Consider the following 280518-nt stretch of genomic DNA (forward strand, 5'->3'; position numbering starts at 1 on the left):
GATGTTCCTTACACGCCATTTGTATATAGGGCTTGTGATGCCTCAAAAGCACAAAATTCTAGTGGACCCACCATGTGTGGGAGTTCAACAAGACTCAAAGTGAGTACATAGGTAAGCCTGTTATGCCTGTCACTGAGTCGGGGGAGCTGAAAGCCCCAAGAGGCCAGGCTTTAAAAACTTGCTTTCCAGAATTTGCATCGAATGCAAAAAGAAGTGGAGTTCTAGGAAACACAAATGACCAAGGGACGCTATCCTTTCTTACCTTTGTTACTTTCTTGTCAGAGTTACCATTTATCCTGAAAGTGATGATATAAAAGGGAAGGGAAATATAGGGCAAACCATAATTCCTTTTCCTTTCTGTCCGACCCTCCTCAGTCAGCCAGAGCCAAAAGTAAAGTGTTGATAAAACATGTACTTATGCAAAAGGGAAAGAAAGCCAGTTGAATTCATTTTGTGCAACATTTTCACTGTTTTTGATAAGAACAAAATACATATGCTTGGATGAAGTACAAAACATGAATTGTGTAATTTTGGTGATTCCACATATATGTTCAATGCTCTTATATTTTCATTTAAAACTGGCATTGCATATTATAAAGATAAACAGTAAAATTCATGCTAATAATTTAGATTTTTAATTTTTCTTTATTTAGTACTGCATGTGGCAAATAAGAACATACCATGACACATTGAAAGACCGAGAAAGACAGGAAAAAACTTTGCAATTTAGCACCTGTAGTTCCTCCTGATTTTTGAACAAGGAATGCCACACTTTCATTTGCGTAACTGGCCTAAAGGAAGGTGTGCAGGTGCAGTGCTGGGGCTGGTGGGGCTACACAGTTTTTCAAAATGACTCTGAGTTCTTTGACGATTCCTTCTTTTTTCTTAATAATTTCTCTTAATACCAAATACCATGTTTCTCCTCCAGATCACTTTGCCCTGCTCTATTTCTATGAGATGGGCCCATTTTTCAAGTGAGAGTATAAGCCCTGAGGAGTAGTTTGTACTTGGTGTCTCCTAGGGCTGCTGAAAGGGCTAAGAGCTCAAGTCCCTCTGTTCTTTCCCCAGAGCTGGGCTGGTTCCAGTGAACCTCATGTTCAAGTTTATATTATGGGTCATTAAAAAACTTTCTATACAAATTTTTAAAAGAACAATAGCAATGTAAAACATTTTTAAGTAATATAAAAAGGGTAAAAAAAAATCATTTGGGTGACTTTTTTCAAAGGCCTAAAACCACCATCAGATATTAGTATAATTTGGGGCATCATGAATCATCTCTTGAATGTATTTTCATATTTGTAACTGTGGGACTTACTCATCTCAGAGCTGTAATACTTTTTATAACTGTAAGTGGAAGCTGCTCCCTAGGTTTGATTTGCTAGTCTTCTCTTCTGCTGTTAATTTATTGGTTGGATCTACATATTTTACAAAATTTAGCCCTTGAAAAACAAGCCTTGGCAATTTAGCACCCTATACACTTTAACACTTAAGAAATGGCTAGATGTATTTCATTTATATTCTTTATTATTCATTTGACTTACAAAGTATGTAGGCATGGAAATTGCCTGTCAGTTTTACTACTGAAAGCTCCAGCTACTCTTACTTAAGATTAAAGTCATTCTTTTTATAATCACTCACTTTCCTCCAGGAAAATTCTCTGTGTGGGGGGGGAAATCTTCAGTGGAGAAGGATCCTCTGTGGACTTCCACCCCTTTAACCTAGATTAGAGTAGGACGGTAAGTCAGGAGATGACATATCGGGGCAGGAATCAGTTGTGCTCCCTCCCAAGTCTATTTTAAAGCACTTTCCATTTTAAATATAGCAATAAAATATCAGCCTCGAAATGTCTGATAAGGATAAAAGCAATAGATCCAAACCCAATCTAAATCTGACACTGCCAGGAATAAGAATTCACATTGGTTAAGTCAGGACTCATTTATGGAGCCATAAATGGGTGGACCAGCTATAATTTGGGTATTAAACTTGTAAAATATATTGATGGTATGTAAGAGCTAAATAAATAATTTACTACAAGAAAATTGGAAATCTTTACATGGTACTTAATTGACCAGTTGGTCTCCCAGATTCTTGATGGTGCCTTGCTTTGCATTTGTGTATTTTTCACAGGCTAGATTTTTCTTTTCCTCACTTCAGTTTAATTTCCCTCTGCAGTGAATGATCACAAGTTAGTGCATTTCTGAAAACACACACAATTTTCATTTAAAATTCTGCCAATCCATTACATGCCTTTGACAATTTCATTTACCTTTTAGAGGATAAATGTACCACACACTCTGTCTGTTCTGGGATTAGACAAATTTCTTTCTGGCCCAGAAAATCTTCTTCAGTACTGCATCTCGGATTTCTGTTCCATGCACAGAACAGGAGGGGTTTCAATGAGATTCTTTAAAGAATTTACTGTATTCTTTTGTTTGGTATTTTGGGGAAATACTGAATGGGGAGAAAAAATGACTTTGGAAAGCTCTGTCTGTCACTGCCTCCTAAACATCTATGAGATGCTAAGTACAACTGGGGAAGGGAAAGGAGAAAGAAATAGGGAAACTCAAACTAAGGCATTGTTATTTACCCATGTGTATCCAAAAAAACAAGTGGATTTCTTGGACACATTATAAACTTACCTACTAAGAGTAACAGCATCTCATATGTATACAACAATGACAAGTTTCAAAGGGGTTTTTTGTATCTTTTCTCTCTTCAACCCTAGTAATATTTCCCCAAAGTAAACAGGACAGGTATTATGATGTCCAATTTTACTGGATGAGAAATCTGAGGTTTGGGGAAGTTGGGACTTGCACAAAATAATTTGTACAGTAAATAATTAGGTTGGAGCCTAGCACCCAATTCTTCCAAATCCCAGATTGGCTCTAGTTTGAAAGGTCATTTTGTGCTTTCAGCTACAAGGAATAGAAAGGCCAACTCAAGCTTAAACAATACAGAGTTACATTGGCTTGTATAATGGGAAGGTCAGAGGGGGTGGGCTTCAGGCTTGGTTCCATCCAAGTTTTGACTCTATTTCTCTGCAGTCCTTTCTCCTCCGTGCTCTTCTGGGTGCTGACTTTGGCTTCTGGCTGGCTTTTCTCACGGCTGCACAATGGTGGTCAGTAGCAATGGGGGCAGCATGCTCCCTAGTTCACTCCTAGCAGGCAGGAGAGTCCGATTCCCCCATTGCTATTTCTTAAAAGCAAGGTAGAACTTTCCTAGCAACTTCCAAAAACCCCTTTCTTTCTCCAGAATGATGGAGCTAGGGCCATGGGATTAGTATGATTGATTTAGTCTAATCAAAGCAATCCCGAGCCACATGGAATATTCAGGAGACGGGAGCATACCCAGACAAATCAGAGTTCTTATAAGAAGGAAGAAGTGGGAAAGGTTGCTGAGTAGATAATCAACAGAATTCTCTGCAGTTAAAGTGATTCTGGTAGCCAGTGGATTTGAGAAAATCTGTGTGTTTGTCATGGACTGAGGCAGCAAAAAGAGATTATTTTATTTGGTCAGAGGGACTGACCAAAAATTAAATTCTGTTGTTTCACTGTCTCTTATGTCTTTCCTTATTTTATTTCCCTAGCAACATCTCTGTTATCCCCCGTGGCTTCTGCTTGCCCATGTCAAGACCTTGGACTGCTCACAGGCACAATGATTGTGCACCACTCTTAGGAACCCACTGCTTTGGCAGAGCATCCACTTCCCCAGAGGCCCAAACTTAATTCTATGCTGGACCCCATTTTAAAAGGCAAAACGTGCAGGGAAGTTAGTCATATGGAATCCTATGTAATTTTGAGGGAAGGCAGATGAGAGTTCATTGCTTTTCTGTAGTGATGTCTGGCAGTCCAGAATATTCCCAAATGTGCTAAAAGTTAGTTTATCAGCAATGTATTTTTCTTTTTTAAATTTTAAATCAGCTTTATTGATGTGTAATTTATATATAATAAAATCCACCCATTTTATTTATTTTTTAAAATTTAATTTAATTTATTTTTTGTATAGCACGTTCTTATTAGTTATCTATTTTATACATATTAGTGTATATATGTCAATCCCGATCTCCCAATTCATCCCACCATTGGTGTCCATACGTTTGTTCTGTACATGTGTCTCTATTTCTGCCTTGCAAACTGGTTCACCTGTACCATTTTTCTAGATTCCACATATATATGCTAATATATGATATTTGTTTTTCTCTTTCTGACTTACTTCACTCTGTATGACAGTCTCTAGGTCCATCCACATCTCTACAAATGACCCAATTTCATTCCTTTTTATGGCTGAGTAATATTCCATTGCATATATGTACCACATCTTCTTTATGCATTCGTCTGTTGATGGGCATTTAGGTGGCTTCCATGACGTGGCTATTGTAAATAGTGGTGCAATGAACAATGGGGTGCATGTGTCTTTTTGAATTATGGTTTTCTCTGGGTATATGCCCAGTAGTGGGATTGCTGGGTCATATGGTAATTCTATTTTTAGTGTTTTAAGGAACCTCCACACTGTTCTCCATAGTGGCTGCATCAATTTACATTCCCACCAACAGTGCAAGAGGGTTCCCTTTTCTCCACACCCTCTCCAGCATTTGTTGTTTGTAGATTTTCTGATGATGCCCATTCTAACTGGTGTAAGATGATACCTCATTGTAGTTTTGATTTGCATTTCTCTAATAATTAGTGATGTTGAGCAGCTTTTCATGTGCCTCTTGGCTACCTGTATGTCTTCTTTGGAGAAATGTCTATTTAGGTCTTCTGCCCATTTTTGGATTGGGTTGTCTTTTTAATATTGAGCTGCATGAGCTGTTTATATATTTTGGAGATTAATCCTTTGTCCGTTGATTCATTTGCAAATATTTTCTCCCATTCTGAGGGTTGTCTTTTCGTCTTGTTTATAGTTTCCTTTGCTGTGCAAAAGCTTTTAAGTTTAATTAGGTCCCATTTGTTTATTTTTGTTTTTATTTCCATTACTCTAGGAGGTGGGTCAAAAAAGACCTTGCTGTGATTTATGTCAAAGAATGTTCTTCCTATGTTTTCCTCTAAGAGTTTTATAGTGTCCGGTCTTACATTTAGGTCTTTAATCCATTTTGAGTTTATTATTGGGTATGGTGTTAGGGAGTGTTCTAATTTCATTCTTTTACATGTAGCTGTCCAGTTTTCCCAGCACCACTTATTGAAGAGACTGTCTTTTCTCCATTGTATATCCTTGCCTCCTTTGTCATAGATTAGTTGATCATAGGTGTGTGGGTTAGCTCTGGGCTTTCTATCCTGTTCCATTGATCTATATTTCTATTTTTGTGCCAGTACCATATTGTTTTGATTACTGTGGCTTTGTAGTATAGTCTGAAGTCAGGGAGTCTGATTCCTCCAGCTCTGTTTTTTTCCCTGAAGATTGCTTTGGCTGGGCTTCCCTGGTGGCGCAGTGGTTAAGAATCTGCCTGCCAATGCAGGGGACACGTGTTTGAGCCCTGGTCCAGGAAGATCCCACATGCCGCAGAGCTACAAAGCCCGTGCACCACAACTACTGAGCCTGTGCTCTAGAACCTGCGAGCCACAACTACTGAAGCCCGCGCACCTAGAGCCCATGCTCTGCAACAAAAGAAGCCACTGCAGTGAGAAGCCCACGCACTGCAACAAAGAGTAGCCCCTGCTCACTGCAACTAGAGAAAGCCCGCACACAGCAATGAAGACCCAACACAGCCAGAAATAAATAAATTAAATAAAGAAATTTATATATATATAAAAAAGATTGCTTTGGCTATTCGGGGTCTTTTGTGTCTCCATACAAATTTTAAGATTTTTTGTTCTAGTTCTGTAAAAAATGCCATTGGTAATTTGATAGAGATTGCACTGAACCTGTAGATTGCTTTGGGTAGTATAGTCATTTTCACAATATTGATTCTTCCAATCCAAGGACATGGTATATCTCTGCATCTGTTTGTGTCATCTTTGATTTCTTTCATCAGTGTCTTATAGTTTTCTGAGTACAGGTCTTTTACCTCCTTAGGTAGGATTATTCCTAGGTATTTTATTCTTTTTATTGCAATGGTGAATGGGATTGTTTCCTTAATTTCTCTTTCTGATCTTTCATTGTTAGTGTGTAGGCATGCAAGAGATTTCTGTGCATTAATTTTGTATCCTGCAACTTTACCAAATTCATTGATTAGCCCTAGTAGTTTTCTGGTGGCATCTTGAGGATTATCTATGTTTAGTATCATGTCATCTGCAAACAGTGAGGAGTTTTACTTCTGCTTTTCCAATTTGGATTCCTTTTATTTCTTTTTCTTCTCTGATTGCCATGGCTAGGACTTCCAAAACTATGTTGCATAATAGTGGCAAGAGAGGAAATCCTTATCTTGTTCCTGACCTTAGAGGAAATGCTTTCAGTTTTTCACTGTTGAGAATGATGTTTGCTGTGGGTTTGTCGTATATGGTCTTTATTATGTTGAGGTAGGTTCCCTCTATGCCCACTTTCTGGAGAGTTTTTTTTAATCATAAATGGGTGTTGAATTTTGTCAAAAGCTTTATCTGCATCTATTGAGATGATCATATGGTTTTTATTCTTCAGTTTGTTAATATGGTGTATCACATTGATTGATTTGCATATATTGAAGAATCCTTGCATCCCTGGGATAAATCCCACTTGATCATGGTGTATGACCCTTTTAATGTGTTGTTGGATTCTGTTTGCTAGTATTTTGTAGAGGATTTTTGCATCTATATTCATCAGTGATATTGGTCTGTAATTTTCTTTTTTTGTAGTATCTTTGTCTGGTTTTGGTATCAGGGTGATGGTGGCCTCGTAGAATGAGTTTGGCAGTGTTCCTTCCTGTGCAATTTTTTGGAAGAGTTTGAGAAGGATGGGTGTTAGCTCTTCTCTAAATGTTTGATAGAATTCACCTGTGAAGCCATCTGGTCCTGGACTTCTGTTTGTTGGAAGACTTTTAATCACAGTTTCAATTTCATTGCTTGTGATTAGTCTGTTCATATTTTCTGTTTCTTCCTGGTTCAGTCTTGGAAGGTTATACCTTTTAAGAATTTGTCCATTTCTTCCAGGTTGCCCATTTTATTGACATAGAGTTGCTTGTAGTAATCTCTTAGGATGTTTTGTATTTCTGCGGTGTCTGTTGTAACTTCTCCTTTTTCATTTCTAATTTTATTGATTTGACTCCTCACCCTCTTTTTCTTGATAGTCTGGCTAAAGGTTTATCAATTTTGTTTATCTTCTCAAAGACCAGCTTTTAGTTTTATTGATCTTTGCTATTGTTTTCTTTGTTTCTATTTCATTTATTTCTGCTCTGATCTTTATGATTTCTTTCCTTCTACTAACTTTTGGGTTTGTTTGTTCTTCTTTCTCTAGTTCCTTTAGGTGTAAGGTTAGATTTTTTATTTGAGATTTTTCTTGTTTCTTGAGGTAGGATTGTATAGCTATAAACTTCCCTCTTAGAACTGTTTTTGCTGCATCCCATAGGTTTTGGATCATTGTGTTTTTGTTGTCATTTGTCTCTAGGTATTTTCTGATTTCTTCAGTGATCTCTTGGTTATTTAGTAATTTATTTCTAATCTCATAGCACTGTGGTTGGAGAAGATGCTTGATATGATTTCAATTTTCTTAAATTTACCAAGGCTTGATTTGTGACCCAAGATGTAATCTATCCTGGAGAATGTTCCATGTGCACTTGAGAAGAAAGTGTAATCTGCTGTTTTCAGAGGGAATGTCCTATAAATATCAATTAAATCTATCTGGTCTATTCTGTCATTTAAAGCTTGTGCTTCCTTATTAATTTTCTGTCTGGATGATCTGTCCATGGGTGTAAGTGAGGTGCTAAAGTCCCCCACTATTACTGTGTTACCATCAATTTCCTCTTTTATAGCTGTTAGCATTTGCCTTATGTATTGAGGTGCTCCTATGTTGGGTGCATATATATTTATAATTGTTATATCTTCTTCTTGGATTTATCCCTTGATCATTATGTAGTGTCCTTCCTTGTTTCTTGTAACATTCTTTATTTTAAAGTCTATTTTATCTGATATGAGTATTGCTACTCCAACTTTCTTTTGATTTCCATTTGCATGGAATATCTTTTTCCATCCCCTCACTTTCAGTCTGTATGTTTCTCTAGGTCTGAAGTGGGTCTCTTGTAGACAACATATATATGGGTCTTGTTTTTGTATCCATTCAGCAAGCCTGTGTCTTTTGGTTGGAGCATTTAATCCATTCACATTTAAGGTAATTATCGATATGTATATTCCTATGACCATTTTCTTAATTGTTTTGGGTTTGCTTTTGTAGGTCCTTTTCTTCTCTTGTGTTTCCCACTTAGAGAAGTTCCTTTAGCATTTGTTGTAGGGTTGGTTTGGTGGTGCTGAAATCTCTTAGCTTTTGCTTGTCTGTAAAGCTTTTGATTTCTCCGTCAAATCTGAATGAGATCCTTGCTGGGTAATCTTGGTTGTATGTTCTTCCCTTTCATCACTTTAAATATGTCCTGCCACTCCCTTCTGGCTTGTAGAGTTTCTGCTGAGAAATCAGCTGTTAACCTTATGGGAATTCCCTTGTATGTTATTTGTCATTTTTCCCTTGCTGCTTTCAATAATTTTTCTTTGTCTTTAATTTTTGCCACTTTGATTACTATGTGTCTCGGCGTGCTTCTCCTTGGGTTTATCCTGTATGGGACTCTCTGCGCTTCCTGGACTTGGGTGGCTATTTCCTTTCCCATGTTAGGGAAGTTTTCGACTATAATCTCTTCAAATATTTTCTCGGGTCCTTTCTCTCTCTCTTCTCCTTCTGGGACCACTATAATGCAAATGTTGGTGTGTTTAATGTTGTCCCAGTGGTCTCTTAGGCTGTCTTCATTTCTTTTCATTCTTTTTTCTTTATTCTGTTCCACGGCAGTGAATTCCACCATTCTGTCTTCCAGGTCACTTATGTGTTCTTCTGCCTCAGTTATTCTACTATCGATTCCTTCTATTGTATTTTTCATTTCAGTTATTGTATTGTTCATCTCTGTTTGTTGGTTCTTTAATTCTTCTAGGTCTTTGTTAAACATTTCTTGCATCTTCTTGATCTTTGCCTCCATTCTTTTTCGGAGGTCCTGGATCATCTTCACTACCATTATTCTGAATTCTTTTTCTGGAAGGTTGCCTATCTCCACTTCATTTAGTTGTTTTTCTGGGGTTTTATCTTGTGCCTTGATCTGGTACATAGTCCTCTGCCTTTTCATTTTGTCTATCTTTCTGTGAGTGTGGTTTTCATTCCACAGGCTGCAGGATTGTAGTTCTTTTTGCTTCTGCTGTCTGTCCTCTGGTGGATGAGGCTATCTAAGAGGCTTGTGCAACCTTCCTGATGGGAGGGACTGGTGGTGGGTAGAGCTGGGTGTTGCTCTGGTGGGCAGAGCTCAGTAAAACTTTACTCTGCTTGCCTGCTGATGGGTGGGGCTGAGTTCCCTCCCTGTTGGTTGTTTGGCCTGAGGCGACCCAGCACTGGAGCATACAGGCTCTTTGGTGGGGCTAATGGTGGACTCCGGGAGGGCTCATGTCAAGGAGTACCTCCCAGAACCTCCACTGCCAGTGCCCCTGTCCCCATGGTGAACCACAGCCACCCCCTGCCTCTGCAGAAGACCCTTCAACACTAGCAAGTAGGTCTGGTTCAGTCTCCTATGGGGTCACTGCTCCTTCCCTCTGGGTCCTGATGCACACACAACTTTGTGTGTGCCCTCCAAGAGTGGAGTCTCTTTTTCCCCCAGTCCTGTCAAAGTCCTGCAGTCAAATCCCGCTATGCTTCAAAGTCTGATTCTCTGGGAATTCCTCCTCCCTTTGCTGGACCCCCAGGTTGGGAAGCCTGATGTGGGGCTCAGAACCTTCACTCCAGTGGGTGGACTTCTGTGGTATAATTGTTCTCCAGATTATGAGTCACCCACCCAGTGGTTATGGGATTTGATTTTATTGTGATTGCGCCCCTCCTACCATCTCATTGCAGCTTCTCATTTGTCTTTGGATGTGGGGTATCTTTTTTGGTGGGTTCCAGTGTCTTCCTGTCGATGATTGTCCAGCAGTTAGTTGTGATCCTGGCGCTCTCGCAAGAGGGAGTGAGCACACATCCTTCTACTCCGTCATCTTGAACCAATCTTCAATCCACCCCAGCAATGTATTTTTCTAATGCCAAACTACTGTCCCAGCCACTACCCTGTTCAAGACAGTAGGGCCATATAGTGAACATAATCCTATCTGTCCTCCCTGAGAATGACCTTATTTAACAGTACATACTAGGAGCTTTTATTTTTTGGTCTGGAAGATTCCCTGGTGTTCTAAATATGCTAAGCCTTCCTTACAGTGGGCACCTGCCTCTCACCCTGAAAGTTGGCAATACTGGTTAGCTGTAAAATGAGGCAGGTCACACACACTGGGTTCCCATGAAGCAGACCCTGCAGTACAGGGAACACACACTCAGAGAGCAGTGTTTCAAACAGCACTCATTGGAGATGCTGAGGACAAGAAGGTCAGGTAGACATTGATAACATCGCATGTTTTCCACTGGAGGAGTCACTGAAGCAAAGGAAAGTACTTTTTCAGTAGGCATTGGGCCCAAGTAGGTAATAAAAGCAAAGAACAGAACTTTAAACCCCAAGTGCTTTTTTTTTTTTTTTGAATTTTAGAATTTTATTTATTTTTTTATACAGCAGGTTCTTATTAGTCATCCATTTTATACACATCAGTGTATATATGTCAGTCCCAATCTCCCAGTTCATCACACCACCACCACCACCCCCCCACCGCTTTCCCCCCTTGGTGTCCATACGTTTGTTCTCTGCATCTGTATCTCTATTTCTGCCCTGCAAACTGGTTCATCTGTACCATTTTTCTAGGTTCCACATATATGCGTTAAACCCCAAGTGCTGTCTTTTTAAATGAGGCTTGAGGCTTAGTTACTCACATGTGACTAGCAGGACTGGTGACATAATTTGCAGGGCCCCGTGCAAAATGAAAATGTGGGTTCCTCATTGGAAATTACTAAGAACTGTAAGACAGTGACAGCAGAGCATCAGATCAAGCATGGAGCCCTTTTAAGTGTGGCCCCTGTGCACCCGCACAGGTCTTAGGCCATATAGCCAGCCCTGTTGACTATATTCTTCAAAGTGACAGAACAGATTTTCTATCACTATTTACTGTATATACTTCTTAGATCTAAATAGTCATTTCTTCCAAAGAGCTCAGAACATGGAAAACTAAACTGCTTGGATATTAAGAATTGTTGTAATTGGAGGGGCAGAGCTTAGAGAGAGATTTAAGAGAAGCGGAGATTGCATCAATAAAATTGTTTTTCTTCTGGAGTCGGTCTTGGTTTGCTAGGGTCACTCCTGGTCAGATTCTGCGTTAATCCCTGAATGGCTCTATGTGAATTGCATAAGACTCAATGTCTTAGTCCCATTTTCTGTAAACTGGGAAGAATTCTAGTAGCTACCTTATTGGTCTCCTGTCAGGATTTAATGCAATATTGAAAGTAAAGTGCTTAGCATAATGCCTGGCTCATAGTAATTGCTCAATAAATATTAGCAGTTGCTATAATAATTATTCCCAGTTTCCAGAGAGAAGGGGATGGTTGAGGACTGGGAATCCTCCAAAGATGTCTTAAGGTTAGCAGGCTCAAGCTGTGTTGTCTTTTCTGAGCCTAGTTACCACCAGAAAAATTTTAAGTGTTTTTTTCTCTAATAATATTGCTCTTTAATTGTAGAAAGTTTTAGAAAAAAAAATTTAATGATATGTACTCATGGATTGATCATTCAGAGATAACAACTGTGAGTATTTAATATATTTTTACATATATATTGTATAAAAATTGAATTCTAGTGTATATAGTTCTTTTTAATTAATTTGTTTTATTTTATTTATTTTTGGCTGTGCTGGGTCTTCGTTGCTGCGTGCAGGCTTTCTCTAGTTGCGGTGAGGAGGGGCTACTCTTCGTTGCGGTGCGCGGGCTTCTCATTGCAGTGGCTTCTCTTGTTGTGGAGCACGGGCTCTAGGCGCGTGGGCTTCAGTAGTTGTGGCACACGGGCTCAGTAGTTGTGGCTCGCAGGCTCTAGAGCGCAGGCTCAGTAGTTGTGGTGCACGGGCTTAGTTGCTCCGCGGCATGTGAGATCTTCCTGGACCAGGGCTCGAACCCGTGTCCCCTGCATTGGCAGGTGGATTCTTAACCACTGCGCCACCAGGGAAGTCCCTATATACAGTTTTATATCCTGCTTTTCACCTCCTGACTCACAGTGAGTATCACCTCATGACGTGACTATCGCCTCATGTTATTAAGTGGTGTTCAAAACACTTTTATGACAGCTTCATCCAGTATTGGGCAGGCGTTCCACAATTTATTTGTTTCCCTATCTTTTGAACTTAAGTTGTTTCCAACTTTTCACTATTATACATTATGCTGCTATGAATGACCATGTGCATGTATACCTGGTCACCTCTCTGGTATACATCTGATATAGAGAAGTGTTCTCTTTTATAGAAGGGTAAGGAGCAGGGACAAATTTGAGCCTCTTGATATGTACTTGCAAAAAGATTATGCTAGTTTCTCTCCCACTGGGTGAGGATGGGAGGTTCTACCTCCTGAAACCTTTACCAGCATCAAGTATATTCATAGCTGCAAACCTTTTACCATTTTATAGGCAAAAAACTGATTGTCAGGTTTATAATAATTTGTTTGCTTTGATCAGTAGTAAGGTTGGACATGTTTTTATCTTTATTGAGTATTTGTCTTACTTTTTGTGAATTTTAAGTTCATGACTTCGTCAATTTTTCTACTGGGAAGTTTGATTTGTGCCCTATATTATTTTCAACAATGTACCCCAAATTCTTGCATCTTCCTCTAATAATCTCATACATCAGATAGTTTTCTGTAGGAATGTATTTTTACTTCTGAAAACATAGAGTATTGTGGATGGCACCTCTCTCTTTCTCCAGTTCTCTCCCCACCTCACCCTTTGTCTGTCTCTGTCTCTCTCACACACCACACACTCACACTCTCTTTAACCTCAACAAATTGTTGTGCATGATGGAGGGTATACATTAGTTTATTACTTTCAACTGATTTTCGTTTTACAACATCTGGTTTAACCACAAGTATGGTTAAAACAACTAATTGGAAGAAGATTGGAGCCAATCAATGACAAGTTTAAATTAAAGAATGTGTTCCCTTTAAATGCAAATATATTACTTTTAAGCATACTTTATGACTGGAATTAAGCATTAGAAAACAGAGGTCCTGCTGGGCCCTTTGGAATCAACAGACAGACTCACTGTGATTAAGACAGAGGCCCAGGGATGCAGTCAGGAGAAGTCCTTAAAACAGCTCTTTCTCCCAGGTACATGGGTAAGCCCTATCAATCTGAAACTAAATGCTGCCTATCAAATTGGCAAAGAATTACAGCGACTCTAATGCTAGTAAGGGGAAATAGGCATTCTCATATTCTACTAGTGAAGTGTAAATTGAGACTGCCATCTGGAGGGTATTGAACCCCCTGTGTATCATTGATGAAGATAACTGTTAGATGCAACTAATAGAAAACGTAGACAAAAATGACTTAAATAAGAAGGAAACTTATTATTTCACATAACAACATGTCCAGAGGAAAGAGAGTTCCAAGGCTGCTTAACTGACTGACTCAGTGGTCACCAGGATCCAATGTCCTTTCCGTCTTTCTGCTCTGCCATCTCCAACATGTTTGGGTTGTCTTCGTGATTAAGTCCTCATGGTTGCAGGATGGCTGCAGCAGCTCCAGGCATCACAGACTCATTCAACAAAGTACAAAAGCTGGGAGAAAGAATGTCCCTTTCTTATGTTGCTACTTAAGAGGAAGAAAATTTCCAGAAGCCCCTCTGTCTACCCCACTCTGAAATTTTCCTTCACATGGTTCATTGGCTAGAATCATATCACTTGCCTATTCTGAACTCTATCATTCGCAAGGAGAATGAAATTACACAGTTGACTTGGGGTTGGCTCTTAAGCACAGACCCTCTCAATATCTGAATCAGATGTAAGGTCAGTTAACAAGGAAGAAATTGGTGAATTCTTACTGTCTAGGCATCAATAGGTTCTGCCATCTTGGCTAAGGTAGTACTTTTCAGTGATTTCCACACATAGCACACATAGAAAATTATAATACTTGCATGCCACACTGGAGTAAATTGGAGGGGGCTGGGGAGCCTCTATGGGGCTTGGTGAATATAATCACTACTTATGTTATATAATTATGATAAGAAAAATAATTAAAAATACTAAGAAAGATATTAAACATTGAATTTGTATAACACTTCCAAATAAAACCTTTTCAAGTTTTAAAATGAGAAACTTGAGCTTGCTTCTCTAGACATATTTTTTTCTATATCAGGTTTCATGTTTGAAATGGCTACATTCAACTCCTCATCAAGACTTTTAAAGACGATCTCTTCAAACTCCCTATAGCCACCAGAGAAAAGCTTTATTCTCAAAATAGATGATAAAAAAATTTAAAACCACTTTTACAACCATTCAGAAATTTCTACAGTTGCAAATCTATTAAAAATTTAATAGGTCTTCCTTTTCTTTCACTGACAAATATAAAGTTGAAAATTCTGTTATTAATGCAATTGAGTTTCAATCTCATTTGAACTTGTTCATAGCAAGTCTTTCAAAGTGACAACAAAGTTCTCATGTGTGCATGCAGTGTTAGAGCATACATCAGTACCTAGCCTAGAAGCTAGGGCATCTCAGCTGCAAACAGAGGTATATGGTATATGTGAAGAAAACGGTTCCCTGTTGTATACACTGCTGGTGAGAATGTAAATTGGTACAGCCATTGTAAAAAACAGTATGGATTTGATTTGTGGTGGTTAAAAACAAAATTCAACTGAGTAATTTTAAAGATCTTACTGGCTTTATTCAGCAATTCATAAACTGGGCAGCATCCAGTCTAGCAGATAGAAAGGAGCTTCGAAGAGCTATACAAGGCAAGGAGGGATTTTATAGGCAGAAGGGAGCAGGAACAAGGAAGTTGTACTGGGCAAAAAAATGGATAGGTTAATGCAATAACTTTCCTTATGGGGGATGGCAGGGGTCTATCAAGCAGATTACCTAACAAATGCTGCTCAGGTGATTCCTGATTGACTGGTTTAAGATTCCATTTCTGGGAGAGCTGAAACTATAATGAGGTCTTGGTTTGGTGATGCGAGGCTTAGCATAAGTTACTCCATTTAAGGCCTATTTCCTTGTTTTTAACATGGTGAAGCTGAGACTTGTATCCAAGTATTTTGACTCTAAACACTGTCCTCTTCTGGCCCCAATACAAGACCTGCTTGTCATTTCACATTACTCATCCTCAGCAGATCAGAGTCAATCTCATTCTTATAGACTCTAATGATGTTCTTTCCTGGTAAATAAAAAGTGGGGGAGTTTGGGATTAGCAGATGCAAACTAGTATATATAGGACGGATAAGCAACAAGGTCTTACTGTATAGCACAGGGAACTATATTCAATATTCCGTGGTAAACCATAATAGAAAAGAATATGAAAAATATATATCTATAACTGAATCACTTTGCTGTACAGCAGAAATTAACACAACATTGTAAATCAACTAGACTTCAATAAAATCTTTTTAAAAAGTGGGTGATAATAATAGCTAAATTTATTGATTTACATTATACTATTATACATTCCAGGCATGCTTACATGTCTGCTGTTATTTAATCCTCACCTCAACTTCATGAAGTAACTACTCATTTAGCCCCATTTTTTGGGTAAGGAAAATTGAGGCACAAGGTATTAAGTAACTGTCCCAAGATAAAATAATAAAAAGAATAGGGGACTTCCCTGGTGGCACAGTGGATAAGACTCTGAGCTCCCAATGCAGGGGGCCCGGGTTCGATCCCTGATCAGGGAACTAGATCCCACACTCATGCCTACAGCTAGGAATTCACATGCCCCACAACTAAGGAGCTGGTGAGCTGCAACTAAAAAGCCCGCCTGCTGCAACCAAGACCCAGCGCAACCAAAAAAAAAAAAAAAAAAAAAAAAGACCAATAAGTGGTTAAACAGGGATTTAAAGTCCTTAAACAGGGATTTTAAGCCCAGGTGGTATGACTGCAGAATTGACGGGCCTAACTCCAATACCATGTTGACTTTAAATAAAGAGATCCCTGATAACCTACTTTCTTTTTGTACAATTCCTTTATTCTGTCTCTCCAAATAAATCCAGCTGCTTTTGTAGTTTTCCCCAGGTCTTACCATCCAGTTCATCGCTTTTTTTCCCATTAGCTAGACTTCAGCAATAAACACAGTCAGGAGCCTTTTTCTACATTGTTTGATTCCTGGGTTATTACTTGCACTGTGGCAAAACTGTTATACCTAATTTGGGAGTAGAACTCCCTCAGGAAGTTTTTCCAGGTCCTACCTCTTCAAGACTAGCAGGCATTTCCCTCCTATACTCTGCTCCTATTCCCTCCGGGCAACATTAGGTAAAGACGCTGCCGGGACTTCCCTGGTGGCGCAGTGGTTAAGGATCTGCCTGCCAATGCAGGGAACACGGGTTCAGGCCCTGGTCCGGGAAGATCCCACATGCCACGGAGCAACTAAGCCCGTGCACCACAACTACTGAGCCTGTGCTCTAGAGCCTGTGAGCCACAACTACTGAAGCCCGCGTGCCTAGAGCCCGTGCTCCGCAATAAGAGAAGCCACCCAACGGGAAGTCCATGCACTGCAACGAAGAGTAGCCGCCGCTTACCACAACTAGAGAAAGCCCGTGTGCAGCAACCAAGACCCAAAGCAGCCTAAATTAATTAATTAATTTAAAAAAGACTCTGCCAAACGTTTTTCTTGAAGCTGCTCTAAAATTTCCCAATATAATGAGTACAAAAGATTTTCCATTATTTTGAATAATTTTCAGGTTAATTTACATGGACTAATCAAAAGAAAATAACATCAAACTAAAGTCAAATTTTCAAGTGAACCTCTTTCAAAAACATGGAATTCAAGGACGCTGAAAGGAATGGGATTAAGCCCATCAGACTGCAAGGCTAAGAAAACGTGCTTTCATCATTATTTCTACAAATCCAGAGCAGTTCTGGGCATGAGATTGGGGAACAGACACAGGGACTGACCCATCCAACAGGACACCTGTTTTTTCCCTGGAATGAAACTTTTTAGTTGGAGACATTTTTTTGTTTACTTTTTCATTTCTATAAAAAGGCAACCTGACTTTCCTATGTTGGTGAACATAATTAGAGTGGTTTTTTTTTTTTTTCCTGACTTCTTTCCTTTAATTACGTGGATCATGAAACATCACAAAGTCCTATTAAAAATGAACTGGTTCAGAACACCCCTCCCCGTTATTAGCAGCTCCCAAGGATTCCACAGAGTGCTTTCGAGGTGCTCCCCTTTCTTCATTGATATTTCCAGAGCCTGGGCCCAGAAGAACGTCATTGAAGAGAGGAAAAAATGGCGTGCTGCTGGACTGCTCTTTCAGGCGGCTCCCAGCCAAGCCTTTTTCTCCTACAGTTTCCCAGTGATCCAGCTGGTGACGGCTTCCTGCCCGCCTGCTAGGCTGGCCTGGGGTCAGGGTTGGGGGGCTGATTGTTTTACTGTTCTTCAGTAATCATGCAGATTAACAGCTGCGTGTTCAGTAGCTCGAGGCCTCCCTTAAATTGAGAAGGCTGGGGCCACACATTCCACAAGCGGTTGGAAACGTCTCCCCCTTGGCGTCCTTATTATGAGAATGTGACTGTGGCTCTGGGCTAGACGAGGAATAAAGCAATGGTTTTGATGTCTTTTGTTTCATGCAGCCCATAAAAAGGTAGCCTTGCATCCCCAAACGCGCTTGGTTTGGGCAAGTAGACCCTCTGCCGTGAAGCCCTGAACTTTCGCTCTCACCGCCCTCCCTGTTACCTGCAGCGGGATGTCTTGCCTATCACTTTTCACTTTACATGGCAGGTAGCATCCTCACAACGCCCACCCCGACCCAGTTGCTCTGAGACCCTGACTCAGGCCGCTAAAGAGTATTGTCTCCATTTGATCTTTCTTAGAACTGTACACAGTTCATCGGCCTGCTACCACCTTCCCTCCATTAAGTAGCTGCGGCCGAATTTTGTGATATCGTTTTCTTTTCTGCCTCTGAGGTGATTTTAGGGAATACGTGGAAATCTAAATCTCCTGCTGGTCAACAGGCAAGAGCTGGGTACTAGAGGCCTTGCGGTTGATGGGGTATTTGATTCTTTTTCATTCTGATTAAGCCCCTGGAGACTCATAGTCCAAACATGAAGGACAAACGGATTTTAAATTAGTTCTTCAGATCCAAAAACTCTGGGCTGCCAGTACAAAGAGGTTAATGGTCTTGTAGGCATTTTTACCTGCGTCTCAGTTTTACAGCTTTGAATCCTTACATGAGCCTATGCGGGCTTCCCTTTGGCCAGAGATGTGAGAGAACTAAATCCAGGAATAATAGATATAGTTTAAGGAAAGACAGGTAACCTGAAGAAAGACTATGAGTCTGTTTTGACTTCTCTCCATCCCAGCAAGCCTGCCCTCAGCAGGGCAGAGGAAGACATGTGAAAGCCCCCTGTATCGGTCTGTAAGTGTCTAGACAGCACAGAATCAAGGGCAGGGATTCAGCCTTCCTCCCTGTTCTGAGATATCCACCCAGGGGTGATGGCCCTGTTGCTTTTTTTTTTTTTTTTTTAAATTTTCTGAAGAGTGGACATTTGTTAAATAAGGAAAAAGTCCACTTGCAGATCTTTGTGCAATATGCGATTATTCATTCAACACTGGAAATGGTGGCAGTCACATGTAAACAGCATATATGAACAGCTAAGCATGAGATGTATGATTTCCTCAACTAGTACCAAAGAAAGTGATAAAATAACAGATACTTGATTAAGAGAAACTCAAATGAAGAAGATAAATAACCATGGCTGAAGTTGTAATGGTCTTCCCTGTATATCACAATCATTCTTTCAGCTCAGATGAAGGTTTGCACATACAGCTACCAGAAGTATTTTCTAATTCCAAAATTGAAAGCAAATTTTCAAGTGCCAGGATGAAATCTCCTGCAACAATATATAATGTAATAGCTCCATTTACTATTGCAGAGATTATTAAATCTGTTGCTATTTTTAATGGAAGTGTGTCTTAATGTCAGTGTGCTTTTTCTTTTATCTCTCTGGTGGAAAAATGGCCCTAAATCAGCATAAAATAGCCCTGCTGAGCATATTTCACACCTCTGCACAAGGCACTTGGGATTCTATGGGAAGAGTCCGCTTGCTTGGGTTGAAAGAGACTTGATTTGGAAAGGGGGAGGGAGATTGTTGAAGGCAGGAGGTACTTCCATTCAATTAAGGCCACAGATAACTGTTGTCCTTCTGCCACCTTCCTTTAGGTCATGGGGGCAGCAGTGGGTTAAAGGCATTGTTGAGTGGTAGAAGTAAAGAAAATAAAGTCCGTGAAGTCGAAGACTGAGTGCTAAGTGGAAAAGTTTTACCACCAAGCAGGGAATCTGTGTCTAGGCTGTGGGGTATGAGGTGTGAGGAGTGGGGAGAAGTGGGGTAGGTCCTTCAAAGCCAAAACACCATAAACTTCTCTGAGTTATATTAGAAAGCAAAGTCTCTGAGTGTGGTTGGAGGGCTGCTAATGTATGAGCTGGTCAGTGGGCTGGCCGGACGTGGTCAGCTGCATATGTAGGGCCTCTGTCTTGGGATATGGAGATGGGGATATGAGATACAGTGTCCAGCTGCCCCTGTTTTGCACGTGACACCCGGGTCAGGATTGCATGGTCCCATCAGCTCTGCACCGATACCAGCAAGCTCATGGCCAGGTCAAGGTTTGTCAGTGGCCAAAGTAGTGGGAGATGAAGAGAGGGTCCTTCTCATATGTCCCTTTGGTTTATGATACTCCCTTGGCCATTTCTACACTGAGTCGCAAAGGAATCAGGAACAAGCTGTCTGATCTGGGCAATTTGCTTAGCTCCTCTGAGCCGCAGCTTGCTCCCTGCTGATGACCCTCACCTCCCTTTACGCCCACCCCCAACCTCCAACCTCAAAGTGTGATTCCTTATTCTTGCATTTCTTCCCATATACTACTAACTCCTCCAAACACTGAATAACTCATTAAACTGGCTAATTTAAAAGGTGATCAATTGAAAAGTCAAGATGAGGATTAGGGAGCCACCTAGCAGCCCCAAAGTTGTTAATGTCTTCATATTGGAAAAAAACCATTTATGCTTTACAGCAGAAGAAAAAATGCATTAAACTCTGTGATCTAGAACATTTATAACACATCTGACCCCAAATTGCAAAATCCACTGAAAACAACACTTAAATCTCATAGCACCCTGAGATTTAGCCAACACCAGTGAAGAATATAGCTAAGAGATTGTGTTTCTTCTTTGACCTGAAGTTTTTTTCCTTTCAAATATGGTCTTGATAAATGATTTCCCATATACCTTCTTCCTTTCTCTGTTACCTATAACCTTGAAACTTGATTTGCTATCCCCTGAGCAATATTGATTTGCAACTTGACTAGATGAGATGGGGGAGGAGGGATTTGCAGACACAAAACAACCCTGCTTTTCCCATTTCAGGGGCCAGAGAGAGGGCATCTCCGAGTGGGGCTTTGCTGGGTGTTACTCAAGGTAAGGATCTTGTGGGTGGTATTCCCAGTCCCCAACTGGGTGAATTACCCCAGGGAACCTTAGGCAGCCCACGGCTAATGCAAAAAGGTGGGCCTGCTCTGCAGAGTGGTGGTGTTAATGCCCGCAGGACTCTGGCTGCAGTGTTGAGTCATTGGATGAGAAAGCTGTACAGAGTGGCCTTCAGGTCTCCCAGGTAGAGCACAGGCCAGTTCTCTCTGTATGCATCAATGGTAAACTAATAGAAATGCGTTTAAAAAAGCACGAAAGAGACATTAACTTTTTCATAGAGGGTGGATTTTCGTCCTAGTGCTAAAAACACATTATTCTTTAATTGTCATATTTATGTTTCTATAATACCTATCATCTACCTTCTCCATCATTTCTTCTTTCTTGTATTCCTACCTCCAGTCCTGCATCTGGGCATCCTGAGACAAAATTGCGGTGTAGGCAGAGCTTGCCCGTGGCAGCTCCAGGACCCTGTTGGTGCTGCCCTTCATCCCCCTGCACCCCACCCACAGGGCCCAGGAAACACCCTTAGTGACTTGCTCTCCAGCAGGTGGCAGAACACAGGCCGGGGGTTAACCACCAGCTTCCACTCCAACTTCTGTCCTTTACTACAGAGTCTCCAAAACCACTCTGTGCCTTGGTCTCTCCATATATATATAAAGTGATAATAATCCTCACTCTATCAGTAGGATGTTTTTTCAGCAACGAATAACAGAAAATCCAAGTCAAATTATCTTCAACATTCAATGCTTACTGACTCCCAGACAGGATGCTAGGGACGGGTTAACCCAGTGGTTCTGGCTTCCTTTCCCAGCATCTCCTGCCCTCCTTCCCATGTCAACCACATCCTTCAGATAATCCAGAAGTGGTGGCAGCAATCCCCAGCCTGATAAGGGGGCATGAAAGCACCCAGTAGAGAGAGACAGGGTTGCCTCTGGAAGCTGTCCTGAAAGAGTAAGGTGAGCAAGAAATTGCCCAGCAGCCTGGAAAACCTGTTCTTGAATCCTAGTAACCTGAATTGAGTCACAGGGGAGTGGGATCACCCTTAGACCAACAGGGCTCACCTCTGGAGCCAGGGCAGGTAAACTTCCCTGAGGGCACCGGTGCTGCGAGGTGAGGGAAGTGTGCTGCCCCACAGTCTGAACTCCCATTAGAAAGGGGAGGGGGTAAAGGAGGCCAGGGCAGCATCTGACATTGCCTGCTACATGTGCTTCTCTGGATTGTCTGAGGCCCAAAATAAAAAGGAAAAAAGGCATGAAAACACACTGGAGCCTGAAAATATTAAGTTAATATAAAGTACAGTTAAAAAGTTAATGCTGGGCTTCCCTGGTGGCGCAGTGGTTAAGAATCCGCCTGCCAATGCAGGGGACACGGGTTCGAGCCCTGGTCCGGGAAGATCCCACATCCCACGGAGCAACTAAGCCCGTGCGCGACAAATACTGAGCCTGCGCTCTAGAGCCCACGAGCCACAACTACTGAAGCCCGCGCACCTAGAGCCCGTGCTCTGCAACAAGAGAAGCCACCACAATGAGAAGCCCGTGCACCACAAGAAGAGTAGCCCCCGCTCGCCGCAACTAGAGAAAGACCGTGCGCAGCAACGAAGACCCAATGCAGCCAATAAATACATAAATAAATAAATAAAATTAAAAAAAAAAAAAAGTTAATGCTGCCAGGCTGTAGATGACATTGTTTAGGGGAGCATCCACCCTAATAGGAGATTTTGACCTATAAAGGTCCCAGTCTTTAATGATGAGAGTTAGTACCCTACAGTCACTGGCATATATTTGGGGTGTGAGGTGGACTTCCAATATCTGGCTGTCACAGCTTGCAAAAGAACCTAGGGCCAGCCTGGCTTCCCTTGGCATTCTGGAGTATGTCCACACTGCAGCATAGGAGCTGAATGGCTGTGCCTTCTGTGGGATAACCATTGTAACCAAATGATGCTCATTTTAGAGGAGGCAGGTGCTGATGTACTCATTAACACCCAGAGCTGAAGATGCACCTTGAGGCTAAAATTCTAAAACTTGTCCAGAGACGTCAGGTTGTGTCACTGTGGGTTCTCTCAGAGGAAAGAATGCAGAGTAAGCCAGTGCTCATTCCTGTTGATGGGTGGTCTTCTTCCAGAAGCCACAGATGGCCGGGCCACACCCCAGGAGTTTCTGATCCAGGAAGTCTGGGAAGTTTGCACCTTGCCCAAGTTTCCAGGTGATGCTAATGCTCCTGGTCCAGGGACCACAGTTAGCAAACCACTGACCTAGGGGATGAACAGTGGGCTGTGATTTGTAGCAAAGGGAAAACAGCAGCTATGCAAACTCAGTTGGCTTCCTCCCTACTCTGGCTTTGTTCATTTATTCTCAATATGCTCCCCCATTCATTAAAGTGTCCTAGGTCATTCATTCATGGAAGGAACCCCATTTTTGCTCGATAGTCTGGAGCTCCTTGTGGGAGAGTGGTAGGTTTGTAGTTTGTCAGCTATGAGGAGCTCAAGGTTTTGCCCCCATGGCTGTTTATAATGTACAAGAGAAGAATCAAGTTCCTAGAGGTGCTGCCCTCTCTGCACTGATATTCAACACTGGAAAGCACAAGGAAGTTCCGAGCAGAAACCCTACACAGTGGCTCTGGAGAACTTTTAACTAATGGGCACTTGTAAATCTAACAGGATTTCCTACCGGTGTGAATGTCTTGGGTAACATGCTCATTAAACTGTCAGCTAGCAGAGAGGTGTTGCTCCTGGGAAGAGGGTCACAGCATCCTGGGGAGGAAAGAAGCCTCCCCAGACCATCAGTGTCCTTCCCTCCCCCGATCACTCACCACCCACTCCAGACTCAAACCCTCTTTCAAAAGCCCTTCAGAGAGTTTTACAACTCTGCACCAATTCCATCAGGAAATTCTTCTTTTTCTCCAATCCAAAATATGTATTCACTTTAAATTTGATCTCTCTTCTTGTTGGAGAAGATCTCTTCTATGGAAATTGAGAATGGCTAGCCACTGTCCATGGTAGAATAGTACTTCTATACTTAAAATCACTAATAAAACCATTTTGTTTCAATACTGAAAAAATCAACATTTATTTTTACTCAAATAACACTTGCACAACAGTAAAAAACAGTTATATAGCACAAAATGGTATACAATGAAAAGTGAGTTTCCTTCCCATCTCTGGTCCCTGGGCTGATTGCCTAGAATTAACCTCCAACACCACTTTAATGTGTACCTACCAGAAGTTTCCAAACATGTATTTGTGTACACACACACACTCACTTTTTTTTTTTAACTTAATGACACATCTTGGAGTCACTTCACATTAGCACATACACTTCTTTGTAAGAATATACTATAAATTATTTAATTAGTTCTCTATTTATGATCTTTTGGCTGTTTGCAGTTTTGAACTTCCAGACAATGTTGTAGATGCATCTTTGATTATACTGGCAAATGTAAGATTTCCTAAAGCAGAGTTGCTGGGTTAAAAGTTTTGTGTATTTTTAATTTTGGCAGATTTGGTAGAGGTTACACCAATTTTTACTCACTTCAACAATGTTCAAAAGTTTCATTGTTTTGCTATATAGTAAACAATGTGTTAAAAAACTTAAAATTTTTTTACCTCATAGGCAAAAATAATGCTATTTCAGACCTATAATTCACATCTCTCTCATTATGAGCATCACTGAACACCTTTTCATATGTGTAAGAACCATTTGTATTTCTTTTTCTTTGAAGTTTTGTTTATATTCTTTTACCTTTTTTTTTAATTGGTTGTTGACATTTTTCTTATAGTTTTGTAGGCTATCTTTATATATCAGGAATTAGCCTTTGTCTGTCATACAAATTTTAAGTATTTTTTCCCAATTTATCATTTCTCTTTTGCTTAAGTTTTGATTTAGTTTAAGGTGTTTATGCCATGGAGCAATTTCTTATTTTCATGTAGTTAAATGTAATCATGTTTTTTATTAGTGACTTCTGGGTTTTATGTGATGCTTAAAAAAGAAAGGGCTTCCCCACTCCAAGGTTTTTTTTTTTTAAAGTTCTTCCTTGTTTTCTTCTAGTAATTTTGTGTTTTAATATTTATTTTAGTATAAGGAGAGAGGTATGGATCCAGCTTTGTTTTGCTTCCCGATGGCTCCCCACTTTTTCCAACATGACTTACTGAATAATCTATTTTTAATTTACTGGTATGCAATGTCACTGTGATAATAACCTAAATTCCCATTTGAACTTGAGAATCTTATCTGTGCAATCTATATTCATTCCATTGATTTGTATTCCCATTTGCCAGAATCTCATTATAAGATATAGTGCAACTTTATAATGCATTTTAATATCTACTAGGACTAGTATCCTCCATTACTCTTCTTTTTCAGAATGTTCTAGCTATACTTACTTATTCACTTTTTCATAGAAACTTGAAAATTAAGTCTGTATGAAATTGAATATTATCTTGTTGGTATTTCTATTGAGACTGCATTAAATTTATAGGTTAATTTCGGGAGATATTAAGTCTTCCCACTCAATAAAAGCGTCTACATTTCCATTTATTCTGAAAGTTTTCTTTCAGATCCCTTAGTTAAGGTTTTATTCATCTATAACTTGAACATTTTTGTTAAGTTCATTTCTACATATTTTTTGGTTCTTTATTGTAAATGGATATTATTTTCCATTTTGTTTTCTAATTCATGTATATTTTTGTATCTTATTTTCATATCCATCAATTTTCTGATTTCTTTTAGTCTATTATCATTTTCAATTGAGTATCTTTTTATACTCTGCAAATAATAATTTTACTTACTCTTTCCCTATGTTTTCACTTTTTTATTTCTTTCTCCTGTTCTACTGGAATGATTTGTACGTCTAGAACATTGCCAAATTTCAGTGAGGTTAGTGGATACCCTGGTCTTCTGATTTGAATAGGAAGGCTTCTAGGGTTTCCCCAGGCAGAAGTGTTATTGGAAGGTTCACATTTAATGCCGAACCAATGTGGAAAATGCTTTTTCATTATTTCAATTACTATCACTCAATGCCTTCTAAATGACATACTTGAAAATAGCTCCATTATAATGTACAATTTAAAAGGATCGTCATTTCATACATCCACAATAACTTCATAACTATTTACAGATATATTCTGAATCTCCAGACATGTCTTGACTGAGGAAGCCCAACAGGGAGATTACCCCCACTGTAAGTTGGGAATCAAGATTCTAGTAAGTGACACACTCAAAGACACTTAGAATGGCAAGAATTGATTCCAGAAAAGAATCTCTGTTTCCTGGTAACCAGTTCAGTACTCTCTGAAGGGCACTTTGAAGGAAAGTTCAATCAATGGAACGGTCAAATGTTTTCTTTTTCAAATATCCATTTTGCATGTAATGGCTGCTCCGTGCAGACTTTACGGGGTGTTCTTCTCTTGTTCAGGAGATCTAGGGTCCTCCTGTGTAAATACTTGTGCTATGGGTGAGAAATTACTTCAACTGAGTTTATTGGCATTTCTTAGAGCATATGAGTTCAAAGAAAATTATTACAGGTATGAGCTCTGTCCATTGAAACACCACTGTATAGATTACATAGTGATATCCAAGAAAAGCTCAGTACAGAGCTTGCCAGTTCTGAAGATCAGCCTTTACAGTGGGTTGATAAATCTTTCTCCTGACCCCAGAGCCACCTGCTTGGCCTTGATTATTTTTTCAATCTGACTGAAATCTCCCTAGTGGAAATGAATGGAATATAGAAAGGGTACTGTAGTCAGACAGTCCTTGGTTTGAACCCGGGCTTTTGCATGGCCCTGAGAAAGCCACTTAAATTTACCAAGCCTTGCTTTCTCTTGACGTGGATGGAGTGGAATGACACTATTTTAGAAGGTTGATGTGATACTTCAGTAGGATTACATGAAGGAATCTGCCACTTGGTATGAACTTCACTTGACAGCTTTATTGGTTATCAAAGATGGGCATGGAGGTGTGGACCAAATGGAAAATGGAGGACTAAGTAATGCTGTATTATCATTTGTGCTCAATTAGAAGCTTATGTCAGTGTCTCTGTCAGCTCTCAAAATTATATTAAGCATATATATGATAACTCCTTAGGACTTGGGCAAAGGGATTTCCACTAAACAGAAGGAAAAGTGAAGTCATCAAGAAGTAAGGTCATAAACCTCAATCTACATGAGTCACTGCTCAGTTCTATGGATGAGCAGCTCTTACCTGGGGCACCGTGGTGTTCTAGGGGCTACCTCTGTGATTGTGAAAGGGATGTCGTGGATCCCTGGAGCCTCGGTACTCTGGAGAGCTCTCTGTTTCTGACCGATATGATACATTTCCTTAAATTGCCCATTGCAACACTGTAGACATGCATTCCCCTATCCATAGCCATTGTTACTTTGTGTGCTAGTTAGAGAGAATAGGGCAGCCTTTCAGAAGACAGACCCATGAGGCATAACACCAAATAGAAATAGTTGCCATTTCTCACTCACTCAGCTCAGGTTATGGAGCACTTATGTAGTGTGCTAGACCCTGTGAATGCTGGATGGAGGGACACATAGGTGAATCACACTCAACCTGTCTAGTGTAGAGCTGCAAATAACAGAAGACTGTGTGGTGTTAACCTTGGCCAAGTTAACCTGGACCTCAATTTCTTAATGTATAAAAAAAGGAGGCCCGGGCCAGGATCCATTTTACTTCTCTGGTTCATATTTATATGAAACTTTACCCTAATTTACTTAAAACAAAACAAACAAAAAATAAACCCTAAAGGACAGAGGGATGTAATAAGAAACAGAAACATTTAAAATGATTTTATAACATCTTAAATTTCCTCTCTAAAAAGATTTAGACTGAACTAATAATGATGGTTTCATCCAAGAAGCCAATTTTAGCTCAGTGTGGAAGAGTCCCAAGAGTCTCAGTTGTCTTTTCCTTTTTTTCTTTTTGCTCCTTCAAAGTTTTCCATGTAGACTTTTTTTCCTTCTCTTGCTGCTGGCTGTTTCCTCCATATTGTTTGCTGCCTGTGTTAATTCACTTTTATTTGACCCCTCGCATCATCCATCAAATTCTTACATGGCCATTAGCATGTCATTGTTTTAGTCGGGGGCTCAGTGGCTTCCATCAAGCTCTGGCCAAAATTCCTATAACTCTTGCTGCTCTTTTTTCTTCCTTCCTCATCTGGCTCTAGCTCTTTATGAGTGATATGAACATTTAGAGGTCTTCCCCCACCCCATCCACCCCCATCTTTCTCCCCCCAAATCTCAGCTTTCAAAAATGAACAGAGCAATAAAGCAGTAGACATTATTATGCTAAGAAAACTGGGATTTTGCTTATTAGAGAAGCGAGGTTTCAAGTCATAATGGAGTTGAGTCTTTCTTTTGAAAATATTGCATTCAATTAAATTGTGTGTGAGCTAGGCTCACAGCAGTATAAACAGGGTTTATACTGTTATAAACCACAGATGAAATAAGGATTATAAAACACACTGAAGAGGAAAATGCAACTTGAGAATATGATAGAAGTGTTAATTCAAGACATTTACAGTTTTTTTTTTCATTAGCCTCTTTGTAATTAAAAGCACAAGCTAAATGAAACTAAAGAATAGGATAAGAGGAGAAAGATATTCTAAAAGACCCAATTTAAGGTAATTATTGGACATTCCCAGTTTTGTCCAAAGTCATCTCCATCCATCTGTCCATCTGTCCATCTGTCCATTCAATAGCTGGGCACTGGAGGGGTAGGGTTGTGCAGCATACAGCAAACAAACTAAATGTTGTCCCTTCTATGGAGCTTTTATTCTAATAGTGGAGACCAAATAAAAAAACAAGCTAACAAGTAAATGAACATAATAATTTCAAAATGTGGTAAATTCTATGAAAAATGGTGGAGGGGGACATGGTAGAGAATACTTGGGGAGCCTTTAGGGTACTAATGTCTGAGTAGGTGGCATTGAGAGGAAGCTGAATGGTGAGAGGGAGCTAATCATGCACATATTTGAACAGAGTGTTCTTTTTAAAAAAAATTTATTTTATTGAAGTCTAGTTGATTTACAATGTGGTGTTAATTTCTGCTGTACAGCAAAGTGATTCAGTCATACATATTTATACATTCTTTTTCATACTCTTTTCCATTATGGTTTATCACAGGATATTGAATATAGTTCCCTGTGCTATGCAGTAGGACCTTGTTGTTTATCCATCCTATGTATAATAGTTTGCATCTGCTAATCCCAAACTCCCAATCCATTCCTCTCCCATCCCCCCTCCCCCTTGGCAACCACAAGTCTTGATCAGAGTGCTCTGAGCTGGAAATATTGATGTTCTTTAAAGGGAAAATGAACTCCCACCCTAGAAACATGTTTTCTGAAAGGGCTTTAAGAAGATGAGGAGAGAAATGACCAGTCAGGAGTTAGTTCTATAAATAAAGCTGTAGCTGCAGGAATATAAATCCTTATGTTATAGGAGCTGGGCAGGCATGCGGCTGTTAGTCAGCAACCGTTAGCGGTCCTGCTCAGCCATTGGTTGGCATGGCAGTGGGTCCCTCCCCCACCCCTTCCTCTGTATAAAAGGAGCACAAATTCGGACTGAGGGAAGATGGTTCTTTGAAAGACTAGTTTGCCATCTTCTCGGTCTGCTAGCTTTGAGATTAAAGTTGTTATTTCTTGCCCCAGCAACTCGTCTCCCGATTTACTGGCCTGTCGTTCGGAGAGCAGAGCCAGCTTGGGCTTGGTTATCACTTACAGTGACAGTTTCTAAAGCCAGAGATGATATGAGCCTGACCCCCACCAACCTTTCTGTTCTCCGCTCCTCCTCCTTTTCTCTACTCAGTCACACTGACATCCTTGCTCTTCCCTGAACATTCCAGGCCACCTCAAGGCCATCAGACATGCTCTTCCTCTGGAATGCTTTTTCCCCAGAGTCACATATCTTGCTCTCTCATTCCTTTGGTCAAATATCACCTTTTCATTGAGGCCTTCTGTGGCCATCCTATTTAAACGTGAACGCCCTTCTGCCACCCAGCTTTATTTTTTTTTTCCGTAAAACATCATCATATTATGATATATATTTTATTAATTATTTTGCTTATTGGCCAGCCATCCCTCCACATTCTATGTAGGTTCCATGACGGTAGGGAATTCTGTCAGCTTTGTTTAGTGCTGTATCCCCAAGGCCTAGAATAAGGCCTGGCATAGAGTAAGTGCCCTCTCTCTATTTAAGTAAATGAAAGAATAAATGAATAGTCATATCTGCAGAACTAAATCCCTAGTATTATAAAAGGAAATTATTATACTTCAGGCTAAATATGGTAAATGAAACATATATGTTTATCTCTGTTCCCTCCAGAAACTGCTGTAAAAGAATATAAAAGGCATAGACTCACAAGGACTAAGAGAATGAGAGGAGACAGTAGCAGAAAAGAAATTTCAACAAAATTTTCATGGCTGATAGTCTTAACTAGTTTGCCAGGCTGGGAAAAGCTGAAACATAAAAAAGCCTGCAGGGGAGAAACAAATAAGAAAGAAGTCTTTTGTACCATGGATCCTTAGACAGGTTCAGGATTTGGAGGCATCTTATATCCCCCAAGTACCTTTCTCAAGAAGCTACTAGAGGGTATACTCCACCAAAACACGGGAGAAATTGAGAAAGAAAAACCAAGGACTGAGGAAATTGGAATCTAACGCAGGAGAGAGGTAAAGGAATTTCCAGAATGAGAGTGAAGGGAAGTCCCAGCCTGACAGATGGTCATCAGGCCTAGGCAGCAACCAGTCCAGGCTGTAGCAGAAAGACAAAAGACTTCAAGGTTGATGTCTTAAAAAAAACAACAACAACAGAAGAAGAAACTGATAGACAACCTGGTATATTTGAACATATGGAGAGATTTTACAGTTCTATCAGAGGATTTAAGTAAGGTTCAATTAGTTATAGGGACATAGAAAACTAAACAAATGAGAAAAGCAATGATTAACTCTGGGGAAAACAAAAAGCTATACAAAAAAAAGAAATGGAATTATAGTCTACTATTATGGCTCAACTGTGAATAATATTTACTTATTCATCACAGTACTACAACTGAGAGGTTGGAGGGGAGGGTAAGTCTCTGATGTGTGTGGGGAAGTGATAGTATAAAAAGAAAAAACCCAGTATCTTCCATAGTTGGGAGTCAGTAGATATTATCTAAAACTGAAATATATATTTTAAAAAGCCAATAGAAACATATTATTTAGAAATATGGAGATAAAAACAAGAAGTGGCTAGAAATTGAAAATGACCTCTGGAAAGCAGGATTAAGGGTAGGGAGAAGTAGGACAGGAACTGTAATTTTTCTTTACAAGCCCTATAAACCTTGACTTTCTAAGTGACATGGGAACATTATATTTTGATGTAAATAAAAATTAAATTAACAAGAGGAATGTATGATTTCGTATTAATCTCAAGGGAAAGATCTTGAAGTAAGACATGTTCATCTTGGAATACCCCTACATAGAAAATATAGAAGATATTTGTTAAGTGATGAGTGGATGAATGAATGAATGATGAGAGTTGTCATGAGTTTATTTAGAGTTAAGAACATATCACTGGCAGCAGGTGAAATGAAGAGAGGCTCTGCATTGGAAAATGATTTAAGGAAGCCCAGAAAAGCTATGCACTTGTGTACCCCACCACAATGGAGCCCTGGGGTTTCCGCTGAGTTTAACCTATTACACAGTGTAAGGCTGGCAAAAATTGCTCATTTCCATAGAGCTGACGTCGCAGATTTAAAAAGTCCTGAATGGGAAATAAATATGCTGCTCTTAATAAATGTCTAGTTAAGGTAGAGTTAATATAGTTAAATGTGAAAGTATATAAATGATATATTTTAATAGCATTCAGAGCACATTTCAGCATTGAGATAAATGCAAACTTGAAAAAAACCTCTAACATCCTCTAAACACATTGCCTTATCATAGCAAATGATAAATTACTAAAGAAAAATGTTATTCTGCAATGTTTTGAAGATTAAGTAGAGTATGAGTGAAATTAACATTGTGTGTAAGTGGATCTGTGACTATATCATGTCAGGGTGGTAATAAAATTTCAAAGGAGAGAGAATTAGAGTTTTATGCCACAGAAATGGAAGTAGTTTTCATTTTAACTGTTTTTCTTTAAATGGATTGTTTCTGTAATATACTATATTCTTTCCAGTTCACAGATGTTCAGGAGGGATAAAAGAGTTATAAAATATTCTAATGTGAGCTTTTAAAGTAGCTTTTTTGGAACAGAAAAAGAACAGCCTAAAGAATTCAGAATTTTTAAAGTACAATAAAGCATTCATATTGCAAATTTAGTGATTCGCGTTTTGTGATATGGGAAAACAAATGGACTTTTAACATTTATGCCACGGCTGGCCTTTTAGTCAAATAAATCAGTTTCATCTACGATATTCCATTTTAAAAGTCAGGTATCTCTACAATTCAGTTTCTTTCTTCCTTGTCTCATCTCCTGCTAGGAGCTCTTTATTCCTGGCATTAGAAAAGTCCTCCTTTTCTCTATCGCATAAATGTGGTTCTGGGCTTCACCGGAGCTAACTCAGCTGGATGGATTTGTTGTGCCAATGTCAGAGGCTCCCAGCTGTCCCTCTGTCACCCTCAGAGTCCCCTTCTCCCTTCCCTCATCCTGCAACCCCTACCACGGGCTACCCGGAAGCTCAGCTGCATCAGCACCACAGGGATCCCATGTTCCTCACCAATTCTCCACGTGGCATTTCTCTTCTCCTTCTTCTCTTCTTCTTATTTCTTTTTAGAAAGCCATTGTTTTTCCATGATTCTAAAGCTATTTGTATCCCTTGTGCTGTGTACAAAGGCTCCTGTTAATCCTGATGGCCCTGATTTTCTCTTACCATCATAGTTGCCTTTTCCTTCTGGACACATGGTCAGAGCCTCATATATATGTCCTGAGAGGTGGGATCAACTGCCCTGGGTGGATTAGAGGGCTGTGGGAGACTAGCATCAGGGTTAAAATGGCACTTTATTTGCTTATTTATTAAACATCAACAACAAATATTTACTGAGCGCCTACTATGTAGCAAGTACTGTGCTAGGTTTATAATGTTGAACAAGATAGAATGAGCTCTGCCCTTACGAAGCTTACAATCTAGTGAACAAAATATGCATTAAACATACAATCGAAATGAATTAATCAGTGAACTCATGAATTCCAAGTAACATAAGTGCTAGGAGAAAGAAGTACACGGTGCTCTATGTGCATAGAACTGGGGCACCTGACCTAATGAGGGGGTTAGGAAAAGTTTCCTCGAGAAAATGACATTTAAAGAGCTGAAGAATAAGTCGGAGTCAGCCAGGGGACGTGTAGAACGTTGTCCACACAAGGAACCTGAGAAGCAAAGGCCCCCAGGCAGGGGAGACAGCGGGGTGCTTGAGAAACTGAGAGAAGGACTGTGAGGCAGGAGCACAAGCAAGGAGAGGGCCCAAGGATGAGGCGGGAACCAGAGGAAGGAGTGGAGCATGTAGGCTGGTACCCAAAGGGCAAGAGGGGGCTTAAATGGAAGCATGAGGGGTCAGATTTGCACTTTGACAAGACTGATGTTGTACCAAATGGATTGGAAGGGCATGAGTGTGGATGGAGGACATTTACTCCAATCCTCTTTCATATCTTAGGTGAATTAGCACTCCAAGATTCACTGGGTTTATCCCAGGGCTTCCTGTGGTCCTGCTACTCTGTCACACATGGGGGGTGGGGGAGTTATGGTGGGGTGTGGCACACTGACCCCCATTGAGAAGCACAGATGCCTTGACTAGGTTCCTCACCTAACAGGAATACGGCTATTAGGAGACTCTCTCAATTGTGGGGGGGGGGGGGCATTTCATTTCTCAATGCCCAATCAGTGACTGTTTTAAGCTTGCCTCTGCATTCCTAGTCTGACGCTCTGATCCACCTTGTGGGTGGAACATAAAGGCACTAAAGTAGCAAAGAACTGGGACCTTGCCCTTGTTTAGCGTGTGGGTCATATTGTCCACAAAACAAAGCTACCCTTGAGGTAGGGAAACATGTGCAATTTTGAACGGAAAAATCTAGTCATTAACTACATTGTCAAAATTATTGACAAGAAAAAGACCAGTGATAGAACGAGGCATTAAAGAAAAACACAAATACAAAAGTTTCCTTTTGCCTAACTGGAGAGTTGTATTTTCTTCGGTTTTAAAATTCCATCAGTCCAGCCAGAAGGTTAGGGTGACCCACCCCTCCTAACCTCCTCTGCACAACCCAATAAAAAACATATTTACTGTGGGAAGCAACACTATTTGGTGATATTTTATTTTCTATCAACTATTTAGAAAAATAAGTTATTTTACTCATCATTCTATGTATAGTTTTCAGCATCAGAGTATTTTCTAATGTTTTCCTTGTAATTCAGCTCTTAGTTTCACCAGGCAAAATGCTTTCTGAGCATAAGAGCAAATTCCTCCCTCCCTCCTCCTTTCCTCCCTCCCTCCTCCTTTCCTCCTTCCTCCCTCCGTCCCTCCCTCCCTCCCTCTTTCCCTCATTCCCCCTCTCTCTTCCTTCTCTCTTTTTCTCCTTCCATCAGTAAGTACTGTTTATGACATTCAAAGCATTAACTTCACTTCAAGGTCAAATTTGGATGAAATTAGTAATTTTGACAATGATTGTCCTAAAATGGCCCAATACTACCTGGTCAAGTCAGATGACGTCCTGGCCACATCGATTTTGCAGATACAAATCCTGTCTAGCTTGTTTATTTTGGTTCACCTGGGCCTTCCCTACATGTGTGCCTTCTTTGGAGGTGTATGAGAAAAGATTGAATGTTTGAGTAGAGGGGGAGAGTCTATTCTTTTGCTGAGTGAGAGCCAGCAAGCACTGCAGAGGGTGGAGCTGGTACCCACAGACAAGTGACAGAGATTTGTCAGGGAGAGAAAGTGGGAAGCAGCAGGAAGCCTGGGGAGGTGGGCTTATCCAATCCGTCATCATGCTTGACTAGGGCAATGCTGCCTCCCTGACCAGCCAGTGGAGATGCTGAGGACATCACACAGCCCCCTCGGGATTCTGTTCATTTGCACTCTGTTCACCCATCATGGGCTCAGCAGACATTGATTGAGCACCTCATATGGATGCACCATTGAGATGATCACAGATCTTTTCATTCTTCAAGGAGCATAAAGTCTGGTAGGAGGGAAATAAATAGAGTGGATAAAGAAGGTACTCTAACCGAGTGACATTGGCAGGGATGCAGAGAGAAAGGAAGGTTTCATTCTGGTCGAGTTTGAGGTTCAAATATGGGAACTACATTCTTAGCCATGAGAGAAGGTCATGAAATATGAGACTGTACACATGAGACTGTACACATAACATACACATGAGGTGTCTGTTAACCCTTCATATCAAAGAAGTCTAATGTATGAAAATTTAATCTTAGAAAAAATAGGTAGGGCTGTTACATTATAAATAGGTGACCTGCTTTACAAAAAAGATTCTTTAAATAACAAGTGTGTCTTATGTTACTATAATATTGACTAACAGAGGGTGTAGACTTAGATAAAGGACTTGTAATGTTAATATACCTCTGTGAAATATGGTTCAAGCTACAAACATGTCATTGCATGTGACTTTTCATAATATTTCTGTTGTGAAAGTCAAAATATACCCGTAATTGTGATCGCAAATCACAACTAACATTTTATAAATGCAAACATGTTAATTTGAATGTACCCAACCAACTGAAAATAGGTAGGATGGCCAAGAGGCTCCCACGGTAGGTTACTTGGCAAATGGCCGCTGGCATGGATTCTGAAAAAATTCTTCCTTTAGTTCTTTTTCCTGGCTGCATATTAAAATCATATAGGGAGCTTTGTAAAAATCTCAGATCCCAGGACACACTATTAGAATCTCTTGGGAATAAGACCCAAGCATCAATAGTATTTTAAGCTCCCTAGGTAATTCTGGTGTGTGGCCACTGCTTTGGGGAAGTGCTTCTCAAATTGTAATGTGCATAGGACCTTGTTAAATGCAGATTCTGATTCAGTAGGTCTAGAGTGAGGCCTGAGATTCTGCACTTCCAACAAGCTCCCAGGTGGTGGTGATGCTGCCAGCCCAAGGACCACACTGTGACAATGACATTATATCTAAATCTTGTGCACCAGTGCATCTGGGGAAGCATCTGATTTGACAATGGGGACTTGGTTTCTCCAGGTCTCCTCATCCTGGAGTACAAATGGATTCCATAACAACAGTAACCCGAATTCCACTAGCTCTTGTTTAAACCAGTTCTTCCAGGTGTACAGCACCCCTGCTGCCTCCGGAAAGAGACCCCAATAAATGTGTCCAACAGTCCCTTGATAGTTCTTGGTGGGGGGTGGTCTTAGGAAGGTCTCATATGGGCTCACAAATATTTCTCTCCTTCTCTTGATTAGCTCTGTTTGTTTTTACTGAGACCCCACCCCCAGCCCCCAATCAAAGGACCCACAATGATTCCAATGGGGGCTCCAGACAGCAGACAATTCTGAGTAAAAGACACCACCTTGTCTTCAGAATCACTTGTCCCAAACTACTCTGGACAACTCCAGGGGTCAGGGTTCTTCTTCCCTTAAAATGACTTCTCTCTCAGGAGGGTCCCCATGGCCTACTGCCACTGTCCTGTCTGAATCCTTGCTCATTTTTGAGTAGGAACCATGGACAAACCAAGTTTTGTTTTGCTTTTAGAAAGAACAGAACAGGTCCAATAAGAAAAAGGAGTGTGGAGACAGGAAGAAAGGAGTTCTTGGGAGGAGTTCATGCCAAGGAGCACTATAGCCACAATCTCCATAGCAACAGGAACACTTCCTGTGATCACTGACCAATAGGCTATGCTGGGTCAGAAGGGCTGGACTCCCTGGCAGTGTGTCAGTGCCAGGACTTACAACTTTCCACAGACTGGCTGTATCATCCTAGTGTGGCCTTACGTGACTGGGCAGCGGATGGGCAGGGTTCCTCATCGGTGAAGAGTTCTGTGGTTAGGGAAGCACCCCTCCCTCCCTCTGTGATCAACCAACCTTTCTGTGATTGCTTCTCACCATTTTTCCAAGTTCTATTTTTTCTCTCCATGTGCTCCATTCGACATATGTGTTTACACCCTATGCTACTCTTAAACACACAATTATTTCTTCTTTTACCAAAATGAACATTTCTTTTGGTTATCTTAGGGGTAACTAACCAGTCGAAGTGATCCTCATAATGATTTTAAGTGCCCCCTAGCAACAATTTACAACCTTCAGGAAATACTGGCACAGAGTCTATTAACATTGTAGTATAAAATAGTAAATCCTGGGAAAATTCGACGAGGCCCAGATTTCCAAGCCGTTCTGCTGACATTTCTGCCAAGTGTGTCTATGACATTATACGCCTCACTCTTTTGTGCATATTTCTATTGTTTGATAAATAAAACTCTCTCGAATAAGCATCATTTGCTTTCTAAGTGGAATGGAGGTGCCAAGATCCCCTCAAGCTTTGTCTTACGTTCAACTATTTTAGCATAGTTTATATGTAGGAAAGCAGAACTGTGCCTTACTGCAAATCACCACCTCTACCACCGCTGATGTGTGAAAACCCAGGCTTTCCAAACACACAAACTAAATTAATATTGGACCGTTCATTTTACAAAATTTCCCGTTAAATAGTGGGTTTCTAGAATGCATTCACATCAAGGCAGCTTTTCAGAAGTTAAAATATACATAAAATATCCTGCACGATATGAAGCATGCATGCTTCTCATTCTGTATGAAACGTTCCAACCGATGTTCAGTTATGTAGTCTGGATATAAATGCTTTTCAAGGAGGAAAAAACCCCCCCCGTTTTCACATTTGTAATCAGTGGTTAAAACAAGATCAAACATCATATTTGAAGACAAAAATTCAGTCCTGGAGAGCAAATAATAGTGTACAATGGTTACCAATGTCACAGCACCCCTGGCAGAGCTGCAAAACCAAGTGCCTCTCCGTTCAGGCTACAGCGAGCAGTTGCTTGAGCGTGCGGGTCCCACTCTTGCTGGCACCTTGTGTAGGATGGCAAGGCGGTTGCTGGCTCTGGCTGTGACGCACAATCGTGTTCACCGTGTGGGCAGACATCACCAGCTATTGGCTCACCGCTCGCTATGACTTTCCCCAGACCTGGTAGACTCATCCAGCCAGCCCTAACTGGGTGATTGACGAAGAATTTCTGGACTGGAGGGGTCTTGGGAAACCATGTATTTCAGTCCCCTTGTTTATTATGGATGAAAAGGTAAAGAACTTGCCCAGAATCATAACACAACTGGAGGCTGGCGTTGAGACTACAGGCTCGAGCTCTTGGCTTCTAGTCTGAGACTTTCTCTCTCTACCTTTTACCATAACTCTGCATCTCTTTACCTCCAAAATGGAGTACTTCCTATAGTTAACTTGCCAGTTAACCTGTTCATTAATACTGACCAAGGAAAACTCTGGGCCCTAAGCTTCTACAGCCATAGCTTGGGTTCATCAACTGGGTGACATAACCAACCCCAGGCTTCTACAGACTCATCTGCTCCTGAACCCAGCTCTCTGGGCTCTTAGGCAGGGTCTCAGCCCTCTCTAATTCGCTCCCGGTAGAAACCTTAACCTGATACTTTCAGCTGTGACATTAACGCTGCCTTGATTTCCTCCAGGAACAAGCAATAGCTCATGGAGTGTTTTCTATCGGCTCCACATGGCTCCAAATCACAGCCCGTGGCCAGGAGAGCTGCCAGCTCCCTCAACAAAATTGGGAACTTTGTGGACCCCACGAGAGGCCTTATTTATTACATCTCCCAGAGAAAGCAGACTGGGGCAATAATTGTCAAAGTAATATTTACCCCTTAATAACTGCCTATTTTTATACTGGTGTTAGAGGTTAATAGCAGTGTTATTTACTCCGCTGCCAAAAAGAACTGAAGGATGTGAAATGTGGCAGTCAATAAAGCTGAACAGTCAGATAAATAACATTCATATTATTTCCTGACAAATCCTTCTGCAACCCAGGGATATAAATAACCCTAAGAAAGCAGTTCCTGCATTACAAGTTTACTGATGTGTAAAATGTAATTTTAAAAAGAGCTTCAAACCCTAGAAGCATTGGATTCTATAACTATATACACCGACACACAGCCCTCAGGATGTGTGCGCACGTGTGTGTGAGTCCTCTGGGAACACACATGCATTCTCTGACGTACTTACCATCACGTGTCCATGTGAATGAGGTGTCAGTGTGTGTAGTCATTGCCTCTCACTTCCTTTCCACTCCTGTGACATGCACTCCTCTGCTTCTTTTCCTACCTCACTGATGGCTCTTTCTCAATATCCTCCTCTTATGCTATTAATTTGGAGCACGTAGGGGCTCTGTCCTAGTCCCAGGTTTTCTGCTCTGGCATCTTCCTAGGTGATCCTATCCATTCCCATGGCTGACACACAAATGTGTATCTCTAGCTCTCAATCTCCTGGAGCTCTAACTCCAGTATTAACAGATTCCTTGACATTTCCACTTGGATGTATAATAGGCATCTTGGTCATGCTCTGGCCACGGTGTAGCTCTAAATTCCACCCCCAAACTGCTCCCCCACTCCCCTACTCTCTGCTGTCTTCCCCAGATCAGCGAATGGTACCACTTCCCATGTAGTTGTTCAATTTAAAAACCAAGCACCTTTTTAATCTCTCTGATATTCACCTGCCCTCCACCTTGTATCTAATCCACAAACAATTTCTATAAACTTTTCCTTCAAAATACATCTGGAATCCATCCATCCATCTTCTTCTTTCTGTCTTCACCACTCTCCCAGAGTCCAAGTGTGCCATCTTTCTGACTGCTTTCCCAGCTTCCACTCCAGCCCATTCTCCTCCCAGCAGAGTAAGCTCTTAAAATATGAATCCAAACGTCTTTCCTTGGCCTGCAGGCGCTGTGTGACCTGGCCCTGTTCCTCTCTGACCTCTCCTGCCCATCTCCCCTCCTTCATTGTCCTCTAGCCGCAGTGTCCACCTCTTTGATCTTCCAACAGATCAAACACGTTCCTTCTGCCTGGGATGCTCTGGAGCTGGCGTTCCTACACTGGCTTCCTCTTGTCAGTCTATGAGCAGGTCCTCCCTGATGTCCAACCATCTAGCCTGAATAGATGCACCACCACCCATGTCACAACCTTCATGTCATCGTTACTGTTTTCTTCATAGCATCTATCATTTCTCAAAATTATGTTGTTCCTAGATTTGCTTACATGTTCATTAGTTATCTCCAGTAGAATGTAACCTCCATAAAAGCAGAGCCCTTGTCTGTCATCTTCACCACTGTATGTCCAGTGCCTGGGAAACAACCAGGCACATAGTAGGTATCTGTACTAGTGTCCTAGGGCTGCCATTAAAAAGTGCAACAAATCCAGTGACTTAAACAATAGAAAATTATTTTCTCAAGATTCTGGAGGCTGTAGATCAGGGTGTTGACAGGGTTGGTTTCTTCTGAAGTCTCTCTCCTTGGCTTGTAGATGACCACCTTCTCCCTGTGTCTTCACATGGTCTTCCCTCTGTATATGTCTGTGTCCAAATTTCCTCCTCTTATTTATAAGGACACCAATCATATTGGATTAGAGGCCACCCTAATGACCTCATTTTAACTTAATTACCTCTTCAAAGGCCCTTTCTCCAAATACAGTCACATTCTGAGGTACTGGGGGTTAGGACTTCAACGTATGAATTTTGGGGAGGGACACAGTTCAGTCCATAAATAATAAAAAAAATAGTGATCATCATGAAAGCTAATATTATTGAGACATTATGTATTGACATTGTTTTAAGTACTTTTCCTGTATTATCTTTATCTTCATTATTAAGGTTAAGAATTAAGAATGTCACTATTATCAGTTCCATTTTCCAGATGAGGAAACCAAAACAAAAAGAAATTAGATGACCTGCTGGAGGTCACAGGTTATAAGTGGTGGAAACTGTTTGATTCTATGTCCTTTTCCACTGCCCTACACTGCTCCCCTGTGTTTGTAAATCTCTGTTGAATGAACGGGTGAAGGGGAAGCACGCATGTTATTCAACATGCTGTAAGTGCACAGACACCAAAGGCAGCACATTAGCCAAGACTATCTTATTTATATCTTGGGCTCCCTTCTAAAAATGATTTGAAGCAAAATATCTTAAAGGCATCTATATAATATCATTAGTAAAATAGAAATTAAAATCAGAAAATCAGGAGGAAGAAAAGGAAGAAGAAAGAAACTTATAAATCATGAACAGGAATAGATGTTGAGATTAAACATCAGTTTTGTCTCTGAGCTTCCTTAGTTCTTTCATTACAAAAGAAAGCCTACCAATCCCCTAAAAAGATAAAAATTATCCAGGAACTAAATTCTAAATGCATGTCTCATGCAAGCTCTTACATAATAGCAATCTTTAAGTGACATAATAGAAAATGGTCTTTCATCAAACTCAGGAAAAAGAACAGCTGGATTTTACTTTATAAAGTGTTCCATTTGCATTATCCTGAAAGGATCCACATACTTTTTTCTGCCCATCAGTGACATTCTGTGACTTCGCTCATTCTCAGTTTACTAATCCATTCTGAGTTAGGCTCAGGAATTCCGCAGAGCCCTCACTGACTTTCTACCAATTAGGTGGAAGAGCTTGGCTGCATCTCCAGCAGAAAGCCTCAGAGGGCGTTTATCTTGGTACTGAAATGCTAACCACAGGGAAAGAAGTCCCCATTTCAAAGAGGAGGGCTGGGTGTATGCGAAGGAATGAACTCATCGTTTTCTTTTCTTTTTAAAATTAAGGTGGGAGTGGAGAGTTGGGAAGGCCAGAGAGATTAGCTTCTCTTTTGAAAATCAGTTCCCCCAAGAAATAACTCAGATACAACTTCCAGCAGCAAATCAGAATTTGACAATGGACATTGCTTGTAAAACACCCAGCATAGGGCCTGACATGTAGTAAGTAGCGCTCAGTAAGTATTTGTTATTGTATTAGTGGCTTAAGAGAAGTGTTTGGAACTCCTCAGGCATTTTGATGAGGGGTTCTCCCTAGTATTTTTAACAATATGGACACAGAATAGGTGTTTATTAAATTGTGGGATTTCTGGTAAAGAAAAAATTGGAAGAACATTTCCAGAGGCATTTTAAAAAATATCAATCTATAGCCTTAATAATGGTCGTAAGGCCCAGTTCTAAACATCTATGATGTTACTCTGAAATAATAGCATGTAAAATGTGTAAAAAGACTATGAACAAAGATGTTCATTATGGAATTATGTGTAATAAAAGAAATTAGGGGATTAAATTTAGGTAAATCCACAAATGATGGTTCAAAAATTGAAAAACTCTGAATAATACTACATACATTGTTCTGCAACTTATTTTTTTTCACTTAATCTATCTTGGTTTTCATAATATCATCTATAAGTCTGCAGTATTTTCTCCCTACTGCCCAACTTTCTATCACAAAAATTTTCTAATAAACAGAAGAGTTTAAAGAATCATACAGTGAACATCTGTGTGTTCACTTTCTCAATTCTATAATTACTACATTCGTTTTAAAAGGCTGCAGTGGGACATCCCTGGCGGTCCAGTGGTTAAGACTCTGTGCTTCCATTGCAAGGGGTGTGGGTTCCATCCCTGGTCGTGGAAATAAGATCCCACATGCCACGCAGCCAAAAACTAAAAATTTTTAAAAAAGACTGTACAGTAGCCCATCTAAGGGCAAGCTAACTTGTTCCTTACTGAGGCACATGTATGCTTCTTTCAGTTTTTGGTGTCACACAGCACATCAATAATCATACTTGTACATACATTGTTGTGTATGTGTACAAATAGATCTGTAGTATAAATTCTTAGAGGTGGGAACTGATAAGTCAAAAGATAAATGGATTCCAGAAGTTGATATATACAGTTGACCCTTTAACAACATGGGTTTGAACTGCACAAGTCCACTTATACACAGATTTTTTTCAGTATATATGTACTACAGTACTACTCGATGCATAGATGCAGAACTGTGGCTATGGAGGGCCAACTATAAAGTCATACTCAGATTTTTGACTGTGCAGGGATCAGCACCCCTACCCACACACCATGTGTAGTTCAAGGGTCAACCGTATTGCCATGTGGCTTACCAAAATGGTTGGAATAAGAGAGTAGGGAAATGCTTATTTCACTTCACATTTGTCAACATTGGGTATCAGCAAACATTTAAAATAGCTTACAATCTCGCAGATGAAAATGGTATCTCTCTTAGTCTCCTGGGCTGCCATAACAAAGTATCACAGAGTGAGTGGCTTAAACAACAGAAATTTATTTCTCACAGTCCTGGAGACTGGAAGCCCTATATCAGGGTGCCAGCATGCTTGGATTCTGGTTAGGGTTCTCTGCCTGACTTGCAGACAGCTGCCTTCTCCTTTGTCCTCACATGGCAGAGAGAGAAAGAGAGAGAGAGAGAGAGAACAAGATTTTTGTTTCCTCTTCTTATAAGGGCAATCATCTCATCATGAATACCCCACTCTTATGACCTCATCTTAAGCTAATTATCTCCCAAAGGCCCTATATCCAAATACCATGACACAAGGAGTTAGGGTTTCAATATATGAATTTGGAAGGGACACAAACATCCAGTTCATAACAGTAGTTCACTGTTGTTTTTATTTGTGAATCTTTTATGTGTTTATTTGCAAATCTTTTATGTGTTTATTTGCCGTTTGTATTTATTTTATCCATTAACTGCTTGATTATCTTCTTATCCATTTTCCTACCCTACTGATTAATAAGAATTTTTGAATTTTAGACATATTAGCCCTTTGTCATCTATACTGCAGGTATTTTTCTGAATTAGTCATTTGTCCCCTGATTTGGTTTACATGGTTTTTTGTGCAGAAATTCTCAATATTTATAGAATCAGATCTATCAATCTTTTTCTTTTTTTTTTTTTAATATATTTATTTATTTATTTTTTGCTGTGTTGGGTCTTCATTGCTGTGCATGGGCTTTCTCTAGTTGTGGCGAGCGGGGGCTACTCTTCGTTGCGGTGCACGGGCTTCTCATTGCGGTGGCTTCTCCCATTGCAGAGCACCGGCTGGGCACGTGGGTTTCAGTAGTTGTGGCACTCGGGCTCAGTAGTTGTGGCCCACGGGCTTAGTTGCTCCGCGGCAGGCATGTGGGATCTTCCCGGACCAGGGCTCGAACTCGTGTCCTCTGCCTTGGCAGGTGGATTCTCAACCACTGTGCCACTAGGGAAGTCCCACAGTCTTTTTTTTTATGGTTTCTTGTCTTGCTTAGAAATGTCTTTCCTTCTTTAAGATTTATAAATTGGGGGATAGGTTTTTCTCCCTAATTTTTGAGCCATAAACTGTTACTTAAATAGGTCATGAGAGTAATTCTTTCCAGGAAGACTTAAGCAATGTTTTTCTTAATCTACAACACGAGGGATATTTTACCTGGAACATAAGGGTGTTAGAGACAGGAAAATTTGTTGTTTCCAAACTGAAGTCCTCAGAGAAGACAGGGAGGCAAGTGCACCTGTGTGTGTGTGTGTGTGGGGGTGTGCACACACACACAAGGGGGGGGGAGAGAGAGAGAGAGGAGAGAGGAGTGGGGGTGCGGTGGTTATGGAGATCTGATGACTAGTCCCCTCTCTACTTGGAGTCCCTAAAAATCAGGGCAGATAGAATGATTAAGCAGGTGAGGGAAAGAGGGGGAGGAAAATACAAAGCCCGGTATGAGCAGGCTGACTTGGAGATTGACCCAGAAAGGCTTAGAACTCTATTAGTTGTAAATATCATAGCCTTTAAAAAACAAATACCACTGAAGTATGGCATTCATGGTATTGTGTGTCCCATTCTGGAAATTTCAGGCAGTTACGTGGGCTTCATGTAGCACATCATCACTATCTCTTCTGCAAATTTCTGAGAAAAAAAGAATTGGCTGAGAAAACTCCTCACATCTCCATCAGTTTGTAATCAGTGAATACAGTAAGTGCAGGAGGTTGATGACTGTTTGCAGAGTATGTAATTTTATATATCTTGTGGGAGAGGTTGAGAGGATTCTGTTTATAAAGACTGCCCTAATAAATGATTTACCAGGGCAGCCAGAGATCAAAGAAATTGTTCAGAAATTGCACCTCAGGGCACCTAAAATTGTAAGCTTATGGAAGTCCTCAGAACCCCAAACATTTTATGACTTTTATATTAGCTAACCACTAAATTTTCAAAGCAGTGTGACTGCCATGGGTTTTAATAAGAGCTGCATGCTCAACCCTTCCTCCCTTTAATAAATGTAAGGGTGATGTTGCTGAGAGACATTTTGAACATATGGCAAATGTCATGGAAGACCTACCATGGACCAAGGCTCAGGCCGGATAGCAGAAATGTTAAATTCTGATGAGAAAAAAATTGACTCCAAACAAATTCCATAGATCTTGTAAGAAAATAATAGGAATTCTCCCTTGGATGCTATCTCTTAGCTGGAGTCTGCATGCAAGAGCACCGTGAAGGAGGCTAAGTCACTCCGGAGATTGGAAACTGAATTTAGTGATGTCAGTCAGGCTAGGCACTGATGGCTCTTGCTCACGGACAATTAGAAAAGTTCCCTAGCACCCTCAGGACTTCAGAGATTTTCCCCGGAGCTAACTGGTATCCCTCATCCCAGACAAGCCATGGTCCAGTCTGAAAATGAAGAACAAAAATTAGGTCCGCTAGTGGTTCTCAAAGTAGGTTCCAGGGACCCTTTGGGAGGTGATCCCTGAGACCGTTCTAGATGTAAGGTCAAAACTAGTTTCAGAATAATAATGAGATATTGTTTGTCTTTTTCATTCTCATTCTCACATGAGTGACCACCAACAGGACTGAAGGAAGAACCACCCAGCTGAACACTGTTCAGATTGCAGAATCACGAGCAAATAAAATGGTTTTGGTGTGGCTTGTTTTGCAACCATAGATAATTGGAATAGGCATGTCAGAGATGCATACTGATGCTGGTAGTATTGGTGACCTTGACTGGGGATGACTTTAATTTTTTTCAGCCATGTAGGGACTGAATCTGGGTGCCACTAGGGAAGATGGATAGAGGGATTATTCACAGGGACAGAGATCAGAATGGCTGATGTCCTGACATGTTCAGAAGTCCAAAAGTGAGGCTCTAAGCTCAGTCATGGTTTCCCCCTCGTGGACAGAGCTAAAGGTGTCTACTGACACGTGAAGGAGATTTCTTCTGATGAATAACTTTGAGGAAATTCATAGCAAGGATGATGAAAATGATGGTATGAGGAGGATGGTGAAGATGATAAGGATGATGAGGGTGATGGTGGCGATGGCGATGATGATTGTGTAGATAAGATGGAACTTGGTCCTGGGACTCCAGTCCTGAAACGAGAATTGACTCCTGGGGATAACATGTTGTGATGGGGAGGGTGTAGGCTTCGGTGTCAGAAGACCTGGTCCAAGTCCTGGCTTTACAATCTTGGATAAGTCATGCCTCCAACCTGAAGTTCAGTTTCCTAACTGCTAAAATGGGAAGAGCTATATTCCCTGCTCTTCCCCCGGACGCAGTTTTCATGAGGGTCAAGTGAGAGTACGTGAAAGTGCTCTATAAACTGTAAAGTACTATGCAAAAGGGAAGAATATTAAGATAAGGGATATGAGTTTGTTGCTAAAAGGAATCTTCCCTATACTTAAGCAGTTCTGAGAAAACACAGAGCAGATGATTAAAGACCTTTCTGCAGGAAGTTTTTAAGTTTGCTTGTGGGAGTTACTGAGCTTGCTGCCCCATATGACAGCCAGCCAGGAAAGGTGATGTGGCTCCGAAAATAAATACAGCCTCCACGTTTCCCAAGTTCTGGAGAGTGTGGCATTTTCTGTTCTTTTTTCCAGCATTATATATAAGCCAGTCAGCATTTCCTAGATGTTCAACACTGTGCTAGAAATTGGGGATAAGAGCTGAGGAAGAAAAGTAGCTCCTTCCTTTCTAGCCTGCTTGTGGTAGGTAGAATGATGGCCCCCAAAGATGTCCTAATCCCCAGAACCTGGGAATATGTTACGCTGTGTGGCAAAGGGAACTAAGGTTGCAGATGGAGTTATGGTTGCTAATCAGCTGACCTTAGGATGGGGAGATTATCCTGGGTTATCCAGGCAGGCCCGGTGGAATTACCAGCATCCTTAAAAGTGGAAGAGGGAGGCAGGAAAAGGAGAAGCAGAGAGTTGGCAGTGTGAGAAGGACTCAGCCCAATGTTGCTGGCTTTGAAGATGGAGGAAAGGGCCATGAATCAGGGAATGTGAGAAGCCTCCTGAATCTGGAAAAGGCAAGGGAATAGATTCTACCCTAGAGCCTCCAGAAGGAAAATGATCCTACAGACACCTTGGTTTTAGCCCAGGGAGACCCATTTCTTACTCCTGATCTCCAGAACTGTAAGATAATAAATTTGTATTGTCGAAGTCCCTACTTTTGTGATAATTTATTATGGCAGCAATGGAAAACTAAGATATTGCCCCACAGTCTCCTAAGGAAGCCACTTTTGTGGGAGGAATGAGAGGTTTGACTCAATGCCACACATGATGTCAATGGAATTTTAGTTCCATTTGTCATGATAAGTTCAAAGACCTAAACCAGTAGGCAACAAGCAAGGTCTGCGAATTTCGCCATTTCTGAAGCTACAGTTGTATACACAGGAAGTAGTATCAGCACCATTGGCCAAGCTGTATACAACTTACCATCTGACATTGATGTATTGACTTATTTGCTTTATGTCTCTTCCCCTCACATAGAATATAAGCTTTGTCAGGTTCACTGCTGTAGCTTCAAAGCTCAAAATAATTCCTGGGTCACAGTAAGTGTTCAATAATTTTTTATTAACAAATTCACTTACTCAACAAATTTTTGTTAAGACTATATGCATCAATACTAGAAAATAAGTAGGCAGAGATTTGTATCTGTTTTGTTAGCTGCTTTATTTGTGTGCACAGAATAGTACCTATCACTCAATAAACATTTACAGGATGGAATGAATGAATGATTTAAAGACTGAAACATAAAAGCCCCTGCACTTCAGGAGTTCATAGTCTAGTGGACTTCGGTTTCAGATTCGTCAATATAGTTACCTACACCAAAACTGGATTCGCCTTCCTCCTCAAATTTTCCAATAATTTTCAATGATTTGTCAAGTCACTGTGTTGTAGGGGAGGAGAATGAAGGCATGGAGAAGGGTTAGGGAGATAAAATGGGATTCTAAGTTGATGCTATTTTTTGCCAGATAATATGAGGACTCGTCTAGACATTTATTTTCTGACACAATTCATTTCTATTTTTATTATTTTTATAAATGTATGTAATTTGACTAAAGTATGTGCTCACTGTAATAAAGTCAAGAAGCAATACAGCCCTCTACCTCCTAAGGTCTGCTCCAACCCCCCTCAGAGATAACCGCTGTTAAGAGTTTGGTTTATATTCCCCTGTCTTCAAATATCTTATTGGATGCCTCATTTTCAGAACTGCTTAAAATAAGTATAAGCCTAGACCTTGATCTGATCCAAAATTGCTGAGAAAAAGAGTTTAAAAACATATACTAAAAATAATGTGAAAGAGGACCATGTAACAGAAATCCCTACATGGGAAAAATCATTTTTAAAATTGCTGTGATTTGTACAATAGCTGGTTTTCCCATGCTCTATGTTTTGTCCCTTTAAATTTTTTCATACTTGAAATTACCAGGATCCCCAAGTCTATTTGCCTGAGAATGAACAAATAAGCCTCTATTACTGTAAAAAAAAAATTTCCTGATGCTTACAGGAATGATATTTTTGTGAAAAGTTGAATAAAATACTTTGAAAAACTTTTAGAAAAATAAGGAGGTGAGGTTATCAGTCACTGTCTATCATCCTAATGATTCTCACCCAGGATTGACATCGGACCCCTTGAGAAGAAAGACATGTCAGCAAACTAGGACTGAAGCCCAGTCGATGACTTTATGGTTGTCCTTGAACTTCTCTTTCACTTACATTCCTTTCTGACTTTGTGTTGGTCTGACATTTAAAGGCCAGGTTTATACTGTAATAATAATTAATATTTGTGTATCACTTAACAGTTTACAAAGCAATTCCCCACCTATTTTCTTATCTGCTCTTTGAACTTCCCAAGAGATGTGTGCTATTGCTCTTTTGGTGACTATTAGCTTCCATTACTCAGATGAGAAAACTGAGGCTCAGGGAGCTTAAATGACTTGCCGAAATCACATGGTCCATTAGCAGCAGGACGTCTACCTTTAAATCTCTTGCCTTTTCCTTGAAGCAATGTTGGCCCCCAGATAAGCAACGTCGGGTCCTACCCTCCCATTGTCATCAAAATTCTCAACAACTTGAGGAAAAAAATTAGACAAGGTGTTTTATATCATTGTATTTTTTTTCAGGAAGCCAATACAAAGTGTCCAGTGTATCTCTGAGGTGTCTGCTGAGATGAGGAATGGACTTGCTTGTGGGGAAATAGTCGGGATGTACATGTGGCCACCTCTGACTCCAAACCCTGACAGGGGCCCTGGCTAGCATGTTCCACGTGAATCCAGGGCCATGAACTCCCCTTTTACTCAAGATGGCACCGGGGTTCCTCACAGCATGTTCGCCAACACCACTCACCCCAGCATCTTTCTTTCTCTAGCCTGCTGTCTCACTGTCCATAGCAGCCTGCAGTGGGCCAGAGAGGCAGACGAGTGAGACTGACGCTCCAGGAGCCTTCCGAGACTTTACTGAGTTTAACGGCAGGTCTAGAAAGATGGAAGTCCTATGGGTAGGACCTCTAGGCCCTCCTGGGAGGTATGTCAGGCTTCAGGCCTCAGGTGGTTTGGCTCATGAGCTCCATTTGTGCCCATGGTTGGAGCAAAGCACCTTGGGAAAGCCCTGCAGTGAATAAATGCAAGATGGGGTCATGGGGAGCTGAATTTGAATCCTGCCTTTGCCCCCGAATAGCTAGAAGCTTCCTAACCTCAGAGATTCCCTTTGATCATGGAGGTGAGATGGAAGAGCATTATCTGCCACTTCTGTTATATAAGGTTGCTGTAACGACCCAATGAAAAAAAATTTGTGAAAGCACTTGACAGCTCTAAAGCACTAAAGCAACATCTGTTTGGGTTTTGTTGTTGTTGTTGGTTTGTCTTCCATGTAGAAATCTCTGCCCACAAAATCTTCCACAATAAAGGGACACTGATACAAACCCATGGCTCCTCTCCACTATTTCATCAACTATGTGCTCTTTTAGACAGCTCACCAATGAAGTCCCTTCTTCTTCTTTTTCCCGGTACCTACTGGAGTCCTTTCCCTGATGATTTATCTTAGTACCAAGCTTTAGTCCTCCTTCCCAAGTCATCTGAAGAGACCTAGAGAGAGACCCATTTAATGGGTGGGAAAGTAACTATAGGGTGAAAATGAAGTTTCCTTTCTGTTCCTCCTAATTTTAGCAACACAGCTCAGACTGCTACTCTGAGTGTTAATAAAGTTGGGGTTCTACGTCTAGGACTCTATTTTTGTGCCCCCCCATATGTATTTTCTTCTGTAATTACAGACCTTTAATCTAGGCACATGGCTGTTGAATTAAAGATCACATTTCCCAGTCTCCCTTGGGGGGGTTCATGTGACTAAGTTCTGGCCAATGGGAGTGAGTAGAAGTGATGTGTGCAAATTCTGGGACTTATCCTTAAAGGGAAGGAACATAACCTCTTTCCTTTTCCCCTTCCTGCTGGTTGGAATGCTGATGTGATGGTAGCTTGGGACAGCCATCTCAGACCACATGATGGAAGCCATGTGTTAAGGATGGCAAACAGGACATTAGAAGCAGCCTGGGATCCTGACCCTGTTGAGACATCCTACCTTTGACACGAGACAGAAAAATGAATTTCTTTCTGGTTTAAGCTATTATTTTTGTAGGTCTTTTGTGATGGCAGCCTGACATACATCATAACAGAGGTTATAGAGAGGAATCCTTTGAGGTCTACAGCTTCATACTTTTTGAGCTTGGGAATTCCATGTTTGCCCCAGATCCTGGTCTAAAATAGGAAAAACTCATAGATGCTCTCCTATGACTTCCTCCTTCTGTGTTAGTGTTCAGTGTTATTATTAAAGTTGTTGTTATTGTTGCCATTAACATTGATTTAAATAAACCAGGTAAAATGCGCATGAATGACAACAACAAATAGATAAATTGGCATTCATCAAAATTAAAAACTGTTGTGCATCAGAGGACATTATCAAGAAAGTGAAAAGACAACCTACAGAAAGGGAGAAAATATTTATAAATCATTTATCCGATAAGAGTCTAGTATCCAAATATATAAAGAATTCTTACAACCCAACAAGAAAAATAAACAACCCAATTATAAAGTGGGCAAAGAACTTTAAATAGGCATTTGTACATTTGTTTCAAGCACATGAAAAGATGTTCAACATCATTAGTCATATGGAAGTGCAAATCAAAACCACAGTGAGATGCCATTTCATGCCCACTAGAATAGCTATAATTTTTTTTTTTTTAAAAAAGGAAAATATCAAGTTTTGGTTAGGATGTGGAGAAATTGGAATCCTTGTACACTGATGATGGGAATGAAAATGATTCAGCTGCTGTGGAAAACAGTTTGTTTTTTTTCCTCAAGAAGTTAAACATAGAATTACCATATGATCCCCCCAAAGAACTGAAAACAGGTACTCAAACCAACACATGTATACACATGTTTATAGCAGTGCTATTCATGATAACCGAGATGGGGATTCAAATGTCCATCAACGAATGAATGGATAAACATATGATGGTATAGACATACAGTAGAGTATTAGCCAAAAAAAGGAATGAAATACTGATACACGCTATAACATGTATGCACCTCAAAAACATTACACTAAATGAAAGACATCAGACACAAAAAGGCCACATATTGTATGATTCCATTTATAGGAAATATCTAGAATGGGTAAATTCATAGAGACAGAAAGTAGACTGGTGGTTGCCAGAGCCTCGGGCAAGAGAAAAATGAGGAGGAACTGCTAAATGGGGTTTCCTTTAGGGGCGATGAAAATGTTTGGGAACTAGATGGAGATGGTGTTTGCACAATATTTGCACATACTAAATGCCACTGAATGGTTCACTTAAAAATTGAAATGGTTCATTTTATGTTATATGACTCTCACCTAGGTGTTTTTTTTTTTTTAAAGCCATGGGGCCCCAAAGCAATAGTAGCATTGTTTGTTTGCAGAAAGGTAGCCGGTGGTGCAGGGGTCTGCTTGAAACAAGAGCCTGAACCATCTGAGCAACTGGATCGCTAACGAGCACCTCTCCTCTCCCAGGAGCAAACGCTCCTGCTCCTCGTTCCCCCAGCCATTCATTAGGCTCCAACCTGCTACTTGTCAGGTAGCATTAGTCATACAGGTATCCAGGGGACTGGAGAGCTCTTGCTCTTCCCGATTCCTTATTTATTATGTTAATGAGAACATGACCACGGCTCTGAGGCCCAAGATGGATATTTGGGCTGTATTCAGTGGCAGTGGCACGGGGTGGACCGGGGGACTCACCCACAGGTCTGGTTTCAAGCCCAACTTTGTCACACCCTTGCTCTATATTCTTGAGAAAGTCAGGTACCCTGAGACTGTCTTCTCACTTTAAAATTGGACTAAATAACATTTTCCTTAATTCATTTCAATATCCAGAAGCTGATTATTTCTCAGCACCTCCCTTGCTACCACCCTGGTTTGAGTCACTGTCATCTTTTCTTGATAAATGCAATGGTCTCCTAACCCATCTCCTTTCTTCTGCCTTTGCCCTCTTCCCAACCTATTGTTACATTGCCATAAGACTAGTCCTTCAAACATAAGTCAGACTGGGTCATTCTTCTGCTCAAAGCCCTCCAGCGTGCTCATCTTAGTCAGGGTAAAAGCCAAGTCTTTCCACTGGCCTTCAAGGTCCTATAGGATGGGACTCTTGCTTCCACTCTGATCTTATTTCTTACCATCAGTCCCTTGCTCACTTCAGTCTACACCCAATGGTTTCCTTTCTGTTCCTGCCTCAGGGCCTTTGTACTTGCTGTTCTCTCTACCTGGAAGGTTGCTCTTGCCCTTGCCTCCTGCAGGTCTCTGCTCAGATGTCATCTTACCAGTGAGGTCTTCCCACCCTGGCACTCCCTGTTCCCCTTCCCTGCTTAGTTTTTGTTTTCTATTACAATACAGTTAGCACCATTCAACATTTAACACCAAACAAACATACTTTGTTTACTTCTATTTTATTTTAAAACTTGTCTCCCCCTAAAATGTAAGTTCCATGAGGTGTTTTACTCACTACTATATCCGGAGTGCCTAGAACAGTGCCTGGAACATAGAAAGTGGTCTATAAGTATTTACTGAATGAAAGAATGGGTTCCTTTGAAGAGCAAAGAGGACAATGAATGTGAAAGTACTGTACAAAGCACAGTATTTTGTTATTTGTATCAAAGTGAAATTTGCCTTAACAAGGCCTACACCAGAATGATTTGCGATATCTGGGGAAAATAAATAACGCAAATTAAAATTTTCACTATTCAAAAGACTTCCACGAACCCCCAAGGATACTTTAGGACCTGATAGAGCCTCCGTTTTTAAGCCCTCATCATTAGTAATCTTCCCAGAACCCATTTCATCAACCTTAATGGAATGGACTTGAGATGCGCAGCTTTCTGATAAGTGTGAGTTGAAGGAGTCTGGGTATTTCATAGCTTGTGTGGGATTTTATGAACATATCAAATGGCTTTCTATTTGCTACTGCAAAAGATTAAATTAGGAATGAAAGTAATTTGGTTCAATGAAAATTAAAAAAACTAAACTCACAGTAGTGGGGGAAAAAGGCCAAATCACACAGAGGTCAGGACTGCCAGGAAGGTTCCTTCTTAAAGTCTTATAAATAGAAGGTAATTTCTAAAATGTCAAGGGTTTCTTGGCTCAATTAAAATTATTTGTAGCACGAATGGTTGAGACCAGGGAATACTTTAAACCATGGAAATGCAGTAACAAAAATAATAAGCAACTAGGTTATTGTTGTTTTGGAGAAACCTTATTTAAATGTTGAAGAATTTCAATCATGTGGGATGCCAGAAAGAGCCAGTTATAAAGGGAAGTGGAGCTGTTTTCCCTCAGATTCCTTTCCCCCTGCTTCCACTTAGAAATAGGAAACTGCCAAGAGCCATTTTGCAATCGAAACAACTTCATTTCCCATGTCCATTTGGAAGAAAGAGCTATAACTCAACGAATACACATTTAGGACAGGTTGGGGAATGGCTGTGATGCTGCAGCCCTGAGCTCAGAGCATATAACTTCTTTCTAAATGTGTTTTGGACTCCGTGGCTGTCATCTACTAAAGGATGAACTTTGCAAATATTATGAACTTATCCATTTGGGAAGCAAAAACAAATATCGGATAGACCCAGCTTTTGTCATAGATAAATAGTTCTTTACATAGCAAGCCCAGGAGTGTTCAGAGCTACCTCGCAAAGTCCAATGAAGTGTCAATTCAAGCCAGAGGCGTTATCATTTACTGTCAACACAGACTGTCACCACGTATGGCCATAAGCGGAAAAATTACTGATGATTGATACTGACGGCGGTGATGATTACTCTTGCAATAACCTTAATTAAAATAATGACGTGCTACTGCATGCGACTTGTGGCACGGGTGGGATAATGTATACACGCCACAAGGAAGTCACCAGCCAGCATGGCATTCATACTTCAATCCCGACACAACTGGGGAGCCCCAGAGACAGTGTGTGATTTCCATGGTCCCCACAGTTCCTCATCCGTCTTGTACACATAATTGCTGGAATAAGTACAATAACAAGAGTTCTGCTGGTCACTCCTTTCAGCTGCACATAGAGCCCAGCAGATGATTGGGACAGTCTCTTCCTTATTGGCCTTCCCATGGAGCTACTTACCAAACTCTGTGGGGATGACAAGTTAAGCTCCGTGCTTTCCCCACCACTAGCAACTCACACAATCAAAGGTGAGGGCAGCCCTACGGAGAGAAACACTTCTGACCTCCTGGAACGCCAGCTCTGAAAGCTGACTCTCGCCTAGCCCATACCATCAGTTCCTTTTTCTTCCCAGAGCTTTTTGCTGCTTTCTTTTCCTCTGTTCCTCCAGTACCTGAGATGAGGGGGAGACAGGAGGAGGAAGAACAAAAACCTTGGAGGGACTTCTGAACCACCCAGAAGGCCAACCTCAAACCCAGTCCTGCGTCCATTTCACATAATTGGTGAGGGCCTTAAAAACTCAAACAGCTCTCATCCACAGCGGGAAGATCAAAGGGACATTTACCCGCTCACTTAACTTGGAAAAAATACAACACCCAGTGCAAATTGTGGGCTTTTAACTATCTTGTGGGACCAAAAACCTAATCAGAGTGCTGAGGACTATAAACATGTAGGAAGGGAAGCAGACAGTCATTAAAATCTGATTATGAGGCCAGCAGCGCTGATAGGGCCTGACGGCACGCCTCCCTGCACAGGAATCAGCCGAGAGAGCAGGGAGAGCGGGCGAAATCAGCCTTGAGCATCTTTCCTGCACATTTAGAAGGATGTAGAGCCGTAGGGGCCGCTACACCTTACCTCCTTGCAAGAGAAAATTTGGCCTCAGCAGTTCATGGAATTTTTTTCCTTTTGCTCACTCACAAAACATTCATTGTATACTGATCATAGAAAAATAGAAAAATGCAAACTCTCATGTAGCATATAATAGCAACTTTCTCTGACTACTGGGAACTGGGATTTGTTTCATTTGTTCATTCAACAAATATTTATTGAGCATCAGCTATATGCCAGGCTGTGTCTTGGGTGCTGAGGACACAGCAATAACATGACAAAGATCTTTGCCCTTATACAGCTTATATTCTAGTACAGAGAGATGCATGATAAACACATAAGCAAAATATGAGTATGTCAGATGCGGAAACGATGTAGAGGAGGAAAGGAAGTGTGAGGGGAGGGTTTCCACCTTAGATACACAGCCAGAAAAGACCACACCGAGAAGGGGACACTTGAGTAGACACCCGAGGGAGTGCTTCTTGGAAAAACTAGGATTGGAATCAGGAAGAGCTATCAGCACAAGTTCTTAAAGAAGGGACAGGACTGGCATTTATGGAATGCCACCCTGTGACAAGCACAACGTTGGCCAGTTTATCTATATTATCTCTTTAATTTAACAGTGCCCTCTGTTGGCACTCATCTAATTGCAACAAGTTAGGTGATCAAGGCCAAATGCACTTAGGCCAGTGCCTCAGGGTGTCTGTCATCCCAACTCTGAAGTCCTCTTGGCGCCTAACCGACTCAAAGGAGTCACTCTTGGATTAAGGTCTTGCTTGCAGCAGAGCAAAAACACACATTTCCTGGACCTGCTACCTCTAGTCTATTAATTTTTCTATTGATTGTATTACCCTTGGCACTACCAACATTTTAGACTGGGTAAGCCTTTGTTGTGGGGACTGTCCCATGCATTGTAGGATGTTTAGCAGCATCCCTGGGCTCTGCTCAGTAGATGCCACTAGTACCCCGACCAGTTGCAACAATCAAAGATATCTCCAGACTTTGCCCTGTTGCCCTGACCACACTCTCCCCTCTACCTCAGTTCCCATTCCTCACTTTTAAATAGCAAAGACTCCCTTATCCTTTTTTTTTTTTTTTTTTTTCCCTTATCCTTTAAGGCCCAGCTCCAATTGCATCTCTTCAGCCAAGTCTTTCCCAATATTCGACTCAACCCTTTCAAAACAAATGGCTCTGGAACTACATTCCCATAGCACTTTGATTACACTTCTACTACTGCATTAGATCTCAGCTCATCCATCTGTCCGTCCATTTATCCATCCACTTATCTATTTATCCATTCACTTATCTATCCATCCAACAAATGTTTATTGAGCACCTACTATATGCCAGGTACTCTTCTAGATCCTGGGGATCGAGTTGTAACCAAATCTAGCAAAAAACTCTGCCTTTGCTGATCTTATACTCTAAATAGGGAGCTAGAAAATAAAATAACTAAATACATATCGTATGGTCATGGTGCCAGGTGCTACATTAGGTTCTGGAAAAAGAAATAAGCTAGGCCCAATGCTGCTTTCAAAGAGCTCATGGTCATGGCACGGGGTGGGTAGAGCAGGGGGGCTGTAAGAAGTGGGAGAAATAGCAATAGGGGCTGGGGGAGAAAGGAGGAAAGAGCACTTAAATCCTATGCCCAAGTGTGAGGAGTCCCCAAGGTCACAGAGAGGTCAGTGAGATATGCCTGAAGCCTTGGGGAAGGCTGCAATTTTGAATCTTCTGGTCTAAGCTTCAGGAGAACCTTCTGAGAGGCTTAGGACATTTACAGGGTGGAATGCATCTTAGGGACACCTAGCCTCAGAGGTAAGACAAAGAGACAGTTTTTAGAAACAGTAAAATGGAATCCCTAACCAAATTTACCTCAGGCCAGAATTTTTCCCTTTGCTTCAAGGTCACTTGACAAATGATAGTGAAGACCGGACTGGAAGTCCTGAGACCACACCCCTGATTCACATCTTGTTCCTGAAACCCCTAAACTTCCTGAATTCCTGTGCTCCTCAGGTGGGACTTCCTGTCAGTGATGGAGCTAAAGGAACTGAAAAACACCTCCATCCTTCCTAGGATAGGCCTCATTTACACATAAAGGTAGACACATTTCCATAATGCTACCCTGGAGGAAACATCCAGGAAACATAAAGGCCGTCTCCCATGCATACTCCCCCAAACCAGAATATGTAAAATAAAAGGTCAAAGATCATACCAAGAAGTGACATTAAATCGACAAAAGACCCTGTGGGCTTTCCTGGCGCTGTTTACCTGGTTTGTCCTAATTCTCTCCCACCTCCCCATCTGCCACGACTTCAGGGGTGTGTTGACTTTCATTTCCTTGAAATAGTTAATTTTTGCAACCAGGTTCCAAATGGGAGGTTTAAACTGGGGATCAGCTCACTCTATGTGCAGGTCATTTAAGAGCTCAATCTCATCTTTGAAATATAGATTAGCCAGGAGAGTATGAGTTCAGCATTTCTACGTAATGTTGTTTCATTGATCCTGCAGGCCAGCTGGACATAGCTTCAGACGGATACCTAAAAATTAGTTTTAAAACTTTCCCATCTTTTAATATTTTATAACCTGTCAGAAAATCAATTATGGACTCTGCCCCCTTCCAACGCTTGGTTTCACAGGAGCCGATGTTTAACCAAAGTGAGGTTCTTTCCTCTCCTTTACAAAAAGCAGTGGACAAGTTCAGAGTGAATGATAACTTCAGGGAAATTCTTGGATTTGTAAAGATTTAGAGATGAATTGAATAGCTTTGACCTGCCAAGGCCAGAGCTTGGATTTCTCTCTCTCCCATGCAATAACCAGAGACTGGTTTCCCTAAACCCTGGGAAAGATCAGGGATCCAGAGTTTAGTGCTGTGGCGACCCAGCCATAATTTGAATTTGTCAAATATCTTGATATATTTCTTCAAGCCCAGTGAATCACAAAGGGCTTTCTCCAAAACCCATCCCTCCTTTTATGTACACGCATACACACGGAGCACAGTCTTTCAGATTTAAAAATATTTTCCCACTTTTTTGTAGTAGAGGAGTATTTAAAGGAAAGAAAAATGTTAGAAGATATGCCAAAGTGATTTTTATTTTCTTCCTTGCCTTTTCTATATTCTGTAAAATTTCTAATATGAAAGATACATTCATGTTTTTTAAAAAATAAGAACCTAGGTAAAGTCCCACCAACGTAACACCAAGAAAGTAGAGTCAATTTCGGTATTAGTTTAACAAATAAAAATTCCAACTTCCATCCCATGGGAGTTATTAAAGAAAACATGCATGCACCAGTCCCTACTGAATGGCCATGTACATCAGGATAAACCATAGTTTGTCCCATGAAAATATCAAGCATTCGTATTCAAGAAATGGGGTGAGGAAGGAGGGAGAGAGAGAGAGGAGAAAAGATCAATTCCTGGGCTAGGGAATAAAAGGAAGAGGAGATGAAGAGTCAGAAAAAGAAGGTGAATTGAGTCAGGTGGCTGAGGAACCAATAGCGCGTTGGGTTCAGTAGGGAAACTTCAGCTCGCCTCGTACCCACATTTATTACAGTAACAGCAGGAGCCGCAGTACAATAATCCTCGTCCCTGGTAGAAGCTATGGCACCACTGAATGTTATTCTTTAAGTGGAAGTAAAACACTTGCTGTCTTTGTTATTCGGACGTTTAACAACCAGAAGAGTCCTGCGAGAAAGACACCCACAAGTAGCTGCCTTTGGAATGCTGGCCACTGCTCCCAGAATAGTGATGCCAGTTACCTGCCTCTCTTTCCACTTCCTAACAAATTGTAGCCTGAAAACCAACAGTCAGCCGTCTAGCCACCAGCTGAGTCTCTCAGACCTCCCGGTGGCTAAAAGCTTGGGAAGTCTTGGTGCCTAGCCTGGGGCACAGAGAGAATGAAGCGGTTTGCTGGTAGAAAGAAGGCAGACGGGAAAGGGGGATGGGGTGGCCATGTTGAATCACAGTGAACAGTTACCTAACAGATTAACAAAGAATATGTTCTATTTCTGCTTTGTGCCTAGCTGTTTTTGAGAATTCAAGTTCTTTCTTGCTTATCGCATTTGCCAAATTTGCCAAGTCCCTGAAATATGTCACCAGGCAAATTAACCAGTTTGTTTTTTGGAAGGAACAAACAGTAAATGGAAGGAAACATGTTGTTTTCTTAGTCCCACTTGGCAACGACATTTCACCTTGGTTGAGGGAAATGTCTAAACATCCTCCTACTTATTAGTTACAGAGGTGCCCCAATGTAGGCCTCACTCTCAAATCCACCTCTCACTAGCAGTGGGAACTTGAGCAAGTTAACATACCTCCCCATCTGAGTCTCCTCACCTCTGAAATGCAGAAGATGATAATAGTACCTACCTCCCCCAGTGGTTGCAAGGATCACCTTTATTAATGAATGTGAAACATTTAGAAAAATGCTTGGCGTGAGTTTAGAGCTGTTATAATTTTGATCATCGACACATATTTTTAGTACCTGTTATGTGCCAGGCACCAGGCTGAACACCAGGAAGAGAAAAGTGAGGATGCCTTTGGCGCTTACATTTCGGTGAAGTAATAAAATCATGACAAAAATAGCAGTAACAGTGGCAACTAAAATTTATTGGGAGTGTAATATGTGAAATCTAATTTGATCTTCATAATAACCTTAAGAGGTAGGTAAGAACATTATTTATAGGAGAAGAATCCACGGGCTTAAAAAGGTTAAATACCTCGGTCGCATAGCACAGCTGGGGAGCGGCCGAGCTAGGGCTGGAACCAGCCGACATGGCTCCGGAGTTCTAGGTCTTAACTGTGTCTTTCTATCATTTTAGGGGAACATGGGCTACTTGCAAATAGCAATCGTGGTACTGGGGAACAGCACGCCCACCTTGTGCCTCCACATTAAAGCGTCATTACCGTCTCCGCTTCTTTTACGCCAGGCATTGAGGTTTTGGTACCACCCGTTTAATGTGATAACATTCAACTACCGGGTGTAAAACACTTTCCCCTCTGGTCAGAGGAACAACTCAGCATCTGAAAGAACATTTAACACTGTTCAGCTCGGCCTTCGTGCTGGGAGACAAGCGCACATCTCGAGGCCTACCCGGAGCCAATCACTGGAGAACGGTTTAATTGGTTAATCATATAAATTACAATCACTTAATCATTTTAATCACCATCAGCCAATTAGCTCAGAGTTATGGGCTCTGACGTAACAGTTATGCAAATGTTTGCTCCATTGTAGGCTATTAACAGCCATATTTTCTCCATCAAGCAGACAGAGATTGATGGGTGGGGGAAGAAAAGGAAAGTGAGCATTTGTTTAGTTTAACTTCTTTTCTGATGGGTTATAATGAAGCGTTCAGTGGGGAGAAGCACCAAGCACAGTGATTTCTTTATTTTACACAATATGAGCCTGCCGCGTGGATTAGGGGGAGGCCCCTGAGGACAGCGCAGGAGATGGAGGGGTGGAAGGACCAGCTAAGAAACTTGCGTGAGGCTGAGCTTAGCACGCTGCCGCCGAGACTGCCGGCTTTGCTGGTTGCCCAGGGTACTGCCCGTGTTGCAGATAAGGAAACTGAGGACCAAAATGGGGACATGACTTTTGCTGCTGCCTTTCCTCCACTAGGCAATAGGGAATGTCCACCAATAATGTAGTGCGATTAGATCGAGTGTGGACAGAGCATCTGTCTATACTTCTTCATTACCAACTATAGTAATAATAGTTACTCTATAATAACAGTGACGAATATATAATAGCCCTGGAAAGATAAGCCATGATCAGTGGACCAGAAACTTTGAAGGATCCCTGAAACATTGGTGATGTGGGAGTAGATGTACTCTATACATCCAGTGCCTGGTTTAGCACCTGGCACATGATAGCTGTTCAATAAACACTTGTGAATGGACAAATTATTAGTGGCTAAATGGGAACCTTTTAGGAAATAAAGGAGTTCTAATCGGTTTAATGTGAGTGAGCTCTGCAAATATGTATGTATGTGCTAACGTGCCCAAGATGGTTGGCTTCTGCAGTGCAGCCTTCTGCTTGCTTTTATCCCCCTTAGCACCCGATGTAATAGAGCTTTCTGTTGTGTGGTCAACAGAGTGGACCGGCTTATTCGTGAGCCTCCCATTGTCATATTTTCAAGAGCTATGACAGGGAGAAACAACCAGAATTTCAAAGAGAACTAATTTTGTAAGGACTGTGCAGGAAGTGACATGGCTTTGCGGTACCCAGAAAGACACTTTGTGACTATGGCAGTCTAGTCTTTCTTCAAGGAAAGCCTCAAGTGCCCCTGAGACTTTTGCCTGCCTTTGCTGGTAGTTAAGCGTAGGCTTGGGGTTGGACCCTCCCCCTCCCTTTTACTAAGCGTGTGCGCGTGCGCGCACACACACACCATGTTTGTTACAAAATCTTTATTCATTTATTTAATAGTTCATATTGAACTACTGTTATGTGCCAGAGATCATGCAAGGGACTAGGCAGACAGCACTGAACAGAAAAACACTTGTGATACGATGACAAAGTATTGTCAAATGCAGAGAGGAGAGGTCAGTTCTTGAAGGCTGACAGAGTCTTGCAGAATTTTGAGTAATATCCACGTCATTAATGTAGTGATAGTTTTTTTAAAGGCTTTCTATTTTCCAATTTAGTAGTTTTTAATTGCCTGAAGGGAGTAACTGGCCTTGTTTGAACTTGTTTACATAGATGGTGCCCAGAGGTGCTTTACCCCCAGACTGGTGGGTCAGTAGAAGTTTCTTGGTAGCTTCTTGTTTGACCTGAACTGATGACATTTCCCCTCTTGCTTGCCTTGCTTTTCTCTTCCTCAAACAGGAAAAATGATATTGACCTAGCCTACCACTGTTGTGAGGAAAAACATTAAAAATATGGCAACACACTTTAGAGAACGAGGAACTCCTATAAAAAATGCCTAACAATGAGTATGCTTAGCTTAGTGAGAAACAGAAAACAATGGGTAGAAATGGAAAATTGGACAAAAATCATATACAGAGGTTTTAAAGATTTTCTTCCTTTTGCATTTACAACACTCTATTATTGCCTATAGATTTTTTTCTTGCACTTAATTAGTCAAAAGCTAGGTGAACACTCTCGGAAATCCTTTTACAGGTCAGACACTAGCTAGGGTCCATATTCCTAAGGACAGAGCTGTGGACCCACTTCCATCTTTGATTACTTCTCTGTTTTTCAGTTTTCATACATACAACTTGCACTATATTTATTTGCCCGTGTAAGTAGGAAGTCATTTTGTTTGTCTTTGGGTATCCCCCCACCTTCACCCCAAAATATAATATAGATTCCTGACTTCCTGGGGAGCGTGCTTAATGAAGACACTTTGGCAAGACAACTCTCTTAAGAGAGCTTATAAAATTAGACAAGCAGACTCAAAACTGATTCTGACGCCAGCATCTATGGTGGTCAGGCCATATGCCCAGTTTGGTTCAAATTCTTCTTGTTTTTCATGGTTTAGGATGGAGTTGAAACTTACTCTAGGCATTCCCTAGACTCTAAGTCCAGATTGATTTATATAATATAGGATGTTTTGTGTCCTAGTTTGAGTCTCCCCAGAAGCAGACCCAGAGACAAGGATCCAAACACAAGTAATTTATTTGGGAGGGGTAGGAAACACAGGCAGGGGAGAAGGAAATGTTACAGTGAGTGACTGGAGCTAAACCTGGGGATGGTATAGGACACACATCTCAGAACTAGCCCACTAGACGGCTGGTGAACCAGGTTATTTAGACACCAACACCAGTCAGTCATTGGTTGAAGGCTGCTGAGGGGTTGTTAACTCCTGGCAGAGAGCTTTGTGCAGTTCCAGAAAGAGCCCTTGGGCTTGGAGATGCAGGGACTGGCGGCAGGAAGTCGGCCTTCTTGGGAGCATACTGAGATGGCGGGGTTAGAGGGATGTGGATGGGACAGGGAGGGCAGCTGCTACAGTTTGGGTCATAATGTTTGTCCTTTCTTGCCTAAGGGTGCAAGTTGGAAGATGCTTCGGGGACAGAGTAGTGGGCTCTCACCAGGTGACGGCCTCCTTCCTCCAGCAGCTATAAAAATGGCAAGGTCATTTGGAATCACTGCTGGCAATGTGCCTTGAGTAACACTACAGTGAAAGGGTCTGATGTGCAGACTTACTATAAACTTATTATAGCATAATCACAAATATTCACCAGGATACAGAGGATGGTACAAAACAGCCCTTTATTTTTCCCTTGGATCATCTGTCAGAGGAAGCTGGACCTGCCCTGGCGCCCTGAGGGGAGTCATGTTTGGTGGCTTCAGTCCTCTTGCCAATGATTGGTGTACACATGGTCACGTGCCTGCATGGTCCCAGCTGTGTCATGGTCCCAGCTGTGGCCCATGAGACCTGAGGAGAAGTTAGAGTGTGGGTGCAGGGAATGTGGAAAATGTTTTTCCTGCTCATAAAAGAGATGATGACTGGATAAAAACATCCTTTTTTTTTTTTTTTTGCTAGACATTGTAGGGTCTGCTTCTGATGCCTGGGACTTCTATACCCACTTTGTCACCATATGGGGGTGACATGACAGGGGAGACACAATTCAGTCTATAACATTAACCATTTAGATGTAGGGGTGGAGAGGAGGAACGTTCTCCTTAGGTGTTCTTGATTTTCTTGTGTTCATCCTCCATTTATAAGCTAATAATAATTATTATTTATTAAGCCCTTCTGACCTCACAACTTTATGCTAAGCATTTTGCATAAATCAGCAGTCTCCAAAGTATGGTCTGCAACTCCTGGGGGGTCCCCAAGACTCTTTCGGGGATCTGCAAGGTCAAAATTATATTCATAATAACTTTAAGCCCTTATTTGCCTTTTGCACTGTGTTGACATTTGCACTCATAGTATAAAAGCAGTAATAGGTATCCAGGTAGCAGCACAAAATGATATAAATAGTCATATTTTTAAAAACCACCACACACTTTCAGGGGAAAAAAACCAGTTTTGCTTAAGAATGTCCTTGGTAATGCAGTAAAAAGTATTAGTTTTATTAAATCTCAACACTTGAGTATACATCCTTTTAATATTCTGTGAGATGAAATGGAAAGTTCACATAAAGCACTTCTGTGTAACAAAGTATGACAGTTGTCTTGAGGAAAGGCATGTGTGCAATTAAGTTGGAAGTTGAACTAGCTGCTTTTTTCATGAAGTATCATTTTTGACTTGAAAGGACAACCAACAAATAAGCTATAGCCAGACTTGGGAATTTTTCAGACTTCCTCTTGAAATTGAACAAAGTGAGATTGTCACTTCAAGAAAAACAAGTGACAGTTTTTGTTACCAATGATAAAATTTGGTCTTTCAAGTGAAAATTAAAATTTTAGAAAACTTGTATTTGCTCCTGGGAGCTTGATAGCTTCCCAATACTTCAAGAGTTTTCTGATGAGATTAGAGATAATAATAATTGATATGATTTCTTTAATATTATATAATGAAATGCTGAAAGTATATTTTCCAAATGACCGATGTGTGGTGTTTCAAAATCATGCATGGGTAAAAGATCTAATCAAACTGAAAGAGATATCAATGAATTTTAATATAATAGCATATAAAAAGTTCATTGATTGCAAGTAACATTTAAGAAAGTACAACTTGTCGAGTTTTGGTGTAGTATAAGAAGAATGTCTGGAATTATTTGAAAGCCTCTTAATATCTGAGTAAAACATTTTTATATACCTCAACCAAAACAACATATTGCAACAGATTAGAAGAAGATACAAAAACTGAGCTGACTTGAATTTACCCAGACATCAAAGAGACTTGCTTAAATAAAAGGAATATGTTATTCTTCTCACTAATTTTTTGTTTTGGCAAGTGTAGTAATTTTTCATAAAAATATGTTATTTATGGTGACGTGAAATGGGTTTGCTGTTATTTTTAAATGAATTTATAGATATATTTAAATTTTTTTAAAGATATAATATGGCAAATATTGATACATATGACCTACATAAACAAAAATTCTTTGGAATCCTCAATAATTTTTAAGCAAGTGAAGGGATCCTGAAACTAAAAAGTTTGAGAATTACATAGAATAATCAAAACCATCTGAATAGATAGCTGTGTCAGTGTTCTCAGTGGCAGACAACAGAGACCCCTCTAACTAGCCAGTTTAAGCAGAAAAGGAATTCATTTAAATATATTACGTAACTCCCCCAAAGCTAGATGTTATCTCTACCACCTTCGTGAAAAGATGGATTCCAGGCTTTCTCACCAAGAAAAAAGTGACATACTCTCTACATAAAAATGTGTTGGTTCAATTCAGGTGTCATGTTTCAGGGTCCCAAGATTTGCAAGATAATGTGAAAACAGGAAAGGGACATTTTAAAATTCTCCTTTCTTGTGATTGTCAGATATCCAGCTGTTACAGAAGCAATATCCTGATATGGTACAATTGATAGTGGTCACAGGCTTATATTCTGCAGGATACAGAACAGGGTAAGCCATGAAGCTTAAATAGAAAGCTGAGAAACATGAAAAGTATCAAAAAGCCATTATAAACTCCTGATTTAGATGTTTAATACAACTGAAAAGTGGCATTGCTGCCAGTAAGGATAACGACTAAAAATCATGCCTTTTTCCAATGGTGGAGAGAGAGAGAAAACAGTGAGGAAGACTAGATGAAAAATAATGTGGCTAGCTTTATTTTCATCAAAGAGCTGTTAAGCTTCCAGTATCCAGTAACCAAAAGATCCTATTCACTTTGGTCCGAGGAGAAATTCTTACTGCTCATTTATTGTGTACCTGGGAAGGTAAGCTCTATGAGGGCAGGCACTGGTGGGTCTTGCTCATCACTTCACCCCAAGTGCCTACAACAATATTTGGCATGTGGTAGGTACTCAATAAATATCAGTTGAGGAAGTGAACAAAGGAGAATTCCTTGCTTTTCTTTTATACTACAGCCTCTCTACATTCTCCAATTCAATACAACAAATAACTGAGCTCCCACTAACCGTACTGGGCATGAGACATAACATGAACAAATGGCACCGAATCTGCCCTTAAAGAACTCTTGACTGACCAGTGTATTATGCCCGTGCTTCTCAGACTGCAATGTGCGTATGAATCCCCGTGGATCTTGTTAAAATGAAGATTTTGCTTCAGTAAGTCTGGAGAAGGACCTGAGATTCTGCATTTCTAACACACTCCTAGGTGACACTGTTGGTCCACAGCACTTTGAGGAACAAAGTGTTCTGGTACATCTGACTGTGTCATGGCAACTGTTTAGATGGCTGTGTCAACAAACTGAGTCATAGCCTGATTCCCTTACCAAGTGTAGCCTTAACCCTGGTCTTATTGTCCCCAGCGGTGTTTGAGTCCCAGAGTGCCTGCTCCCCAGCACAAGTGGCCTGAGGGCAGTCAAGACTACCTCACGTTCTGCTGGGGTGTGGAAGACACATGATGGTGGATGCAGTCTGGGTGCTGATGGGAGGTAAAGCATTTCTATACGTTGTGCCGGTAATAGAGTCAGGGTCTCCGAATATATCCTTTCTTTTCCACTGCTGGAGACAGTTCAGCACATTTTCATTGTCACGCCTAGTTGAGATATTTCATAAATCTGCAGGGTAATCGTTTAGAATTAAAGTTCTTTCCCACTAAAAAGTATTCATAGAGGATATGAAACTTAGCAAAATGTAAAGGCTTTTTTTCCCTCACATCACGAATGTGCTTCCTCAGCAGCTAACAACTTTCAAATGATCTGTCACACTTTGCATAATTAAATCACAGTCTCAGTGGCAGCGAAATCATTGCAGGAACAGCTAGACAGTACTACTAGAACAAGGAGTATGGAGGGGGAGAATTTCTTGGTTAGTAAATTTCTCTTATATCAGGCTAAGTACTCCACTCCAGCGAATGGAGGTGGAGGGAAATAAACTCTCAATTTAGATCCACTGAAAGAACATTTCTAGAGCACCAACTGGGTGGTCCCTGCCCTTGAGGAACCCACAGTCTTATGAAGAACAAAAGGTCAACAACAAAATAGAGTTCACCCTTGGTGTGTCAGGAGCACCATCCAGATAATGATATGATAATTACAGATTGGTTATAATAAGGGTCATTTGATGGAGTCACTTTAAGTACAACTTTTCATGTCCACTTTCCTAACACTCATGTCAGCCACCCAACAACATGGGTTCTTCATCCCTTGGAACTTTTCTCCCTCCAAGACTTTAAATTCAGATTCAGTTCCCCATCACATCATTATTACCCTCTACTTTTCCTGTACCCCACCCTCATTAAGCATCACCAGGACTTCCTATCTTTTTAGACGAGTGTGGTGTTTTGGAACATACAGGAACATAGACTCTGGAGCCTGACTTTCTGAGTTTGTGTGACCTTGGGCGAGTCACCTAATTACAGTGTGCCTCAGTCTGCTCATCTGAAAAATGAGAGTAACAATGGTACTATTTCATAAGGTTATTGCAAAGATTAAGTGAATTTAGTAACACATGTAAAGCACATAGAACAGTAGCTGGCTCATAAGCACTAAGTATGTGTTTGCCCTCATTACAATCACTGATCCTTATTCTCACAATTCATCTCCAGCTGCATGGCTTCCCTTGCCTCCTGACTGATGGCAGTTGGTCTACCATGCCCGCCTTCATGATGTACAGCCCTGGAGACCCCTGGAGTCGGTCTTCTCCACTCCCACTGCTAAGATGTCAAGTGTCATTAGAGAAGATGGGGTCATGGACCCCTCTGGCCGTGTCTGTCAGACTCACTGTGATCTCCATTCTTGGGAACTGTCCCCAATACACAGGGGGTGGGCTGCCAGCTGTTGTGAGCCCTTGTCCCCTGGCTGCAGCTGATTGGTCTATGAACAGGCCACTGGCCCGTGCTGGGCCCACCATTCTCTCTCCCAGGAAGTTGAAATTGGAACAGAGGTCTTGATTTGAGCCTTTGATGGCAGAACTTTAGAGAGAGGATCCCTGACCTCTTGATGCTAAGGCCCCTAGCATTGCCCTGGCTCCCTCACTTCTCTTGGCTTCTGTTCAGATAGTCCCTTATCTTTCCAAGAAATTCCTTTTTTCTTGTATGCTGACCATTTCTACATTCCACACACCAAGGGAACCTCAACTGAGGCTGCCAAGAAACAATTACAATGAGTTCTTCTTCAAAGCCATGCTATTTAATCTCAGATGGTCCATCACTACAACTCAGCACTTTTTTTTTTTTAATATCTTTATTGGAGTATAATTGCTTTACAATGGTGTGTTAGTTTCTCCTGTATAACGAAGTGAATCAGCTATACATATACATATATCCCTATATCTCCTCCCTCTTGCATCTCCCTCCCACCCTCCCTATCCCACCCCTCTAGGTGGACACAAAGCACCGAGCTCATCTCCCTGTGCTATGCAGGTTCAGCACTTATTTATTCATCTTTTTTTTTTGACTCTTTGGAGAATTCCCCACAGGAGCAGTTGGAAATTCTCTCCACTCAGGATGCACTCAACCCTCCACCTCTTCCTCGCCCCTATTCTTCAGTGCGGAGGTTCTCAACCCTGGCTGCATGTTGGAATCAACCAAGCGTGAGAAATACCAAGCCTGGATCCCATCCCCAGAGATTTTGATGTAATGGGTTGAAGAGCAGCCTGGGTTACTCTGATGTGTAACCAGGGTTGAGAACCACGCCCAGCCAGACAAAGACTACCCTACATGAGCTCCTTCAACAGACTTCCACTTACGCCCACAGTATTCCCTTTCTCTGGTCCTTTTCTCCTTCCTTCCGGGCTTAGAGGATGACATGTACCTGCCCCTGCTAAGGCCTCTGCTGGTGAAAGTGGCCAGTCCCTACACTCTTAGTTACCCCACTCCTCCGCTTCCTCCCTGTTCCTCCAGCCGAGCTCCGCTGCAGCCTAGGTTCCATCATGTGCTAAACCAAATTAGGAAGACTGAAAAATATATTTACGCTTCCGGGTATCACATGACCTTTTTTCCCCTTAATTATTGCAATTAAGAGTTTTTAATGAGTGGAAAATGTGCAATAATAATAATAGCAAACAAATAATAGAGCACTTACTATGTAATACGAGGCACTGTACTGTGCACATCCCGTACGTGTGTATCTGATCTCATTCTCACACCTACCCTATGAGGTAGAAGCTATTGTTGCCACTTTACAGATGGAGAAACTGAGATACGGAGAGGCCAAGGAGCTTGCCCAGAAACACAGCTGGGACCTGTGTAGCTGGGACTCAAGGGGATTCATAACAAACATTTAGTAACAGCCATTGTTTTTTTATTTAAGAAACATATACATGTCTGTTTTGTTCTAACTTAAACAGTTCCCTATATATGGTTAACTTGGAGTTTGATTTTTTAAATGACAGTCTGACAGAATTCTAAAATTAAGACAAAAATTAAACAGCTGCTGTCCCTTAGACTACAATCACTTATTTCTGTAGTAACAGCCCCCCCTTTGTTTTTAATGAGAAAGAGAATGTGGCAGGGTAATTGACAGCATTTTAGAGTCTGTGTGAAGGCCAACAATTGTCTAATAGAGCCACGTCATATGCTAATATTGATTAAATTCAATGCTGAGATTTTTCAGCAAAGAAAAAGAATTCAATCTATTTGTGTCAGCCTAAGAGGGACCATTTATGGAATTCTTGCTGTTTGTGATTGACTGCTGCTAGGGCAGGAACTGTGTAATGCAGTTACTCTCAGGGATTATTTTCTGCTTTCCTTTGGAAATTACAAGTTACAGCAGTGCTCGCTGGGAGCACTCTTTGCTGAGCCGGTGTGTGCGGGCCAACAGCGGAGTTACCAGCCGAGCACCAGCAGGCGAGCGAGGCCGCTGCTACTCCCACCATCACAACCAGCTCACGCACGTGACAAACAGGACAACGCTACCACCTCGGCCTCGAAAAGTAATTGACTGCTGCTCAATTAAGCAGAAATGAGACTGTCACTCACTGAGGTGGAGACGTGAGAACTGCCTTATCTGGTTCTCAATAGCAATTTGGGTTTTTGAAAGTTATTTTACAGTTGTAATGACAAAGGGAAATGAAGTCTGCTTTGGCGATGTTACCAGGTGCTCTTCCTTCCATTATGACCTGGATGAATAGCCCCCCAGAGCAAACGCACTGCTGGTCTGCTAACTGGTTCTATTACGCAAATGCAGGATTGAAAAAACACCATTCAGTTGAGGGAGGGGCTTAAGACCCAGGGAGGCGGCTGTCTGTCCTCATTCAGACCTTTAGGTGAATCATACAAACTATCTTTAAAGTCAACAACATCCTTTTAGACCAAGGAAACCAGATTCTAATCTAGAATTTTTATTTAAAAATTAGATCTCATGAACAAGGATAAACTTATTGCCATCAGCTGAACTCTTCTGTGGACTTGTTCCTAGTCCCAGTGAATCACCCGAGACAAATATAATCACATGACAAGATCTTAAGTTGGTTTCAGGGAAAGCAGAACTTTTCTAGAATCTTCTGCTTATTTCTCATGGTCAGATCACAGGGTAAGTCCCTTCACTTTTCTGTGCTCTGCTTTTCACTTAAGGGAGTTTTCTAAAATGGAATCACTTCTAAGGAGGACTACTGAGAAAAATGCTATAGAAACAGACCAGAGCAGGGACCTCCCTGGTGGTCCAGTGGTTAAGAATCCGCCTTCCAATGCAGGGGACGCGGGTTCGATCCCTGGTCAGGGAACTAAGATCTCACATGCCATGGGGCAACTAAGCCCGTGCGCCACAACTAGAGAGCCCACACACTCTGGAGCCCACGTGCCACAACTAAGACCCAATGCAGCCAAAAAAAAAAAAGACCCAGAGCAGAGTCAGGGTTCCTAGAATGTTGGAAGGGACTTGAGTAGCCATGCCATCTTGTCCTCTCTTTGACAGTGGAAGAGATTGCGGGCCTAGGAGGTAGAGTGACTGCCTGCCCCAGGCCACATGGCCAGTTTATTGCAGGGCCAGAGAGAGAAGCAAGTCTCTGAGTTCCAGGCCAAGGGCCTCTTTAGAAAATCCTTAAGTGCTGTGTGGAATCCAATGCAAAAAATCACAACTTACTCCTTCAACTTGACACCCAGTGGGTTGTACCGTATTTATTGCCTGTATCTCAGAAAGAGCACTAGCTGATGGGCAAATGGTCTAGGCCATTCCCTCTTGAAATGGGCATCACTGCCATGGCTATATTAAAGAAGGCACCAGTGATATGACATTTATTAAGCATGGACCATCTGTCAGGTGCTGCCCTGATCAGTAAGCTTTCTGATGGGATTCCCATCCACCACCCACCACTGCCCCCCTGCAAATAAATGAGTAGAGTCGGATCCTTTTATACCCTTCTGCCTAAAAAGTTTTTTCCTCTGAAGCTCAGACACAACAATGGAACTAACCAATGAATCTTCGTCTCCCAAGTATTTCAGAAACTCTACACCTCTGGTGGCCAGAGCAAGAAATCACTTGCAAAGAGTTGGGTTGGTGTGCTAAGAGCTAACCTTCTGACCCTTGCAATAAACAAATAGTAAAGTTGTCTTTTGCTAGTCAGTACAAAACTCCCTCTCGCTGCTCTAAAAACCATTTGGAATTGGTCCAGCTAACATATCTGTTGGATGTTTTAGAAATAGATTAAGAGGTCAGCAGGGAAAATGAGACATCTCCAGATGGTTGTCTAAATGGACAATGGTAAGAAGAAAGGAGTGTGGGGCGGGGGATTGGGGGAGTCCGTTGTGGTGAAACAGAGAGGCTACTCGAGACCACAGAACCAGAGAAGCCTAGAGTCACCAGGTGAGGGAGCCTTCAGTTAACAGTAGCAGAAAACCCAAGTCAGTGGGATTATACTACATTGGGCAGTACTTCTTAAACTTTAAAGTACACATTAATTACCTGGGGATCTTATTAAAATGCAGATTCTGACTCAATAAGTCTAGGATGGGGCCTGAGATTCTGTATTTCCAGCAAGTTCCCAGGTAATGCTGATTCGGCTGGTCCTTAGACCATACTTGTTAGGGTATTTGATAGGCCATGTCCCTGACAAGACAACTGTAGGGGCAAGCTTCAGGATTCCTTATCCAGAGGCTCTACCTTGTCCTCAAGAATCCAGTTTCTTTCCACTTCTCTGCACTGCCAGCTACAGCTTTGGCCAAAGTCAAAGGATGCTTCACCTACTGCTCAAATAATGGCTTCCAGTCATAATCTGGGCTGCTTGCCTCTTCATTCTCATACAGTAAGTGAGAGATTGCTAAGCAAAGCTCTGGAAATTCACCCCATTGGATCAGCTCAGGCCACGTGCCCACCCATGAGTTGGTGGCTGGTCAGAGGAATGGGATAGGTGAAATTTGTTTCAACTCATCAGGCCCCATCTCTCAAGTTGGACAAAGGAGGAGGTTCTCCTGAAGCACAAGGGCTTCATGGGCAAGAAATGGCCAACAGATTTTAAAAATTGGGTACCTCGGCGGGGGGGGGGGGGGGGAGGCACAGAGGCATGGATGCTAGGTAGCCAATCAACAGAGCCTTTGGTTATGAGACTTGGTGAAGAGTGTGGGCCCTGCATTCTTTGCCAGTCTTGGGTCCTTTGATGACCTGAAGTTTCTACTGTTTGCAAAGTCACACCCATAAAGCATCCTGACAGTGTCATCCCCGCCCCCCATAATCCACTCAGTGAAGAAAGTAAAACATTTGTGTTTCATGAGTGAAGTGTGTTTTCCAGTCTCCCTCTTCTATATTATGGACCTCCATCCTTGACCCTACCATGTGTATGGCACTGCTACAAGATCCAAATGTTTTCTTGGGGGAACCTAGTAAAATGTACCTACCCTCTGTTTCACTTTCCAAGGTGATAACTAGCTGACCTGATAAACTAAGTGATATCATGTGTGCCCAACAGTGAAATGTGTTGTTTCTCCTAGAGGGACCATAATTACATTTTTAACTTGTGTTCTCTGGAGTTTCAGCATCTTGAGTTAAAGGACTAAGCCCAATAATGGCATTTCAGGTGTCATAACAGGCCCCTGGGAGAAGACATTTCTGGGTAGTGGAGCTTTTGGAGCCCCTTAGGCCATAGCGTGTTGGTAGCCATGTATTCTCACCCAGAGAGAATGCTAGCCCAAGACTGGTGGGAAAATGACTAACAGTTTAAATGCACTTTCCCATAGGGAAGCTTTCTCTAATTGCAGCACACACACACACATACACACACACACGCACGACACACCCACCACCTCCACCACTACCACCATTAGGTAAAAACCATGCTGCTTACAATTCTGTTTAGAACTTATTTCACTCCAACTTGCTGCCATTTTTGTTTCTCTCCCCCATATGGTTAAGTTCCTTGCAGGCGGAACCTTCATGGTGCCAAGCACGGTACTTGGTACAGTGCAGACATTAAATAAATGTGTGTGGCAAGTGGAGCTGAAGTGGTGAGGACAGTCACAAAGCCACACCAAGATGCTTGCCGTGACCGTTCTCCTTACTAAAGATAATCTACAACAAGCATAACAAGCATACCACCACAGATTCACAGTTGTTTTTGAAATTGAAAGATACCATCAGGAGTGTTCATTTCCAGCCATCAAGAAATATATTCCATTGAGGATATGGGGAGGGGGAGGGGTGAGATGTGACAGGGTGAGAGAGTGTCATGGACATATATACACTACCAAATGTAAAATAGATAACTAGTGGGAAGCAGCCGCATAGCACAGGGAGATCAGCTCGGTGCTTTGTGACCACCTAGAGGGGTGGGATAGGGAGGGTGGGAGGGAGGGAGATGCAAGAGGGAAGAGATATGGCAACATATGTATATGTGTAACTGATTCACTTTGTTGTAAAGCAGAAGCTAGCACACCATTGTAAAGCAATTATACTTCAATAAAGATGTTTAAAAAAAAAGAAAAAAAAAAAAGAAAAAAAAAAAAAAGAAATATATTCCAAAATGGGGAAGCAATAATAGAATCAAAGATTGAGAACTAATAAAATCTAAATATAGTTTGTCCCCACATTTATAACACCTTTTCTCAAAAAAGGAAGGGAGGGAGAGAGGGAGGGAGAGAGGAAGAAATTGCTGGCAGGGTGAATACTTTGGCTACTGGGCAGTGGGGCTGAGTACTGAGTTATTTTCTCTTTCTACATAGGTTCTCATAAGATAAAGCAAAATTAAAGTTTAAAACAAGAGTCTTTTGAGGATTACACGGTATTGTCTATGTGTTCTATTAAATCTCCATTTGAGAGATAGCCGAGGCAGCCAGCCACGTTAGGAGTGGGACACCGCGTGGTCTCCTAATGAAGGCCAGAAGTGTCATCACTGAGAGGTTCCTGTGTAATCACTGTCATCAACTCTGACACAGGGTCACTTTGTTTTGCACCCAGAGGAACCCTGTACCAAGGGGGAATTAGAACAATCTTGGCTCCCCTGGAAATCTTGCACTTTTCATTTTTCCCCCAAACAGGCAGGAAAACTATTTAGATTTCCATTTTAAAATGTGCTAAGTTTTGCTTAACACTGGTTTAAATGATTGGATATTGGACCAATAAAAGAATAGTTTCAGGTATAAGTTGAGACTGTAAAACTTTTCTAGAATCTGCTTCCACAGTAAGTTGTAAAAGCTGCTGCTTTGCTCAGAGAGCCACTAGAGGTAATTTTCAGTTCCTTAGATCTGGCTGAGGAAGTAAAAAGAGTGGGGAAAGGAGATATTTTTAGTTTTCTTTCCTCAAAATGGGCAATATTCTATTGGAAAAAAGACATAGGAGATCACATGATTTTGTATAGCTCCATTGTGAATGTAAGTCCTTGGGCTTTCAGCTTCTGCCCTGGAAAACACAGGTGGGCGTTTGGAGAAGAGAAACAAAGGGAAATTTCCTTTTTCACCCCCAAGAAGCTCATCCTCAGCCTCCTCTGCAAATGAAGATATGAGGATGAGGCCTTTATCTTCAGGGAATGCTTAGAACTTTCTAGCTATGGGTACAACTGTACACAAGAGAGAAGCGTCAAATATAACTCCCTATGAAAAATGAAAAGGTTTAGGTTTAAAACCTAAAAGCGAAAGAAAAAAAATTTAAACATAATAACTAAGAAATGGACACCAAATTGTTCTAGATGCCTATTTTCAACTCTAGCTTTCATAAAACCACATTCTAAGATGACATTTAATAAGGGAAAAGAGCTACATTACCGGGCCAGAGGCTTGGCCCATGGTACCATTTCTGCTATTCACTGCTGTGTGCCTTTAGGAAAACCACTTAACCCAGCAGGGCACCCGAATAATCCTGATTTTAGCCCTGAAAGTCCTGAGTCCCTGGAAACTTCTCAGTGTCAGGAAAATTAGGATGGTTTTTCACTCTCCTTAGCCATGCTGAGTCTTCTTTTACTCATTTGTAAAATAAGGGAATTGGATTAGATCATCTCTTAAGTCCCATGTAGCTCCAGATAATACTGATTACCTTAAGTTGTTCCATTATTTTATTTGTTTATTTACACATACTTGGACGATTTTACCAAAGATCTGAGGAAGCTTATGAGGATAAGCAGTATAAAATCAAAAAACTTAAGTAGATTTTTAAAACCAGCGTCACAAAAACATCTAGAATAGAAGAACAAGACCAAAGGTAAAGTGTAACATAGATATGCTGCCTTTTGATCCAGTAATTATTAAAATTGAGTGGCAAATCTGGCTCTGAGCTTCCTGTCAGTCAAAGCAAGAGGGAAAACATAATATATATGTGATACACATTATCCATGAGGGAAAGTATCAATTTCTCTGGGCAATAAAAGATCTTTCTGGGATTTTGTCTGAAAGAAACTTTACACACTCATCCTTATGTAGAGGACATTGAATCCTGTCAGAAACACTGCACTTAAGAGTATCCTAAGGGTAAAAGGAATAATGACTCTCATATGGCTGTTTATTGAATGTCTGTCAATGTAAGCAGAGGGTATTATACCAAAACAAACTCAGTGGAAATAATCCTAGAGTCTGCCAAAACAATATGGTACAAGAAGATATTTTTGAAGTTGGCTTGAAGAAGAGAAAACCTACATAATCTAGAACACCTGGTGTACTACATGGCCATCAAACAATCCTCTCTAAATTAATATCTTTCAGTCAGACTTTTTCTTGGTGTTCAAGAAATCTAAGATTGTAAATCATGGAAGAGAAGATTAAAACTGGATCTCACATAGAACCACTCTAAGGGTCCATCGTCCCTGGTCTTGTGGGAGGCCGCCCACTGGATTCCTTTCCTCATGCCTTCTCCTACCCCCACCCAACGCCCACATTGCAGGCCCTCTTACTTCTCCCAAATGGAGTTCTCAGGACTAGTTTCCTCTCTCTTTTTAACAGATTGAATAAAACATCAGCCCATAATATATAAATTCCTCTTATATTACTGTCCAGAACTATTTATCATGAAACTTCTAATTCAGAATTTGATTTGGATTTTATCTTTTTAAAAAATATTTATTTATTTATTTGGCTGCACCAGGTCTTAGTTGCAGCACACAGGATCTTCATTGCCACATGCGGGATCTTCATTGCAGCATGCGGGATCTAGTTCCTTGACCAGGGATCGAACCTGGGCCCCCTGTGTTGGGCGTGTGAGTCTTAGCCACTGGACCACCAGGGAAGTCACTGGATTTTATCTTTAAATAACTAAATGTCTATTTAAGTGTTTTGTCCTCAGTAAGCTCAAACTCCCAAGAGTGAATTCAAGTCTCCCCCTTGAACTATATGAGAAATTTTAAGGCCTTAGATAAAAGTATGGTAGTCTTTGCAAGCTAATAGGGTTTCTCCAAGTAGTTATGGCACCCACAATTGCCTGGGGAATGTGGGTGGGGAGTCTGGAAGAGAACTTTCTGCCTCTTCCATGGAAAATGCCAAGGATTGTGAACTTTTCTTTGTTATACCTACATACAGATGTAAAGACAGGGAAATTAAGAAATTAGATCCAGGTGAAGGTGAATGAGCATCTTGCAGAAGCAGGGTCCTTTTTAAAAATTAACTTTTTTGTCTTTGTTTAATAATTAAAAATTTAAACAATAAAAAGGGTAAAAAGTTAAAAGTAATGTTTCTTTTCTCACAAAAGAAGATATGCTTCTTACATATCTGATGCAAAAATGATCAAAGATGGTCTGTCAAGGATCTGAACGCTGATTTAACAAATAACATTACTTTTTTTCAAAAAGTAGATACAAGCTACTGACTGAGTATAAAAGTCATGGTTCTCAATTGGATCTCAAATCAAAGAATGCACCTTATCATTTCATAACCAAGACCCTTACTCACTTAACATAGGCTACCTAACATGGTTAGCCTAACACGACAGCAGGCAAAATATTCCAGAAGGAAGAAATGTGTCTTGAGTAGTTAACTAGCAAATGCAAAGATTCATTAGGAAATCCTGTGAAATTCAAAAACCTATATTACCATGATCTATAGAAATTTAGATTTTCTAAGATACAACTTGAGATGTCTTGATATGAGATGGTAGATCTATTAGATTCAGGTTTTTTAAGTTGGTGGGATTCTTCAGGTGGTTAAAAGTTCCAAAACTATATTAAGGTTATTGGGTATTGAGAAGTAGAGTATAAATGACACTAAATTCAGCAAGGAGAAAGAAAATAACTCCCTCAATACTTGCCTCACTTTTTTTATCTTTATGGGTCCTTTTGAGGGAATCAAGACAACCATAGCAGGGATGTCTTTTTCTGTTCCTCAGTGTTGGTGGCAGCTGGAATTCTGAAAGTCTGAGAGCTGGAAACATCTACAGGCTATTCTCTCATGTGTCTGGAGGTTGATGCTGACTGTCGGCTGAAGGTCTAGCTGGGACTGAGGGTCAGAATACCCACACATGGCTTCTTCCTGTGGCTTTGGCTTCTTGAAAACATGGAAGGTGGGGTCCAAGGGCAAGTGTCCTGAGAGAATGAGCCAGGTGTAAGTTATATCCTTTTTATGACCTAGCCTTGCAAGTCATATATCATCACTTCGACCATGCTCCATTGGTGGGCAGTCATACCAATATTCTAGGGGAGGGAATATAGACCTAGGGGAGGTCTATAGACCTCCATCTCTGGGTGGAGAAGTGTCAGGCACATTGTAAAAAGATCATATGGGATGGGATAAATGTGTCAATGTGGCCACCTCTGGGACATACAATCTGCCATACCATCCAAGAGAGGAGAGGTTATAGTTAGTAATGACATTAATGCTAGGAAGGTCCACTAGACATGGTTAATGGCGTGCCTCTTTTGTCAGATCCTGGACTAGCCCCATGCAAAATCAGAGATATAGGTAAGGCATATCTTCAAAGATGTGTACCTGCCCCAGCCTTCTACTTCTGTCTTCTATTTCTGCTTCCTTCTCTCCCAAAGCCTCATTGTTCCCTAATGCCTCCTAGATGCCCAGGCTCCTCTACCTTCCATACAAACTTATCCTTGGCTGTCCCATTCCACCAAGACTCCCCAGGAGATCTCACTTTCACTTGCTAAAGTGAAAATAGCTTAACTTTTTAGCCATCTCAGAGGATAAATACATTTCTACAGTATGAGGGCTTTGTGAAAACAATGTCCTATGCCAAGGCATGGTCTGGGGAACTGGTAAAGCCAATAAAGCTCTTGATAACTTGTGCTTTTAGGGAATTTACTCCTTTCTTCAAAAAAGCAAAAGAGTGTCCTTGATATTCATCCAACTGTTAACTCTTGTTATCTGTGGAATTGTGTTTGACTTTTATTTTATCCTTTTGTATTTTCAATCTTTTATAAGTTTTCCACAAAGAATGTGTATTGATTTTGTAATTTGGAAGCAAAGCTATTTTTAAACAGGTTTATTGAGATATAATTCACATACCCTACAACTCACCTGTTTAAAATGTACAATTCAGTTGCTTTAGTATATTCACAAAGTTGTGCATCCATACCATAGTCAACTTTAGAACATTTTTATTACCTCAGAAAGAAACTCCATATCTCTTACCTGTCATTTTCTCAACCCACTCCCCATCCTACACCCCTTATTTTCTGTCTCTATAGACTTGCCTAGACTGGACCTTTCATATAAATGGAATCATATAACATGTGGTCTACGTGACGGGCTTCTTCCATGTTTTTAAGGTTCATACATACTATAGAATGTATCAATACTTCTTTTCCTTTTATCGCTGAACAATATTCCATTGTATGGATATATCACATTTTATTTATCCATTCATCAGTTGAGGGACATTTGAGTTGCTTCTACTTTTTGGCTATTATGAATAATGCTACTATGAACATTCATATACAATCTGTGAATGGACAAGTTTTCATTTCTGTCTAGGAGTAGAATTGCTTAGATCATATGGTAACTCTCTTTAACCACTTGATGAAACACCAAACTGTTTTCCAAAATGGGTGCATCATTTTACATTCACACCAGCAGTGTATAAAGGTTCTAACGTCTCCATTTCCTTGCTAACATGAATTATTATCTGTCTTTTTTATTCTAGTCGTTCTACTGGATGTAAGGTGACATCTCATTGTGGTTTTGTTTTGCATTTCACGAATGGTTAATGATGTTGAGCATTTTTTTCATGTGCTTGTTGACCATTTGTACATCTTAGGAGAAATGTCTATTCGAATCCTTTGCCTATTTTTCAACTGGGTTGTCTTTTTTAATGGAGTTGTAGTAGATCTTTATGTATTTTATTTTATTTTTAAAATGTATTTATTTTTTGGCTGTGTCGGGTCTTAGTTGCAGCACTCGGGCTCTTTGTTGTGGCACGTGGGCTTCTCTCTAGTTGTGGTGAGCAGGCTCCTGAGTGCATGAGTTCTGTAGTTGCTGCATGTGGGCTCTTTAGCTGTGGCGCGTGGGCTTAGTTGCCCCATGGCATGTGGGATCTTAGTTCCCCAACCAGGGATCGAACCCGTGTCCCCTGTGTTGGAAGGTGGATTCTCAACCACTGGACCACCAGGGAAGTCCCTTTATGTATTTTAGATACAAGTCCCTTATCAGATATATGAGGTGCCAAATTTCTTCTCCTATTCAGTGAGTTGTCTTTTCACTTAATGATGTCTTTTGAAGCACAAAAGTTTTAAATTTTGATGATGCCCAATTTACCTGTTTTCTTTTGCTGCTTGTACTTTAGTGTAATATATAAAAACCCATTGCCTAATACAGGGTCACAAAGATTTACCCCCATATTTTCTTCTAACAGTCTTATAGTTTTAGCTATTACATTTAGGTTTGATCCACTTTGAGTTACTTTGCGCATGATGTGAGGTAAGAGGTCTAACTTCATTTTTTTGCATGCGGATATCTAATTGTCCAAGTATCATTTGCTGAAGACACTATTCTTTTCCCCATTGAATTGTTTTGGCACCCTTGTCAAAAATCAATTGACATACATGTTTATTTATGTTATTTTGTTTCCACAAAGATTTGTTTCTGGTTTATCAATTTTACTCACTGATCTATATGTCTACCATTAATGCCAATACCACAATGTCTTGGATACAACAGCTTTGTAGTACATTTTGAAATTGGGACATGTGAGTTCTCCAACTTCGTTCTTCATTTTCCAGATTGCTTTGGCTGTTCTGGATCCCTTGTATTCTCATATGAATTTTAGGATCAGTTTGTCAACTTCCACAAAGAATGGGATTTTGAAAAGGATTGTGCTAAATCTATAGATCAATTTGTGGAATATTGACACCTTAACAATATTACATCTTCTGATCCACTAACAAGTGATGCTTTTCCATTTATTTAGGTCTTCTTTAATTTCTTTCAGCAACATTTTATAGGTTTCAGAAAGAGTTTTGCATAAATAATTTTGTTAAATCTACTAAACATTAACTTTTTGTTAAATTTATTCCTAAGTATTTTATTCTTTCTTGGTGCTATTGCAAATGTAGTTATTTTCTTAATATAATTTTGGTTGGTTCATTGCTACCATACAGCAATACAATTGAGTTTTGTGTGTTGATCTTGTATTCTGCAACCTTGCTGAACTCATTTATTAGTTCTAATAGTTTTTTAGTGGATTTTTAAGGATTCTCTATACACAAGATCATGCAAATAGAGATAATTTTATCTCTTCATCTTCAATCCGTATAACTTTTATTTCATTTTCTTGCCTAATTGCCCTGGCTGGACCTTCCAGTACAATGTTGAATATAAAAGGTAAGGGTGGACGTCCTTGTTTTGTTCTTGATCTTAGGGGGAAAACATTCAGCTTTACACCATTAAGTATGACATTGGCTTTGGCTTTTCCATAGATGTCTTTTAACAGATTGAAGAAGTTCCCTTCTATTCCTTGTTTGTTGAATGTTTTTATCAAAAAGCAGTGTTGAATTTTGTCAAATGCTTCTTCTGTATCTATTGAGATGATTATGTAGTTTTTGTCCGTATTCTATTGGTGTGGTGTATTACACTAATTGATTTTCAGATGTTAAACCAACCTTGAATTCCTGGGATAAATCCCACTTGAGCATAGTGTATCATCTTTTTATATATTGCTAGTATTTTGAGAACTTTGGGGTCAATATTCAGAAGAGATATTGCTCTATAGTTTTCTTTCCTTGTGATATCTTTTGTCTGATTTTGATATCAAAGTTAAAGTGCCTCATAGAGTGAGTTGAAAAGTCTTCCCTTCTATTTTTTGGAAAAGTTTGTGAAGAATTGTTATTGATTACTCTTTAAATGTTCGATAGAATTCATCAGTGAAGAAATCTGGGCCTGGGCTTTTCTTTGTGAGAGGTTTTTGATTCTCAACTCAATCTCTTTACTTATTTTAGGTTTAGTCAGGTTTTCTGTTTTCTTCTTGAGTAAATTTGGGAGTTCATTTCTTTCCAGTGATTTTTCCGTTTCATCTAAATTATCTAAATTGTTGGCATACAGTTGTTCATAGTATTCCTTCATAATGCTTTTTATTTCTGTAAGGTCAGTAATAATATCCCTCTTTCATTTTTGATTTTAGCAATTTAAGTTTTCTCTCTTTTCTTGTTTAGTTTAGCTAAAAGTTTGTCAATTTTTGTTGATCTTTTTGAAGGATCAACTCCTGGCTTCATTGCTTTTATCTACTGTTTTATGTTCTCTATTTCATTAATTTCTTCTCCGATCCTTTTATTGCTTTCCTTCTGCTTGCTAAAAAAGCTATCTCTGAGTTATTGAAAAGAAGAAAAAATTATTTATCCAATATACTATTGATGATCATTTGGATTATTTCCAGATTGAAGCTACTATGGATAAAGTTGTATGAACATTTTTAACATGTATTTATATGAATATATATTTTCATTTATCTTCGGTAAATAGGTAAATATCTAGAGAAGGATTAGGAGTGAGGTAGGTGTATGTTTAACTTTTCAAGAAACTGTCAAACAGTTTTCCAAAGTAGTTGTACCATTTTACATGCCAACCAGAATCATCACACCTTCCCAACATTCAGTATTGCTAGCCTTTTTCCATTTAGCCCTTCTGCTAGAAGTATAGTGGTATCTTCTGGTTTTAATTTGCATTCCCCTGATAATCAATGAGATTGATCACCTTTTCACTTCTGTCAAAGTGAAGTGAATTTCTGCTCAAATTTTTATCCTCATTTCTATTGGGATGCCTGCCTTTTTCTTAATGATTTGAGTTCTTTATATATTCTGCGTATGTATCCTTTGTCAAGTAAATTATAGTACTGATGGGGTTCAGGACACACTACCTCAAAATACGGTACCTTGGCATATTGAATATTTCAAGCTGAAGGAATTTGAGAAATTCCATGTGCAGGAAGGACTTTCTGATCTCCTCTTGAAGTAGGTCATAAAAACCCTCTCATCTCTCACATGTCGTCATGTGAGAGATGGCCTCCCAATATCCAGAGGAAAAGAGCATCCTTATCTCTAAAGATGAAGGGACACAGAGAGGAATCTGAATGAATGGGCCTTGCTAAGTTTCCCCCAGTTTACTGCACTTACCTCATACTCTTTGTCCTATCATATCTTTTCATGACTTTCCACCCTTCATCAAACCTAGCATAAAAACACCCAGATTTAACCATTTCCTCAAGTCTCCATTTCCTTATGAAGGCTCCTGTGTCACATAAAACTTACATTAAATAAATCTGTATGCTTTTCTCTTGTTAACCTTTTTTTTTTTTTTTTTTTTTTTTGTGGGTGTAGATATGGTCAATCCAGGTTGCAACAGAGCCCCTGAACGGATTTTGTAAGAATTTCTCTCTCTTTCACTGTCTTTGTTTTATGGGTGTTTTTTAAGTAATTTATTTATTTATTTATTTATTTTTTTTCTTATTAGTCATCAATTTTATACACATCAGTGTATACATGTCAATCCCAATTGCCCAATTCAGCACACCACCATCCCCACCCCACCGCAGTTTTCCCCCCTTGGTGTCCATATGTCTGTTCTCTACATCTGTGTCTCAACTTCTGCCCTGCAAACCGGCTCATCTGTACCATTTTTCTAGGTTCCACATACATGCGTTAATATACGATATTTGTTTTTCTCTTTCTGACCCACTTCACTCTGTATGACAGTCTCTAGATCCATCCACGTCTCAACAAATGACTCAATTTCGTTCCTTTTTATGGCTGAGTAATATTCCATTGTATATATGTACCACAACTTCTTGATCCATTCGTCTGTTGATGGGCATTTAGGTTGCTTCCATGACCTGGCTATTGTAAATAGTGCTGCAATGAACATTCGGGTGCATGTGTCTTTTTGAATTACGGTTTTCTCTGGGTATATGCCCAGTAGTGGGATTGCTGGGTCATATGGTAATTCTATTTTTAGTTTTTTAAGGAACCTCCATATTGTTCTCCATAGTGGCTGTATCAATTTACATTCCCACCAACAGTGCAAGAGGGTTCCCTTTTCTCCACACCCTCTCCAGCATTTGTTGTTTGTAGATTTTCTGATGATGCCCATTCTAACTGGTGTGAGGTGATACCTCATTGTAGTTTTGATTTGCATTTCTCTAATAATTAGTGATGTTGAGCATCTTTTCATGTGCTTCATGGCCGTCTGTATGTCTTCTTTGGAGAAATGTCTATTTAGGTCTTCTGCCCATTTTTGGATTGGGGTGTTTGTTTCTTTAATATTGAGCTGAATGAGCTGTTTATATATTTTGGAGATTAATCCTTTGTCCGTTGATTTGTTTGCAAATATTTTCTCCCATTCTGAGGGTTGTCTTTTCGTCTTGTTTATGGTTTCCTTGGCTGTGCAAAAGCTTTGAAGTTTCATTAGGTCCCATTTGTTTATTTTTGTTTTTATTTCCATTACTTTAGGAGGTGGATCAAAAAAGATCTTGCTGTGATGTATGTCAAAGAGTGTTCTTCCTATGTTTTCCTCTAAGAGTTTTATAGTGTCCAGTCTTACATTTAGGTCTCTAATCCATTTTGAGTTTATTTTTGTGTATGGTGTTAGGGAGTATTCTAATTTCATTCTTTTACATGTAGCTGTCCAGTTTTCCCAGCACCACTTATTGAAGAGACTGTCTTTTCTCCATTGTATATCTTTGCCTCCTTTGTCATAGATTAGTTGACCATAGGTGCGTGGGTTTATCTCTGGGCTTTCTATCTTGTTCCATTGATCTATGTTTCAGTTTTTGTGCCAGTACCATATTGTCTTGATTACTGTAGCTTTGTAGTATAGTCTGAAGTCAGGGAGTCTGATTCCTCCAGCTCCGTTTTTTTCCCTCAAGATTGCTTTGGCTATTCGGGGTCTTTTGTGTCTCCATACAAATTTTAAGATGATTTGTTCTAGCTCCGTAAAAAATGCCATTGGTAATTTGATAGGGATTGCATTGAATCTGTAGATTGCTTTGGGTAGTATAGTCATTTTCACAATGTTGATTCTTCCAATCCAAGAACATGGTATATCTCTCCATCTGTTGGTATCATCTTTAATTTCTTTCATCAGTGTCTTATAGTTTTCTGCATACAGGTCTTTTGTCTCCCTAGGTAGGTTTATTCCTAGGTATTTTATTCTTTTTGTTTCAATGGTAAATGGGAGTGTTTCCATAATTTCTCTTTCAGATTTTTCATCATTAGTGTATAGGAATGCAAGAGATTTCTGTGCATTAATTTTGTATCCTGCAACTTTACCATATTCATTAATTAGCTCTAGCAGTTTTCTGGTGGCAGTTTTAGGATTCTCTATGTATAGTATCATGTCATCTGCAAACAGTGACAGTTTTACTTCTTCTTTTCCAATTTGTATTCCTTTTATTTCTTTTTCTTCTCTGATTGCCGTGGCTAGGACTTCCAAAACTATGTTGAATAATAGTGGTGACAGTGGACATCCTTGTCTCGTTCCTGATCTTAGAGGAAATGCTTTCAGTTTTTCACCGTTGAGAATGATGTTTGCTGTGGGTTTGTCATATATGGCCTTTATTATGTTGAGGTAGGTTCCCTCTATGCCCACTTTCTGGAGAGTTTTTATCATAAATGGGTGTTGAATTTTGTCAAAAGCTTTTTCTGCATCTATTGAGATGATCATATGGTTTTTATTCTTCAATTTGTTAATATGGTGTATCACATTGATTGATTTGCGTATATTGAAGAATCCTTGCATCCCTGGGATAAATCCCACTTGATCGTGGTGTATGATCCTTTTAATGTGTTGTTGGATTCTGTTTGCTAGTATTTTGTTGAGGATTTTTGCATCTATATTCATCAGTGATATTGGTCTGTAATTTTCTTTTTTTGTAGTGTCTTTGTCTGGTTTTGGTATCAGAGTGATGGTGGCCTTGTAGAATGAGTTTGGGAGTGTTCCTTCCTCTGCAATTTTTTGGAAGAGTTTGAGAAGGATAGGTGTTAGCTCTTCTCTAAATGTTTGATAGAATTCACCTGTGAAGCCATCTGGTCCTGGACTTTTGTTTGTTGGAAGATTTTTAATCACAGTTTCAATTTCATTACTTGTGATTGGTCTGTTCATATTTTCTGCTTCTTCCTGATTCAGTCTTGGAAGGTTATACCTTTCTAAGAATTTGTCCATTTCTTCCAGGTTGTCCATTTTATTGGCATAAAGTTGCTTGTAGTAGTCTCTTAGGATGCTTTGTATTTCTGTGGTGTCTGTTGTAACTTCTCCTTTTTCATTTCTGATTTTATTGATTTGAGTCCTCTCCCTCTTTTTCTTGATGAGTCTGGCTAATGGCTTATCAATTTTGTTTATCTTCTCAAAGAACCAGCTTTTAGTTTTATTGATCTTTGCTATTGTTTTCTTTGTTTCTATTTCATTTATTTCCACTCTGATCTTTATGATTTCTTTTCTTCTGCTAACTTTGGGTTTTGTTTGTTCTTCTTTCTCTAGTTTCTTTAGGTGTAAGGTTAGATTGTTTACTTGAGATTTTTCTTGTTTCTTTAGGTAGGCTTGTATAGCTATAAACTTCCCTCTTAGAACTGCTTTTGCTGCATCCCATAGGTTTTGGGTTGTCGTGTTTTCATTGTCATTTGTCTCTAGGTATTTTTTGATTTCCTCTTTGATTTCTTCAGTGATCTCTTGGTTATTTAGTAACGTATTGTTTAGCCTCCATGTGTTTGTGTTTTTTACGTTTTTTCCCCTGTAATTCATTTCTAATCTCATAGCGTTGTGGTCAGAAAAGATGCTTGATATGATTTCAATTTTCTTAAATTTACTGAGGCTTGATTTGTGACCCAAGATGTGATCTATCCTGGAGAATGTTCCGTGCGCACTTGAGAAGAACGTGTAATCTGCTGTTTTTGGATGGAATGTCCTATAAATATCAATTAAATCTATCTGGTCTATTGTGTCATTTAAAGCTTCTGTTTCCTTATTTATTTTCATTTTGGATGATCTGTCCATTGGTGTAAGTGAGGTGTTAAAGTCCCCCACTATTATTGTGTTACTGTCAATTTCCTCTTTTATAGCTGTTAGCAGTTGCCTTATGTAATGAGGTGCTCCTATGTTGGGTGCATATATATTTATAATTGTTATATCTTCTTCTTGGATTGATCCCTTGATCATTATGTAGTGTCCTTCCTTGTCTCTTGTAACATTCTTTATTTTAAAGTCTATTTTATCTGATATGAGTATAGCTACTCCAGCTTTCTTTTGATTTCCATTTGCATGGAATATCTTTTTCCATCCCCTCACTTTCAGTCTGTATGTGTCCCTAGGTCTAAAGTGGGTCTCTTGTAGACAACATATATATGGGTCTTGTTTTTGTATCCATTCAGCAAGCCTGTGTCTTTTGGCTGGAGCATTTAATCCATTCACATTTAAGGTAATTATCGATATGTATGTTCCTATGACCATTTTCTTAATTGTTTTGGGTTTGTTTTTGTAGGTCCTTTTCTTCTCTTGTGTTTCCCACTTAGAGAAGTTCCTTTAACATTTGTTGTAGAGCTGGTTTGGTGGTGCTGAATTCTCTTAGCTTTTGCTTGTCTGTAAAGCTTTTGATTTCTCCATCAAATCTAAATGAGATCCTTGCCGGGTAGAGTAATCTTGGTTGTAGGTTCTTCCCTTTCATCACTTTAAGTATATCATGCCACTCCCTTCTGGCTTGTAGAGTTTCTGCTGAGAAATCAGCTGTTAACCTTATGGGAGTTCCCTTGTATGTTATTTTTCGTTTTTCCCTTGCTGCTTTCAATAATTTTTCTTTGTCTTTAATTTTTGCCACTTTGATTACTATGTGTCTCGGTGTGCTTCTCTTTGGGTTTATCCTGTATGGGACTCTCTGCGCTTCCTGGACTTGGGTGGCTATTTCCTTTCTCATGTTAGGGAATTTTTCGACTATAATCTCTTCAAATATTTTCTCTGGTCCTTTATCTCTCTCTTCTCCTTCTGGGACCCCTATAATGCGAATGTTGTTGCGTTTAATGTTGTCCCAGAGGTCTCTTAGGCTGTCTTCGTTTCTTTTCATTCTTTTTTCTTTAGTCTGTTCCGCAGCAGTGAATTCCACCATTCTGTCTTCCAGGTCACTTATCCGTTTTTCTGCCTCAGTTATTCTACTATTGATTCCTTCTAGTGTAGTTTTCATTTCAGTTATTGTATTGGTCATCTCTGTTTGTTTGTTCTTTAATTCTTCTAGGTCTTTGTTAATCATTTCTTGCATCTTCTCAATCTTTGCCTCCATTCTTATTCCAAGGTCCTGGATCATCTTCACTATCATTATTCTGAATTCTTTTTCTGGAAGGTTGCCTATCTCCACTTCATTTAGTTGTTTTTCTGGGGTTTTTTCTTGTTCCTTCATCTGGTATATAGCCCTCTGCCTTTTCATCTTGTCTATCTTTCTGTAAATGTGGTTTCTCTAACCTGTCTTTTGTTACAGGGTCCCAGTTAAGAACTTACAAGGGAGGAGATATGGGGATATATGTATATGTATAGCTGATTCACTTTGTTATAAAGCAGAAAGTAACACACCATTGTAAAGCAATTATACTCCAATAAAGATGTTTAAAAAAAAAGAAAAGAACTTACAAGGGTAGAGGAAAAAGATATTTTTCCTCCTTTACAGTAAAAATATTTTTCCTCCCTTACAGTACATTTACACAATGGACTACTAGACAGCAATCAAAGAGAATGAACTATTGCTATATACAGTTAATGTGATAAACTCACAGACATAAAAATGAGCAAAAGAAGGCATTATAAAAGAGTATATACTGTGTAATTCTATCTGCATAAAGTTCAAAAACTGGCAAAACTAACCTACTGTGTTATAAGTCAGGAAAGTAGTTCCCTTTAGAATATTGGGTAATAACTGAGATGTTGCATGTGGAGATCTCTGGGGTCCTAGTAACATTCTGTTTCTTCAACAGGTCACTGGTTACATGGGTGAGCTCACTTTGTGAAAAATCCATTGAGTTGTCACTGTGGTTTGTGCACTTCTCTGAATGTTATGCTTGAACAAACAATTAAAAAGAAGGAAAATTGTGTTCTTGAGAAAATGTGGTAGTTACCAAATACTTGGTATTTACTAGCACGTTCTCTACATATGATGCATTTCTCACTTACTGTATTAAGGTGTTTTTTTTCCTTTGCACTAAATATTTTCCTTTTGTGCATACTTTCTTTATATTATAAGACTAAAATTTCATCTAATAATAGGTCAATAGCAGAGTTTAATTTTTCCTTTGCTCTGGACTGTAGACACCTTGGCAAATAACACGGTCTGAGTTCCCAAGGGCTATCAGATTGTAAAATCTGCCCCTTCCCCATCAATCTCATAATGCTGAATACAGTGCTCATGCAATGAAATGCCGCAGCTAACACCACTGTAGCTGCCCCCTTAGGAATTCATTGTAAAAGGGTTTCACTGTACTTTGTAAAGCAATTTGGAATCCTTCATGATGAAAGGTTCTATTTAAGAAGGTAATATAATGGACTTGGCTTTCAACTTCTTTCACTTAAGCCTTAACAGAAACATGAATCTACTATATTAAAATGATAAACCAATAGGTGCTATATAAATGCTGAATAGAAATATTCTGGGTGAATAAAATTGCAAATATAGCCATGTATTAGCTAAGTGCTTTACCAAGTATTATGCAAATGAGGATTAATAAGGCAATTATACTTAATTAAAATAATAATAATAATAATGCTACATTCTTCTAATTCTCTTGGCACGCATTGACTTAGTTATTTGGTGTGTGTCTGCCTCCTAAATCCCAAGTCTAAATGCAAATGCAAAGAACCTACTGTATAGCATAGGAAACTATACTCAATATTTTGTAGTAACCTATACGGGAAAAGAATCTGAAAAAGAATACACACACACACGTGCACACACACACACACACACACACACATATATATACATATGTAGGGGAGTTCCTTAGTGGTCCAGTGGTTAGGATTTGGTGCTTTCACTGCCTTGGCCCAGAGTTCAATCCCTGGCCAGGGAACTAAGATTTCATAAGCCACGCGGAGCGGCCAAAAAAAAAAAAAAAAGAATATATATATAAAAATGAATTGCTGCGCTGTACACCTGAAACTAACACAATATTGTAGATCAACTATACTTCAATTAAATAATTAAAAATAAAGAAAATGCAAACTCACATGAAATGCCTCTTTGGAAGGAAACAGTCTTCCTCTGAGCTGAAACCAAACAAAAGCTCCAGCAAGTTAGGAGGGATAGGGGCAAAGGAAGCCTCTCTCATATATGAGATTGACTTGATGTATTTAAAGAGTCCATGGTACTTGAAACAATTCTCCCAGGCCCTAGAAAATATGTAATACTGCCCAGAGTTACTTTTATGCTTCTCAGCATTTCTTTTGGTGACTAGATTCTCCAATGCTTCCCAACACTATGATCACCAGGCCTTGCATCATTAAACAGTTGCTGTACTTCACCCCAAAGATGATGGTGAGCAGAAATACCCAATGTCATCCCTACATGGAGTCTAAAAAGTTATTAGAATGCTTTTGATAAAAGGTGTGTTAATATGAATCATTATTATCATACTGTTCTTTCTTTATAACATCTTTGGGGACCAAGTGGTGATCCCCACTTCTATAGGATCTGTAGTCCGAACAAAATTATTTTGTGGGTCTTCAAGTTCAGATTTACAGAGAAATGTACTAAATCTACAACTATTAGTTTTGCATGTATGTCAGATGAACTACTCAACTTTATGGGTAAAAAAGAGGCATTTCTATGTCAAGCTCTTATTTTTATTTTTTTTTAAATAGGAGTTCCTTCTTTTTTTTTTTTTTAAATTTATTTATTTATCTATTTATGGCTGTGTTGGGGCTTCGTTTCTGTGTGAGGGCTTTCTCTAATTGTGGCAAGCGGGGGCCACTCTTCATCGCGGTGCGCGGGCCTCTCACTACCGTGGCCTCTCTTGTTGCGGAGCACAGGCTCCAGACGCGCAGGCTCAGTAATTGTGGCTCACGGGCCCAGTTGCTCCGCGGCATATGGGATCATTCCCAGACCAGGGCTCGAACCCGTGTTCCCTGCATTGGCAGGCGGATTCTCAACCACTGCGCCACCAGGGAAGCCCCCAAGCTCTTATTTTTGATCCTTACCGTGATGGGACAGAGCACAGTAAGGGTCTTGCTAGAAGCCGATTTTCTTGCAGCCCCAATGCACAAAATGATATAAATCATCAATCCTTTTGCAGAAATCTTCAAATTTCACTTTAGATAGGCACAAAAATTTGAAAATGGTGGGGAGGAGAGATTGCACAGACTCGAGAGGATGCTAAAGAGAGGATGGTGAGCAGCTGTTTCCGGTCTCACTGAAGATGGGGCAGGGCTTAACTGAAGTGGGAAGGGTGGGGTTTTATGTCTAGAAGGAGCCGCATTGAAATGTGCAAGTCCCATATCTCAAGGAAAGCCTAGAATGAACCCCATTCTTGGCTCTATTCCTTTTGGTTGCAACATCACAGATATTTTACAAGAAATAGCATATTCTATGCAAGAAGATTCTGGTCTTAAGGTTGTCCAGTGGGTTCTAGAGCTCTTTTTGATAAGGAACACTTTGTTCAAGGAAATCTTATAATGAAACCCCAAATAGAAAACAAATTGAAGCCCTGCAAGGGAACCCTCAGCAGTCTGTTTCCTCAGCTCTAGTCTAGTATTAGGTAGATCTACACACTCTTCAGTGACGTCTTCATGGAGAAGATGGGATGTGAACCAGGCTTTACATGGCCAACAGACTCTGCCTGGATGATGTGTCTCTCAGGTTTCTCAGGAAAAATAAACAACTCCAGGCATGTCAAGCAGAAAGAGATGAAATAGGGAATTAGGTGCCTACAGTATCATTGGAAGGACTGGAGGAATAAGTCAGGGGTTCTTTCGGCTGGACTCTGGCTTCAAGGTCACACTACAGTAGTTGTGATGCAGAGATCAGGAAACTGCCAAGACTGTACTGCCACCAATCTGGCCACTCCAGAGCCACCCACCACACGTGAGCTGGTAGAGCTGGGCTGCTGCAGCCAGTGTCAGTGTCTGTGTTAAGCAGCAACACTGCAGGAAGATAGCATCTGCCTCCTCCTGCCTTCTAATCTTCATGCAAGAGCATCTCACTGCAGAACCTAAATTGAACCACAGCCTCAGAGAAGTCTGGGAATAGAGCTTTTAGCCTATTTTTATCTCTATGACACAAGATGGAACCTAGAAGAAGCTGACTGGATCCAGTCCAGAAGAAATGGGAAGAGGCAGTGTTTGGGGAGAGACTTAGCAAAGGTGGAGCTGATGCAAACTGGAGCACCAGTTCTGGGTCAAGTGGAAATCTGCAGCTTCGCTGTGAAGTCAATAAGAAGCCTTGAGTGGATAAATGGAGGGCAAGGAATCACTTTCCATAGAAAGTTTAAGAATAGCCCAAGCAATCTTTTTAGGGTGATTTGAGATGCAGTTTTTTATTTCTTTCCTGTTTTATAGCATAAGTAATCTATGTTCATTGTAAAAATATTAGAAAATGCATTAATCCAAAAAGAAAAATAAAAGTCACTCATAATCCCACCATTGGGAGATAATCATATATTGGTGAATCTCTTTCCAGATAGTCCAGGGTTTCCTTTACTATGATATCATGGTTTTTAACTTTTTTAAACTTATGAACAACTTTCCACATTAATAAATGGCCATCTAGCAACAATATCAATATGTTACCAGCCATACTGTCAATAGTATTCTGTTATAGGGATGTCTCATATTTTATTTAATAAATACTTTATTTTAAAGCCCCTCTTTGTTGGACATTCCAATATTTTAGCTTAATAGTGATGGAATGAACAGAAAATGCAGTATTTCAGAGGGGTCGAATTGTGAGGTGCTAAAAGCAAAAATATCAATGAGATGGGAGAGGTAGCAAAGCTCATAATGTGTTAAAGCTGGAAAGTACTTAGAGGTCATCCTCGTCCATCTTCCTCATTTAACAGATGGGTGCAATTGAGACCATATTTCACTCTCCTTATCCCGAACTCATCAGTCCTTGTTCTCCATCTTTCTTTCATCTTTCCTAAGCCTTGTGTACAATTCATACTGAGATCCAAATCTAAACAGCAACTGATAGAAAATATGACTTAAAGAACAAGGTCAACAAAAACCCAAGTTATTACAATTCAATTCAATTCAACTCAATTCATCTAGCGTTTATTGAGAGGCTTCTCAGTGGTTAATACAGTGTTTGGGGAGAAGGGGATGTAAAAATAATTCGGATACTGACCCTACCCTCAAAGCACCTACTGTCTTATCTCCTTTGATGAGAAGGAAGGCTTCAGGCATGTTGAAGCGCCTGCCTGTCTTTTATGTGGGAATGGCCTTGGGTCCCAGACAAATTTCCTCCACAACTTCCTCACCTCTTGGGTTTTGGTTGTAAAAAAGCAGGAAAGTGAGAAGGAACTGTATAAGGTTTTCTATTTTCCAGTACAAGAACATTTAAGACATGATCTCTAATATTTTTCTTGTCTAGACATTCTCGTCTTTTTACTTTTTAATAAAGCAATAGGCAGTTATCCCTTGTGGTTTGTAGCTACAGTTCATTATCAGAGGAACGCCTGGCTTTTAAACGGTGTTAACACTGAAATCCTCTTCTCTTGTCTCTTTCTAGTAAAGATTTCCTTGTCTTGATCCTCTCTCTCCACATATTGATCACACATTGCCTGCTTCAAAGTGTTCACTTAATCATTCCACTTTTTCCAAGGGAGTATCTAACTCTTAATATGCTGCAGGTTTCCTATTACACTTCCTTTGCCTTAAAAATATCTTGAAAGAGTAAATCTGCCAATAAAGAAACTACCCAGACCAAAAAAAAAAGCCCTTCCACAAATTCTCCCAAATATAGCTGGACTTTAAGTGGAGAAAATGTAGCAGTGACATTCGAACACTGTCTCCGAGGTCCTGGACCCATACACGGACTGGTCCAACTCCAGTGGAAGCCTCAGCCCGTCACTCTCTCGCCACTTGACCGGTACCTTCTGAGATCTCAGCTGGATGCCCTGGAAGCTGTTTGGGGATAATGAATTCCAAGCATGGTTTGAGATCTAGTCATTTTGCCCTGTTGTTCTTGTATTCCTTCTGTTTAACAATTTGTAGCTTTTAATGTTTTTGGTCAGAGTTATAGCTCTTAAGCAGATGGTTGTAATCAGTCCCCAGGGGTGAGCCTTGGAGGGAAATTGGATGGGAGACTCAGCAAGGAATGAGAATTCTGTGACTCACTCTGCTCGACCGCAGGGCCAGCAGTGAGGGTGCTGATTGCTCTCAACCTGTTCTGGGAGGAGTAGTAAATGTTGATTGATCTTTCCTCATACGGTAGGGACGATATCCATATAAGAGAACATGAAAAATAGTATGTGCCAAAAATGTATTCACGGGAGCCAAACTCATGTGTGCTTAGAATCAAGTTGCTGAATCCAGTCCATTTGTCATTCTTTTTATGTCCAAGTTTTAGTAACAGGATGTTTACAAATAGTTTACATTCCTCTTGGGACATCTTCCCTAACCAAATGTCATACTAGTGTTAGCCGGGAGTTATTTGGACTTGCTCAGTTCTTGTTTCCAGCCCCATGATTTAGGCTATTTATGTAAGCAGAATCCTGCATTGAAGATAATGGGCTTCTCTTGTCTGTCCATAAGGAGAAAAATTATTAGATCAGTGGGAATTTTACAGAGTATGTTATTAAATCCTCAGACGTTAAATATTTCAGTTACTTGGAATGCACACATGATAGAAGCAAACTTCAGCTGACATTCAAAAGCATATTTGATGAAAATGTCAGTGCTGACATTTATTTTTATTAATATTATTTTATGTAATGCTATTCTCTAAGGAAATTGTATTTATCAGGCCTTTCTTTTTTTCTCTAAACCCTTTCATTGTACTCCAAAATATCTTTCTTTTCTGGTTATAGAGTGCTAAATCTTTATTGTAGAATATTTGGAAAACATAGAGAAGTATAAAGAAAACTAAAAAGTACCTATGATTCTTCGATCCTGGGGTCTTCAATATTTTAAAAGATAGTCAACAGTGAACACTACCTGAAATCTTGTAAAACTTTAAAATTTTTTTCTGAATTGAATATTTCCCAGTTTAAACCCTGATTCATTCTTCTGATAGAAATCTTACCCTAAAGTGTCAAGGCTCCCTGATGCCACACATCAAATGGAGCTTAGTTCTAGAATGACTCCTTTTCAGATAAGTAGACAAGAAGATGGGCAAGAGGTAGTTCAGCCTGGTTCCTTTCACTGGAGTCATGGTTAAACCACTATTTCCTTATTTTTTTTTAAAATAAATTTATTTATTTTATTTATTTATTTTTGTCTGCGTTGGGTCTTCATTGCTGCACACGGGCTTTCTCTAGTTGCAGCGAGCGGGGGCTACTCTTCGTTGCAGTGTTGAGGGCTTCTCATTGTGGTGGCTTCTTGTTGTGGAGCACGGGCTCTAGGCGAGCGGGCTTCAGTAGTTGTGGCGCAGGGGCTTTGTTGCTCTGTGGCATGTGGGATCTTCCCAGACCAGAGATTGAACCCGTGTCCCCTGCACTGCTAGGTGGATTCTTAACCACTGCGCCACCAGGGAAGTCCCACACTATTTCCTTTTTAATGTAATATTCTGAGAATAAAATCTAGAACCACGCATGCAATTGAGGATATCACTCAGTTGTAATTAGAGAATATATTCAACAGGTTAGAAAATGAAGCCTCAGCCTTGGCTGCAAGGAGTCCTGGGCGGTGAGTATTCTGAGTTGGACATATTGCTGCTGTGGGCAAAAAAATGTTTCTGAAGTGAGGGGCAGGAAGAGAGTGAATACCCGGTAGGCAGCCAACGAGTCTGCTGAGGCAATGTTACTCACAGAGCCAGTCGGGGCAAATCTGGGACACTAACTGGAGGCCTCTAACCCCACATGCCACAAGCTTTGAGCTAAGTGGACTTCTTATGCCCACTTTTCCATATAAACCTGAAACCAGATGAGCAAGACAGTTATGTTTTAGAATTGTTCAACACAAGTAGTGAAAGATAAAGTAATATTCTTTTAACAGGGTACATGGAGTTTTTACTGAACCAAACCATGTAGATGTATTTATGACTGAATTCACCTCCTATCTCCAGCCAGGTCTCTGGAAGCAAATTCTTTCCAGATACAACCATGCTAAGATCCATGCCAAGACATGCTTATTCTAGAGCCAGTAGTTTTTCACACAAGCAATTTCTAAACTCAAAAATACACTCTGGCTGATAAACATCAGATAGGAAAAAAAAAAAACCCGATGTATTTAATTCAACAAATTTTTATACTGGTATAACTTAATTCTACGGGTTTGTGTATAGATGTAATTCTAATCTTGTAGTATATCCTTCATTTAATGTGCTTCATATATATCTTGATTCTAAAATTCTCTCTAAAGTGACATTTCTATAGCTTTTTCTTAGGCGTATGCCTTCCGATCCCTGTTTGAAAGTGAAGGCATTCTCCAGCTAATACCCACCACCTGGAATGCTAAGCTGAGAACTTGCTAATTATTCATCACCTTTCCATTCTTTGCCTTCTTTTTCCTCCTAGTTACCACCTCAATTCACTTACTCTAGCCTATAGATCGAGAGGACAATCTAGAAGCATAATTGCAGATATTATTTGGAACAACAGCTGTCATACAAGTTTTTGTTTTACTGCTGTCTTGCCCTTCCTCGCTCTTTTCTGCAAGTGAGTGGCTAATTGCCCAGACTTTCTAAGATCTGGGGTTTAAAACCCCACCGTCTCAAGGCTGTACCTGTTATCAGATGAGATAACTACATTTGGCAGAAGTGTGTAGAGCTGTTTTGATGGCAGAGAACATTAATTTGCAACTACTGCCACACAGAATGAAGGAAATGCAACTGCTGTCCTCCTGGGAGAAGACACTTAAGCAAGAAAATAAATAAGAGGATTTTGATTATATTAGGAACTCTTATGCTTGTGTCCAGGGAGGCTCCATCTTTAAACTTGTGTTGTTATGTTTACACAAGAATTATAATGGAAGAAAAATGGCTCAGAGCTCTCTGGACCAGCATTTCACATTTAAAAAATGTAACCATGTTCTATGAGTGTGATACAAGCCACCATTTGCATTCATTCATTATTTCATCTTGTTAAATGAGATAACAAATGTAAAGGGCCCAGCGCAGTCCCTGGCATGTAGTAGGCCACCTAGAAACGTCCTTTCTCTTCCCTTCTACCTCTCTCGCTTACATCTTTTTGCCCCTGCTTCTTGTCAGAAGTCGTATCTAAAGAGAATCCAGAACTCCAGCATGTCGGTGCAGTAGTCGGTCAGAGCCAATAAACACATGCTCTGCTGTTGCGCGTCAAGCTCTCCAGGTCCCACTATTTTCTGTGTGTATCGTGGCTCATCCTGGTTGGGTACAGAGAATCATGTTCATGTGGGTTGCTCTTACCCGACCTACTACTTATGGAACAAATGGAGTGTTGGTCTAGTGGAGAGAGAGATATGCACATGAATAACTCATAATAATACTCTGTGCCAGGCACTGGGTGATCATACTATAATAATAATAACCATTGTTAGTATAGCTAGTAATTATTGAGCACTTACTATATGCCAAACACTGTTCTAGATGTTTTTACATACTGGATATACTTATTTACTGAAGGGGCCCAATGAACTAGGCTTCAATCTAGAAACAACTTTATCTCCTTCAAACACAGTCTGTCAGAAATTCGACAATATCAGATTCCTATCTTTCCTTCTCACTTGCAGTTATTAAACCAGTCCCAATTTCAGGTATGACAAAGTCCAGACCAGACTAAAACAAAACTTCAGACTCAGGTCAGGTTTAAATCTGCCTGGATCCCTCCTGGCTTCCCAGTTCCCATCTGCAATCCCCATGAAGACCAGCTGTGCCTGACTGCATGAGCTGCCCCTGTAATTGTTCAATATCCTTCTCTCTTTATTTGAGCAAGCTGGCAACCTTACAACGAACCTTCCTTGACTAGAAGAAGATGGGCAATAAATTCTCAGCAGAGCTTTTGAGAAACAAGACACTTTGGCTGCTGCAACCACATTGGCCATCACCCAGTTGCTCTGGTAGTAATTGGTTGCCTCTTGCTACATTTTCCCCTTGGACAGCTCATGTGTTGTGGTGTCATGAGTTTTTAACTAACATCTTTGTTTCCGTAAAGGGATGTTGAGGCTGAAGTCTCAACTAGGCACCGAAAGAGGGGAAAGGGGAATTTTTTTGAGGAGGGTTTTTTGGCGGAAAGCTTCACCCTCCATCTTGAGAGAGATTCTGCCCTCTCACCTCCAGTGAGATGAGGTTACTGGGCAAATTTAATATGTAAACCCCATGAAGTTCACTTCCTCTCTAGCCTTCTCTCACAGTCTTTTGGGGCCGTGATTGTTGGATCTCGTAGGCCCCTCTTTGTAAATCCCAAGGAATGTGTCTTGTTCTACCCTTTCATGTGGGGTTCCTTATCACCTCGTGGCCACCCCGGAGATTCACTGGGAAGCTAAGGCAACAGGATAAGCCCCCTCCCACATTCTTTTGCACAAACATTATCTGACTTGATCCTCACAACAGCCCTGGAGGGAGAGAGTAAGGTTCTTGAATTACAAATGAGGAACGGTAGGGAGATTAAATATCTTATCCTAGATCACATACTCAGTAATGCTATTACTAGAATAAAACCCAGGTTGGGCTGATTCCAAAGTCCATACTTCCCACCACACCCTGGCAGAGAAGAAGGTGAAAATATTACAGAATAAGCGGGGTTGTGAGGGGTGAGCCTGCGATGTCTGTGTCTCTGATGGCAAGTGCTCCCGGGGAGCTGCAGACGTAAGAAGCATGTGGAGATGGTGGGACATGGGTCCAGAGAGGAAGCCTGAGGCCAGACTGGGGAGGGCCGTGAGTAGGTGATGGGCCCAGAAGACGGGGCGGGGGAGTTTGGACTCTTCCAGAGGTAATCAGAGTCATTCCGGTTTTGAGCAGGCGACTCCCTCATTTCTCTGCTTCAGAGATCGTCCAGGTGGTCGAGTGGAGAACAGGTGGAGGGGAGCAGGGCTGCAGTGAGAAGTATTGCAACTGTCTGAGTGAGAGGGGGTAACAGTCCACCAGGCAGCGCTGGTGGGGCTGGAGGAGGAGGGGCTGGTGCAGGAGCAAAAGCGGTGCCCGCGGTGCCCACTGGTTCTCCACACACACACACCGAGGATGGAGGCAGGGACAGGAAACAGTGTGGGTGCTATCCAAGGTGCCCTAGAAAAAGGCAGATCTCCAGGCTTCCCCAGGCAGCCCAGCCCAGCTGGCGCACACCACGTAGAGGTGCTGAGCTCTGCAAAGGGAAGATAAATGCTCAGCAAAACGCATCCCTGCAGCTTTAGACAGGGAAGGCCCAAACATGTGTTTGTAATGGGTTCTCAGGTTGCCAACAGTCAACACTGTTAGTGACCTGTGGAGAGTGCAGAGTCATGGGTAAGGGCTACCCGAGAAGCTTGGTGCTCACCTGTGAAGTCTGCAAAGTGAGCCTGGGCTGGCTCTCTTCTTCTTTTCAAAATACAGATGCTAGAGTCCTAAGGGGGTGTGGGCATGCGCGCATGCAGGGGTTCGTGTCTAAATCGTCTTCTCTCCACGTTCAGCAGACTGATTTCCCTGCCTGAGTCAGGTCACCTTGCTGTGGCTGGGAAACTCTATGCCACGCATGAAGCTTTTCATTCTAAATCACTTTTTGTTTCTAAATGAGTTTTACAAAACAGCAACCGTTAATCAACACCTTGTTTGGCCACGGGTCCTTTTCAGCTGCATCAGGTGTCGTGGGAGCGTCCGCCGGGGGCTCCCAGGTGAAGTCCACATTCCTGTCCCTCCAGCCCTTCACGATCTGCCTGCTTCTTGCCCTTCCAGCCTCGTCTCTCACCGCTCAAAAGCTCCCTAGTTCTCAGACTTTCTGAACTTGCAGTTCACCCTACATGCTTCTTCACATCCAGGGGCAGGGGCACATTTCATCCTTTCTGCTTGAAAGGTCCTTCAAGCACAGGCACCGTGAGCCCGCTCCCTTCTCCTGGCAGTTCCGACTCACCTTCCAGGCTTGGCGTAGGTGATGCCTCTTCTGAGAAGCTCTCCCTCACTTAACGGCTCTGAGTTTTCTTCTTCTGTGTTCACATGGCTTTGTCACACTTTCACACTGTATTTTAAAGTCTTTTTCTTTCATTATAAAAGGCACTCAGACTTATAGTAGAAAATTTGGTCAAGACCAAAAAAAAGAAAAAAAAAAAACAAGCTTAAAGGAGAAAAAAAATTAAAACAAAAGTCAACAACTTGGGGTTATAAGTACTGTTAATAGTTTGGTGAATTTCTTTCCAGAATTTTTTTCTATACATATATTTATACATTTTTACATATTTAGAGAAGGAAAAAAAAATAAATCAAATGCTGCAAAAAAGACAAGGACAATATTGCCTGTAACAGTTCAGTGCATGTAGTATTTCTAGGTGAATGGTAATTTTTAAAAATAGTTCGGAAAGTTTGCAAATCAGATTGCAAGGGATTTTTTAGCACTGGTTTAACAAAAACATGTGCTGGAAAATATGCTTAAACAAATCTGTTTGAACAGTTTGTACTCTCTTTTTTCATTTGGTATTTTTCATGTCCAAAATCTTCTTTGAAAATGCATTTTTAGTCCATAATCCTCTGTTTTATAATTCTCACGGTATTATAGTATTTGCTTACTTTTTGGTAGTCCCTACCAGACTGCAAGCTTATTTAAGGCTGAGCCTGTGAATTTTATCATTTTATCTTTAATACCTAATGCAGTCTGAGTGGGTTCAGTTGGCATGAGATACAATGAATGAATGAAAGATTACCTCATTCTTTCTGAATTCTTTACTCAGTCAACCAACCCCTGACTATTTGTTATCTACCTCTGAGGAGACCAAGACTATGCTTAAGTCCACAGATCTGGTGGATGCCAGGAAGCAGCACCACAAGCCACATGTCCCTTCAGGGATGAAGGTGTGACTCTCCCCACTGCTGACAGAAAGCCCTTGGGGATTGCCTCTCCTAAAGGGAGCTGCTTTGTCCAAGGTCAGTCCCTTTCCTAAGGTCGCCTGCATCCAATGACTGGTCCATGGAAGTATAAAGCCCTGGTTCCGTCTCTGAAGAGTTGCTGTCCCAGCTTCTGAACTCCCCTTAGTGTCTGTCTGCTGAGGCTGCCACAAAGACAGCACAGCTCAACTTTTCCCTTTGCCCACTCCTGCTTCTTTCTCCTCCTTTACTCGGGTGTTGACCTCAAGAGCACCGCCCCCAAACTTTCTGTGCATTAATCTCCACCTCAGAGTCTGCTTCCTGGAGAGCCCAACATGCAACAGTAGTGATCTAGAAGATGCGTAGACACCCCCCTAACTTGAGTCTCATGCACTTCCAGATCACAGACTGTAACACTTTGAGCAGAGACCATGACTTACACCTGTCATAGCACTAACCTCACCACAGTCTCTAGTATGTAGAATACTCTCAAATTCTGAGTAAGCATCAGCTGAGTGTTGCCAGCTATTGGGATTAAAGGCAAGACTGACTGGTTCTCGAGATTCAAGTCTGAGAGGCTGAGTGAAGGAGATGCTACTGGGAGCAGACATTAATTTTGTGGAAAATTGGTTTGATGTTAGTTTGGTGCAAACATGTTGCATTTGAACTGTGTCAGAATCTTCAAAGGGAAATGTCTGATAGGCAGTAGGCATATAGAACCGGGTCTTGTGTACGAGACAGTTTGGAAATAGAGATTGAAGCACTATAGATTCACACAGAGTTACTAGTTGAACCTATGAGAATAAGGAAAGCTCAGAGTTGGGGTTTTTTTCTTTTTAAATTTAGAAATAGGAGAGTAGCAGATCCATCAAATGATGGCCCCTCGATTAAAGAAGGAGAGAAGAGGATGCATTGAAGGGAGAGAGGAGGGGTCAAATATATTAGGAAGAGACTCAGTATGGTGCAGTATTTCCAGAAACAAAAAGAAGAAAATTTCAATAGTGATTTCTTCATGTTAATTTGGCTCAAGCCATGTTGGAGCTGCACATTGAGTTATCTGTCCCACGATGCAAGTATGGTAAAGGACACAGAGGCAACGCAGGGATCAGGGCAAAACTTCAGGGAATAATGATTGTTATCTTCAGAGAGGAAGGGAAATAGCAAGATGCTAGAAAAGAGGAATATCCAGTGTACAATAGAAAGCTCTTGGAAATTAAATACATGATAACAGAAATTTTTAATGTAATAGAATTGGAAGATAACTGACTAACTCTTCCAGAAAATAGTATAAATAGGGAAAAGTATGGAGAAGAGAAAGTTGGAGAATCAATTCAGGAAGTCTAATTTCTGAAAGATAGAATACATAAAACAGACCAGGGAATTATCAAAGAAATTACATAAGAAAACTTTCCTGAAGGATATTTTTCAGATTGAATGAGCTCCACAAAGGCCCAACACAATGAATGAAAATAACCCACAACAATGATATTGATAGGTATCAAAGATATTGTAGGTTTCTGGGGTTAAAGAATAAAAGCTCTGGGAGACAGAGAGACAGAGACAGAGAGAACAGATAACAGATCACATGCAGAACCAGGATGGTATCAGACTCCTCAATAGCAGTACCAGACGTTAGAAGACAGTGGAATAATGCCTTTGAGGTCCTAAGAGAAAATAATTTCCAAGCTAGAATCTCATACCCAGCTAAGCTTTCAATCAAATATGACGGCAAAAAAGGACAAGATCTCAAAATGTATCTTCCATGTGTCACTTTTTTTTTTTTTTTTTTTGGCCGTGCCTCAAGGCTTGCAAGTTCTTAGTTCCCCGCCTAGAGATTGAACCTGGGCCACCCGGGGCCACGGCAGTGAAAGCACCGAGTCCTAACCACTGGACCGCCAGGGAATTTCCCATGTGTCACTTTTCAAAAAGTTCCTAGAGGATATGCTCCACCAAAACAAGGTAGTTAAGAAAGAGCAAGACATAAGATTAACGACATCAGTCACAACAAATAAACAAAAATTAGAGGATCCAACAGAGAAGAGAAGAAAAAGGAATTTCAAGGATGATAAGGTGGACGAGCATGAGCGAGCTGAATTCTGATTCCCACGGCAGGAAGTTAATGGGTAATAGCTGTAACTGAAAAATAAATAGCAGTATAATATTGTTATTTAGAAATATGAAGGTAAATAACAGGAGGTACAGCTGAAGAGATGAAAGGAATTTCCTGGAATCTCATGGAAGAAGAAATTAGAATTTCCTGGAATCTCATGGAAGAAGAAATTGGGGGAGGGGATCGGTTGGGAAAAGGGTTGCTGTTTTTCTTTCAAAGTCTTGTAGCAGTATTTGACTTTTAAACTAAGCACATTTATTACTTTCATACAAATTAAATTTAGGTAAAAAGTCCATGAGTAAGCCAGAAATCATTTGTAAATTGTGTGTAAAAATAGCCCCCTCACCCACACTATTAGAACTCATCGTTCAGGAGAGAAGGCAAGCTCCTCTGATTTGTCTTTCTTCTTCTGAAAATGGTTTTTGAGCAAATTCTTGGGAGCCCATCAATCTGCCAATTAGAAGAAAATGCAAGCGTAACAGCAGGAATCAGGACTGCAAGGAAACAGTTACCATCCCATAAAATTATCGCCTTTACCAAATTAGAATAAACCTGTCAAAGCGATGTTTAACTATCTATATGTAAAAATCAAAATGGTCTGACTTCAACTGTCACACAGACTCTTCCGACTTGTCTGTAACAAAGTGCTCCCTAAGTAAGTCATATACTTCAAGTTGCATTTGCACTTTGGGGAGAGGGAGCTGCCAGCCCAGGAATCCAGGAGCCTGCCTTTTCCACGGCTGCCTCTGGCACACATAGAACGGCCCGCTAGCTAAGTTGGCCTGGCAGTTGCAGCAGGATGGGTGAATGTCGCTCCTGCAGGAAAACTATGAAGTAAAATATCATTGTACCTACCTCACTGATCAATAAAACAAAATTAAAAATCTAGCTTCTCCACCTGAATGAGAGGCAATTTTCTGTGGCTTCTCACATTTGCTAGAATTTTACAAATATGTTTCCCCCAAACCACCAGATGAGAAAAGTCAGTATAATACTAGTTATTTTTATGTGCTGCCTCATCCTTTATACAAAGTATCTCAGATCACTTTAAAGTGAGAGGGAAGAATGGAGAGTGTGATTTACAGAGCCTGAGGGACCAAGGCTAATGCTGCAGAAGTAGGGGATGGCCCATGGAGGACTCAGGAAGGAAGGAAGTCTAAGAGTCGGATACGAACCACAGTTACTGGCCCTTGCAGGGACAGGGAAAGAATTGTAGCAGGAGTGACAACTCTACTCTCAGAGTTGAGGAGGTCATCATGGAGGGATGGTCAGAACTAGAAGATAGGTGAACACTAACAAGGGTTGAAATGCTTATAAATCTCTCTTCACACTAATTATTTTTTAGAAAGAGCTTTATTGAGATATAATTTACACTTCATGCAATTCACCCACTTAAAATGTAAAATTCAATGGTTTTTAATATATTTAGGGAGTTATGTAACCGTTAATCAATTTTAGAACATTTTCATCACCTCCCAATAAAACCCATACCCCTTAGCGGTCACTGTCCTGTCTCCCTCCCTGCCTGACATACAGTCGTACGCAACCACTATTCTACCTTCTGTCTCTATGGAGTTGCCTTTTCTGAACATCTCATATAAACAAAATCATACAATATGTGGTCTTCTGTGACTGGCTTCTTTAATGTAGCATAATTCTTTCAAGGTTCATCCATGTTGTAGCATGTATCAGTATTTCATTCCTTTTTATGGCAGAATAATATTACATTGTATGTATGTACCACATTTACTTACCCATTCATCAGTTGGACATTTGGATTGTTTACACTTTTTGGCTACTATCACTAATACTTTAGAGAACGTTTATGTATCAATTTTAGTGTGAATATGTTTTCAATTCTCTTGGATACATCTCTAGGAGAGGAATTTCTGGGTTATATGATAACTCTATGTTAAACATTTTGAGGAACTGCCAAATTTTCAAAAGCACCGTTTTACATTTCCATCAGCAATGTATGAAGTTTCTAATTTTTCCACATCCTCATCAACACTTGTTTTTACCTGTCTTTTTAATTATAGCCATCCTAATGGGTATGAAGTGGTATCTCCTTGTCCCAATAATTTCTCATCTTTAATTTCGTTCCTACACTCTCATGATATGCGGGCTTTAATGGCCAGTGGCTGTTTTATTAAAATTCCAAAATGGAAAGAAAAGGATCAATAAAGAACTCTTGAACTTCAGTGCACCTCTTAAAATTGTCCACAGACCCCAATGTTTGGAAGAAAAATTACCCCAATGCTTGGAAAGGGTAAACACAGATATTAAATAAACTATACATTATCACTATTCATTACCATCATTACTTACTGAGGACATATATACCACGAAAGGACCATGCCAAGTGCCTTAGAGGAAATGAAAAACACACAGGCTCCTGACCACCAAGGATTTGCAGAATTCTGGAACTCATAATGATGGCAATAATACTGATTGCACACAACTTAACAGATTATAAAGGGCTTTGAGATCTAAACTCTGGGTTGTTTTGGGTTTTTTCCTCAGAAGTTGAAAGTTAAAGCAGCCACGGGCTCTGTGACCCCTCTACTCCCACAAGACAAGGGATCAGGGAGGGGCTTATCAGGAGGTAGATGTGCCATGGGGCAGCATGGCAGAGGAAATGTATCTGACAATGGCTCTGACAAGGAGCCCCACATGCAGGGAGCATGAAGAGCCAAGAAGGGCTGGTAGCCTGGGAAGGAAGTCCGATCATGTTATGACACCATGGGCAGGAGAATCATGGGGTACAGAGACATGCACTGGGGGGCCAAGGCGCCCAGACAGGAGATTGGGGACCAAAGGGAGGGTGCCTGGGCACACATCTGCAATGGCCTCGTGAGCTGCCACTGGCTTTCCCAGGCCACCTCCACTTCCCTAGGAATACTGGCCCATTTGTGAATTTTCGAATGTGCCGCCCATTCTTATCTTTGTGTGTTTCTTCTACAGGTTGTTTCCTGAAACACGTCCTCCAATTCCTACACAACCTTGCCAAAGACATTACCATTCGAGACAGCATCGGTTGCTTATTAAAAACCTTTCGCTCCCTCACCACCACTTATGTAAACGTGACCAAAACGTGGCATTCAATGCTGTTCCCAATCTGCCCCAGTCCCCCTTTCCCAGCTCCTCTGCTGCCCCTTCCCCTGGCATTTCCCGCTCTCCCCACACACTCTGCCAAGCCTTCCCTGACTCTCCTAGGCAGAAGTGATTGCCCTTTGCCTGTGTTCCCTCACCCTTTGCTTTACACCATCATTGGCCTCATCATCATCTAGCGTGCTACAGACAAAGTTGTGTACATTTCACTTCCACAGATTGTGGGGTCACTGCAAGCAGGGGCTCCGCCTCATTCATCCTTGTAGCAACAGTGCCAAAGTGGGTTATCCAAGTGGACATGTCCAAAGGTAACGTGTGAATGAATGATGGATGAATTAATGAATAAATGAATTTACACAAAATGTTAGACCAAACCTGGCAATATTTAGGAAAAAAAGTTGCCTTGGACAAATGTTATGGTTAAGAGTTAATCTCAACATCAGATCAGAACAACTGGCGAACTGTGTTTTTGCTTATACCTTTGTTCTTAAGAAAACCGATATAAACCTGCTTTGATTAGAGCTCCTTTTTTTTTTTTTAAACGAATTTATTTATTTATTAATTTATTTTTGCCTGAGCTGGGTCCTCATTGCTGCGCGCAGGCTTTCTCTTGTTGCGGCGAGCAGGGGCCACTCCTCGTTGCGGTGCGCAGGCTTGTCATTGCAGTGGCTTCTCTTGTTGCGGAGCATGGGCTCTAGGCGCTTGTGCCTCAGCAGTTGTGGCACGCGGACTTCAGTAGTAGTGGCTGGCGGGCTCTAGAGCGCAGGCTCAGTAGTTGTGGCCCACGGGCTTAGTTGCTCCGCGGCAGGCATGATGTGGGACCTTCCCGGCCCAGGGCTCGAACCCATGTCCTCTGCATTGGCAGGCGGATTCTCAACCACTGCCCCACCAGGGAAGCCCTAGAGCTCTTTTTTGATTCGAGTTCATAAAGGATATAGAAGTGGGCTTCCCTGGTGGCGCAGTGGTTGAGAATCCGCCTGCCAATGCAGAGGACACGGGTTCGAGCCCTGGGCCGGGAAGGTCCCACATCATGCCTGCCGCGGAGCAACTAAGCCCGTGGGCCACAACTACTGAGCCTGCGCTCTAGAGCCCGCGAGCCACAATTACTGAAGCCCGCGAGCCTAGAGCCCGTGCTCCGCAACAAGAGAAGCTACCGCAATGAGAAGACTCCGCACCGTAATGAAGAGTAGCCCCCGCTCGCCGCAACTAGAGAAAGCAGGAGTGCAGCAATGAAGACCCAATGCAGCCAACAATAAATAAATTAATTTAAAAAAATAGGGTATAGAAGTATTATTCAACCAAAAATGCAAAATGACAAAATATAAATGAAAAAGTGAAATGCAAGCATGCTTTTATTTAAGAGTGGTTATCAATATCAGTGAGCTAGAAGAGTAAACAGAAGCATAGTTCCTGGGCCTGATTATTCTCCATCGTAGTAAGATGTGTATAAAAAAGGAGGGGATGGTGCTGGCCTTTGAGTTGATTTTCTAAGAAATGTAGTAGACTTGTACATTTGTGAAACAGTTGGGCAATGTCAGAGATACATTTTGTGGTATACTGTGTCCTCAGCAAGCAAATTGATCTCTAGAGCAGAAAATACCTATAGTGCATTAAACATGGCTGCAAGTTCTTTGCCACTCCTCTCATTAAGAGGTGGATCTATATCCTTTCACCTTGAGTCTGCGCTGGCCCTCTGACTTTCTTCATCCAATAGAAAGCAGCAGAAGTGACACTGTGTAACTTCCCAGGCTGAGCCTGGAGAGGCCTGCAGTTTCTCTTGTGTGCTAGAAATGCTCCCTTTTGGAATCCAGACTATGCTATGAGACACTCAAGCCATGTAGAAAAACCGAATGGAGAAGAACTAAGGTGCTCTGGTCAACAGTCCCAGATGAGCTTCCAGCCACCAGCCAGTGCCAACTGCCAAGCACATTGGTGAGGCAACTTAGAAGTTCCACCCTGGTGAAGTCCCCAGATGACTGCAGTCCCACCCAACACCACACAGAGCAGAAGAAACATCCAGCTGAGTCTGGTTAACTCTCAGAAATGTGAAAGACAATAAATGGCTGTTGTTATTTTAAGCCACTAAGTTCTGGTGTGGTTTGTTTTCCAGCAATAGAGAACCAAAGCAAACCCTGATTCAGAACCAGGCAGGTTGAATTTACTGGAAAGTGAGACCAATTCAAAATTTTGCTCAGCCCTAGGAATACCAAAGTGGGACAGAAATAAGACTTTCTGCCTCCCAGGCAATTCCCAAGAGAAACAGCTTAGTTGGCTGTGGAAGAATTAATAAGAACAATGCAGTAAAGTGAGATAAGCTGTGCTTTGTCAGCAGTGTCACTGGCAAAGTGTACAAAACCTATCATGCCATTAAAGTAAGCAATCTAATTACTACAATATGTATGAAGTGAAATAATCAACTTGCAGTTTGATGAGAAGAGTATATAAAATCAGTAGCTGTAAACAGCACAGTGGAACCAATAAAGTTTATGAAAATGGGATTTGTTTTGTGTGAATGTGAGTAACAAATGCACAACATGTCTGGTTCTTAGGAAACGAGGAGAGGGCCCTCTGTGGTCTGAGGCCACATTCAGGATAAAGGGTTGATGTATACCTATCTACTGCTTGATTTATTTTGATTACATCCAGGACTGTTGCGTTTATTCTAATTTTTTAGGTTTCGCATTTGCCCAGACACCTGTCACTTGCCCATTTTGCCTCCAACCCAGTGGACTCCTACTTATCAATGTCCAGTTAATACCACCTCTGTGAAGCCTTCCTTTATTCCTCCTACCAATAACTAATCATTTTCCTCAGTGTGTCCCAATGACACCTTTTACAAGTTGTTAAAACAGCACATATCACCTTCTTTCAATTTCTCATTATGTGAGCTTATTGCGGGCGGGACTAAGCCTTATTCAGGTTGGTGTGCCCTCTAATGGGTAAGACCTGGTCCTGGGCATGTAGAAAGGCTACACAGTGGGTATTCAGTATTCAAATGGATGTGGAAGGACAGAAAGAAGGTTAAATGGGGGTGGGGGGGTGGGGTGGATTCCCCTTAAATGGTGACTTATGGAAAATCCTAAGAGTTGAAAAGATAGGAAAGGAAATTATGCGATGGCTTGAGAATTTCTCTACAGGCAGGGCCTAAGCATGGGAGTACTGTTGGAAGGAGAGGTTAGAGAGTCTGCTTAGAAGCACACACTCTTTTAATTTAGATTTCACGTTTATTTAGGGTGGATTTGGGGCTCTGTTTGAGGCTATGGAAAAGCTAAAGCCACCCCTTGGTACAACCACTGAAAAAGGTGCTTGCAAAATAAGTTTGATTGGTTCTCAAGAGCTTACTGGTTGGTGGCAATATCTAATGTGCCCAAAGAAGGCAACTGGGACTGAGAACAAAATTACCTGATTGGGGTTTGAAGCTTGACCACTGGGGCAACAGCAAGAAAGCATCATGATTTCACAGCACCGGGCATAGAGATCTCTGTAGATGGGGTCTCTGTCTTCCAAAACTGTTTCTCAACCATGCCTGGGCTCGCCCCCATTCCTTGGAGACTTTGATTTGATTGATTTGAGGACAGACCCTTCAGCATTTTCTAAAATCTTTCCGGGTGTTTCTAATGGACAGTCAGGATTAGAAACCATTCATTGCTCTAGGAGCTTACATTCAGATCCAAATACAATGACAAGGACCATAGTGTTTTCAGGATACTCTGGCAACAGAATAAAAACATTGCCTGCATATGAAGAGAGCCACATTGTATATACATTAATTGAGCTGACATTTATTGAGTGGCTATGATGTGCCAGGCCCCATGCCAGGGGCTGGGAAACAACCATGTGCAGCGCTCATGGCGTTTACATAAGTCTAGTTGGGGTATTAGACATCAAATAATAAACACATATGTAATTACGAATTGTGATAAATGTTCTGGAGGAAAGGACAAGATGCTGTGATACAGAATAATCCAATTTAGGTGGAGTGGGGCAGGAAAGGAAAGCAGAGAGCAAGTCCCATTTAGGTTGAAACCTCAGAATACAATTCAGTGATAGATGTGTTTGAGGAGATGGAGATTAGCATTAGGTTGAACCACATGAAATTGCTGAGATTTAACCATTTATGACCTACAAAATGGCAGTTTCATAAGGTTCAGCCTAATATAAGCATGTAATCTGAGCAGGGACCGGGGTGAGAAGGCATGGGGTGTTCTATTTTCATCGTAGCAGGTACAGATGGCTGCAAGATTAGAGACAATTGCAGCAAAGGAAGGAAAACCTGCAACCCCACATTATAAAAGTAGCACTGGAATTTGAGCAGTATATTGAATGTTTATAGCATCCTTTGATTTTAAATACCCATACTTGTTCTCAAATCACTGAATCGATGTTTGGAGAAAAATCCAAACTTCCGTTATCTCCCCTCCTTCTAAAATAGAAGTGGAGAGGGGCTGTTGTTTAAAGTTTGGTTCTTGGGGGCTGTGCATTTCTGAACAAATCAGCTGCTCCCATCACCAGGTAACCACACGGCGGCACACAACGTGGTTCAGTTACCATGACTGCATAACAAACCTCCCTGAACTTAGTGGTGTAAAACAACGATCATGTAGTATGCTCATGGATCCCAGGGATCAAGTATTGGAAAGGCCACGGTGGGGCCGGTTCTTCTCTGCTCTACAATGTCTGGGGCCTCACCTGGGAAGATTTGGACTACGAGGGGCTGGAATTGCTGGAATTGGAGGATCTATCTCCCACATGGGCTCTTCACTCCCTTGTCTGCTACCTGAGCTGGGATAGGTGGAAGGCTAGCTCATCTGGGACTGTGGGCTGGGCTACTGCCCTTGGGCTTCTCACAGCCTGCTAGCTAAGTTCTGAGAGGAAGGGTCCCAAGAAGGGACCTTTGAAGAGTGAGCATTTCAAGAAGACCAGATCAAAGCCAACTGGCCTTTTGACCCTGTTTCAGAAGTCACAACGAATGCTTTCTGCCATACTCCATTGATGGAAACAACAACAAGCTTACTCAGATCCAAGCAGGGGGAGGGACAAAAATCCCACCTCTTGATGGGAAGACTGTCAAGGTCACATTGCAGAAGAGCATGGGGGATGGGAGATATTACTGCATCCATCTTTGAAAATACAATCTGCTGTGAAGTGATTAGAGAGTAACACCCAGAGAAGCCTTCATGAGGGGCCAGGTAATGGCTTTGCACAGGATAATTGTGCCTGGACAAAGTGAAGGTGAGGGCGAGCTATCCCTGTTACAAGAAAGAAGTGGTTCCAGCAAAAGGAGTTTCCACAAACAACACTTCTATTGTCATAGTGTGCAGAGCAATGCTGGTTCTTCCTGAGAGGATGGAGACACGCACACCCAGTTTAGAGAGAGACAGAGGCCTTCTGCTGGCAGAGCCAGAATTTTGCAGAGCATGTTGGAAACAGAGTCTTCCAAAGAAATCAAAGGCTCAGTTTGAAAAGACCTCTTAAAGAGAACTGCAGAAGCAATATCTGAGATTTAGTGACTGGAGGCAAGAAGCAGATGTCAAGATTTAAGACGTCTTAGACTGCAGCCTGGAAGGAAGGAGCCAGGGGGATAAATACCCTGACCTTTCTCAACTCCTGCCCTTTGATCTCCTGCCAGTACCTCCCTTTGGCCAAAGCAAACCAGAAGCCAGAGGGCAGGAAGCCTGGGCCAGGCAGCCCCTGGAGGCTCGCTTTTCGAGGTACAGAGCGGTGTGGAGAGCGGTGGAGGTGGATCCAGAGCACAAGCCCTGAATGAAAGAACACACTCAGAGTCTGTAACCCACATTATATGGACACCTGGACCTGGGAGGTCCAATCTGTAGGCCTAACCTAACTATTACATTCAAGGTTTGGCCACCAGGATGAGCAAAACTGGGATAAGCATTGTCCTTATTTTGTGTTACTGAGGCTGAACTCTGTTCACATACGGTATTTGTTGGAATGCTCCTGCAGCGTTAGTACACACAGACAGAGTGAGTGTCTTTGTGTCCCACGTTATTTATTATAAGGCAGGGCAGCGAGGGGGTTGAGATCCAAGCTCTGGAGTCACACAGCCTGGGTTCAAACCCTTGCTCTGCCACATATTAGTGTGGTAGGTGAGTTACTTAACTTCTCTGTGCTTTTGTCCCCTCATCCTGAAAGGAGGGATGAAGATTACTCTGCATGGGGTAGTCTAAGGGTAAAATGAAATCATGTGTATCAAGCACAATGCTTGACATGTAGTTTAAGGATTTGATAAATGCTGTTATTGTTTTCCTGCAACAGAAGCTTTCTGAGGGTAGTTTACATGCGGAAAGCTCCATACTTCTTCAATGCAGTGTAAAGTTGCTTTAACACCCTTTTCAATGCTATTTTAATAACATGTCTCTTAGTCATACTTTAACCCTTACCCCCGATACACTGTCAGGTGGACAAACACGTAGAACATTACAGTCACAATTTAAAATACGTATGCCTCTTGACTCAGCAATCTAAGAGTAGGATTTTAACTCACAGATATAATCACAGATACGTCTATTGTACCCAAAGAACTATGCACAAGAATATTCTCTATAGTTTATATTTCAAAAGATTATAACACAGTTTAATCTTTTAAAAAACATCTTTAAAAACATTTTAAAAATCTTTTACTGCTGAAAAACTGTGAGAACAACACAGTTTTTCAGCAGTAGAGGACTGGTTAAATTATGGCACACAGAATGAGGCAGATCATTCTGATATGAAACAAACTCCAAGATATACTATTGAGTGAAAAAATTAATACGCAAAAACAATGCTTACAGTGTACCACCTCTTGAGGTTCGAAAAGGATACGGTGTATATACACGCATGCGGGCACACATACACACACACAGGCTGGTATATATGTAGACTAGCTCTGGGAGGACACAGGAAAACTAGTAACTGGGGTTGCTCCTTGTGCAGGGGAAACAAAGGCCTGGGTGGGAGAGGGGCAGAGAAAGGGAGCCTATTCTTTGTCATATTGTTTTGGACACGTTCAGTTTCTAACTATGTGCATGTATTACTCAGTAAAATTGATTAAAAATCCCAACACAGTAAATACACAGCAAAGGATACTGCCCTATACAGTATACAGCAATGACACATTTGGGGGCTGAAGGAATAATGTGAGCACATTATTGAAAATGTAATACTTAGGTATCACATTTCTAATGATGTACAGCTAGGATTTCTAGGGATGTGGAGGAAATAGGGAGGGAGGATCCACATGAAGGTGGGCTGCAGGGGAACATTACCTTGGTTTCCTCAGCTAGGAGACGTGGCTTCATGGTGAGGGCTCTGATGATGAGGAGGGGCCTCTCTCTGGGTGGCTTGGCCAGCTGTCCACATCAAATATCATTCTCACTCCTGCCGTCTGGCAAACTGGATGTGAATTTTAAGAGGCAAAGCATCAAACTCTGACTTGTCCCATTCATTCTTTTCCAAGATGTCAGTTGCTAACATATTTTTAGCAAAATAGGACTATCTTAAGGATGCAGAGAGAGTGAGGAAGCCTGGCAAATGCTGGGAAAGTGAAGGCCTTGCCTGGAGAGCAGGAGAGGTTTCTGAGTGACCTTCAAAAGCATGATTTACCGCCCTGCACCCAAAACCCTCCCTGTTTCTGAAGGGGAAGGCTGCCCATGCAGAAGCAATGCCTACACCACACGGGGCTCTGTGAGCTCCACCACCGGGTTGCTGCCGGTGCAATTTAACCTTAGCCTAGGCCCCAGGAGCCAACCAGAAGTGGCAGCCTTCCCGTGAGGCTCAATGGCCTCCAAGACCACACTGCATCCTTAGCAATGGCCCATCTGCAAATGACCAGGGCTCTCGGTGACCCCCCTGAAGAAGTCACAGCCCTGGACCCCCTTCCCCTTCCACCCACTCTGATGGACTGAGCCAGCACCTCCATGGCACAGGGGCAGTACTCATGCTAGAGGCTGGTCACCTAGTGGACTATGATTAGACCCTGAATCAGGCAAAATTAAAGCACAGGCTTCTAAATTCTGGTGTGTAGAGCTTGGTGGAGTGGAAAGTTCCCTTGACTGAAATCGTGTGGACAAATAAATATATCCCATCTTGGTGCTTACATAATTGTTCACAGGCTTCCCACATAGGCCAGAATCACCACAACAGTACACACGTTTGATGCAGAGAAAATCAAGGAAACAAAGGCCTGAACCAGAGCAGCAGGGCACTAAGTAGCTGATAAAATCCAGCTCCTCTGATTTCTCTGGGGTCTGGCTTCCTCTGTTGGATACTCACCTGGCCTGGGAGTCCTACAGATGACTGCACGCTTCTCTTACCTCTGAATCCCACTTCATACTGGGCATATTTGCCCAGAAGGAATTCATCTGTCCTACATAATTTTTTTAAAAGAAATATATTTTTCTTTTAATGAGAAGCCTGTAATTTTCACTTGACCCCTGACTGCAGTGGAGGTCCCAACCCAGGTAGCCTTTCCCCGGGAATGTGGAGTGTGAATAAGTCCTATTTGCCCTCACTTCCTCTGGGCCAGGCCCCTACTAGATGGTTAACAGCATCAACTCACCTAATCCTCACAACAGTTTCTGAGCTGTGTTTTATTCTTAGCCCCATTTTCCAGAGAGGAGACAGGTTCAAAGAGGAAAAGCAAGTCGCCTATAGTCACCTGGGCAGTGTGACTATCACTCAATACACCTCATGCTCTTTAGTAGTTTAACAAACAACAAAAACTCACAAGTTAAAAATCCAAGATTCCTTTTCTTGACTCCCAAAGTCCTGCTTTTGAATCCAATGACATGGCCCTGAAGTCCAGGCCATGCAGGGTGGAGATCGGGGTCAAAACCCGGCAGCCACGCGGTACCCAGGCGCATGCAGAGAGAGGGCACCGCTGCCCGCCGCTGTCCCAGGGATGGCACCTTTTCCTCTGCCAGGCCAGATGCATTCCCAGGTGATCTGCCCCAGTAAGAAGCGGCTGCTTCCAGGCAGGTGGGGAGGGTGTGTGTAGGCAACGGCAGGGTCTGACTAGGCGGGCTGCTGGGAGTGGGGTCTGCCCTGGCAGCCGTCATTGGGCATCCCCTGGGGCTCAGGACGCCCAGCCGCGGGTCCCGGCGGGCGCGAGTGGGGCGTCTCCTCAGGGGCGGTCCTGCGCAGGTCTCCACTCAGGCTTCCTTGCACCTTCTCCCAGCGGGGAGACCGCCTGTTTTCATCAACCTCTAATGAGGTCCCTACCTGATTTAACAAGAGCCAGCGCTGTCTCGGCTATTCCTGGAGTCTTTACAAATCTTTACTTGAAATCCCTGGAGAGAAAGAAAGGTGCCCTAAACATCTTTCTGCCTCACCTTTAAAGGGGTTCCCATCCCACATCCTCTCCACTCCCCCACTTCCCTAAACCAAATGAAAAGCATTCTTTGCAATCCCTCTAATTAACAGTTTGTTTTTATTTTTCAATATTTGGTGGCCAATTTAGTTTAAGGTCCTTGGGGAATTTAAACTACATAGATTAAATAAAAGCAGCTGAAAAATGTAGAATGTTTCAGCAGAGTTTCTTTTCTCTCTCTGTTTAATTGGTAGCAGCACAATCTGTAACAAGGTGAGTCTAATTCCATTCTGCTGAAAGAAGAAGAAAGTTTTATTTTATTATCCTTCCAAGAATATCTAGCAAATTGGCAGTGTTGGTGGGTTTTTTTTTTCCCCCCTAATATAATGAAAGGGAGAAAAGCCCCAATTTCTTTCCATTTCTGACGAATCATCAAGTATGGGAGTCAAATGAGGACACGGATACATCCCTTGCATCAAGACTTTGCCTTACTCTAGAGCCCTGACCCTGGTACCCATTTTATCCAGTCCAGCACGGGCTGGCTGCCCCGTCCCCAGCCATTAAAGCCAGCCTGCTCCTGCTCCACTTGGCAGCACAAAGTGCCTTCTCCCCTCCAGCCACTCTGAGACATCTCCCCACTGGGGACAGGCGGGCCTCTGCTTCACATCAGCTGTTTCCTTGACCTCTGGACCAGTCAATTACCTGCTTTCAAGCCTCACCTCCTCCATGAAGCTTCCCCAGACTAACACAAACTCATCAGACTACTCCCTTTCTGTGAATTCCACACAATCCTGCACTGTTGGGAATAATTCTCTAGCATGGACAGCAAGCTTCAAGCTTTCACAGACACTGTTAAAAACTATTATTTATATATTCTCAGTACTCTTATACTGGTCAATTAAAAAGCAACTAGATACAGCCTTAATGAAAGGCAGCTTAGTAATATGAATCAAAAAACTTAATATTTCATCGGCCCTTTGACCCCAATTATACCTCTAGGAATATATCCTCAGGAAAAAACATGTATGAAGGAATGCTCATTAGAAGTATTTATTACTTCTAAAATTTGGAAATAATCCAAGTGTCCAACAATAGGAAAATGGTTAAATAAATTATAGAGCAGCTATACAATGAACTATTCTACAGCCATTAAAAATATTATATAATAATACTTAATGACAGGGAAAGTTATTCAGGTTATATTTTTAAGTGGAAAAACAGGCTTTAAATTAATGGCAAATTTTACTTTTAATCATCTAGCTTTAGCTCAGAAGAGCTAAAAAGGGAAATAGACAAGTCATAAAATTACAAGGCTCCCTTTATTCTCCCTTCTTCACACGTTAGATGAAGAAAAATTTAAATATAGACAAGCAAGGAAAAAATTAACCAGGTTGTTTCTATCCATATATAACCACAATTAACATTTTGATGGACCGTCCTATCTTTTTGCTATGTGTGCGTGCATGTATGCATGGGGGTGATTGCATGTATCACATTATACACTCCTTTACCATTCTTAGAGTCATTAAGAGAGACTGTAATATACATCTTTGATTTTAAAAAGTCTAATGTTATTTTGTATTTTTACTCTCTTCTGATAATACAAGAACCTTAGGTCACTACTTTACCCCTCTTCCACTTCTGATCTCATGTGATATTGTTGACATGTATTTTAATTCTATATATATTATAAATTCCACAAGGCATCTTCATAATCAATATTTATGTATGTTCCCTACATACTTACACTTTCCATCGCTCTTTATTCCTTTCTACACCTCTTATTTCCATATGTGATCATTTTCCTTATGAGTAAAGAACACTCTTTAGTATTTCCTTTAGTACATGTGACAAACTCATCCATTTTTGGCTGAAAAATCACCTTCATTCTTGACGGATATTTTCACTGAGTATAGGATTCTAAACTGGCAGTGATTTTCTGTCAATTCTTTGAAGATGTTCTGAACAATTTTACTCTGATTTGCCCAGGTCTGGTTTTTCGTGTATTAGTCCTGCTTGGAGTTTGTAGTGATTCTTGAATCTGTGGCTTGATGTCTTCCATCAATTTTTTCAAATTCCCAGCAACTATCACTGCAATTGCTTCTGTTCAATTTCTCTCCTCCACTTTTGGGATTCCACTTACAAATTATGTTAGACCTTCTCACAGATTCTCCATGTCTCTTATTCCTTCTTCTGTTTTTTCCTCATCCTTCAAAATATCATTCCAAATATTTTTAGTGACCTTTCAGTTCATTAATTTTCTATACAGCTATGTCTAATTTTCTATTAAACCCATCCAATGAGTTCTTCAGTTCAGTTACTGACATTTTCAGTTCTACAGTTTCCATTTCATTTTTCTCTGCCCAAAATCTCAATTTTATCTTTTATATCTTTGAACATATCAAGCATGATTATTTTAAAATCTTCATTAATACCTCTATTGTCTGGATAATACCATTGTTCCTGTGGGTCTGTTGTTTCTCTGGATTTTTATATGTGTGTTTTCTTTCCTTGTGTGTCTGGTTATTTTTGATTGAGAGTCTGAAATTGGATAGGAAAAACAGTAGAAAGAATTTGAAGTCTAGGGTGATGTTATCATTCCTTCAGAAAGGATTCATCTTTGCTTCTGGATGATAACTAGGGACATAGCAATCCAAATTCAGATATGAGAGGATTTGAAACTGGGGTTCAGACTCTTTGAGAGTTAGTTTACTTCTGGTCACCTTTACTTCCAAAATATAGATATTTAGGGGTATCACCCAAATTATGGGATGCTTACTAGGCTCCCTCACCTTGGGAAGCCTTAGACTCCAATTTTTGTCTCCCCATGTCCTGCAAGGCTACCAGAGCCCTGCTTAGCTTCTCAACCTCCCAACCACCTCTTCTGTAATTGGCAGATGTGACCCTACATGCCACTGGGTTTCCATTGCTCTGGGTGTCTATCCTCTCCCAAATCTTAACCTGGTAATTCTTTTCTGCCTTATTCACTCTCTAATGCCTTCAAGTGGATTTTTAAAAAAAATGAGTTGGCCCAGCTTTTCTAATTGTTCTCAACAAATAAGTTGATCCAAGTTTCCTTATCTGCCACTACTGAAAGTAAAAGTCTGTCACCTATTATGAAATTCAGTTTTTAAAGGGCTCCTATAAATATGTTTAACCCTTGTTATTGGATAATTGGCCACTGTCTGTTTCTTGTCATTATTATTGAGTTAGTTGTTCTTTGTTCCTTTGAATATCAAAAGAATTGCCAACAAAAACTGTAGAAAATCACTTCTGCCTGGGGTAAAGCTGGGGTAGATAGCCATTCAAGGATCCTTTCTTTGTGGTTTATCTACTTTCCCCCACTTTACTGGTCAGAGACTGATCCATGATGTTGCCTATTTCCTAGCAAACCAAGGCCCAAGTGAGACTAAATCCTGATGTCTGAGTACACACCACACTGCCTTTTCCTCCCTGAGGTCTAATTCTGGCCGAGGGGTGGAAGCCTGTAGTGAGTCAGTTCTACTGTCCCAATTCTACTGCATGGGGCTGTGGAGAAGAAGGAAAATACAGTCTGCAATTCCACACACCAAATACCTGGGAAACCAAGCTGATGCATCCACAAGATAACATTTTAATTTGCCTTTTGCCCCCCTCACTTGAATTGGTGAGATCTGCAGCTACTGGCCCCTTTTCTGAGTGACTCACACACTTCTGTGGCTAGAGCTGAGTTCCGCAGCTACCAGAAAGAGAGTCTAATGTTTCTTTTTCAAAGGTCAAGTATATCAGTGTTATTAATTTCCTGTTTAAGCTAATTTTAAGAACAGCCTTTGGAAGGAGAGAGGATGAGGTGGTATTCTATAATAGCGCTTCCCTCTCCAAGGCTCCTGATGAACAGAAGTGGGTCTCGGGAGGAGGTGAGTGTCGTGGTGTTGAGGACCTCAGGGCATGGTGTTTCATGGTTTCTGGCTTCTTAAGGAAGCATCAGAAACAATGGGTTTTCTGTGCCCCATAAAGCCTATGTCAGTTAGTGACCTTTGGACACCGATTAAGGATGAGTACCATAGAAATCATGCCTTTTAGAGAACTGGGAGGTTTCTTTTTTTTTTTTTTTTTTTTGCCATGCCACATGGCTCACAGTATCTCAGTTCCCTGACCAGGGATTTAACCCGGGCCATGGCAGTGAAATCTCAGAATCTTAACCACTAGGCTACCAGGGAACTCCCTAGACAACTGGGGGTTTCTAAGCCTGGCAGGGAGGGATCTATCCTAGTTCTATCACATTCCTTCCATCTTTCTATGAGAGGAAGATCTGCCAGACTCCACCTTCTCATGTGAGCACCAGCTCCCCTCATGGCTCATGCAAGATTTTAACAACACTGCTAGCCCCTCTCCCTCAGGCAAGTTCTTAGTAGCTCTTTCCCCATCCTAACCCGGCTTCCAAACCCACGGGATCTAAAGTAATAAAGGCTCTGGGGGAGCAAACTTTAGAAACTGAATTCAATTCAAATCACCTTTGTTGAATTCTTGGGGCTGAGGATATGACCAGGACATTGCATCTTTTAAAGAAACAACAGTCTTTCGTATTGATATAGTGACCTCAAGATGTCTATCATATGCTTTTGGGGGGAAAATATTTGATAATACCATTTTAGACATATAGACACATCTACATATAAGTAAATGATAGTATATACATTTAAAAAATCTAAAAGAACACAAAACATGCTGTTAATATAATTACGAAGGGAGGACTTAGTTTTTTACTTTATATACTTTTTTCCTTTTTTTTTTTACAAGCAAGAATTACTTCTTAATAAAGATTTAAATTTTTTTAAAATAGAGGCTTTGGAAGAGTTTCAGGAAAAATAAAATTATAACAAAATACACTGGAATACTCAGAACTTTAAGTTATTTTAGATTTAAAATTCTTTTCAGTAATTGATTCATTTTTTTATTCATTCCACACATATTTTTGAACATCTCTGTTCTTTGCATTTTATTACTAGGTGATTTTTAAGCTTAAAATGGATTGGGTTAGGGGAGGGTAGAGGGAGCAGAAAAGAACCATGAAAGGAAGACCAAAGAACTAGAAAATAAGGTCCTCATGCTTAAACTTACATAATTTATTCATCTCATCCAAGCATCCATCCATCCATCCATCCTCTCAATGAATATATACTCATCAGATACTTACTTCTTGGAGGACTCTATGCTAAGTACTTCAGGGGATAAAGAGATTAGAAAAATCACTCCCACCTGTAATGATTCCACAGTCATGGCCCTAGAATGTTTGTACTATGTCTTGGACATAGTAATGCACCTCCCAGATCCACCTTAAACAAAAGATCTGCTAACCCAGCTGCTGGGAGTGTTGGACAGGCAGCCTTCAGTTGTCAGTTCCTTCAGGGATGGCCTCAGCTCCAGAGAGCCACCTGGCCCAAGGTGTGGCCCCTTCCCAAGTGGCCGATATCCAATGACTGATTGTTACAGGAGCATAAAGGCCCAGACATCTCAGTACAACTTGGGAACACTCTGAGGGGATATTCTACGTCCAGAGCTCCTGTGGAATTGGCTGAGTCTATTGCTGGGCCTGCATCACAGCGTGGCTTCTCTATCTACTCCAACTCCCCCCCTCCTCCATTTTCCACAGGTGATGATACCAAAGGCATTCCTTAATAAACATTCTATTCATTAAACTCCCTCTCAGAGTCTGCTTCCTAGGGAATTCAATCTGCAACACACTAGCCCTAGAAAATCAAATGGTTACAGAAAATGTTAGAATAAGTCAGGTTCATCTACTTCTTGGCATTAGTCCAGGCAGGGCTACAGAAGCAGTATTGCATAGGGCAGGGGTTGGCAAACTTTTCTGTAAAGGGCCAGATAGTCGGGCTTTGCAGGCCACATAAAGTTTCTGTTGCATATTTCGTGTGTGTGTGTCTGTGTAAGTGTTTAAGATGTAAAAATCATTCTTACTAGATTGGCAGTAGAAAAACACAGGCAGTAGAAAACACAAGCTGCATGCCGTTGGGTCATAGTTTACTGACCCTGGTGTAGGGTATTAAGAGCATAGACTTGTTAGGAGACCATTCTCCGTGGGTCACTCATATTTCTGCACATCTAGCAAAGCAGAGGCATGAATAACATTGTCCCACACTACCTTTTTAAGTATTTTGTATAGCCTACAGCCTAGGAAGATACAGCCTCTCCCTCCACAGAAGAGGTCAGGCATGCTCTCTGCCCACTGTAAAAGATTGCCACTTAGGTAACATGGGAGATAGAGCCCATCTAAGTCTCTCTTGGCGTCAAGCCTATTTCATGATTTTTCCAAAGTATACTGTGCCTCCTTCTCTACCCGCTTTCTGATGTGCCTTCATGAGGGAACATGTTTCCTTCCCTCCCCCACTGAGAATCTCTGATCTAATGTCAGTGGAACCTCAACAGGGTAAAGAAGTATAGACCAAGTACTGTAGAGTGTGTTCAATTTTTATTACTTAAGTGAATTCTCTGTTATTTGTAGAGTGTTGGCCTACAAATACAGAGAAAGGAAGACTTTGCTAAGGGCTGAGTGCTGTACACGCCTTCCCTCAATTAACTACACAACAGCTTTCACGGACGGCAGCATCAGCACCTCCCCTTTGCCGATTAAAGAAATCAAGGACCCAGGAGGTGGGGTCTCTGCCTGAGGAACTGGCAGCTGATCAGTGGTCCGGGGGGAGCCCCACGTCTGCCCGACCCCGAGGCCTGTGCTCTCTTTCATATCATGCGGTGTCCTCGCTGTTCGTTTCTGTTCGTGGGTCTCTAGTCAGGCCGAAGCAGGATCACCTGGGAGTTTTAAAAAATACGGCTGCCCAGGCCCCAACCCAGACCAATTCAATAAGAAACCCTGGGGATGGAGTCTGGGCATCTGTATTTTTAAAAAACACCTCCCTGGGTGGTTCTCACGTGCAGCAGTGTTGAGAGCCACTGACCTCTCTGCCCCTGGTGGTGGGGCGCCTGTCCCTTCAAGGCCCCGCGCTCACCTGTGGGTTGAGGGGAGGGGAAGGCTCACTGAAGCCCGCCTGTTCCGCTTTTCCCCACACACAGAGCGAGGTCACTGGCTTCTTGGGTGCCTGGGAAGCTGCCAGCCCTGGGCCTGCCTGCTCTGGCCATGGCCCTGGAACAGAAGACTGGAGTCCCTGCACCGCCGATGGCACTCGTAGTCTGCCACTTGCCAGGAACATTCTGTGGCTGAATATTTCTGTCAAGAAGGTGATCAATAAAAATGGTACCTGCTCGAGAGAAAGAGCAGCTATTAAAAAACCAGGATGCCTCGGGTGGAGGCTGGGGGCTGGGAGCTTACTCACAGGGCCAGACAGAGAGAGGCGTGACCTGGGCTTCTTTCCAGAACTCCTCCAGGACCAGAACTGCTGCTCTGACCCTGCACAGTTATTCTCTTCTCGGTGCCAAGTGGGACGGAGCGCGGGGCTCCGGGATGTTAGGTCTGGCAGATTCCAGAGCTGATCATCTAGCAGAGGGTTGTCCAAGCTCCTTGCCTGCTTCTGCCTCCGCCTCCCTTACAGCCCACCTGGTGGTCATTTCACTGCTCATTAGCACCTCCTCCAGAAGGTGAGGGGTTGGGGAGGAGGTGAAACTCAAACCCAGCAATACTGCCTGTTAGCAGCACTTATAAAAGCCTTGACGCTTATAAAAGCCTTCACGGAGGAGCAGGTGAATGCAGTTGGCTAGAACCCGAGCCTCCGGCATCCTGGTGCCGCAGTTGCCTGGGGCCTGACATTTGCTGAGCATCTCCTGTAACCACCAGAGCAGCAGCTGTTGGTGTGAGAGGCGCTTGGGAATCTGGGAGGTGCTTCAGAAGTGAGCCTCCACCAAGCCTGTGAGGTGGGTACAATTCTTGTCTTCCCTGACAGATCTGGAAGCTGAGTCTGGGAGAGGCCAGTGACTTGTGCAAAGCCACGCAAACCACAGCGAGTAAGTCCACCAGGAGTGTGAATTCTGGCAGAAGTCGGAGTCCGGATGCTACAGGCCTTACTCTACCCCTCTGGTTTCCTACCATGTGCGCTCCATGTGAGGCTTAAGGTCCCCACTCTCAAGGGACTTCTGACCCAACAGGAAAGGAATGTCATTTTTTTGAGTTATAATTGAACAACCCACAAAACCCAAAAGGGAAGTGACGTGTGAGAGTCACAGCTGCTGAGAGGAAGAGAACCAGGAGGGGGATCCTAAAGGGGCAGCATCGGAGACCCACTTTGAAAGGGGGCAGCATTTGGGTAGATGAAGATCAGAGGAGATTCTAGGCAGGGACATGCGACTGGAAGCCCTTCAGAATGACAGGGGCTGTGGTCAGGTGAGCGGAGGTGGGATCGCGGCTGGCCTGGGGCAGTGGTAATGCCTGCTGCTGCCTGGCAACCTCTGAAGGCTGAGAAGGTCAGGTCCGAGTTGCGGCTGTGCTCCAGGAAGGCCGCAGGGGCAACCGTGGGTGGGACAGGCGGAGGGGAGAGCGCACAGGAAGCAGGATCGGTTCTGTTGCCATCCTGGTCCAGGCTGAGCCAGGAGGGAGGAGGGGCCCGACCAGCAGAGAGATGCCCCACAGACCAAATAATCCCCGTTTTTGGAGCCTGTAACCAACTCCAGGCGGTGCCTTTAAAATGAGACTACAAGGCTTCCACAAAGTCAGGTTACCTTGTTACGGCGTCAAAGGGGTTAGTTTTTGGTCCCCAGATGGCTGATATATCTGCTCTGGGATTTACAATTTTTCTAGAAATACTCAAGTTCCTGGAATTCTTAAAGATTTCAAATCCTTCCGTAATAATTTTTAAACATTAAAATTTTCTCCAGCAATTTCTTCCAGGCTTCATAAAGTCAGCTATGATATTAGGCTCTTGGAAGAGATATAAGGGGGTGGCCTGTCTTCTGAATAATCACCCAGCAAATCTCAACCAGTGTGACTGTCTCTCACCAGGCTCCCATGTACATAGTTTTGTATCTTGTCATGATATGTCTCTAAAATGAACTGGCCCACAGAAGATCTTAAAATTAATGTTCAGGGGGCCTCCCTGGTGGCGCAGTGGTTGAGAGTCTGCCTGCCAATGCAGGGGACGCAGGTTCGCGCCCTGGTCTGGGAGGATCCCATATGCTGCGGAGCAACTGGGCCTGTGAGCCACAACTACTGAGCCTGCGCGTCTGGAGCCTGTGCCCCGCAACAAGAGAGGCCGCGATGGTGAAAGGCCCGCGCACCGCGATGAAGAGTGGCCCCACTTGCCGCAACTGGAGAAAGCCCTCGCACAGAAATGAAGACCCAACACAGACACAAATAAATAAATTTAAAAAATGCTGGCTTAACTCCTAGAGAGTTTCATTAAAAAAAAAAAAAAAAAAATTAATGTTCAGTTCCCCATACACATCTTTCCCTCCTTCCTACCCTAGAATAGGTCTGGCAATAGATGAATTTAGGAAAGTTTTCTATTGTCTTGGTTCAGACTGACATTTGCCTTGGGAAGCAGGTAAGTGCTTTTTCCCAAGATGCATTCAGAATTTCATGCTGTGTTTCTTAAAAGCTGTGATTAGATTGATGGGTGGTCAGGAGCCCACCTCTCAGGACTCTCTCCCTGCCTGCCGGTCAAGGAGCAGCCTTTATGGAGACCATTTGCCTCCCATTGAGCTAATCAAAGAGTCCAGTCCATAGGCTGGCCAGTGACTTATGGGTGGCTGGGAGCAGAACACTGAACTGGGCCAATCAGATTCTAGCTCTTGAGAATTTGATCTGGCAAATATGGAGGAAATCAGGCACCAATATGAGCTGAAGTTGAAGGGACATGATGATGGAACAAAGTATTCGGAGAGGGACCATGATGGGCCAAGTGGAAGACAAAGTTATGAGGCAGCAGAAGCAGAGGGCAGCCCATTCCCTAGTGCTGCCTTGGATCTTGATTTCAGATTCCAGCTCAGGTCCATGTATATCCCATCAGTAAACCTTCTGCTTTTGGAAGTGCTCTGTCTGTGTTTTCTGCTCCCAAAGAATACCCCTTCAAACTAAAAACTTACTAATTATAACCTAACACAGTATCCCCTAACACAGCATGGGCTGAGCCCTACTCAGTCACCAGCTCTTCTCAGACCTGAATGTGAAAAGATCCTATTATTTTGCAGATTCTGATTCAGCAGGTCTGGGCTGGGTGCGGCTGGGGTTCTGCTCCCAGGTGATGCCATTCCTGCTGGTCCTAGGTCCACAAGACGATAGGTAACTGTTGTTACTTACTTGGAAAGAAAGAAAAACTTAAACCAAACAAAGCCAACAAAGACTAGGTTTCCAACCTGTCCAAAAGATAGGCAGTGAAGAAGCAAAATCAGTGATACTTTCTAGCCCTTTTCCTTTCTATGGCATTTAGAAAGAGAGTGGATGTAGATGGTCAAAACTGACACGACTAAGGGCCTCTGAAGTTTCAGGATACTGTAATATTTGAGGCAATCTTTTTTTCTTTAATTTTTTTTTAGAGCAGAACTCTTGGGTTTTTAAATAAATCTGTTCTCTGGCATCAATAAATTCCATCATTTGCTAAACGGATTGGTTTTGAATAATGTCTATGACTCTTACAAGAAACTGTTACATTTCACTAGAAGGTAGTATGATGGAAGTTGGTAATCATTCTAAACTCAGCAAGTAAGTTTCCTGCTGCGTCATTTCCAACACTGCTGCTTTCCACTGCTGCTGAAGTTTGGGATGCATATTTTGCTATTGAAATTAGAAGGCTAATTCTTGACTGAATGCAAACATCATCTTCCTCACATGTATTTTCCTGTTCTAACTGCAAGATGGATCGAACCGCACACCCTCTTCCAACACCAAAAATTCCTGCTGGGGTAGAGGTAATAGTGAGATGGGAAATAAAGGGAAGACAAGGGGTACGTTACTGCAAACATGAAAGCCAACCTTGGAGCTGGTTTAATGAAATCAAAAAGCATAATATAAAAATGTGAGCTCTAAAAATATCCAGTAGACTACACACTTATCTTAAGGGGAAAAAAAGGGCTTTGCCTCGGTGGTATCTTGGGCAATGGCTCTTTTAGTCCATTATAGTTTGTGAGCCTTTACTGCCTGTGATAAGCTGGAGCCTCACCATGAATTTTTAGTGCTTCAGGTAGGGTGATCACAGCTTTCCAAACTGTAAATTACTTTAGCAAATACTCTGGACAGAAGGAAGTGAAACAGAAGATTCAAGCTGAGAGGACTGTTTTTTATACTCCCTCGACCCTGCTGCTTATCTGCATGGGACATTTGGGTAAAAGCAGGTTTTATGCCACCCCCAATCCCTAATCTGAGCAGCCTTTTTAGTTGGATTTTGAGTAGACTTCAAAGCCCTCTGTCAGTCATGCAATAGATGTGAACACAACTCACCATGATGATAAACACAAGCGCATATTGCAGGCCTAAGCACCACCTTTCATGAGATCACATTTTTAAAATGTTTCTCTTGGCCTTACTAATCTACTTCTTCACTATTCAACCAATTTCTTCTTGAATCAATCAACAACAGGGTCTTTAATCGACAAGGTTAGTACAAGGGTAAATGCTTTAAAATCTCACTAAGATAATGAAAAGTATGCAAACTATATAAACCAGACCATTCACATCTGGGACATAAAATAATTTTAAAGATGTTACATCGATCGTGTCCTCTGAATTTGAAATCAACACACATTGTACAGCACACAGTTTTCTTGAGGGGACAACAGGACAAAATATTTGAAAGTGGAACTGAGTTTTATTGAGTATCTTCCATGGGTCAGATGCTTTATATATGCTCTTTCATCTCATTTATTTCTCCCGACAGCTCTATGAACTGCTTTTCCATTTCAAAGATAAGAAAACTAAACTTTAGAAATGTTAGTGTGCTAATGCCATGCTGGTATTCAAATATAAGTCTGCCATACTCCAAAGTCACTATTCTTTCCCCTGTCTCTCTAGCTGCCAAATAAAGGCAGCTCTCTCTTTACTTCTCTCCTCCCCTATTCCTGACCCCGTCTTCTCCTGGCTGCGCACAGTAGCTCTATTTTATTTTCTATGGCTCTGTTATTTATTCTAGGATCATATTTGTCTGCTTATGTACAATCATTTGTACTCCCTCTCCAATAACTAGGAGGGCTATAGGTAGCTAGAAGCAAGGATGGATGGATAATTTTCACTGGCCATGCTGTGCCTCCACTGACAATTTAACAGATGTAGGGAGCATTCAGGGGTTCCTATAGTCCTGTGGTAGCTCTTCATACCTTTCTCCCACCTCCAAAGCCAAACCTCTTCACCAGCTGGCTCTGGGCCTGACAAAGCTTGGCTGGAAAGAGCCCGAGAAGGAGGCTAAAGCACAGAAAAGGCACCGAACCACATGTCAATACTATAAAACAAGCTAAGATGAAGGGGTACACTTGTAAATATATCTCTGTGTGCTGAATTACAAACAAATGTTTCATTATTTCTTTAAGATGCATTCCTAGGAATGAAATGACTGGGTCAAAGCGTTTACTCTGTGGCAGGCACTGTGCCACGCGCTGCACATATATTGTCTTTTTAAAGCCTTTCAACTCCCCCGTAAGGTAGGTAATGTTATCATCCCTATTTTAAGATGAGAAAACTGAGACTGAGGGAGGCTGTCACCTGTCCAAGGTCACACACTAGGAGATGGTAAAGCAGGGATTCACACTCAGGCCTGACCTCTTTATGGCCCAACTATCCTGCTTCAACATTGCCATGTTAAAAGATGCAGGAGGTGAGTGAGGGAATGAAGGATGGCTTTCATCATTATTTTCAAAAGTTTGATTATAAGTTTGTAAAATAAAGGTGGGTTTTTAAACCTATGTTGCTCATGTATTTGAACCCAGGAAAACGAGATTAAGCAAAGCTTCTGGCTTTCTGCTACGATGGGTTTCCATGTTCCCTAAACTTGGTGATTAGCCAAGCAGCATTTCAACGAAACGGGCCTGTGAGTCCAGTCGAAGCTTTTACCTGCCAGCATCCAGATACAGCCGTACTGGGACAGGGACGTTTATTGAGTATCTGCTATAGGTCAGAGGCTGGGCTAGTGGTTTTACATGTGTAATCCTGATGCCTTGGAATTGGCCTTGGGGCCCTTAATAACAGGGGCTAAGTGTTGTTGCTAACTCAGGAGAGCTTCCAAAGCTTGGGGCAGCACCCAGATGGCGCCCCCTCAGGCTTCCTGAGACCTGGCAAACCTGCCCCACCACAGCCAGTCGCCTTCCCTCCAACCCCTCCAATTCCTCCTGCTCAGAGCCCATGGCAGCAGAGCCCACAGGAGCTTTGGCTTTGGCTCTGTTCCTGGTGTTCCAAAGGAGGGGGAGTGTCAGAGTATTACTAATAAAAACTGGGGATGCTTATAACAGAAAACTGGTATCTCATTAATTCATTCATTTATGCATTCATTCTCCCAACAAATGCAGTATCCAATGAGTCTATACTATGTGTCAGGCACTGCACTGGGTGCTTGGGACACATGTAACCACAACGGACCTTGCCTGCATGGAGCTCCATCTGGATGTCTGCTCAGGCACTGGTCTTGCTGATCTGTCTCAGGCTGGCCTGAGCTGGGAAGAAGCGAGCTGGAGAGAGATGTCTATAGAAAGAGGGGGAGGAGGTGGAACAGCCAGGATTCCCACTGTTGTGCGTCTAGGAGGCAGGTGTTGCCATGTGTCAAAGACTCCTGAAAGGCAGGTTGGAGCCTTCTTGTCAGTACTCACGTAGAGGGCTCCTCCCAGGCAAGTGCACCTGCCTGAAAGACGCTGTCGGGTATATTCCCCCGTGGAAGCTGAGAGACATGTAGAAAAGGGCAAGTTGGAGGGGGATCTCCCTATGAGGAGGTACTGTGTGTGTGTATGTGTGCAGGTGTGGGGGGATGGGAGTGTCAGAAAAGGGACCTGTAAAGCCCTCCAAGGCCTCATGTATGTTCCCTTGAGAGATACAGAATGCACGTGACCCAGCTTTCCTAAGGAGTACAGGTGTCTTGCTTGGTCGCAAATGGATTTCACTGGAACCCTCTCCCTAGCAATCTTCACAAGCAGGCAACTCAACAAGACCTCCTCTTCCTCCTCAGCCTAATCAAAACCATCTGGAGAAACAGAGGGCACGGCCTCCCTTTACACTCCCTATCCATCTGAATTACCTGGACAGGACCTGGAGTCCTGGCCAAGTCAGTATGAAATTGTCCCCGGCCTTTTTTCTAACACTTACCAGAGCTGGAACTTTTTTTTTTCAGAGTGGAATGTCTCCAAGGTGACATTTATAGGAGTGTGCTGATTTGATCTGGCTTCTAGGAAGCAGGGTAAGGTTGAGGTCCTTGGCCTTGACAAGGCCAGACACAGAGGCTGAAGGTTATTATTTAAACCCAAGTTCCCAAATGAGCAAGTTAGTGTCACCAGTGTTTACAATACTTAAAAGCATCTCTCATAAGCAGAATGCTGCTGCTGCAAGCCAAAGAAATAGACCACTGCCCACCATCAATTCACTGCCCTTTTGGAAGGTCAGAGTTGAAAACTTCCGATATCATTTCATTTTCTTTAGAAACTGTTTATTTTCAAAGTTCTCAGTTGTCTCTACTGAGCTGCCCATTTGTTATCTATTCAAGGATCAGAGTAAGCAAAGGTTTTCTTTTGACATTTTCTTCACTCCAAAATTTAAGGAGAGAAGATATTCCTGATTTCTGATAGCAAGACAATTACTAGTTATTCTGAAAATCAAAAATAAAAGTGCAGTTAGACTGATCAGAGAATCTTTTCTCTCTGGGAATACTGGTCTTGCCATCTCTCAAGCAAAGGGCTGCTAACTAGCAGAGATTTTAGAACGTGTGCTTCCTTTCCTCTACTGTTCCCATTTCTCCATAATGGTAGGCTCTAGAAGGTAGGCTCCGTGAGGGCAAGGCTTCTGTCTGCCTTGAGCACTGAGGGAGGGAAGCCCGGCCCATAGAACACAGCCTGGCTCCAAAGAGGTCCTCCAGAAACTTTTGAAGGTAAATAAATATTTGTGGTCTGAGTCTGCAGCTCCATGTTACCTTTTCTGTGATAATTCAGATTAATCCTCCTTTATCTCTCAAATAACATAGAAAGGGAGAAAAGCCTTTTTGTAACCTAATTTTAAACTCATAACCTACGTCCTTCATTATATCCTTCACCATTTGGAGTACGCAAAACAGGTCATCATTTTCCCATTAGCTGCAGACAGCAAGGGTTCACTTTATATGAATATTCTTTCCCTTTCCCACAAAGTAATTACCTAAGATTTCTAGCTAGAAAAAAAAAAATGGTGTAATTTCTAACCTGAAACGGCATCGCTCATTAAGGTTGAAAAAGTGACTGGGGCTTGCTGAATCCTATGCAAATCAGTCCTGATGAGCCCTTAACTAATCTGTTTACAAACCAGACCTGCTAGACAGGCCTCAGTGATTTTCTATCAAAGCAAAGCACTGCTCTTTATGGGCATCTGGCTGTCCCTGAATGGGGAGTTTAAACATAGACTCTTTCCTTCAAAGTAAGATCAAAGGATTTATTACTCTTAAATGAGTGCATTATTTCCACTTACTACCTTCTTGTTTGTAATCTGTGTTTATTAACAGCACTGTCTCAGGTTTACTTTGTGAATTACTAGTTTCTGAAAACAGTATGGCAGTTTTATGGACCACAGTATACATTGGTGGAGATTATGTAGCATATAATACATAGAATGGCCCATCAGATAGGACATTACGCAAAGAAAATTCTCTGCAAAGATGACAATACCTGACCATGCAGAATTCATTTATGATTTCTTTTTTTAAGAGGAAACCATCTGGGGACTTCCCTGGTGGCGCACTGGTTAAGAATCCACCTGCCAATGCAGGGGACACGGGTTCGATCCCTGGTCTGGGAAGATCCCACATGCCGCGGAGCAACTAAGCCCATGCGCCACAACTACTGAGCCCGCGTTCTGCAACTACTGAAGCCTGCGCGCCTGGAGCCCGTGCTCTGCAACAAGAGAAGCCACAGCAATAAGAAGCCCACACACTGCAACGAAGAGTAGCCCCTGCTCGTTGCAACTAGAGAGAGCTCGCGCACAGCAACGAAGACCCAACACAGCCAAAAATCAATCAATCAATCAATAAAATTAAAAAAAAAAAAAAAGAGGAAACCATCTGGCATAACAGGGCTAACATAAGAAAAGATTCCCCAACTCTAAAGAGCTGGAGATTAGGTAATTCTTTGACTGCCTTGAGGAGAATTTTCTTTGAAGTTTTATTTCTTCCGAAGAGAGCAAGTATGCCAAGCTGTACCATGTATGAGGGATGCTATCAGTACTGTTCCAGGAGAAGCACAACCAGGTATTTTCAAAAGATAACACGCAGATTGTTTTTAAAAACCAAAAATGCCAGCGTGTGACTAATATCACTAATGGAATCCTTCTTTCAGAGAGTCCTTCAAGCCAGCAGTCTCCCCAGGGCCCGAGTGAGGGAGGACAGAGGCGTCTGCCCTCCCTGGTCTTAACACGGAGATTAGAACCCTGTCCTTCACTCCCACCCTCCAATTCATCTTAGGAGAATGAAGCTGCCAAGAAAATTGCATCTTTTAAGATTTGTGGTGACACAGGTATACAAGCTCGAGGGTGTCACTGACCTACAAAAGGGACCAGACTAAACTGCTATGAGCACAGTGCAACTCAGGGAACATGCAACATCGGAAGAGGCAGCTTTTAATGCTGCTAGTTGGACCAGCCAGAAATTAAATGGGATGGCCGGGAAAGGCCATAATCAGGGATCAAGCCACTGTTCAAAGTCATATCAGTTTTTAATAGTGTTTTGTTTTGGACACTGAAGCAAGCATAAATTCACAAGGATAAAAATACATTTGTCAGAACCCCATGGTCAGACCCCTACCAACCCAAAATGAGTTGGGCTGAAAGTGGAGAGGCGGACAACAGGGAAACTAAACCTATCGTAAATCTCTTTAAAAGTCTCTTCCTGCTTATCACTTTCTAAGGGTCCTTGATGGCCCAGGTATACCATTGCAAAATTGAAAAAAAATCAGATAATATGTATTAAAAACCATGTCAAAAAAGCATTCCTGCACACACAAACAGGATCAGAAATTACGTTACAGAGGCTGGAGAAATAAGACATTCAGACCGCAAAGTCGCAAGCACAAAAATATTTAACCTGGAGACATTATGACTCCTACGACTCAGAAGAGGAAAGTGGTTCTGCGAAACAGCACATTAGGGCGTAACTGCACAATAAAATATATTCTTAATGAACGTTTGTACTGTTATCTATAACATGGTACACATATTTGTGTGCAGAGGCACAGAATACAAAGACTCTCCCCTTCTTGAGCAGTTTGCTTTATCTTTCATTCCTGGGTAGTGTCTGTCTCCTGACTGGCTTGTTAACTGTTTGCATCTCCTTTGTCTAAAATATGGACTTTTCATCTCTGAGACAAAGTGTCAATTCTAGGCAAAAGTAAAAGCCAAATAAATGAGTTAGGAGTTAACTAGTAGAGCATACTTATATTAGCACAAATAAGCTATCAGGTCTCCCCTGGTCATCTTGGCTCATTAAAGGGACAAAACTAAATCAAGCAAGGAGAATGAATCATGTTTGGCACTTATAGAGAGCAGGCTTGGGGTCAGGGTTAAGGTCATTAAGAGGAGAGAGGGATTAAAGCTACATTTGCTCTTAGGGCCTCTGAGATTGGAACTCTAATGTGAAATTTCTGGAGAAAGGCTTCAAATTGTCTAAAATTACCATAGACTATTGCAAGTTCTATCCATAAATGGAATAAAAATTAAGTTCAACAGGCATAAAACAAATGTAAAAGAATAGCGAAATTGATATCATCTGAGCTCTGCTCAGAGGGGCTGAGAAGCTCCATCTGGAGGTGAGTTAACCCTTTCAGGGCACAAAGCTATCTCTTCTTGGAGTCAGGAGGAGAAATCCACCTCCAAAAGGGCCAGACCGTACATTTTTATAAGAAGAACTGGTGACAATTATGCCCAATTCCCTACGATTTAAAGGGAAAATAATGAAGGATTTTTTATTTTCTGATTTGACAATGTCAGGGAGAAGTTTTCTACTGTAGGATAGCATTTGGTCCTGAAACAATATTTGTTCTAACCTACAATAATCCCAACTCTCAAGCATTTTAGGCATTTATCATTTTTAATGACTACAGCAAATGCCAAATTTTGTCCTTTTGAAGATAAAATGCTACACTCAAAAAGTCATGGGATTTGCATATACAGCCAAGGCTGAGAAACACACCCCAAACCTGCCCTTTGATTTTATGAGTCTGGCTGTGAGGAAGGTTTCCATAGTCTCTCCCTCTGCCAATGTCATTATTTTACAGAGAGGTCTGCCAAAATGCAGCTCGGAGCTAAGCGTGTGTGTCAGGTTTATTCAAGTGGCTCATTCTAGATGAGCTCTCTTGCTATCTCTTTACCAGGCATGACGGACTATCATTAATAAAAATGTATTGATCTCTGAATCTTTTCCCAGCTATAAAAAAAAAAAGCCCTAATACATGAAATGGCTATATGAGCAATAAATAATCTCTAACCAGACAGAGTCCAAAAACTGTCAGAAGTACATGCCTCACATTTTCTTAAACCCTTAACTAAGAGGAATAAGAATTTTAAGCTAAAACAAACCTCGGAGATCAGTGCAATGCCCTCATTTTAAACAGAAGGAAACTGACCCATGATATTGGACAGGTGAGTGCTGACCCAGGGCTAGAACGCAGGTCTCCTGTCTCCCAGCCAGGGGCAACTCTGGGAACCAAGACACTTGAAGTCACTCCCTACAGGCTGCTTGCAAAGCGCTTCAGCTTTACTGTATTTTCCTATTAACATTCTGAGAGAGTCAAATTCTAGTCTGAATGAAGAAGTCTTCATCCCTTTTAGGTATTCTTGAATTATTAAATGATGAATACAATTAAATAGTAAAAGGTCATCTTCAATCTCTCTGCCACCGACAAGAGACGACTCCCCGTGCACATCGGCACGATGGACGTGCTGGTTTATGGGCCTGACACCTTGCATGGAACGTTACAAATCCCTATGATGTCCTTAAGCTCCCTCTTCAATTGAACTGAAAGATGGCTAAAAACCCTACTCAGGCAGATGACTCCCCATTGGCTGGCCATCTGAGAATGCTCAAGGGGGCAGTTACTGTGGCTGAGGCTGGTGGTAACCTGTGCGCTTTTCCTGAGCAGCAGCAGGCTTCTGACAGTAGCCTGGGTAGGATTTATGCACCTGGATAACACCGCCCCCCATTCTCTGCCCGGGTTTGCCTTTCTCTCCCACCCCACCCCCACCCCCCATAGGAAGCAGACAGATCGCACACATTTCTGAGTGCTTAGAAAACAAGTCAAGATCAAAATCCCTGCAACGAGAAGAATGGCCAAAGAGTAGACCCAAACCATTTGGGGTTCACTTAAATATGGACCCAGCTGTGCCTGAGCATATGCTCCATCAACATGGTGTCAGATCACTAGGATAGCAAAAGAGTCTCTCAAACACCTAACTATTCACAGAACCCCTTGAATAAATCAAACTTGTTATTATGAAATTTACCTTATGCCTCAAGGCCTAGGCAGCACAGTATAAAAGATCCCATTCGGAACTGCTGTGCTCCTTAAAGGGGAATATGTGTGCTTCATCTGCATGCAAGTTGACATTTAAAGTACATAAAAACATGAGACTACAGCTTGCTATCAAAAATGCATATTTTCACCCCATAAGTTTCTTCAAACAGCATAAGCTAACCTTTTGACTAAGAAACCTTTGTAAAAGATCCACACTCTGCAAGACTTCTGTGTCTAGCAAACTGCATCATTTATAACCCAAAGGAAAATAAACTTGATCTGCTAAGGAAGAATCTTTCAGGGAAAAGTTCATGCAGTTTGTAGCTGACCTAACACAAATGCAATGCCGCCGCTTCCACTCACTTGGTCATTTATTGAGCTCTTATTCAATGCCAGGTGCTGTCCTCAACAGGGGGGACTCAAAGCTGAATAAGACACATTCTGTGCCCTCAAAGAGCTCACAGTCTGTTGTAGAAGACAGATGAACATAATGCAAACATAATGTAAGAAGTCCTATGATGCAGGCTGTATCAACAAAGAGCTATGGAAACATAGGGGAAGTGACTCAGCCTGAGGTGGCCGAAGAAGGCCTTTCAGATGATATGGTGCCTGAGCCAGTCGGCCAGGAGTGGAGGAGAAGGGCATTTCAGGTGAAGGAAGCAGCACGTGCAAAGGTCCTGAGGTGTGAGAAGCATGGCATGCTTGGGAAATGGCAAGTGCTGTGATTCACAACCTGTTGCCCACAGGGTACCATAGAGGAAGCAAAGAGCGACAGCGTTGGTGAAGTAAAATAGGAGCCAGAGCATGAAATTGAGGGGTTCACACTGCACCCGAGGCTAAACAGTTTCATGCAGGTGAATTTCAGCCTTCCACTTCCCTTGCAGTGGGGTGAAAAATGAATTGCGGAAGAACCAGATTGGTGCCCAAGAAGCAGCTGCGAATCTACAGAGGCAGAAAGATCAGTGGTTGCCTGTAGCTTCGGGGTTGGGGGAGGGAGAGAATGCGAGTGACTAAATGAGACTTTTCAGGGAGGGGGTGGCAGTGATGGAAAACTGGATTGTGGTGATGACTGAAAGTCACTAAATCATACATTTAAAATGAGCAAATTTTACTGTACGTAAAATTATACCTCAGCGAAGCTCTTAGGAAAAAAAGAGAAGCAACAACAAAGAGACAGAAGTATTCTAGACAGGAATCCATGAGGGTGTGAAGTAGACACCAGAGATTTAGAATTCGCTTTGGAGAGTGGGTGGAGGACAGAGCGGAGTCAGGGATGGCTCCTGGGAACCTGGATGGGACAGGGACCAGGAGAAGCAGGTCTGCTGGGGAGGATGCAGAGCTTGGGTTCTGATACACTGAGTTTAAGATACTTGTGGAATATACACCTGAGCAAGGTTTCTCAAACTCCCTGTTATTGACATCTGGGGCAGGATTATTCTGATTGAGGGGGACTGTCGTGTGCACTGTAGGATGTTTAGCTGCATCCCTGGCTTCTACCCACTAGATGCCAGTAGAATCCCCTCCCCCAATGTCTCCAGACATTGCTGTATGGCACCCAGGGCAAAACCTGGTTGAGAACCACTTATCAATAGAGAAGGATCTTAACTCATGACTTTTCCTTAGTTTTTCTTTTTCAAAGTTATTTCACACACCATAAAACTCACCATTTAAAGTGTACAATTCCGTGGTTTTCAATGCATTCGCTAAGTTGTGCAACCATCACTACTAATTCCAGAACATTTTCATCACCCCAGAAACCCCATACCTAGTAGCAGTCACTTCCCATTTCCCCCTCTCCCCTAGTTCCTGGAAACCACTAATCTAGTTTGTCCCTGCAGATTCGCCTTTTCCCGACAGTTCATATAGAATCACTGTGTGTGGCCTTTTGTGACTGGCTTCTTTCACTTGGCATCTGTTTTCACAGTTGATCCATGTTGTAGCGTGTATCAGTACTTCAATAGATTGATTTATTTATCTATTTATTTTATTTTTGGCTGCGTTGGGCCTTTGTTGCTGAGCGCGGGCTTTCTCTAGTTGTGGTGAGCGGGGGCTACTCTTCGTTGCAGTGTACGGGCTTCTCATTGTGGTGGCTTCTCTTGTTGAGGAGCACGGGCTCTAGGCTAGCAGGCTTCAGTAGTTGTGGCACGCGGGCTTAGTAGTTGTGGCGCATGGGCTTAGTTGCTCCGCGGCATGTGGGATCTTCCCAGACCAGGGCTCGAACCTGTGTCCCCTGCACTGGCAGGCGGATTCTTAACCACTGCGCCACCAGGGAAGTCCCTTCATTCCTTTTTATGGCCAACCTTCCATTGTATGGATATACCACGGTTTGTTTATGCAATCGTCAGTTGAGGGATGTTTGGATTGGTTTCCACTTTTTGGCTATTTTGAATAATGCTGCTATAAACATTCATGTACAAGTTTTTGTGCAGATGTATATTTTCATTTTTCTTGAGCACTTTCTAGGAGCAGGACTGCTGGATCATATGGTAACTCCATGTTTAACCTTTCGACGAACTGCCAAACTATTTTCCAAAGTGGATACACCGTTTTACATTCCTGGCACCAATGTATGAGGGTTCCACTTTCTCCACATGCTTGCCAACACCTGTGATTGTCTTTGACTCATGTTTTGTTTCAAGTTTCCAAAAGAGCACTTAATATTAGGCTACACTGTTTATGATAACTTTATAGATGAGAAAACTAATGGTCAGGAGGGTGACTTACAGGGGTAAGGCTTAGAGGTCAGTAAAGTACTTTCCAGCACTAAGATTTATTATTCTCTGTTGAAAAACTGTATAATTAATTACAATACTACTCTATCCTTCATATAAGATGCTGGCAGCTTGACACATGATGTCTGTGCTGGGTTTTAGTTTTTAAAGCTCCATCCATGCTTCTACCCTTCCTCTCTCAACTACTCAAAGATACCACTTAGCAAGTATCCTCTTTTGTGCATCATTACTTTTTCCCTCTATGTGATCATTCCACCTCCATCAGCATAACCCCATAACATCTCCCATCCTAAAAATATAATTAAACTTCCCTTGACCCCATGTTCCCTACCAGTATCTATCCCATTTGTCTGTTTTCTTTTTACAGCAAAACTTGAAATTTGTCTCTATTCACTTCTTCCAATTTCTCTCCTCCCATTCCCAATCTCATTTCTAACACTCCACCAAAGCACCTGTCAGAGTCAACGACTTCTATTTCGCCAAATCCAAATGACTAATTCTCAGCCCTTATATTACTCAACTTATCAGTAGCTTTTGATACAAATTTGCATTCCCTCCTTAAAGAGTGTCTTAATTTGGCTTCTAGGACACTGTTCCCATTTTTTTACCTACCTAACTGGTCACTGAGTCTCATCTGTTGGTTCTGCCTCATGTTCCCAACCATTAAGAGCTAGAGTAACACAGGGCTTGGTCCTTGGACCTGTTTTTCTCTACTCACATGTCGATTAGGCACCTCAAATAAACTGATTTTTTTCTCCTATACCTCCCCCGACCCTCCCTCAATTCTTCTCCTACAATCTTGCTCTCACAGAAGATGGTCACGCCTTTCTCCCACCTTCTCCACCAACCTTGGAGTCATCCTTGACTCCTCCTTTTCTCTCTCTCCCCATCCATCAGTTAGTGGCTCTATCTTTTATGTTCAGAATCTGACGACTTCTTGCCTCCCCCATCTTTATCATTCTGGTCCCAGTCACCATCACGTCTCACCTAGATTATTATAACTGCCTCCTACCTGGCCTCCTTGCTTCCACCCTTGCCCGAGGGTCTATTCTCCACACCACAGCCAGAGTGATCCCTCTAAAAAGTAGCTCAGAGCACATCAATCCTCTGAACAAAATCTTCCATGGGCTGGCTGTGATATTACGGTGTTTGCAAAATGGCCCCCCTACTGCCCCTCTCTGTGTCCACACTCTTCCGTAGTCCCCATCCCATGCTAACTCTGGGCTTGGCTAGGTGACTTACTTTGACCAATGGGACAATACAGCCATAAAGCAAGCAGAGGCTTAAAAAGCGCTTGTTCATTTGGTCTTGTCCTATGTTGCTGCTGGGAACCTTCTGCCACCAGGTCAGCAAACTTGGGTTAGCTTCCTGAAGGATGGGTGACCATGTGGACAGAAGCCCCAACCATTCCAGCTGTCCCTGCTGAGTGAGGCCCAACTAGACCCCCCAGCTCCACATGAGTTAGCCCAGTCAGATGAATAACATAGCCCACCTTGAGAATCTTGAAAAGTAATAAACGTTTGTTATTTTAAACCACCAAACTTGGGGGTGGCAGTGTATCAGTTAGCTTTTGCTTTTGGTAACTGACACACTGCCTGTTTCACTCAGAATAAAAGCCAACATCCTAACCTGGCCTCCCTCATTTTATGACACTTCACTTACAGCCTTGTTAGTCCTCATGTCTGGTGTTATCCTACCTCAGTGCCCTTGTACTTTCTGTTCCCTATGCCTACAATGTTCTTTCCCCAGATATCTACATGGCTTGTTCCCTCACTTCCTTCCTATCTCTGCTCAAATGCCACCTTACAAAGATAACTTCCCTTACCACCCTAATAAAATACCCCAGGACTCCCCATCCATCTCCCTTACCCTGCTTTATTTCTCCTTTTAGTCCTTATTATCACCTGACATACACATTAAACATTTATTTCTTGTGTGTCACACCTCCTCACATACACACATACGAGACACCAGAATTTATGGTCTACAAGGGCAGGATTTTATCTGTTTTGCTTATCACTGCAGCCCCAGCACTTATAATAATGCCTGGAATTTTTGATCACCAGGAAAATGATGGACGTAGCAGTCCTTCTGCTAAATCTGGTATCTAGGCCTATCGCCTGAAGTATTTCTAGGGGCTGTGGTGGGGAAAATGGCAACTATGCTCCCTACTGGGACATATTTCATTTATTTCAGGCCAAATTCCTATAGCACCCACAACCCAGAAAACACTCAAACAAATTCTTGTTAAGGATGCAGGCAGAGCAGCAGGATGAGGGCTGGCCACCGGTCAGTTCACACTCAGTTCCTCTTGACCTCCCCTCCCTTCCCTTTCTTCTCATCCTTTCCCCATTAGTCTGCAGCACCCGTTTGTCAGATCATTTGACTGCTCACCAAATGGTTAGGAAGACACAAAAACTCCAAGAAAGTATTATCAGCATAGAAATTTATTTGAATTCAAAATAATACGGTTATATTTAGGATAATATAATAATTATCTAAAGCACGTATCATCGTAGGCTCTGAAACAGTTCTAAAGATGTCATTCTTTTGAAGTCAAAAAATATGTAGTAAGAATGTACAAGGAAGCAAAAATACAAAAAATAAGTTTGCTGAGTATTGGGAGTTGTTACAAGAGGGGCACACCAAGGTAATGTAACAGAGTCCAAATTACACAGCATGCAGCAAGGAGTTCTCTTGCTTTATCAAGTCCTGGAGAATAAACCGGTAACCTCAGAATGCAAGAATACCACCACTGGGTTAACAGGACAAACTTTCTGAGGGACACAGGGAGTAATTCACTATACTTCCCCTTTCTCTAACTCCTTTCCTCACACCGATTTCTTTTCTCTCCTCCAGGATAGGTTTTATCCTGTGGAAAAAAAATTTGGTTTTATTTGTAAAGTAGAGTAAATAATATCCTGATTGAAGTAGGCAACGTTTTAGCTAATGATGCTCAGGAATCAAACTTTTGAAAAAGGTCAATCAGCTAGCTACTAGCAGAGACCATCAGTGGCTTGCAGAAAAAAAAAAAAGTCAGATAATATGTGTTTGCTAAATAGATAAAAAGAATAAGCAGTTAAAAATGGGTGAAAAATCCCAGGGTTTATTGTGAACTAGACAAACAAAAGCAGACAGGTGACCTTTGATTCAGCCCATTTACTTGTGGAGTGAGCTATAAGAGGCTCCAAGATAGAGTTTGGTTCCCAACAGTGTCCACAGCCAAAGGGCAAACTCAGAATGTCTCCTCCTCTCGTAGAAACTGGAACACGGATGAGAAGTCTTTTTTGGAGTAGCCCTTCGCACACATAATCCTGTAGATCTGATGGGCCTGACTGCCCAGAAGGATTGGGCTCTTCGTGCTGGTAGCAGAGTCTTGTGCTAATCCCAGATCCTAAATCAAACAAGGGCGGAGGGGATACATTGAGGTTGGTAGTTAAGGCTCACTTCAGAACTGTGGCTCCTAATGCTTGGGTTTCAAAGAAGAAAAAATGAAGCCTGAAAAAATAAGATACTTACAAGCGCGATGTTAAGTTATATATATATTTTATATGTGCTTTCTTATAGCTGCAAAACTGCTCCAGAAAGAAACCTTGATTTCTGAGTGGCCTCTCCACTCCTCCACAAAACCTATTTGTTTTGTTTTGACTTCGGCCAGATGTTCCTATCCAGGTGAGATCACACAGAGAAATGCTTTTTCAAATCTACAGAAGCCTGTAAGCCTAAGACAAACCCCATTATGAAATTAAGCATGATGAAATTATCAATGACGAAAATATCCATTCAATCTCTTAGTCAACACATATTTAACAACTGCTGTATGCTGGGCACTGTTCTAAGTCCTGGTGATATGCAGTCATGATAATAAAACCAAGTCACTGTTCTCAGGAACTTACTATCCAGTGTGGAAGACAGACAGTAAAACAAATACTAAACTTCCAGACAATGACAAGTGCTCTGAAGAAAAATAAAGCAGGGTAAGGGGTCAGAAAGTCATACATAGCAAGGGGTGGGGTGGAAGGAAGAGAGTTCTTCTGAGAGTTCTGATTGATGAGATGTTTAGGGAAGACCTCCCGAGGCAAAGACACTTGACCGAAGATCTGAATGTGAGGGGGCACTGAGTTCTTTGGAGAGCTGGGGGAAGAGAATTTCAGGCAGGTGGAAGAGCAAGGGAAAGGCCCCCTGGTGGGGGGGCATGGCTTGGATGCTCAAGAAACAGTAAGAAGGCCAATGAGGCTGAACTAGAGTAAGCAAGGGGCTGGGGAGGGAAATGAGACTGGGGATGGGCAGAGGTGGAACATGGAAGCTTTATGATGTCTGGAGAGGAAGTTGGATTTTCTTTCAAGTGCAACAGACAATCAGCTTCACAACAACACTTTAACATCTCTGAGAGCTAATGTTTCATTCAGAGAGTTTTGGAAAACTTATGGTTGTTTAAAAATAGACAAAAGTTAACATTATAAATCTTTTATAGTTAAACTGTTGTTAATGGTATCCTCTACTATAAGAATGGAATCTTGTCCAACCTTGAAATATCTGGGGGTAGATGGAAGACAATGAAGGCATAGTTAACTGAAACAATATTCACCACATTTCATTTTATTTGTGATTAAATAAGTGCTGCAAACAAGTGGCAAAACCAAGACTTCCTTCTTACCATTACCATCTTCATTTCCTCCATCAATGGAAAAGCCAACAAGCAATGAAAGAGGAAGACAAGAAGCAAGAAGAGGACTATTTGTATTCTTTGAGGAACACCCTTGATAACGGAGCAGTTATTGATACCATCCACTCAAAGGAGGAAATGATTCAAGGAAAAAATAAGCAAAGTTTAAAGAATGGATTAAATCTCTAGCCTCTTGGATATCTATGATGCTATAGGTGTTAAGAGTATTTTGTGCTTACTTGTATAATTTTCACATGTAAACCCACAGATTTGGAAAATCTACTTAACCTTAAAGTCTTCTATAGCTTCCACTAAAAAGCAAGTTTAATTATTACCCACACACTTCACATATGTGGACAGCTACATTATTGCTTATACCCAGACAAGCAGACAAGCCTCTTTTGTCAACATCATTTTGCTGCACATCTGCAAGATGCATTTATTTAAAAACGACAGAAAATCTACATAGAAAGACTGCCTATAATTTTTAACCTAGTAGTATAACTAGAATATAAGAACTTAGAGTAAACACAACATATCGAGGAGAAGACAACACTATTGAGAAGAAAAGGCTATTAGAGGTTTTCAAAGGGGCAAGTAAATATCCCAAATAAGAGCTAATAAAACCAAAAAGGGGAAGCTAAAATAGCTTTGGTGGCTGCTACCTTAAAGGGTGGACATTCTAAAAAGAGAAAGGTGATTTAGTCTATAAAATCCTAAGTGGCTTGTCAATCCTGAAATGTTAGAAAAGAAGGTATCCTTTGAAGCTTGTAACATATAATTTAAAATAAACAAACACCCTACTTCACTAATCAAATACAAATATTTATGAATTCATGAGCTCAGTGGGTGGTTCAGGAAAAAAATATAAAACAATTGCAGAAGGTTTCAACAAATTAATGGAGGACCAAATCGTTACATATTACAAGGACACAGGTACATTGGATGAGTAATACGAGTGGTCATAATTTTCCATAATTTGTTCCTTAGTGGCCATCAGAAACAGACTTCTAGGTTGGGGGGTTTAGAAGAAAGGTCTAGTTTTTGTATTGATTATGTTCTGATTATATACACACAATATATTAGAATTTTATGATGTTAAGACTTAGAAATAAATGTACAAGCCTCTACTTCAAGGACACGTTAACATCATCTCCCCCAACACAATGAGATCTAATGGCAGTTGAGCAAAATATCTCCTAGTAAGTAAAGGCCTGATCTGCCCAAGCAGGTATGATTGCTTTAATCAATGTAGCACTGATGGGGACTTCTTTAATCTCTATCAATTTCTCTACACAAGTCTAATTAGTTATGGTGGGTTTTGCTAACAACTATCTGAGGTGATGAAAGCATTTTTTAAGTTCCTTTCTAAATGCTTTCATTTTAAGCAAAATTCAGAAATCTTGCTCTTTATAAGGGAAATGACAACTTATAAAGAGCAAAAGAGAACAGGAATGTCCGTATGTTTTACTACTGTACTGTCTTATGCTATCTTTTATTATCAAGAAAATAATTTTAAAGGACCTCAACAGGAGCAGATTCTTCCTGGGCAGGGACACTGGAGAAAATGATGGAAGTAAAGGTGTGACGTAGAAGAGAGTCCCCAAATAAAGCCAGCACTGCTTACAGGTTACTTCTTAGCTGCTTCCTCTGTTGGAGCCATAAGCAGCATTTTAGGAACCAAATAAGCTAACAGGTCACAACCCACTTCATACATGTACATAAAGCAAACTGGGCATAAACGCAATTCTTTCACTCTTCTGTGTGCCCTAATAAACGACCCTGCGGCTTTGTGAAAACAATCCACTTAAGGAGCTACTTTCTGTTTCCAACAAGAGCAACACAGCACAACTATAAAAGCCTGTGTGGAGGATATGCAAACCTAAATATAAGGTACAGATTGGCATAAAAATTAATATTTTCTTAAATGAAACACGAGGAGAAATAAAACTACAAAATAAGAAACATAGTTTCAAACATTGCTTCATCCAATAAATATTTAAAGTGAGCCAACCATGTGCCAGGGGCCCGGCTGGAGAGGCAAGGAAGAATGAGGCAGGCTGAGGGAAGAGCGGGCGTGGAGGGCTGCCAGGGAGAGGGAACAAGAGGCCGAAACGAGTTTGGTGTGGCTGAAGCAAAGGAGGGGGGTAGGAAGGCAGAAATGAGCTGGTGAGGAGAGCAAAGGCCTTTAAGACAATGTGCAGAGATGGACTTTAATCTACAAGTAACTGGAAACCATGAAAGAGACTTAACAGGAGAGATGACATAATCAGGTTTTTACATTTTAGGAAGTCCACTCTTAACCACAGAAAATGAACTGGAGAAGAAGATGAGAATGAAAGGCAAGGAGACCAGTTAAGGGCAGATGTGGTAGAATCTAAACAAGGTTCAGCCAAGGTACTGGTAGTGGTAGAGAGGGCAAGTGGGTGAATTCAAGGCAGAGTCGAGAAGTAGAATGGACGAAACATCATGGGAAATGAAGGAGAGTAAGCTGAATACGGTATACAACTGTACATATTGTTACTTTTGTCAAAAAGTAAATGGCAGGGGTGTGGGGAGTGGGGTAGGGAACAAGCGCTACACAAAAATCTGGAAGTCTGTTTGTCTAAAAAGTATTTTCTAACGTTGAGATCGCAAATGAGAGGAGGCCAACAATTTGCTTTTCAAATGACTTTATACATAAATATATATATATATATTCTTAAAGTAGGAAGATGTATTTAGAAATCTAGCATCATGCGAAAGGTCCTCTCTTCTTTTGTGATATGTATATCCAATGTCATTATATTATTAACCGTCAGAAAATGCTTGTTACTGCTTCCATTCTAAGGGCTTGGTAAATTAATGTAAATTTATGATGAAGAACAACATTTTACCGGCTCACATTACAAACAAACCCAAGCACAAAAGAAAAATCCCAGCCTATTCTTCTCATCTGAAAGGCCAGGATTAAAAGTGAACAAGATAAAAGGTTTTTATCCAAGCTAAGTTTTAAATAATTTCCAGTGACTGGGTCACTATTTTAGTAACCTTGCCTTCTAGGATAGACGTATGCTTTGTTACGAGAGGAGAGAAGTGGGAGTGGGGTGAGGTGGGGGGAGAGAGAGAAGGGAGGGAAGGAGAAGAATGAGACTAAACATTTCCCCCTGCTCTCTTGGGTAGTCTCTGCATTTACCATACCTTAGCCATGAGTGTTGTTCCGAATCCACCCTGATAGTTATTAGCCGAGGGAACTCCATCCATCACCCCAGGTACAGGATTATAGGTGTCACTTGACCAACATCGTCCTGAGCTCATGTTTAGGATTTTAGCCAAGAGTTTTGGGTCAAGCCCTAACCTGTCAAAGAAGGTCAAAGAAAAGAAGTGTTAAATGTCAAAATGTACAAGTCATGCATGACTTATTTACGTGTGAGGATGCTCTATCTTCTCTCTCCATTTATGATATGTCTTCAAATATCTAAGCAGACTGATGAGAGTGAAGAATCCAATCTTAAATTATAGGGTATTAAAAGCTAGTGATTAAACATTTCTGAGCCAGGACATTCTGCACTGAGAGAAAACCTTCTGCACTACCCTGCTTTTAAGAAATAACATACGACTGCATAAAAGTATTGTTGGTTTATCACACACATGGGTTTTCTAGTCTTCTGGACATTATTGCATTTATGTGTCGCATAAGAACCTTAAGCCAAGATGATCATCTAAATTCTACAGTCTTTACTCACAAGTGATGTATTTCAGAAAGAAATATTGACAGTTAAATTATGTATCATGGGAGTCCATGTGGATGCATTTATATGTATGTTTATTCCTTTAGCTCTTATGAGAGAATAAATGCAAGAGATGAGCCACGAGCAGTAAAACGAGCTTAAGGGAAGTTATCATTATAAAAGAAGACATTTCTTGCTGTAAACTTTTCCTTATTTATTAAATCTTCATTAGACATTCTTGCTTATGAAGCAAGTCTGCACAGAGTTGTGACATATGCTATCTATTCAGAGACATGCATTATAGTTCTGGGTCAACTGCTGATAAGGTTACTGATCCTGATAAAACAAAGCTTGCCCAAGCGGAAACATCATTTGTTCTATCACTGAGCTGATGGCATAAACGGCTGTTCAATGTGGACCCAGAAAAAAAGTAGAATTAAAATGCTCTATTACTTTATTCCAAGTATCTTACTGCAGCCTGGGAAGCACAGTTTTGCTATGTATCTTTGAATCAAGTTTCAAATAAAACTTTCTGCTTTTTCTTAAAACCAATCCCTTCCAGAATTAAAAAAAAAGATTAAACAGAGACACATGTAAATATTAAACGAACTGTGCATTTTGGGGTGCTGCTTATTACTTGTGTGTTCAAAATTGTCTGTCTATTTCCAGATCAGAATATAATGACCAATAAAACCTTTTTCCAATGCTCGAGCAGGGTCTAGGGCTAATAGCCAGGATGTGTACGGACTTACCACATAATACAAATGTTATGTAATCAGGCTTTCAAGGAGCAGCTGTGGTTCAAGGAATACTATATGGCATGCCATGAAGATGAACTCACATGGTAGCCCGTGTTATAATGAGCAGTTTTTACTAAAGATTATAACAGATAAAGATTCCATCTAAATCAGCTGTCATACATTCTGTTCAATTGTACACTGCTGGAAAGAAACCTGATGGTTTCATTCATTCTTTTATAAAGATCCAAGTTTGTTACATGTATAATTTGCTACTGATGCTTCCTTTCCCCTTTCAAATATAATTAGGCTATCAGGATGCTACGGTAACAGATGACGTAGGAAAAGATAAAGCCAATGCACTTAGGGAAAAATTGTGAAAAGTAAAATCACAAATGAACAACTAGTTAATCTGCTATAACTGCAAATATATTGTCTAAGCACAAATATGCAAGAATGTATATGTCTAATGTGCTCTATGAGCAGGGGATATTTTTAAAGACCCCAAAACACTGTCTTAACCTTCCATTTGGAATATAATTCAGGCTTCCTAATTTAGATTTTCTTTTAAAATGGCTCATCACATTCAAAGAAGCAGAGATACTCCCCCTCCTTATAACCTACCAGGTTAGACTCAACAGTGCCTCACAACACTCTTTATTGCTAAAGAAATTCATACTCTATCTATAATACTCACCAAAATGGGAGCAAAGCTTATTATCCTTTGTAAAACCCTACATTTCATTTTTCTTCAATGTTCAAGGAAAAATACTGGGGCTGATTTATGGAACCCTTTTTGGTGAACATATTACTATTTAGAAGCATCCTGAGGGGCACACACAAAAATGAGGTGGCAGTTGTTATGTGCTCACTTTTCAAATCTGATGCTTCCCCACAATGCTGATTCTTTTTAGGAGATGGTTACTCCCTCTCCAGTCCTCCCCAACCCCCCAACAGCAAAGTGTATCATTAAAAAGAGCAAGTTAGAAGTGTTCTGCATTTCATCTTTCTGAGGATTCTTTCACTGGCATATATATAACTGACAGTTAAAATTAGACATGATATTAAAATCAGTTACTGAAGTCCTCTGTCTTCCACTGTGCCCAAGGCTTGTAATGGTCTGAAACCAGCTAGAATACACAGTAATTGTCATTCAGGGAGTCTATCCTAGAACGTCATGCTTCACTGGAGAAGACTGAGTTTCATTTGAAATCAACAAATTAATCCAAGACAGGTATCTGAAAGGGCAAGTTTAATAGGAAGCAGCTACTGGGCTCTCAACCATGATAAAATGTTATTGCTGTTTCCCTGTAAATTGGCTGGGAACATATGATACTTTCTGCATAAGAGCCCCATTGCTGTTCAGGAGATATACAGCTCAAGCCATCAAAAGGATGACAGTCTGTCAGTCCCCATAATAACTTGCCACTGGATGTGGTTCGAGAGTGTGCGCATGCATGCATGTGGCTTTACAATTGCTGGAATGTTCTCTGATATAAACAGAATGAATTCATTGCTCTGACCGCATATATAATGCAATTCAAATAAACGTCACTGTGTCAAATCTACTCACCTTTAAAACACAAGAATTTTAAATGAACTTTTGGGAGAAGTAAAAATGATGCATAAACTATAAGAAAAATTAAAGAGAAGCCAAGTGTTTGCCTTCACTGTAACCAAGGCTTTTAAGGGCCAAAAAAGTTTGTTCATTTTATAGTCTCTGTAAGTATCTATACTGTCTGGTTTTATGTAAGAACAAAGCAAACAATGTCCCTAAACTGAGATGTCTGTATCACAGGAACCAATCTGGAAATGAAACATCTAAGACTATGTCAACTTAAATCAATCATTCCGTTATTCACCAATGTTTACGCAGACCTGCCATCTAAGAAGAGGCTGTGCCTGCCCTCCAGCAGTGGGCCAGTTAAGACACCGCCCAGTAACGTTTACCTGAGGCAGGGGAAGAGCCCCCCGGCTCCCACCTCATTCGTCTGACAAATCTTCATTGAGTGCCTACTACGTGCCAGGGATGTTCTTAAGATACAGTGGTGAGGGACTTCCCTGGTGGCGCAGTGGTTAAGAATCTGCCTGCCAATGCAGGGGACATGGGTTCGAGACCTGGTCCGGGAAGATCCCACATGCCACGGAGCAACTAAGCCCACGCACCACAACTACTGAGCCTGCGCTCTAGAGCCCGCGAGCCACAACTACTGAGCCCGCGTGCCACAACTACTGAAGCCCGCACACCTAGAGCCTGTGCTCCGCAACACGAGAAGCCACCACAGTGAGAAGCCTGAACACCTCAACGAAGAGTAGCCCCCATTCTCCGCAACTAGAGAAAGCCCGCGTGCAGCAAAGAAGAAGACCCAATGCAGCCAAAAATAAATAAATAAATAAATAAATAAATAAATTTATTAAAAAAAAAAAAAGATACAGTGGTGAGCAGACAAAGCTCATAGAGCCTGCATTCTAGTTGGGAAGACAGATAATAAACAAATAAATATATAATGTTAGCCAGTGAGAAATGTTATAAAGAAAAAAACATTAACGTACAATTCAATTCAAATACAAACCACCACCACCATCACATCAATAACTAGCATGTATTGAGCACCTACTATGTATCGGGCACTGTTTTAAAAGATTTACATAGATGACTTAATTTACTCTTCACAACAGATACTACTGCTACTGTGGATAGATACTATTATTTTTGTCATTTTATAGATGAGAAAAGCTTAAGTCTGTGGCAGAGCTGGGATGTGGTCATCAAGAGACACCCACACTCACTGCCCTGAGTCTCACTGGGTCATATGGGTAGTCACTTAATCAGCCAACATGATGGCATCCTATCAGTTTAATAAGAAATTTGGCCAAACCTTTATTACAAACCTTTTGCCATATGCTGTATCTATCAGGGTATACAACTAAGAGGTTTCGGTCATCACCTAAATGAAACGACAACACCTTCTTAGGGAAGTAACCAGGAAGCTAAAATTATGCTTGTGGGAAAGTTCTCATCTTGAACGGCCTTCCAGAAGTTTGACTGTTTTAAGCTTCTTTTGGTGGAAGGAGACAATATGGTTGTTGCTAGAGGGGCCTGGGCCCTGTTGGCAATGCAAATAACTTGTTATACCACCCATATTGAAAAAAAAAGCAAACCAAACAAAAAACATAATTTCCGGCAGAACAAAAATGAAAACAAAAAAAACAAAACTCACATTACCAATGTTATTCTTAGGTGGTGCACGGGAATAAAACCTCTCTAACGGGGCTTCCCTGGTGGCGCAGTGGTTGAGAATCTGCCTGCTAATGCAGGGGACACGGGTTCGAGCCCTGGTCTGGGAATATCCCACATGCCGCGGAGCAACTAGGCCCGTGAGCCACAACTACTGAGCCTACGCGTCTGGAGCCTGTGCTCCTCAACAAGAGAGGCCGCGATAGTGAGAGGCCGCGCACCGCGATGAAGAGTGGCCCGCACTTGCCGCAACTAAAGAAAGCCCTCGCACAGAAACGAAGACGCAACACAGCCATAAATAATAAATAAATAAATAAATAAATAAAGGGGAAAAGATGGTTCAATTAAAAAAAAAAAAAAACCCTAACGCAAGTAAGGCCCTTTCAGTACCATAAAACTATGTTCTGAGTCCTAAATAGATCCCAATTAGAAGGCAGAAAGGTCTAGTAAAAAAGAATTTCCAAATATGTTATATACCAATATTTTTTATGCTTTACTTTTTTATAGCATTTAAAAATCTCACTAACATCCATAAACACTCATTGTAAAAGATCATAGGGTCAACAGGAGTTTAAAACTATAAGGTTTTATTCTTCTATTTAAAAAAAGGGAAACGTCAGTGTTCAAGAAAAGACACTGACTTACGAGAATGAAATTAATCAGAAACGATCACTTGGGGCTTCCCTGGTGGTGCAGTGGTTGAGAATCGGCCTGCTAATGCAGGGGACACGGGTTCGAGCCCTGGTCTGGGAAGATCCCACATGCCACGGAGCAACTAGGCCCGTGAGCCACAACTACTGAGCCTGCGCGTCTGGAGCCTGTGCTCCGCAACAAGAGAGGCCGCGATAATGAGAGGCCCGCGCACCGCGATGAGGAGTGGCCCCCGCTTGCCGCAACTGGAGAAAGCCCTCACACAGAAACGAAGACCCAACACAGCCAAAAATAATTAAATAAATTAATTTAAAATAATAATAATAAATTAAAAAAAGAAACGATCACTTCATAGGAATAGGTAACTCAATTTGTAAATGTTGACATTAATTCTCTAAAAAAATTTTTACTTCAGAGTGAACAGAATATAAATGTGGCTGAACCACTTTGATGCTATACTACTTTGTGGGAATTTACTACTTGGGAATTTATGCTTGCTGATGCCAATTTTCTCTTTCACCTTGCAATGCTCAATAAATCGTGGCCGCTCTCTATACTCTATTAGAGAACATTCCTGGCATTTTAAACCATGTCTGTAAACCATGGAGAAAAGACAATAGCAGAAGCAATCATTTTTAGGACTTTCAAACCACTGAGAATCTCTGTAAGATAAACCGATAAAATCCTAATGTCATGAAAATAAGCAATTCATTAGTACAATGTAGAGCACCACAAACTTACAAATTATTGTAACAGTTAAGTAAAAACAATGAGTTCCTGCTTTGTGTTCAGACATATATATATGTGTGTGTGTGTGTGTGTGTGTGTAAATATTTCATTTACACACATATACATCAGTAACAGTAATATATAGAGTTTTGGAAAAATTAAACATTGAAAGTTTCATATTTCTAAATATTGTTTTTGCCATAGTGGATCAAGGCCAACAATAAGGGAAAATCTATTTATTGCTTCTGCTCTTAATATTGCTGTTTGGAATTTTATCACTTTCTTTTCTCCTTGATAATAAACTTACTCTAGTAGCCAATGTATACATTTCATTGTATACATTTTATTCATTTGATTCAACTGATTTTCATACTATTCTTTATTAGTTGGCTTTTGGAGTTAGACTTCCATAAGCACTTATTGTACAAAAACTTCATTTTAGAATGATCATCTAATAAGACTTTTGCTAGGAAAATTATTTGAGGAATGCTAGAGGATGCCTAAAGAACATTCTGATCCAGTGACGTTTAAAGTAAGAAGCAGAATATAAAATAAACTGGCAAAATAGAGGGAAATTTCAGTATAGTATAACCTAGGCTTTTACTTTTTTTATTATATACTCATTTATATCCAGAAAAATGAAAAGAAAATTCTAAAGATGCAAATGCATACTAATGCTCTAATCCTAGTGTCAACACCAATTAATTTTGTATGCAATTTTGGTTCCAGAAATTTACATTTTCCTCCTCCATAAAATTAATCTAGAGGATGAACATAAAAACAAGTTACTAGTAACTGGTTTTTCAATTATGATAAGTGACCCATAGCTTAAACTGGCTACAATACAGACATAACCCTCTGAACAGCTTCTTATATACCACCAGTTTTATTAAGGCTTTGTACAAATATGCCTTACCATCTTACAGACATTCAATTTTAAAATGTAAATGGTACAGGATATTGATAAACCAATTAGCGCTAATGCAAAGCAAATTTCTCTTTTGTCTCAATTACAACATGACAACTTAATAGGTCAAGACAGTTTAACATCTGAGACAAGGGCAATTCAATAAAACAACAGCATCTTGATATGGTAATTAAGAGGAAATGTGAATCCATTACTGTGTTTTAAAAAATATCTCAAGCACTTTGGCTCTTTTTATTGCTTTCATCAAAAGCTATGGTATGAAACACTACTCTGATTTGTGATCTATTTGGCAAGCAGTTTGGGGACGTGTGAAGAACACACCTCAGTAAAAGCATCTTTCTCATTAAGCATTTTCTAAAGTAAGAAATGTATATTTATTATATTCATGAAATGCAAAACATCCAAAAAATTAATTAGGTGATTAATCATATGTAGCATTCCTAACCCAAAAGATTAAAGGCTAAAATTAAGACATTAACCTTAAGCATTCTAAAGGATGATCACCATGGTAGGAAAAACTGAATTCCTGAATCACTTTCAGCAAAGTATGAATGCCATTTTATTTCAATGAAAAGATATATCCTTAATGTAAAGTAACAGAACCCTAGGGAAGTTAAAATGAAAAGAGTTATGCATACGAGTTGCAGCTTTATGAATGCCATCCAGTTTATCCTGAGAATAAACAACCAAGAACCCTTTTAGTGTAGATTTTGGGGACTATATTTAAAATAGATACATAAAACCAGTCACATGGTAGCATAACACCTGAATTCATTATACATTAAAACTGTATTTTATACAAATTTGTCCTACACTGCCAGAGATTGTTTAAATTTTATAGTAATAGTGTCTCTTGCATTTCGACATAATACAAGAAATGGAGCGCCCATATAAAAAGGATAATGTAACTTCAAATATAAAGCACAATACATTTTATGGCTTATGGCAGAGAGCATTCATGCTCTCCAGGGTCCTATTGGTCGTCCAATAAGCAAAGTCTATTAAAGTTCAATAATGAAATACTTTCAAAATGTTCCTGGATCAACTGATTTATCTCTCATGAACATTTGTTTTCAACATCAGAAAATCAAAACGGAAAGCTCATAAAAACTGTTAGTATATGAAAAAGTACTATTCAACAAACCTGATTCCCAGATTCATAGCTTCAGCAGTTCCAATCATACTAATAGCTAACAGCAAGTTGTTGCAGATCTTCGCAGCCTGAAAATAAATTGAGTACATATTAAATATCTTTATTTTCAAGCTATAACTCACAGGAAGATTTCTTCACCCTATTCCATGTTTCTAAAAGTAAGAGCATTCAACTGTTGATTCTTTCAAAGGAGGAAAGGCACTTGGTGCTGCAAGCCTCCCTCTGAGCCTAACACAAGATCCCAGAGCAGACTGGGAGGGGGTCCTCTTCCCCTAGGGAAGAGCTCTGCAGTGTGGCGACTGAGCTACTCCTATGGGCGCAAGCACAACAGGGAATACTGATTGATGTGGCACAACTGCTCCTTCAGGAATGAGGCTGACATTCTAACTGGGGAAACAGGAGTAACACACCAAATGAAAAGGCAATGAACAAGCAAACACAACTAAGTGGTAAACTGTATGGTAGAAACTGTAAGACAGAGACAGTAGGAGTTCAGAGAAACCAGATCACTGAGGGCAGGTGCAGAGAGGAAGCAGAACCTGAAACCATCTCTCAGAAGGCCAGGCAGGATTTAAATAGGCGAGAGAGGGAAAGAAGGAGAGCAGGGAAAAAAATAAATACACAAGGGCATGAGATATTCCTGAGAACAGTAAGAAAATGGACTCATGTGCAGTGGCTTTAAGGAATGAGGAGAAGTTTGATAGTTAAGACTGGGTCAAGAGCTACGGAAGCTAGTGTCCAAATTTGACGTGGTAGGAAATAGGGATCTATGCAAAGTGTCAGAACTGGGAAACCTATGATGATACAAGCATCTTGATGGAGTTGGTTTTGGTTACAGTGTTGGCAAAGTGGTAAACCTGGTATCCAGAGATCTACTAGGCCCTGTGAGCAGTAAACAAGGTGTGAGATAATGAAAGATTGAACCAGGTAATGCGTGGAATGAACAAGATAGCCAACAATGAGAGCCACTGAAGCAAAAATCAATAGAACCTGGAGACTGACTGGACAAGGGAATGGAGACAACAGATATATCTAAGATCATACCAAAGTCCTGAATAAGATAAAGCTGGTACCTGTGACCAGGACAAAGCATGAAGAGGAGTGAGTGATAGTGTGTGTGTTGGGTGGGAGGGGGACAACCAGTTTGATTTCAGAGTTCATTGTAGTCATTCACCTCTACCTGATTAGAGAATCGATATAACACATTTCTTAATGAAAATGATCTGGTTTTTTAAGGAAAAGATTAAAGTGCATAGGTTACTTCTACCCGACAGTACTACAAATAGAGCTGTGGCGAGCAATTACAAAATTAGAGGGAAGATAACAGCAAATCAGATAACACGAGCACTTCATATAGAAGCCGTTTTAAGGATAATTTCTGTGGTCACTGGGATAAATATGTTAAAGTCTGAAATGATGGAATTTTTGATGTCTTTTTAAATTATTGGCTTATCTCTGCTTACTTCCAACAGGAATGATGGAAAACTAACTCATTTCAAATTAATTTAAGAAAATCTGAGCAAACAAAGAATCCATACATTGAACAGAGTAAGGAGGAATCAAATTGTGGTCAGGAAAGAAAAATGAACATTAGCTAATTCTACATCATCAAGTCAGTGTCACTGCTGTACAAACATTACCTGCCCAGTCCCGACGGCTCCACAATGCACCACATTGGAGCCCATGCACCCCAGAAGCTCTTGGGCAGCGGCAAATTCTTCTTCGACTCCTCCCACCATAAACGTGAGGTTCCCAGACCGAGCAGCTCCCACACCTGAATAGTTTGGGGGGTAAAGGGATAGAAGAAGAGGGATACATTTCTTCAAGTGTTTAAGTATATTATAAAATTAGAGAAAATCCTCAAACCAAATGAAAACACCTTGCCTCCAAGTTATATTTATATCAGGCATAAGCCTCTCTTGGAATATTTTAATTGTCAAGTATCATGCAGGTTACTTATAAGCCAAAGGGGACATACAGATTCAGTCAAACTCTGCATTCATCTCAAATATTTTGGCACGATCATGGAGTACCATGGGGATTTAAAATGTGAATTTTATTATTCCCATGCATCTTTTATTCTCCTGAGAAACCTATTCAGTAATAGAAAGTATATGAAAAAGATGACCTGTGCCCTGACCAGCACGGGAGCAGCCAGAGGGGTCAGCTGCCTGAGTCTGGATCTGGGGTCTCTGGCTCACTCGCTCGCTCTCTGCACACTATGTACAGATGAGATCTACAAAGAGAGGGACTTGTCTCTTTCTCCCATAAACAAGTAGGCATTTCAGATGGAAAGATTCTTTGTAGGTAAAGAAAGATTCTTTGTAGGTAAAGATTCTTTAAGGTAAAGAAAACAGTTGCTTAGCTAGACTGATTATTCTGATGTGCACTTTCTAATATTATTTGATTCTTCTTTTCCCTCCTGCTATACAGGCATGCATAGCTTGAAGATTTTGTGGGGTCAGTTCCAGACCACCCCCATAAGGTGAATACTGCAATAAGGTGAGAGTCACATGCATATTGTAGTCTATTACATGGGCAATAGCATTATGTCTATAAAAACAATGTACACACCTTAATTTAAAAATTCTTTACTGCTAAAAATGCTAAGCATCATCTGATACCTCAAGGTTACCACAATATTTGTCTTTTTAAAATAAATTATTGAGGTACAGTTGATTTACAATGTCATGTTAATTTCCGCTGTATAGCAAAGTGATTCAGTTATACATATATACATTCTTTTTAAAATTCTTTTCTATTATGGTTTATCACAGGATATTAAATATAGTTCCCTGTGCTATACAGTAGGACCTTGTTGTTTATCCATTCTATATACAATATAATGGAAAAACCCAATATTTGTGAAGAGCAATAAAATGAGGTATGCCTGTACACCTTTTGGGCAATTCATTCTCAGTGATATGTCAGGAAGAAGAAATAAACTTTAACACTGGTTTGGCCACTCCTTAGCAAAGGTCTGATGTATGTTCACTAATGGAAATGATTGGAGAAGCAACTTCTACTTCAGCACAGAAAATATGGCCTAGACTTGTCTTAAAAAGGAAGTGGGGGGTAACTTCACTCATCTAAATTTTTATTAACTATAAAACAAAACCGAGAGCATTATTACTACTTTTAGCATTAGAGAAATCTTCATTCATAATTTTCAACTTAGGTTTTGTTGTTCACAACCAGGAAAGTATGTGGCAGAGCTATATAAGTACAATTTTTGCCTTTACAACTTATTTATAGTACAGCTAGGAATAAAGAAACCATAATTGTACTATGTATCAAACCTGGCCATTCGAATATAGACAGCTGCAAGTAATGGCCTACTTTTGAATTTAATTTATTCAATGAAATACACAGTTTTTAATACATAAAAAGCCAAATGAGGAGATCCTTATTTCATTCAAATTGTGAATATTTTGCTACTGCCAAACCAAGTAGCCTTTCTATTTTACAGTTCATGCTATTTTTAACTAATTATTAAAAGCAAAAGAAGTCAGCATTATGTTAGCCAAACAGTGTTGGTAGAGGAAGTGCCCACATGTTATGAAAGCCTGAGCTGCTTACATATGGTTAAATCACATTATTTCACAATATTTTCAGACACTGTGGAACTGATTATGTACAAAAACCCAATTATAAGAAATGCTTTTAATTAACTCATCTGTGTCATTTGAACATTCTGATAATGTTGAAGTTTAAGTGACTGTCATTTCGTTAGTTTCTAATTTACTTCACCAAGATGGTGGGATCATTAATGTTTTACAATTATTTTTGCTCAATTGCTATGGCCATTTTAATTCGAACCACATAACCAACCTTACTCTAAATCCTGTTGCTCTGACCTGGAGAAATTACGTAGACGATGTAAGTCAAAGCTTACAAACAAATCCAGCACTATCCATCATAGGTCAATAGCTTTGTATCTAGATTACAGGCTGCTAAATAGCTTCAGAGAGTCATTTATTAAAGGAAAATTAATGCTGACAATGGTTCTCAGCTGGTTAATCTTTTTATTTATTTATTTATTTATTTATTTATCTTTGGCTGTGTTGGGTCTTCGTTTCTGTGTGAGGGCTTCTCTAGTTGTGGCAAGCGGGGGCCACTCTTCATCATGGTGCGCGGGCCTCTCACTATCGTGGCCTGTCTTGTTGCGGAACACAGGCTCCAGACGCGCAGGCTCAGTAATTGTGGCTCACGGGCCCAGTTGCTCCGCGGCATGTGGGATCTTCCCAGACCAGGGCTCGAACCCGTGTCCCCTGCATTAGCAGGCAGAGTCTCAACCACTGCGCCACCAGGGAAGCCCGGTTAATCTTTTGACAGGTGTACCTTCTCACGTGTTCAAACATGTACTTCAAAAAGAAGAAATAAGTTACTTAAGAGAAGACCACAAAAGAAAGAATAATTCATCTTTTAATTCAGAAGTCTGTGGTATTTCCACTCCTTCCTCCTCTCATTATGGTGGTGTAATTATTTCCAACTTTATCATAGTCTACATTCAAATGTAAGGGTCTGACTAAACTGGGTAATTCTAAAGTTTTGGCATTCCCTGGGACCAAATTCTAACTTTCCATGCATATTCAACCATATGACACTATCAAGGCTAGTCCCATTGCAAAGGCAAAATTAAGACCTAAGTTATCCCAAAATAAATGCAACCATTTTGAGTTTTGAAATAACATATAGAAAGCTAGAACTCTAAAGCTGTGTAAGACATCTCATGGATTTCTTAAGACATTGTATATAAATATTTTGATGTCTATGAATAAGAAACAATAAATTACATTGCCATGCCATTTTAATTCAGGTCCACTCCCCAAAACAGGAAAATGTGGAATATATAATTAGGCAGCTGAAAGAATATTGGGAGAAGTATTTATTTTACCTTATATTGTACATACAAAACCAAAATATGTCCTGTGCTTAATTTTATTACAGCATTTATACACCTTATTAAATTAAAATCTTTGACTTTCTTACCCAATTCCTCTGTGACACCATAAAGCACTCACAAGGTGAGCACTGTGTCGTGTTTACGTCAGCAATCCCTTACCTGTCACAGTGCGTGATACATTCAATAAATAGTTGTTCAGTAAATTAATTTATGAGCATGGAACAAACAGTAAAGGATCTGGAGATGAAACATCTGGTTTTGGGATGTGCTGGCTATGTTATTTGTTATTATAAACAAATTATATTATAAACAAATTACATAACTTCTCTGAGTTTCGGTGTATAAAATAGGAAAAGCATTAATAACTTCTTCATAGAGTGGCTGTGAATATATGATGCTGTAAAATATAAAATGGTATTTAAATGTAAGGCTTTACTACTTTATAACCTGAATCTGCAAAGTGGGAGTTTTATCCTCACCTATATAATGCCTTGAGTCCTTTCCTATTTGGTTACCTAAGCCACTGTCTTTTCTAGGATAATTTCAGCCTCTCTGGCTAAACACTGGCTGGCTTGAGCCAATCCTATAAATAATGGAAGCAGGCTGGTCCAGATTAAGAAATACAGGACTTCCCTGGTGGCGCAGTGGTTAAGAATCCGCCTGCCAATGAAGGGGACATGGGTTCTAGCCCTGGTCCGGAAGGATCCCACATGCCGCGGAGCAACTAAGCCCGTGCACCACAACTACTGAGCCTGCGCTCTAGAGCCCGCGAGCCACATCTACTGAGCTCACGTGCCTAGAGCCCGTGCTCCGAAACAAGAGAAGCCACTGTAATGAGAAGCCCGCGCACTGCAACAAAGCGTAGCCCCCGCTCAACACAACTAGAGAAAGCCTGAGCGCAGCAGTGAAGACCCAATGCAGCCAAAAATAAATAAATAAATCTTAAAAAAAAAAAGAAATACTAAAGTGGTCCATAGCCAGTGATATTAAGATTACAGTGAAGACCTCTTGTAAAACCTTTCAAAAGCATCATAGCATGGGAAAATGACAAGAATGCTGCATTTGTTTGGTTTTATTCATTCAGCAAAATTAATCTACTAAGAATCAAGCCCATGGTAAGCCCTAGGGTTATAGATGAATAACATATGTCCCTGATCCTTAAGTTACACATCTGTGATCCAGCCCCTTCTCTCCTTAGCCATCACTACCACCTGGGCTGAGCCATCACCATCTCTCACCTGAATTACTGCAATAGCCTCCTACCTGATCTCCCTTTAGCTCTTGCCTCCAAAGTCTATTCTCCATACAGCAGCCAGAGGGATCCTTTTAAAATACAGCTGACCCTTGAACAATGCAGGGGTGAGGGGCACTGACCCCCCGCACAGGTGAAAATCTGAGTCTATTTATGGTCAGTCCTCTGCAGCTGCAGATTCAACCAACCATGGATCGTGTAGTACAGTAATATTTACTATTGAAAAAAATCTGCACATAAGTGGATCTCCTGTTGTTCAAGGGTCAACTGTATAAATCTAGTTCATGTTCCTTCCCTACTCTCCAGACTCCAAAGTGTCCCATCACTCTCATATAAAATCCAAAGTCCTACAAAGCGGTACATGACGTGGCCCTTGGCTACCTCTCCTATCTCATTTCATACTATTCTCTTAATTGCTCTCTGCTTTCCAGCCACCCTGGCCTCCTTGCTGTTCCTGAAACAGGTCAAGTAAGTTCCCATCCCAAAGCCTTGCACTTGCTATTCCTTCTGCCTGGAATGTTCTTTTCCTAGATATTTATGACTTGTTTCCTTTATTTCATTCAGGTTTCTTCTCAAAATTCACCTCTTTAGAGAGGCCTTCCCTGACCCCTCAAGCTATCAATCTAAAATGGCATCCTGCCACTCTCTATCCCCTTTTCCTGATTTAATTTTATTCACAGAATTGATTACCACCTGTTTATATTAACACCTCTATTTATCTGTTTCTGGTCTGTATTCCCTACGTGAAAATTAGCTCCATGAGAGCAGCAACTCTGGCTTATTCACCCCATATTCCCAGTGTCAGGTACATAAGAGATGCTCAGTAAATACAGTATGCACTCCAAGAGAGAAGAGGAGGCAATGGTGAAGGGAAGAGCAAGGAAATGAGTGACTGCAGTATGTGCGAGAGCTGCTCTCCTAGAGACACGAACAAAGCATTTGTCGTTCTAGCAAGTTTTTTCACTTATAAAGTGAGATGATTAGACAAGATTATCACTGAGCTACTTTTAACCTTTTGAAATTCTGTAATTTGGGATTCTCAAGTTCACATACATACACTTTCCCACATATTAATACACAAAACTGCAGCATGTTTCATTTCATGCAAATAATATATAAGAAGTTCCAGATTAGAGAAAAGAGATAGAAAATGAATTTTCTCATATAACGACGGTAATTAAATCTGACAAGCCTAAAGACTTGTGGTTGCCTTTAATGTTTTATCTAACACTTTGCTGTGATGATGTCTCCTGTGTTTCTCTCCCATGACCCTAGAATCAGAAAAACTGAACTCACTTGTACAGACAAATGAAAAGGCAAATGCCCAAACCATTCAAAATGGGTGGCGGACTACCCTGCTTTTAAAGTGATAGACATCTATCACTTCTCTTGGTAGACGTTTGATTTCAATCAACCTTACAGTGGTTGAAAGTTAAAGTGGAGAAGCACTTTAAATCTAATCCAAGTCTCTAAGTCTCTCCTCCCCTTTATAGAAAAGATATCACAGGGGGCCTCCATTATCTAAACTACCTTCCTTCTTTCTTTCCTGCCACTCCTACTAATAGTTGACATAAAAAATGTGACCATTCGAAATCCATTCCTCAGTGGTTCTCAACCCTGAGAATGACAAAGAAACAGTCCTTGCCCTCAAGGAGGTTGACAACTAGTGTTTGTGGTGGTGGCAGTGTGTGGGTGTGTGGGTGTGTGTGTATGGAGATGGGAAAAGAGATAAGGAAAACACACAAATATGATGAATAATAAAAGACTGTTAATGCATGCTACAGTAGAGGTATACACATAGTTGTAAGGAGGTTCAAAGAAGAAAATAGCAGCAGCAAGTATCTATTCAGTGCCTTTAACAACTTGCTAGATCTTTGTGCTAGGTACAATGATTCAGGGAATAAGCATATTTTCTAAATCAAAAATTAGGACCTGTTTTCTGGTATTAGGAGACTATCTGAAATACAACTATTCCAGAAAGTCCAAAATGTAAGGTCATGATAGGTATAAAACATAGTCTTTGCCCTCAAAAAGTCTAACATATAATTAGGAAAAAGAGACATATACTCAGAAGTAAATGCCAAAAGGTAGCGTCGTATACCAAGTGTCAGGTGGATGAGGGCAATCACCACCATATCTCGATTCCCCCTTTCCTTCTATTTTTCAAACTCTATCATCAAAAGAATAATGATTCTCAGAAAGAGAAAGGGTGAAGAAGCAAATAAGAAATTGTTCTCAGAGAGTAATGGTCTTACTGTTAACTGTCGGTAGGTTTGTGAAAACTTTGATAAGAATACAGGTATTATGAATCCACTTGTAAATTGTGTTCAGAGCAGTTTCAAATAACATGAACTGAGCAAATAATTTTGTCTATTTATACAGACACTGAGTTCTGCCTGTTATCTAAATGTACATAATACCCTACCTCTCTTTACAACAGATTTGAGTTTGCTTACTAGAACAAAACAATCAGAAAACTGAAAATCAGAATTAAGAACAAATACCAAAATGAAACCGTAAGATTTCACAATGAATTTCAAATACAGATCTCAGTTTTTTGGCAAACCTTATTTGGGAGAGAAATAAAGCAGTCTCAACGAAAACATAACTTATCCTTGAACTAAATTACATGCTTAAAATATTATTTGGAACTTTATGCAGGAGACAGTAAATGAAGTAATGGACAATGTTCTTCATATTTTTACATCAAAAGCAGTGATAGGGCTTCCCTGGTGGCGCAGTGGTTGGGAGTCTGCCTGCTAATGCAGAGGACGCGGGTTCGAGCCCTGGTCTGGGAGGATCCCACATGCCGCAGAGCAACTAGGCCCATGAGCCACAACTACTGAGCCTGCGTGTCTGGAGCCTGTGCTCCGCAACAAGAGAGGCCGCGACAGTGAGAGGCCCGCGCACCGCGATGAAGAGTGGCCCCTGCTCGCCGCAACTAGAGAAAGCCCTCGCACAGAAACGAAGACCCAACACAGCCAAAAATAAATAAATAAAAAAAAAAAAAAAAAAAGAGCAGTGATAATTTTTTCAAGTTAAACTGAGCTAAAACTCATTTCCCACTTTACATCATTTTCTGGCTAATCTTAGCCTTGTACCTGTAATATAAGTCAATATTAATATTAATAACCTCATTCTAATATTTATGTTTTTCCTAATCTTTGGCATTTTTATTTGACAGAAAACCAAAACAGGCTTAAGTCTTAAGTTATGCATTAACATGAACGTAACCAGCTGCTGAAGACATTATTCATTATTCCTCACCATTTCTATATAGTCTCACAGTTTCTATTTTTTCCATTAAGTAAAAGTTATTTTTTCTGAACTACTTAAATGTTTATGTTTCGGCAAAAAAGAGAACTACATAATTCACTGTATCTTCCCCCCTTTTCTTGAGTTGCAGGAAGCAATAACTTTCTCTTTTTCCTTAAATGGTTTCTGATATTTTCATTTTTAATATTCTTCTCAATGAACTCCAACCACTTCTCTGGTTTCCTCATCTACCCCCTGCAACAAAACCCACTATGCAATGCATACTGGAAACCCTTTACAGTGGCTGTCATGTGCAGTGACTTTTCATGCATCCATGTCTTTCCTGGGCTGTTCCCTTGTAAGAAATTCCCTTCCCTTTCTTCTTGGCCTAACTCCTGCTTATCTTTCAAGACTCAACTCAGGTCAACTCTGAGAAGCAGTGCATGACCATGACCCCCTTCTTCTATTCTTATAACATTCCTAATGATATCTCTAATAAAGCACTGATACTAATCAATGATTTTTCTGGTGTCTTGATAAGATCCTTATAGGCATGAGCTGTTTGAATCTTAGCATCCAGCATGTGTCTGATAAACATTCATTGTCTTTTTAGGAGGTAGGCAGAGAAGAAATCCATGATTAATAAAATGACCAAGAATAGTAAGACACTGTTTTCTAGCTTATCAAAAAAGCTCAACTTTGGAGCAGCATGATTCTCCACAGGTGATAATGGCATTTTCACTTATTGCTGAATAAACATGCATGAGCATAAGTGCACATGTATGGAGACATTATCATGAAGACTTAAAAAATGAACTTGTGATCTGAGTTAAGTGACCTGGAGTGAAGGTCACACCACTTGGACCAGTTACAACACCTCTCAATCTTGGTTGCTCCATCTGAAAATGGTGATATAAAAACACTTGCCATACTTAATTTGAAGCTCAAATGAAAGAATACATTGGAAAGATATTTTACACAGTTATTACCCTGGTGTTATAAAAAACTTAAATATAACAAAAAGTAGATCTACTCAGCTTGAACATGTCGAAGTCTTTAGCCTAGCAGTAGCAAAGAACTGAAATATGGAATTTAGCCTTACTGAGAAGCTGAACCAAGGGTTTTGATAGCAAAACTATTATGCAAGTGCAGGTAACTTAGAATAACCATTTATAAGTCACAAATAAGGAGATCATTTTCGATCCTATGACTCTTGAAAGAAGTCTTCAAATCCAGAGAAGGAAGAGATGGAAATCTAAAAAGTACAATCGAGTTAGATCTGTCTTTAATACTGTAAAATTCCTGCCACCAAAGCACTCTCATCGATATATAGCAAAACGTAGTAAATCACTTAATTTACTCAAAAGAACTTAAATGTTTTAACCAGTCTGCCATCAAAAGAGATCAAGAAGAGGGCCAATGGGACTTGGGCTGCAATGTGAGCCGTCTTTAAAATGCAATTGTTCTAATCATTTTCTACAGATGCAGCCTCGCAAGGGGCTGCTGTCACAGGGACCATTTACGACTTGTTATGGTGTCTCTATTGTTTACCAGCGACATTCGCTGAAAAAGGCGACAGCTGGGACAGAAAGCTGCTACTCAACGAACAATATAATCCCGTGAAAGTAATCAACAAATTTAAGGGTGTTAATTAACTTTACACTTTATCATGTTCAATTAGTTGTCCTTTCTAGAAAAGATTGCCGTGCACAATCAGTTTAGAGCGTGCCATGTTTGATTTGTAAGTGATCACTGCTTCTGTTTCAGAGTCCATGTCAGATGTTCTCTTGGGTTTTGGTGACACAGATGAATGGCTCTGCACATGTTAGGGGGTGATCTGGTTTAACATAAGCCAGCATAACATAACCCCTTGTTAACACTATTTCTGGCATTATCCAACCTGGAAACAGAAAAGCAAAAACGTTCACTGCACTATTCTGGAGCCAGATAAACAAAGTTCAGTTAGTTTTTCCTGAAATAAACATGGACACAAATACATGGAGAAATAATCAATTTTTCATCATTATTTTTCAAAATAAGACTTTTCTTTCGGGGGCATGTTTGAGATCATTTCCTCCCAGCAAGATCTCGAAGCTCTGCTGCATTATGCACAAAGCACCACTATATCCTCAGCCTGTACATAATGCAGATAGCCTTTTCCATGGCAGGTGAACAAATGCTAGGGATGTGTTGTTAAGTACTAGCTGGTGTTAAATTCTAGAATGTGACTTTTAAATCCAGACGCTCTATTTTATAAGTGTGGGAAATCTGCAAGGGAGTATATTAATCTATGAATGCAATGTGTTTTTCTCTTACCTTTAATGCACCTGTTCCTACTTGCTAATAGCATAAGGAAAAGTTCATGATGCAGTGACAATATATTCAGTACTGCATTTTAATGAAAGTCACTGCAGTTCCTCTGAACTGATAAATAGAGCTTTGTATCAAAATATTTCATAAGTCATTGATGCAGTGAACAAAACCCAAATCTGAGGTTTGGCAAAAGGTGTCCATCTATAAGAAAACAGAAGCAACGGACATGCATCTATCTCTTTAAAAACAAAAACAAACAAACAAAACACCCATCTATATAGGATGTTGAAACATCTTCATAAAGCTGCACTTTGCTCTTTCAGGCTAGCTGTTTCCCACATAATACAAATTAAATGCATACAAATAAACTACAGCTGGTTAGCTAGTTACAGCACACACAAGGACAAAGCTGAACTTCTTCAAAATAGAAAAGTTGTTAACTCTGAAAGCTAATAATGTCCTAAGTTAAATATTAAAGAAGGAAATTATAGGCTCTATCTGAAACAGCTGAAACCACAATACACAGCGGCAGAAAACATTAGTTTTCTGCAGAAGATCTGCAGGGAGAAGGGAAGTGGTCGATAGATCCTTAAATTGGAAGCAATAGCCATTCTTCTATCCCAAGTTGGCAGCTGCTACATTTGCAGACCTGGTTCATTATTTACCCATAATGACCATCAAGCTGCAGTCAAAGTCAGATCACAACAACTGTCAGCAGCTCTTTTAATTAGCCTTCTTTGAATTCAGATAAATATCACAATAGACCTGCTTATGCTGAAAGAGCAACAGAATGTTCCGCATGGAGCTGGGCTGGTTTGAGAAGGACCAGCGCAGAAAAGAAGCCATCAGAGTGGGGTTTTTAAAGGGTGGGGTAAATCAGAGAATGAAATGGTTTGCTTTTATTTTGAAAATCACTTTAAAAACCAATTCTCTGACATCCACCCCAGATCAAGATGGTACATAACATTGGATTTGCTATGAAACTCTAGCCTCCTAAAAGCTACATATCTGGAGCCCAAGGAGAAAGTTAACGATGTCTTGGGAGAATGTAATTTTTAAAACTCCATCTTGCAGATAATGTATCTTTCAGCTGTAAAAAAAATCATTTTTAAAAGCCAAATAAGAAATCTGGTATTAAACAGCTTGCAGCCTTTAAGTCCTTCTATTTTACTTTCTTTACGAGTTGCATAATTTGCAACATTTTTCTGTGATAGGAGTCAGATACTTCCCTGTACATTTTCTATACATTCCTTGCACTCAACATTAACAATCACGAAGTAGAGCAAGGCTAATAAACCAAATTGAGTAATCCAATCACTGCCATATTCCACAAACCTCTGGGGTTCCCCTCCATCTCCAGTTTGCTTGAGAAGAACACAAGCATAATGATCATCCGCCCTCTATTTTATAGAGAACTGATTGTTCACATGAGTTCTGTTATAACTTTGGGGGAAGGTAAAAGAAGTGATGGTTGACAAAGAAGGGAGGGTAGACAATAAGGAGGAATAAGCAAAAGGCCAGGTGATAACCTGGTAGCAAATCAGAGTAAACTCAGGATAGCAAGAAACTAAAGATTATGAAGGCTGTGCTAACAAGCTACACTCAGCTAACTGGGAATTATCATCTCCAAAACCCACTGGGGAATCCCTTGAGAATCTGGACTCTGGAATTGTGGGGCAGGCATAGTTGAAGAGGTGGCACTTCCAAATGTAAGCCAGACTTAGTCCACTCTGCCATTCTTTCCAGCCCCTTAGTTATTCAGTACCCTTTTGCCACCATTTCTATGTTGCATGATATCATATTAAGAAAGGGTAATTATCAGATCTGCATGAGGATCAAGGACACATTACTGTTTATACAGAGTTTAGATCTCACTTACTATTTCCTTATTGAGTAGAGAAACAATCCTATAGGAAGTAATAAAAAATTATTATATTTGTGGTCAACTTCAAGTACTAAAACCTACAGAACAAAACTTTTACTGAATGCTGTGAGACCAAATATGTGGTAAAGGCAACTACTGAATGTTGACGATGTAAGTGGTATGAGAACTCTTCACCTGGTTTCATGAGAATGAATCATGGCAGAAAGGAATGTTTCTTGCCCTACCTTTTTTTTCCCTGAAAGTAAAGAATAAGCCATATACATCATCCTATCACAGATGACAGCCTTCTCCCTCCTCACCTCTTAATACAAATTACCTCCTGACTACACTCACAGCCAGCAGCTTCATTTTGTTCAGGATGCTGAGTACAAAGTCAACTTGTCAGTTCCAAGTCTGGCTCAGTGTACTTGAACCAGGATCTACCTATTCTGTAATAATACCAAAGAAGACCTCACATCTGTTAGGATGGCAACTCTAAAACAAAACAGAAATATAACAAGCAATGGCGAGAATGTGAGAAATAAGAACCCCTATGCATTGTTGGTGGGTATGTAAAATGGTGCAGAAGTACAATGGAGTATTATTCAGCCTTAAAAAGGAAAGAAATTCTAACACATGCTACAACATGGATGAAACTTGAGGACACTGTGCTAAGTGAAACAGGCCAGTCCCCAAAAGACAAATGCTGTATGAGGTACCCAGAGTAGTCAAATTCATACAGACAGAAAGTAGATGGGCTTTCCAGGGGAGAGGGGAAGAGGGAAATAGGGAGCTACCGTTTAATGGGTACAGAGTTCCAGTTTTGCAAGATGAAAAGAGTTCTGGAGATCGATGATGGTTTAGTATTTGCAACCACTGTACGTTTAAATTAAATAAGTAAATTAATTAGAATACCAAAGAAAATTAATTTTTTAATTGGTGGCATTCTGATTCTCACATATTCCAAAAGATCAGAGTATTTCAATGAGATGCTATTAACTTCAATATAATGAATTTTACAAATCATTAATGCAGTTAGGTAGAGAAAATTGAAGACTAGAGTCTTATAACCTCCATTTAAAAAATACGTAACAGTTAACGGGAAATAAGTAAGTGTACACAGTTGAGCCAAATGGCTCAAAACTAGGATCCTCTAATTTTCAATATTACGCTCATTCCACTAGGCCAAGTTGCCTCCCCAAAGAAAAATGCACAAATTCTGATGAGAGGTCAGCTAGGAGTTAAGGTGAAAAAGGAGACTGATCAAAGCACAAGGTCTGGGATCAAGAACTGGTTAAACTAAAAGCATAGGCTAAAGAAAGAAGCAAATGATTTTAAGTCCATGCAGATTGGTACTTAAATTTAAACCACAAACATGGGAGCAGGGAAAAAAATCCCAATATGTTCCACATGCCATCATACATAAAAATAACACCTAGTGGCTTGACATAGTTGGGGTGAAGGGCAGGCACGTGGAACATGAGAAAATATAAAACAAAGTGAAATGGCTTCAAGATTCAAGAGAAGGCAATAATCCCAAGATAATACTACTTGGAAACAGAGTGACGGTTGTCTGATTTGCCTAATTATGAAGCCAGATTTAGGCCAATGGGTTAGGGTTATTTCATCTTCTTCTAACCCAAAGGCATGAGACATGACGGTGCCTTTGTGTGAACTGTAAAAAGGTACCCTTCAGGGCAGATGACCCAGAAAAAGGCAGCCCCTTTGGGTGACCAAATCAGAAAAAAGGCTTTACCTTAAACAGACAGAAGAAGGTGAGAACACCAAGTCTGGCATGTGGAGAGTAAACTGAATTTCACCCCCAATTCAGGTCTCCTCAGCGGGGCACAACCTGAAGAGCGTAACACCTTGAGAAGGCACACCAGACCTATGTTCCAGCTCCAGTTCTGACAGGACAGTGTTATTTTGGGCAAATCAACTGCTTTGAGCCTTAGAGCCCTCTCCTATAAAATGAATCTCATCGCCAACTGTACTAATCTGTGGAAATGACAAGTTAATCACAGGTAATCCACACATCCATTCAGCATTACTGAACTCCTACTACAATCCGCAGCACTAGGCTAGGCAACTTCAAGACAGGGTTAGGGTCCCTTGGCCCCAAAATCTTCCAATCCAAAAATGTCCCATCTAACGAGCTCAGCACGTTTTGTCCTCCCAACCCTCCTCTCACACAGACCCCCAACTGGTTCTTCCTTCTGCACATCTTTTCTCAGTTAAGACATTACTACTATCCGCATACACTAGAAACCCCACGGCAACATTTCTCAAGGCCAGTTCCTCAGAACACTAATTCTACAGGATGTTTTTGGATGTTTACAGTGATGTGGTAGCTATGTTTTGTTTGTTTCTGGCCAGTAAGGCTTCCCATTCTCCTTCTGTTAACAAATCCTGCCTCTCTGGCCAAAGGGTTGCGCTCACAGACAATAAGCGTACCCCATCCTCAGGAAAACAGTACCTAGTCCATGGGGCCAAGGAAATCCAACAAAACCAAGAGTTCTGTCCTGGGTTGCTAAGCTAAGGTTACTGAAGGCCCATGTGAACAGTGTCTGCAGTAAAAGATAATGAGGTTGACAAGCAAAAGCACAGCAGAAACTAGCAGATAATAAAGACAAAAAAGAGTGTTTTAGCAGCATCAGGTGCTCAATTCTAGTCACTAAAACCCTGGTTCTTGAAGCTCTTCTTTCAATTTGAGAGCTACCCCAGTAATTTCCTACCCTCCTGCCCCCAGTCTGTCAAACTGATTAAAGGTTCTGTGGTCAAATACATACTGGGTTAAACAAAGTTAAACAGATATCTAAGAATTTAAGGGCTTACTTTAATATGCAAATATGCACTTTGAATAGTTCCAAAAGAGGGACAAAAAATGCATCATTTCTCAAATTTATTTGAATACAAAAAAAGAAACCTCCTCAGAACTAGTTTTCTCAGGAGCTATGTCTCAGGAAATGCTACTTCAGTCATCTGACTTCTTTTTAACTGTCTATATCCAGCTACTAATATCTGTAGATTCTGATCTGAAATTTCGATTTTGGTTAATATTTTCTCAGTGTGTTTTCTCTCCCCTTATGTTTAATCTTTTTGTGTAGTTTTTTCTTCTTACTTTCTTTCCTTTTTTTTTTTTTTGGCCACGCAGCACAGTTTACGGGATCTTAGTTCCCCGACCAGGGACTGAACCTGGGTCCTTGGCAGTGAGAGCACGGATTCCTAACCACCGGATGCCAGGGAATTACCTCTTTTCTTTTCTTAAAAGATGTTTGGTACATGACTCTTTTTGAATTATGGTTTTCTCAGGGTATATGCCCAGTAGTGGGATTGCTGGGTCGTATGGTAGTTCTATTTTTAGTTATGTAAGGAACCTCCATACTGTTCTCCATAGTGGCTGTATCAATTTACATTCCCACCAACAGTGCAAGAGGGTTTCCTTTTCTCCACACCCTCTCCAGAATTTATTGTTTTTAGATTTTTTGATGATGGCCATTCTGACTGGTATGAGATGATATCTCATTGTAGTTTTGATTTGCATTTCTCTAATGATTAATGATGTTGAGCATTCTTTCATGTGTTTGCTGGCAATCTGTATATCTTCTTTGGAGAAATGTCTATTTAGGTCTTCTGCCCATTTTTGGATTGGGTTGTTTGTTTTTTTTGATATTGAGCTGCATGAGCTGCTTGTAAATTTTGGAGATTAATCCTTTGTCAGTTGCTTCATTTGCAAAATGTTCATTGCAGCTCTATTTACAATAGCCAGGACATGGAAGCAACCTAAGTGTCCATCAACAGATGAATGGATAAAGAAGATGTGGCACATATATACAATGGAATATTACTCAGCCATAAAAAGAAACGAAATTGAGTTATTTGTAGTGAGGTGGATGGACCTAGAGTCTGTCATAGAGTGAAGTAAGTCAGAAAGAGAAAAATAAATACAGTATGCTAACACATATATATGGAATCTAAAAAAAAAAAAAAAAAGGTCATGAAGAACCTAGGGGCAAGACAGGAATAAAGGCACAGACCTACTAGAGAGTGGACTTGAGGATACGGGGAGGGGGAAGGGTAAGCTGGGACAAAATGAGAGAGTGGCATGGACATATATACACTACCAAACGTCAAATAGCTAGCTAGTGGGAAGCAGCCGCATAGCACGGGAGATCAGCTCGGTGCTTTGTGACCACCTAGAGGGGTGGGATAGGGAGGGTGGGAGGGAGGGAGACGCAAGAAGGAAGAGATATGGGGACATATGTATATGTATAACTGATTCACTTTGTTATAAAGCAGAAACTAACACACCATTGTAAAGCAATTATACTCCAATAAAGATGTTTTTTTAAAAAAAAAGAGGGTTTGGTGTTAAAAACCAACAAACAAACAGAATTTAACTGAATAAATTTTAAAGAACTTATTGGATTTATCCAATGTTTCATCAATCAGACAGCAACCAATCTAAAAGACAGAAAGGAGTTCTAAGAAGCTATACAAAATGAAAGATTTTACAGGAGGAAGGGAGTGGGAACAAGAAACTTATACTGGACAAAACAGCACATTGGTTTTTGGAAGGTCATTTTCCTTTAGGTGATATCAGGGGTGTACTGGGCAGATTACCTAACTAGGGCTGATCAGGCAATTCCTGATGGACTGGTTTAAGATTACATTTCTGGGAGAGCTGAAACAGTAATTAAGGTAAGTCTCAGTTTGGAGATGTGGGGCTTCGCATAAGTGACTCCATTTTGGGCCTGTTGTCTTGTTTTTAACAATTGCTAATCGTAGGATTAAAAAAAATAAAGAAAAAAATATTTTACCCACTAAATTTAAAAATACATACACACACACACACAAACACACATATATAAATATATACAACAAGAATTAAGTACACTGTTCAGGAAAATATTTTTTACCAAAGAAAAATGATAAAGAAGCCATATGTCATAAAATAATCAATTGCATGACTCCCCATCAAGCTTCCAAAAACAAAAACAAACAAACAAACAAAACACTGGATCATCAACTGAAAGGCAATTCAATAAATATTATATACCAGGAAGTATCCACTATGCCCAAATCTAGAGACTAGATTTAAGCAGCATTCACCAAAATAAAATATAAATACATCCTTGCAAAACTCATGTTTATCTTCTCAAGTCAAATACATGTGTGTATGTGTTTGTATGTCTTGAAAGCTTGACTAGAGGGTGAAACCAAGAGTCACATGATCAAAGGTGTAAACTGCATTTCTTTCCTTGCCCTCTTCAGGGACTATACTAAATTAACACCAAAAATGTATTCTGAAAATAAAATTTATATTAAAGATAATCATAAATTAGAGAATATATAGTTTCAATTTAATGGAGAAAACAGTCCACTCTCCTTCCATAAGCTGCAGTATTGGAAGAAATGTCCATCAGTAAGTTAGTTCACTAATCCTAAGACTCAGTTTTCTCTTTTGTTTCTTTTTTTTTTTAATTGGAGTATAGTTGATTTACAATATTTTTACTTTCTGCTGTACAGCAAAGTGAATCAGTTATATATATATACATATATCCACTCTTTTTTACATTCTTTTCGCATATAGGTTATTACAGAGTATTAAGTAGGGTTCCCTGTGCTATACAGTAGGTTCTTATTAGTTACCTATTTTATATATAGTAGTGTGTATATGTCAATCCCAATCTCCCACTAACACTTGTCATTTTGTTTTGTTTTTTCCATAGTAGCCATTATAATGAGTGTGAAGTGGTATCTCATTGTGATTTTAATTTGCATTTCCCTAATGATTAGTGATGTTGAGCATCTTTTCATGTGCTTATTGGCCATTTGTATACCTTCTTTGGAGAAATGTCCACTCAAGTCCTTTGCCCAATTTTAAATTGGGTTGTTTTCTATTATTGTTGTTGACAATTTTATTTTTCAAAATGTGTTTTATTTTTGTTTTGAAAATTAAAAAAGAATTTAGGAGCTCTTTCCTATACTCAGCTTGCTTCCTTATAATATACTTTCAAAATCTATTCAAAATTTGCATTCTCCCAGAAGTCTTACTTTAGCTGCATCCCAGCTGAACATATTTTTTCCATTATTGTTGAGTACTATTCTTTTTCTCTCATATGACTTCTTTGAGTAAAGAATATGAACTCTTTAGAAATGTGATTTTAAATTTCAAATGTACAGAAGGTTTTAATTGTAATTAAATTGCATTGTTGTTAGACAATGCAGTCTATAAGATATAGATTCTTTGGAGTTAGAGACTTGCTTTATAGGCAACTTTGTGGTCACTTTTTAGTACTTTTTTTTTCCATATGTCTTGAGAAATACATTTCTTCTTCAATTTCTGGGTATGAGGTTCTATACACATCCTCCAGATCAAGCTTGTTAAATGTGTTACTCAAATCTATTGCATCTTTTTTTTTTAATTGATCATCAATTGCTTAAGAGAGGTATACTGAAATCCACTATTATGGTGGACCTTTACCAATTTCTCCCTGTGGTTCTATTCTTTTTTGCTTCATAAATTTTGGACGTTATTTTATTACATGCAGTACATAATGTTTTTAAAGTAGGTCTGCTGGAGATAAATTCTCTTAGTTTTCCTTTAGCTGAGAATGTCTCTATTTCACCTTCATTCATGAAGGATATTTTGCCATATATAGAATTCTGGTTTCAGCACTCTAAAAATGTTGTTCTACTGCCTTCTGGGCTTCATGGTTTCTCTGAAGTCATTCAAATCATTGTTCCTCTGTAATGCATCATTTTTCTCTGGCTGCTTTCAAAATAATTTTCTTTTTCTCTGATTTTCGGCAGTTTGTTTATGATATATCTGGGCATGAATCTCTTTGAGTTTATTCTGTTTCAGGCTCACTGAGCTTACTGGATTTATAAGTTTGTCTTTTGTCAAACTGGGGGCACTTTCAGTCATTTTCTCAGTCATTTTTTTCTTCAAATATTTTTTTCTGCACCACACTCTCTCATCTCCTTTTGGAACACCAATGGCACAAACATTAGACCTTTTGATGTTATTTCACAGGATCCTGAGGCTCTGTTCATTGTTTTAAAGTCTTTTTTCTCTCTGTTGTTCAGAACAAATAATTTGTATTCGTATCATTTCTGTCTTTGAATTCACTGCCTCTTACCTTTGTCATATCCACTCTGCTTTTGAACGCTTAGTGATTTTTTTCAAATTTCTAGTTACTGTTTTTTTCAGTTATAAAATTTCAATTTGGTTCTTTATAGCTTCTATTTCTTTACTTCTTGGAACATGGTTATGATAGCTATTTTAAAGTCACTGCTTGATATGAAACATCTGGGTAATCTCAGAGTTGGCATCTTGATTGTCTTTTCACTTGAGAATTTATCAGATTTTCCTGGTTCTTTCCATGTCAAGTAATTTTTCATCATATCACAGACATTTGGAATATTATATACTATGGGACTTTGGGTCTTGCTCAAATTCTATGAAGAATACTGTGTTTTGGTTTTTGTCTGTCTGTTTGCTTTACCAGACAATTGGCCAGGTTAGGGTCAAGCTGCACACTGCAAACCTTTTGTGGGTTGTGGTTTCAATGTCAGTTCAGCTTTCAAAGTCTTAGTGGTGCCATTTGAATTGTACTACATATGCATTAGCAGGGGCCAGTCTGATACTTAGGAGATTGTCTACCCTATAGTTAAGTTCTTAAAGCTTTTGGTATGCTGTTTAGGGTGAGATCTATGCTGTATGGCTCTGGAATGGACTCAACAGAACAGAAAGGTAGAGATTCTTGGCAGAGAAATATAGACTATTAAAAAGGACTAAAAGGGGGGCTTCACTGGTGGCACTGTGGTTGAGAATCCGCCTGCCAATGCAGGGGACACGGGTTCGAGCCCTGGTCCAGGAAGATCCCACATGCTGCAGAGCAACTAAGCCCATGCACCACATCTACTGAGCCTGTGCTCTAGAGCCTGCGAGCCACAACTACTGAGCCCACGTGCCACAACTACTGAACCTCGTGCGCCTAGAGCCCATGCTCCGCAACAAGAGAAGCCACCGCAATGAGAAGCCCGCGCACCGCAACGAAGAGTAGCCCCTGCTCACCACAACTAGAGAAAGCCCATGCACAGCAATGAAGACCCAACACAGCGAGAAAAAAAAAAAAAACCACATATAAGTGAGATCATATGGTATTTGTCTTTCTGTCTGACTTATCATACTGCCCTCAAGGTCCATCCATGTTGTCAAAATGGCAACATTTCCTTTTCTTCAGCTGAATAGTATTCCACTCTATGTATGTATGTGTGTATGTACATATGATTAGATAGATAGATGATAGAGAGAGAGAGAGAGAGAGAGAGAGAGAGAGAGAGAGAGAGAGAGAGATCTCCACATCTACTTAATCCATTCATCCATCAATGGACACTTAGGTTATTTCCATATCTTGGTTATTAAAAATACTGTTGAAATGAACACAGGGGTACATGTATCTTTTTGAATTAGTGTTTTCATTTTCTCTAGATAAATACCCAGGAGTGGAATTGCTAAATCATACAGGAGTTCTATTTTAACGTTCTGAAGAACCTCCGTACTGCTCTCCATAGTGGCTGAACCAACTCACATTCCCACCAGCAGTGCACGAGGGTTCCCTTTCTCCACACCCTCCCCAACGTTTGTTATTTCTTGTCTTTTTTACATTAGCCATACTAACAGGCATGAAGTGATGTTCTTGTGGTTTTGATTTCCATTTCCCTAATGATTAGTGATGTTCAGCATCTTTTTATTTGCCTGTTGGCCATCTGTATGTCTTCTTTGGGAAAATGTCTATTCAGATCCTCTGCCTACTTTTTAATAGGACTGTTTGGGTTTTTTGCTACTGAGGTGTGTGAGTTCTTTATATATATTGCCTATTAGCCCCTTATTAGATATATGATTTATAAATATTTTCTCCCATTCAGTAGGCTGCCTTTTCATTTTGTTGATGATTTCCTTTGCTGTGCAGCAACTTTCTAGTTTGATGTAGTCCCACTTATTTATTTTTACTTTTATTGCCTTTGCTTTTGGAGTCAGATCCAAAAAATCACCAAGACCAATGTCAAGGAGCTAACCACCTGTGTTTCTAGGAATTTTATGGTTTCAGATATTATATTCAAGTCTTTGATCCATTTTGAGTTGATTTTTGTGTATGGTATAAGACAGTAGTCTAGTTTCATTCTTATGCATGTGGCTGTACAGTTTTCTCAACATCATTTATTGAAGAGACTGTCCTTTCCCCATTGTATATTCTTGCCTCCTTTGTCATATATTAATTGACCACGGGTTTGTTTCTGGGCTCTCTATTCTGTTCCATGGATCTAAGTGTCTGTTTTTATGCCAATACCATACTGTTTCGATTACTATGGCTTTGTAATAGTTTGAAATCAGGGAGTGTGATGCCTCCAGCTTTGTTCTTCTCAAGATTGCTGTCGCTATTTGGGGTCTTCTGTGGTTCCATACAAGTTTTAAGATTATTTGTTCTATTTCTGTGGAAAATGCCGTTGGAATTTTGACTGGAATTGAACTTAATCTATAGATTGCTTTGGGTAATATGGATATTTTAACAATATTAATTCTTGCAATCCATGAACATGGAATATTGTTCCATTTATTTGTATCTTCTTCAATTTCTTTCATTAATGTGTTATAGTTTTCAGTGTACTGGTCTTTCACCTCCTTGATTAAATTTATTCATAGGTATTTTATTCTTTTCAAAACAATTTTAAATGGGATTGTTTTCTTAATGTGCTTTAGGTGTAAAATGAACATCAGATTTTAAAGACTTAGTGTGGAAAAAAAGGATGTAAAATACTTCCATAATTTTTATATTGATTACATGTTAAAATGATAATATTTTAGGTACACTGGGTTAAATATTATTAAATTATGTTCCCATGTTTTTAATGTGACTACTAGAAAAATTTTAATTACCTATATGGCTTGCATTATATTTCTATTGGACAGTGCTGTTCTCAGAGTTTAAACCTAAAAGTTAAAAAATTTGAAACTGCAGCACACTATAAATAGAGAATCAAGAGGAAGAACTTGTTTTATAGAAAAGATGAGCTTGACTGAGAAAATGAGTTTAATTTAAGGAGTCCAATAGATTAAAATGCAGGTCTAGAAAGTAAAAAATCTGTGATGGAAATATAGAATTAGGAAAACACTTCAGAGATGAGCTACTTAAATTTTGGAAGAGTAAATAAATGCTCATAGGAAAATTTAGAGCCCACAGCTTAGAAAGAGGAGGAAGAAGCAGTAGGTAGATTTTCTCAAAGAACAGAAAGGGCTGGCATTCCAAGCTGGATCTCTGAAATCACTTCCCACAGAAACATGATACTAATCATAACTTAGGAATATTCTGTGTTGACTACATTTGAGGTAGAAAATAGGGACCTAAATATATTAGAAAATGTTTCCAAGGAAAAGTATATTCCAAATTCAAACAGGTAACACTTTACCTTTTTATAAACACTCTGCAAGTTCGTGTCTATCATAATAAAGTACATACTTTATTCCTCTAATAATACGGAATTTACGTATGTATTCAGTCACTGGAAATAATAATTGAAAAGAGCTGGAGAATACAGTTCAAGTTCAAAATGCACATATCCTCCAACTTTTTAAAATTTTGATAAAAACACAAGAAATTTGTAGCTGTTATAAGCAAAAGGTTATTTTTAACTAAACTCTCAATCTCTTTATAAATAGAGCTATGCAAACATGAGAAACATCATTTCAAAGAATAAAATACATTTTCCTCTCCCCTAGGTGATTTAATAAAGAACTATTTGTACTTAATAAGAACTGTTTGTATTTTAGTACTTTTAATTTATTTGCCAAGAATCCTTGGACTCAGTGGATCTGCAATGTAGTTGAGGAGAGAACACAGGTACACAAGCCATTACAATGCAAGGTGGGATAGTAAGTGCCCTATACGTTACGGTGGTTCACAGGAAGGGTGACCTCTACCTAAGGAGAGTATCACAGGAGGTGGCATCTATGTTGGACTTAGAATTTGACAGATAGGAAATGAGGAAGAGATTAAAATCCCAGTGAAAGAAAAGTATAAACAAGAACTGGAGACTTGAGCAAATGAAGTATACATTTAAGAAATAGTGAAGGGTCCAGTTTGGCTAGAACTTAAGGCATGTGACGAGAAGTAGTAAGAAATAAGAGTAGAAGAGTTAGTTGGCTCCAGACTGTGGAGGACCTTGAATGGCAGGCTGAGAAGACTGGGCTGGCCTGGGTGAACAATGTATCAGGTGCAGACAGAAGCAACCCTGACAACACTGAGTGGATACAGGTGGCACCTCCTACCTGTGAATGCGGAAACTCAGGTACCGAGGACCGACTGTTCCATGCCTTTTATATAAGAGACTTGGGCACAGGTGGATTTTGGTAACCTCAGGGGGTCCTGGGACCAATCCCCTGTGGATACTGAGGGCTGACTGTATAAGCACCCAGCAGTTGCCTAGGAGCAGGGATAGTAGAGGCAACAAGAAGCAGAGGAAGTCTGAGCAGCAAAGCGCTGAGGTACCTGCTTTCTGAGCAGAATGCACAGAATTGTTTTCAAGAAAAGGAAACACGTGTGCACGTGTTCCGTTTTCTTCCCTGTGATTAGGAGGCCTCCTCTTGGGCAACCAGCCTAGTCTTTGAGGAGGAAAACAAATTTTTATCACATGAGCAGGGAAATCTGCCTTTTCCTTTACGGATTCCGAGCTGGACAGGCTGAGGAGAGACATCTGCTTGGAGCAGCGGCGGCGGCAGCAGCAGCAACACAGCACACTTGCTCACACGCATACAGTCTTCCCTTTGCTGGTTGGCTCAGTCCAAGTCGCCCACCCTGGGATGCCTTTAACATATGCAGTAAGAGTCGCATTCTACTACTCACTGAATCAAGGCTGGAAAGCTTGAGGAGAAACAGTCACTGAGTAAATAAACCAGCTGATTCACATTAAAGTAGAAAAGGAGCCCAAAGGAGGGAAGAAAGAAACCAGGTGAGACAAAACAGAGAGCAGAGATGGGATCAAGAGAAACCAAGAATGAAGCATGAAGATTTGAGACAGGGGAAAGAGGGTGGAATGGATCAGAACCATTACATCTATGATCACATAAATGGATCTTTCATTTACAGTGAAACTTTAAGCTCAAAAGAACTTTTGGTCCATGAAAGGGGTGAAGGTGATAACAAAGTTAATTACATCTCATAATTAGTAATTAAGACTAGATAACAAAGCCTTTGGCAATACTACTCTAATGATGGAGGACCAGCATCTCAGAAATAGTATATTAGCATAAGCACATATGCAAAATACATAGAATCACTGCCACAGTTAACTTGTCATTGAATGATTAAATATGAATTCATAATTAGAAAAACCCACACTGTAATTTATTGGCTTTCCTGACTGTTCTGGTTCATTAAACGTTGATTACTAAACAGTGACCTCTAGTGGCCTGTAATTTTCTAACGGTATGTTTCTCTTTGAGTCAGCATAGTTTCCAAGAACATATTTATTCTAAATAAGTCTGTTACTTTAAAGATGTTAATATTCCTTTTCCCTAAAAAGGGAAATTTTTTTTTTACCATCCCTCCTTAAAATACATTCTGTGTGACAAATACAAAGTGCTAAATAAGTTTTTCTGCTTCTGCCCAAGTGTCACATATTCATTAACAAATGGTTACTGAGCACCCATCTATATATGACCCTGAGCTGGGTGTTTGGGGTATTTTATTAATACTTGGAAACTGACTTCATTCATTCTATACTGTCCAATCAGAAACTAAATCAACATTAATACAATAGTAATGCTACTATTCATTGCCTATACACACATGGGACATGCTGAAAACACATTTTAATTTAAAACTCAAAGAGACTAGTAACTTCAGATTCACTGCATACTGAACTACTGAAGTTTATCTTAAAAGGTAGTTGATTAGCAGCTGTTCTTTAAAAATCTAGCCCATTTCTTAAAATTTTCTTTAAAAAGAGGTTTTTCTAACAATGACACTTCTCAAGAAATCTACTTCCATAGTACATAAGTGAACTTTCCAAGTATCATCTCTCCCTTAAAATGAATACATCTTTTAAAAATATCCATATGCCTAAAATTTAAAATTAAACCCAACTCACAAGACTGTAAATATACTTGTTTTTATTAGTTGCTACCCAGGTATACTCATTCTTCAGACAAGTTTTCAGAAAGGTTCACAATATGAAGAGAAGACTTTGGGTACGTTATTAAAAGAATTCTACATCCCTCTGTCCCCTCAGATCAAAGTATTGATCCCAGTTCTCTAAAGTAGTGGCAATGCTGCAGCTTCTTTAGAGAACATGATTAAGCCTCCAATAAATTTAAGATGTTATCAATAAACAAAAGAAATACATACTTCCTCATCTACTATTTCTACAGAACACACTGGTGTGGGATACCAGTTGTTTTCCATGATGATTTAATATAGTAGCTGGATAATGAGTTGTACCTTCTGCAACAACCGAATCACCATTTAATGCTATTATCAACAGTTCATGACCCACCAGCAAGAAATGTCAACCTGATTAATCTAAACACCGCTGACCTCAATAAAAAAAAAAAAAAGGAAAAAAACTTACTCCCCACTGTTATTAACATCTACTGTTCCTCAGTATGAAAATACAGAAAACAAATCTTTAGACGAAAATAGTATTTTTAGAGAATGTGGTATGCAAGTTTTGCTAAGTGAAAGTTAATAAGAGTTCTGAAAAGGTAGAGCTGAAGACAATACTTAAATATAAACATTTGTTACAACTAAGGGAACTATTTTTTTGGAGATACCTGTTTTTGTAAGTTCAATATGTTATTTAAAATATTTGCTTTATTTTCCTTAAACAGAGAACATCATAAACCAGGGTTAGAGTAAGATGTCATTTTGGTTTTAAAGTTCACTGTTTAACTCTTACTTCTTATACACAAGTTTCAAAATTAACCAGAGATAAGCTCAGAATAATCTAAAAACACAGATTTTGGAATGCCATTTGCTTCCATGAGCATAAGGTGTAAGAGGGCTGGTATGAAACACTCATTTTCTTGGTATTATTGTAGTATATCTACTTGCATTTCAGCCTGTTTCTGTTTTACACAACGGGCATTTTTGATGGGATGTAAACCTGAAAAGCTCGCATTTCAGAAGAATTTATTTAACGCTGCTGTTTTAAGATTTCTATGAGGTAACAGAAAAGCACACACCCTACCATCAGGTTTCAGAAAGGCTCATTAGATCACAAATTGGACAGCTGATTTTTGCTTAAAAAAAAAAAAAACTTTCTTCTTTACAATATGCCAGGTTTTCAGTATCTACAGAAAAACAAATTCAACTGCTGCTTCCTTGTACCTGATTGAGACTCTAAGGAAAGTATCTGAGAATAGGCAGAACAAGTCAAGATTCTCTACAATTGAATGCCAACTTTTTTTTTTTTTCAAATCAAGCTCTGTATGGTAACTAAAAAGGTTTAACCTGAAACCAATAATAAGGAAATAATCAGACAAATCCAGAATGAGAAAAACTTCCATAAAATGACTTATCTGGACTCCAAAAATGTCATCATGAAAGTTTTTTAAAAGGAAGAATATGGGAACTGTTCTAGATTAAAGAAGGCTGACGAAACATGGCAATCAAATGTAATACATGAACCTTTATTAGAAAGTGGATCACAGAAAACGAAAAGCCCAGTTATTTGGGGGAGTAATTGAGAAAATTTGAATATGGGCTATATATTAGATGACACTGAATCAATGTTAAATTTCTTGGATGTGATAGCAGTCTTGGATTTATACAGGAGAATGTCCTCGTTCTCAGGAGATTTATGCTAACGGTTTTTAGATGGGAGTGAATGCTTCAGCCAAAAAGAACAAAGTATGGAGGGAAGAGTCTACAAATTGAAATTAAAAACAACAAACACAACGTCGTAAATCAACTATACTCCAATAAAATAAAAAAATTGAACAAATAAATAGCACTGATCCACATATAAATGGCATCTGTGTATACCTATTATTTAGAAATGTTTCACAAATTCTACTTTTACTGTGTCTTTTAAAAAGGCAGGAGGTGAAGGAGGAAAAATTCTGACCGAAAGACCAATGGAGGTAAATACTTGCATCTTGATTTACAAAAGATACCTTCCTAAAACATCTGAGTCAAATTTCTAGAAATGGAGTAATTCTTCATTAATTTATATTATTATACTGCTGAGTTACTCTGTATCTCCATTTTTACAATCAGGTTTACCTATGTGCTTTCTGTCCCTAGTAGCTCTGAGTCTGCCCTGGCAATAGCTTCCCAAGTAAATGACTAACCACACTAATGGTATTTGTTCTAGGCTATCTACCATGGCATACATATAGAAATGACCTGAGTTCCATTTTATGTTTGTTTTACAAATAAAAACTCAACTGCCAAAAAACAAGCTAGTATCTTTATCCTAGTATTATTTGACTGACATCAGTAAGTAAACAGGGCTCAGGGACGATTTCTCTAACATAGTGCCATGTTGTTGAGCTACAGTCCGTGAAAATCCATAATGCTTACTTCTGTACTAAACCACACGCATGTACACTGCACATGTACATTTTCAAAATACACAGAAGTCCGAATAGCCACATTTCTATAAATTAGGATTTAGGGAAAAGAGATATAGAACAAATTGAAATATGTGTGGCTGTTTTTCCTATGACTTTTCATGAAACAGAGGTGTCAGGAAAATAAACACTCTTCTTCTGATTTTAATCAAAGAAATTCAATCAATTAGATTACGGCCACAATAGAATCTGCCTCCTGAACAGGAGAGAAAAAGGATGGAGCAGGCATTTGAACCCAGGTCTTCTGAGCAGCAGATTTATATCTGTATAAATATATCCACTCATTTGTGAAACTGCCACCAATGAAATCCATTTGAAAAGGCTTGAGCACTTAGATATCAGAAAAACCTCAGCTCTCAGTAACCAAAAAATATCCAAATAACTAGAATTATCTGCAGAAAAATTCTAGGAAAAAATTTCAGATAAGCATATTTGTAGGAACTCAGTAGAAAACTCTTTAAAACAATTATTTTTTGGTGAACAGATCTGAACTTCTAATTATAAAACATAGGGAAAGACCATTTATTAGGTATGTATGTTTTGTCCTTTTCAGAGCTTATAATTTATCTTTTTTCTTTCTAGAAAGATTCATTCATTCACTCATTTATCCATTCAACACTAGTCTGGGTGCATAACTAGTATGTGTTATGTACTGTTATAAGCACTGAACAGAACAGAACAAATCTCTGCTCTCATGGAGCTTATATTCTAATAGAGTCGTTCTTAACTGCAACTGCAAAGAACAACTGCTTGAGATTCTGATTTAATTGGGGAGAAAGCAAGAGGGGGAGAAATCAGAGCAGAAGTACAGAGGTAAACTTTAGATAGAGCCCTCAAGGTTCATCCACTGCGACAGGAGGGAAGGCAGAATATATGCATAATATGCATGTGGGTTAGTAGATGTGGTGCTGGGATCACGTGGAAGTTCTTTCAGGATTGTCTATTTTCTCAGTGAAAGTTAAGAAGGAAGCTCACGAGCTGACACTGGGGAAGGGTCCCAGAAGTCTGAAGAGAGAAGAGAAGGTATGAAAGAATTGTTTAGGTAATGGAAAGGGTGGATGAACTAAGCAAATGAAGAACTGTCAAGCAGCCTTAAGGGCCCACTTGAGATTAGTGATAATTACTCAATAATTTAAAAGTGAAACCAGGCCAACATGGGTATCCATTTACTCCAACCATGTTCAGCTCCTCAAGGGCAAGTGAAGGGCAGAACAGTTGGATTTGGCCAGGGATGGGGTAAATTCAACAGAGGGAAAGAGGAGCAATGGAGCTGATTGTGTAAAATCATGTATCATGGCACATAAACTGAGTAGGAAAAGAAGTGAGACTCGAGGAGGACAGGGATAAAGAATAGGCTGTTTGGGCTTCCCTGGTGGCGCAGTGGTTAAGAATCCGCCTGCCAATGCAGGGGACACGGGTTCGAGCCCTGGTCCGGGAGGATCCCACATGCCGTGGAGCAACTAAGCCTGTGCGCCACAACTACTGAGCCTGCACTCTGGAGCCCGCGAGCCACAACTACTGAAGCCCACGCGCCTAGAGTCCATGCTCCGCAACAAGAGAGGCCACTGCAATGAGAAGCCCACGCATTGCAACGAGTAGTCCCCGCTCGCCACAACTAGAGAAAGTCCACGCACAGCAATGAAGACTCAACACAGCCAAAAATAAATAAATAAAATAAATTTAAAGAATAGGCTGTTTTACTATTCTGCTTCAGTTCTTGGTTCCACCAGGCACAGCCAGCAACTATATTGCTTGTCTTCTCAACATCTGAAACTCCCTTCTTTTAAAATTACTCAATTCTTTTTCTTTTACAAAAGGTAAATTTCTTGAATATTACTGTTCAGGAATAACCAAACATAGCCTATAATCTTAGTCTTTTTTACAGTTCAGGAGAATTTAGTATTTGCAGGTCTTTCAGTATTTAAAGACCAAGACACAGAATATCATTTTTCCATTCTCACCAAAAAAAGACAGAGGGAGACATTTTTTTAAGGGAGACATTCTTTTAATCATCTCAGTGTGGAAAAGGTCTTTCCAACTATGACACAAAACCCAGAAGCCACAAAAATTTATTTTACTACACTAAAAAATCTGCATAGCAAAGTTAAAATGATAAACCAAAGAAAATACTTACAATTTACATCTTGAAAGGCTATTTTTCCTCATATGTGAGTCAGGTACCAAAAATGAAATGGGGGCTTCCCTGGTGGCGCAGTGGTTAAGAATCCGCCTGCCAATGCAGGGGACACGGGTTCGAGCCCTGGTCCGGGAAGATCCCACATGCCACGGAGCAACTAAGTCCATGAGCCACAACTGCTGAGCCTGCGCTCTAGAGCCCGTGAGCCACAACTACTGAAGCCTCCGTGCCTAGAGCCCGTGCTCCGCAACAAGAGAAGCCACCACAATGAGAAGCCCACACACCGCAAAGAAGAGTAGCCCCTGCTCACCGCAACTAGAGAAAGCCCCTGCACAGCAACCGACCCAATGCAACCAAAAATAAATAATAAATAAATAAATTAATTTTTAAAAAAAATGAAATGGGCAAATACAAGGACAGTTCACAAAAAAGAAGACAAAGAGCTCTTAAACGTATGAAATAATGCCTGAGCTCTTTTGAAAGAAAAAGAAATACAAATTAAGCCTTCACCAAGACACCATTTTCTACTTAGCAGTTTGGCAAACATAAAACAATCTGGTACCTCACTGATCGGTGAGTGTTCTGGAGAACAGCCTTCACATGCCCTGCGGGAGGTTGGGGGGAAGGGCAGTACAGGCATAGCCCCAACAGAGGGACATTTGTCAAAGTTCCTCAAGATGACAATTTTGACTTGACCTTTGGCTGAACAATTCTTCTAGGAATTCACTCTGCGGGTATCTTTTCACATTTGAATAATGCTGTTCTTACGAAGTCTTAGTGACTCTCTGTAGCACTGTTTGGAATAGCAGAAGTGTGGAAACAAATGCCAATCAATAAGAAAAAAGATACATTATAGTACATCCATACAGAGAAATACTATACAGCTGTCAAAAGGAATGTGCAGACAAGGAACCATGGGGGGGAGAGGGGGGAGGGGGAGGGAGAGGGAGAGGGGGAGAGAGAGAGGGAGAGAGAGGGAGAGAGAGATAGATTCTATTATAAGAAGAAATCTGGAAAGAAGAGGCCAATCCAAATGGGTTTGGTTTCTTGTGGTTTTTTGATAAAGGCAGATCCTCTAGATGAAATACTGTACTTGAAGCATATTTATATGAGAGAAGATCAAAGAAGTGGTGTTTGTTTTCTTCTCTTTGGATACAACTAGTATCTGAGATTAGGGGCAAAAAAGACTTACTGCTTTTGACTTAAGATGTAGGGTCTCTTTTGAACAGAACAACCACTTGACTGTTCCTCAGTTGGTAAGGAAATCTATGCTTCTTTATTCTCCTTGAAACATTATATTGTATGCTTTGAGTCCACAATCCCATCCCTACAACTCTGTTCTACAAAACCTCTAAAAGCAAAAGGTTTTTTCTTCACTCACTTGACAGCAAAACTTTACCTGAACTGACATGAGGTTATTTACATATTTATAGTCTTTAGTTATCTCTATCTTTATATATTAATGGCACCTATTATGCTTAGTGTGAATATTCATATATTTCACTGCAGAAATAATTAATGTGTTTGATTACAGAGGGTGGCCCTGCCCTGCTAGGGATATTATGTAATATATGGTTAAGTATATAGTATTATCTTCCTAAAAATTTTAAAACAAAACTCATGGTTCCAAGAGTTTCAAGTAAGGGATTATGAACTTAAAGTGATATTTTTTTCTTTTCCTATTTTATGACCAGGAACCCAAATTCTGGCTTGGCCATGGAGTTATATCAATAATAATTCACTTCCATTTACTGAATGATTATGATGTACCAGGCACTGTGTTTTATCTATGTTATTTTAATTTAATTGAACACTGGGGAATAAGTCTTTAAGACCCAGAGATCTTGAAGTTTATGAACCTTAATCCAGGTTCTCCCCGCCTCAGAATCTCCCAGAGTGAGGAGCTAGGCTAGCTGTTGCTAGTGTTCATCCGGTGGTTTTCATTTCTCTTTTATCAGAGGCAGCATATTATAGGGTTCAAAGCACAAACCTTATAGGTCTGAATTTACTCCACCTCCACAAACGACTGAAGACATGTTCTGTAACTTCTTTGTTCGACCATTTCTACATCAGTAAAATGGGGGTAACAACAGTCCTTACTTCACAGAGTTGTCGTGAGGATTAAATGTGATAATGTCTGTAAAGCATCCGGCTATTTTACAAAAAAGTACCTGGCTGAGGACTTACCTAACTGCAGCTCATTAAATACTAGTTTCACTTACCTATCTTTACCAAAGGCATGTGTATGATGCTATTTACTTTCTGTATTATAGCTATTAGTCCACAGGGTTTTTTCCACAAAAATAAGATGACAGTCACCTGATATGCTCTTCTTGTTTTCAAAGGACCCTTATTTTGACTTCAAAGGAAGATTTACTTGCCACTGAATGTCACAGATACGCTGCTGGCATACAGAATTTTAGAGCTCAGAGAAATGTTAGAGGGAAGTAAATACATGGGACAACTATCATATACCAGGCATTATTACCTCACTTAATTCTTTCAACAAACTTGAGAGGTAGCTATTATTGTCCTGATTTTTAAAATAAGGGGAAAAAATTTCAGGTTAGGTAACTTGGTCAGTAAAGAACAAGATGTTTTCATCAAAAGCCAGGAGGAGGGCTTCCCTGGTGGCGCAGTGGTTGAGAATCTTCCTGCCAATGCATGGGACACGGGTTCAAGCCCTGGTCTGGGAAGATCCCACATGCCGCGGAGCAACTGGGCCCATGAGCCACAATTACTGAGCCTGCGCATCTGGAGCCTGTGCTCCGCAACAATAGAGGCCGCGATAGTGAGAGGCCCGCGCACTGCGATGAAGAGTGGCCCCCGCTTGCCACAACTAGAGAAAGTCCTCGCACAGAAACGAAGACCAACACAGCCAAAAATAAATAAATAAATAAATAAATAAATAAAATATGTATGTTATCTCTAAAAAATAAATAAATAAATAAATGGATAGCAACATTAAATGTTAAAAAAAAAAAGCCAGGATTAAACAGTATCTCAGGATGCAGCCTAACATTCTTACAACTTTTTTAGACTTTTTCTACCTTCTTTCAACTGCTTAATACGTGAGTGTTACAGAATACATTTGAAATAAACATATTATATATTCATAATAATTTTTAAATGGAATATTGTATACACTGTTTTATAGCCTGCTTTTCTTACCTAACAAAATACTGTAACATTTTTTCATGTCAAATATTTAACATTTTGATTCATATTATGTAATCTCATCAATTCTCCCCTACTGGACATCTGGGTTATTTCCAAGTAATCATTATTTTAAACCAGTGATTCTTAAACTTTCTGGCCTTAAATATTATTGAGGACCCCAAAGCTTTTGCTTACGTGGATTGTATTTATCAGTATTTACTACATTAGAAATTAAAATTGAGAAAATTTAAAAATATTTATTCCTTAATTCACTTAAAAACAATAAACCCATTACATGTTAACTATTTTTATGAAAAATAACAAGACTTTCTAAAGCAAATGGTGAGAAGAGTAGCACCGTTTTACAATTTTGCAAATTTCTTTAAATCTGCCTTATTAGAAAGCAGCTGGATTTTCATACCAGATTGAATGCAGAAGCAGATATATGTTGTTTTGGTTGATGAATATAAAGAAAAGTAGGCTTCATATGGGTATGAAGTTTAAAAAGGGAGGAGTATTTCAAGAACCTTTTCAGATCATTGTGGACATTTTTCTTTGATAGTAAACCAAAACTTTGAAAAATCATTGGCAACAAATACTTGAAGTAACAGGCTCACTTTGTTCTTTTTCTGTAAAATGTCTTATCAGTCGTTCTTTTAAATAAAAATGATATTCCATGGAAAAACAGATAGTTCAGCTGGCAACTCAATCACAAAAGTACTTTTCCTTAAGACAATCACAGTACCTGTTATAGCAGAAGTGTTTTATGTATGCTTTCCATTTTATCACATGGAATATTAAAAAAAACACATGTATTCAAAGATCAAGATTTAACAAAATTAATAATTTGTATTGCTTCATCAAGGCCATTCTTATGTGAAATTGCATGCAGGTGGCAGCGAAGAACATAATGCCAGTGTCTCGATTCATGCTGAGGGCCAGTACTTCTACCCACCATTCCTTTTGCACTGTAATATTAGTATTACTACGAAAATAATTTTGACCTCATGGCCCCCCTTGGGGTCCACGGATGGCACAATGGGAACCAGTGTTCTGAACAACACTAAACGTGCATTCTCACGGCTAAATCTTTACATACATTCTGAATTCAGGGGGATATATTCTTAGAAGCAGAATAACTAGATAAATTACTTTACATAATTTTTTTAAGCTTTTGATGCATCCAGCCAAACTGTTCTCAGAATTGGTTGAAATAATTCACATCCCCAATAGCAGTCAGTGAGGCTACATATTTCCCTTGTCTTAGCTAAGAACAGACTTTTCTATCTTTGCTAATTTGAAGGTTAAAATGGTAACCTTCTGGACTGTTTTTACTGCCATAAAGTCCAAGTTGCTCCAGTATGAACTGTGTTGTTTCACTAGAATTCGGTTGTACTGAAAGTAAATGAACTTGGGGCTAGTAACAGCAAATTTCTCATCTTACTGAAAAATGCTTCTAAGTAGAGCTTTCCTGCCCTTAAAAAAAACTGTACTGTCTAGTTACATGATTTTTTAGAGCAGAAGTGTTATAAGACGGCAAAATTCTCAACTTAAGAACACAGCTGTAAGCTTTATTAACAGCAAGCACAGAGCTGGCCTTCCTCCATGCTTGTTCTAATCTAAGACGGGTGGTTATATAATTCTTCCACATAAATGCAGTCCACCTGGACACAGGACGGGGGGGGGGGTGTGAACAAACTAACTTCATACCAGTTCACTCACTCTCTCTGCAGCTTATTCTTGAAACATATGGTTTTTTCCTATGAGCAATAAATCCAAGATAAATCATTCAAGTATCACCAATTTCCCCCCAAACAAATATGCCCTTGTTGCAAGTATGCAAAGACAGAGGGAAAACATAAAAAATAATATTTTCTTCCACCTCAACTGACAGTCAACACGTGCTCCCAGGAAGGTGGCCAACTTGGTTTCAAGGTTTTAAGAATACAACATAATCCAGAATGACTGCAGTCTAGAGCAAATGTGTTTTTAAAAAAAGCCTGTCCTCTTTGAAAAGGAGGGGAATCGCCCTGGGAGGCGTTAGCTTTGTGGCTGCGATGGTGACCACCTCTACTTCCCTGGGACAGATTTCTTCAGCTTAACAACCCTCACTGGTGACTTGTGACATTCTCCTGCCAGTCCCTGCAGGTCCCGTACCCTGACAGGCCATTATGAAAAGGCTCTCTAACAGGGCCACTGGCTGTCAGAAGCCACCAGCTGGCCTGCCACAGCCCTGCAGTCGCCAGGGTCCAGCTGCCAGTCTGGGCGGTGCTGTCCATGCTGAGCAACGTGCCGCCCAGCTGCCGCGTGGTCACGTCCATCTGGAGCTCGCTAGCTAGACAAATCTCTATGCCTGTCAGATCTCCTCCGCAAGCCTTATTATGCAAATTCAATTACTCAAGTGTGCCCTATTACTGCTGGCTAACTGCTCCTAGAACCAAGCTCACACTGACAGTCACTTCACATTTTTTGCTCACCAGAAAGTACCTCATTTATTCTTGCTTTGCTATTCCCTTGTATCATTAAAGCTGAACAGCCAAAGTCCACAGTATTCTAACCTCTCTGCAGTGGGCTACCGTTCTCCACAAAAAGCTCAGAGGAAAATTAATTACAAAAGGAAACCTTCTAATCAGACATGAAGTGGTGTTAAAGCTATAGCCTCCCTACACTTGACAAGGATGATTTTACTACTAGAAACGTGAAATTTAAATCTTAATGACCGAAAGAAAAATCTAGTATAACAAGTTATACTGGGCCAAAAAAAAAAAAGAATTATTAGGAGAAAAATGCTGTAGTAGTACTTTTACTAATATCCACTTTCAAATAAAAAGGAAAGAAGTGACAAGAAATTTCATCAGGTACAGTTCATGTTGATGGCTCACTGCCTTGTCTACATTCCTCCCTCCCCAGCCAGGCACCCCCCAGACATGCACACCCTCCCTCCTTTGCCTGCACCCTCTTCACCTCCCCTTTCAATTAGGTTTCTTTCTCTTTTAACACCTCTTTTTAACCAACCAATAATTTGAAGATTATTTGGGATGTGAGTATTCAAGGGCATTTAACTATTTCTAACCCTTTCAAAAAGTACCTGAGAAAATATTCCACCAGGCTAAAGCTATAGTTCAAAGAGTCTCACCCAAGTAATGTCATTATAAAATTAGACATTTTAAACAAGTGAGAAGGTAAGAGAAAAAGATGAGTGTATCAAGTAGTTGTACTTCCAAACTAGTGGTTTCTATGCTCTGAGTATAGCAGTTTAGGAGGCAGAGGGTCTAAGTAAATGTTTGTTCATGAATCATTCAATGGTACAAATACCAACAGAAACTTAGCTAAAACAGATATTGCAGAGTGACAGAATGATATTTGGACCTCAGTCCCCAAGGAATGTTTCTGGTACAGGAATGTTTAGGGTCTTTACTCTGAAAATAACAATTTACTGTTGACTGCAAAACTGAAAGAATGAAGACACTGCTGGCCAGGCACAAGCCACATTTAAAACGTATTTCAGGTTTAAAGCCTTAAGACAAGGGAGGGAGGGTTACTGGGTGTTTTTTTTTGATTTTGGGTGGGGTTTTTGCTTCATTTTCTAGCTAAGTAAGGAAATAAGGAAAGACAGTCCAAGATAAATGCAAGGCAATATTTTGGTAACTATTGATACATATATAGTATTTTTAATATCAGTTATACAGTATTTTCACATCGGTATATACACTATTTTAAATATATATAATAAAATATATAGTACTTTAAAATATATCTCAAAACTATCTTGTTATCTGATAAGGATTTAATTCATAATTCTCTAGTTTTGCTTCTAGAAATTACTAACATTTCCTTAATTATATTTGAAGAATAAACACTCTGAAGGCATATAATAGGGAATTCCCTGGTGGTCCAGTGGTTAGGACTCCTCGCTTTCACTGCCAAGGGCCCGGGTTCAATCCCTGCTCGGGAAACTAATTCCGAAAGCCATGTGGCATGGTCAAAAAATTAAAAAAAATTTTAAATTAAAAAATAAAAGCATATTATATTCTTTAATTATTTTTACTGCTTTACCTCTTCTTGATCAAATGGGGAAAGCACAGTGCCTATATGCTTGGCCTTAAACCCCTAAAAATGTACTGCTTAAGAATCGCTTCTCAAATGCTTCATTTGTCATGATTTTAAAAATCAAGTATCTTTTAACTTTTGAGAGACAAATTTCAAAAGAAATTTACACAAGTTAAAATTGAAATCGAAAACAAATTTCACTGAAGTATATAAAAGTATAAATATATTATGTATGCAAATAAGAAACCATTTGTATTTGTAAGAACAAATAGCTATCCCATAGTCATGACGTTAAAAATAAACACTGTAATGGCAATATTAGGAAATAAAGGTAATACTGAAAATGTGTATTTTTATCTTATGAAATGTTTTTATCAACATGCTATATTTCTACTTATAAATTCAAATTAATAAAAAAGGGTAAGTATATTTCTGTTACATTTAGAAATCATTAAAATGTATATACTTTGATTAGGAGAAACCTAAGATTTATTTTAGTTGTTTTAATTTTTATGGTGGTGATGGGATTCGGAACACACTATCCCAAAATATGGTACCTTGACACACTGAATATTTTAAACTGGAGGAATATGAGAACAGCAGGTACAGGAAGGACTCTCTGACCTTCCCTTTTCCCTAAAACAGATTGTAAGACCCTCATGTGAGAGGTGCCCTCCCTATATCCAGAGGAAAGGAGCATCCTCATCTCCAAAGACAAAGACACAGAGGAAACGGAACGAACAGGCTTTGCTACATTTACCCCAGCTTACTATCCTTAACTCACACCCTTTTGTCCTATCATGTTTCTCTACGATTTTCCACTCTTCATCAAACTTAGTATAAAAACAATCAGGTTTAAACACTTCTTCAGGTCTTCATTTCCTTATGAAGGTTCTCTATTTCACAAAACTGATATTAAAGAAATGTTTAGGACTTCCCTGGTGGCCCTGTGGTTAAGAATACGCCTTCCAATGCAGGGGACGTGGGTTCGATCCCTGGCTGGGGAACCAAGATCCCACATGCCACGGGGCAACTAAGCCCGTGTGCCACAACTAGAGAGAAGCCCGCGCACTGCAACGAAGAGCCCACGCACCTCAACGAAAGATCCCACGTGCCACAACTAAGACCCGACACAGCCAAAATAAGTAAATAAATATTTTTTAAAACAAATAAAGAAAGAAATGCTTATGTTTTTCTCTTGTTAATCTGTCTTCTGTCAGTCTCATTTACAGGGCCCCAGCCAGAAAACCTAGGAGGGGAAAAGGGGAAAAAAAGACATTTTTTCCCTCCTCTATAAAACCATTTCCCCCAAATCTTTGTATACAAAGTAGAAAATCAGTAACTTGGATTCACCCTTAAACTACTCTGCTCAAATTGTTATTGACTAAATGAGAACTTCACCTTTTTCTCCTTAATACAGAAAGTTCCCAGCTTAGTATGGTTCGACTTAATATTTTTCAACTTCACGATGGTGTGAAAGCAATATGCATTCAGTAGAAACCATACTTCAAATTTTGAATTTCTATCTTCTCCCTGGCTAGCGATATGCAGTATAACACTCTCTTGTGGTGCTGGGCAGGGCAGCAAGCCACAGCTCCCAGTGAGCCGCTCCATCACGAAGGTACACTAACAACCTTGCTGTACCCAAACCACAACGGTTTTTTTACTTTCGGTATAGTATTCAATAAATTACATGAGATATCCAACACCTTATTATAAATAGATGATTCTGCCAACTCTAGGCTAATGTAAGTGTTCTGGGGACATTTAAGGTAGGCAAGGCTAAGCCATGATGTTGGGTAGGTTAGGTGTATTAAATGCATTTCAACTTATACTTTCAACTTAAAATGGGTTTAATGGGATGTAACTCCATGTAAGAAAGATCTGTGAAAGATCTATAATTCCAATGTGATTTTAATGATAATAGGAGTAACTAACACTATTGAGTGCAACTATGGACCAGGCACCTTTCTCTAGAAGCAACCCTATGTGGTAAGTATTATTTACAACATCCATTTTATACACGAAGAAACCGAGGCACAGAGATATTAAATAACTTGCTCAAGGTCATATGGCTAGTACGCAGCAGAGAAACTGACCCTAAACTTCACCACCTCCAATTTATTGTAGAAACTAAGAGAAAAATAGAAATCAACCACTTGGTGTAAGACAATCCTAAAAACGTGATCTGGGAAAATACTCCTCAGCACATAAATTAAATTGAAAACAGTTATGTTCTCTGAGCAGTTTTCTCTATGGCAGAGATTCTATGGTTCACTTCTGGAAATGTGTGAACTTGAAGTCCAGACATCTAGTAAGCAACCTGAACTTGAATCCTGAATCCAGAGCCCATGAAATTTCCATCGCACCATGCTCCCTCTTCTCAAAGCTCTAGAAGTCCTGTTTTGTGAATCGGAGTCATATACCTGATTTGGGATACAACATACCCAAATAAATAGTAATGTGTATCCTTCCTTCCACTCTGATTACATTAGAACATTCTGGTAAACTTGACCCTGAAGTTGGAGTTTTGGTGAGGAAAAAAAAAGGAAAGACAAAAATCTCATTATTTTATTTTCACAAGAACCACAGACCTTAAAAATGGCATTACAGAAAGGAATATGCTCACTCTGGAAATTCAATGGTTTTATTTTTATGGACCAATAAGAGTTTTCATCTCATATAATATTTCACTTAAGCCTCAAAATAAATAACATATACAGATTCAGCATTAATACTCTCACCACTTTTATATATACCCAGAAAAGCCGAGGCTCAGAGAAGTCAAGTTATTTTCCCAAAGCTACACTACAGGTGGTGGAAACAATGGAACTTAAACCTGTCTTCAGATTCCTCCTAATATAAGTGTTCTTTTCACTATACCCAACTCGCTTTCATACTGTATGTAATTAAATACTCTGCTGCCCCACTATAGTAAATCAGAATTTCCTTTCTATGCAAATCTGTCTACTTTACAAAGCAAAAATACAGGTCTGCAATCATCTGAATAGTTTCCTCTTGATTCTTTCATAAGCATAAAGGTTTCCCATAGAATCAAGTCAGCAAAAAACAAGCACCATTCTTAACAGACCTCTGGTTTGAAGATTTTAAAAGGAACATCTGCTATTACTTAACTACCACCCATCTGATCCCTTTAGAGCTTTACCTCTATCTATACCTCAGTTGTAGAGCATTCTGAAAGTATCTGTTAATTCCTTCAGAGTCCTAGATAAGGATCTCACTTAATTCTGTAAACTAGCAATGTCACTTTCCTCAAAGTCTGGGCATAATACTAGCACCTGGAATTAGAAAAGTATTTTCTTATCACATTTAGAAGATACTACCAGAAACAGTTAAGTGAACTTATATTTCCAGCCTTTCAGTGAAGCACTCTACTAGTATCAGTGCTTGAAGAGCTCTTTCAAGGAACAGAGAAATGGTTAACAGGAGGAGAAAATAGCTCAGGAAAAGTGCTAATACTGCAAGAGAACTGCCTTAGTTTTCCTTTTCATAAGTGACTTAAATGATAACACCATCATATTTTGGTATCAAATGGTCTCATCTAAGGTTAAATTTTTTTTTTATAAGCTTAGCTTTCATCTTTTCTGAATAGAGGCATTATCCAATTCGATTAACTGAGTAGAGTCAAAATTATCATTTAAAACACTCTCCACAAACCTCAAGTCTCTCCAGGCCCTGAGCCCTCTCAGCTCACTCAGATATCCCTGAGCCCACTGCAAGTTCTGACTGTGTCCAGTCAACGACACAGGCACTCTCATTATTTAGTTTGATTACCTGCAAGCATTTATAGTTAACACAGCATAAGGCATTTACAAAGATGATATTTTCTACAAAATACAACGAAATGTGCCTTCCTGAAACTCAGTTTAACAACTTACTTGTTAACTAGGTAAAAAGACATTTTTTAAAATGAAATCATGAGCTTCTAAAAACAAAATATTTTGTTATGTTAATTTCTCAGCTAGCCTTTTCCACTCCCCAGTCAACACAAATGCTTTTCTGAATGCAGTGATTCTGGAAGAACCTTCATGGTGAATGTCTTGCCAATCCGGCCCATTTCATCTCTTGCCAATTCCCCCTCCATTTACAACCAGAAATGCCCAAATCCAGAAAAATCAAACTGCATATTTCAGTAAAAACACTGTGCTATTTCAAGTTTCTGTGTCCTTGCACGTGCTATATTCCCTTTGCCTGTTCTCCCCTGGCAAATTTCTATTTATCTTTTAAAACGTAATTTAGACCTCACCTATTCCAAAAAGCCAACCATGAGATCCTCCCCCCCGAAAAGGATCAATAACTTCATTTTGCATGTTTTATGTTACATTTAGTACAATGTGTTGTTTTATGAATATGCATCTGCCTCATCTAATACATTATGATGACTCTGAGGGCCCACTCATCTCTTTTCCCAGCACCCAGCAGAGAACACAGCACATGAGGTGCTCAATAAATGTTTGCCAGATGAAGAATGCTGAAGAATAAAGGAGAGAAATCTGATGAAAAGAGACTGGATTTTCAAGTCAGGAAACAAAAAGAGTAAAGATGAGAAGCAATAGAAGACAAGGATAGAAACAAAACAAACCACTGGGATGAACATGGATATTTTTTATTCAAAAGCTGCACCTCCACCTGGCTTCCCCCATCCTTAGTTATTCTTGGTGAATTTTATACACTGACTTCTTGTAATGCCTAAATCCAAGATACTTTTAGGAACACAACCAAATAAACAATCAATTAGGTTACCATTTTCTCTAACCCCACAACCACAACTCTAGCTCAAACTGCAATCCCCCTGTGCCTGGCCTATTGCAATAGCCTCCTAATTAGTCTCCCAGCTTTTACCCTCACCCTGCCTCTGAAATATTTTCCACACTGTACCTACTGTGATCCTTTAGAAATCCAAATCCTATCGTGCTGCCTCCCTGCTTAAAACTTTCAATGGCTTCCCATTCTCCTTAGCATAGAGAACAAAATGAGTAGCATGACTGAAAAGGTCTTGATAGTCCAACCTAACTCCTCTCTCCAGCAATGTCCAACACCATGCTTCCCTGCAAATGTGCCATCCTCTGCTTGGAATGTTCTTCCCCTGTGCCTAGTTAATTCATTCCCTTATCGAAGATCACAAATCAGTGGCTACTTTCTCCAACAAGAAAATCTCCCTATTTATATACTCCTATAGCCCAATGTATCCCCACTGCAACACAGGAGTAAAAATACTGTACAGCTTTTTGTGATCATATGACTAACATCTGACTCCCCTCAACTAGATTATAAATTTCGTGAGGGCAGGGACTGTGCCTATTCTGACTGCTTACTTTCCAGTACCAACGTACTGTCTGACCCACACTAGAAACATAATAAATATCTGTTGAGGAAATGAATAACGAAAGCACACATTAAAATAAGAATAATGGAATACTTCCGTAACATAAGTTTTTCAATCTCCCTCAAACCAAAAGCTACTATTGTATTTACGATCAAATCCATAAAAGCATTCTCATTAACGTCAGAAACATGACAAGGGCACCTGTTACCACTACTGTTATTCAAAACTGTTCTGGAAGTATTAACCACTGTAATTAGTCAAGAAAGAAATAAGGGATCTGAAATTTGGAAAAGAAGCAAAATTATTATTTTAGAATTGGAAAACCCAAAAGAACCAACTGAAAAACCACTAGAAACAGTAAGAGAATTCAAAAGGGAAGTGGAATTCAAATTAATATATAGAAATCAATACTTCTTATATTTATAAACAAGTTAGAATTATACAAAAAGAAAGGGCTCCATGTTTGCCAACAACAATAACAAAGATAAAAAGACTTTGGAGGGACTTCCCTGGTGGTGCAGTGGTTAAGAATCTGCCTGCCAATACAGGGGACACGGGTTTGATCCCCTGTCCGGGAAGATCCCACATGCCGTGGAGCAACTAAGCCCGTGCGCCACAACTACTGAGCCTGCTCTCTAGAGCCCGTGCTCCGCAACTACTGAGCCTGCTCTCTAGAGCCCATGCTCTGCAACAAGAGAAGCCACCGCAATGAGAAGCTCGCGCACCATGATGAAGAGTAGCCCCCGCTCACCACAACTAGAGAAAGCCCGTGCACAGCGATGAAGACACAACGCAGTGAGAAAAATAAAAAAAGACTTTGGAATAAACTGCACGAGAAACATTTGGTGCACAAATAGAAAACTTTAAAATCCTAATAAGAGACATAAAAGAAGAAATCAATAATGTGTAAATCTTACTCTTCAATAGTTTTGTAACTATATCAATTTTTCATAAATTCATCCATAAACTCAGCACAATCCCAATCAAAATATTAACAGAATGTTTTGGGAGGAACATGATAAAATGCCTCTCATGTCTATTTGGAACAATAAACAGGCAAAAGTAGTCTGGAAAATTCTGAGAGGGGAAAAAAAAGACTAATGAAAGAAGACTAACCTCTTAGACAGGAAAATAAAGCAACAGAAAGTTAAAATGTCCTACCTAGGAAAGAATCAACAATAAGGTATCAACAGAAGAGTATAGAGAGCTCGGAATAGACTCCAATACATATGGGAATTTAGTGCATGAAATTAAGAGTATTTGAAATTAATAGGGAAAGATGGATTTTTCATTAAGTGAATTAAAAAAAAAAAAGTAATTTGGATCTCTACCCTCATTCCCTCCACCATAATAAATTCCAAATGAATCAAAGATTTAAATTTTTTAAAAATGAAATCATAAAATAACTAAAAGAAAAATGTGAAATTTTAAAAAAAATTTTATAATCTTGGAGAGGGTAAGGCTTTTTAAAATAGGACATAGGGAATTCCCTGGCGGTCCAGTGGTTAGGACTCCACACTTTCACTGCCAAGGGCCCGGGTTCAATCCCTGGTCGGGGAACTAAGATCCCACAAGCCGTGCAGTGCAGCCAAGAGAAAAGAAAAAAGAAAAAGAACTAGGACATAAAACTCAGAAGCCATAAAAGGTAAGACTGATAAATTCAACTATGTATAAATTCAAAACTTAGGTATTTCAAAAAGTACTATAAACAAAATGAATAAAGAAAGGACAAACTGGCAGAAGATATTTGCAGAATATGTGTCTCCCTACACATATTCACACTCATTAAAAATATAGCCTAAGAGTATGTGTGTGTGCACATGCATGTGTGTGTTTTCTCATTTATGTATTCCCAGGCCTGGACTAGTATTTAATATATGGTAGATGGTCAATAAACATTTGCTGAATAAATGAATGAGCATCTGACATTCATACATATCAATTAGAAAAGATCAATGCCTAGCACAGTGCCCCGCACCCTCTAAGTACTCAACAAATAGCTGCTGAAGGAATGAATCCAATAAAAACATGCCTAAAGGACAGGAAGAAGCAATTACTGGAAAAAAGAAAAACAAATAAATGGTCAATAAACATTCTTAAAATGCTCAAACGAACTCATAATTAAGAAGAAAGAAAATCAAGGCCACACTATGACATTTTTAAACAGATTAAAAAAGAAATGTAAAGATAGTGTTGACAAGAGTGTGAATAAATACTTTCCTACATTGTTGGTGGAAGTACAAACTTTGGTGGAAAAACTGGCAATGTCTAGCAAAATTGAAAAGACACATACTCTTTGACCTAGCTATTCTATTTCTTAGAATTTCTCTGATAAATTTGCATATACAGGAAAAGACCTATGTTCAAGAATATTCAGAGTAGCTTTTTTGTAATAGCAGAAGTCTGTCCACGTAATAGAATACTTTGTAGTAATGAAAGTGTAAAATAAATCTATTACATATTAAAAGATATTAAATTACATTAAATTAAAAAAATAAGTTGCAAAAAAAGAATCCCATTTTTGTTTTTTTAACAAGTGTGCACATGCATATACATGCACTAAAATATTTTTAAAATATTAAGATGCAGTCTTCAATTACAATATACAGAAGCTTTAAGAAGAAACGGGAGAGAGCCTTCACTTTGTTTTAAAAAACTGAGGGGTAGGGGATTAGGAGGTACAAACTATTATGTATAAAATAAACTATAAGGATAAATTGTACAACACAGGAAATACAGCCAATATTTCATAATAACTGTAAATGGAGTATAACCTTCAAAAACTGTGAATCACTGCATTGTATACCTGAAACCTATATAATACTGTACATCAACTATATAACTCAGTAAAAAAAAGAATAAGAAAAATAAACATTTTAATTTTACCTTTAAATAAATAAATAAATAACTGAAGAACAAAATAAGCAAAAACTAGAAAAGAAGGCAGGAATAAAAGTACACAGAGGAAGATTTTAAAAAGAGAGTGAGAAAAGTGATAAGAAAACCTTATGGCCCTGAGTCCACATTTATGACTCATATCCTTACTTCCAAAAAAGATTTTGAGATAGTTGATAAAATGACACAAACACATAGATCATAAGTACTAAGAGTAGGGAAAGCAGGTCTCTCATGTTCACCATTGTATTCCCAGTGCCTAGCAGCAGACAGTATGGACTAAATAAATAAATATGTATTAAGCTAAAGCTACAAGTGAGAATGGAAACCATATGGAAGAAGGGAACATTGGGGAAAATAATGATTACTACTGGGTACCTTAGCTCTGAGTCTCCTAGCAACCTCAGTAAAAGGAAAAATATGATGCTGCGAGTCAATAATCTTCCAACAGGTACATCACAGTGGGAAGTACTGCCAGGATCCCCCAAACCAGACTCTTTTGCATCCTATACCTAAGATGCAGTAACCATAGTCAAAGACCTGTGTGCACTCCAGACACCACTGAGACCACCTAGTATTCTTATTCTTTCCCCCAATACCAGCAAAAAGAGGGGCTTAAGACTGTGGACACCCTTACTATTATGCTTTGATATGTTGCTCCGGACTATTGAAGCTATGAATACGTTAAGAGGTAGAACATAAAAGATAAAGGAGCTGGAAGAGGGAGTTTCAGATCAAAAACTACAATCTATTTTTAACTTCCTATATTAATGTAAGGAAGGAAGTATTAATGCAAATAACTGAAATGTGAAGATAATAAAAATTTGCAAATTGCCCCCACAGACTCAGTTCAGGCTCCAACTTCACTCCCAGATGTGTCACAGCCGATCTAGAGTAAGAATCACCCAAGAAAGAAATAAGCTGTCTTCATTTTTTTTTTTTTTTTTTTGGCCGGGCCACACAGCTTTCGGGATCTTAGTTCCTGGCCAGGGATCTAACTCGTGCCCTTGGCAGTGAAACCGTCTTCAAATGCCAGGTAATTTGGTTAGAATCTCCTATGTGTTTTTAGTTACAAGTTTATTTGTAAGGAGGATTCAATCAATCAAAATTTACTTCAATACAGTAGCTAGGTGGTAGACAATATCTTTCAACTCCAGTGTAGATAAACCACAGATTTGCATAAAAGCTAGAACTACACAATTTCTAAAAATACTACTAGTCTAATTAACCAGAATTAAACTAAAAAAGTTGTGGCCAAAGAGGGAAATAAATGCCTCTTAGAATATTAGAAACACGCACCAGGAAGTCTTTTTAGCCATAAAACTAAGGATAGCTATGCTATAAAGACTTCAACACTGTGTCCCATGAATAAACTTTCTGTGAACACAAGAGAACTGCATAACTGCTTTGCATTCATTCTTCTTTTATAAAACAGGGACAATCCTTCATTACAGCCACCTCTCCCTGTAGGCTCTGAGAAAAAAGGTTTGACTATTTTTTACCACTTATTTTACTTCAGACAAAACTGATCATCATGTCTAGCTTTTATTCCTAAACCTTCTTTTTTAAAGGAGGGGGAAAAGTCACAAGCATCAATGAGAAGTACACATTATTGCTGTTGATCTGCTGATGGGCTTGTTTGCTCAAAAGTTTGAATACTCTGATTCCATTTTCTTCAGGAAACTGAAAGAAATAGTAATCTTTCCAGATCAAACTTCCACCAAGCAGTTTTAGTACAACATTTATCATACCTAGCAAAACCACCAGAGGACAACTCCATCTGCTACAACAAAACAGAGAAAGATAAAGGTCTCCCAACACTTAATAGCACTTTCCAAAAAAAGGGCCATAAACCTAACACCACTGAAAGAGAAATGCAATCTGCACTTTGCAGACCTAGACAGGAATTGCTTCAATACTATCTTTTTCCCTCTTCCTCACCATAAAAACTACCCACCCCTAGTTGTGATGTACAAATCTACATCCCAAGGCTCTTAGGAGATTAGGAACCCGCAAGCACCAACAAAGACAGGAAACAAGGACTTCTTTCCCACACAAGCTTTATCACCATTTCATTTCAATAATTACGTAGAGTGAACATTGACAAGAAAAGCAAAAACTATGCCCACTTAGAAGCATAGCCAAGACAAAGTGGGTACAACTCAAACTGGACATACAACATAATCACCCCTGTCAAACAAAGTTTAGATGCAGAACACCTTAAGAGAATATGAGATTGATCCCATCCATTTTAGATCATTACTGAGAAGGAATCATTAAGGAGCACTTCAGAATCCAAACACTGTATCAAAGATGTGTGTTCAGATATGAGTATATATACACCAATAAGTCAACGTTTGGGGTCCAGAGGAAAAAAGTTAATGAAATACCTTCCTTGGGTTTAATTTAAAGCACGGTTAAAAGGAAGGAAGTTTAAGAAATTTCAGTAGAAAACACAGAAAAAAACAGATGCAATTAGATAAATTTTTCGTCCTAAACTTTATTTTGAATCCTTTACATTTACACTTTTAATTAGTTTTTAAAATTATGATTAAAATTAAGCAGGAGAAAGGATAATAATGCAAATAAAATTAAATAGCAATGACTCAAAAGATCAGGTGTTTTTTTTTTTTTTTTTTTTTAGGGAAGGTTTTAGAAAAGTTTTTCCTCAAAAAAGGTTTGCATGAAAAAATCATACATTAAAAAAAAAAAAAATACATAGATGCTTGTTCCTTTCTTTGTAATTGTGTACATTGTGGTATCATCATACAAAAAAATTCAAGAACATTTAAAATTCAGACATAAGTAAAAGGAAGGTATATCACCTTCATTTTTGTTGCCAAGGGGAAAAAATTCAGAGTTTAAGTTACTAAAAGATGTGGAGGACATAACAGAGAAAAATAACCTCTTATTTCTTGGACATTAGGAAATAATGTCTTAATTGTCTTTTTTTGGCCAGATAGGGGAGAAGAACCAGATGAAGATGCACATCCACACAGATGCACATCTATGATTCTCAATGGAAAGTAAGTGGGAAATAGTAAATGGTCAGGGCGTGAAACCACAAACAGCTCATTTTCACAGTACCTTTTCCCAAAACTCATTCCCCAGTTGTGACTCTCATATCCACATGACACATACTACAAATTAAAAGTCAACAACTCCTTATTTTGGAATTTATTTGAAGTTTATTCTGGTGTTCAACTGTACTGCAAATATACTTAATAAGGGGTAGACATCAAAGTTACCATTACAAAGCTGTTTTTCTCCTATTGTTAACTTTACATCTACATATAATTGATAATATATACAAATTCCCTAGTTCTCTCCCTTCAACAACAAAACAGAATAGGTATTGTTCTTTTAGGTTCCATATTATTCTTTACCTCATTACTACAGTTTTCCCATATCACCTCCCTTTCATGAAAACACTGTCATATGTTCACATTAGCACACTTCCTGAAATATCACAGTTCACTCTTTTAAAGTCACAACCTCCATCTTCAAAAAACACATCACCACTTAAAACTAATGCATAGATAAAAAAACAAGAATTCCTCATTTTTTTTCCATGAAGAATCTCATTATCATAGGCCGCTTTGGTTAGAAAAGATAACATCACTGAAGTCAGGCAAAGCTAATCTTGACCTTACCATAATCAGATGATCCACTAAAGGTCCCTTCCAATACAATCAACAACAGGAAAGAGAGCAAAACCACACAAAAGTTACATTTGACTAACTTCCAGTTTTCATCACTATCCAGTTGGACAATTTTCTAGCCAGCAATAATCATTATTCCCTTGGAACTTCAGCCCAGTAAAGATCAGGGTCAAAATATCCTTAAGAAAAAATTTTTTCCAGATATTTCTTGCCAGTATTCTCTACTCTGCCTTTTCTATCCTTGCTTTTCACAGCAATCCATCTAGTATGCATTTCTGGAGACAACTGGGTAATCCTTAGAGTAAGAACAAACTGAAATGAGAGAAGCTTCACATATGGCTTCCAAAATAACCTGGGAGCTGGTACAAGGCTCTTCTTTAGTGTTCTGAGCTATAATAACAAGAATGGTGGTTTGTTTTTTCCCTGTTTAACACACCAATATAAGGGGAAGAAGGGCCTACTCATCACTCTTCTTTCCAAGAAAGGTTCAGTTTGTTTTCCAAATATATACTAGCATTTCGCACTTCAGCACACTTGATCTTTACAAAATTCAGAGAAAAACTGGCAAAGCAAAATGTCATAAACATCGTATTTTCTTATGGCTTTCAATGAAACCTATGTTTTATACTTAAACTATGAGGAGTACGGGTTTGTTCGTTTTTTTTTTAAACTAATCTGAATTAGGTATAGAGTTAACTTTAGAATAAAACTATCAAAAGACACAGACAAACACACACCCGACACTACTCCTAAAGGCCTTCTATAAAAGCTGTTGGGACAGATTTCTTTTAATAATATGACTGAAGAATTGTGCATATTGAGAGGGGTTAAAAATATGACAAGATAAAAACCATTAACTCACGATACATTATAATTCTTTCAGTAAAACACATAATGATAGTCATAATGTCAAATCAGACTAAATACTGTACTTTATTATTATTGAGCAATAAATTTTGATACACTGTTAGTCGTAAGTCTTAATGTTGAATAATATAAACATACTAAAAAAAGTATACATGAACACTGAAACTCATTATTTTTGTAAAGGCCAATTTTTGGTATTTAAAAAGTTGTAAAAGTGCATTTAAATAATTTATTTTTGAAAATAAAAATTTTAAAACACAAGTTAAAAGAGTAAACATATGTGAAACTGTCCTGTGTACTCATACTTCAACTACATAGCTAAAAAGATACCCTCTGGCTCCTTTTAATCTTCCAAGGAAGTTATTTTAGAGGGTTTAAAACTTCTGGTTTTCACTTCTGGTTCTGCATTTTCTTGTCCCTTTTATTCTTGTAGTTGACTAGATTCAAAGCATACAAGACCAAAATCAAAATTGGTTTAAATTACCTAAGTTGGGGCTTCCCTGGTGGCGCAGTGGTTGAGAGTCTGCCTGCCAATGCAGGGGACACAGGTTCGAGCCCTGGTCTGGGAAGATCCCACATGCCGTGGAGCAACTGGGCCCATGAGCCACAACTACTGAGCCTGCGAGTCTTGAGCCTGTGCTCCGCAACAAGAGAGGCCGCGATAATGAGAGGCCCGCGCACTGCGATGAAGAGTGGCCCCCGCTTGCCGCAACTACAGAAAGCCCTCGCACAGAAACGAAGACCCAACACAGTCAAAAATAAAATAAATAAATAAATTACCTAAGTTGACTTTTCAGTTGGTTAATGATTCCTCCTATATTTGGGGAGGTGGGGGGGGGGGTCACTGAATGGTGATAGCAATGGAGCATGAAAAAGTATTTCTGTTGATTTTGCTTTTAAATTACAAAAAAAAAGAAAAAAAAAAAATTCAAAGCCTTCGTTATTCTAGCAACCGAAGAAATTCCAAACTTGAAGGTACTGCTCCTTTCATAATATCTTAAAATCCTCTACCTAAAATGTTTTCTTTTTTGCTATGTATCAGGCTAATTCTTATAATAATGCCATGTTGTCATATCGTCCCTTCCTAAATGAGCCTCAACTTCCACACTAAAAAAATGAGGACAATCTGCATTTCATGAAGTTGCTATAAGGATTAAATGGTTTAAAATACACAAATCACCTAGCATGACAGCCTGACACACCAAAGGTACTTAATAAATATTAGTTGCCTTCTTCTAAAAATTTCTGTATTATGAATTTTAAGGTGATTAAAGTTATTTTGAATCCACTTATGGATAAGGCTATGGGCACTTTTATGCCTTCCACTCCATTAAGATTGTCAGGTTTTTTCTAAGGAAGGGGGGGAGGGGAAGCAGCAGACAAAAACTGAAACAGAAAAACAACACAGATGTTGCTGCCCTTACTTTCATTCTCATTTATTTATAAACTTGACTTTTTATCCCTCTTGTCTATTTTTTCAAGACATAAAATTTTTCTTTGTCTTTTTGTTAAGAAATCAAGTCTACAACTAAGCTGACATTCTATGTCAAAAGTACACCTAAAAGTGAGCATGGTATATCTTGGTTGCTGAACATTTTATACTGTAAGGGCCTCATGCAGTCTCTTTAAAAAAAAAAAGGACACTGAAGATTACTGACGACTAAGCATTCTCTCACAGTTATGAATTATTTCACACCACTTGAAGGTTTCAGTTGATTAATTTTATATGAAACATACTTCCTCCTTCTTTACTCTCAATCCCGTTGTTTTTTAAGCCACAGAATCCACTGATGACTAAACTCTTTGCATTCCAGTTCATTTCTCAACACCCCAACACCCACCCGCCCCCGGAGATGCCAGCATTGTTTGTGAGGAGTTGGAAACAATACACTTCCACTGCTGGTTAATTTACATCAGATTCAGCCAGGCCTGGGGAGCAGTGTGCGGTCTTTTCCCCCTCTTCCTCCTCCCGTTCCCCCCTTCCTTTTTTTAAATTTAAATTACTCTTTTTAATTTAAAAACTTCCGGATGTTTTATTACCTTGGCAGCTTTACTTTCTCTCTGGATAGACTAAAAAGGTAAGCTTAAACAGTTTTTGTCAGGCTAATGTCTTTTCTTTTTTTTACACATGTATCTGACATCCAGAATCCGTAGTGTATAAAAATGTGATAATGATGTTGCATTTTCCACACTAACTCATGTTTGGCACAATTTCATTGGTTTTTATAACATAAATATCCGCAGCCTCTTTTTCAGCAGCTACACATGTGCTCCTAAAGGATATAAAAGGATTTGATGCTTGCTTTTGCTATTTTCATTCTTTATTTTAGAAAATCATACAATATTATACATGCAAATACAGTAAGTCATTGTTTCCTTGACCAATATTTATAGAAAAGTACAAACGTCTTTAATTTTAAAAATCTAATATTAAAAATACTATGACGTCTAAAAGCCAGCTTTTCTTTGAAAGCCACATTAACTGTCTCCTTGTCAGCAAAGTTATGGTTTAAAAAAAATTTTTTTTCAGATATCTGGAAAAAAATTATGTTAAACTCTTTAATAAAATTTATAATTAAAGCCATCTCAGGGACTGAAATCCTAACTTTCCAACCAAAAAATTTCACTGAATTAAATATTTTATCTAAAATCAAGTAAGTTAAACATGTTCCATCAACACAGTTTAAAAATAAGGTATGCAAAGACTCCCCAACATATGTAAATGATACAAATAATTAAGAATCACATTTCATCCATTTAAATTTTAAAATACTTCCACCTATGAGACTCCAAAAGCATGAGTACATGGCTTTAACTCTTAATATTTACTTTCTGCACTACCTTCTCTTCCCTTCTCATCCTAGCTCCCCCTAAACCCCCAGCACATACAGAAAATAGATCATTTAGGCCAGTGGTATTTGAGTACATTGCCCCTCCTCCTCTACTTAGACAGTCTTGCCTTTTATATCTATGTGGAAGTTCCCATGGCAACACTCACTTACACCAATACTATTTCCAACTGAAATGAGAGAAGCCAAAATCTTAATGCTTCATTACTAAATTACACACACCCTAACTAGCAAGGATTTTATTCTATTATTTTTAATAAAAACGTAGATTTCTAGAATTTCAGCAAAAAAAGTCATTTAATATTTTAGAAATAAGTAGAAAAATAGTCACTGTAGGCAATTATAAATATATATGTGTATTATTACATGAGATTTGCATGTGCTTATTCTTATTACATAAAAGCTGACTCAATTATAATTATAAATGGTAAGTATAATTTTTACTAATCCAGCCTACTGTACCAAATTCTTTTTTTTTCCCCTTAATGTTGGCTACATAGCTCACAAAAACCCTGGTGAGAAATTCTAACAAAAAAAGCCAAGAAGCAATTCATGGACAGCAGGAGGCAATTCCAGAACACAGGCACAATCTTTAAAGAAAAACCACTACAGCTTTTTGATGTTAAATAAGTAGAAATATCAGCATACAACAAAGCTAAGAAGCAGACTGTTGTATCAAGTTTAAAAGTAAAATATTCAGTGTCAAATGTCACGAGCACCTTTGTCTAGACTACTTTCAAATGTGAAATTTTCCTAATTTTTAAAATAAAGTTTTCTTTGTAATACCAAAGGTTCGAATGTATTTAGTTTTAGTACAACACACATTACAATCGAGTTATTAAAAATATAGGGAAGGGGAGGGTCCTGCGTCTGTGTGTACAAAAGCGGGAACAACAAGGTGGGAGGTCAAACATTTATTCTGAAAACATATACATTTCTTAATCAGGTTGTACACACAAAGAAGCCTCAGAGGAAGAGGTGAGAGTATAAAATGAGCAACATTTCATAAAGCTTTTTGATAAATAATCAAAGCTAATCAAAGCTAAGCATTAAACATCTCTCTGTACAGTGAACACATTTTTTAAAAGGATAAAAATCAATAGAATGTACACTGAACCTTATTTATTCTGACAAATACTGCAGCACCTGAATACTTGTATTAAACAATTTTTTCTGTACAGAGTTTATTAACTTATATATGAGTTCATAAAATAGAACATTAATATGTATTTTAATGAAAAAATCTTTTTTATTAAAATTTATAATGAGCCTTTTTTTCCTGCTTTTACATTATCACTTTCTTAAAATGAGCTGATTCAAAAGACTATAAGGACCTCCTCAAAACCAGTACAGGAAACTGCAAGAATTTACTTTCCCAAAAACAGCTTTTAAGACATGAACATGAACTGCCTAATGAATCTCATAGTTAGGCTTGTGAAAAGGACCAACTTGCACCTTTCAGAGCTCTTTCCCTCTTTTTAAAAATTCCCATACAGTGAAACCTGCTGACACTTTTTTTTATAAGGACTGGGGCGGGTGTCGAGGGGAGTAGGGCAGTGATTTGCTGCACTGGGGAGTTTCTGCAACATTTGTGAGGGTTTTATAGGCAGGATCCTCTCTCCAGTGTTTAGACAAGTAAAACAAAACCAAAAAAATAACCAACTGTTAAATGTTCATTTTATTTAAAAAAAAAAAAAAAAAAGGCAATCCTCTGCAAATGTTTCAACATTTTAATTTACTTTCATTTCAGTATTAACCACCTAAAAGCAAACACTTGCAGAGTTCAGAAATCTTCTCCAGTTCTTTGGAGAGAGACATTTAATCAACCTTGATATTAGATGTATTTTTAAGCTAACTTCAAAAGCAAAAATCTAGAAAAAGTATTATGACCTCTCCTGAACAAAAAAGAATGTATTTTAAAATCCTCCCTTTATCACAAGCAGGTTTGGATGCAATGCCACCTGGTGGCACAGAAAAAAAAAATTTTAACAAGGCTTCGGTTTGTAGAAAATGAGCTGTTCTATGAAACACGAACCACCCTTTTGACTACTCTGCCTTCCTCCTCAACAAGTTATTCATCCCGTAGTTTAACAATAACAGCTAATTTTTATTTTAAAACTTAAAAAATTTTAAGCAATTAACTGCATGCGACAATTTCCTTAGTGTTTAAATATCATAAAGGAAGCAAAACATTTTTTTCAAAGACCTAAATTGTACGAAAGCTTTAATTTTTAAAAGATGAAATGCTTAAGAACTGGGGGTATAGGGACGGAGTAACCGAACTGCTTTGTAAAATTACACTGTATAATTAATTCCATGGTAAGAACGTTTTTATGGTGTGTTTTGGTGACCTTTTATTACCATCAAGTTCACAATGCTGGTGGGCTGCCTTTTAATCCCTCCGCAGACAAAGGCCCTAAATAAACACAGATCCCTTCCTGGGAAAAAGTCCACTCTGGTTAAATGGTAAGGAAATGAGTAAATCATTAGTAATCTTTAAAGCCAAAGCTATAAACTCAAGTTACCTTAAGTTGAAATGAAAGTGTCCTGCAAGAGTTTCAAAGTTCTGTCACAGATAGAAATCTCCAGCTCTTGACTCCAGACTAGGCGCCAGCTGATAAACAAACAATTTAAGTCAAGAGCTGGAGAATTCCCAGCTTTTTCATTTAATGGCTTTGGCCCAGAGTATTTACTGCCTCCAGTTTTATTCTCACTTAGCTCTAAGAGGAAATTTAAACTCATCATTATCTTAAAGCCCCATATGGGTAGCAGTCAGCTCACCTGATAGAGCTCCTCTTACTCAGTAGAAGTTTGAGTCTCAACTAGAAGTGATGTCATAATGTAAACTAATTAACTAGAGTTTTAGGTTGACTTTTTAACAGGCTAAATAAATTTTGTTCAATATAGTTTATATTCCCACTTGGGGTAGTAACAATTCCAAAAAATTTAATTCTGCAGTTTTAATCCAAACTACCAGCTAAAATGGAGGACAGTGTAATGGCTCTCTCACTCCCCGACAGGCGCCCACCCTGCCTCCGTCTACCGCCACTCTCACCCTTGTCCACTAGCCCTTGAGTATTATATAAAGCAACTTTTCTGCATAAAATATAGACTATTCCTATTAACTTCAAAATACCCGGTGTTGCTGGGTGTATTTCCTAACAGAGCAGTGTGTAAGATTTAAGATGTAAATGCTCGATCATGAAAAGCTGTTGATTTTATACGAGTACTAATAAGAATATAAAAGTACAGCCCAATTAAAGCCCGTGAGATACCATCAAATATTTCTAAATGCTGTTTTTAAAAGTTTGCTACTAAAGATTATAGATCTCAAAGTCAGAACTATACTGTTGCTCCTATTCCTTTCTCAAAATTATCATTTACTTTTAGAGAAAAATCTCATCTCTACTCAGGATTTTACGTCAAAATAATTCTTTCAGCTATCTGAGTGTTTGCAGATATTTGACAATTACAATAAATCAACTATCCTTCCGCTAGCTGCTTATCTAAAGAAAAAATGCTGCAAGAAAATTTTTATAGCCTAAGGTAAAGGGTTAATGTGGCATTAATGCAAAGAAAAATTCTTTCCCACTTCTTAATTTTCAGAAAGTTTTATAAACCTATCTTGGCTGGAAAAGCAAATTAACTATTTCAGTGTCTGCCAAGACTATTTTTCTACTCTTTAATATATGTACATAGTACATTAACAATGTTGGCTACTTGAGAACAAGTATTACCCTCACACATAAGACTTAGTGGAAATGAAATATAATCAATGATAAAATCACTTGTATGCCTGGCCTCATATTATATTTCACTTTTAAAAAACTCCTTAAGAACAATGCTATCTTAGAGACTGCGTGGATAAACATTCTGATGACCACAACGAATAGTCAATAACTCAATAAAAAAAGATGTCAGATACAAATCTTAAAATTCTTAATACTCTTCTAAAAGAGTCCACATTTCTCCATCGCTGGAGGTAACCTGAGCTAAATACAAAACAATAACAAAAACCCTCTACCTTCAGGTCAAGTTAAATTACTTAAGGCAGAAGGGAGATGGTGAGTCGGTTATCATACCTTCATTGGCCATGTGGGGAGGATAGCTACTATGAAATGTGCACGTATATTTAAGTTTTTCACAATTAAAACACCCCAAGTAAAATAGAATTGTATGGCAAATATACACAGAGAAGGACCTAACCTCAACATACTTTTCAACTGCTAACACTATCAAACATTCTTTAAGAAAATCAGACATCTAAAACACTGCAAGTAAGTCTGATAATGGTTTGATTGTGATGACAAGGCCCTTGTCAAATTCTTAATTCCACTGCATCTTCCCACTTCACCCCCAATAGCTATCCAGGGATCACAAACAAAACACAATAAAGACATAAGGGATACTGGAACTAATTTCACACTGCTTAGGAATCAATAGATGTTAATGAAAAATAAATTATACACAATTAATAGCTTTAGGAGGTTTATTTACTAAATCTACTTCACCTTTATATAAATACTGCTAGGCAGCCCTGAACTATGTGACCAGACCCAGTTGTGTCTGGTCTGACTTACATCCTGAATGGCAATTAAAGGACATTAAAAATACCCTGGGATTACTTGAGGCAGGATCCCTGCCTTATCCACACACTTTCCAACAGACCCATGTGAGGAGAACCCTCCACCACAGGACAGAGCCTGGCAAGAGCAACTCTGGTAATGGTTACTTGACTGGAAATTGCAATGCAGTTAAAATCTGGCCTGCAGATTTGGAGATGAGGGAATCGCAAACTGCAAGAGAGTAAATTCTTAGAAATAAACTAGGTTCTTGTTAGCAATAATAATTATTACTAACAGTAATTGACAGCAATAATACAAACACTGAGTGAAGTGATCACTTTGCCTTCTCTAACCCACTCTTCTACTATTTTCTGAGGAGACAAATTATTAAAGCTGCCTCAACCATGGTATCTTGGGCAGTGAGTCAGCAGTCTTCTCTAAACATGCTAAGAACTCATTAACACCTTATATAGGGACTCTTGTCCCTGACAACTGTTGTAAGGGAGTCTCAGGCACGCCAAAGAATGTAAAAAGAGGTTTTTATGGGCACCTCTTCTTTGGGACTAATTTCAAAGAAATCCTTGGAATTTATTTACCAAACTTTTCTGAACCACTTTGTGCAAAGTGGAGAAAATCCCAGGCAAAATGTATTCTCCAGAGACAGAAAGGATACTTAATGGATCAGGGTGATAAGTAAAATTATGGTTAAATGTAAGTGGATATCATAATTAACCCATTTCTGGGTGTACTGGTACTGATGAATCTTATGTCATTTCTGAGGAAATGGATTTGTCCATTAAATTAAGTTAAAGAAAATTTTAATTACTTGAGCTACTAATGCTTTAAATACCACAAATCAGACCAAGCAGAAGCTCACTTTAATATTTTTCAAGATAGAATAATCCAAGTCTCTGAGACAGAAGTCAATGCCACAAAGTACTTTTAAATTTTATAATAAATAATAGAATTGATCATTTTAAAAGGACTAAAAAGCATCATAGTAGTACAATTCTTTAAAGGGAAGAACCCACGAAAATGAATTATCTTAATCATGTTAAATCAACTTATTTCAAAACATTTAAAAAAATAAAATGTTCCTGAGGTAAGACCAAAATCTAAGAATAAATACTGCACACACTACTACTGTGTAATCAAACAGCTTTTGAGAGCATCAAAGACCTATTGTGATAGCCCTTTCCCCTCCACACATTCTAAACTATGGCAAATTCAGTTATATGAAATTTGATAAAAGAATCTGCTTTTGGACAGAAATAGCAATGTTTCAGCCCAAAGCCAAGTAAAATTGCCAAGTTATAAACCTCTCTAAGAAAATGTTTTAATGGAAATGCCAACAGACCTTTAACCATAATGGTGTTAGGTGCCAAAATATAAATAATTGTTGTTTTTGTGCTCCCTTTACCATAAATTAGGTACAGGTCAAGTGGAAAAACAGTAGGTATCCAGTTCCAGTTCAGGTATCCAGCAGTAAAGGCCAAGACTTGCACACTTGATTTTAAAAACAATAATGGAGTCTATATGAGACTTTCATTGAAGAATTTAGCAAGCAAGTCTAGCTCTCTAAGAGAAACTCCTTAATAGGTTTTGTGCTTACTATTCCATATTCTAAGAATATCTCAAACAAATTACTAAAACTTAACCCAGCCAAGTAAGTAGAGTATTAAATCTGGTTTCCTGGTAGGGAACTGTTATACAAACACATAAACACAAGTTCAATTATTTAATTTTGACATTAATCCCTAACCGGAGCAATATTTTAGCAAATCTATGAGGCTTGCCAGCACAGGAAGCCTTGGGCTAACTACAAGGGCCACTTCAGAGTCTCTTTGGCTCAAGGTTTCTATGCAAACCTACAGACATACTAGGCAATCAGTGAGCTTATTCTTCAATTATTCAAGCACAGTTAAGTGCTGTAATTATGCCCTTGGAGCAGACTGAACAGTATTTAGTCATTAGTCGCAAACAATAGTTTTTAATTTGCTTTATGTCTAGCATTCATTATACAAGAGAGCTAATCAAATTGGAACTAATACTGTGGTAGCAGACCCATTCCATACTAAAAAAAATGCATGTGTCCAAATTGGTGTGACTAAACAACATTTCACATTAAAGGATTACAACTTTCATAAAGATGTGATTTACACAAGACAGATAAACAGATTAGGGCATCATACTTATGAGGCCAGTGTCATGGGCTACTAGAGAGCCTGGTTAGCTTTAGTTTGATAACCACAAACGGTTAAACAAAGGCATGGTATTAGACATATGGGGAGTCAGTGTAAAGATCATTCAGTTTAACTAACTCTGAGTGAAACTACCTGCTAAATCCTAGGGATACAAAGATAAATGTTCCACAAACATACCAAGCTTGTTCATGCCTCAGATCCCTCACAGAGCACCTCCCTCTACTGAGAACACTCTTTCCCTTGACCTGCACATTCAGATCTCTGCTTAAATGTCACTTCCCCAGAGAAGGCATCCTGTCCACTCTATGTAAAAGGGCCCTCCCCTTAGTCTCTGTCTCCTTAACTGTTTACTCTGTGTTTTTTCCTTCATAGTACTTATCATTGAAATTATTCTTGTTTACTTGTTTATTCTCTCTATTCCTACCAAATCATAAGCTCCATGAGGCAAAAGATGTTGACTACCTTTAAAGCTCTAACTCTAGTACCTAGAACATACCTAGTATTTAAGTACTCAATAAATGTTTATTATATGAAATCAGCAATCAAGGTGCTGTCAGCATAATAGGATTAGAATGTATAATCAGAAAACAGTATATAATCTTGTAAGAATTATATAAATACAATAATTTAAGTATAAGACATTTCATTAAAGAAAAAATGAAGACCTTCATTTTTAGAGTTACTTTTAAAGTTCCAGGCTCTCCCTAATATCCAAGTAAACTTCTTTTAACTTATTAACAGAAGTACAGCAGAAAATGAAACTAAAGGTGGTAGGAGAATTATAGGAACTAACCAATTTCCTTTCTTCCTTGCTTAAAGAATATTTACTAAAGAACCATCAAATCTAATTCCAAATTCCATTGGTTCCCCCTCGGATATAATCGGGAATCATCTATAAGGTTTCTAGTTGATCTTCAAGGTAAATTTTCCATTTCTAGAACTAAAAATCCTTCTCTAGCCCTAGAATCAGCTGTATAAATCAGATCTGGTGTTACTCTCTCTCTTTAAATATCCATAGAGGTGAATATAAGATAAAAGTCAAATTAAGTATTAATAGAGTAGAAGAAACACACAAGGTAACAGTAAGGCTCTATTTCTTAAACTGGGAGGAGAGTACACATGGGTCTGATGTATACTTATACTTGGTACCTTTATAATTTTATAAATATTTTGCATATAAATTCAATATTTAACAAAAATTGAAAGAAAAAAGTGTTACTCCCTGTACTCAAAAAGCTTAACAGCTTCAAAAGGAAGCACCAAATCGGTTGAGGCATGCCAAAGTACTTTATAAAGTAATATCTATGCTACAAAGTGTTAACTGTACAAGTATAAAAGTTACTCACATTGGTTTCGGATGATAATTATAGCAGTTTAAGCATCACTTGCTTTTGACTTTTTTAAAAAGTCACATGGAACTTAAATAAAATTATATTATTTGTAATAAGGATGATGTATTAAAAAGCTGCAATAATGAAACCTGAGGAAAACCTTCAATATATTACTCCATGGGCTGGTAAAATGATACAGTGAAGATTCTTTTCATTGCATGCCCCAGAATAAAAGTTAGCAGAAAGCAGAGGAAGGGGCTGGACTAAAGAAATGAATCACTATCTCAAAAATCTATATAACTTCAAATTCATCTAGGTTAAAAAAAAGCTTCTCTTTAAAATGCTAACCACAGAATAAGGAGTATAATATGTTCCTATTTTAATTTTTAGAATACTACTGTATTTGTAGGTAATAGCTCTATATAAATACACAAAAATGCATTTTTTTAAGTCTAAGATAAGGAACAAACAAGGGGTGAGGGAAAAGGGATAAACATGGGGGAAATTTTTTAAGGTTTTATTCAATTACCTCAAATAATTCATGTTTAAGACTGACAAATATAGAACCTCTATAAAATTGTGGTCCCATCTTGGGTATCTAACTTGGGTATCTATGCTTTTTCCAGGTCCCTTTTCCTTAATTTTATTTAGTTAAAATATAATGATTTTTAAACCAGCCAACTCTAACTTACAGAAAGTTTCCTCTATTTTATTTTAACTGAGGAAGTGGAGACATTTTTAATCCATCATATTAAAAATATAAAGATAATAACTATGAGAAGACAAACATAAGCTTCTATTATATACTGGCTAATCTCATAATGATCGTGTCAACCAATAAATTATCACAAACCATCTCTACACAAAGCTTCCAGTCTATACTATAGCACAGATTCAAGTGTATTCACTATTACAAATTAACATTTTTGCATTCTAAAACTACAAAAGTGGGTTTAAAAACAGCTTGGTAAGAACAAGGAGTAATTTCAAAGTTTTATCCCAAAGAAGACTATATTATTTTTAAAAGTTAAAATAACACTTAAAAATCAAGTTGGTATTCTTCATTATCAAATGATAATTTCAGGCTATACTCTTGAAGCAAAAGAACATCAACCAACAGCAAGATCATATGTACCAAGTATCAATTATTTAATTAAATCACAGAACCGCTCAAAGAAGAAAGAATTGTTCAGTTTATTAAATCCATTCTATAAAAAAAATACCAACACCAAGCTTAAAACTGCTTATTAGTATTTTATGATCAAAGATACCACATTATAAATCTTTACATCCAAAATCCTACTTAACCAAGTCAATATAACAATTATAGGGGCTAAAAATTATTTATACCTCCACCTATACTCAAAAGTGGTTTGGGATATAAGATACCTTTACAAGACCATTAGGTTCTTTATGAAAAAAAGAAACTGATTTAAATTATTATATTTTATTATTTTTTAATCCCAAAGCCAACAATCAAGTTTAATATAATAGGAATAAAATTGCTACTCCACTGTCTACTGCTATATTGCTGTAATTACATATGTATGTATGTGTATATGCATGCAAATACATATGTGTATATGTGCATGTATATTATATTCGATTACACAGTAATGTTGGAAAATTTGGAAATTATGGAAAGTCATAATACCCATAATCCTGCCATTCCAAAATACCCAGATACCCGCTATTAGTATTTTATATAGTATTAAGCTTTTAGAATTTTATTAGTGGGTCTCCTTGTCCTCTGATTGAGATGATGATGATTTCTAAGTATGTCAATGTGGCGAAATTTATTTATTTATAGACCTTCTAATATTAAGCCATCTGTACATACATGAGATAAACCAAACTTGGTTGTAGTGTTTGATCTCTTTCATACGCGGTTGGATTTAGTTTGCTAATATACTTCATAAAGTATTTACTTCTATATTCATGACTGATGTAGACCTACAGTTTTTCTCTCTCATAATGTTTCCGTCTGGTTTAATTATCAGAGTTATACACATCTTACAGAAAGAGTTGTGGAAGCATTTCCTCTTTTTGTATTGTCTGGAAAAGTTTGTATAAAATTGAGATGGGGACTTCCCTGGTGGCACAGTGGTTAAGAATCCGCCTGCCAATGCAGGGGTCACAGGTTCGAGCCCTGGTCCGAGGAGATCCCACGTGCTGCGGAACAACTAAGCCCATGAGCCACATCTACTGAGCCTGCGCTCTAGAGCCCGTGAGCCACAACTACTGACCCTGCGTGCCACAACTACTGAAGCCCGCGCGCCTAGAGCCAGTGCTCCGCAACAAGAGAAGCCACCGCAATGAGAAGCCCACGCACTGCAACGAAGAGTAGCCCCCGCTTGCCACAACTAGAGTAAGCCCACGCGCAGCAACGAAGACCCCATGCAGCCAAAAATAAATAAATTAAAAAAAAAAAATTGAGACGATCTGCTCCTTGAAATTCTGGTAACACTCACCTGTAAAATCACCTGGGCCTAATGTTTCCTGTATGAAATTATTTTTTCTTTTGTGCCACTTCTTCAGTTTCTTTAATAGTTACAAGATTATTCAGGCTAATTATTTCTTGAATCTGTTCTGAAAAGTTAAAATTTTCTAGGAATCGATCTATCCCTACCCACAGTAATATGGACCAAAAATTCATAGCTCTTCAAAGGTGTAACATCCTATTATCTGAATTTAGAAAAAGCATTGTATTTTGAGAGTACTAAATAACATAAGTCAGTTTTGCTTTGTTTTTATTTTTAATGAGGAAATTGAGAATCTGCAATAGCTCTAAAAATAACTGGATATATCTTGGGTACCACAAAATCATAACTGTTACTTATGACAAACAGAATAGATGTGCATATATTTTAGCTACCACTTACCACCAGAAACAGGGGCATCCATGAAAACTGCTCCCATTTTCTCAACTTCTTTGGCCAATTCTTTTGAAACCATAGGATCAATAGTACTGGAATCTATTAATAGTGAGCCTTTCTTCACTTTTCTAAGTAAATGAACAGAAATATAGTTTTAAAAAACTATAGTTTTATGATTTAAAAAATATAGTTTACAACTCTGAATAAGCATTTCATGCAACTACCTATATCAGAATCTGCTAAAATTCACCAGATATCAAGGAGGTCTTTGGTTTAATATTAAAAACATTATTAGAACTGGTTCAAAATCTCAAATGCATTTTCAGATCAATTATAGTTCAAAGTAAACTCGAACTATTTCAAAGAAATCAAAATAATCTAATAATCTATATAGTATAAATTCTGGTTTCAGGTGAAATACACACTAACCATAATAATATAGGTAGGCTAAGATGTAAGCAATTTAAAACACCTATTAACTTTAAAAGGGCTATTTAGTAGGATTTAAACTTTTGTTTGTAAAGTAGCTGGGTCTCTTTAAAAAGTAATTTACTTGTCTTTAACAAGCCATATTGCAAATTTCACATATTCATTTCATTTCCACTAGGTAGAATAAACATAAGCAGTTAAAATTTAGCCATTTGCTTTAGGATGGCATATTCTTTAATAATCGCAACTTTGTAAAGACAAAATAAAACATCAAACAGGCAGAAAGGAAAATACAGGAATGGACCTATAAATCTCACAGAGACTTTTTGTTCTTTACGGTAAATTTATATACAAACATTGGTAAAAGGGGGAAGCAGTCTTTTCATATCATATTTTACATCAATATTTAAATGGCATTCTTAAAGTAAAACAGTTCTGTTTGCACTGTAAGTGCAGACTATATACCTATATAGTTCCCTTACAGTCTATAATCTATGCCTATCTTCACTGGCTTGGAAACCAACCTGAATTACAATTTATTTAAAGGGCTATGGCTAACCTTGAATTCAAACTTCCCAAAATTCTTACTACAGATAAACTAACCCAGAGGACATTTAATCATAACCATGATTGGAAAGTTAGAACTGAATAAATAAAAATATTGACGGGGAAATAGAAAATCATTGCTAAAAACTATAAAAAAGAAATTTTTTTCTACAGAAAAAAACAGCACGCAAAATGCTTTAAACAACAATTTTAGACATATGAATTGATCTGGTCCAAATGCAACAGCTGGGTATGTTCCATAGAAAAGAAATGGCACGCTCTGTTATAGATCACCTCAGTATGTGGAATTCCACTTTACATACCCTAAAATATAAGAAGTAAGTTTACCAGTCTTCTGTGATATTAATATTTTTAAGATCTTAAAGCTTTAAGCAAATGGGAAATGGTCTCAAAAATTATACATGCACGGGGTGTGGGGAAATGATCCTGACCCAGAAGAAAATAAAGAACTACCCATGAGAAGCAAATTACAGTTCAATGTAAAGCCAAAATCTTTCAAAGCACTCCCTAGACAAAACTGCCCTGGTTGCTGGCCACCGTACTCCTAGTAAAGGATATTAATAAACGTAGGATTTTGTCTCCACAAAGTTTTTAGTAACTTTTTCTTCAGAGGTAAAACAGGGCCATAATTGGAACAGACTAGGTAATGAGACAGCTAGGTCACCTCAGGACCACACACACACTGTGGGCCTGAGGGCTCGATCCAAAATGAGAGTCTTTCAACTTTCCCTGAAATCTAAACATTTATCTTATCAGTTTTCTGCCTAATATTCAAGTGTCTGTTGCTTCTAAGTTTGCTAGTTTTCCAAAGCAATTCAATTTCCCAAAACCTCAAATTTCATGTATTACAGCTTCATGAAATTAAACCCTTTCTTTTAGCCCTTCATGTGTCTACAAAGCCTACCAGTTTGCTCTAGCTCTCTGCTGAACTTCAACAACAAAACAAGTTAGGAACAGGAATCAGTAAGACCAGAAAACTAAATTCAACCGCTGTCATCCTAATATAACCACAAGGGTTTGGCAATAGGTAGCAATTAACCAAAAGGTTCTCAAAGCCAGGGAAGCTAGTTACTGGGTAGGAAACTCTGACCTAAATTATATATTATTTAAAGAGCTACTGCTAATCTTTAATTCCACCTTCTCAAAGTTCTTACTACAGATGTACTAACCCAAAGGGCATACAATAACTTTTTATTTTATAATAAATTTTAAATAATGGTGTTCTTTCCAACGCTTTGTTTTATTTTTCATAGAAATCTTTTCCTGAATTTCTATAAACCGTAAGAAAATTATGCTTGTAACATTTGTAGTTTAAAATGCAAGCTTTAAAAATCTCTTAAACAGGTTACCAACGTAAGTTTAACGCAAGATTAAAGGAAAGAAACAGAAAGCAAAAAAAATTTATTCCCAAAAGTCACATACTTGACTTCAGCGAAAAAATAACCCTTTGCAATGAGAGAAACCACACCATTCACTTTTAAGACATAAGAAAACAGTACAAGAAGGTTTAACAAACATAATTGTAATTCCACAATAGTTCTAACAAATGTGAAATTCATAAACTATCGTAACAAGAACATATCTACAGTTGAGAAATACATACTTTAGAATTCCATTTGCTCCAGAATAAGCTTCTATTGCATTGATGCTGGTGGGCAACATTGTAATAATTCTGTCAGCTTTTTCAGCTACATCTGCTGGGGAAGACACTACCTTTAAAAAAAAAATTGCAAAGGCACATTATTTAAATTAAATGCAAGCAGCTTCGACAGCACAAGTAGGATCCACTTTTTATGCATGCCCATAATAGTGACAGTGAATAAAAACTAATCCTTGTTTTCAAATGACAAAAACAAAAAACAAAAAACGAGCAAAAAAAACCCTTACTGCCTAAAATAGAGTCCATTCCTTCACACATACAGATGCAGTTTCTATGGAATCACATCCACTGTTTACTTTAAAAAGTGTGAAGTGAGTTGAGGGGGAAAAGGGCAAAACCCAACAGTCCTGGGAACAGACACACTTCTCATGGATTCCTCTAAGTTGGATTCTTAAACAGCATACTTTTTGGTAGATGCTCTAAGAAAAACATTCTAGTATATCAGACTTGGTAGCTGAACTAAAGGATACACCAATTATTTCATGGGCAGCAAAATCCACAAGTAAATTCTCAAGCCCCCATTACCACTATCTTTCAGCCGCTATTTTCAAGGGGAAAAAAAAAAAATTAAGCCTGTTTCATAAAAAGTCAGGACAAGGACATAAGCATGTACTGCACTGAATGTGAGTACCACCATGAAGCCTGAGAGCATGAGCTGTCAGGACTCCTGTGGAAACCACATATACAACAACGACATACGAACAGGCATCAAGGTACGCTCTCTCTGCAACCCTGACTTCTGCTTTAATGATGACCATGAACATACTGTACGGGAAAGCTGCTCTGCCCATCCTCTGTACGTATGTTTACAAGTATGGGTGTACATACCCTCACTCACATTTCCCCCACCTCCTGCTCTCTCGAATATATACACCATGATACACCTGGCCAGCTGGTCAGCAACCAAAGAGGCCAGAAGAGACCAGGAGATCACTTCTTGACTGAAACTCTCCTTTAACAAAAAGAATCTATCACCCCAATGATCACAAAAGCTCCTTTCCAAAGCCTTTTCTCTCTTTAAAGAAAAGACAAAGAACTATCAGGAGGATAATCAAAAATTTCTCCATAGGAATATTTACATATGTATTAGAAACTGACATCTTTTCTACTAGGAAATGTGAACTGGCACATAAGCACCTTAGGAATGGGAATGGCTCTGCTTTTCATGTGGTGGAAGTATATGAAACATTTTCTTTCTGTCTTTGATGTACAGCTGATGAAAGAATGAGAAACCAAACACAGCGTGCAATCTAAATATTATGAGCTAGAAGCAATTACATTTCATTCTTCCATAAGAGACTACCAGCTTCTAAATCAAATTCTACATAAAGGCAGTTTTAACATAATTTCATAAGTTGTATTCTAAAATTTCAGATAATCAAGTATCCTGGCACTTTGTATACTTAGTGATAATATTAAACACCTCAGACTCTAAAGCCAAAAAAAAAAAAAAAAAAAGACAGTCTCTCTCATCTAAAGGCAATACAGCATTTTAGAGCCTACAATGTGGCACATTCAACAATATGTATATTTTGATATATAGTGGGGATCAGCCACAAATAATTCTGGAAAAAATTTTTTTTCCATCAAATTACAAAGTAGTACTTAAGTTAGGTGAAAACCTTTCCTACACTCAAACAAATACTGAGATTTGAAAAGAGGCAACTATTTCCTGGCAAACAATTCAAGTTTCCTCAAGAAAAAAAACAGCTCAGTAAGATGAGAAGAAAAGGAAAAGCTATAGGAGTCATAATTCTCTACTCTTGGACTGTGTCAAGAATATGGGTTACATAGACAGCCCCATCTGTTAATCCTATTTAAATGAAGTAATAAAGGCATGCAAAATGGTGGCATACCTTTCAGTTGCCTTTCCTTCTATCTCAGCTCCATCTCTCTTGATCTTTCAGGGACTGTAGTAAGCCAGCCCTGAGGTCTAAGAGTCAACTTCAGACTTTCTCTTAGGAATTGAGAGTCTCTTCCACTGAAGGAAATTCAATTCCATCTAGATAACTCCTTGAGACATGCCCTCAGGGGCACCAACAATTAGCTCACAGATCTAGGAATACTTCACACCTCCAAGCTTCTTGTGACCATGAATTGGCAGTGCCAATTCATGCAACTGCCAAGTGCATGGGGTGGCCAATCAGCCCCCTGCATCCCTAGCATCTGCTTCTTGGGATGCCTGGGTTGCCAGAGTACTGCTAACCCCTCAAATATATAGGAAAGTAGTGTCAAAGCTCACAGGTCCGGAAAAAAACACACAATGATAGTGATAGCTGGAATGTCACCACTGTACTGGCCACAACTGCTCCATATGTAACAACTATATACATTTGGTACATTATAATAACAGTCTCTAATTTGCACTACAGAAGGCATGTTTATTAGACAGACACGTGTGTCCAGTTATTCAAATCATCTTGCCTTCCACGTGATGACTTCAAGACTCTGAAATAACTGACTAACAAAATTTGGCCACGACTCAAAAGCTGGCAGGAAAAAAACAAACCTTATTGCCAGTCTGACACTCACCACAAAAGCCTTTAGGAGCCAACCTAATTAGAGTCCCTTCAGTTACATTTGCTAATTGAATGGATAAGCAAAGACAGCATGGATCACGGAAAGGAACACTAATTTGGGAAGTCAGAGACCGGGTTTAGTTATAGCTCAGACACTAAATCATCTGTGCTTTTGTGCAAATCACTTAACCTCTCTGGCTTCAGTTTACGAATCTACAAAATAAGAATAGTGATTTGGATTATCTTTAAGCGTTTCTATCTCCAAAGTAGAAAGGAAACTTAGGCAAGGGAATTTTTCACATTTAGTAACCTTAAATTCTAGGAAGGTACAGACTCTGTGAAAAAGGGCTGATGGTATAGGAAGCATCTGCAATGACTCTGTACAAATGTAAAGCATTAGCAGGACTCTTCTACACCTCCACAGGTGTGAACGGTCACTGACCTGGCTGACTCGGGACCATGGCTCTGCTCTGATTGTCATGGCCATCCCAGAAAAATCTCTTGATAATTCCAACTGCCTCATTCTTACACCATTGTGAATTAAGGTCACCCTACTTTTCCATTATTTTAATCTTGATTACAGGAGATTGGTTCCCTTCACAATATCTACAGTCTTTAAGAATTTCTGCAACTAGATTCATCTGTATGCTAGTAAGCACCAATGGCAGGTGTACAATATAAAGATTAGACAACTGGACAGATTAAAGACAAAATCTGCTTTACTGGGTGGGTGGCGGGAGGAATGATGGGGGCATCAGGGCCCAGAGTAATCTGAAATAACTGCACTTCCTTTTTACGTATCCAATGGAAGGAGACAACAGTTAACCTAGTTGTTTTACATAAAGAGAAAAATCTCACTGTCTCTGCTAGACAAAACAGTCACATAAGTGAAGCTCAGCATTGCTTCCACATAAACCAAATGGGTAAGAGAAACTTGCAAAGAAACAAGATGAACATGACCTTGGTTAAACTTGCCACTCAGTGTATTTTAATCTTTCCAAGTAGAAAAGCATACTGTTGCTTCAAAATTGCACTACCCTTAAAAAACTGACCAAAACGGTTTTTGCCTACATCTTGAAACATTTGGTCAACAATGATGAAGCCCACTCAGCAAGAGACTTTTAAAGTTCTCATCTAACAAAACCTGAGTGGATGCCAGATTAGATCTCAACAGAATTACTTAACCAAACATGTTCAGCCTTATAACCCAGGAACAACAAGATGGTTCCCAAGTTTTTAGAGAGAAAACAAGAGAATCCAATTAAGCCTAGTTCAACCAGAAAACTCACACAGAAATGGAGCATAAGTCAAGACTTTTGGCACCAATCAGAGGCATCTCCAAGGAAATTCCCAATGAAAATGAAAACGAAGCACAAGTCACATGCCCTTGATGCTACCGCTTAAAAAGAGAAATTGGTATCCTCTGTAAAACAAAAGGAGGACACAAGGGACTCTGGAGAATATATTCTTAAGCAGGGATGCAGTCAAATCACTTTATCTCCTAATCTGGTTTTAATTTTTATCATCATTCTTTCATTTAAAAATATGTCTTGGGCTTCCCTGATGGCACAGTGGTTGAGAGTCTGCCTGCCAATGCAGGGGACACAGGTTCGAGCCCTGGTCTAGGAAGATCCCACATGCCACGGAGCAACTAGGCCTGTGAGCCACAATTACTAAGCCTGCGCTTCTGGAGCCTGTGCTCCGCAACAAGAGAGGCCGCGATGATGAGAGGCCCACGCGCTGCAATGAAGAGTGGCCCCCACTTGCCGCAACTAGAGAAAGCCCTCGCACAGAAACGAAGACCCAACACAGCCATAAATAAATAAATAAATAAATAAATAAATAATTAAAAAATTATTAAAAAAATAAAAATATGTCTACAATTCTATTCCAAACAACTCTGGACTCAGTGACTCAGCCAACACAGTGGTGCATTTATATGTGTGGTGTTGGGGAATGAAGATTTGGGAGAAATATGGTATAGATACTAAAGCAACAACCGTAACAGTAGTAACAGTAGTGGTAGTAGTAACAGCACTTTCTATGTGCCAGGTTCTCTAGGACTAAGAGGAAGGTACTATTACTACTGCCATTTTATAAGATGAGAAAATTTAAGTAGAAAGAAGTTAAATAATCTGTCTAAAAGTCACACAGCCAGCACATGATAGAGCTGAGATCTGAGCCCAGGCAGCCAGGTTCCTCCTGGGTTTATGCTTTTAAACCACTACATTCAAAGTTTATTGATTCATGATTTCTAATACCCAAAGGCCTGATAATTATCATGGGTTACATTCTTAGAATAGATGCTAGAAGTTGAAATGATGCATTGTATGTTAAACCCGAGTTTCCAACAGAAATAAAGATATAATAAAGGGATACAGAGAGAGGAAATCGTAAATTTTTTATGGGAATGACCACAAGTAACATATTAAACCAATTATAAATGCCCTAATAGAATTGGTTAACATGTAAAGGTATAAATAAGTTCATTAAATACAGTCAGGCACATGAAGCATTTTAACATGTCCAAGTTTTTATTTCCTTCATAACCCACGTAGTATTTTTTTTTTAAAGATTTTTTTTGATGTGGACCATTTTAAAATTTATTTATTTATTTATTTATGGCTGTGCTGGGTTTTTGTTTCTGTGCGAGGGCTTTCTCTAGTTGTGGCAAGCGGGGGCCACTCTTCATCGCGGTGCGCGGGCCTCTCACTGTCGCGGCTTCTCTTGTTGCGGAGCACAGGCTCCAGACACGCAGGCTCAGTAATTGTGGCTCATGGGCCCAGTTGCTCCGCGGCACGTGGAATCTTCCCAGACCAGGGCTCGAACCCGCGTCCCCTGCACTGGCAGGCAGACTCTCAACCACTGCGCCACCAGGGAAGCCACCCACGTAGTATTTTTTACTACTAGGTACAGCTGGAAGGAAAATCTCCAGGGTGGTAACATCCTAAAGCACTTCACCTGGAACTGCAGGTGGACCTTGCACCTTGATGGGAGGGAGGAGCTGGCCGGTGGAAAGCAGAGCCAAGAAGCAGACAGAAACGGATCTAATTACATCTGTGCCCAAAATTCGGCTGTGCCTGGGTTCAGGCCACTCCCCAACTCTTCAGTTACATGAAACAATAAATCCCCAGTTTTTGCTTTTAAAAAAACGAAAAAGCACTTCTTCAAGGAGATGTCCAAAGATCTTTAGAACTAGTTGATTGCTTTTTGATCCAGATATGTCTAGTTTGGTACTTTCTCTCCCTGCAAATTTCCCACTGAAAGCACAGTTGACATTTGAAATCAACTAGCCATGTTTTCTGCAAACTTTGATGGGAAAAAATTCTGTTTTCTTTGGCTGCCATTTCATCGACTTCACTTAAGATAGTAACATTAGGGAAAGGAAGGGACACCTGTCCTTAAAATGTAAGAGTCAACTCAAATATACTCTGAATTTTTGAACTCTTAATCCATTCACTGCACTATTGTGCACAACGGAAAGAAGTTTCAAAGTTTTCACCTATATTTTTCCATCTCATCCTAAGTCTTCTCTGTCTTTTAGTAGTAAAATGAAACTCACTCTTTCCTTTATCAAACATTTTAAAACTAAATATAGCTTATGAATTAGTACTACTGACATTTTAAACACATCAGAAGTCACACATCCAAATTAACATTACCTTTTAAAGTAGGGGGTCTTAGGAAATTACACTTGTTCAAATGACACTGCCGCTGTTCAAAACGGTTTTTAAGCTGCCGGCATAAATCATTTATCAACAAATGTTTTCATTTTATTATGACAGAATATTTCCCCTCAGGCCCAAAGCTTTTTTACCCTTTACCCTTCTCCTGTCATTTATCTCAATTTCACATTCTCCTGCCCTCCACTGCTGTTATAATCAATACTCAGAGGACCTCTTAGAGTCAAGACTCTGAGAGGAAGCAGAGCTGTGAGGGAGATGGGACGTGGGAAAAGAGGATTCTGCCTTCCAGGCTTTGCCGTCCCAGTGTGAACCACCCACACAACTTTCCCACCGTGTGCTGGGAGCCGGGCAGGGCTGGGAGCTGCGGGCAGGGCTGGGAGCTGCGGGCAGAAGCTAAGAGAGTCTCACGCTTCACTAATCTGGGACGGGCAGCCACCCAGAACCCATCCTCTTTCCTTCCCCACACCCACTTACGTATCTCAAGGAAGAAGAAAAGAAGGAAAATCTAATAACTGAGTCTGTGTCCTAGAACCCTCTGATTTCTATCCCGGAATCCAAGAGATCTCGTCTCCATGACTTTCATTTCAGGCTACAACATTTCTGTTTGTAGGTGAGTGAAGATTAAGCACAATATTTATGTAGCTCTCTATCAGAAATGAAATGACTCTTAAGAGTTACTTATTATTTTTCCCCTCAAAACCTGCTTCAGCACTTTATTACTGTCAAATACAATTTTAATAAAAACTCCCTTCTATTTAGTCTTGCCACCTGAGACACATCTACTACATTGCCACATCCAACTCAACCTGTTTTATTCTCCACAGCTCTAGGTGGACTGCTAGACACATAGGAGGTACTCAACCTGTATCGGTCGACCTAAAGTAGAAATCTCTAGAAACCGGGAGAGAGAGGCTTCCACTTTTAAAGAAAATTGCTCCTTTGTCCCCATTCTTCACCTGGATAAACCCTGCTTATTCTTGTGCTATCTACCTAAATGTCTAGTCTTCAGAGAACGACCCTAACTGCCCTCTCAGCCAACGTAATGCAGATTTTACTGAAAACTGAGGAGACTCTACTTTTTCTTTCCACATCACAATTTGGAATCACATATTTGTGTGATTTGATAATCTAACACCTCCTGTTGGTCCCCAAAGACAAAGACTGTAACTGTTTTGTTCTGGGCTATATTCCCAGTACCTAGCACATAGAAAGTACTCAAGAAACATCAGTCAAATTAGTAAATTAATGAACATCCTATCCCCTGTTTTGCTAAGAGATTCTAAGGTAGCCTTAACCCACAGTGATCAAAGCAATAAAAAGTAACTTTTCTTCACAAAGAAGTGAGAGACTCTGACATTGTCATGTGAATAGAAAGCATTAGAAAAGGAGTAACAGCTCTGTAGAGCAGAGGTGAAACCAAGACTTATGGGAACTTACTTAGAGCTAACACACACACTCCTTACTGTGCCTAACACGATTTTAAGTTCTTTACATATATGAATTCATTTAATCCTCATAACAACTCCCTGAGAAAGGTTATTATTATTATCCTTATTTCACACATGAGGAAACAGATATAGAGACACTAAATAACTTGCCTGAGATTGCAGATACTAAGTGGAAAGGGCAGGTTCTAAACCCATTTTGTAGATTCTTGCTGTACTGGTTTCCAGTGGCTGCCGCAATGTTACCCCAAGCATGGTGGCTTAAAACACAGAAATGTATTCTCACAGCTCTGGGGGCCACAAGTATGAAAGCAAGGTGTAGGCAGCACCACACTGCCTCCAAAGGAAGATCCTCCTTTGCCTCTACTAGCTTCTGGCTGCCCCGGTGTTCCTTGGCTTGCCACAGTATAACTCTGAAGTCTGCCTACGACTTCCCACGGCCTTCCCCTTGTGGCTCTCTGTAAGGACACTCATCATTGCCTTTAGGGCCCACCTGAAATCCAGGATGACCCCATCTCAAGATCTTAAACCTAATTACATCTGCCAAGACCCTGTTTCCAAATAAGGTCACTTTCACAAGTACTGGGGGTTAGAACTTGGACATTATCTTTTCTTTAAATAGCTTTATTGAGATATAATTCACATAACATATAATTTGCCCACCTAAACTATATAATTTGATGGTTTTTAGTGTATTCACAGATATGTGCAACCATCACAATTGTAGAACTTTTCATCACTTCAAGAAAAAAATCCCATATCCATTAGCTATCTCTCCCCTATGCCTGCCTCCCTCTTTCCCCTCCTCTCCCAGCCAGCACTAAACAGCCACTAATCTACTTTCTGTCTCTACAGATTTCTCTGTTCTGGACTTTCATGTGTCAGTGCTTCATTCCTTTTTATGGCTGAATAATATACCATTGTATGGATATACCACATTTTGCTTACCACTGATGGGACATTTAGGTTGTTTCTATCTTTTGGCTATAATGAATAATGCTGCCATTTATATACAAGTTTCTGTGTGGGTATGTGTTTTCATTTCTCTTCATATATACCTAGGAGTAGAATTACAATCTCATCAGCAGTGTGTGATAGTTCAATTTCTCCATACTTGTTTTTTTTTTTTAAAAACGTGATGATCCATTTATTTATTTATTTATTTATTTATTTATTTAATTTATTTATGGCTGTGTTGGGTCTTCGTTTCTGTGCGAGGGCTTTCTCTAGTTACGGCAAGTGGGGGCCACTCTTCATCGCGGTGCGCGGGCCTCTCACTATCGCGGCCTCTCTTGTTGTGGAGCACAAGCTCCAGATGAGCAGGCTCAGTAGTTGTGGCTCACGGGCCTAGTTGCTCCGTGGCATGTGGGATCTTCCCAGACCAGGGCTCGAACCCGTGTCCCCCGCATTGGCAGGCAGACTCTCAACCACTGCGCCACCAGGGAAGCCCTCTCCATACTTCTTGTTATCTGACTTTGTAATTCTAGCCAACCCAGTGGGTGTGGAAATCTCATTGTGGTTTTGATTGCATTTATCTGATGACTAATGATATTGGCATCTTTTCATGTGTTTATAGGTCATTTGTACCTTCTTTGGAGAAATGTCTATTCAGATCCTTTGTCCATTTAATTGAGTCACTTGTCTTTCTGTTTGAATTGTATGACTTCTTTATACATGCTAGATACAAGTCCTTATCAGATATATGATTTGCAAATATTTTATCCCATTCTGTGGGTTACATTTTCACTTTCTTGCTGGTGTTCTTTGGAGCACAAAAGTTTTCAATTTTTATATTTAAAAAAAATATTTATATTTAATTTTGTTGCTCATGATCTTGGGTGTCATATTTAAGAATCCTTTGCCAAATTCAAGGTCATGAAGATTTACCCCTATGTTTTCTTCTAAGAATTTTGTAGGACATCTTTTGGGCGGCCACTATTCAACCCACTGTATACCCACTCACTATACAATCCATCATAATAGATAACTATTATTTAATTCCAACAAATTTCATTGGTGCAGAACAACATATTAAATAAGGGTGTGGTATATAATCATTACTGGCCTGACATTAACTGATCCAAGAGAAATCTAGGCACTTTATTTTCTAGTAGTCTAGTTTATAAATAGGTAACAGGTAGCTACATTTCAGAATCATCAAGGAAGATGCCACACATACACTTAAAAATGTCTCATACATAAATTTCATTAATTAGTGACTACACATCATGTAATTAAAAGAGGTAAAGCTCCAAAGTCAAAGACAGACCTTTGTTCAGATCCTGGCTCTTGCCATTCACTCACTGTGTAACCTTGGGGATGTTATTTAACTTCTCCAAGCATCAGTTCCCTGAAAATACTTCTGTTACAAAGATAAAATTAGATAATATGTACAAAATATTTAGTAAAAGACCTGACATGTAGTAGGTACTCATTAAATATTAGTTTCTTTTCTCTCTCTTTTAAAATGTAAATGTCTCCTTCACTCAAGTATAAGTCTTATTCTTAAGGTAGCCTTCCTTCACACCTACCTAAAATTAGCAACACTAAAAAAATAAGAATTTTGTTGGGAAATAGAGGTAAAAGGATAACTTCAGAGTATGAGGCAATTCAGACAGAGCATCAGAAAGCTCCGGAAATCTGGCAAGCAGCAGAAAAGAGATTCACAAAGGGGTGATGACCATTTCAGTTCTCCATAGGCAAGTTGTTAAGTGCTACAGGAATAGAGGGAAGAGTAATGGCTTTGGTCACAATTTGAAAGGCCCTAAGCTTCTGCTTTGCCAGTCCAGGGTAAATCAGTTTCCATTCAATTTCCACCTCTGTATTACTAGAAGGGGTAGAAAGAGGAAGAGAAATTCATGTGATCTTTCATAAACACACACACACATGAAAACTTCGGGAACATTCTTCTCCAAAATGCCAGAAGAATATGCTGTTATTACTTTGATTGAATTCTGTATTTAATTGAAGATATTTCCTCTGTTTAGAGACCAAGTACCATTGTTACTCTTACAAATAAATATATAAACCATTGTAAAGTGCCAACATCAAATAGATGTGTTATCCCAAAAAGTAATATCCATCTCCTCAAAAAAACAATTCAAGCCAGACTGAATATCAACTTGGAACTCCTTACCATCCTTGAAGATGGTAAAGCCACCTTTCCCAGAACAAAGAACTGATCAAACCTCTCCAACAAGTCGAAGTCCCTAAGCTACTTAAGGTCATCAGTAAACCTGCTGCACTGGTGGTACAGTGTCAATATTCAGAGACTATATGGGCATAAGCAGCCACAACCCTACCCTGAAAAGTTCCAAGATGATACTCACACATCCTCAAACAACACTGCTGCCACCCCCAGATGGCACACAAACCATGATGGAGAAGGAGATGGAGGATATCCAGATCTGCAAGTAGCCTCTAAGTTGCTTAAACCTGTTCTTTATGTACGCATTGCATTTTCTCAGTATTTATTTCAAGTCTATTATCTAGAAGTTGACTATTTATTTGTTCTCTAACCTTTTTCTATATTTCTCAGGAATTTTTTAGTATTCACTCAGTTCTGGGATTACATTCAGCCCTCAGTTACCACTCTACAACTTGTACAAGAAGAATTTCCTTCATATCTTGAAAAAAAACTCTAAATTCAGTTACTAGTACACGGTCTCATGTGTGTGTGTGTGTGTGTGTACACATATTTTACATATCATATAATATATACATATATAATATTACATATAGAGAAATAAAATTAACAAGTTAACTTTACAAATCCATTGTGTATACTTCTAAGAAGATGTCACTCATTTGAATGTGGAACATCAAAATCTAAAAAACATTTTTAAACATCAAAATCTAAAAAAATCTTAAGAAAAGGTCTTACCTGTTCACCTGCATCTAGAAACTCTTTGCATGCATCAGGGAACACATCATAAATAATGAGTGGATAGCCATGTTTCATGAGATTTTTTGCCATTGGATTCCCCATGTTGCCTACTCCAATGAATCCAACTGGAGTCTTAGAAGCCATTGACCTAGAACACACTGATTTCAACACATTATTTTTAACAGGAGCAGATAACATGTTTTATTGTAAATATTCACTCAATATTAAGACGTCAATTGTTATTTTGATATTTTCTATTAAAAAAAAAACTTTTTAAAGATTAGTTTTAAACTAATGATCATTTAAAGATATCAACAATGTATAGGCAGACTAACTTCTGCGTATATAGTTCTCCAGGAAGCAATCATAAAATTTTAAGCATTCTCTCTTCTGCTTTCTATCTCTATAACATCCCTTTACTATTTTTAACAATAAACTTAATGTTATCATTTATTAAATACCTATTATATACTTTACCTGTTAAGTGAAGTATCCTAGATTCTCTTATCTATATTACCTTCTTTAATAATGTGTATTAAAAACTGGAAGTATTCAATAAAAACCTGTATCTTGGACAAGGTCCAAGAATGGGAAAACGTTTTACCTTCCCACTTCCTCATTTATAGAAACCATCCCCTCCAATGGTATAAAAAACAATCTTAATAAAAATGTTAAACCCAGAAGAATGTATTTCAACCAAAAGTCACCAGTTTATAAATGGGGTCCTAGGAGAGAGCAGGGGGACACTTCCATGGGCTTTCCATGGCCAGGGTAACAGTCTCAGGACCCTGAGATAACAACTCCGTGCACTTTCAGAGAAGAGGCATCTCCATTTACAGAAAAAGAAAATTGTTCTTAAAAAGCTGTATGCAGGGCTTCCCTGGTGGCACAGTGGTTAAGAATCCGCCTGCCAATGCAGGGGACATGGGTTCAAGCCCCGGTCCGGGAAGATCCCACATGCCTGCCGCAGAGCAACTAAGCCCATGAGCCACAACTACTGAGCCTGCGCTCTAGAGCCCGCAAGCCACAACTACTGAAGCCCGCATGCCTAGAGCCCGTGCTCCGCAACAAGAGAAGCCACCGCAATGAGAAGCCCGCGCACCGCAACGAAGAGTAGCCCCCGCTGGCCGCAACTAGAAAAAGCCCACGCACAGCAACAAAGACCCAACACAGCCAAAAATAAATAAATAAATTCACACACACACACACACACACACACACACACACATACACAAAAAGCTGTATGCAGGTTCTGTTTGATTTGATTTTCTTCCTTTTTACAAAAGGCTTTTTGAAATCACACTGGGGCATACAATTCAAGGTAATGCTTTTTGCAGGAGAGCAGACAGGATTCGCATCACCATGAAAATAATACTAGACACGATTTCTCTATTTCTAGATTTACAACTCCACTCAAGTATTTACTGCATGAAGTACTATGACACAAGCAAGATGTGGTCCTTGCCCTCCAAAAGTTCACAGTCTAGTGAGAGAACAAAGAGAAATAACTCCACTTGCCCTTTTCCCTATCATTTCCCGGCTTTATTTTTCCTTTTTCTTTCAAGGACTCCAGTTTTAAAACTGTGTAGTGCACCAACTAATCACAGTCACCCTTTTTCAGATCCTCTCAACTAATGGATCCCTGCTCTTCCTTCAACTTAATCTCAATGTAATGAGATTTCCTAAAAGCAAATTATTCGAAGCCCTAATGCTTAAGAAATAGAGGTCTTCTTGGGTCAGAAGCACATTTAATTCCTATGAACTCCATGACTGTCTCTAACATTTCTGTTAAAGATGGGTGTCGTTCCTGTGCATCATCGCCTTACCAGTGCTGAGTTTAACATGCTGGGTATGATAGGAGTCCTGTGCCTAACTTTCTGGTTCACAAGGGGTTTAATGACAGAGAAATGACACCTCACTGAATTTTTATTTTGATATTAAGCAGAATGAGAAGTATACTTTGTAAGAGAACTCTAATACTAACAACTAGTGTGCCTGACTACTGTGTTAAGCTTGAAAAGGTATAATTTAACTAAGAACATTAGAAACTAGGAATATCATTATTTAAATGCAGTTAATTTTAACAGGCAACTCACTCTAAGTCAAACACTTAATAACTACAGCAAGGTAGAACCATAATTCATTCACACATTCAACAAACATGAAGCAACTATCATATGTACCATGGCAGATGCCATCAAAGACACAAATGACATACAGTCCTTGCTTTCAACCAGCTTAAAACACAAGAGGACAACTATGTACACAGACACTAAAACATGAAAGTAAAGGATAAAGTATGAAAAATAATGCTGATACTAAAGAACTCATCTGGTTTGGGAACTTGAAAAAGCTAGCATTTGACCTGAGTATTCTAGGATGGGTAGGCTTTCAAATGGAATTAGAGTAGGAACAAAGGAAGCTCCATATAGGAAAGGAATGAGTATGCACATGAGCATATGCAAGGAAATAGGAAAGCCAAGAAAAAATGAATAATAGTAAAAGTTAATATTTGTGGCAATTTTACTACATGCCAGACACTATACTCAGTACTTTATAAATAGCACTGTCATCCCATCTCATCATTAAGCCTATCTTCCAGCTCAGGTCCCTGACACTTGGTTAGTTTAAATAAAATGCCCAAGACTTTATAAGGTTGTAATGCCAAAATTCATATTCAGCCAATCTGACTCTAGGTTCTTCATTTTTAAGTGCCCTCCACTCTTCCTACAGGACGCACAAAGAAACAAAACAGCAAGATTAAGATTGAAAGAAAAAATGCAACCATAATGTGGAAGGCTGGGAAGTATGCTCTAAACAACTTGAGTGTATTTTGTAAGCAAGTGGTGGTACCACAGACTGAATGTTTGGTCCTCCCAAAATTTCTATGTTGAAAAAATAATTCCCAGTGTGAGGGTATTTGGAGGTGGGGCCTTTGGGCAGTGATTAGATCATGAGGGGAGAACCCTCACAAACAGGACTAACGCCTTTACAAAAGAGGCCGCAGAGAGCTCCCTCATCCCCTTCCACCATGTGAGGACACAGTGAAAAGACAGTTGTCTTTGAACCAAGAAGTAGGCCCTCACCTGACACTAAATATGCCAGTACCTTTATTTTGGAACTCCCAGCCTCCAGAACTGTGAGAAATAGTTCTCTGTTGTTTATAAGCCACCCAGTCTACGGTATTTTGTTATAGCAGCCCAAACAGACTAAGACAGGTAGTTACTGAAAGGTTTGGGCAAGAGAAATGACCTGACCAAACCCATGCTTTAGGACAGAAATGAGGCAGCAGTGTACAATGGATGAACTAAAGGAAGAGCCTGGAGGCAAAAAGACCAACATAAAAGTGACTGTCTAGGTCTGTCTTAGTCCATTCCAGCTGCTATAACAAATATACCATAGTATATTTGTTATGATGACTTAAACAACAAGCATTTATTTCTTACAGTTCCGGAGGCTGGGAAGACCAAGATCAAGTAGGCAACAGATCCAGTATCTGGTGAGGGCCCACTTCCTGGCTTGTAGATGACCATCTTCTTGTATCTGGAGAGCAGAGAGAGAGGACAAGCTCTCCTTCCTGTTTTTAGGACACTAATCCCATTCATGAGGGCTCCACCCTCATAACCCAATTACTTCCCAAAGGCCCCACCTCCTAATACTACCACAGTGGGGATTAGGATTTCAACACATGAATTTTGGAGGGTTACAAACATTCAGTCCACAGTAAGGGCAGAGTTAATAAAGAGTGGTGGCTATAGAAAAGACAGATATGGAAAATATTTCAAATACAGTAGTAAAAGGACACAGCAATAGGTTGGATTATAATATAATTACAGAAGAAAAGGATAGTGACCTTAAAAACAAAGCAACAGAAACTATCCAAAACAAAACACAGAAAAAAGAATTTAAAAAATAAAAAGAACATTAGTGAGCAGTGAGACAGCTTCAACCAACCAAATACATAGCGAAATTGGAGTCCTCAAATGAGAGGAGAGCAAAGTGGGGACAAGAAAAATATGTGAAGAACTAATGGGAAAAATTTCCAAATTTGATGAAAACCATAAACCCCATGCATCCAAGCTCAATGAACCCCAACACAAGAAACATGAAGAAAACTATACCAAGACACATCATAATCAAAATGCTCAAAAGCAACCAGCAGAAAAAAGACATTATGTACAGAGGAACAAAGATCAGAATGAAGGCAGATTTCCTGTCAGAAACAAAGCCAGTGAGAAAACAGGAGAGCATCATCTTTAAAGAACTGAAACAAAAAACAACTGTCAAGATAGGAATCTATCTAGCCCTTGGAACTGTACAATTATAGATGTATGAGTATGTAGAGAGGCATGAGGAAACTGATGGGGGAGGGGTGAATGGATACATTCACTGTCTTGATTGTGAGGATGGTTTGATGGTTTCACAGGTATATACACATCAAAACTCATCAAACTGTACACGTTAAACAGGTGCAGTTTATTGTAAGTCAACTATATTGCAATAAAGCTGTTTTTAAAGAGTCAACATGTTTACAGAAAAAACAAACAAGAGAAGACATTTCTCAATCTAAAGATACTAAAGTGATATATCAACCGAATGCAACGTGTGAAGTTTGAATGGATCTGGATTTGGGGGGGAAAAAGTCTTAAGACATTCTAAGGAAAATTATGAAATTTTAAATACGAGCTGTATATTAGGATGATACCAGGGAAGTGCTAATTGTCTTAGGTAAATGGTAATTTGGTTATGTAGGAGACAGTCCTTCTTAGGAGATTCACGCTGAATCATTTAGGGTTGAAAGTGTCATAGTGTCTGCATTTTAATTTCAAATGATACAGGTGGGATATGAATATACTTGGAAAGAAATAAAGCAAATATGGCAAAAGGTTGGTTAACAACCGTTGACACCGAGCAAAGAATACAGATGTTCATGGCATTATTCTTTCAATACTTTGTTTGAAATTGTTCATAATAAAACAAGGGGGAAAAACTTAGCACATCTCAAAAAAAAAAATCACAAACATGACAAAATACAAATAACTAGGAAGAACACTTGCAACACACGATAGAAATAGGGCTACTTTACTATACATGCAAATAACTTTAAAATCTGGAAGAAAAATGTAAATAATCCATTGTTTTAAAGTACGCCAAAATCACAAAATGACAGTTAACAGAAGATATTAAAAAAAAAACTTTGAAAAAATGCTCAACTTCTGTCATAACTAGAGTAATGCAAAACAAAGCAATGTAATACCATTTTCACCTATCAGCTGGACAAATGTGTTTCTTTGATAAAACTCACACCTGGTTAGAAAGGACTGATAAAAAATATACTCTCATACACTGTAGAATTGTATTTTATGTCATTCTTTTAGACAGCAATTTGAAAAAAGGATCTACATTTGAATTTTATTATAAAATTTAAATTTAAAATGTACATACTCTTTGACCCAGTAATTCCATTTCCAGGAATTTATACTATACGTAAGGGGTCAGCACACTTTTTCTTAAAGGGTGAGGGGGTAAACAATTTCAGTTTGGGGCCATGAGGCCTCTGTCACAACTATTCAACTCATCCACTATAGTTTTAAAACAGCCATATACAATATAAAAACAAGTGGCTGTGCATCTTTTCCAATATAATTTTATTTACAAAAACAGGGACCCAGCTATTGGGCCACAGCTTGCTGACCTCTACTATATATAAACTCTGAACAACACAAAAATATAGTTTACTATAGTAATGTTTGTCACAACAGAAACATTATAAATAACTAAATACACATTAACAGGGCACTTAATTTATAATAACTAAATATACATTAACAAGGTACTTGATATTTCATAGAAAATCAATACAATGAAATAGTATGTAATGTTCAAAAGAATGTGATATATCTATCTAAAAGTATAAGGAAAAAAATCTCCAGGACATGTTATTAAGTGAAAAAAAGCAAGATGCAGAGCATTATATATAGTAACATACAGTATATGAGAAAAAAGAATACATATGCATTAAACGTTTTCAAATTTCTGTAAGATGCTTAAGAAACAGCAGTTACAGCTAGGAAGTTGGACTGATGGGTCAGAGTTAGAGAAATGACTCTTACTTTTCATTTTATAACCTTTTGAGTTCTTACCATGTGCATGTAACTTTTATAACTACTTTTATAATGAAATGAAATAAATAAATTGGCACACAGTGAGTGTTTAATAATATTATATGAATGAATTACTAACTAGAGAGAGTTTTCATCAAATGAGGATAAAAGTCAGTGCTGAAGCAAGAGTAAAGATAGTGATAAAGTGGATCCAGCAAAGGTAATTTGTATTGCAGCAACCATTAAGCAAACGCTGCAGGTTGACTCTCCAATATCCTTTCCTCCCAGACCTATGGTCAAGTTCCAAATTACCTAAACCAATTATGGTACCTCCATCTCTCTGCAAATGACTGTTCACAGATTGGCAGCCCTAAGTAAAAGATTTCGAAATGCTGTGAAAAATCAGAGTAAGTAATAGGAAATGAACTAGAGATTAAAGAAAAGATTGTATCTAATCAGCAAACTCCTGTGACTCTCAGTACCACTACTTAAGCGGCAGCCAGGAGGAAGAAGAAACCAGCCAGAAAATTTGGCAAAGTTAGTTTCTAAATTTATAGATGTAAATTTACAGATTACGAACTTTTTCTCCAATGGGACATGGACAAAGTTATCCATATCTTGGTAACATGAAGTGACACCAAAAATCAGGCGACTCTAAGTTTCAATGCAAAAATTGCAAAATTGCAAAATGCAAAAATTGGTTAATAGGTTAATTATTTTACATTTCTAAAAGTTTTTTTTCCTCTCATCAGAGTAATTCATTGTAGAAAACTGAAAAATACGAAAAAGTATAAAGTCATAAGGGAAAAAGTTAATCTCACTACACAAAAATAATCAGTTAGCATTTTGTATAGCCCTTCTAGTCTTCTGAATGCATTTTTTCATTATGAGACTCTATATTGTATATACAACTTTGTGTCCTACTTTATCACATATTGTCATAAGCATTCTTTTTGCTTTAATGCCAAGAGTTACTAAACTAAGGGTAGTGACTTACTCTATAAAGGCCTTTATTATTTGGGTCAAGTTATTTTAGAAATACAGTTGACCCTTGAACAATGAGTGGGGTTGGGGCACTGACGCTCCTCACAAAATCCAAGTATAATTTACAGTTGGCCCTCCACACCCATGGCTCCAAATCTGCAGGTTAAACCAACTGTAGTACAAATTTATTGAAAAAAATCCATGCATAAGCTGACCCATGCAGTTCAAACCCGTTTTGTTCAAAGGTCAACTGTATTCTCCTTATGCAATTTCACAAGTTTAAGGTCAACTTTTGGTTCCCCAGGGTCATGTGCAGCTTTTCAGAGTTTCATGTGCAACTCTAGAAGCTAATGTAAAGAGGAAAAAAATGGCATTATATATTTTATTTATACAACAAGTTATGCTGTTTTGAAGGCAGAGTTCATACACACACAAAGAGCCAATAATAAAAAAGAACTGTATTCCCATTTCTGTCTATAATGCTGGCTAATTTTCCCATTCCACTTTTGGTCAGGTGGTCGCTTTAAGATGATCTGTTACAAATTATTGTTCCTTGTACTTGTTAGTGAATCAAATGACTGTAGAGGGTCAACATCTGTCATTTTTTTGTCTGTACAAAAAAGTCTGAAACTAAATTTAATTACCTTTTAAGATAAAACATAAAACTTTTATTAAATGGTGATGAAATAGTAATGTATGAAAAAAATAGTAATGTATGTCTAGTTTAATATTTCTCATTTTTCTATTTCCTTTTCGATGCTTTAAATATTTTAAAAGACATTCTATTACCAACAACTTTTAGATCTCATTTTTTTCAAACTGTAAATAACTGTATAGATCTTTATAATATTACCCTCCATATGATATAAACATCTTAAACATACCATGGAGACAAACATCCCACAGAATTCAGAACACTAAATAATGTTACTATTTGAACACAGTTCTTTTTCTTAATGTCCCTAGACTCCAAACCGGCACATAATTTTTCTTTTAAGACTCCAACATCAAAAAAGTTAACACTTTTGTAGTAAATTAAAATTAACAAAAATGTTTAAAACAATTCCACAGAGTAAAAACAATTACTGAAGCATTTTAAACAATCATCACACACACGCACACAAATTTTTAACTTGTCATAAATCTATATTCTTACAATGTCTTTGGGTCAAAGAACAAGATTATATGCCAAAGTAGTCTACCAGCATTTCAAGGTAGGCCTTTCCAGTCTACAGAAGCATTTATTATAGTCACAGGCCTCAGACTCTTCTTCCATGAATTTTAAGAACTTTCCTGTAACTCTAAAAGGTACTTCAAGGGTTCATTAAAATACGGTTAGAACACCTTGTAAAACCACTAAACAGCACGTATGTCTTCCTTGACTAATCAAAACCGAAAGAATTGTGCATTCATGTGAAAACTGGTGCTACATTTACTACTGCAGAAGAGTGATTTTTTTTTTTAAGTATCTCCAATGTAGGAGGCATTTTTTGTAGTTCAATACATGTAGCTCAAACAGTGGTTACACTCAAGTTTGGCAATTTCTGTGAGTTTGTATCTCATTACTGTGATTCTGTATCAGACATCTGTTCTCTCCCATCATATGGAGCTTTCCCTTTTCAAGCCAGAGAAGAAATGCACTCTTCTGCTTAGATTTTTACTGAGGGGGAGGAAGGAAGGCTGTTAAGAACTCAATTCCCAGCCTTTTTTTTTTTTTTTAAAGTAAAGATCAGAAAAAATTAATACCAAGGCTTTTTCAATCTCCCAAGTGTGAGAGTGTTAAATAGTGCATTTTCAAAACTAAAAATTTTACAGGAAGACAATGGCAGTTTCCCCACAAATCAACCAATTTTCCAATTAAAGAGGAATCCTGCTGTAGAAGAAAAGTGCAGGAATCATAAAGAATCAAGGACTACTTTCTAGATCCTGCTGTAATATCCTAATTCACTTATCCAAGGGGCTTTAGGTTCTTCCATCTGTAAAATGAAAGATTAGTTCTCTGTGGGTCTAAAAACTGCCTCTTCCTAAATCGATGGTTAGCTTCCATAACTTATAATGATATGAGGGTGGGAGGGGACGGAAGCAGGATAGGTTCAGGCCACAATTTTGAGAACGTTGAAAGTATTCTGGTTAATAATTTGACAGAAGTGCCATCTTCAGGTAGCACAGTTACAGAGAAGCGGTGGAAGCCCGCCTGGCCGGTCAAGGGTGACTTAAAACTGCTGGAAAGACTGATCACCTGATTTGTAAGACTTCACTTGTGTAAAAACATCAGAAACAATTAAGGTGATTAAAACAAAAATCAGGGCTGCGGCCGGAGAGCGCGCCCACCCGGGGCGCTGCAAGTCCAGGGGTCGCTGGGGTGGGTAGGGGGTAGCCCCTGGGGCTGGGCCCTCCAATTGTGCTCAAAGCCCTAACTCCAAAGAAGCACGACTCGGACCCAAATACTCCTCTCTCTACCCCAAGCTCTTCCCATTCCTTCTTAAGCCCCAAAAGGACGCCGAACCCCATTCATCTAGATCTGGGTGGGGAAAATGGGGGGAAGCACTAGTGGCGCGAGCCGCAGAAGAGGCCAGGCCTTGGAACCAGTCAAAATGATGGGTTTTAAGCCCCGATCCAAACGCAGCGCCTCCGGTGAAAAGACCTCTTCAGCCGTCAGGGCGCGAAGCGCGCGGCCGGAGGAGGGACGGGGGAAGAAGGCGCGAGGTCCTTACCCGCTGCAAGGCTGGCCACTACCGGTTGCTGCCGGCGGCTCCAGTACCGGAGGCCGGAGGCGGCTCCACGGAGCCGTAAGGAGGCTGCCATGCTGCCCCCGCCCCGCCTCCCCACGGTGACCTCCGCGGCTCCCAGCTCACCCACTGACTGCTAGGGTGCGTGGTGCGGCGGGCGGAATCGGCTGCGGCGTGGGGCCGCACGCGCACGCGCTCTGCTGCTCGGGGCGGGCACCTACCCGCGAGGGGAGGAGCGCGGCGCCGAGAGGCGCGGCCCGGGGGGACATGGGACGTCAATCCCCTTACGGACAGGGAAGCAGACCAATCAGAATTCCCATATCCTCCGCCCTTTGCGAACCACGAATAGGAGGCCTTCTCGGACTAGCACATCCGGAGCCCTGGCCCCGCCCCCAAGCTCCTCCCTCATCTGCAGACTGCGGGCTGGAGTCTCCTTGTTTACCAAAACGCAAAGGGTGTGTGAGAGGCGGCGGCTGTCACTCACGACCGCCTCCTTGGAGCATCTGACCCTCAGAACCGCCCCCTTGGAGTGTTGTAACTGCATGTGTTGCTGCCTTGCAGTCAAGGGCATAACTTTGACTCGCGGCAGCTGCTGCAATAGTTAAGCAAGAGCAGAAATTCCCAGTCTTTCCAAGTACAGGGATCCACTTTTAACCTCAATAAAACGTGGGTCTCTTGATGTTAGCATTTGTATTTTTAGTGTCTGTTCGTTGAGAAACATTCACAGAAATCTACCATGAATGCAATAACTGTTTAAAATTATTTGATTTTATTTTACCCAACAGTTTCTCCATGAACTTGAAAAATTGTAGGAAAACAACTTAATATTGTTTTCTTTGAAGGATAGAATTGCTAGAAACTTGCACTCTCTATTCCAGTATATATTTCTCTAATGTATGAAAATCCTGCATCCATTTCATAAGTAAAAACTAAAGGTAAATGAAAATGCAGAAGGTAATGTATATGTATGTGTGTCAGAGAGAAGGAGATTTATTCATTTCTTGTATCTGTGCTTGGTGTACATATTTGAATCTTTGAACCCTTGGGCTATTAGTTAGCGGGGTTCTCATCCTCTCTGAGCCCATGAAAGGGTTGGGAGCTATGGGCACACCAAAGAAAGACTTGCAGTTTTTACGGAAAGGTAGTATAGGAGGAAAGAGTGAGGAGTGGCTAGGGCAATAGGAACCACTCCCTTGAATTCATTTTATTTATTCACGTGCCTAGGTTGTTCTTAACCTTTTAATCTGAGTAGCAGAATCAACAGAGTTGACTTTAACCTTTTTTAACCTCTGCCCAGTCACTCACAGGTGTTGAAAGTACCTTAAGGAATTGGATAATTTCCAAGGAGGCTCTCTCAGTGTTCTTGACATGCTAGCAATGTTTCCAAAAACTGGTACAGAGTGCAAGATCCGCATTTGTAACTGATAGAGAAACAATTCCCTTCTTCGCCTTTCTCTCCACCCTAACCCTCTACTCCACACAAACCAAAACCTGAGGAAAAGAGGAAGACAACGAAGAAAAAATTATTTCAGCTATTGGGGACAGTCTCCTAGATTTGGGTCCCCGCCCAAATCTATTTATTGCTTTCTGGAGCATTTCCTACCTGATCCTCTCTTCCTGGTTTATTGGGTTTTAGCTGGAATAGACCTCCTGCAACCAATAAATGTAGCCCTACAGGTTTCTATAATTAACTGCTGAAATGCTGTCTGCGTTTCAACTATGTGAACCTACATAGCAGAGCTATTTACAACACAGGCCAACATACCAATTGATCTCCCAGCTCCTAAGGTTTATATCCCTATCCTCTTGAGATTTTATATCCAATCAGATGGTTTTTGTCATTTTTATTGTGAGCTACTGTTTTTGTTTCTCTAGGTTGTTTATAGGGCTCTCCTCTCGAAAATGAATATTTCTTTACAAAAGTCTGCCTCTAATGGACAGCATTCTCCTAGGACTGGAAGGGGAGAGAAGAAGGAACTCAGAAAGAAGAGGAAGCAGAGATAAAGCTGCACATGAGGCCTTTTTAATTTGCTTTTTTTAAAAAACAAAACGGATGTGCTGGCTTTGAAAAGGGAGTGAGCAGCATTGAAAGTTTGATGATTTTGGCTCAACTAGGACCAGGGGATAAGTTACAATTTCTCCATACTCCTACATCATGTGTTTTAAATATCTCCTCGTGGTAGCCCTATATTGATTCATAAATTAAGGCTCTAAGATTTTCATAAAAGTTTTCTCATAAGCATTATGATTTTTAAAGTAACTGTTAGTATTTGAAGATGCTTACAGATCTTATTGGATCTGAAAAGGCGGTTACTCCTTATGGCTGGCTTTATTTGATTGCCTTCCTGATGTCTTTGTTGGAAAGGCCCTGTAACTTCTCCCTAAGTCACTGCCAAGTAGTTTTGCTTGAAATTGTGTTTCAGTGCATTATAGGCTCTTCACTTCTGCTTCTGGGAAGATGTAGTGGATATATTTTTCTCTGTTCCTCCTACTAAGTTCAACAAAACTCTGGACATTATATCTAAAATAAACATAATGAAACCGAGTCCCTTTAAAACCAAATCCCCTTAGTAAGTCTATGATTAATCTCTCTACCCAAAACTTTATTCCCTTTCTTGCCCCACCCCTGTACCCCTCAAGATTGAGGAGTATCAAAGAAAAAGGGGGGGTTGAAACTGATCAGGACCCTGAGGGGCCTTCCCAGGTACAAAAGCCCCTCTATGTCTTCCATTTCTTGTTTGTAGGGAAAAAAGGCTTTAGTCTCCTAGGCCTTTCCTGTGTTCCAAAGAGCAGGCTCAAGCAGTTAATGATTAGGACTGTAGAATCACAGGACTCCCTCCTAAAGGGATATAGATAACAATCTGATGCATATCTTTAAGTTGCTCTACAGACACTAAGACCATCACCCAGGTGGAGGATGGTGACTACAGGCTGACGGCAAGCAGGTAGACCCCAGACTGGTTAGGATCCGAAAGTTGAGATTCCCAAAACATCATCTTGTTATTTCACCACCAACTGATCAGAAGAATCTGATTATGCATTCTACAGCCCTCTACCCTAACTGTCTTTAAAAACCCTTGCCTGAAAGCCATCGAGAAGCTCAAGTCTTTCTGAGCATGAGCTGCCCGTTCTACTTGCTTGGCACCCTGCAAATAAACCCTTACTTTTTCTGCAAACACCCACCCAAGTCAGAGTTTGGCTTTCCACGCTGTGGGCACACAAGCCCTTGCTCTGTAACAGTAAGAAGATTCTGAAAGGTGGAGAAAAGAAGGCATACCAGTTAGAGACCACAGGGTCCAAAGAGGAACACAGAGGTAAGTTCTTGGGTTTTCATTTAGCCTTTTATATCACATACTAGGTACTGGAGAACCCCAAAACCGTAAACCCAAAATCGCTAAGAGGCACAAACCAAAATGCCCCAGTAAAAGGCTACTCTCTTTAGCCAAAGGACCAAAAAGAGGCAGCCTAGCAAGACAGATAACCTTTAGAAAATAATCACACTACTGTAGACAAACACCGCATAATAAAAACACGTGGCCGGGACTTCCCTGGTGGCACAGTGGTTAAGAATCCACCTGCCAATGTAGGGGACACAGGTTCGAGCCCTGGTTCGGGAAGATCCCACATGCCACAGAGCAACTAAGCCCGTGCACTGCAACTACTGAGCCTGCGCTCTAGAGCCCGCGAGCCACAACTACTGAGCCCACATGCCACAACTACTGAAGCCCACGCGCCTAGAGCCCGTGCTCTGCAACAAGAGAAGCCACCGCAGTGAGAAGCCCAAGCAACACCACGAAGAGTAGCCCCCTCTCGCCACAACTAGAGAAAGCCCGCGCACAGCAGTGAAGACCCAATGCAGCCAAAAATAAATAAAATAAAATAAATAAATTAAAAAAAAAAAACCTATGGCCCCACTCCCACCCATGCCGGCAAAGGCCAGGTGAGGAGCCCCCTTCCACACGCTAAAGGCCATAATGAGACACCTCAACATCCAAACGCCTCAGTCCCCCTACACCTCAGTCCCACTGGTGTGGTGTCAGAGAAGGCCACGTAAAGAGCCAGGACTTTTCCCATTTCTGGATGGTAACAAGTACCTATACACACATACTCCCCCCACCCCTGTCCCCAAGGTGTAACTGGAGACCACATGGGGAGCCTGAACTTCCACCCCCAACTGACAGTAATGAGGCACCCCTCCCTTTCCTGGCTAGGGTGGAGTCAGAGTGGCCTAGCGGAGAGGCTGGACTTCCTCCACTACCCTCCCCACCGTGGTGTCAGTGGAGGCCACATGGGGAATGCTCCTACCCCTCTTAGTTAGGGATGCATCAGTGGAAGCCCAGTGGGGAGTTGAAACTGCCACTCCCACCCACCAGTAATGAGGAGGCCCACTCCCACCCCATAGGTGTCAACAGAGGCAAAATGGGGAGCCTAGACTTCTATCCCCACCTGACATTAACAAAGACAATGCCCTGGGACTTCCCTGGTGGTCCAGTGAGTAAGGCCCACTCTGCCAATGCAGGGGGCCCAGGTTCGATCCCTGGTCGGGGAACTAGATGCCTCATGCGTGCCACAACTAAGAGTCTGCAGGCTGCAACTAAGAAGTCTGCATGCAGCAACTAAGAAGCCCGCATGCCGCAGCTAAAGATCCCACATGCCGCAACTAAGACCCAGTGCAGCCTAAATAAATAAATAAATAAAGACAATGCCCTCCTCCAAGCCCTTGCCAGAGCAGTGTCAGAAAAAGCCAGCTAAAAGAGGGGATTAAAATAAGATCCAGGGACTTCCCTGGTGGCGCAGTGGTTAAGAATCCACCTGCCAATGCAGGGGACATGGGTTCGAGCCCTGGTCTGGGAAGATCCCGCATGCCACGGAACAACTAAGCCCGTGTGCCACAACTACTGAGCCTGCGCTCTAGAGCCCGCAAGCCACAGCTACTGAGCCCGCGTGCCACAACTACTGAAGCCCGCGTGCCTAGAGCCTGCACTCCGCAACAAGAGAAGCCACCTCAACGAGAAGCCTGTGCACTGCAACGAAGACCCAACACAGACAAATAAATAAATACATAATTAAATTTTAAAAATAAATAAATAAAATAAAATAAGATCCAGAGTGCCATAATATCTAAAACATCCAGGTTTCAATCAAAATCATTCATCATACCAAGAACCAGGAATTGTGTAAACTAATGAAAAGGAAAATGTCAATACAAAGGTGACAGAAAAGTTAAAATTATCTGACAAATATTTTAAAGCAGCCATCAGAAAAATATTGTGATGAGCAGTTAGAACACACTTAAAACAAATGGGAAAAAAAATAGTCTCAGCAAAGAAATAGAGGACATAACAAAGAAATAAATGGAAATTTTAGAATTGAAGAATGTAATAACTAAAAAAAAAAAAAAAAACCCTCGAAGAATGAGCTCTACAGCAGAATGGAGGAAAGAACCAGTGAACAGGAAGCTAGAACAATAGAAGTTACCCAATCTCAACAACAGAGAGAAAATAGACTAAAAAAAACCAACAAAACAAAACAAACAAAAAACATGGCCTCAGGGGTGCACATGACAACAAAAGATCTAACATTCATGTCCTCAGAATCTGGGAAAGAGAGGAAAAAAGACTTTGTCAACAAGGCCCATGCTATCTAATCATTTTTACATCTGTCCCCAAGCTATTATTCTTTTTCACTCACCTCCACGATAAAATGATACTATCTCCCTTGCCAGATTGCTCTGAACTCCCAGGTTCTCTCTCTCTCTCTCTTTCTCTCCCTTTCTTTTCCACCACAAGTTCTGTTATCCATTCTCTACCCCCCTACTTTTTAGGACTCAGTTCTAAATGACCTTCCTCGTACAAACTCCCAGTTATAAAATATTTCACAGGTATGAAATGTGCAGTGTGGGGAATATAGTCAATAACAGACCTTATGGTGACAGATGGTAACTAGATTTATCATGGTGATCATTTTGAAATGTATAGAAACATAAGATCACTATACTGTGCACCAGAAACTAACATAGTGTTGTAGGGCAATTATGCTTCTAAAACAAAGTCATAGAAAAAGAGATCAGATTTGTGGTTACCAGAGGCGGGGGGGGCGGTCAGGGGAATTGGATGAAGGTAGTCAAAGGCACAAACTTCCAGTTATAAGATAAATAAATACTAGGGATGTAATGCACATCTTGATAAATATAATTAACCCTGCTATATGATATATATGAAAGTTATTGAGAGTTAATCCTGAGTTCTCCTCACAAGGAAAAAAAAATTTTTTCTTTTTCTTTTATTTTGTATCTATATTAGATGATGGATGTTCACTAAACTTACTGTGGTCATCATTTCATGATTTATATAAGTCAAATCATTATACTGTACACCTTAACCTTATACAGTGCTGTACGTCAATTATATCTCAATAAAACTGGAAGGAAAAAATAAACAAATGACCTTCCTCAAGAAAGTTTTTTTTGGGGGGTGGGGGAACGGACAATAAACAAGCAGTCAAGAAAATGATCAAGGGACTTCCCTGGTGGTCCAGTGGTTAAGAATCCATCTTGCAATGCAGGGGACTCAGGTTTAATCCCTGGTCAGGGAACTATGATCCCACATGCCGCGGGGCAACTAAGCCCTCGGGACACAACTACTGAGCTCCTGCGCCACAACTAGAGAGAAGCCCATGCACCACAAGGAAGAGCCCACATGCCGCAACAAAAAGATCCCATGTGCCGCAACTAAGACCCGATGCAGCCAAAAAATAAAATAAACATTAAAAGAAAAAGAAAATGATAAAGTTTGCTTAAGAAACTATATCTAAAGGTACTTTCAAAAATTGTACCGGTTAGCATCAGGTTTAGCTGGATGAAACAGAAAGGCAAATGATAGCAGCATGGTTTATCGTCACATAAAAGAAGTCTACATGTAGACAAACCAGGGTCATTATGGCAGCTCTGAGTTATCAAAAACCCAGCCTCCTCTTTTTGTTTTACTATCTAGCACTGGTTTCTAGCTTCATGATTACTTCACCATCCAAGGTGGCTGCTGGTGATCACAGATAACAGAAAAGGAGGAGAAAAGGTAAAGGAAAGGGATATGCCAGTGGACTGTCCTCATTTTCAGAATTCTTCCTTGTAAGTCCCACCCAACAATTTCCCTTCCCCACTGGCCAGAACTTAGTCACTTAGCCATCCTTAGCTGCAAAGAAAGATTAGAAATGTAGTCTTTTAGCTGAGTGGGGCAGGGCAGGGGGTCGGGGTGGAGGGAGGTGGAAGGAGAATGGATTTGGAAAGACAATGACCAATCTTTGCCATAGGCAGTTTCAAAAATATTTTGGAATATAAAACATTGATAAAATAATTGAATTGTGTCCCAAATTGAGAGCATATCTAAGTACATACTGTTACATTTGTTTAAATGGATTAGAGGGGCTTCCCTGGTGGCGCAATGGTTAAGAATCCTCCTGCCAATGCAGGGGACATGGGTTCCATCCCTGGTCTGGGAAGATCCCACATGCCACAGAGCAACTAAGCCCGTGCACCACAACTACTGAGCCTGCGCTCTAGAGACCGGGAGCCACAACTACTGAAGCCCGCTTGCCTAGAGCCCGTGCTCTGCAACAAGAGAAGCCACAGCAATTAGGGGCCCGCGCACCGCAACGAAGAGTAACCCCCGCTCACCACAGCTAGAGAAAGCCTGTGTGCAGCAGTAAAGACCCAATGCAGCCAAAAATAAATAAATTTATAAAAAATAAATAAGTAAATAAATGGATTAGAGTTTGTTACATATATACATATTTATCAATATGTATATGTATACACAGGTTAGTATATACATATATAACTCCTTGCTCTGGCATCTGAGAGGGCCTAGAAACAATGATATTCCAGTAGCAAAGAGCATATCTAGTATTTTGTGTTTTCCAGCTACACGTCTACCTTTGACTGTGGTGGTCAATAACTATCAAACCTTATAAATATGGACTACACAAGGTTATTGAATAAATTTAATTATAAAGGTAGGTACTATTTTTTTTTTTTTTAACCCAAAGAAGGATGAAAAGCTACAGAGTAACAACAATGGCTGTCAACCTCAGACAGTGACCGAGCAAATTAATACATGAACACGACTCTAGACCGGTTATTAAACTGCAGCTCCAAGCAAAATATGGTCCCTAAAATGTACTACAGTGCTTTTTTTTTAATTTAGTTTTTAAATGAAGTATAGTTGATTTACAATTTTGTGTTAATTTCTGCTGTACAGCATAGTGACTCAGTTATACACATATATACATTCTTTTTTATATTCTTTTCCATTATGGTTTACCCCAGGATATTGAATATAGTTCCCTGTGCTACCAGTAGGACCTTGTTGTTTATCCATTCTATGTGTAATAGTTTGCATCTACTAACCCCAAACTCCCAGTCCATCCCTCCCCCACACCCCTCCCCCTTGGCAACCACAAGTCTGTTCTCTATGTCTGTGAGTCTGATTCTGTACAGTGCTTTTAAAAACTGGCATCAGAATGCCTTTGAACAAGTCATGCATTCGCCAATATTCACGTCATATGCTTATATAACCTATTGGCCCTTTTGTGATTGAGGATGCAGCGCATCACCTTTGTTCTATATCCAGTATATCAATTATAACAAAAATAACAGAGGTTTTTGGTTTTACTTTTGTTTATTTAGTTTTGCTTAAGGCTATAATTACCAGAGACCCATGACATAATTTTGGTAGCCTTGGGTCACTCTGTTTCCTAGTCAGATTATTTCTGTATGGTCCAATTCATCTACGAAGATCATAAAGCCATGGTTTGGAGTCCCAAATGCATGTTAGAACTTTTCCAAAATACCAAAGCCCAGGCCTCATCCAAAAGCAATTTCTGGGGTGAGTCATTGGGCAATTGGATTTAGTTTTTTAATTTTCTCAAATAGTTCTGCTGCAGAATGAGGAGTGAGAGTGGCTGCCATATAAGGTAAAACTATCTTAAGACATGAGAGATGCTCAGGAACTAGTCATGCTGGCAATGACAGTGGGCATACAGAGAAAGAGACAGGTAGGAGAGATATCTGGGAGGCAAAATTGATAGTACCAGTTACTTCCAGAAGCTGAAGGAGACTTGAAAGAGAAGAAATAATCAATGTAGACTCCTAGGTTTTTGGCTTGAGTGACTGGGTAGATGAAAGTGCCATTTCCCAAAACAGAGAACTGGGTTATGTTGAGTTTGAAATGGACGTGTCCGGGGCAGTTGGCCAGATGGAGAGTTGAAGTTAGGCATATATATTTGGAAGTCATGGGCTAATAGATGATAATGAAAGTCATGGGTGTAGATGGGGTCCCTGCGAACATTTCTACAGTGGATAAAACTCCAGAGAACACTCTACGGTATGGGTGGAAGAATTAGAGCATATAAGGACCAAGAGGGAGAGTCCAGAGAAGGAGGGAAATGAGGACAGAGTGATGTCAGAGAAGTTAAAGCAGGAGAACAGTTCAAAGAAGGAATATTTCCAGTGCCAGTTCTTATCAAGTGAGGGGTATGATAAGCACAGAAAAGTCTTTGAAGGCTTTTGCAACTAAGAATTACTGTTGCCTTTAGTAAAGGAGAGCAGTTGCAGTGAAATGGATAGATCACAATAGATCGAGGAGAGAATGACAAATGGCAAAATGGACAAACAGAGACAATGAATATTGTCTTTTTTTTCCCCCCCAAGAAACTTGGCCTGTGAAGGAAAGGAGAAATTAGCAGGAAGTAAATTCAAGGGAGTTTTTAATTTGTTGTCATTTTTTTTCTTTTATTGAAGTATTGCTGTACAATATTATATAAGTTTCAGGTATACAACATAGTGATTTACAATTTTTACAGGTTATACTCCATTTACAGTTATTATAAAATATTGGCTATATTCCCTGTGTTATATGATATATCCTTGTAGCTTATTTTAGACCTAGTAGTTTGTATCTCGTGATTCCCTACCCTTAAAAAGGCCCTCCCCCCTTCCCTCACCCCACTGGTAACCACTAGTTTGTTCTCTATATCTGTGAGTCTGCTTTTTTGTTATATTCACTAGTGTGTTGCATTTTTTAGATTCCACATATAAGTGATATCATAACGTTTTGTCTTTCTCCGTCTGACCTATTTCACTTAGCAAAATGCCCTCCAAAGCCATCCATGTTGCTGCAAATGACAAACTTTCATTCTTTTATATGGCTGTGTTTGCTTTCATTTTAAAGAGAAAAGAGATTTGAGTATATTTAAATGCCAAGGGGGAAGTCAATAGTGAGGCTGAGTTGAAGGAGGGGAGCTGAAGCAAGACAGCTTTGGGGGTTATTACTGAATAATCCCCAGGATTCTTCCTCCTTACTTCATTTAACTTAAAGAAAAATACTTCCCCATTTAGTTTGTACGTGTAAGACCTATAGTCAGAGAGAAAGCACATAGAGAGCCTCAGTTAATAAAGCTGTGGGTTTTCTTTCCAGCAACCACACAAATTTGGAGTGATACCAAAATATAAGCATAGTTGCATATAATAATTTTTACAGTACAGATCAAGGCAGGAACACACAAACATCCAAGATGACTATTTGGCAGCAAGAATTTTAGAGAAAGAAAGTTGCTGTAAACTTTTCTCTTATTATTGAGTCAGTCTTCCTCTGTATATGGGTAACAGTTCACTTGTAGTTCGAATCAGAGGGAGAAACTAGTCAATAGGTCTTGTTATCTCATGGTTCCCCTTTTCTAGTACCAGATGATATGGAAATAACCAGTAAGTTCAACTGAAGCCCTGGATTAATTAATGACCTTCTGCTCCAAGTACTCATCCCTTAGAGAAATGAATCTTGATGTGGAGTAGCATTCTGTGTGCTCTTAAGCATGTTTCTTCTTCAGATCTCTGTATAACTTTGATCAAAGCACATACTGAGAATATATTTATCCATTGCTCCAATTTTTTTGAAAAGCACTTTGAAAAACTTTAAAAAAAAAACCACACCCTTTGACCCAAAGGATACAACCCTCAAAATCGATCAAAAAGAAATAATGGTAGATATATAGAGAGGTGTTCACAGAAGTGCTATGCATAAAAGAGGAGAACAATTCAAATGTACAAAAGGAAGGACTAGATTAATGCATTCTGTTACCTATACACTGCAGAACACTGGCCCCCAATGTCTCTTCTTCCCTTCTTCCAGAATAATAGAATTTCTAGCTAAAAATATGGTTAGTCAGCATAAAAACTAAATTGCCCAGCTTCTTTTGCAGTTAAGTGTGGCAATACAACTAAGTTCTGGACATTGGGACATAAGCAGAATAGAAGCCACCTTTAGTAGGCACTTGGTATACACTTTGTCCCTTCTTCCTTCATCCCGCTAATTGAAACTTTGATGTGACGGCTGGCATGCTATCCTAGACTATGAGCACAGGCCTATGACAAGGAGTAGCAGAGCAAAGAGATAAAAGGAGTGCCCAAGTATACCCAAGTACTGCGTGGAGAAGAGCTGGCATACCAGCCTGTGTTGCCCACATCCAGATTTATACAGGAGAGAGAAATGAACTACTATCTTTTTTTAAATAGAACTATAGTTGATTTATAATATTCTGTTAGTTTCAGGTGTACAGCATAGTGATTTAATTTTTTTTCAGATTATATTCCATTATAGGTTATTACAAGATATTGAAAATAATTCCCTGTGCTATACAGTATATCCTTGTTGCTTATCTATTTTATCTATAGTAGTTTGTATCTGTTAATCCCACACTCCTAATTTGTCCCTCTTTCTCTCCCTCTCCCCTTCGGTAACCATAAGTTTGTTTTCTACATCTGTGAGTCTGTTTCTATTTTGTATATAGAATCATTTGTATTATTTTTTAGATTCCACATATAAGTGATAACACAAAGCGTTTGACTAGTTTCACTAAGCATAATATTCTCTAGGTCCATCCATGTTGCTGCAACTTCTGTCTTTTTCAAAGTCACTGTTATTTTGAGATTTGGGTCACTCACAGACAAACCTAATTCTAACTAGAATAACATCTAGTGATAACTAGAATACATCTATGAATGTTTATGAAAACATTTAAAATATTGTTTCCTAAGAATTTTTAGTAGTATAGTATAAGAAAAGTCTCATAATATAATGTTAAGTGAAAAAATCAGGACACAAAACTGTTATTGCAATATTTTATAATTTTGTATTTTATTAAATGTATACATATATGCATAGGGGAAAAAAAGTAGGATTATAGATAGTTTTTCTTCTCTCTGCTTTTCTTCACCTTCTCTACCTCATTGTACACAAAACTCAATTCCAGACAAACCAAAGGCTTATATATGGAAGGCAAAACTTTAAAGTTATTAGAAGAAAATATGAGGGAGTTCCCTGGCTGTCTAGTGGTTAGGACTCTGCGCTTTCAGCACGGCCATAAAGAAAAAAAAGAAAATATGGAAGGATATCTTTATGACTTTGGGATAAGGAAGAATTTTTAAACAAGTCACAAAAGCACAAACAATAAAGAAAAGTATTAATATACTCAACAGCATTATAATTAAGAACATCTGTTCATCAAAAGGTACCAAAAAGAAAATGAAAAAACAAGCCACTGGGAAAAGATATTTGCAACATGTAAAACCATCAAAATACATTTTTAGAGATCCCACAAGGCAACATGAAACATAAGCAACCAATAGAACAGAAAAAGGTGAAAATTATAAACAGGCATTTTATTAATAATCATGGAATGCATATTAAATCATAATGAAGAGAGGAACAACAGGAACTTTCTTACACAGCTAGAAGGAGTGTAAATTAGTCAATGACATTGGAAAATTATTTGATATTACTTAGTAAAGTTGCACAAACTCGGTACTTCCACTCTTAAATATTTAGTTTAGAGAAAAGCATTTATATGTTCATTAGGAGCCCTCCTAAGACCACAGCACCATTGTTCCAAATGGCAAAAAACTGGAAACAACCCAACAGAACAGGTCAATATACTGTGGTCTGGGCATAAAATGGAAAGTCATTACAGCAGTGAGAATGAACGGAAGATAGCTGTTCTTGTCAACATGCGTGACCCTCAAAAGCAATGTTGAGAGAGTCACAAAAGAATAAATAACTTTATATAGAGCTCAAAACAGGCAGAACAGAAAGTGTTTCTTTTTATGAATATATACACAGGTAGTAAAACTATATGAAAGCAAAAGAATGATTAACACAGATTTCAGGGTAGAGGTTACCTCTGATTGGGAGGAAGGGGAGGCAGAGGTGACTGGGAGGAGGTACACAGGGACTGGCCAAACTATTAGCAAAGTTCTATTTATTAAGATTCATGATAGACACCAGTATTCATTTTATTATTGTTCTTTAAACAATAATAAGGTTATTGTTATGTTGTTATATATATATATCGTACACTCTTTTGTAGGTATATTTTGTAATTTAAAAGAGTTTTAAAAAGGAACAACTTGGGCTTCCCTGGTGGCGCAGTGGTTGAGAATCTGCCTGCCAATGCAGGGGACACGGGTTCGAGCCCTGGTCTGGGAAGATCCCACATGCCGCGGAGCAACGAGGCCCGTGAGCCACAATTACTGAGCCTGCGCGTGTGGAGCCTGTGCTCCGCAACAAGAGAGGCCGCGATAGTGAGAGGCCCGCGCACCGCGATGAAGAGTGGCCCCCACTTGCCGCAACTGGAGAAAGCCCTCACACAGAAACGAAGACCCAACACAGCCATAAATTAATTAATTAATTAAAAAAAAAAAAAAAAAAAAAGACAAAGGCATTCTCATATTCTCTTGGTGGAATACAAACTAGTACAATCTTTAAAAAAAAAAAAAGGAACAACTTGAAGCTAATTTTTAAAAACTAAGCCACAAGCCCATAGTGTGTCCCAGCAATGTAAATTTTTAACAAATTAACAGGTAGGACACATTTCACAGGGATCATTTACAGATTCTGACAAATTATTCAAAGAAATCAAAGTGTTTTGTATGTTTTTGGTCACAGGGCATAAAACTGAGCAGATCATTCTCAGTCCCGTTTGCAGCCATTTATGGCTGTGTAACTAAATTGGGGCCAACAGGATACGAGTGGAAGTGACATGTGCATTTCTAGGGGCTTTCCTTAAAGTTGTAGTCCTTTGCCCTGGACGTTTTCTTTCTCATTTCCCCAGATATGGAGGGGGCTGGTTTCCGTGCGGATAAAGACAAACTGCCAAGGGGATGGTGAAACGATAAGGTGGAATGAACCTGGGTCTCTACATGAAACCTGGGCCTCTGCTCTCGTGGAGCAGGACCACGAGGCCAGCCCTGGACTTCTTACCCTAGACTATTGAAGTGACTATATTCTGGAATGTCTTTATTGCAGCAGCTTAGTTTGTACCTTGACTCATAAATCCACTGTCATTCTTTACGTGTTCCTTGTAAACATCAGTAGAGAGACATGACTCTGAAAATGGAACAGTAATATATGGTATTATCTACAAGAAAACCAGATGCCTCCACAGCCTAGAAATTTCCTTTTCTCAGTGTCTAGCAGTGATCAGGCCCTGAGACACTGGGACAAGTCTAAAATGCACAAGAGACCAAAGTAGACACCTGAATGCAAATTTATTAATTTACTGGGAGAAATAAAACAGCAGTAGCCCTGTAAGCATAATTAACACGTTCTCTCCCCTGTGATGAAACTACATAGAAATCCAAGTTATCAGAAGCCATTTCAGTGACTTGCCAGAAATGTTTAAAGTTCATGGAATCAACTCATTCTCTCTCTGTAGGCAGACCTATATGGAACTTAGAAGGTTGCTTCATGAGCATGAAATCAAAACAAGGAGAAACCAAGGAATCAAATGTCTAGTGAATGTCCTTTCAACTTTGTGACCATAGTGACAGGAAGTACTCAAAATCAGATGCCTAAGTCTCCTATATTTGCCTTCGCATTAGAAATGGTGTTGCAGACTTCCCTGGTGGCGCAGTGGTTAAGAATCCGCCTGCCAATGCAGGGGACACGGGTTCGAGCCCTGGTCTGGGAAGATCCCACATGCCGCAGAGCAACTAAGCCCGTGCACCACAACTACTGAGCCCGTGTGCTACAACTACTGAATCCCGCGCGCCTGGAGCCCGTGCTCCGCAACAAGAGAAGGCACCACAATGAGAAGCCCACACACCACAACGAAGAGTAGCCCCTGCTCGCCACAACTAGAGAAAGCCTGCACGCAGCAACAAAGACCCAACGCAGCCAAAAATAAATTAATTAATTAATTAATTAAAAAAAAAAAAGAAATGGTGTTGCAACTGGGACCAGGAAAAGGTCAGAGACTGACAGTAAGGCTTCCTTTTCCCTGGAGAACAGGCACTACCAATGTTTCCCTCTGTGATCCTTCTTTTCTTATCCCAAGGGCTGGTCCAAGAGAGTGTTGCTTGTCTTTAATGAGATTTTCACCTGTTTTGGAAGAAAAGAAAAAAATATCTCCCTAGATTAGTGGACTTTCTGGGAACAATTGTGTTTGTTCTGAGAATATGGTATTTATTAATTTTTGGTGGTAAACTTCTTTTCTTTTATGCCATGATGGTGGCAGCAGACTGGTGGATCTTTTTCATGCCTGTCTTTCGTAAATTGAAAAGTTGGCAGCACTTCATCAGATCCTCCTTTTTTTTTAAAACTGAGTCATAAAGCCTAAAGGCCTGGAACTACTGTTCTATCCTCCCACAGATGAACAAACACTTTTTTTGACTGACACATTCTTAAGATATGGTAATGACTTCAAACTGGTTATACTGAAATTTTCTGAGCCTTCAAGCTATCCTTCGGGTGATTCATTTTTTATTCATTTTATGGCTCTAAATTCTTAGAGGTTTTATTTTATCTCATTTACAAGTTAGCAGGGCGTATCTTTATAGCCCTCAAGTATTTAGAACATCCTATAAACTCACTTTCTAAGAGCACAAGAAGTATGTCGTATTACAATAATAACATTTACCATTTCTTGAGCATATACTATATGCCAGGCCCTGTGAATTCTTTTCTTTATATGGATTAATTTAAGTAGCCCTTTCACAACACTATGAAGTAACTATAATTATTACTTGCATTTTAAGATGAGATGATTAGGGCGTAAAGAGTTTATTAATCTGTCCAAGATCACATAGCTAGCAGCAAGATCTAGAACTAAAAACAGGCTTCTGATTCCAAAGTCCATTTTCATATTATGTCTCTCAAAAAATCAGGGTCCGCCTTCTCATTAGGAAATTAAACCTTGGTTTCCTGTGAGATAGTAAAACTAATGAGGTCTAGTATATTTTTGAATATTTGACAATTTAAAAATATTCAGTGCTAAACTTAATTCACCCTATCCATAGAAATACATAAACAACTTGCATTTTCTAGGGGAAAAAATGAGAATACTTCTTCGTAACTCCCTCTATCCTTTTTTAATCTTCTATTTGTGAACATTTTGTCCCTAAAATAACTTCTGACTGCAGCTTTATCAAGAACAGTATTTCTTTTTTATAAATTTATTTATTTATTTATTTATTTTTGGCTGCATTTGGGTCTTCGTTGCTGCGCATGGGCTACTCTTTGTTACAGTGTGCGGGCTTCTTATTGCGGTGGCTTCTCTTGTTGTGGAGCATGGGCGCTAGGCACGTGGACTTCAGTAGTTGTGGCACACTGGCTTAGTAGCTGTGGCTCGCAGGCTCTAGAGTGCAGGCTCAATAGTTGTGGTGCACGGGCTTAGTTGCTCCACGGCATGTGGGATCTTCCCGGACAAGGGCTCGAACCCGTGTCCCCTGTATTGGCAGGCAGATTCTTAACCACTGTGCCACCAGGAAAGTCCCAAGAACAGTATTTCTTAAGAAAGAAGTTTTTCCTTGTGCTGATACTAGTTTTTTGTTTTGTTTTGTTTCAACAGAATTCCTGGTTTTAACCAACTCTGTCATTGTGACTGGGACAAGACCAGCCCTTGTCCCTCTATTTCCTTTTCTAGGACATGGCCTTGGATTCTGTTCAAGGAGGGTCCTGCCTCTGATTTGTGTGTCTTTCTGCCATGCTGAATCCTCCAAAACTTCCTTGGCCTTCCTCCACTGACCTCTCTTGAGTGTACCTTTCCTAGCAGGTGTCTTTTGAGAAGTTTACATCATCTGCCAATTTTCCACATACTGTTAGTCTCAGCTTTAGTGCTTTGGGTCTCCCAACCACATTCTGAAATGTTAGGTGTATCGAAGAGTTCCAACTTCTAACTCTTTTTTTTTATAATCTTCTTTTTCTTTTTTTGAATTTTATTTTATTTATTTTTTTATACAGCAGGTTCTTATTAGTTATCTATTTTATACATATTAGTGTATATATGTCAATCCCAATCTCCCAGTTCATCACACCACCACCCTCCCTCCCGCCACTTTCCCCCCTTGGTGTCCATACATTTGTTCTCTACATCTGTGTCTCTACCAACTTCTAACTCTTTAAGAGAGAAAATCAAACCAAAAATCATTTACATTCAAGTCTTCCTCTAGTGGGTTCAGTATATTACCTCATGTGTCAAGGGATCTCCAAGACCACCTCTAGGTTTAGGGATTCGCTAGAAGGACAGGACTAAACATACAGTCATAGTCATGGCTATGATTCATTTCCACAAAAAAGATACAAAGCAAAATAGCAAGAGTAAAAGGCACATGGGGCAAAGTCCAGAGGAAACCAAGAACAAGCTTCTAAGAATCCTCTGCTGGTAGAGTCGCATAGGCCATGCTTAATTCCCCAGCATTTAACACATGTAGAATGTTATCTACCAGGGATGCTCATTAGAGACTCTGTGCCCAGAGTTTTCATTGGGAGCTGGTCACAAAGGTGCTCTCTGCCTAACACAAAATTCCAGACTCTAGAAGGTGTTCAACATAAACTACATTGTTGGGCTTCCCTGGTGGCGCAGTGGTTAAGAATCCACCTGCCAATGCAGGGGACACGGGTTCAAGCCCTGGTCCCAGAAGATCCCACACGCCATGGAGCAACTTAGTCTGTGTGCCACAACTACTGAGCCCACATGCCACAACTACTGAAGCCCACGTGCCTAAAGCCCGTGCTCCGCAACAAAAGAAGTCCACAATGAGAAGCCCGCGCACCGCAACAAAGAGTAGCCCCCGCTCGCCGCAACTAGAGAAAGCCTGCGCACAGCAACGAAGACCCAATGCTGCCAAAAATAAATAAATAAATAGATAAATAAATAAAATTTTAAAAAATAAACAAATAAATAACTGATGACATACAAATAAAGGAGATCTGGTAGAACAGGTCTAAGGCAAAGTCCTTGAGGGAGAGCCAAGAGCCTGAAGCTGGAGCTTCCAGACATAATTGTCAAGTCCAAAGGTCTACGCTGGACAGTGAATGAGAAGGAAAACCAGAAATGGGAAACCAAGCAAGAACCTGATTGAAATAAAGTCCACTGAGGGTTTTGATCCGAGGTGATTGATCCCAAATGCTGCCGGTTGCCCAAGGGTACCCCTCCTGGTCCATAGCTGAATTAAATGCTTGAAGATACAGAGCCAAGGCTGGCAAGTGCTCTCCAGATGCCCCCACAGCATGGCAAGGATATTTCAGGGAAGAAAAGCTGAGACTGGTCATTGAGGTGTGTGCTTGTCTTGGAAAGCCAGTGCCATGACAATTTTCTAGGACTCACTTTAGCCATTACCCCAGCTTCTTTGGTGCCAGCCAAAGTCTAATGTCTCCTAAGTGACTGACATAGACCCAAGCAACCTTTCAGAAGTGCATCTGTGGCTGAGGCTGGCTTCTGTGGATAGTGTTCCCACGACACACAGCCAGCTGTTCTTGAAGAAGGGCCCCCTCCTCAATTCAAATCAGACTGCCGGTGTCCCATGCTCCTTGGGAAGAATGAGACTGTATTTCAGGAATTCTGTGACTGCACACAGTGACCATAGGGCACCTTTATCCACTAACTTCCTTCTCAGCCAGTATTAATGGGCCCTGAAAGGCTCATCAGAGAGTTGGGTCTCCAAGGAGGATAGAGCCTTGGGCATGTCTCTCATGCCCAAATAAAAACATTTTTCCAAACCCAATTCAAGCTGTTTGAGTACTGGTTACAAATATTACTACTGTTTTCTTGCATTAGTTAAGAATATGTTTATGACTCTCTGGATTAATAAACTTCTTTGCTCCCTGGATCTTGCCTCGCATCAGCTGTGGTGCTGAAAGTCCTGGAATGAAATGGAGGCAGAATATTCATCTCTGGGACATTCCTGAGAAATTCACTTGTAGATGCCTTGAATGCCGAGGGAACGTCCTCAGACATGAGAAAGAGTCATAGATTTCGGATTTTCTAGGCTCTGGACACACTTTCAATAGTCTAACCATCTCCCTGACTTTCCTCAAGAGCAGTAACGTACAAAAGAAATATGATGTGAGCCACATGTCATTGTAAATTTTCTAGTAGCCACATTTTAAAACAGTAAAAGAAACAAGTGAAATTAATTTTAATAATAAATGTTATATACCCAATATTGAAAAATCATTTCCTCATAGAATCAATATTAAAAGTTATTAATGAGATATTTCCGTTCTTTTTTCATGCAAAATCTTTGAAATTTGGGGTCTATTTTATACTTACCGCACATCTCAATTTGGATCAGTCTCATTTTAAGTGCTCAATAGCCACACGTGACAAGGACTTACTGGATAGCACAGGGATCTATACTCAATATCTTGTAATAACCTATAATGGAAAAGAATCTAAAAAAAAAATCACTTTACTGCACACCTGAAACTAACACAACATTGTAAATCAATGATATTTCAATAACAATTTTTAAAAAATTAGCCACGTGTGGCCAGTGGCTACCGTATTGGACAGTGCAACTCAAGAGAAAGGCCAAGAGGTCACTCAGAATCTAGCTACTGCCAGAACAGTCAGGAGGCTGGAGATGCTGTAATGTACTCTACCCCTTGGTAGGGGTAATAGAGACTGATGCTTCCAATGCTGCTGTCCCAGGAAAATGCCTGGGCAGGTGCCCGGATATATGTTCAGTACTTTCACACAGTCTAATGCCACGTGAACTTAATTACTAGGATAGAAAAGTAGCTCCTCACCATGAAGTTCACCTTTAACCCCTAAAGACATACTTCATGTTAGTATGTTAGAATGACATACTTAGTAAGTTCAGAATGAAACCCTGAACAGCTATTGCCCTTAGAAATTAAGGGCAAGGCTTAATTCTTCCAATGGTTAATTTTAGGTTTGAATGTGCTTTGAGACCAGGAAGTCAGAAAGCTATCCCATCCCAGATCAGCCATTCAAAAATCTCTGTAGTCCTGAGAACTCAAAAGGATTGGCAAACCTCATCCAGTGCCACCAAAAGAAAATTCCTACATCTGTCCATGCTTGGCAGAACTCTGGGAACACCCTGACAGTTAGCACTGTGAACTGGGGATAAGGAAGGCCTCCTGTGCGACTACAGCCAGTTACATGTCCCAGCAGACAAGCTTGGATCCAGGCCTTTCTGCTGTGCCAGGATGCAAACTGATAGGGCCACTGGGGACTTTTCAAGAGAACTAATTTGACTCATTAGGGACTCTAATAGTCCCATATGCAACATAACTTCTTTCATTAATCAGACAAATGCAAAGGATACTCTCAGCCAAAAGATAAGTCAGTGATCCCCAAGGAGCTATTTTGTTTCTTTTCCTGCCCCCTAAGCCTGCTAGTCATGCAATTTAATCGTAAACCTTCCTTTTTCTCTGTGCCCATCTCAGGGTGATAGGGCTATTGGTGAAGAGAGTTTATATATCACCTGTGTCTGTTCACACAGCACTGGACACTCAACCATGTGCCTGCAAGATGCCCCTGCATCACGCACCTGCAAAATGTGGTGGAACAGTACAGACTACCAAATACACTCTTTTTCTACAGAACACTTGGGGGGCACCAGACTTGTAACCCCTCCATAGGCATTTCAAATACAGGTCCAAGTCTATTTCTCATCACCTCTAAACTCACGGCCAAGAATCCATGAACCAAATACCAGACTATTTCAGATTTAGGCCATCTTATTAATAGGGCAGTTATCCCTAATAGAGCAGCCTTCACACTATGGAATTTTTCTATGACTCTGTTCAACCAGTATTTAAATATCCACTACAGTTATGGGTGTCACTCATTATTCACTTCGATTACCTCTCCAGCAACCTATCTATAAGAATTCCATGCAGTTCTGGAGAAACTTCAGGCTTTTTGAGACCTACACAATTGGACTCTGAAGTCTGAAATACGGCGAAACAATAACTGTTTTGTAGATGGTGCCCATGAAATTTTCAGCTTTACTTGCACTCTGCAGTCATTCAGGAATATCATCTTTTGCTAGGCATACTATGAGAAACAGATAAGCCAGAATGTTCAGGATTGCTGTTCCTTCCCTTGAGAATACCAATATTTACTCTAAATTGGTTTAGATCTGGAAGAAACAGAATGTCCATAGTATTTTAACTTGATTCTATTATTAGCAAGGAAATATTCTGTTGCTTATTTGTCAGGCTTTTTGTGGGTTTCTTACTGTAACTTTTACATTGTTTCTTTTCAGCCAATCATTAGTGAGGGAAAGTTAAGTCTAATGAATTCCACTTTGGAGTTTATAAATATTGTACATACATCATGATGAGCATTATTCTATATTCTCTCCAAGCCTGACATTCTTGAAGGATATAGTCCTATTCCCCCGAGGACTGTATTCTAAGTAATAGGATAATCTAACAAATGACCTATTCTATATCAAATGGGAGAGCTTCCTATAAGTTACATCTTTTTTTTTTTTTTTTGGCCATGCAGCATGTGGAACTTCCCCAACCAGGGATTGAACCCGTGCCCGCTGCTTGGAAGCATGGAGTCTTAACCACTGGACCAGCAGGGAAGTCCTAAATTATATCTTTTCAAAGGACATATTATGATCATTATGGCCAGGCTTTACTGCATTGCTGTAGAAGACTAATTTATTTTCCTTGACAATAATTTTATGAGTTAGAATAATTTTGGGAAGGCAATAGTAAAAAGGCTTTTGTAATAGCACTGAGGAAGATTAGGGTGGGAGTAATGGTCATTGTTGTTTTCCTGCAAGACACCCATTTCCATTTCCTTCTCTCCCCTTCCTAACAGCATCCTAATTTGGGTACCAGTACGACAATTTTCATGTACGTCAGGGGAAACCGTCACACCCAACTCCAGAGAAAAACTGTTTTGAATTAAGGATAATACTATGTCCCTTGTTATAGTTACTGGTACTGGAACCCAGGCCTAAGCTGATCTGCACATGGCATACCTCTGGCCCCAGGGACTGGTTCAGGAAGAACATAGTAAACCTGTTTGGGCTGATAAGAAATGAGAAGAGACATGCAGAAACTTCTGAGAAAGAGTTTTCCTTGTTCTTGCAAGAGAATCACAGGAAAAAATACTCTTTCTTTGGACATTGAGGAGAGCATATGTGAAGACAGCATTTTGCCATAAGAAAAGCCAGTGTGAAGATGAATCCGACAAACAGTCCTAACAGGCTGAACTAGGCTGAACATGAAGCCCACCCTTCTCCAGACTTCCATTATGTGAACCAATGAATTCTCAGTTACATGAGCCAATAAACACTAAGTGGAGTCTGGTTTTCTGTTCCTTTTGGGCAAAAGTATCCTAAGTGAAAAGGTGAGTTAGTTTCAATTTTGTTTCACTTTCCAAATGTTTTAAAGCTTATAAACAATTTTTACAAGCAAGCATATGGTAAAATCCAAGCAGTGTAAAAAGACAAAGAAAATGTCCATCTCATTTCAGACATCATTCTACCTCTCCAGAGTCAACCACAGAATAAGTTTCACAGATGTCAATGTGTGTGTGTTCTTGTTTCTACTCAAGCAGAAGCACAATGTACACATTTTTCTAACATCTTGTTTTTTGTACTTTCTATATCTTGGAGATTATTTCAAATCATACCTATAGACTTACCTCATTCTTTGTAAAGCCTGTGTGGTATTCTATTGTATAGATGTACCACAATTCCTTTAACCAATTCTAATTTTTTGCCACTATAAATAATGATGAAATGAACATCCATAAATTTAACTATTTGAACAAAGATATGAATATAAATCTGAGGATAAATTCCTAGAGTGGAATACCTGGGTCAAAAAGTGTATACATTTTATATCTTAATAGTTATTTCCAAAATTGATAGAACCTCTTTAGAAGGGATTTTGGTAATAGCTATTAAAATATAAAATGCATACACATTTGTATAGTCAAATACATTTTTTTCCCTTGTACTCTACCAATTGCTCAAAATTATAGTGCATTTTAGATTGATTACTATTTGGACCACAACTATTTGTTTTCTCTATTTTTCTGGAGTTTTTAATTGCCTTTTTTTTCTCTTGGGAAAAGGAACATGCCTTCTTCACCATATCCAAATAACTTCCAACACCTTATTTATTCTATCTATAGTGTGGAATTTATTCTTTTAGTATTACAGACATTCTTTTTGGTCCCCACTGAGTTCTTGTTCTAATTTGGAAAGACATTTCTAGGCCTTCAGTGCTAGCAGTCATTTGGGATTTCTGTTCATTGAACCCTGGGTTAGGTCCATGTTTTCTGTACTCCAGGTCATTTTCTTTCTAATTTCCCTCGCTCCTGTTTTTTCTCAAGTACATCAAGTAATTTCCTGAGAAAAGGAGTTTCTGAGTCATTCAATTTCTTTACAGTGAGCCCTCCCTATCCGTGGTTTTGGCATCCACCATTATGGGGGGCCAACTGTAAGGGACTTGAGCATCTGTGGATTTGGTATCCACGGGGGTCTTGGAATGAATTCTCTGAAAACCGAGGGATGACTGTATCTTGTTCTATTGCTTACTTGACAGTTTGACTCCAAGTTTCCAACCTCAGAAAATCTCTGAGGTTTTACTGGACAGATTCACTCCTACTGCCACTGCAGTCCCTCCTGATTGTATCTGGGTTGTGGCTTCTTTCTCTCTGTTTAATCCATCACATGATTCCATCTCTTTTCTGACTTCCATAAAATTTTTAAAATCTTTCATCTCTTGGTGATTCTCTTCCTATTCTCTTCATTCATGTAATTTTATTTCCTTTTTTGATTTTTGTTCCTCTGCTGTCATTTTAATTGCAACCAGACCAAATACATGTGTACAGTTTGCCATTCAAGTGGGAAGCCTCTCCCTAGTCCTTCTTATTTTTCAGAGTCTCAAAATAATTTTGTTGGTTGTCATCATACATAAGAATTTACCTGTCTACTTTTTCCATGAAAAAGGAAAAAGTAGCTCATGATGAGATCTAATCTCTTATATAATTGTATGAATTTGAACTTCCAGAAATATTAGTCACTTAGCACTTCAGGATGGTTTTAAAGTAGCACCATAGATGTCATAGGAATTCACTTGTCTCTTTACCAACAAAGTACTTAAGGAAACAACTGAATGGGTATTCCTATTAAGTATTGGTAACAGCCTGAACTTTTTTGTAACATTGATGGAGTATGACTCAGGATGGAATCGTATTGCTCTGGAACTAAGTGGGTGTGAGTGGAATGACGTGATGCATTATTTATATTTTGTAATTATTAGCAATTCATTATAAACACATAACCTATAAGCAGTAGTGTGCTAGTAAATAATAGTCAACTCTTCAGGGAAAAAGAGTGTGCATATATGTTTATTGTAAATTTTTATAAAATAAAGAATGTGTAGCATAAATTTACAAATAATAATAAAAGATACAATACTTTTATTGTAACTGCCACATAGCCAATGGATTCTTACACACTGCTTTTGCCAAACTTTTGTATCTGTGGCCAAAATACGGTTGCAATTGAATTACGATTTGACAAATGGAGTTGCATCCCAGTCTGCTAACTCTTTTCCTGATAAATCTGTTGTCATTAAATCTGACATATGTAGTCAATTTTTCACGACATTTTTGCTTAACAACGAGCTTGCAAAATTCCTAAAAATTTAATAATCAGCTCTGGCAAACTGGCACAAGCAAACTCCAGGACATCTATAAACTCCCCTTTGGGGTATCAAAATGAGGACCCACCTATTTTTGTTATCCAAACAATACTTCTCTGATATCGTGAAAACATCCTTCTTCTCAGTAATCCCCACTCTCTAACCATTCCTCATCTCCCACCATATGAAATCCATACACCTCAGTGACTGAGAGGTTAGCCCTACTGAGGTCACCTACAGAAGAGAAAACTAGAAATTCAGCTGTTCAACCAAGGTGGCATATTAGGCTGGGGCTAGGCTGTTGCTGGTGTCACAGCCACATGGTGGCACTATTGAAACACAGGTATTGCAGCTGCCTCAGTACCCCTCCACACACCACCCCCACCTCAGCTTGCTCCCAGTTATGCAAAGCTTTACAGCGCACCAGCCTACACCTCCTCTGAAAACCTAGCATCCCTCTCCCCTTTCACACACAGCTCCTTTCATGCAGGAAATTCCATCAATGCAAACAAGCTGATGCACATTCTGCTTGTTAAAAGTTGTATAACAGGACCTTCTGGTGGCATCTGTCCCAGCAAGTTCTACTTGTTGACCTCTGGTTTTTAGACCCTGTCATCCATATGTCACTGGGAGCTGCCCTGTCTCAGATTTACCCGTGATGCAGGTAAATCTTTGAATACCAGTTCAGGGCCTGGGGAAGCTCAAGCCCTTTTTATAATGTATCTGTCCTTAACTTATTTGTGTCTTTCTGTCTTTTGCTGTCCACTGTATCTACATGGCCTGCTAGGTTTCATTCCACATTAAACCCCAATGGAAAAGCTCCATTATTTATCATCTTCCATAAGAAATTCAACAAAACTCAGCATTTTTGTGTTTGGGCGAATTGCCCCCAATTTCATGTAAATATCGCAGGGAGGGACTCTAATTGGCCCAGCTTGGGTCATGTGCCTACCACTGGGCCAGTGTATGGTCAGGAGGTTGGGATAGTATGACCGACCAGACCTGTATCACATGCCAGCTTCTATGATGGGGCAAGTATGAGTGGCAGCCCAGAACTGCATGGAATGAGGAAAGGAGAACACTCCAAAGGAAATGGAGAAATCTTACCTGAAGTTGAAAGACAGAAATGCTGAAAGAACAAAAGCAACAAACATCCACTCCTGGTAGAGATTCGACCCTTCCTCGTGGCTAGTTTTTCCTTTTGGGGGTGTTTTAACAATTCCTAGAGAACAACAGGGAAAGGTGTTCTTTGTAGGAAACAATTGTTAAATGAAAACATATTTAACACAAAGCAATGCTGAAGGATGTCCTTTGAAGCATTCCTTTGAAATATTAGCTTATCTATTATGAAGTTTAGATTTTTATATTATTGGTGTTCTCACAGTGGGGCACAAGTTTGCATGCTTTCCAACTCTCTGATGTGTGGAATTACTTTAAATTTTCACTTAATGTGACACAATAATTTAGAACCTTCAGTGGTAACATTAAGTCAGAAGATGCCTTATGCTACTTAGGCAGAGGCAAAAAAGGCAAATAATCTCACTGCTATTTACTCACCACGATTCTAGCTTTATGATTTTGTATCTTATAGGCTTTTTCATCTCTTAAATGTTCTGTATTAAAATATGATTGTATTCTGTATCAAAATATGATTGGAATGTGAGCTGTTCTGATGATAGGAAGCATTAACAAAGTAGTTCCTTTGTCCTACTGAGTTTCTGGTATGCCTGTTGCCGTCTGAGTGTCTCACCATTGGAAGGCTATCTTGTATCTTGAATCTTTGTACCACATGTGCTCTTCCAAATAGGGTTTAGAGCAGCCAACTTCAAACTGGGTACTCATGCTCCTAGGGTACGAGAAGACTTTCCCAAAACACATGGTGATTGGATAGTTTTAATGCAACCAATTTCCAGTTCTCAATTTCCACAGGTCCCTTTCCTGAGAGCCCCCTCCCTAGGCCTGCCAATGTCTCCTTTTACACATTCACCCTTCTCCCCCCGCAGAGAAGACGGACACATCTCTCTCCCTACCTGAATCTTACCTTGGTGCATTGCTCCAGGCTATAAAAATTTCGAAGGCAACTCAAAAGGGGAAAATAAGACATGCACTGCACTTGAGGGGGCATCCTCCCATTCCCTACCTTCCCCCCCAAAAAAGCAAAGAAAGCCTCAGTAAAAAGTACTAAAGTCTTATTTTATCTAGGTAACAACTCTTGGCAAGTCTCCATGCCTTCTCTATCTCCTGTCTCTGTTACGTGGAATTAGGCTTCAGAAGGATATCATCTCAACTGTTTAAATTGTAAAATGATAGACAGTAAGTCTGATTTAACTGATTGGTTTGACAATGAAGACTGGCTTCAAAAGTGTTATATTCATATATTGGACTTATTCTATAAACTGAATGAGCTAAACCTACAGCTCCAAGGATTTGATAAAAACAAAGTTAAAATATATGTTCAAATTACAATACACCTGAAAGTACGTTCTTTGCAATGATTTAAAGTTAAGATATTATAAAACATTTTTAGATGTCAATGTAAAATGTTCAAGGGGCCTTATGTTTTTCAAAATTCTTTCAGGATTACATATGCAAAGAATTTTGAAGATCCCCATGTAAGAACCGACAAACCACCTCAAGCAAATTAAACTCTTCATTAGGGAAACACAACTATACATACAACTTACAGCTATAATTAACTATGAAAAACATCCCATTTAAAAGAAGGTTGTAAAAGAACATAACATCTTAGTAAAAATTCATACTTAACTGAGCTAACATTTTTCTTCTGTTGATTTAATTACTCTTGAGTCTAATCAACTGTGGGTTTCTCCCTGTTAAATATAGAATTTGGCCTGAGGACATACTAAAGCTTTCCATCCCGGTCTTTCAGCCTGTTTGTTTATGCTGTAGGTGGGAAGAGGTTGGTGTTTAAACTCCATTTTCCCCATATTTAAGCCAATGAAGTCTATATTTGCATCCCCACAAGACCAAAACTTTCTGATTACATTTCTTCTGGTGGTGGTTTTTCCCTCCTCCACTAAATATCAAAGAAGAAAGTAGCCATTTTTCCAGACTCTGGTGGATCCCATGACTGTTTCAACTCTATGAAAAACAAAATTACAAAAGCACTACTAACTCTTACCTTCCACCTCTGCTGCTTAGATATCTTTAGGGTCTTTTACCACGATAAGATGCAAAATTCGTTCCTAAGGTTTGATTCTATTAAATTGCCAGACAGGTTTACTGACCCAGAGCCAAACTGGTTTTTCTGCTACCAAAATTTTCCTCCCTGTTTCTTTTTTTTTTTTAATTAATTAATTAATTAATTAATTAATTATTTTTGGCTGTGTTGGGTCTTCGTTTCTGTGCGAGGGCTTTCTCTAGTTGCGGCAAGTGGGGGCCACTCTTCATCGCGATGCGCGGGCTTCTCACTATCGTGGCCTCTTTTGTTGCGGAGCACAGGCTCCAGACGCGCAGGCTCAGTAGTTGTGGCTCACGGGCCTAGTTGCTCCGCGGCATGTGGGATCTTCCCGGACCAGGGCTCGAACCCGTGTCCCCTGCATTAGCAGGCAGATTCTCAACCACTGCACCACCAGGGAAGCCAGCTGTTTCTAATAACTGAAAAATCTTGAAACATATGAAGAAGTTGTAAATACTTAGAAGCACAGTTTTCTCCACAAACGTACCCTCTTACCCATTAATTAGCTGCCAACTGAGAGCAAAATTTAGCCAGGGACAGAGAGACCCCTGAGAGCAAGAGGGAAAGAGAAGAGGTGGCCACCAAGGGCAAAGGGAGCTGTTTGGAGAGTGTACCAGTGACAAACTTCCTATTGCACAAGCTTGCCTCTGGCCAGCCCAGTCCTTGAGGACAAGGTCCTCTTTAGTCACCACATTTAGCCTGGCATAACCTTGGCTTGGAGAGAAATAGTAATTTCTTGATATGCATTTGGAGAGAAATAGTAATTTCTTGATATGCATTTGGAATAGAGGGTTCATTTTAATTTCATTTTTCTGTGCTGAATTTTTATTTTCTATCTGCATTGTGGGCACAGTCCTTAAAATAACAAAGTGGCCCAACTATATGTTTGGGTAAAAAATAAAAATCTAGCTTTCAAAAAAATACTATAGCTATAGATTTTGAGGGGTTTCTCTTACTTTCTCTTGTTTTCACAATATTTTCAATGTTATGGTTGTTTCATCTATATTTTGCATTTATATCCTGTAAAGATTTTTTCTATCCAATGTTTGGGGAGTAAAAACTCCACCAATTTTATTTTTCAGAAAATAATCCCCAAAGGGTAATTATGTGTTCCCCGTGGTGATAGGAACATTTTCTAGTCTCATCAGCAGGCACTGCAGAGCAAGTCAGAGAACAGTGAATAATTGTTAATGATGAGAAAGCCATAAATAAGCAAAATCAAGAAGGTGTGAATTTATTATCAATAGATGATTGCAGTTGTGCACTTGTTACCAAGAAGAAAAGACTTAATTATTTATGTAATATATTTAAAAATTTTTAACAAACCATTGGTTTATAGAGTAACTCTTGGCCAGCTCAGATTAAATGAAGATTTAAGTGCAGGTAAGCACATGCACATGCACTTGAGAACAGACAGAATCTTCTTTGAACTCTCTCATACTAATAAGCACACTGAGGTCACTGAGAATTCACCAAGACTTTGTCTACCCAAAGTCCCAAATTGGTCAGTTTTGAGACAATGCCTTGCAAGTCTGTTTTGTAGGAATGACCTTAAATTTTAATATCAACAGTCTATTTTGTAATTCTTTTGCAGCCCTAAAAAAATTCCCTCAATTCCTCAGTGGGTACTGCTAGATTGAAAACGTCTGGTTTGCCTAGGCTTCTAAGGTTAAACTAATAAATATTAAATTATAAATTGTCTTACTTCTTCAAGGCACAAAATCTAGTTTCCCTCTAAAGAGTAAGAAGAGGATGCATCAAAAAGCAAATTGCAAACCAGGGAACTGACTGAACATTGTAGTACGATACAAGATGAAATATGTAATGCGAAAGTAGAGGCAAGGAGATAACATATCGAAATACGATAATATAACGTAATACAATAACATATCGGATTTCGATAACATATTGAAATACCATAATATAACATATTTTGTTTGGAAACACAAATTTATTTCATGAACTTCTGATCAAGACTGGCAGAGGGAATTCACTGAGAAGCAATATCCCACCCATCCAACCACCTCCTGCCTCCACAGCATTATAGACAGAATGTTGAAGAAATTACATTTAAAAGACACCTCCATGCTCCAAAATGAAATGGGTAAAATGTGTCTCCATGTATGCATGGAGAAATAAGAAAAATGATAAAGTTAAATTTATATCTTTTGACTTGTAGAGAAGTTTATGACACAGTAAGTGAAAATAGTAAGTTGTGGAGTAATGCGTATAATAGGATTCTATTTCACGGAAAACAAGCAAACCCAAAAATTAATCACACTCTCTCTCTCTCTCTCTCTTTTTTTTTTTCTGTCTATGTGTGTGTGTCTGTGTGATGAACAAATCACATAGGCTTGATTCCACTATATAATTTGTGAAAAGATACATGTCAATCTTTTAACACGTTTACCTTAGATAGATGGCAGGGATAGAATGGAGAGATGAAATCAGTTTTTCTTTATGTAACTTTGTTTTGTTTCAGTTGTTACAACCAGTCTGGATCACTTTTATAATTTGAAAAGTCCCAAATTAAGGAAACTGTAAAAAACTACATGAGGCTTGAGTTCTACATAGTTTCTAGATTTAATGGTAAATTTTATACTGGTTCAGGATTCATTTGTAAATTTTCTAAATTTTATCTACCTGTAAAAGTAATCAATATTTATTTCAGGAAGGTTGAAAAATGCAGAAAACCACACACACAATAAGAGAATAAATATCATCAACAATTGCAATTCCTAAAGAGAAACACTATGAACATTTCAGTGTAGTTATTTTTGGTCTTTTATTTCTATGTGTGTTTATGTGTTTGTGCATTTTTTTTTAAGTTGCATACTGTGCATATCCTATTTTTAAAAACCTATCAAAGGTAAGTTTTCCCAATAATCAAATATTCTTCTTTAGCAGTGAGTTAGTGGCTACCCTGTATACTATAAGTGTCATTTAGGATTAGATTTGGCTATAAAAAAATAACAGTGATTTAAACACAAAAGTAGGCAGATCACAGATGGTATGTTGGCTCCAAGAAGTCAAGGCTGGCTACATAATTGTGGAGTCCAGTGCAAAATGAGAATGTGGGTCTTCTTGTTTAAAAAGTAGAGAGTTCTGAAACCATGCCCCACAGGGTTAACAGAAACTGGTGACTAACAGAAATTCTTGAGCTTGTCCTACAGAACAGCAGGCAAGGGAACAGCTTGTTAAAAATCCCTCTGCTTGTAATCTGCTTCTCTGAACTGTTTTAATTATTTTTGACTCCTTAACTACCCTATAGATAACACTTCGCTATTGTAACGGGGGGCTTAAGTTGTTTTTCAGAAACTTGGAGTCAGCTCTTGTCCAGTTCAAGCTAGCTAAGACTGGTTGGCACCATCGACCCTAAAACTGGACCTGCGCAGGTGTCTGATGAATGACCTTTTGATGTCAGAGGGCCCAAAACCCCACCCTCGAATCATGCTAAATACCTCTATTTTCGAACATGTATCCCATGAAGAAGCATGTAACTTGGATGCTTCGGATTTGAGATTTGTTCTGTTGTCTTCTGACTTGTCTGCCTTGTGAATAAATTCTTTCTCTGCTGCAAATCTTGGTGTCTCAGCATGAACTTGTTGCTCTTTGGGCAAACGTTAAAAGTACTAAATTACAGGGGGGACTTCCCTGGCAGTCCGGTGGTTAAGGCTCTGCATTTCCATTGCATGGGTTTGATCCCTGGTTGGGGAACTAAGATCCTGCAAGCTGCGGGGCATGGCCAAAAAAAAAGAAGATTCTTTCCTTCTGAGATCTCTTTCTTGATTTGTTATGGTGTTTTTTATTTTCTATTTGATGTCATTCTAGGTAACAAAAAGATAAAATTTTAAGTTATTAGTATGTGTTGTACCCTTCATGTTTATATTGAGTAATGCCAATTTAAATGCAAATATAAGGGACTTTCCTGGTGGTCCAGTGGTTAGGGCTTGGTGCTTTCACTGCCATGGGCCCAGGTTCCATCCCTGGTCCAGGAACTAAGATCCCACAAGCTGCATGGTGTGGCCAAAAAAAAAAACAAACAGTAAATAGAGGAACATTTAAATTGTATGTGGAATCACTAAAATCACATTCATTCATAATTCATAGCGTGTACAAACATTTGTACCTTGTTTTTACCAGAACAACGTTGCACAAAAGGAAATCAACTGTTTTTATTTCAGTTCTTGACACACACACCTTCTACCAACACTCTACCTTCAGCTTACTGTTGAGTAAGAAGGACTGAAAGGAAAAGGATCTTTGGGTTATCTTCTCTTTTCCTTCTATGTCATCCTTTGCATGATAAGTTGTTGACTATTACAGGAAAGTAACATAACATGAGTAAAGAGTGATATAACAGGGTTCCTTGGTTGTCGTATTTCTAGGAATGCCATTGCCTTCTCACCGAGTAGCAAGTTCTGGTTCAAACAAAAAGTGTGTCCTCTCAGGGCCGTCAGGGCCCCGGCTTAATCAGCTGTAGATGGAACGTGTTTTCCTTGGACTCACTTTGAGTCTTGCTGAACTCTGGCTCATTGTGGGACCATGGGAATTCTGAGCTCATGGGGCTCATGCAAATGGGGCAACAAGGTACAGCAACCAAGCATATTGCATGTAACCCTCTTCTCACACACATGCTCTGTCATTCTATCAGCCTTCATTTACAAAGCACAAGTTCAAGGACAAAATTATTAAGAATTTCAAGATAGCCACAGTAGAAGCCGCCAATGCAGAGCCCTTCTGAACAGGGTCCTCGTGTGATAGCATAGCTTGCATGCCCATGGAGCTGCCATGCTCCACCAAGTCTGCAAGACTTCTTTTCTCTTTTTGCTCCTTCATCTTCTGTGTGGGGACTTCCATCCTCAAGGTCGCTTCATGATCCAAGTTGGCTGCTGGAGTTCAACATCAGCAGAACGGAAAAAGGGCGAAGTGCAAAAGAACCAACTCTTCCAGGCTGAATCAGTGCTTTGAAGGAGGCTTTCAGAAGCCCAGCTCTGCTTCCATCTCACTAATCAAGACTTAGTTATGAGTCTACATTTAACTCTCAGGTCGGCTGGAAATGTAATCTTTTTGCTGGATGCATTGCCACCCTGAATACCCGGAATGAAATCAGCCTGTTACTAAAAAATAGAGGTTAATTGACATGGATGGGCAACTAATTGTTCCTGCCATGCCAAAAGATGATATATTTAATCAAACCTTAATTTTTATTTACATGGGTTGTTTCTGATTTTTCACTGTTATCAACATCATTTAAAAACTTTTAAATTACAATTTAAGTTTAAATTTTAAACTTACTCTAATTTTTAAAAAAGTATTCCTATGGGACTTCCCTGGCGGTTCAGTGGTTAAGACTCGGCGCTCCCAGTGCAGGGGGCCTGGGTTCGAACACTGGTCAAGGAACTAAGATCCTGCATGCCACATGGCGTGGCCAGAAAAAAAAAAAAAGTATTCCTAAACAACTAGCACATTTCTTTGGAAGAATTTTTCCATTTATGAAGTCAGAATAAACAATAGGTACTTAATGAAACATGTAACGATAACAACAGTAGAGTTTTTTGGTTTTTGTTTTTTACAAAAACAGGGTGGGGGGCAATTAAACGTTTATACTGATATGTAGTCCTGACATAAACACTGTGTGGGTCAACGAATAGATAGCTAAAGATAAAGACGTGTTAAATTACGTGGCTTTTATGACCCTCTGATCCTGTACAGTATTGCTAATTTGTGTGTGACTAGATGACAAAAAGCAAAAATAATATAAGTAACATCTGAAGGTTGTTGATTTTGTGAAGATCACCTACTTCTACTGGAATCAATCTACTGTCAATATCTGGATGCATTGTATCATCTTGTGTTAATATTATCTGTTTCTAATATTGACTATCAAGATGCCTTCCATAATCTTGTTTTAATGTTATCAAATCTCTGATATTGAGTATCTGGATGCATTGCATCATCTTGTGTTAATATTATCTGTTTCTAATATTGAATATCAAGATGGCTTCTATAATCTTGTTTTAATGTTATCACATCTCTGATATTGAGGATCTGGATGCATTGTGTCATCTAGAATTAATATTACCTACTTGAAGCTTGCCAGAATACAACACCTAGGTGAGAACTAGCTATTGTTCATTTTCCCATTAGCATTTGCATAGCATATAATCAAGCTGTTCTTTAATTGGTGAAAACTAGTTCTTTGTTCAGTGCTAGTAACTCAAGACTAAAATAACTTGAATGTTCTTAGCTCATTTGTTTGTCACATCCTTGCCAAGCTTATCAAATTATTTCCATATGAAATGAAAAAAAGGTTTTACAAGCCTCCAAAACACTTTTATTTGAAGTAAACAACTGTGAAAGAATTTACTTATTCTGTTTTTTAACCAGTTCTTAAATGACAAGAACTTGTAATTTATTAAACAGAACAATACCTGCATATTCAGATTCTAATATGAAGTTTTTCCTGAATGAATTTGGGTACAATTAGATTTCGGAAATGGAACCATTAAAATCTGAGCAAACCATTATTTATAGAGTATAGTTCTACAAACTCTAACATTTTGTCCTTCACGTATAAATATCTCGGTACATGCACAATCTGAGTGTATAAAATTAAACTACCTGAACACCTTTAAAAAATTAGAGTAAAATGTAAAAATGTCTATAAAAAGAAATTCATTAGAGATTTCAAAATATCCATAAGTGCTAAATAAGGTTTCCAGAAATCAGTGATTATGCCGAAACGTGTCACAAGGGGAACTGTTAACAAGTGTTACTTTGCCGATGGTAGGAAAATTGCCAACCTTTAATTGGCTTTAAAGTTGGTGTTCTATCAATGGTGTATTGTAAAAAGCAATAATGCCCACATTTATGATTTAAGCTTGAAATGGGAACTCTAGATTTGACTAAATGTGGCACTAGGTACTAGTCCTTCTAATTAAAAATATTCAAATGCTTGCCTTTTAAATTTGATTAGGATGTTTATTATCATGCTTTTATTAACAGCAACAACAAAAGATGTTTGTCTACAATTTATAATGTACAATGACCAGTCAACCCCCTCTTGCATTGCTGTGCATTAAGTGTTCTGGTTTAAAGGAAATACTGAGAATAGCTCTTTTGAGGCTGCTGGGAAGATGGAATTTTACTGAATTAAACAAAAATCTGGCATGGCGTCATTCTTTGGATTCTGTAAGGAAAGGTGTCCTCATTAATAAAAGCAAATGAGAAATCATATTATCTTTAATAACAGAGTAAACCATGCTCTGTCCATTGGCTTCTGGATTTCTAACTGTGAATTCCTAAGTACCTACTGACGCTGATCCTCCGGCATTGCATGAGAACTCATGAATAAAAATATGTGAAAAAACAAATACAGAGTAAACTTCCAGGCAAACCATTAAGAGGGGAAATCTCAACAGAAAGATCACTTTCAATATGCGTGAGGCTTCAGAGAGTGGGGAAAAGATCCAGTAAGGTCTTCCTGGGGAACACTCAGTGCTTAGTATTCAGTATTCAGTATTCAGCTGATTACCCTGGCTGATTTGTCCTACTGACTTGAGTGGCTTTGTGGATTAGGGAGAGTTTACAAGTTTTCTGACTCTTGCAGTCTAACAATTCATCAGACTGCCTTTCTATAGCAGCCAGGTGTTTTCCACTCTCCTCTTCCTACTACTCCTTGTGGCATGGCACACTCTGTATTTTTGCTCATTGGCCATTAGAAACCGGCAAAGCACATGCAGTGACCATAGCCACAAAGCCCCCGGGCAGACACTGTTGGCTGCCTTCCCAAGGTCAACCTCCTCTCCCTTGTCTTCCTGGCTGGCAGAAATATCTCCCACAGCAGAGGCAGAAAATACCAAGTACTTGCATTCTCAGCCTTTCTTGTGACCTCAATTCTGGCCTGTGATGTAAGGGGAAGTCTGCTGGGAATTTCTGGGAAAGAAGAAAAGAAAGAAAAGTTTCTTCTCCCCACCTCCCATCCCCAACTTTTTTGTTTTTAATGTGATTGTGTGAAAGTGTGATGCTTGGAGCCCAGGAGACCATCTTGTGACAATGAGGATAAAGATCCAGAAATGGCAGAAAAGTCATCTTCGAGCTTTCTGGACTTTCGTTGTGTGACAAAAATAAGTTATTTTTAAAGCCACTTTTAACTTTTATTCATTTTTTTACTTCCATCCCAAAGCATCTTAGCTAATATTTACTCAAAATCACATATAGTTTTCCAACATAAAGAGACTGACTCTGAGAAGATTCAACTTGCGTTTCAGACAGTATATAGTATCTACTTGGTTATTTCTCAGCCCAGTTCCTTTGATGGTACAGAAAAGCAGTCTTCAGCCAAAGGTGTATGTGCCATTTGTCAAGATTTAAGTAAAATCTAAGTAGAAAAGTGCAATTTTTGTCCTTGATACATTTATGAACATAAAGCAGAATGTCTGTGGACATAAAAATGTGTTTCTCAGGAAAGATATATGTATATTTTTTATCGTTGTGGATAAAATAGTTTGTGGAATGCAAAATATGAAAAGATGAGATTCATAGTTATTAAGAACCAAAAGTAGTGATAAGAATTCAAAAAGAAAAACAAAATTGACTTCCGTATTTTGTTCATGCAATTCATTCTCATATAATCACAAAATACAAGAAATAAAAATATAAGTATTTAAACCTGGGGTTTTGAGTTCATCTCAGGAACATTAGCAAAAGGAATCTTGTGCATCTATTCTCAGCTAGAAAAACTGGCAAAAAGCCTACTGTTTCTCACAAGCATCACAATTATTTGTTTAGGCAGGAGGATAAAATGTAGAAAGGATGTTACACATGTTTGGGGATTGACTTCAGAGTCAGATCTGTCTATCCTGAGGCCATCAGTGAATTAATTTGGAGTGACTTGACTAAATCACCTTGTCTTATAGTCTCTCTCTTCACAGCCTGTTCTTTAATATGGAGAATACTATCGACAGTACTGAATCTCTCTGTGAGCTTGGAAAATTTGAGTTAACCCCAAGCAATCTATAATCTTATATCAGTTAGACTTAGGCTCAGCTGTGGGTAACAGAGACTCAAGTATAGAGGCTTAAACATATTCATTGTTTATTATCTCTCATAAAATAAGGTACAAAATAAGGTACTAAGTGAACACATTTGCAACTAGAAGATGAGTAAGTTCTGGAGATTTAATGCACAGCATAGTGATTATAGTCAACAATACTATATGATATACTTCAAAATTGCTAAGAGCCTAGGTCTTAAATGTTCTCACCACAAAAAAGAAATGATAATTATGTAAAGGGATAGAGGTGTTAGCTAAAGCTATGGTAGTAATTATATTGCAATACATAAATGATCAAATCAACACCCTTGTACACCTTAAACTTACACAATGCTATGTTGTCAGTTGTATA

General features: G+C 39.6%; 1 protein-coding gene across 6 annotated transcripts; it reads right to left on the reverse strand.

Annotated features, from left to right (window-relative positions):
• Nucleotides 1-113666: 113666 nt before the first annotated feature.
• On the reverse strand, nt 113667-243193 carry HIBADH (3-hydroxyisobutyrate dehydrogenase). 6 transcript variants are annotated; one of them, XM_061198616.1, is made up of 9 exons: nt 242918-243191; nt 233113-233273; nt 221523-221632; nt 218930-219051; nt 155392-155525; nt 153743-153819; nt 145786-145942; nt 115530-115597; nt 113676-113702 (listed from the first exon to the last, which is right to left on the reverse strand). In XM_061198616.1, the coding sequence occupies exons 1-8, from the start codon at nt 243006-243008 to the stop codon at nt 115535-115537; spliced, it is 915 nt and encodes a 304-aa protein (XP_061054599.1). In that variant the 5' UTR covers nt 243009-243191; the 3' UTR covers nt 113676-113702; nt 115530-115534. The 6 variants fall into 6 exon arrangements, with proteins under 6 accessions (XP_061054600.1, XP_061054599.1, XP_061054598.1 ...); XM_061198614.1 differs by lacking the exons at nt 113676-113702; nt 115530-115597 and adding exons at nt 141264-141333; nt 141459-141603 and having other exon boundaries at nt 242918-243193; XM_061198617.1 differs by lacking the exon at nt 115530-115597 and having other exon boundaries at nt 113667-113702; nt 242918-243190.
• Nucleotides 243194-280518: the final 37325 nt, after the last annotated feature.

This window comes from Eubalaena glacialis, chromosome 8 (assembly GCF_028564815.1).
Source record: "Eubalaena glacialis isolate mEubGla1 chromosome 8, mEubGla1.1.hap2.+ XY, whole genome shotgun sequence".
Classification (NCBI taxonomy): domain Eukaryota; kingdom Metazoa; phylum Chordata; class Mammalia; order Artiodactyla; family Balaenidae; genus Eubalaena; species Eubalaena glacialis.

Excerpts from the sequence above, each read along its gene's own strand:
- HIBADH (XM_061198612.1), bottom strand. The coding sequence starts at position 243,008 with ATGGCAGCCTCCTTACGGCTCCGTGGAGCCGCCTCCGGCCTCCGGTAC. Across the intron at positions 221,633-233,112 it reads TTCTAGATGCAGGTGAACAG|GTAGTGTCTTCCCCAGCAGA; the intron begins GTAAGACCTTTT and ends TTTTTTTTAAAG. Across the intron at positions 153,820-155,391 it reads GAGCCGTCGGGACTGGGCAG|GCTGCGAAGATCTGCAACAA; the intron begins GTAATGTTTGTA and ends ATTTATTTTCAG.